Raw genomic sequence first — 288,358 nt, 5'->3', positions numbered from 1 at the left:
ATGAACAATCATTTTTTTCTTTTCTGGAATTATTTGGGGGGGAATAAAGGTGAGGAGGAAATGAGGTGGTATTTTGTTATCTTAAATTTACATCAGATAAGGGATTGTGCACAGTTTTTTGTGACTACTGGCCTTCTGAGCTACAGGAGAAGGATGGCCAATCTGAAGAACAAAATCATAGAAACCTTAAATTCTTGTGATTCCAGTTTCCCTGCTTTCTTCTTTGAAAAGTGGCAATTCTAGAGTTCAGTGCATTTAGAGATTTAGTTCACGTTAAATCCGCACAATTATCTTATAAAAATTGCGCGTAAGTGGTTTGGTAAGCACATTAGCTGATCCTCACATACTCAAGAGGAGGCATGTCAACCAGATGTGCTGATATATATAACTTCAAATTTTCCAAGTACAGTCACTTACCTGCATTTTTAGCAGCCATGTTTGCAATTTTATTATTTATTAGTGATCTGAAATTCCCTTCTTTATGTCTCCTAGTAATGACAGTTTAAACACCAATATTTCAACCATTATAGAGTCATTCATAGGATGCCTATCTCTACTGATGACTGAACTTTTTAAAAACTTTTATCTACTTCTTCTCTGATATATTTGTGAAAGTCCCATTATCATTATCTCCCTCTGCCAACAAACTCCATTTGCTTTTTGGCTATTATCTTTTCCTTGTCAGTCATAACTAATGGGGCAGAATCTTGTTTAATTTTTTTTTCATCTGTTCTATTCCTGTCACGTTTTTATTTCCCCCTACATATAGATCTTAAAATAAGTCAAAGGAACCAGTTCATTAAAAAATTATTTGAATGCTTCTCACAGCACACAGGCTTTCATTTGGGTGTCAGTTTAAATTCCTCATTTCATTCTTATTCTCCCAACTGGATCTTTCTCCCAGCACAGAATACAAGGAAACTCTTTAAAATAATCATTCTTACAATCTGATATCCAATGTTATGATCTGTAAAACCAATTTGAATGATAGTCAGCCTTCATTTGGCCGTGGTAACTGGGGAAATGTTGGCCTGTTATAATTAATTGAAGGCCCTTGAAAGGAGCCAGAATTCATGGAAGGCACAGCTGTTCACCAAACCTGCTCCAAATTATATGCATTTGAGAGGAGATATCCCAAACTTTCCCATCTATTTTCAGCAGGCATGATAATACACATTAAATTAATTGAAGGCAAAGGGTTAGCAAAAATAGCCAAAAGAGCAATACAGAAAACTGACACCAATTCTTAAAAGTGATTACTTCTTGAAAGGCATGCATGCTGATTGGGGGAGAAAAAAGTTGAAGGGGCACTCCAGTTCTGTGTATCCCCTTGTGTACCACCTTAATATTTTAGGGCAAAGCATGTACTTTCAATAGATTAAAATAATATAAAGAAAAAGAAGGAATCATATGAAAAGTAAGCACCTGCTTGAGGGCGCCTGGGCGGCTCAGTCAGTTAAGTATCCGACTCTTGAGTTCAGCTCAGGTCATGAGCTCACAGTAGTGAGATCAGCCACGCTCAGCGTGGAGCCTGCTTAAGATTCTGTCTCCCTCTCCCTCTGCCCCTCCCCTGCTTGCACGTGCGCGCGCACACACACACACACACACTCTCTCTCTCTCTCAAAAAAAAAAAATTTAAAAATCACCTATTTAAGTGAACTGCTATAAAAACGCATTAATTAATTGCCTATATAATTAGCTATTTCCAGCAAACACAATATATTCTGAAGTTATGGTTAAAGTACAAATTTGTTTCTGTGAATTAAATACAGCTATAATATATTTAAAATATATTAAATTTACATTTGTAATATGTAAAGTATACTTAAAATAATATATTAAAATGTATGGGTTTGTGAGGTGTTTTTTTTTTAAATTTATTTATTTTTGAGAGAGTGCGAGCAGAGGCGGGCAGGCAATCTGAAACAGACTCTGCACCATCAGCTCAAAGCGGGACTCAAGGCTCAGACCCACCAACCGTGAGATCATGACCTGAGCCAAAGTCGAATGCTCAACGGACTGAGCCACCCAGCGCCCCTAAAATGTATGTCTTTAAGTCAAATATATATTTTATATACATGGCATGTTATGTTTTAGGACCTTTTACGGTTGTAGTCTGAATAGGCAGTCGTCAGATTGCCAGATGCCCGTTCTAGACGTTCGATTCCCACCTGCTCCATCTGAGAAAGGATGGATAGGTTTATCCAGCTCACGTACACCAGAAGCTCTGGACTTAGAAGTCCCAGGCTGAGCTGATCACTGGGATCATGCAGGAAATTGAAAAGACCGAGATGGCCGTGAAAATGTACAGACAGAACGGTGATCTTCTGGTCGCCTTTCAGAACGCTGGCAGGCAGACTCGTAACCTGCCCCCATGTTAGCAAAACATTGGAGAAATTTAGATGACCCAGCGAAAAGAGTTGGAGAACAACCCCCCCACCCCGGCCCCGCCCCGCTGCGAGGGCCACCACTGACAAAGCCCCACCACACCTGCGAAGCTGCCATTGACCTTGAGTGCCTTGTTCTCAAATATGACAGTTCAGCCAGAGATCACCAGGGTTCACCAAGAACAAATGCGAAAACCCAAGTCAATAAACAAATAAGAAAAAAAAAAATTTTTTTTCTGCCAAAAAGTAAAGAACCCTTAAATAATTATAATAAATTTTCAGGACATTAGAAAAATTCATAAACATAGAGCAAAAACAGAAGATGCTTTTTAAAAAGGACATGGAGAGAACTTTTTTAATGTTACAAATTAAAAACATGACGGGAAAAAAAAAGGAATGATCTAAAAAACTTAACCTTCTGTGCTCAGAAATCAAGCAGATGATGTATTTCACCAAAATGAAGAAATAAACTAAAAATGAGAAATACCTGTCAGATCATTCATCTTTGTCCTGATTTACATGTATCTATCTATCTATCCATCTATCTATATATCCCTCTATCTTCTATCATCTTATTTTACATACTATCTTGTGGGAATGATGTTATACTTTCTATTCTGTTTTTTTTTTATTTTTTTTAACGTTTATTTATTTTTGAGACAGAGAGAGACAGAGCATGAACGGGGGAGGGGCAGAGAGAGAGGGAGACACAGAATCGGAAACAGGCTCCAGGCTCTGAGCGGTCAGCACAGAGCCCGACGCGGGGCTCGAACTCACGGACCGCGAGATCATGACCTGAGCCGAAGTTGGACGCTCAACCGACTCAGCCACCCAGGCGCCCCTCTATACTGTTTTAAAACTCATTCTCTCACAAAATAACACACCAACATCCTCTCGTGGCACTAAGTACAGATTTACAGGTTCTCATCATTATGTGAAACCCTGTCCAGTAAGGCCTATAAGCATCATTGCATTTTATGAATCCCAATTTCATCTATGCACATGAAAAAATGATATCAATATACATCATGGCGATGTTTTTAATTGGGCCTCCTGATGGATGTGAACGTGTGGGGACACAGGAATCATGGCGATCCCTCTGCTCTGTGATTTCTATGGCCACGCATTGGAAACTACAACCTTGCAGGGAAAAACAAGCCCCTTAGCAATGGGTAGGGATAAAAGTGCGTATGATGAAAGCAGCGTATGTCATGTCACTTACTCATTTATCAAATATTCATTGTGAACCTACTATGTGTCCCCCAGCACAGTGCACCGAAGGTGGTAGGATCCACAGGACAGTCAGTCCCGATGGAAGGGGCGGGAAAAGGAAGAAAAGAGCTAAAATAATAACCACACTATAACTGTGTCAAACTTTTGTGATTTTGACATTTTACTAAGGGCCAGCTCTGCTTGAGACTGGCCACGTGGCCACCCAAATGACGTGACATTTCCTAGACTTTCTCCCTTCCTCAGAGGAGACAGGCATACTTTTGGACCAAACCCAGTGGAACATGTGCTACTTGTTATCTTTTTTTTTAATTTTTTTACTGTTTATTTATTTATTTTTGAGAGAGAGTGTATGTGTGTGTGTGTGTGAGAGAGAGAGAGAGAAAAAGAGAGAGAAAGAGTGGGGGAGTGGCAGAGAAAGGGAGAGAGAGAATCCCAAGCGGCTCTGCACTGTCAGCACAGAACCCGACACAGAGACCAATCTCATGAACCATGAGATCATGACCTGAGTCTAAATCAAGAGTCAGACGCTGAACCGACTGAGCCACCAGGCGCCCCCATGCTACTGCTTATCTTCATGAGACCCTACACCTGCATGGACTCAAGTCAGGATGTCTACAGTTCTTCTGGGAATATTTTACGGGCCGTTGGTAAAACCACCAATATCCTAGAAGGAATTTTTTTTTAATATCATAGAAGGAATTTTTTAAATATTTCCCCAGCTGTCGCAATTCCCTTCTTCGGAAAAATTTTACAAAGCAAATTTAGCTGGGGGAAGACAATCAGGGGACAGGGGCAATCAGAGAACCTCTCCTACTGTTAGTTGAGTTTTTGGAAAATGTTGAGTCAGACCTGGCCACAGTCCCAAGACAACATGTTTTGCGTATTTCTCAGCAACATAAAATAACAAGAACAAAACCTAAGTCAGAAATATGTGGAGCAAAGAGGGAGGCACTCCTCCTTCACTCAAAAAAAAAAAAAAAAAAAAAAAAAAGAAAGAAAAAAATTAAGTTCTGGCAATTCTGTAAATCCATCCTGAAAATGACATCCTTGTTTTGATGAGTGACAAATAACATCTTATGACTTAGAGCAGAAATTTATGTATATGTTCCCAGGATTAAATCACTCAGGATAGAGCATTTGAGAATTAAAAAAATTGCATCTCAGCCCCGTGCTCCTTATTAATTACGTTGCTAAGTTTGGCATCAGTGTGCCTTAATGTTCTTCAGTGATGAAGGGGAAATTACACTGAGGTGCATCAGGAAAAGTGTTGGCCTACTCTGATGGATATCAAATAGAAATTAGAACAATGTCGTCCAAGCAGTAATCAAAAAAAAAAAAAAAAAAAAAAATCCTGCCTTTCCAATTGAGTTTCCCGAGAAAAAGACACTCTGATGATGAGAGCAGTTATTTAAAGACTGACTGACTGGAGGGGTTGGGAGCAGATACCATTTGATCTTTTGAACTGAGACGATTCGAGTAAAAATATCTGGCCAACGGGATCTTAGCCTGGTGCCTGCGTTTCTGTTTTGGTCAATCGATCAGTCAGTCAACATACCCTATGCCAAGCGTTCCATTTAATCCTTACAAACGAACCTATAAGCCAGGTTTAGTATCCCCACTTGCAAAATGAGGAGAATAAAACCAGAGAAGTTAAATAAGTTATTGAATGGGACAAATTTAAGAAAGAGCCCTTAAATACTACCAACTTTTCCTTCCCTGACCCTTGACAATATCTGAGGCAGATTCCATAGCTTTCCAGTCATTTTTAGGCATTAAAAGAGTTTCGATTTCAGGTGTTAAGAAGTCCAACCCGGTCCAAATCAAAAGGTCAATACTCAGGCTCCTGGGTGGCTCAGACGGTTAAGCGTCCGACTTGGGCTCAGGTCATGATCTCACGGTTCGTGAGTTCGAGCCCCACATCAGGGTCTCTGGTGTCAGAGCAGAGCCTGCTTCAGATCCTTCGTCCTCCTCTCTCTCTGCTCCCTACCCCCCCCCACCCTGCTTCTTGTGCGCGTGCGCTCTCTCTCTCTCTCTCTCTCAAAAATAAGTAAACTTAAAAAAATAAAAATAAAAAGGTCAATATCTCAACTTTCAATCTCTCAAAATGTCCCTCCCCCACCCCCCCACCCCCGCCCCACAGAGATCACAGCAATGGTCATTTTACTTTTCATGCATTTTAAGTGAAAATTCTAAAACAGTGAAAGAAACCTGGCCATTGTAGGGAGTTGGGAAAGACTGAACTGTTTGGCAAACTTTTGGAGCAAATGCAGGCATGAAGCGGAGAGGTATTGGAGACATTTAAGAACTTCTCGTCTCCTGTACCACTAATCCTAACCCACGATTCTACAGACATGAGTGAAGAGGGAAGACAGCATGCTCTCTTTTCCTCTCTTTAATCCAGCTCCTCACTTATTCATGGTCACCTCACCTCCTCCAAGGTCAAGAGAACTAACTAGAATACGTGGTAAGGGACTAAGAGCTTCTTTTTTTTTTTTTTTTTTTTTTAAATTGGTGCTTTTTACAGTTGTCATTTATGTCTAATGGTCTTTGCAAAGCAGTCATCAAATTCTGGCCCTTCTATGGGGTTCACCGTCAGTTTTTCCAGGTCCTTCTCGGAGGCCTCTCATTGGACCAATCCTCAGGGTGGGGAGTGAAATTTCAAGCTGACCTCCTTTACTCCAGCTCTGTTCCAGCCTCTGTCGGTACACCTCATGCGATCTCTTTCTGTCAGGGCTGCTTCACCCCAGCAGACCGTCCTCCAGGATGGTATCCTTCCAACAGGGTTCACTCCTGGCTATCCTGCTCTGAGTCAACGTGGCCTCCGGGAAACTCTGGATGCTTGTCTAGCAAACAAAAGAAATACAAGTCCCTCCCTGTCTTAGCCTAGGTTCCGCAAAAGTAGGGCCGGACCCAGAGGCTGGCATATGGGTAGTTCATGGACGGTCATGATGCCAGGAAGCCAGAGAACTGGAGAACAAGAGAGCAACAGAGGGAGGAAATGCCTATACAGCTGCGGTTCATCAAGTTGGCCCCCGCGAAGGACAAAGATGTGCCTCCTGTGAGGACAGACCACGGACCTTTATGAAATGCACCTTGGAGCTGGGGGTGGGGGAAACTGAGGAAAATAGGAAGCATCTATCAATTGTCTCTCATCCCCATTGGCCAAGTGTGACCCCACCGGTATCAACTCTCCAGTATTCCAAGATAAGCACAATGAATTCACGGCCATTATATCAGAGAAGCCCCAGGGCAGGAAGAGAAGGCTGTGCAGGGCGGGCCTGAGGCCAGGCCTTATCTCCCACTACCTGCAGAAAACAGAGGAGACTGGAGCTGGGGGTAAGTGGCCAAGACTATCCCAAAGGGATGCGGGAAAGGTGCTCAGCACGCGTCCTCTAGTGCTCTCTCTCCTTTCCTGGGCGTTAAAGGACAAAATCACCACTCTTAACGCAAACCTCAAATGAACATTTGTCAAAAATGGTCCTTAACTCATTAATTAATGAGGGAACACTGAAGACATTAGAACCAGTTCATAGGAGTATCAAAAGTGCAGTTACATATGCAGCTCCCCAGAAATCTGGAATGAAAGGAATTTGCAGAATGGTTCTAAAACTGGTGTCTTTGGAGAAAAGACCAGGGAGCCAATTGAATACCCGTCAGACAAAATTCACTTGCATCTCTTATGGACAGAAATCATTTGTATTACTACTAGTCAGTTTCCTGTAATTGACAGAAACTATAGAATTAAATGAGAACACAAATATATAATATAAACTAAATTATAAAGAGAAATTATCTCTTTATAACTTAAAGAGAATGAAAACTTCAGATCCCAGAGAATCATATAACCTGGGAGAGTATTCCAGACGATGCCTGGCTTCCATTTCAAAAGACTCAGTTATCTTTTCTGCCCATTTCAAGTCTTCCACAACTTTTCCTAACCGGTCCGTTATGGGATACTCTGGTCTTTATTTTCTCATATGCCCATCAGACACTCTACCAGAAATTCACTTGTGATCCAACCCAAACTAATAGGTAAATCTCTACATCAGGGTCCACACGCTACAACCCACAGGCCAAATATGACCAGTAGATGTTTAAAAGATGAAATTGTATTGGAATACAGCCACATTTACCTATTGTCTAGGACTCCCGTCCCTCTATAATGGCAGAGTGGAATTGTTGCAACTGGGACCGTGTGGCCCATAACGCCTAAAATATTTACTATTTGGTTCTGTGTAGGAAAAAACGTGTCCATCACTGTTCTAGGTCATCAAGCAAATAGCAGGATTGTGAATGTCAATTTTCCTTTCCGTCAGTTGGCCCCTGTCTTTAACAATGATTTTCCAGGGTTTGAGGCCAAGAAGGAAACCAGCATTTTCTAATCCCTCGTGGGGGAGAAAAACCCAGCATTTTCTAATCCCGCGTGGACTCTTTAGAGAATTCTCCTGTTCTCTACCACATCAGCTCATTTTTCTCTTGCATAGACTGGATCTGGGCAATGGGGACAGAGTTCAAAGACTAGTTTTACTACTTCCTAAAATATCTACAAAGAAATGTCTAGACCTTCCTTACAAAGCATGGGCACCCCTCATCTTCAATCCGTGAGCCTTAATTAAAATTCCAAGATCACAGGAACGGTGATGCAGAACAAGTTCTGTCCTGTAAGTATCCAAAGACAAAACTGCTTATAAACCATTAGGGCTGAGATTCAAATCCAGGTCTGACCCGGCCCCAACGTTTCTCTGCTCCTGGGATAGGCATGACTCACAAGCTTAGAGTCCACGCCATCTACTTCCAGAGCCATTTTGCTGTTATTTTAAAAGACACTGGATGTGGCAAGAGCATTGGGGTGAGAAAAAAAATGTTTCAGGCAGAATGTTTGATATCTCCTCGCTGCTTCCCCCGCCGTTCAGATGGGGAAGGAAACACGGGTCGGCTTCCACACCAGCCTGGCGGTGCAAACGGACATCTGTCTCAGGACGGGATTTCTTACTCTTGATGGCAGCCAGGAGTGCTTTCTGATCCAAAAGAAAAACTGTGCCCGAGCTAAGAAATATGAGATTAAAATTCAAGCATATTGAAACTCAACTTTGAATTAAGTTTCTTTCTTTAAAAAGACAAAACACACACACACACACACAAAACCCTGCCTCACAACAACAGAAAAAAATCTTCAACTTGCTAAAGCACCAGGTGGGATGTTCCTAAGTGGGTGTTGGAGGGAAAGCATTCCGAAGCCAATGAGTGGAAGGTGAGAGGCGAACCACGCCATCGAGATGCCGCAACCTTACAACCAGCCACTTTTTTCTTTCTTTTCATCCACGCAGAAAACCACACCACGCTTCCTTGTTTCTCTAGTTCTACCAAGACAATAGGAGGCTCAGCTTTTCAGCTGGTTGTCTGATGCCACAGATGAGGACTGTCAACCTGTGTGTTAAGACTGTTTCTTGGGCTGATGTCTGGAGACCGTAAATGGTTTTCCTAATTTTCCGTGAAGGTCATTCATCCAAGTGTTTTCACTTAGGGAGGTGAGATGTCACATTGCCAGCAATTACAAGGACACTTTGGCCCACTCTTTCTTGACGCATCATGAAATCGAATAGTCAATGGGTAGCATGCATCATTTGGGGTTCGTGGTGTGCTGGAAAAACGCAAGGCTTCTGGCTTCAGATTTGGGTTCAAATCCCGGCCCCGTCATTTACGAGCTGGGTGATCTGGTGCAGATTGTCTCACATCTTTGAACTTGCACTTTCTCGTCTGTGAGTTAGGGATGATAATCACTCCCTAATTGTGTTGCAAGATGCCAGTAAGAAAGGTTGGGAAGATCTTCGCACAGAGACTGACACATGCTGGGTGTTTTGATGTGGTCCCTCCTTCCTACTTCACTGTGCTTTACTCAGCAGTTACCATGCCTCAAAGAAATTTTGTGAGTTTTGATATTGCTCCTACCCAAACATGCCCTCCACTGTGTTATTAATTTCTCCTGCCTATTTTCTATCCCATCCCTATCACAGATGCATTTGTGTTTCTCATCAGTTTAACTGGAAACTTCTTGACCAAGCAAAATAAAAGGAAACTCAAAGTAGCTGCCTGTAATAAAACCCGTCACTATGGTTGGGTGTGATTTAATAATTGGCCTAAAGGTCTTTGGTATTAAAATACCAGAGAGTACCTCAGGAGACACAGTTGAAGATGATTAGTCCTGACTGGCGTTAGAGAACAGCAGAACGGGGATAGAAGAAGAGGATGGGAAGCTTTGTAAAAGTTAAGCACCTCTTTGTGTTTAACAGACCACCAGCTGCTTTGGTGGAAAACAATTTCAGAACAAAGCCGTTTGGTGTCTTGAGTTCAAAAGGAAGAAGAGTCCTAAACAGCATGCCAATAAAAGATAAAAAAACAGGGGTGCCCGGGTCGCTCAGTCAGTTAAGCGTCTGACTCTTGATTTCAGCTCAGGTCATGATCTTACAGTTCGTGGGTTCAAGCCCCATATCAGGCTCTGTGCTGACAGCATGGAGTCTGCTTGAGATTCGCTCTCTCCCCTCTCTCTGTCCCTCCTGCACATGCTCTCTTTCTCCCTCTCAAAATAAGTAAATAAACTCAAAAAAGAAAAAGAAAAAACACCAAAAAGTCTAGAAGCAAATAGTCTAGGAAAAGATGTTGGCTGTTTGTTTTGATTTTGATGGACCTTTTTTTTTTTTTTTAAAGATGAACTGTTTTGCATTTTTTTTTAATTTCATGTTGATTTTTAAGCTCCTCAATGGATCGAAAGTAAAAACTACGTGACAATTTAAAATTTGCTTTTCCACGTCTTTCCAAACCAAATAATTTTGCAAATTACATTAGGGTTAGAATTCTGGAAGCCAAGAATGTCTTTATACATAACCCAAAATAAGGCACAGTCTCTCTGCCCAATATAAATATCACCAAAGATGTCTGCTTTCAACTGCATGAATGGTTTTATGCTATTTTTCCTAGTTATTCCTCTGGAAAGTCCCTGTGAACATTACCAGATAACTCCAGTCCAAGAAAGAAGTCAATCAAGATAATCTAAAGTCCAGAAACCTGGCCCGCAGGGATCTGGTACAATCCACAACATGCGAGAGCCAAGTAGACCAGAGTAAAAGATGACACTTCCTAGTCATTTCCCTCCTGGCATCTGCCTCAAACAGGTTTTCTGCCATTAATAACTGTCATCACAGGGGACTTCCCAACTGCATCCTACCCAGTGCAATATGTGTCAAAAAGGGAAAATTATTTTCTCATCAATCATGCTACCTTAATACCAAGGATAAACAGATACTCTTTCCAAGTTAAGAGGTAGGAAAAAGTCTGCTGGCTCAAGCTGTTAACCAGTTTCTCAGTTTTTCCTAAACATTCGTCGTCTTCAGAACACATATTTTATGTTAATGTAAATTTATACAATAATATTTGAATTTCTGCGATGATCATTGCCAGTTGAAAATAAAATTCACAAGCATAAAACCACTAAAAATGTTAAGCTATAACTGTTTCCCCGGCTCTCAGAAGAATGCCTGGCACACAGAAGGCACTCAATAAATGCTTGTGGAGTTAATGACAATCCACAAGAAATAGTAATTAAGCCCAGAGAGAGGACAAGATCACCCTTGGAGCGTGGGGAGGGAGAAAGGGAAAATATGGGAAGAAAAAGGAATAAACAGGAAGGAAAAGAGGGCCTAGGGAGTAACCATGGAAACCAGCAATAAGTAAGGGATGGACAGAGCAAAAAGTGGCAATAAAAAGACTGAGCCTGAGAAACCAGAGAGATAGAGAAAAGCCTCAAAACATAAGATTGTGGAGGCATAAACATTAACTTCATTTAGGACGGGGCACAACATTGCCCTTGTCCACCAGTCTTTTTCTTTCTGTACAGTCTTTTTTTTTCTTTTTGTTTTTAATGTTTATTTATTTTGATAGAGAGAGAGAATGGGGGAGGGGCAGAGAGAGACAGAGAATCCCAAGCAAGCTCAGCACTGTCCGCATAGAGCCTGACTCAGGGCTCCAATTCACGAACCGTGAGATCATGACCTGAGCGGAAATCAAGAGTCAGACACTTAACCAACTGAGCCGCCCAGGGGCCCCTGTGCAGTCTTCTTAATAAACAAACAGATCTATTTTCAACTTCAACTTTTATTTCTGACCCTGTGTATAAACAAATTTAACATATCCATAATGTGACTCCAATAGAAAAGAAAGAAAAAGAAAGAAAGAAAGAGTAAAATAGAACTAATGTAGAAACATTTTCTCTCATATTAAGAGAGATAAATGATAGATGGATAGATGATTAGATAGATGATAGATAGATAGACAGATAATAGAGATCATGAGAGAGAAGAGATACATAAATGGTTCATCCTTGGAGTATTGATGTTATTTTTTATGGAAAGTAGCCCAAGTAAAGTAAAAGCGTCCCAGCAAACAATGCTGTCTACCTTTTTGCAACCAGTCCTGGAAATCACAGCAACCCTTTTAAATACTCTATTGTTTCAGGCACTCACAAGTTCACCCAAATTCCAGGGAAGAATTAGACTCAACCTCTCGATAGTGGAACAGAAGGTCATACTGTTAAGGAGCATGGGGAACAAAGGACATCGCTGCGGCCATCTCTGGAAAATACCATCTGCCACAATGACTGTCTGAAGCTTCAGGCGGGGGCAAAGGCTGGAGTCATCGTTACCTCTACAGGCTTTACCCCTCCTGCCTTTCACTGGGAGCGCCCCTTACACCCAGACCATGAATTCCTCAATTGCCGCAGACTTTCTTGCTCAGCTGGAGTGGCTGCGTTCAGTACCATCAATTCAATTCCTCAATCACTCAGTTTCCTGACCACGGGGGAAACAAGCACAACAAAAACACTTACTCTTCTTTTTAAAAAAAAAAAAAAACATTTATTTATTATTGAGAGACAGAGAGAGACAGAGCATGAGAAGGGGAGGGGCAGAGAGAGGAGGAGACACAGAATTGGAAGCAGGCTCCAGGCTCTGAGCTGTCAGCACAGAGCCCGGCGCGGGGGTGGAACTCACAGACTGAGTGATCATGACCTGAGCCCAAGTCAGACGGTTAAGCTTAACCGACTGAGCCACCCAGGTGCCCCAAACACTTCCTCCCCTATGTTCAGGCCTTGTGGAAGAGAAAAACTACCATGGACCGAAACTCCTTCTTGTAATGACGGGAGCTTACGCTCTTCCCCGCTCCCAATCCCGACAGAATTAGGCCCCCCTTCCCTTGCACCCCCATTCTGCAGCTCCTATCCTGGTCCTTACCAAACCGTACCGCAAAGCACGCTTTGATTGGTCTCCCGGTGAACTTCCCAACGAGCCCTTGAAAACAGGGATGATGTCTCATTCATCTTTGTGTGTCCAGGCCTCACCCTAACTAACCACTTCCGTCTTAGAAGTCATAACGCTGTAACGTAAAAAGTCGGGACTTAGCGGCAGAAAACCTGGATTCCTATCCTACTTCTCCAATACACCAGGATAACACTGGCCAATTCACCCAACCTCTCTGAGCTTCAGTTTTCTCATCATGGACATGGGGATATGGCTGCCTCACTGCCTATATCACACGAGGGTTATTTTGAGAATCAACTAGATGATACGCTATAAAATTACAAGGCATTATTTTCCAATATTAGTTTCTAAATGAATATAGATCTTTACCCTTTATTGTCAAAGCTTACAAAATGTCAGTACTTTGCACTACATAGTCTCTGACACGCTGTTGACTTTAAGTGTTTAGGGTCATAAGTCCAAGCTACGCAAAAACCCTTAGAAATGAATTTTAACGAACTGATCAAGAGGGTAATACAGATATATAAAGTGGTTTCTCCACAGAGTATTTCCATTTAAAGCAGGAAAAAGAAAAATAGATAAAGTATTTCTATCTATAAATAGATAAAGGATTTCTAAGGAGCACAGACAAAATGGAAAAGATACAGTGAACCACTATGAACACACTGAAGAAATATGCAGCTTCTTCCCAAGAATTTGCTTGGCATTTTACATTTAGAGATAGTCTTTGTTTTTTTAATTTTTTAAAACGTTTATTTACTTTAGAGAGAGAGAGAGAGAGACAGAGCACTAGCAGGGGAAGGGAGAGAGGGAGGGAGACACAGAATCCGAAACAGGCTTCCAGGCTCTGAGCTGTCAGCACAGAGCTCGACGCAGGGCTCGAACTCACAGACCAAGAGATCATGACCTGAGCCGAAGCCGGACGCTCAACCAACTGAGCCACCCAGACACGCCCAGAAATAGTCTTCTTAAGGGGCACCTGGGTGGCTCAGTCGGTTGAGCGTCCGGCTTCGGCTCAGGTCCTGATCTCACGATTCATGAGTTAGACACCGAGTCGGGCTCCGTGCTGACAGTTCAGAGCCTGGAGCCTGCTTCGGATTCTGTGTCTCCCTCTCTCTCTCCCCTCCCCCACTGGTGCTCTGTCTCTCTGTCTCTCAAAACTAGACATTAAAAAAAAAATTTGTTTTTAAAGAAAAGAAATAGTCTTCTTAAAAGTACTCACCAAGAAAACACATCATCGGCCGTCACTTGTGTACTACAGTTTTTCAGAGAAATAAAATAATTTGTCTGCAAGTCAATGAACATTTGCTACTCCAAAAGCAATAAAATTAAATCATGCTGATAGCTACTCCCTCTTCTTCCAGTCCTCACATCGTACTGTTTTAACAAAACAAATACTTAAATATCAGAAAAATTCTGACTATTCCACACTAACACCGAACCGGTACGCTATCTCTCTGGGGGAAGGCGCAAGGCAAAAATGTAAGCAAATATATGAAAAGTCAAACACAACTTTTGTAATCATTATCTCTAATGCAGAGAGATAGTGGCCATAAAATTAATGAAATACAGCTGAGAAAAAGAGAGTTTAACTAAGAATTAGTGCAATTGGTTTTCGAGGAGGGAGGTTTCCAGCCAGTCTTAATTCCGTCAAAGGGTATGATCCCGCTAACACTGACGTGGAGAAAACCTGAGGAACTGGATTTCTGTCTCTAAGATTGATAAAGACTAGGAGTCCCCAGTCCTCACAGGGACCTAAGGAATGTGGAATATCAGCAGGTGATTCGGGTGGTTAAGCAGGCCTGGAAACCATGACCTGAGTTACAACTCGTTGCCAGCTTCTTCCTGCCACCCCTTGGCTCTGTCTTCCTAAGTCTGTAGCCCCCATTTGGCTCTGTGCCTCTTTCTTCCCTCTCACTTGTCATTCTTACCAGTGATCCTGGCACCATAATACCCTGAAATTGTCAGAGTTCACAGTTACCGTTTTTGACTCTTTGGGACCACAAGGGCCAAAAGTGATGAAATTCATCACGGTGCCAAAGCAGGACTTTGAATCATCTGTTTGCAAAGCTTTTGCGAGGGCAGGAGTCACTTCAGCAAGGGAGTATGGCCACTTACAAAGTCAATGTCAACTGTTAAGCAATGCAGGTGAAGAGACCATGAGGGAGACCACTATAAATATGACTGTCCTTAGCCAGAAAGAGAAAAGTTTATAGAAAAGCCCAGGGGGTAGGTTGATTGCATTTCTAGCCATCCCTACGTCCTTGCCCTTTGCCAGGTAACTGCGAGGCTTTCTGCTGTGGGCAGGGCGATCTGCCCTGGCCCTCCCCTTTGGGCTCAGCCACAGGACTTATCTGGGCCAGTAGAATGAATATAGGGTTGCCAGATTTGGCAAATAAGAAATACAGGATGTCCAAGTTGAAAATAAGAGTGCCAGGAGCACCTGGGTGGCTCAGTCGGTCAAGCATCCGATGGGCTCAGGTCATGATCTCACGGTTCATCAGTTCGAGTCCCACATCAGGCTGTATGCTGACAATGCAGAGCCTGCTTGGGATTTCATGTGTCTTCCTCTCTCTTTCTGCCTCTGTCTCTGTCTCTCTCCCTCTCTCTGTCTCAAAAATAAATAAACTTGAAAAGAAAAGAAAAAAAAAGAAAAGAAAAGAAAAGAAAAGAAAAGAAAAGAAAAGAAAAGTGTGCCAGTTCCAAGAACTCGGCCTCAAGAGTTCCTGCAGATTTCCACCCACTTTTGCACCTGTATCTGCCCGAGCTAGCCTGCTATAGGAGAAGATTTATGTGAAACAGAGCCAGATCTCCTCCTGTCAATCCCAGCCGAGGTGGGCCTAGATTGGCCAGCATTCACTCAACCTCCATTCAAGAGTGAGCCCAGCCAGATCAGCAGAACCATCTGGCCAATCCCCAGGGGAACTCTCTGACATATACATAAACAGCAGACATTGCCTCATAGAGGCCCCTGAGCTTGTGGTTGTTTGTAATGTAGCATCATGATGTTAACAGAGAGCACGGTAGCCCACAAAGTGAAGTATGCCACAGTGGGATTGGTGACCTGGCTGACTGGGGGTTGTGATTCGTTACCGGGGTGACCAGTGAGTTCCCTGTAAGTGCCAAGGAATGTGCACCTCTCCCTTCCCACCTCACCCTGTACATTGAAACACTGGGGCCAAAAAAGATAAAAATTAATTTCTCTTCCTCCCCTCAATGAGCTGAAACCCCCTACCCGCTCATTACCCAACCTGTTAGAAGTGCTGGCCTTGTCTAGGGCAATATAAATATAAATAAAAAGGACTGGTCCCAACAGGCTTATTCTTCTGTGGCTCTGAGGCTGCCAGGCCCAAATCGTGTACCTCATGTTCCTGGGCAGGGGCAGAAAAGAGGCTCATATCTAGTTGATGAGAGCTACTTGGGATAATACGCACGACAGCATGTTAGCATTGAATTCTTCCAGCCTCTGCTTCTACAGAGTGATATAACGAATGTAATATGTCAAAGTGGAAGCAAGGTAAGACCTTCAGCTTCACATACAACCATTTGGAAAGGCCTCGAAAACTTGTCCCATGAATCTTGAAGCTTTCAGTCAGATCAAAAGTATAAAAGGAGACCAAGGAAATTAGCAAGGTTTTTCCTTCTCTTTCCGTTTTTCTTTTCCTTTTCGCAAGAAGTGCTACCGTCTTGTGAACGCCCATCCTCTTTATCTGGGAGAATGGCAGGGGTACCATCTTCCACCCTGAAGGGTGTAGAGCGAGAGGCTGCTAGAGAGTTTCAGGGACCCCTCAGAAAATTTGGAAACGGCAACGGCTATACACCAAGGACCGGTTTCCAACTCATGACTAGGAATGCCAGGATGAAGTGCTACCTAAGGCCTGCCTTCTGCAGGGGCAATGTGTCCAAAGAGCAAGGAGCTGCCTCACTCTTCTGGTGCTAATGCTGCGAGAGGGCTCTGTGATGGGGTCAGCCCGCATCCTCAGGGCTGGCGGGGCAGAGGATCCGGCGAGGTGATGTGAGCCATGCCGGAGAGAGACCCAGCCCATCTGGCTGCCTACGGTAAGAACATCCCAGCAGAAGGAGTTCACTGGACAGCCAGCAGCTAAGGGGAGATTCCACATGGCCCACTGGAACAGAGGTGAATCCACACGGGGAACGGAAGCTATGGGAGAAGAGCTCAGCGGAGTACTTCAAAGAGCCCAAAGACGTAGCCACGGAGGAAAGGTCTGTGTTAATCATCAGCAACCTAATTAGGGACGGTAGCTTCAGGCCCAGGGATAACTAAGCTCCCCTCCCTCCCTCTCCTCTCTTTGGTGTTCACAAAAGTATACATAGAGGAAGAGGTGAGCAAGGAGGGCAAGGTGAGCAAGGGAGGTGAGCAGGGAGGGGGTGAGGAGGAAGGGAGATGAAGAGGGAGGAGATAAGACCAGAGGAGAGCAGGGAGGGGAGCAGAGAGAGGGTCAGGAGGTAGGGGAGGAGGCAGGGAGTAAGTGGGGAGGAGGGGTGAGGAGGGAAAAGAATGAGGAAAGAGGAAGGAGGAGGGAGGGGTGAATGGGGGGTGAGGAGGGACAGGAGTGAGCAGGGAGGGGAGTAAGCAGGGGAGTGAGGAAGGAGGGGAGTGAGTAGGGGTGAGGAGGGAGGGGAGTGACAAAGGGATAAACAAGGAGGGGAGGAAGGAGGGAGAGAGTGAGGAAGGAGGAGAACAAGAAGGGAGGGAGGTGAGCAGGGGGGGTGAGCAGGGAGGGGGTGAGTAAGGAGGGAATGGGAAGGGAGGGAGGTGAGCAGGGAGTGAGTAGGGAGGGGATGAAGGAGGGGGGGAGGGAAGAGAGGGAGGAAGGAGGTCTGGGAGGTGATCAGAGAGGTGAGTGAGCAGGAGGTTGAACAGGGAGGAGGTAAGGAGGGGAATGGGAAGGGAGGGGAGTGAGCAGGGGGTGAGTAGGGAGAGGAGGAAGGATGGGGGAGGGAGGGCTGGGAGGTGAGCAGAGAGATGAGTGAACGGAGGTTGAACAGGGAAGGGGTGAGGAGGGAGGGGAGTGAGGAACGAGGGGTGTGAGAGGTAGGAAAATGAGCAGGGATGAGTAGAAAAGGGAGGGAGGAAGAAAGGGAAGGAGGAGGGAGGGAGGGAGTGAAGAAGGAGGAGAGGAAAGAGGGAGAGAGGTAAGCAGGGAGGGGAGTGAGTAGGGGCTTGAGCAAGGAGGGGGTGAGGAGGGAGGAGAGGAGGGAGGGAGTGAACAGGGAGGGGTGGGGACAAGAGGACCACGCCTGAAGCAGGTCAGAACTGAAGGAAGTCAGACAATTGGATGCCTTCACGTTCAAAGTTTTGATTAACATCTGCGCCATGACATTCTAATTACTGAATGGAGATTGTGTTTGCAACCTAAAGTGACCTTGGAGTATCTTTTATATAAGATTGGAGGCAAAAGCAGTAAGATGTGTCAGAGTTCACATCCCCGGGCAGGAGACAATTAATCCCACTGAATCAAGCTTAAAGGTTTGTTGGGGGAAAGACTGTCATGCTGTGTTTTGTTTATGTCACAAGCAGTCTTGTTACACTCACCAGTTACCTATGGTTGAAGCTGTGTTTTCTACTCTTGATGATTTACACATGCTCTTTCCAGTGTCTTGCTCGCACTCAGGAGTAAGTGAAATTCCTTTGTTTCCAGTCATTGGATCCGGGCTGCGATCAGAAAGAGCCTGTAGAAGATGAGAATTGTTGGGATCTAAACTGCACCCAGTGAACTGTAAGGACTAGGGGACATCTCACACCTCCGCCCGCGTCTTTACTGACCACGTGGACTGAATGAGTCGTATCCGCTGTAGTCACCTACTTCCAAAGACCTCTCTTCTTCTGTGTCGTCCACAACCCACGTGGCCCAGCTGGGTCCCCAGCAGCTGAGGAAAAACCCTTACGCCCAAGCCCTTATTTTTCATCTCCATGTGTTTTTATAAGATTTACGTACTACAAGAATTCCATTGAATAGGCAAAAGCCAGGCTTTCTTGAGAAAGTAGAGATGAAAATTGGTATCCGGATCTAGAGACTGCCATTTAACTAGGGGCCTTTCCAGATATGGAACATTCCATAGATCTTAAAACAAATGGCCAGAAATAATGAGAATACTAAGATAGAAAGAGAAGAATCACTTATTTTTGAACTACTGAGTCTTACCCTTAATGTATACCAAATGATCATAGGTTAGTATTCTAAAACAGCAATGAGGGATGCCTGGGTGGCTCAGTCAATTGAGTGTCAGACTTCAGCTCAAGTCATGATCTCATGTCCATGAGTTCAAGCCCCACGTTGAGCTCTGTGCTGACAGCTCAGAGCCTGAAGCCTGCTTCAGATTCTGTGCCTCTCTCTCTCTCTCTCTCACTCCCCACCCTCGCTTGTGTTCTCTCTCAAAAATAAATAAATAAACTTAAAACAATTAAAGAAAACTTTTCCCCTGGAAATTGCCACCTTCAAGTCAATAACCACAAACCAAAAACAATTTCTAGCAAAGAGGACACAAAGAAAGCTACACCTCCCTTTGCCTCAGTTTCTTCGATTGTACAGCGGGGATAAAAGTGGTGCCCACCTCTGGAGGTGTTGTGAGGAATTAATGAGTTAAGACCAGCAGAATGCTAAAAAATACCGTGTGGCACACAATAGGCACTCGGTAAACGTGCACACAGGACGGCTGGATAAGAGGCCAGCCAGCCATCTCTCTGCGGCAGCCTCTGATTCAGAATTGACACCCAGAACGCTGCAGAATGGCCCACCTGGGCGGCATGGGGGACGCTGCGTGGGACCCAAGTCCCACCTCTCTGCTGCTAACCAAGCACACACCAAGAGAAACGGGAGGGCTTTCTAAAGAAGGAATTCCTCTGCAGTAGCGCGTCAGCTCCCCTTTGCACCCACAGCCACCTCTCAGAACCGTTGTAGTCGCGGTCACAGATGTGGTCATGTGGCTTTGTAAATGACCACAGGTCGCACCGGTCTTCTCCTTGGCTTAACAGGCACCTTAGGTGCGCCCACGCTCCCTTGCCTGGGATCACAGCGGAGGAGTTTGGAGAAGCTGTATGTGGATCCACTTGTGCACCTGCTGTGCTCACTCCTGAACAGAATGAGATCAGGGGGATTTAACTTTACCCTTTCTGCTTCAAGGGAACACATGTCCAGAAGGCTGTTCTGTAAAAGAAAACCCATGGGGCAGCGGGGTGGCTCAGTTAAGCGTCCCACTTCAGCTCAGGTCATGATCTCACCGCTCGTGAGTTCGAGCCCCACATCGGGCTCTGTGCTGACAGCTCGGAGCCTGGAGCCTGCTTTGGATTCTGTGTGTGTGTCTCTCTCTGCCCCTCTGTATCTCTCTCTCTCTCTCTTTCTCAAAAATAAATAAATAAACAAACAAACATTAAAAAAAAAAAAAAAAGGAAAGAAACCCAATATTCCGAATGCCTTCCTGGGCATTTGATACTTTTCCCTTTCTCTTCCCTGGTTTCCTAGAAACTTCTGTTCCAGATCTGGAGATGAAAATGTGTCGTAAGGAAGAGAGAAGAGGGCTCACCTGCGGGGCCTCCACCAGGCACCCAGCGCTGCTGAATTGTTTTCTATCAAGTAATTCAATTAAACAAAACAACACATTATCAGAAATTCTCCAGATCTTCATGTCAGCTTCAGTTTCTACTTTCTTTTTTTTTTTTTAAGTTTATTGATTTATTTTGAGAGAGAGACAGAGCAAGCAGGGGAGGGGCAAAGATAGAGGGGGAGAGAGAGAGAGAGAGAGAGAGAGAGAATCCCAAGCAGGCTCCACGCTGTCACCACAAAGCCGGAATCGGTGCCCAGTCTCACGAACCGTGAGATCATGACCTGAGCTGAAATCAAGAGTCAGACGCTTACCCGGCTGAGTCACCGAGGCTCCCCTATTTCTACTTTCTTAAAGGAGTCTGGTTCTTAGCTCTTAAGCAGAATACACGCGATAGATCTTTAAATACATATATATGGAGACTAGGTCTGAGGGGAAATCTCTGGGGAAGGAGTTTCTGTTGGCCCCTGGTGACTGAGCAGGAGCACGTGGATGTCCATGTTACAGATGAGGAAACTGAGTCTCAGTGAGGTTAAATGACAACTAAAGGTCACACAGACACTAAGGCCTCGGGCCGGGAGGATTAGAACGGCTATGACTTCAAGTTCAGAGCTCTCTCCTTTCCACTCCACTGTTCTCCACTCTCAACCAGCCTCTATGGTGTGGACAGGAAGTAAACAAAAGGCAGAACAGAAAGTGGCTACCAGAGCTCGTGTCCAGGGGTCCGCCAGGCAGAAGAATGCAGGCCGGAAGCACCTGGCCTGTGGGTAGGTGGTCACTCCTGAAGCAGAGAGAGGGACTGTTTGAATTTTTCTCAGGTCTGCTTTGTGCAGTGTAAAGATAGACGGAGACAGGAGGTGAGCCAGCAACTCAATGGCAAGACAAAACAGCAAAGTGACACTTCAGCGGTGAATCTGAATGGGGGTTCTCCGCGTCTTTCCTCCAGGCGGGGTGCACTGTAATTCAGCCAGCACCACGGGGAAGCCCGAAACCGGGCGAGCCAAAACCCCGAGGCGGACGTCCGCTGGAGTCTTGGAGAAGTCTCCAGAAGGTCCGGCCAGGATAAAGCCGAACGTGTAAACCCCCGAGTGAGGCAGCCTCGGATGAGGCCTGGAAAGGGGAGGGCCGCCTGCTGCCCAGAGGCAGAGTGAGGTGAACGGGCCTTATGGCAGATATTCTAGGCAGAAAAGAGCTTATAGGTGTAAGAGTTGTGGGTATAGTCCTACCTCGTCTGTATCTACATATGGTTTTCCCTCTGCTAATTGAATTTCTTTCTGTAAACTTGCATTTAGAGTGCTGATACGTTTTCCCATCCCTGCTTATCTGTAGAAGATACTCCCTGGGAACGGGAGAGAGAAGATAATAAACCAGAGAGCGGTTCTGAACGGTTCACTTCTCCTGGCCTAATCCGGTGGAGCTGGTACTCAACGCTCTTTGCAAACTTTGATTTTCTTGCTTGGTGTGCGGCCTTGGACAGCTGCCAGGGCCTTCCCTCCCCCACGAAGAGGCAGCTGGAGCTGCAAATGGAAGCTGTGTCTCCAAAGCTGATGAGGGACATAATTGCTCACAACAAGTGGACTTCTCCAGGATTCATGAGTGTGAAAAGATGCAGCCTTCACATCCAGAAAAGTGTGCTTCCTGGAGAAAAGTGAGATAATAGATCATTAAAGCAGGTTTTTGTTTCTTTTGTTGTTGTTATCGTTAAGTTTATGTATTTATTTTGAAAGATAAAGAGGGAGGAGGAGGAGGAGGGAGAGGAGGGAACGAGTGGGGGAGGGGCAGAGGGGGAGAGAGAGAATCTTAAGCAGACTCCATGCTCAGAGCCAGACTCAGGGCTCAATCTCACAGCCCTGGGATCATGACCTGAGCAGAAATCAAGAGTTAGATGCTCAGCTGACTAAGCCACCCAGGCGCCCTTAAAGCAGTTTTATATATATATATATATATATATATATATATATATATATATATATTTTTTTTTTTTTTTTTTTTTTTTTTTTTTTCTTTTCTAAAAACTCATAATGAGAGACAGCCCAGATGAAAATCTTGGTTTCCCCTTCCAGGCACTTTTTCTATTTATTTCCCTGTGTTATTAGAAGTTCAAGCTGTTGTGTATGAAGGCTGGAGGTCTTGCCTTAAAGGATCATAATTAAGTGAGTTCCGCCCTTCTGTGGTATCATAGCTACAGTGTGAGAAGGGAGATTGCCTAGAGTTGAGACTTTTTAAATGACATTAAAAATATACACGGTATAAACTATCAAGTACAGACAGTATAAACTCTGAAAGGTAGTGGAGGGCAGGGAAAGTGCCCAAACTGTGATGAAACATAACGGGAAGAAATGTGAAGTCTTGTCTTGTATAGACTGGACCACCATCTTAATTCCTTCACTGTTAGGTAGTATTTCCTTACAGTCCCTTTCTGGTTTTCTTTCTTGTTGTTACTGCCAGAGCAGTAACATTGGAAAAACAATATCACATGGATGAATTTTCAACTATTGTATTTGGACCCAACATGGCTATTTGGGCTGGGTATCTCATTTTGTGTAACGGATTATGTGAACATTCGAGGTAATTTGGACACAATATGATAAATGTGTAAGGAGGGGAGCCTGGGTGGCTCAGTCAGTTAAGCACCTGACTTAGGCTCAGGTCATGATCTCACGGCTCGTGAGTTCAAGCCCCGCGTGGGGCTCTGTGCTGACAGCTCAGAGCCTGGAGCCTGCTTCGGATTCTGGGTCTCCCTCTCTCTCTGCCCCTCCCCAGGTTACACTCTGTCTCTCTCTCAAAAATAAATGAAGATTAAAAAAAAAAATGTGTCAGGCAATGTCACTATTTAAAAGTATTTAGATACTCAGCAAATTATTAGGTGGACCCACCTCTTACTCTGTTTATTTTATAAAGGAATCGATCTTTTTGTACAGGCATTATCACTTCAAATATATCTGAATTTTCACATACCGAGATTTCCTACAGCAAGGCAGGACTGTGTTTTATCATCTCGTTACTTCTCATTGGCCTGATATTGTTTAAGAGTCTTGTACAATTTGTATTGCTAGTATATATAAGATGTTAAGTATATGGGGCCTGACCCTGTAAGTGAGAAGAGAATAAATTGGAAGCCACTGGGGTACAATTTGGTATATTAACTCACCCCTGATCTAAATTTTAGCATAATAGAATGAAGTCACAGCTGGGTGGAGAGAATAGTCCCCCGCCAGTCAGGGTAGTGGCTCGTGAGACAGGGACCGCTTACCCCCCAGGGGGTAATAATATGGGCACAGGGTAAAAGTTTCTGCAGCTTACACGTGGCCACACTCAGGCACACCAGCCCGACTGCACCCCTTAGGATAGAGATCTACTTATAGATAACAAAGATCCAAAATAATGCACATTTTAAGAAAGAAATTTATTTCTGACACGTAAATGGGTGATTCAAGCCTGCCTGGTAGCTCTGGGGGCGCCCGGGTGGCTCAGTCGGTTAAGCATCCAACTTCGGCTTAGCTCACGATCTCACAGCTCATGGGTTCGAGCCCCGCGTCGGGCTCTGGGCCGACAGCTCAGAGCCTGGAGCCTGCTTCGGATTCCGTGTCTCCCTCTCTCTCTCTCCTCTTCCCCTGCTCACAATGGCGCCATTACCCCAGCCTTGCACGGCCCATTAAGATTTTTACAGGAGACAGAAATAAATTTTCTAGCTTTCCAGCCTCTGTCACTGGAGTCTCTGTTAAATGCTGATGCCACTACAACCCACCTAATACCCGCATCTTACGGGAGCTTTCATGGGGGCTGGGGCAAGGTCAGTATTTTAATTACTAAGGTTCAGCGATTGGCCCCGAAGCCTCACCACTGGCCCTTAGCATGTGCACATTCAAGAGCTATTTATCTAGCCTCCCATCTTCCCAACGGGGCTCCAGGCCCTTTAATCGATGTGAAATGAATGTGCTCCGCTCTTTCCCTCAAGGAAATTGAGGAAGGAATGAAGGGAGCAAACGTTACTGAATGCTACGAGCATGCCAGGCATGGCTGTCGTTGTTTTCCCGTGTGGTAGATCACCTCACTTGCCCCCAACAAAATTTCTGTGGAGTTTCACATCGTAGATGTGGGTGCTGAAGCTGAGGGTTGTGGAATGTTGCCCAGAGCTGCCCTTACAACAAGCAACGGGATGGAGATCTAGGTTTTGGCTCCTGACTCATGAGTCAAGCAGTCACCAGGCTGCTTCGGGGACATGCATATGTGGAGCAAGAATGCAAGGCTCTGTGTGACAAGGGCCAAGCACTTCAGATGCTTGACCTGGCGTGTCCCTAACTCTTCTTGGGAGGCCGCCCGCCATTACAGTTTTCTCAAGGTTTCTATGGGACCATGAATAAGCAAGGAAGAGTAAGCCTCTTAAACATGATGGCGTTTACACCTGCATCATGGGCACGAGAGTGTCACCTTGCGGGTCTTATAACAATGACTACAATCCTCATTTTCTTTTCTTATTGGAAAAAATATATATATATTCTGTGGACACCTTCCCTTCTGACCTTCACCTTGCCTGCTTATCTACTCTGGACTCCAGCCTTGTTCACTCTGGGCATTTCCCTCTCCACTTTCCACAAACATAAAGTAGCATTTGAAATCTGTATCCTCCTTCATTCAATGGGCTTATTATGCCTAACTGACCCTAAAGCATATAAAGTAGCCTGTCCAGAAATTTACAGAATTCTTATATCATCTCTTAAATCATATCACACCTTCTGCTAAAAAATACCCAGCTCTTAAATCATTTGCAGAGGTAAGCCAAGGTTCAAAATCCCAGACAACCATAAAGTCTGAATGGAAAGAAAAATTTAAAATCAGTTGAAGCATTTATATGTGCTCAAATTATAATTTTAACTCTGAATGATCACCTACACATGAGCAGGCCTGGCTTGCCTACCCATTTTGAGAGTAGTAAAAAAAAAAAAGATGGCAAGCCTCTCTTATATACCAGGAGAACTCGTTCCAGAGAAGTATCTGAATTCAGCCCAGCAGAGGTCTTTGCCAGCAGTAGCTTTGCAGAAAGGGGCTGTGGTCCCTTACATTATTTATAGTGAAGGAACACTACTTGATGAAACTAAAAACCCCCAGATCCTACTGGCTTCGCGAAATAAAGGCTTATTTATTTCTCATATCATCATCCTCTTGGGTTCTCAGCGGCCAGCCTTCACTGAGGTGATTTGAGGACCCAGGCTCCTACCATGTGCTTGCCTCCTCAGAACGGTTCCTCTGCTTTGGGCCCAAAGCCAAGGGAAGTCACAAAGTATGAGATACTGTGCTGCTCTTTTACGGCCAGGTCTGGACATCACATCTTGTCCACCGGGATCCAGAATCCAGAATCCAGATTCCCTGACCCAAACCTAACTGCAGGGGAGGCTGGGGAACTCTGCCCCACCCCTGGGGGCAAGACTTTGGCAGCTGGCCTCACCACCCATGTCTCATGGGTGATATGTATTTTCTCACTCCTCTGATTGCCCGGATGCAGGTGTGTCTGACATCTATGAGGCACTGGAATTCTGACACAAAGGAAGGGGCAGATCTTGGCCATGAATTTGTAACTACTAGTGGCTACCTTTTCAAATAAGCATGGATTTCTGTTGGTATCCCTACCCACCATCCTCTACCCACCTTTACTGCCACCACAGCCTGACTTTCCCCAGTTCTGGGAAGTGGACCACTGACTATCTTTCCCTTCGGCCTCCACAACGAGCAGAGAAGGCCCACAGGTAAGAAGTTTTACTCCAAGTATATTGCTTTCGTTTGGAATAAAAGCAGCCTATCTCCAGAAGGGATTCTCTCTTAAGACCATCGAGAAAGACCCCTTTCCGGGGGCACTTGAGTGGTTTAGTCAGTTAAGGGTCCAACTTCAGCTCAGGTCATAATCTCACAGTTTATGAGTTCGAGCCCCACATCAGGTTCTGTGCCGACAGCCCAGCACCTGCTTCGGATCCTCTGTCCCTTTCTCCTTCTGCCGCTCCCCCCTCTCTAAAATACGTAAACGTTTGTGGCACCAGGGTGGCTCAGTCGGTTAAGCATCCAACTCTTGATTTCGGCTCAGGTCATGATCTCACAGTTCGTGAGTTCGAGCCCGACGTTGGCATCTGTGCTGACAGTGTGGAGCCTGCTTGGGATTCTCTGTCTCCCTCTCTCCCTCTCTGCTCCTCCCCCACTTGTGCCCTCTCTCTCAAATAAATAAAAATTTTCGATAAGTAAATAAACAAACATTAAAAAAAAAAACAAAACGAAGGCAAGAAGGGTTCCCAATTTGGCACTTTGTATCCTCATCAGAGGTAGACTGGCAACCAGGCCTAACTGCGTGTTCTTCTGCGGCTCTGGATGGGAGAAACAGCGATGAACTCAAGATTTGGCCGTTGTCATACGGAAGTCATTAGGGTCATTGGGTCTGCTCACAAACATTCAGGTGCTCTTTCCAGAGACCCGGTACGATTGCACTTTCCTAACCACTTCGGTGGGTGTTAGCAGGGCCGCAGGGTTTCGCTTGGTCAATAAAGATGTGTTACTTCGACACGCCACTTCCAGGTAGGAATTGGAGGAGCCAGGGCGTGACTTACTGTGTTCCTTTTCCCCTCCCCCCATCCCCTTAGTAGGCGATGATCGGGCGATAATTCCTCCCAAAGACATTACTCATAAGGCCCTTCCCATAGCAGCTCTGTCAGCCTGGGTCCCTCGGTCACCACAATAATCAGGAGTATCTGATGACTCTTGTTGGACACATAGCTGTGAAAGAAAAATAAACCTTGCTTCACTAAGCCAGTGTGAATTAGAGATGGCTTGTTACCCAGAATAACCTAATGGGACCTAACAGATACAGCGCTCGTGATTTCTTTCTAGGACATACCCTTTTTCCGGTTACTTTTATGGTGTTATGAAAAATTTCATGCTTGCAAATTACATATATACCACCTCTGTCTGATTTTTCACATGCACTCGTGTAAACATCATCCAGTTTCAGAAATAAAACATGACCAGTTCCTTCCAGCTCCCCCATGTGACTCTCCATTGATTACTCCCTTCTTCCACACACCCCCCCCGCCCCCGAAAGACGAGTTATCTTTTTCTTTCTGTTAATAATTCACTTGTGTTTCTTGATCATTTTATCTCTCGTGCATATTGCTTCGCTTTGCATATTAGGTAGCTTCATTCGACTGCAATCTTATTGTCAGAACTTTTCTGGAACTTGCTCTTTTGCCTAATGTTATGTGTTTAAGATGCATCCGTGCAGATGCGTGGAGCTCTATTTTACTCACTTTTGCTGCAGTTGTGTGAATATAACAATATGAATTCGCCCCTTCTCCCGGTAGATGGCTTTGAATGTCCCGTTGGGAATTTTTGCCGTTAGAAACTACGCTAATAAAAATATTCTTGTGTACGTCCCAGTGCACATGTGCGAGAATATCTGTAGGATGTACACCAGGAAGGAGAATGCTCTATTTTACTCCGTAAGATCACATTGTTTTCCAAAGTAGCTGTTGCAATTCATACCGCCACCAGCTTGTGTGAGAGCTCCGTGTATGACATTCCCACCAACACTTGTTACTGATGGCCTTTTTCTTTGTTTCACCACTGTGGTGGCTGTAAATGGTAACTTATCATGGTTTTAAATTTCTTTAAGGCATACTTTCATCACAGGTGAATTCAAGAAACCAAGATGAGAAACTGTTCAAAACAGCTTGTCATAGATATGTTTATATGTTTATATACATATATATATAGAGAGAGAGAGAGAGAGAGATCTATTTTTTAAGTTTATTTATTTATTTGGGGTAAGGGAAAGTGCAGAGAGGGGCAGAGACAGAATCCCAAACAGGCTTCATGGTGTCAGCACAGAGCCCAACATGGGGCTCAATCCCACGAACCGAGAGATCACGACCTGAGCCAAAATCAAGACGGAGCTTAACTGACTGAGCCACCCAGGCGCCCCGCCATAGGTATGTAGAAAAATTGGATAAACTTCATACATTAGGTCCCTTATAATAGAAGAGGTCAAATGGCTGGAAAAGGCCCCATCGTTCATTTTGGGACATTAGAAAATACCAAAGGGTTTATGCTACTGTTTGCGTTGTGGGTTAAACAGCTATTTCTTAAATGGTTCCTTTTAGAGGGCTAACAGTATTATCTAAAGCCATGGGAGAAACAAATACATTTCAGGGAAATTATAAACATCTCTTTTATCTTACCAGATAAAGAGATTTAGTATAAATCCTAATGTACCCACTTGGCTGTACACAATTTATAGCAGATGAAGAGTTTGAAACACTTTTATGTAAACAATCATAAATTTTTTTTTGAAGGTTGCTAAAAGGCTGTGTGACACTCTTTGTAAGTGGGGAGCATCTCAGAATAAGAGCCGGTTCTGGATAATATCAGAATTCATTTCCCGCTAGCAAAGCATCTCCATTAAGCACTTTCTTCATCTCTGAAACCTTTACTTTTATGTAATGTTTACATCATTGACACCTCCTCTTACTGAATCCCTAATATAAACAAGAGATGTAATAAGCCCTAATGTACTTTAACAAGATTTTAAGAGATGTGGCTATGAGATGACGATAACCAAATGGGGTGCAAAGTAAAGCGAAATTTTTATAACACCTCAAGCCCATCTGACATTGACAACTCTGAAAGTTAAGTCCAGGAGAGAAACATTGTCCCTGTGTTTACTCATCAGTTAGAATTTGACAAACTCCAAATGTTATCTGGCCAGCCAAGTTCTGTAGCACAGCCTTTAAGCAGAAAATTAGAAACTCAGTCCTATTTGGAAGACAGACGTGAAAATAAATTTACTTTGCTCCGTATCTATGTACTCAGGGCAACTGTGAGTTTCATGAACCACAACAGTAATGCATGAAGAGCAAACCTTTGTAATTCACCATCTTAATCCCATAATGTAAGAAGGCAATCCATCCAAGACTAAAATTTTGCCTGGTCTGTTTTAGCTGAAAAGTGTTCTTTGAAAGTGAGCTTAGTAACTGACCAGCCTAGGTAGAAGGGGTAGGGGTGGTGGGTGGGGGGGCGGTGTCTGGTCAGCAATCATCTCTATGATTCTATTCTCTCTTACAAGATTGGAGGTATTCCGTGGCAGAGGTCCGTAAGGTCCAGGCAGCAACAGCGATCATTCCAGACTGAGGAAGGCCAGTGTACTGGCTTACATGAGTGACACTCAAACCGTGGTCTGTGGACGGGTGCAACCCCATGCAGCCTCCAATAAGAAAAGTAGAGAAGTTGAGAGTAAGCATCTAAAACTCGTATAGCGATGATCGCCCCTGCAACAGCATAGCAGGGAGAGCTGAATTTGTCTTGCCGAACAAGATGTTTTACAAAAGAATGGGCTAGTGACAAATTTCTAAAAGTAGGAAAACAAAACACTTGCCCTTCATCACGGGGAGTTTGAGAAGCACGGGTCTCAGGGTATTGTTAAAACTCAGACTCTCGATCGACAATCCCAGAGATTCTGATTCAGGGATTCGAGGTGAGATCCGCGAACCTGCATTTCTAACAAGGACCGAGGTGGTGCCGATACTGCTGGTCAGGACCACATTTTATGTGACGATGGTCTAGATCAGTCTTAATACCAGCTGCTCCCCACTCTTCGTCACTGCTGACTCACAAACCTGGACATTTTAATTTTGTGGTCCCAGAAGGTAAGACCTTTCAGATGTTTCTATTTGGCACCTTCTGTGTGTTCAGGAGAGTGTGGGAGTTACCATTTGTCACACTTCCAGTGTTCTGCTCTTCAAGACTTTTCCATGTCATCCCCTTCTACCCTCTCAGAACTGGCATTACGGTGACATTCTCCTGAATTTTTAGAGCTTCCTCTTTCGCTGTTTGAAAGCTTTGCCAATGTGTTAACAGCATACACATGCTGGGTCTCATAACCAGAGCAGGCAATGCCTTCTGGAAATAGGGATTATAACTGGCATCAGTACTGACCTGAATTTTAAGGCAGACTCATAAAAGAAAGGAAAGGCTTGCTCTCCGGGACTGAAAACCCACAGTGCCTACCACCCAAGCTCCTCAAGTAATCTTTGAGGACTCGCCTGAGTCTCTTTGCTGCTGCTTCTAGAACATCAGCCAATCTAAGTTCTCTTCCGAATGAACAGAGCCTAGCACTTAGGAAATTAACTGTCTCTGAAGGCAGTTAGTCACCTTTTCTCCTGTGAATTTATAGGAAGAACAACTGGGAGCCCTTCCTGGGCCCTTCAAGACTTCCATCAGCACCCCTGCCATAGAAATGCAGGGGCTTTCTGCAGTGCAATTCTACAGCTCAATTATCACAGGGTGTGGCAGGCTTTTAGAGAGATTAAACTACCCTTTCTACCAGAAGAAAATGATGAATTCTCAAATGAGACCCCTGTAATAATAATCCATTTGCTCAGCTACATTTACTCCTATTGGCCAATTATCTAGCTCGATCCCCATTGTTTGAACAGATGCCTTGGAATTCTGGGAAAGATGCACAATTCGGAGAGCCGCTTGTGCGTGCGAAAGGGGGCTGCGTCCTTAGAAGAGAACGTTCTCCAGAGTCTGAGAGATTGAAAGCAAATCTGTAAAGAGAAGCCATTTCAAGGAAGTTCTGAAAGAGCACGCTTTAAATTCTGAGTATATCCCAATTATGACAGTTTCTTTACTTTGACGTAGCTGCTACTAAATATCCACTGACGCCCCTCTGTGCTTCCACCTCATCTGTAAAACGGGGATAATGGTAGTACCTACACCATGGGGTTGTGGCAAGGACTAAGCGAATTCATATATATCAAGGCTTGAAAATAGTCCTTGGTGCCAAGTAAAGGCTGCATAAACTTTCCCGGGATCTCACCGTTATCAAGGGTCTTAATAACTTGGTGCACTTGGACCTCAGCCCACCCCACCCCATACCCACTCTTGGTAACTTGTGTCTCCTAGTCTAAATACTGATATTATCCAGGCTGGTATACACTGCTAAGACCATAGACCAACTCCTTCCAACAGAAATATAATATGAGTCCTACATGTAATGTTCATATTTTTTAAAAGCTAAAAGGGGTGGAATTCATTTTAACATTTAAAAATATAATAGGAGCGCCTGGGTGGCTCAGTCAGTTGAGCGTCCGACCTCGGCTCAGGTCAGGATTTTACGACCCGTGAGTTCGAGCCCCACATCGGGCTCTGTGCTGACAGTTCGGAGCGTGGAGCCTGCTTTGGATTCTGTGTCTTCCTCTCTCTCTCTACCCCTCCCCCGCTCACATTCTGTCTCTCTCTCTCTCTCTCAAAATTAAAAAAAACTAAAAAAAAATTTTAACAATTTAAAAATATAGCCCAATGTACCCAAAATAATATTATTTCAACATTCCATCAATATAAAAAATGATTAGTGAGATAGTTGATGTTTTTTGTTTGGTTTTTTTTGTACAGTAAGTCTTCAAAATGTGTCTACCTTTACACTTAAAGCATATTCCAGTTTGAACGCTACATTTCCGTTGGGTGTATTTGCTCAGCAGGTAGAGCTCATCAAATGTTCAGTTGAAGAAGTAGTTTCACTGACCCGAGTTGTTACAAACATACTTGACGCTTTTCCAGTATCTGAAGGGAGTTTTCCAATCACTAAATTCAGTATCAGTTTTTTAAGTTTAAACTGAATAAAATTATACATTCAGTTCCTCAGTCACACTAGCCGTATTTCAAATGCTCACAAGCTACCTGTGGTGAGTAGGTATCATCTTAGGTAACATGCGTGTAGACTTTGAAACCAAACAGGTCTCCCACTTCATGATACGGTCCTGGACAAGTCATAGGACTTTTCTTCTTTCTTATTTACAACTTCCAAATCTACTAATTTGCAATAGAAGAAAATATAATCAATAAGTATATTAATACATTTATTCTCTTTAGTATTAGAGAGGTTAATATATCCAAAACGCATAGCACAGTGACAAACAGACTGTAATAGGGACTATCAGTGAATAGGGACTATTTTTTTCCTTAACATTTTATTAAGAAAAAACTGAAATGTCAGAAATGCTAAAATTGTACAGGGAATCCCCACATACCCACCCCCTCGATTCTATTAATTGTTAACATTTGGTTATGTTGCTTTATCACATGTTTACGATACCTCCATTTTGACCTCAAACTTTCTAATTGAGTAAGTTCTTTCCAGCTTATCTCTCAACTCGGGCAAAGACCTTACAGGCAAAAGCACACCCTGATGGGAACCAAAATTACTCCCTCCAGCAATAGGGACTGCCCTGAGCCAGCAAGCTCCTGTGTTATTAACCCCAAGACAGTGATCGACCTGACCTTTACTACCTGCACACTCACCAACCTTCTTCGCACAATCTCCTTAAGTAAACCTAGAAGTACCTTCAGTGCTTTGGAAACAGTCTTTGAAACATTAGTCTGCTGTCTTCCCCGTGTTGGCCTCACTGAAATAAAGTCCTTTCCTGTTTCGCCAGCACTGTCTGTCTGCCTTTGGATTTTGTCAGCGGCGATTGGCCAAGCCTGGTCTGTTTGGGACCCCAGGACCGGGTGCTCTTGCCCCCCTGTGCCCCAGCTACATCTAGCTATGTATTCGTCAGCCAGCCTTACTTCTCATGTATCTCAAAGTAAATGCAGACATCAGTATCTTCCATCCTACAGTTCCAGCTTGTGTGTCATTAACTATTTTCTCTTTCCTCTTGTGTGTAATTAACTATTTTCTCTTTCCTCTCTCCCTCCCCACCCTTCCTGCCTCCCTTTTTCTGTGACTCCCTGTCTTCCTGCCTTATTTATTTTTAGGTGAAAATACACATAGTGAAATGCACCATTGAATGAATGCTGACAGTGCCTATACCTGTGTAAACCAAATCACTATCAAGATACAGAACATGTACATTATCCCAGAAAGTTCCCTCACACCCCTTCCTCGTTAATTCTAGCCCTTCCTGTCCTGCTCCCTTCCCCAGGCAATCATTGTTCTGCTTATCCCCTACAGATTAGTTTTGCCTAATCTAGAATTTCAATCATACAAGATGTAGTCTTGTGTAAGGCTTCTTTCATGTAGCATAATGTTTTTGAGATTCATCCAAGTTGTTATATATTTACTCCTTTTTATTATTGAGTACTAATTGTGGCTATTTTATTTTTTTATTTTTTTAATGTTTTACTTATTTTTGAGACAGAGAGAGACAGAGCATAAGCAGGGGAGGAGCAGGGAGAGAGGGAGACACAGAATCCAAGGCAGGCTCCAGGCTCTGAGCTGCCAGCACAGAGCCCAACGCGGGGCTCGAACCCATAAACCATGAGATCATGACCTGAGCCCAAATCGGACGCTCAACAGACCAAGCCACCCAGGTGCCCCTAATTGTGGCTATTTTTAATCAATAGAGCTCTTGACCTGACCCACTCCTCCAAGCAAATCATTCCATTCCTTTACAACTTAAAAAAAAAAGTCTGCATCCTGTCAATCCAACATGGACCTCTCTAAGGCTTTTAGTTTTTGATACTCAACCCCTTAGACTTCATGAAAGAAAGTCTTCTTCATATGACATCCTTTAAAATGTATGTATAGTGGGGAGGTCTGAGCCTTCTATGGAGAAGGCAAAACCTTCCTAATTCCTTCAATTCTATGTACAATGATGTTTTAGTTTCTTTCAATGTCCTGGCCATTCTCTTGTGTTCACTCTCTTGGCATAATTCGTGATTCATATGTATTTGTTTTCTTGTTTATTGAATCTCTTCCCTAAGGAGCTGTAAGTTCCACTGGACAACATCTTGTCTATTTTATGCACCTGGATACACCCAGCACCTGGTACAACACCTGGTATTTAGAAGGCCCTTGACAAATATTTTTTGAATGAGTGACTATATAAAGAAGGAATTCTCCCATAAGCATGTTTAATTTTTTCTATATGTTAAGTATATATGGGGACAGTAGACAGGTGTTATGGGGGGGTGAACACTGGAGCTTGATGAAAACACAAATTTCCAAGAGCCATCCCTCAGGGAATGTGCCAGACAAGGGCACTGATCCCATTCCTGGCTGAAAGTATTGATGGGATTTTGGAGTGATGGGGGGGTTCGGAGACAACTGGCCAAGAAAGAAGTCTTGAAGACATCTTTGGTACAAAAAGGTGATTTTATTAAAGCATGGGGACAAGACCCGTGGGTAGAAAGAGCTGCACTGGGGTTGTGAAGAGTGACTGCTTGTATACTGTGGAGTTGGGGGAGGTGAGGTCAAGAGGAAGTTTCTTAAAAGGATTTCCATATGCTAAAGAGGGTTTACAGATTACTGGAGGCCTAGCTATTGTCAAGCTAAGGTTGTTTTTCCCTCTAGCAAAGCATTATCATGAAGATAGTAGGGAATTCCTGGAGATTGGACTAGTGATAAGATTGCCCTTTTCTTGTAATGTTACTAAGATATTTGTAAACTGATGGAGATTCTACAGTTTAACCCTTTGTTTTCTGTCCTTTCCTTTGTTCTTGGGCAGCCAGGAGTGCCTGAGGAATGTCACACATATCCCATCTGGGTTGGGGCGGGGTGGGGGTGGTGATGGGTTGGGGGGTGGGTGCTAGCTTGTGCTTGGCCCTCAGCTTATGGCCCCTCATCAGTATGCCCTTGAGTCCCTGTCTCCATCTCTTCTCCAGTGAGCTGAATGGATAGCCTGAAACTCCCCTTAAAATCTAAACTCAGTCATAATTAGCTGGGCCCTTACTTTTATTTTCCAAGCCTCCGTAGGTCCCCAGCATTAAGCATATGCTGTACTCTTTTCCTCATGCCCCAAGTCCAACTGTGTGAGATAACTTTTTAAAATATTAATTTGTTTTTGCCATTCTTGTATTTTTCTTTCCCCTCTTCCAAGCAGATAGCCAGGATGCTGTGTTCAGCTCCTTGCTTTAGAGGAGTTTGTGATTCATAAAAGCAGACATTGCCTTTAGACATCGTGATCCTCTGGCTTGTTTTTCCAGAAGCATAGGATTCCTGAAGGAGTCATCTGGGGGTGGGGAGAGAGGGGGGAATCTTGGACTGTTGCTAAAGGAAGCAGAGATGTTTCCCCCAGACTGGGAAGGGGTTGGGGTTGGTAGACCCCTCAAAGAGTATGACCCACACCCAGCTCTCCCAGCACCCTGGAGGGGGCAGCACCCCAGAAGGGAAAGGCTGTGGTGCCCTGGAGAGCCTAGACTCCAACCACCAGGCTCCCATGAGCAATGCTGACACTGGGTTCCTGCTTTGCAACGAAGAAGCTGCAGAACTGTCTGCCTAGCTTGGATCACCTAGCTTGGGTTACCAGACGTCAGTGGTCAATGTGATGTCTGAGTGAGAGGGCCCTCTGATGCTGTGTAAGCTTTCCGATTTGATAAATGGCCCTAGAGAAAGAGAAGGTGGGAGAACATTCCATCTTTACACCCTTCTCCATAATAACAAAGATTGGATTTCTTGCCAGTGAGGAGAGATGAAGATTCAGGCATGCATTTGATTTGCTCTCAAAAAAATAAAGACTGCACTTTTTAAGCACTTGAGATTGTGCATAAGATTTCTACAAAGAGGAGAGAAGAGAGGAATAAGAGGGAGAAATTAGGATGTATCAAAGGGAGGAGAACAGAAAAGTAGGGAGAAAACGAGGGGACAGAAGGCAAAATATGGCAAGAGTTCAAATGGAAGCCCATATGCCATAGATCTCAATAATTATAAGATATAAAGCAAGTTAACGAACTATTAAAGAATACATATTCTATCCTCTTCCTTGACAAGTGAGTATTCACAATGATAGAATGAAAATTCTTTTTGAAGCTATGGTTTTTACATGACTGAAAGTCAACAAACTCTCAAAGACTGGATTTAATTATATTGTACATGTCTGAGTGTTTCCTTGATGGGCTAGTGATGTTTGATAAGTAATAAAATAACTCTCATTAATTCACAAATATATTCCATACAAATTTGCTTTTCTTGCCTTTGTTTCGCTAAAACACTAATTATGTTGTAATCCACACTTTCATGTATTTGTATTCTATTGACAGTAATGGTAAAATAGATACATTTCTTGAAATATTATAGTTCTAAGGTAATTTCTTTATTATTAATTTCTGTTTGGAGAACATTCACTCTGCTAAAGCAGTAATAACTGGAGTTGTTAACAAAATTCCTTAATCTATCATGTGCAACCATGATATTTGGATTGTGTCCAATAGATTATTGTTACTACAAAAATTAGAAATTTTTTTTAGCATTTATTTATTTTTGAGACAGAGAGAGACAGAGCATGAACAGGGGAGGGGCAGAGAGAGAGGGAGACACAGAATCCGAAGCAGGCTCCAGGCTCTCAGCTGTCAGCACAGAGTCCGACGCGGGGCTCGAACTCACAAACCGTGAAATCATGACCTGAGCCAAAGTCGGATGCTTAACTGAGTCACCCAGGCACCCCAGAAAAAAAATTTTTTTAATACTTATTTATTTCTGGGAGAGAGTAAGTCGGGGAGGGGCAGAGACAGAGGGGGACAGAGGATCCAAAGCAGGATCTGAGCTATCAAGCTGGCAGCAGCGAGCCCGACGTGGGGCTCGAACCCACGAACCATGAGATCATGACCTGAGCTGAAGTCGGTCGCTCAACAGACTCAGCCACCCAGGAGCCCCAAAACACTATATCATATTTTAATTTCAATATATTAATCGTCATATCATGGTTTTCATCATCTTTTAAAGCAATATCTAGAACCATGTAATAATGTAAAGAAAAATGCTTCTCACATTTTATCTACCTCTACATCTATACAGATGTAGTAGTAATTTGGATTATTTAACTTTCAGAAAATGTTCCACAGACTCTATGTGCTAGTGCTCTGAACACTGTGCTAATTTGTAAATACCTCTGGAACCACAAAGAGGAATAAGAGAGTGGATGCTCGGCACTAATGGGAAATGATATTTGATCGCATGAGACGCTATCACACTCATGCTATCAGAGAACAATAATTTGACAAGTGAATTAATTTGTCTTTTCTCTTACCTAAGTGCTTCTGCCATTCAAATCTTGTCACCAGGTGCAATGCAATGTTTGTTTCCAATGTATCAGCAGTACAGCCCAGAGGTCTTTATGGCATTTTGATGGAGTCCTCTTTATCATTTTAAGGGCATAGGGCAAAGATGGGAGGTATTTCCTGGGGCCTGAATGGTGTTAATATTGAGGGTGGATGTTCAGGCTTACGCTGACCCAGCACTGGACACGGGATCCCAAATGACAGACGTGCCCCTGTGTTCTTTAATTCACTTATGTCTCTTTGAGACAAGTAGGGCTTTCTAAAGGGCGAGGCCCGAGAAGGACCACTTTGTTCTGGTGTAAGCTCAGTACTAATAAGGAGAAGGGAGAATGAAGAGAAGGAAGGAGACACGAGAAAGAAAGGAAAACAGGTGAGAAAATAGATGAGGAGGCCACCTCTCCCATCTCCAAGAAATTAAAGCCTCCCTCTGACTCAGTCGAAAATATTCCTATGTGCTAAGAGCATCCAGTGAAAACTCTTCAGCTCACCTCCATTCAAGAGCCTCTCTAAGTAAATGCACATAAATATGTAAATACATATTCTCTGTAATTTTTACAAAGTACATATAATACATGATGTATTTTCTTCTTGTTTTTCTACAGCAAGTGGGGTTATTTTCTTCTTCCCAATTTTTCTTCTGCTTTCCCCTTCCGTCTAAGACTCTCTCCACTGATGGAGTTTGGGAGATGCGGGTGTAGGGTGGTGGAGACAAAAAACATTGTACATGGCATTGCTGGTTTCCAGAATCAGGATTTCAGGGAACAGTAGGAATTTGACCATTTGCTGAGGGGGAAGGGTAAAATAGGCCTTTAAAAATAAATACCAACCCTCTGTAATGTCCATCAATTCCCGAGAAAGACATTTCTTTTTTTGTAAGTTTGTTTAATGCTTATTTATTTTTGAGAGAGAGAGAGAGAGAGAGGGAGAGCACAAGTCGGGGAGGGGCAGAGAGAAAGGGAAACAGAGGATCTGAAGTGGGCTCTGTGCTGACAGCAACGAGCCCCACATAGGGCTGGCACTCACCAAGTGCGAGATCATGACCCGAGCCGACGTTGGAAGCTTAACCGACTAAGCCACCCAGGCGCCCCAAGAAAGACATTTCTAACATAGATACACACAGGCATGAAGAACGTACACTTAGACGAAAGACTACATCTTTAAACTGGTTAGTTTTTTGTTTTTGTTTTTGTTTTTGTTTTTGTTTTTGTTTTAACTCATTTATTGCATCTGTGTATTCATCTGTGTGTGTGTTCAAAATCTGGTGAAAGCTTCTTCAGGAACATGAGCTGGTCCTCGGACCGACTTTCAGGATCCAGTGCCTACATGTGTGCAAACGAGCCGAGTGAGAGAAGCCCTCGCAAGATCTCCGCTGAAAGACCCCACAGAGGGTCTGATACTGCAGGACGCATCGTTCGTGCCCAGGTTGGTGAGATTATTGCCAAACTGATCAAAGTCTGGAAATCACCCAATATTATTCCTGGCATTGGCTTCTAAACATCCCCATGATGGTGGTTCCTGGAACGTCAAGCCATCAAGATGCGTTTGGCTTATTGAGGCTTTAAGCATAAGAAAAACAGCAGTGTACCCATCTCAGTGGAACCAGAGACTAGGAAAGACACACACACACACACACACACACACAGCGGTCACTGTGAGAAATATGGCCAGGGAAATAGCACAAACTCTCGCCCTCTAAGGGCCTGAACGAGAGCTGGACGATGGCAGTCCCGGAAGAATAAACAAACACTTTTCGCCCACCCTGAAAATTGATAGGCTCGGACAGCGTTGACAAATGGCTTCCCTCCCCTCTGTAAAGCGGGTCTGGTGCCCAACTCTACAGCAGGTGGCTCTCGACAGAACTGCCGGCAGGTGGCTGGCCGAAGACTCCACCGCTTCTCTGTACAGGTGCAGAGACGAAAGCCATACCCCCGGCTACGTGGCAAAGGCTCACTGGTCCCCTGGGATGATTAGACTCTCGGGGCAACCCACAGGTGTGCTGACCGTGGGCTGGTGAGCTCCAGTTGGGTAGACTGGTCACACCAGCTCCTGGCTACAAACTTTGGGCCGATCACCTCACTTCCCCGAAGCTCCATTTCCCCACCTTTCCGTTGGGCTGATACCGCCTATATGACTATGTTACTGTGGGCATTAAGTAAAAGGTCGTAAATGCAGTAACTTCTTCAGCAGGCACCGTGAGTATCCCACAATTCTCCCCAAATTTCTATCGGCCCATCATCCCATAAAACGGCTACCACCGTCCAAAAATAAGGAGGAGGAAGAGAATGCCTGTCATCTGGGAGGATGTGTTGTTGCCAAAAACTAACGGGGACGGCTCCAAAGCCCTGTGACATTCCAGAGCTCCCGGGCCTCCTCCCTACACCCTCTCGCCAACCCCACAACCCTAGCCCAAGGATGAGGATTATTGCGATGGGCACATCCCCGCTCTTCAAGGAGCACGTTCAGAGGGTGGCTATTTGCTTGGCCCCTTCCTTCCTGCCGTCGCTACTTGCCAGCTCACGACGGCTGAGGTGTCCCGTCGAATACCCAGTGACCGCCTTCACACTCACGCGAAAAATCACACGGAAGCCCCCGCCTCTGCGGCATGAACCAGATTCCTTCTATTTATAAGCAGCAGCCCCACGGGCAGGCTTCATTCTGTAACTTGCGGTTCTCAGCAAGCTGCACCAGAATAGAGATGTGTTCATACTTTCCAGTCACCCAGATTGCCACTTCAAAAAGAGAGTGATAGACAAATATGGTGCAACCCGTTTATAACATTTTCCCATGTTTAACTTCCAAATCTGAGAGTCTTGAGCGCAGTTGCCAAAAGCGATTTTTTTTCTAAATGCAATATATATATATTTTTTCTTGGGCTCTAAAATGGTAACTGAGCTTTCCCCCTCCCCACCCCCCCACCCCCAGCCCCCTACTGTTTCTTCTTAGAGGCCAAGAGTTTTTCAATCTCGGTCTGCAATACCTTGCCTGGGCTATCACCCAAATGGCTTTCACACTTAAAGCGAGAAAGAATTAAGTGCTTCTGCGGTTGAAAAATGGTTCTGTCTGCCTTGGAGTCACAGAGCTCTCTTTACTGAACTATCGCTTTGAGGCTCCAAAGCCGAGTGTGCCAGTGAGCCCACGACGGTGCCAAGAAAGTACCCAGAGAATAAAGACAATCCCATTGTTTGTCCGTCCGGAGCACATCCGGGTAGGTTCACCTCATTTTCACCCCCCGATGTGTAGAGAAAGGCATTGTTCACAGCTGTTCTTTGGTTTTCCTACAGGGAGTCTAGTGCAAAACTCAAAAGCTCCCGTCTTCACATCATTTCCACACGGTAAGGACAAGCTGGCTGCTGACCACATTTTCCTAGCGAGTTAGTTACAAGGAGATCTCACCTGTGCTTCTAACACGATGATGAACTTATTATTTTTTTTAATTTGATAGAGAGACGGAGAGAGAGAGCATGTGAACACGCACTAGTGGTGGAGAGGAGCAGAGGGAAAGAGAGAGAGATAGAGAGAGAGAGAGAGAAGAATCTTAATCAGACTCGATGCTCAGCGTGGAACCTGATGCGGGGCTCTATCCCACGACCCTGGGAATGCGGCATGAACTGAAATCAAGAGTCAGACACTCACCTGACTGAACCATCCAGGCACCCCAACGCTGAACATATTTTAATGGCAGGAAAAAGCAGTCATACTGATCTCCATCAATGATTATTCCCTTTGGAAGGCTAAACCAGTCTCTTCATATCTCGAAAGTATATATTATCTGGTCATCCGCGTATATCTTTCATGAAACAAGCTTGCCAAGGGGAATAATTATTTGAATCAATTGGCCTTAAAATCTTTAACTATTTCACTAAGTGTTACTTATTGTTATGCCCCTGTAATGGTAACCTTATAAATCCTAAGTTTTGTTTAAGGTCAACCTTAGGGCTGCAGAAGGTGCCTTACTTGTAAGAAACTCCAAATTTCACTTCTTTGTTGCCGTGTTTTCTTTTTTAAAAATTAACTGTAAGTGTTCTGGTAATCATTTACTTTAAGTGTTTCCCCTTACATAACTACTAAGCAAGCTTAATGATGTTTTCCAAAAGCAACTTAAAAAATTCAACAGGGATTAGTGAGGCCATTAAACAGTAAAAGAAGAAGAAGAAGAAGAAGAAGAAGAACAAGAACAAGAAGAACAATAATAAGAAGAACAAGAAGAAGAAGGAAAGAAAAAAAAAGTAGAGATCAGATCTATATTTGAAACTGAGAAAGGGACAGCCCTGAAAATCATAGAGTAGTCAGCTTAGTGTTCACACCTGGAAAAATACTAGAACAAATCATCAAAAAATAAATTTGCAAACACCTATCCGATCACAGAATACTAGGTAATAATCAACATTGCTTTGTAAAGAACAGTCTTGTCAGAACCATCTAATTTCCTTCTAAAACAGAGTGACAGGCCTGTTGGATCAGAGGAATGAAATAGGTGTAAGAGACCTTGAATTTCACAAAGCTCTTGATTCTGTCTTCCATGATACGCTCATCGACAGATGACTTCAAACCAGAAGAAATTTGCTGCACAGGTTTACTAAAAAAGCACAGCTCTTAGTGTTTCTGCACCAAATGGGGGGCGGGGGGTGGGTGGTTGGTCAGGGGATGTTGGGCACAGGATTAAGTGGCTCCTGGACACTTTAATATGCTCACCCGTCCCAAACACAGCCCTAGCAACTCACAATGGAAGAAGGACGTGTCTCATGGCTGCTGCTTGGTGCATTATCATGACTCTCAAAGGAATGGATGGTCAGAGACCAGTGTATTAGAGAAGACCACCTCCCTCTCCCTACGAAGAGCCAGTTCCCTAAGAACAATATTAGGTAAGGGATTGACGTTGTTTGAGAAAGATTTCGTTACAAATGACTCTGAAGGTTTTTATAAATATGCAAAAATAATGGTATACATTTCATTTTGGAGATCAAACTACATAAACTCAAACCTTAGAAAATGCAAAAGGAGTGGTCTATGAAATGCAGGGCAAGTGAAAAACATGTCATATTCTTAAAATATCTCTGGGGTAAAATTTTGAGAAAGATGAGGAGCCAGAACCCAGCAGTCAGGGTTTGAGAAGTGACTTGGCTATTTACTAATTATACAATGTTGGGTAAATTATTTACTGTTTCTTGGACTTCCATGTCCTTCTATGTAAAACGGACCTCCTAAATCTTCCAGAGTTGAAGTCATAAAGGAAATTTCATCATATCTTATATATACAAGATATGAATATATAAATATATATTCATATATACAATGTGTTTAGATATTTAGGTATATAGGTACTTTCTCCAGAGTTAGGCATACCGGAGGCATGTAATAAATATTAGTTCTTCACTTCCATTCACATGCTGGATAATTCACCTCGAGAAACTAACTTATAGTAGTAGATTCAGTGAGATACATATCAACTTCTTATCTTCTGCCACCAATCTGAAGTGACCAATGGCCATTTGATGTTTACCCCATGATTCTCATACTTCACCCCCAGTTTCCATATTTTAGATAACATACTCCACCTAGTGTTTGGCTTATCATATGGAAAAACCCCCAAATTTTCAGAGGATATCTATGGAGTTGCCTGCCCAATCACTATACCCTTCCCCTTTCTCCAAAGCCACATGACCAGGACAGAAATGTATTATATCCTTGGCATCTTGACCACACCAACTCATCTGAATTGGGTATATGCATCAATATAGGCTAATCCTTACCACTGCAATTGACGATTCCATTGGTGAGTTTCTGAATGGGCCTTCAGAGTCTTTCTGCAGAATTGGATTTGAACTAGAACTCAGAGACTTTCAGATTAGTCAGCCTCTTCTTTGTTGATGATGTCTACTGGGCCAGTTGAGGTGTTTCCCACCGCAAGAAAAATCCAGTCTGTCCTAAAAATAAGAGAACACTCTGAGAACAGCAAAGAAGACTGACAGGACAAGACCCATCAACATTTAAACCCTGATTCTGGTTGTTGCAGTTGTATTCCTGCCTTCCATAACTCAGTTCTTCTAACTTTTGGATTCCCTTAGCCAATAAGCTCTCTGTTTCTACTTATGCCTTTTTAGGTTGGGTTTGTTTCACTTTGTAACCAGATTTCAAAAATCACTATAACTAAAATCCTTTTAAAAAAAATTTTATTATACCGTCAGATATTTATGTAGAGTAAAATCAAAGAAATTGTAGTTTTGAGTCAAGGTGTATATATACTATCAAGATTATTTAAGCACATTTCCAAAAAGTCTTTCAGAAAAACTTCATTAATTTCAACTCCCCAACATCTGAGAATATGTTATCTATATGTTCCTACCATTGGATTGAAAAAAATATATATAGTTTCCCAGTTTGAAAGGTGAAAAATGGCATCTTTGTTTCATTTTTATTTGTTCAGTTGTAAGTGCTAATGATAGCTGTTTACTTCTCATATTTCCAGAACGTTCATTTGTGTCATTTGCCCAATTTTCTATTAGTATGCTCTCTAACTGATTTGTAAAACCCATTTATATAGACAGAGAAATATTAAAGCTTCGTCATCAATGTTGCAAACATGTCATGCTATTTTGTTATTTGCCTGGATACCTGTGCTTTTCTCCATTAAGGGTGAGTTGAAGGTTAAATAAAGACCTACAATACCCATTCCTTTTTTGAGAAATAGTACTATAATTGCTCTTTCAGGGGATTCTCCAAAGCAACGATACCCACCAAGTTTTACATATATTAATTAATTGATTGATTTACTTATTTTTAATTTTTTTTTAAGTAGGCTTCACGCCCAGCATGGAGCCCGATGTGAGGCTTGAACTCACAACTCTGAGATCAAGATCTGAGGTGAGATCAAGAGTCAGAGACTTAACCGACTGAGCCATCCAGGTGCCCCTACATATCTTTAAATCATTTGAAAATGATCAGAATATAATCAACACCTTAAAGTTTTCATTAGCCACTTAAAATCTCTTTTCACTTCCACTCTCCCAGGGAAAAATAATGCAGTTGCCTGTTAAGAGCTGACCATTTTTCCATAAAGGAAAAGCTCCCATACCGTTAGCAGGTTCTATCCAATCTTGACATCTTTCCTTCCTGACAATTGTTCTTCTTTCTTTCTAGCAGGTCAATTTCTTTGGTCCTCTTTCTTTCTGCATTGTAACTAAAGAAGGTCTTGTTTGTATAGCTTAGTCCTTTGATGTTAAAAAATCTATTTAACCAATAAAAATTCTAAGAAGTTACAGCTATAGGACTATTACCGTTACAGAGAAAAAATAAATAAATTTGGCTAGAAATGAACAAGTGACCCTGAAAGTCATTATTGGTTTCATAACCGTTTGAAGGGAGATTAGAAATAAAATGCTATGTGAAGAAAACTGAATAGTAGAGCTGAATTAATGTCAGAGGAAAAACATTGACAAGATCCAAGTTCCCCAACTCACACCTGTCAGAATGGCTGAAATCAAAAACACAAGAAACAGGAAGTGTTGGTGAGGATGCGGAGAAAAAGGAACCTTTCGTGCACTGTCGGTGGGAATGCAAACTGGTGCAGCCACTTTAGAAACCAGTGTGGGGGTTCTTCAAAAATATTAAAAACAGAGTTATCCTATAATCCAGTAATTCCACTACTGGGTATTTGCCCAAAGGGTACAGAAAACACTAATTCAAAAGGATATAAGCACTATTTTTATCGCAGCATTATTTACAATAGACAAATGATGGAAGCAACCCAAGTGTCCATCAACAGATGAATGGATAAAGATGTGATATAACATATCCAATGGAATATTACTCAGCCATAAAAAAGAATGAAATCTTGCCATTGGCTATAACATGGATGGAACTAGAGAACATAATGCTAAGTCAAATAAGTCAGTCCGAGAAAGACAAATGCCTTATGATTTCACTCATATGTAGACTTTAAGAAACAAAATGGAAAGACAAAGGGACAAATCCCCAAACAGACTCTTAACTATAGAGAACAAACAGATGGTTGCCAGAGGGGAGGGAAGTGGGGGGATGAGTGAAATAAGTGAAAGGGATTAAGAGTATACTTACCTCGGGGCGCCTGGATGGTTCAGTGGGTTAAGTGCCTGACTCTTGGTTGTGGCTCAGGTCATGATCTCATGGTCCGTAAGTTCAAGCCTGCATGGGGCTCTGTGCTGACAGCATGGAACCTGCTTGGGATTCTCTCTCTCCCTCTCTCTCTGCCCCTCCCCCTCTCGTGCTTGCTCTCAAAATAAATTAATAACCTTAAAAAAAAAGTACACTTACCTTGACAAGCACACCTGAAACTAACATAACACTGTAGGTTCACTATGCTGGAATTAAAATTTGTTTAAAAATCCAGGTTACAGAGAGCTTTGTGCTTAGTATCTCTTGCTGTACGACAGGTTACCTCAAAACTCTGTGGTTTAAAACAGCAAAAAGTTATTATCTCACCATATCTGTGGTCATAAATCTAGGAGCAGCTCAGCCAGGTGATTTTGCTGCGGGATCTGCCATGAATCCCAGCAATGTGTGACCTGGGGCTGTAGTCACCTGGGCTTACCCAGGACTGGAGCGCCTGCCTCCAAGCTCGGTCACATGGCAGTTGGCCAAAGGCCTGAACTGCTCATCGCATGGGCCTCTCGATGGGGCACTCACAACATGGCAGTGGGCGGAGGGAGAGATCCACGAGGGAGGGAGAGAGCAAAACAAAAGCCACCGTGTCCTATAACCTAAAATGCCATCCCGTCTGCACATCCTGTTGGTGACGCGCATCAATTCCAGTACCATGGGGGAGGGAGCCCACACACGGGTGTGAATACCAGGAGGTGGGGACCACTGGCCACCATCTCCAAGGCTGGCAACACCAGCCTGGGTCAAACTTATTTTACCTCTGTTTCCTCTTAGATCTGCCCGTGTTAATTCCGAAGATTCTGTCCAAGCTTGTCTTCCCTCTCATACTACACACTCTCCTTATACCCTCTTCCCCATCCCCAGGGATTCTACGACCACGTGAGTACCGAGGACTATCTCCTCAGCCTAGATATTGTTCTCTTGGTTCAGACATGGATTTTCACTCTCCTGCAGACCTCTTCATTGTGTGTGTTTGATATGAAATGCCACTCCCCACTCCTCTCTTCAAACCTGCCCCTTTTCCTGTCTCAGGCGATGACGCCCTCATCCACCCAGTTGCCCAGGTTGCGGACCTGGGCCTAAAGTTTCACTCCTCTCCCTGCCCCCCTCCATACTGTTGGGGCTACTGCTATGGTTGGCCCTCCTCCTTCCAGGTCACTGGTAAAAGAATATACCAACCCTGGCTGCTTGGGTTTTAGAGATGGGCTCTACGCTGGCCCATTCAGATTTTCTTTCCTGAGACTTTGAATTCTTTTTTTTTTTTTTAAATATAACTTATTGTCAAGTTGGCTAACATACAGCGTATACAGTGTGCTCTTGGTTTTGGGGGTAGATTCCCGTGATTCATCGCTTACATAAGACATCCAGTGCTCATCTCAACAAGTGCCCTCCTCAATGCCCATCACCCATTTTCCCCTCTCCCTTCCCCTCCCCTCCCCATGAACCCTCAGTTTGTTCTCTGTATTTAAGAATCTCATGATTTGCCTCCCTCTCTCTCTGTTTGTAACTATTTTGTGCCCCTTCCCTTCCCCTATGGTCTTCTGTTAAGTTTCTCAAGATCCACATATGAGTGGAAACATATGATATCTGTCTTTCTCTGACTGACTTATTTCACTTAGCATAATACCTTCCAGTTCCATCCACGTTGCTGCAAAAGGCAGGATTTCATTCTTTCTCACTGACAAGTAGTATTCCATTGTATATATAAACCACAACTTCTTTATCCATTGTCAGTTGATGGACATTTAGGCTCTTTCCATAGTTTGGCTATGGTTGAAAGCGCTGCTATAAACATTGGGGTACATGGGCCCCTATGCATCAGCACTCCTGTATTCCTTTGGATAAATACCTAGTATTGCTGGGTAGTGCTAGTAGTGCTATTGCTGGGTTGTAGGGTAATTCTATTTTTAATTTTTTGAGGAACCTCCACACTGTTTTCCAGAGCGGCTGCACCAGTTTGCATCCCCACCAACAGCGCAAGAGGGCTCCCGTTTCTCCACATCCTCGCCAGCATCTGTTGTTTCCTGAGTTGTTAATTTTAGCCACTCTGACTGGTGTGAGGTGGTATCTCAGGGTGGTTTTGATTTCTATTTCCCTGATGAGGAGTGATGTTGAGCATCTTTTCATGTATCTGTTGGCCATCTGGATCTGAGACTTTGAATTCTGAGTGAATATACTTGGTAAGTCAGAGATGATTGGAACCAACCCATTTTATGGCAGCACTCCAAAAGAAAAAAAAAGGCTCCTTGGGCTTTTGAAGATTCTGAAGAGTCAAAGCGTTCTGTTTCTTGGATCCCCAGACTGCTTGTTTAGCTCGCTCTTCTTCTGGTGACCTATACTGAGAGCCTTCCCAGAAATCCCATTTTTGCTTTAGTTGGTCAAAGACACTTTCTGTCGCTTGCCCAGTAGAACAGAAAAACAAACATAAAGACCTCATTCAGCATGCATGAAGTCACCCAGTCCTGGCCAGCTCCATCAATGACATCTTCAATGTCTCTAGAGCCCATTCACATCTCCATTGTCACTCTCTCTGTTCAGGTCACCATTGTCTCTCCCTTGAATCGCCCCACTTTCCGAAGCAGTCCCTGACTACAGTCCACTGTCTTTCTTGTCTATTCTCTTAGTTTCATAGATCCCCATTGCCTTTAGTGGAAAGTTGTAAGTGCTTACGTTGCTCACAAGGGGCTTCATGGTCTAACTGCCCTTGGATTTGAAGCACAGCAGCCATGCCAAAGGGCTTCTGAGTTCTTTGACGTCTCCATGATATCACCTCTGGGGATTTCCACTTATTTCTTCTGCATTGAGTGTTCACTCATATATGTGAATTCCTTATCTGACCAATCCCTACGTGTTCTTCAGGTTTGGGCTTATATGTCACTTCTTCTGGAAGCCTGTGCTTATCCTAACTTCCAGAATCTTACCCTGACCCTGTAAGTCTGGGCTATGCTCCCTTCCATGTGATCCTAGAGTGTTCTGAGTGTCCCCAGCATACTATCCATCCAACTACGTGGTAATCACAGAATGACTTGATTCTATTTCATTCCTAAGCTCTGTGAGGTCAGGGACCATCTCTTTTCTGTCCATTTCTGTATCTCCTGGGTCTAGCTCAGTTCCTCAAAACGTGGTGCAGCTATGTAATAAACATTTGTTGAATAAATGCGCAATAGGATTTTAACAACTCAGTTTCAGCAAACTTTATGTTTTAAAGTAAGATGTAATTTGAGCCACAAACATAATGCTAAAAGAGAGAAGCATCTCTTGTAAAGATACGTAGCAAAGAGGGTGACCTCTGAGTGAAGGACACAAGTTTTTCCATCAATATCCCTTTAATATTGGGAGCTACACACATCTGATGGGGGGGAGGCGGGGTGCATTTGCTTGGACATCAAGGTATGATCCTAGTGGAATAAAACCCAAGGTTTCATTTTTTTTTAATTTGTTAAAAAAAATGTTTGTTTTTTGAGGGAGAGAGAGAGTGTGTGTGCTAGCGGGGAAGGGTCACAGAGAGAGGAAGACAGAGAATCCAAAGCAGGCTCTGTGCCACCAGCGCAAAGCCCCAGGTGGGGCTTGAATTGCAAGATCATAACCTGAGCCGAAGTTGGACGCTCAACCGAGCCACCCGGGCGCCCCAACCCAAGTTTTCTTTTAAAAAACTCTCCTCCATCTGCATTGTAAAAAGTTGTACAAATATATTTTTTTCAACACCGTTGCCAAACGGCTCGATTAGTGCCACATTTTGCGTGGTCACTTCTATACGTATAAGTTAATCAAATCATAGCCCTGAGAGCAAACATCCACCGAAAAGGCTGTCTTATCACAGCATGAGGGAAGGTGGGTGATGTGAGGGGAGAGCTAACATTTACTGCCTCCTGCTGTGCCTGTCACTGGCATGGGATGCGATACATTATCTCCAAAGAGAGAAGCGAGCAAGGCATCTGTGTTCAGTTCCGGACGTAGCGATACCTCCCTGGACTGTTGGAGATTTCAGGGAGGGTTTTTCAGAGACCAGAGATGAACAGGATTATAGTTTTGCCACATCCCTAAAAGACGATCCTGAAAATACTTAAAACACTCATAGCTGCCCCGTTCTCCTCCAGGGAACCAATTATGCCCTTATCCAAACAGCTGTGCGTCTCTGCACTGGCCCCCTGGCAGCTCTTGTTTTTCACCGGAAAGCAATTCGGAGAGTACCTTAACCGGTCCAAGTTCTCTGATGAAATCTTAATTAAAACTCTGCAAAATCATCTCCCCGAATTCCCCAAGAATTCCTTTCTTGGTGGTCGAGAGCATTGACCTTTTTAATATGGGTGTGTGATATCCAGCACTCAAGAGTACATAGTCAAACTGTCCCCAGACTAGAGCAATAGATCAAAATGCCTTTTTGGGTCCAGAAGAGCGGCTCCTAGGATTTCAAGCAACGTGTGTCCTTTGCCCCGCAGTTCAATCTGTCCTGTGAGCACGACGCCTGTTATCTCAGTACAATTTTAACATGAATGTAAACAATTCTGCTTTAACTACCATGGTTGGGCCTTTATGAGCCCATGAATCAAAACACACACCGGTAATCAAAGAAAATCTTCCCATGTGGTCCATCTTTCAAACAAGACTATTGTGCATACCACAAAGTGCTTTCCAAAAATAAAAGAGGGGAACCTGGGTGGCTCAGTCGGTTAAGCCTCCGACTTCAGCTTAGGTCATGATGTCACAGTTCGTGAGTTCAAGCCCCATGTCGGGCTCTGTGCTGACAGTTCAGAGCCCGGAATCTGCTTCAGATTCTGTCTCTTTCTACCCCTCCCCTGCTCATTCTGTCTCTCTCTCAAAAATAAACATTTAAAAAATTTTTTAAAAATAAAAAAGGGGCGCCTGGGTGGCTCAGTCGGTTAAGTGTCCGACTTCGGCTCAGGTCATGATCTCACAGTCCGGGAGTTTGAGCCCCACATCGGGGCTCCCTCTCTCTGCCCCTCCCCTGTTCATGCTCTGTCTCTCTCTGTCTCAAAAATAAATAAACGTTAAAAAAAATTAAAAAAAAAAAGAAAAGAAACAAGGCAAAAAAAAAAAAAAAGGAAAAACCCACAATATTATATCGAGTAATACATAAGAATAACATCAAAAGTAAAAAAAGAAAAGTTTAACGTTTGGAAGAGAAAAAAACCCAAACATGGTTTAGGACATTTCCAATCAGAAAATTTGAAAGGTGCTTTTGACATCACATGCTTTTTGCTGATGCTTTTGTTACCATTAAAGTGGACCGCTTTTAACAATGCCTCTTGTCTAAAGATCAGACTTTTAGTCACATAGAAAATAGCATCAAAGCAAGAAGCAAACTTCTCAGAGCTAAGAGCACTAGAGCAAAGCCCAGGCCTCTCTCCACCCTTTTGTTTTGTTTTGTTTTGTTTTGTTTTGTTTTGTTTTTAAGAAAAAGTATGGGATTTTTCTTGGGCTTAATGAAAGTAGTTTTCAGTAACTGATCTGAAGAAAGGATGCAGAGAGCGTGTAGAAGTAGCCTAACCCAGGGAACATTCTGGGCAACCTTGTTCCGGTCCCTGACGTGCTAACAGTGGGGAGACGTGAAGGACACTGGCTCTGGTGTCATTCAAGCCACTCAACCTCTGTGGATCTGATTTCTCATCTGTGAAATGGGGATAATAGGCCCACAAATCCCTTATTTACAATTCCAAGATGGAACATTCAAAGAATATCAGAATTTTTTTGTGATGCATTTGGAGCAAAACTGCCGTGAACGGAGTTGTGGGTGTTCATAGTCCTCACTTAACTCCGCTTGGTAGGAACATTCACGTTACCCTTAGAAATACGAGCGGGCTTCACCATGGAGCGCTGCTCATATGATGTCCTATATGGTGCATGTAACATCTGACCTTTTCAAAATCCCAAATCAATCTCTATTCTCAAATATATGTGGACCCAAGGATTTCCAGGAAGTTTTGAGAACTCACGCCTTTGCTTCGTGGGGTTGTTCTGCAGATAAACATGGGGTTCTGTGAATAAAGCCGTTAGCTTCGTGGTTGGCCATGTGGTAAGAGATTCACGTCACTTGCTCTAGTTTTCAGTAAAGAAAATAACAAAAGCATAGGTGCCACATACAGCACAGCAAGGTAAGTCTTCTTTTGACTTTCTGCCATCAGGAAAGTTTCTAGCATCTTTTGGGGCATCTGGGTGGCTCAGTCGGTTAAGTGTCGGACTCTCTCATGGTTCGTGGGATGGAGCCCCACGTCGGGCTCTCTGCGGACAGCACAAAGCCTGCTTGGGATTATCTGTGCCCCCCTCTCTTTACTCCTCCCCGTTTACAACATGTGCACTTTCTCTCTCTCTCTCTCAAAATAAATAAACATTAAAAAAAAGTAAAGTTTATAGCATCTTTTGAAGGCAATTAAAAGCAAAAGAGAAGTTCAATAGTTTTGGACATTTGCCTGTCTAAAAGGCTTTTCTTTTGAGTTTTGGTTCTTGAGTAAACTTCAGTTACTTGGAAAATTAAATAGCACGGACTTTTTCATTTTCTAAAATGCCAGGTAAATCACGATGCATTAAATCACTCACAGCCCAAAATGGAGAAATGTTAAAGTTTTTGAAAAGATAAAGCTTGGGAGGGTGATGTCAGCGAGGTGGCCGAATAAGTCCCTCGCTTGTGTCCCATCCTCAACAACAATGGCTAGGCATCTATCCACAGACGGAAGTGCCTTTGTGGGGGGTTTGAGGTCTAGGTAGGAGCCTGGGAAACCCCAGAGCCGCCCAAGATCGAGGAGAACCGTCTTGAGAAGGCAGGTCGGCACCCAGAGGACTGCCGGGCCCATGGGGAGTCCTGGCAGCAGAATCAGCGGCAGCTACACCCCCATTTGGCTTTGGTTCGGTCCCAGCGTCACCCAGCGACCGGGGAGGAGTTACGCCCACCTGTGCATCGGGTGATAGGCACGTAGACCTCGGGAAGTGGCCTGCGAACCAGCTCCAGCCACTTGGCTGGAGCCCAGGAACCCTTGGAGATAAGCCCACCCAACTTAGTAGAATCTGAAAGGGCCCTGTAACTGGGCTGCATGAATAGTCCGGCTGCACCCCTGAAGGGCCTCATACAAAACTACCATAGTATGCAGCAATCCTACTCCTGGGTGTATGTCCAAAGGAGATGAGTCACTACATTTTTTTAATGTTTAGTTTTGAGAGACAGAGAGACAGAGTATGAGAAGGGGAGGGGCACAGAGAGAGGGAGGGAGACACAGAATCCGAAGCAGGCTCCAGGCTCTGAGCTGTCAGCACAGAATCTGATGCTGGGCTCAAACTCACGAACCATGAGATCATGACCTGAGCCGAAGTCAGATGCTTAACCGACTGAGCCCCCCAGGTGCCCCGAGATGAATCACTGTCTTGAAGAGACATCTGCAACTCCATTTTTATTGCAGCATTATTTATAATACCCAAGAAAAAGAAACAACCTAAATGTCTGTCCATCCACACATGAATGGATAAAAGATGTGGTTTATATACACAATGGAGTATTATTTGGCCTTTACCAAGAAGGAAATTCTGCCATTTGCAACAACATGGATGGGCCTCAAGGGCATTATTCTAAGTGAAACCAGTCAGATGGAAAAAGACATATGCTGAACGATCTCACCTATATGTGGAATTTCCAAAGGCCAACCTCATGGAAAAGAGTATAGAATAATGGTTGCCAGGGGCTGAGGGCAGGGTGTTGGTGGAAATGGGGAGATACTGGTCAAAGGGTACAAAAAACTAAAAGGTGAAGAAGGTCTGGGGAACCTTCTATTCAGCATGGTGACTATAGGTGACAACACTGTTACGTAGTTGAAAATGTGTCACGAGAGTAGATCTTATGTGTTTTCATCACACACACACACGCACGCACCCCATTGTAACTAGATGAGGGTGATGTGTTAACTAACCTTATTGTGGTGGTCACCCCCTAATACATGCATGTATCAACTCATCAAGTTGTAGATCTTCAACGTACACAATGTTATAGGTCAATTATATTGCAACATAAGTCGGGGGGAGGGTAAGATGAACCTATATAAGCTCCAACACCAACCTGCCTTATCTTATTCGACCCTGCAGCTCTGGGGTCAGGTTACAAGCTCCTATGAGTCTTACAAGCCAAAGGGCAATCAGTGTGGGAAGGACTCCGTAATAACACTGTTCTCTGTTAACTCCCAGGAAAACAAATCTCCGGCGCGAAAAGCACAGATTCAAGCAAACACAAAATGCTGGGGGCTGGAGATGCCGTCTGCCAAAAGTCCGGAGGAGTTGAACTCAAGTCCGTTTGGACTCCAGCTCAAAGCTGCCCACACGGGGGGATGTCTGCAGAGCCACATGGGCCCAGACCAATCACCTCTCAAGGGGAAAAGCAAGTCCACCCCTGAGGGATCATCGCCAAATCCTTCACTTTTGGTCAGCCTGCGTCACCACTAAAGCTCCCATTGGGGGCACTTTCTGCCTTGTTTTTGAAGACCACAGCTCGGGAACGAGTGTCCGTGAACCAGGGCCTTTGTCCTCAGAGTAACCTTCACAGCCGATTTGTGCCCAGGAGGCTGTTCGTGTTCCACTAAAACACTGAGGCCTGCGGATGTCGTGCGCAGTGGCATTGACTGATTCTCAGCGTGGAAACTTGTGACTTTGAATTTCCTGACTCAGCCGTAAAGCCTGAAATCACATTTTGTTAACAGCGACTGTCTACTTGGAGGAAAAACAAAAGGGGCTATTAATATCTAGAGGAGATTTAAGAACAAAGTTGAACGGATGGTTTCTTCAATTACTCCAGAGACCATCTCGTCTTCGTTCACCTGGCAAAGACCAACTGGCTCCGGGGGAAGGTGCTTCCTTCTCAGCAGCACTACGCTTTTCTGCATTAGATGCATGGTGCTAAAAACTTGACTTCATAGACGTTGAAGTGAATAGTATTTGTTTAAGCTAAACTCTTGAGGCCAAGAGGCATCCAACTGAAGTTCTTCCAAAAACAGGAAGTTGTCCTAAGGAAAACTCCTTTGCTGGATGCCTGGCGGTCCAGGGGTCTCACTCCAATCCCCGATGATGGTTCCTGCCGGTGTCTTTTCCTGTCCCTGTGCTGATGGCCTTGCGAGGAGGAAGGGCACACGCTTGGCCTGTTTTCTGTGCTGGAGCCCTCGTGAGAGGGTCAGCAGCCTTCTCTTTGACTAAGATCCCACCATGACTCATTCTCTTGCTACTTCTCAGCCTCTTGGGAACACAAAATCTCTAGTTCAACTCATGCTTCCGGCCACATGACACAAGGGAGAGCCAGCGTGTTACCTCTGGTGGTTTCTTTTAGAAGCAGCTGTGGAGGTATCTGGTAGGTTGGGAAAAAGCCAGTGAGGTCTACCTAGGTCTGTGGAGAAATGCTGGGCCACTGAAAACCATTTGGGCATTAGTTTGAACTCCACCTCAATAGAGTCCAAAAATTTACTGCCTAAATTCTCAAAATTCAAATAGAACTCACTGGTACCTTCTGGCGTGTGTGTTAGTGTTGCTGGGCTCAAGTCAGTTTACACCTTCCTCCAAGGTAACATAAAGCTTGTTAGTTATGAATGTTCTCATCAAGCCATGATGTCACCTTAATGGTGACGCCCAGGCTCAACAAGGTCATGAGGGTTGCCCTTGGGAAAGTTACTCAGCCACAAGTGGGCTTTTGCCTTGCATGTACCACTCTCCACAGTAGGCACACACGTCCTAGGGACTCCAAAGATGATTTATGATTAAGGTTTTTTTTTTTTAATGTTTTTTTCGAGAGACAGAGAGGGAGGGAGAGACACAGAGCATGAGTGAGGGAGGGGCAGGAAGAGAGAGGGAGACAGAATCTGAAGCAGGCTCCAGGCTCTAGCTGTCAGCACAGAGCCCGACATGGGGCTTGAACTTCCGAACCGTGAGATCATGACCTAAGCCCAAGTCAGATGCTTAACTGCTTAACAGACTGAGCCACCCAGGCACCCCTGTGATGGAAGTTTTCAAGAGAGTCTGCGATGCCTAAATCCCAAGCCAGCTAGCTTGCGGGAAACTTGAAGGGCAGAGAGCAGCAGGTGGGTGGAGGACTCCAAATCTGCCACGCTGGGCAAATGGCACAGACTTCCAACTCCGCATCTGGTGCCTTGGGGTGGAGGTCGGCTAGCCCTCCTTGGGAGATAGGCGATTTGGACAAATTGTCTTCTTCTGCTTCTCTGGGTACTTTTGTGTAAATCCCGTACTCTGGCACCCAGCCTGTCGAGGCTGTTGTGAGATCAGAAGGGACAATTTTTGTCAAAACGCTTGTACTCTTGGTTCTCCTCTGGACTAAAGGCAGCCCTAGGAATTCTCCTTCCCTGCAGGCCAAACACGTAAGACCCAGCAGAGGATCTCCTTCCCGGGGGACCAGAGACATCCCCCTACTAATTCCTATCTGGGACCCAAAAGATGGTCACTTGCTGCCAAAAACCCAAACGAAAAGGAAACTGAAGTTTTTGATAGCAGCTTATAACGAGAGTTGGTTCGCACCATTAGGATAGCACTGTTGTTAAAACGTAACACGTTAGCGAGAGGCTTTCTGATGTGCTCGGGTTACCAAACCTAAGCCATTTCCATGGTCAGTCCTGAATCAAAGCTGACACCGAAAGGCAAATAAATACAATTAGCTCAGAAGAGGTATGGTGGGGCCCTGCTGCTTCTACTGCCGATGCCCCGGCGAGAAGCGACCCAGAGCTTGTGGGATGCCGCTCCACGGATTGCTCAGGAGCTGGAGGGCTACAGAAATGAGCCTCCAAAAGTATCGAGGCTTTTGTTTTGTTTTGGTACCGTTTTTATAACTGTAATTTCTCACTTAACGCTGGGCAAGGAACTCTACACATTTCCTTACAGCTGTCAAAAAGACCCAAAGACAAATACTCTAAGTCGCATCTTTTGTTTCTGGGTTATACAGCCCCAGCAGAAGATCATCCAGATTGAGGATGCAAATGGCCCATGATAATGGAGGGGGCCACCGATGGTCTAGCTGCTTACGTGGGCACAGCCTCTCTGCCCAGAATGCCAATGCCACCGTCTGACCGTGGGGCATCAATTTCCCCTGCTCGTGGCTGTGACGTCCCGGGATTGCGTGGCTACGTGAGACGGTTTAAAGCTGAGTTTCTTGAGATCTCATGGCGTACAGGGCTGCAAGTTAGTGTCGGCACACACCCTCCAGAACAAGGCTGGACCTTTAGCAGCTTGTTGGACACGAAACTGCCTTGCTAATAAGAAGGGGCCCAAGAGTGAGGTGTTTCTTTGTAAAAACTTGAAAGATCTTGGACTTTGTCACGGCACGCTTTATCTGCCCATCTCGGGACAAAGTCTTGATGGCTTCTTCAGTCTTTCTATTTCTTGCTATTTCTACGTGAGTCAGTCTTCCAGTCCCACACCACTGTTCTTTCCCTGGAACCAAGTTTTCTCTGGTTCCGGGTGTTTCCTATCTCAGTAGTTCTTCAGACTGCCAGATTATACTCGGAGCAAAAACCAACGTAAACCAAGGTATAATTACAACATCAAGATTTTCGTGTAGATCAATCCAGGCCTGAGATTTCTATCGAAGCCATAAAAATCTAATCTGATAAAACCTGGGCAAAGAGAGGAAGCTGATGTTCATTAAGTTTCAAAGGCTGAGTCTATATGTATGCATCCACCTCAACTTTTAATCCAGTAGAGAACAAGCCAGTATTTTGGATCTCCCTAAAGAGACAAGTGACGGGCAGCACACTTCACCACCCGACACCAAAGGGGAAATTCTACCTCCTTGAGGCAGTACTTTCTCCTTCTAGAGGCATAAACATGGTATTGTCATAGTCCTTGGACTCGAGGGATTTTTTAAAAACTCCGGACCTCTATACTTTTAAAGAAATCTTAGTAAGGCTGCACAGAAATGGGAGCTAAGAATCCTTTAAAATGTTATCATCTGATGCGGTAGCACTCACAGTACCCGCACTCCGAAGCAATGCTTCCAACCGCGTGGGGGAACACTGCTGAAATCTGGCACCTGAAGAGTCCGTCTGGGTCACAGCTGATCACTGAGCCCCCTCCAGTCCACGGTGGGGCCTCCAACCCCAGCCTTCCTTCTACCCAGCGGATCCCTAAAATGCCAGGTTTTTGAGCCTCAGGAATTTAGAATTCTCTAAGCCCCTCCTCATGTCCAATGTTCACATGCCCCACTAGCGGCAGCCCGTAGGGCCTCATGCTTTCAACGACTCCCGTGTGTTACACTAGAAATGTTTCCCAAACCCAAGTGGCTAGACATGGTATGTGGGGGCTAAATCGAACAGTCCAATATGGTAGCCGTTAGCCACGTGCAGCTACTGGATCCTTCAAATGCAGTTAGTGTGACTAACAAACTTACTACCCCCCCCCCCAATTGACTTCAATGGAGTAAAATTTAGCCACAAACGGCTAGTGGAACCACACCGAACAGCGCAGCTCTAAAGCATTCGAGTAACACTGACAACGTTTCGAGAGACCGTATTTGTACAAACCAAGGAGACACTCAATAATTGTTTGGTAGCAACACGTCCTCGCTAACGTCCATCTGCTCTCCCCTCCCGTTCTTGTCAAGTGAAAATAAAAACAGAACTAAGACGGCGGTAACAATAAAGCCCACGCGACCCCAGTCTCCCTTGAATCAAACTAGTAATTTTTAGCATATAGGAGTGGCAAAGTCACAGACAAAAAACAAACCAAAGTCAGCAAAACAAAGAATTAGAAATAAGCGTCCTAGAAGTTATTTTATGTTTAATGCTTAAAAGTCTGAATGCACAAACAATCTACCGTTATAGAAGTACTGGTGGTCAATACGATGCATTAGAACTATGTACAATGCACAGTTTAGTATCAAAATCTTTCTACACTGTAGAGTTTTACGAAACTGTTAATGACATCAAACACTAAGCACTTAAGACACCATTTTTTTTTTCTGCTACCACATTAGGAACGTCAATGGACAGTCCATTTCAACTTGCAGCATCCATCCATTTCTAGTATGAAATTAAGTAATTTTCTACTTGTACAATAAAGTTTATCTACACAGTTCTCTTGATTTTGATCCATAGCAGCAAAGGCACTGTACATCAGCAGATCCACAGACTTAAAAGATTTTTAAAGCATTCAAACAAAAAATAATAATAAAAAAAAAAAAAGGAGTCACATATCATAGTTGAACAGCAACAACAACAACATAAAAGATAACACAATGTTTCTGGCACAATGGCACAGCCCGCGTCCATTTCGGGGACATCCAACTAAGACAGGGAAAGAACCGGAGGTAAAGAAAGCAAGTCCTCCTCCCAGGTGAGAGTCCATTCTTTCTGGTTTTCAGAGGGAGGTCCTTGCAAATCTCCTCTGCTGTCCTCGTTTTGTAAAAGACTTGCCTTGCACAGCAGGAGGAATCCTCCCCTGAGTCTGTGCAGTTCCCGAAGAACATGCCAAAAAATAGCCCATAATTTCTCGTTAATGACAAAATCGCCCAAAGGTATACATCTCCCTTTGCAAAGAAACGTGGCAAAAATATCCGGAAGGGATTAAGTTCTCTCTTTAGGCCAGATTTAATTTGTTCATCTGTCTATAATACAATAAAAAAAGGAATTAAAAACTTATTACAAAGACACTTGTCAACGAGTCAAAAAAGAAAAAGGAGAAGTCCAATTACTTTTATCAAATAGAATCTAAAGCTATAGATATATTTGTTAAAGTTGTCCAAATAGACTCAAATGAATACGACGTGGCCTGTCAGGTTCTAATCGTTCAAATTTCCAAACATTTAAAGTAGAAAACAAAAACAAAAACAAAAATCTAACAACACAGCAACATATTGCTTCCATATGTAATTATACATTTCACGTCTCTATACAGTCCTTAGTCTACATTTAGTGACATTTTTAATCAATTATTTTAAACCTTCCTTTCCCCTCCTTTGCCAAAAAAAGGAGGGGAGGGGTATCAAATACAACGCATCTTCATTATCAATGCAGGAGCAGACAGCTTTATTCAGTCAAAGTTAGAAAGCCTTCTTTAAACAAAATAAATATATTACAGATATAATACATAATTCAAGATTCCGTCACGGTTAAGTATGGTTCTTCCATGTTCTTCCGAGTAGAGAGCTGAAGATTTGGTATCACAGGTTCTTAACGGGTATTCACAATTCAACAGCGAGGAGGAAGTGGGGGTAAGAGGTGGGATCAAACCCCACAGCTGCAGCCAGCGTGTGGAATCCTTGGTTTTAGATGCAGGGGAAGAGGAGGACAGAACAAAGTGCTACAGGGAAAAGGGGTCCAGTTCGCATGAAGATTTGTCCTTAATAAATAACTTCATAAACCGTGGCCTTCTTGTCCCCAGAGCCAGTGACAATGTATTTGTCATCCACAGAGATGTCACAGCTAAGCACCGATGAGGATTCTTTGGACTAGGAAGGAAACAGACACAACGGTTAGGTACTGAAGGACAAACCCACGAGGCAGGACTAGAAAACACACGGCAGGAGAGTGTGACACGTCCCGCTGTCCTGACGGGAGCGCCAAGGCAGGAAAGACGGGCCGGGCACCTCCTTAAATGGCGGGGCCAGGGGCACTTCTCGGGACGCCACCCCGTGCTAGGCTACGGGCTCCTGCACTGGGGCCATGGGGCAGCAGGCAGGCCGGGTGTACGCGCGGCGGAGCCGAAGAAGCCACGCCCGGTTCCCGATCCTGTGCTCCACACGGTCAAGGGTGGAAAACCCTCAACCTCAGTCAGTCGGCTTGGACTCAGGTCGAGCTGTGGAACACCGGACAAGTCACTCGACCCGTCTGAGCCTCCTTCCCTGACAAGCAGGTAAAGACATCTTGCCTGCCCGCCACCTCAGAGGGTTGCCTCAGAGTTCAAGTGGAAAATGGCATCAAAAGCACCACATCTTTTGACATCGGGAACGTAAAAATATTTGTAATAAAAGTCTCATTGTCTCCTGTGTGAAAAAAGAATGCCAACTGTACATACTTAAGAGTTCTGGATACTGTCTTCAACTACACTACCTTCAAGGAGTTCAATGTCAACCTTGAACTGAACTGTGCTAAACAAAACCCCACAAGATTTTATTTTTTTTAAGTTTATTTGAGAGAGAGAGAGCGAGCGAGCATGTGGGGGAGGTGAGAAGGGGCAGATAAAGAAGGGATGGAGAGGGAGAATCCCAAGCAGGCTCTGTGCTGTCAGTGTGGAGCCCAACAAGGGGCTCAATCTCACGAACTGTGAGATCATGACCTGAGCTGAAATCAAGAGTCAGATGCCGAACCGACTGAGCCACCCAGGCGCCCCTAAACTTCACAGGATTTTAACTGGAACTCTGAACACACACACACACACACACACACACACACACACACACACACACAAAATCTGACATGCAGATGCTAAACCCATTATCAGTGTTTCTCAAACTTTTTGGACTGTAATCTGTAATAAATCCGTTTTACTTCACAACCCATTATACACATAAGATATTCACACACTTGTAAAAGATCCAGGCACCTGGGCGGCTCAGTCGGTTAAGTGTCCGACTTCGGCTCAGGTCATGATCTTGCGGTTCATGAGTTCAAGCCCCGCGTCGGGTCTGTGCTGACAGCTCAGAGCCTGGCGCCTGTTTCAGATTCTGTGTCTCCCTCTCTCTCTCTGACCCTCCCCCGTTCATGCTGTCTCTCTCTGTCTCAAAAATAAATAAACGTTAAAAAAAAAAAAAAAAAGATCCACTCTAAGATTTTATAGATACACACATACACATATACACACACATACATATACACGTACATGTACATATATTTAAGTCCTGGTTGGGACCACCAGAAAGGGTTTAACCCATAATACAAAAAAAACATTGTATTAAATTATAAACTTCATGGCAGCAAGAACTAGCTGTTTTTGTCCTGTTGATTATCTTGCACAGTATTTTCACTCAATATATATATTTTTGGATTCAACTGCATTGATCTACTCTATGATGACTTAATACTACTCGTTCGAGAAAACTGCAAATCTGTTTCTATTCCTAAAAAAAAAAAAAAAAAAAAAAAAAAAAAAATTCGAAGTACAGGTTAAAAAAAGGTGGTCTTCTTTAACTTGTCTATGAGATTCACACGTAACAGCCAGAGAGCAGCGAGACTGTGTGTGAGCACACGGGGTACCATGTCTATCATTTGGTCCTCCTATAAATAATTTCACACTCTACACCAAGGACCACTGATTCAATAAGAATACACATTTATGAAATTAGTAAGATTTACTAAACTTTTCCGGAACACTCTTCTTTGGGGAAAAAAGCCCAAAGAAATAACAATACTAATAGAAGTATTCAAGCAATACGCTCAAACTTTTTAAATGTAAGCATTTTAAAGATATAACCCCCACATGAAAATCACAGAAGACGTAAAACCTCTACTCTTCGTGTATAAACGGGACTGAGGTGTGAAGAGTTAGCGAATCAGGAACGGTGTCTCAGCTCTGGGCTCACAGAGAACTGGAGACTATCCCCGCCATCCACGGCTTCTGGCTAGGACACTAGCCTCCCTCACGCAGAGTATTCTGGTCTGTACGACAGGTGAATCACAACACCTGCCTCTTAGAACACTGAGGGGCCTTATTAACCTGACGGAACGCACAGAGCGAGCTTGGGTGAACCACTGCCATGCAGCGAGCACACAGAAGTGGTAGCTAAACAAGTTAATGTTACCTGGAATATACTGGCTCCATAAGGTGTTCTCCAGGCATTCAGAAGGTTGTCCTTTCCAGTGCTTACAAACCATTTGCCTACAGAAAGAGGGGTTTTGTTCGTGTGATGTCATCAGATACCGGAGATGTGCTTTATATAGAGCACCCAACCATTCACAGAAAACCCATCTCATTTGCAACAAAAGTTTCTTTTCACGGGAAAAATAAAGCTCACTCTCCTAGATTTAGTGAGTTATTTATACTTACAAGAAGGGTAAAGTGGATTAGTACACAGCGTTAGAGACATAGCAAGTATGTATAAGAAAGTAATGTAATTTTGAAGAGGGACACGTTAATAAACTAAAGGGGTGGAGTAAAATGCATCAGCAGGAGGGCAGAAGGAGGGATTCTGGCCGACAGGAGGGGACTACTCACCACAATGGGCAAACTTGAGCGACAGCACACAGCTCTCATGGAGATGTAGCTGGTATTTGTCTGGCTTGGTGACATGTAGCACTTCCACGTTACTGTTCTCCATCCCCACTGCGAGCCACTCTCCAGTTGGGCAGTAGCCGAGAGAAAAGATCTAGAATTAAAACAGGTGATAGTGACGGTGACTAGGGAAGAGCACCTCCTTTAACCGGGAGGTACTGTTTCTTCTGGGGATAGATACTACTCCAATTATGGAAGACGTCAAGATAATTTGAATTGTATGGGAAGAAATCACAGCCAAATCCTAAGGTAATGCAATACAACTCCACAACAGAATTTATTAGCCATTTATGTAAAATCCAATATATTAATCCTTTAATAAAATATACACCATGGTATTTTGACAGAAAACAATGAAATTTTCAGTTATCTAACCTAGAGTCAAAAATGACTTCATCACCTGGTAAATGACTTAAACCTTAAGCACGTCCTATATTTCACAAGACCATGGCGTCTAAAAGGTCACGGGCACAAGACCAGACCTGTGAGGTGAAGTCATGCTGCTGTAGCTGCCGCCCTTCGCGCAGGTCCCAGGACCTGACCGTGTTGTCCAGGCCGCCCGTCCAGAGCTTGGTGCCATCATTAGAAATGTCAATACAGCTGGCCCCATCTGTGTGGCCCTGGAATTGCCTGAAAATGTCAAAATGGAGTGAAAACCCCTGAAAAGTTAGTTTTTAGGTGAACTCAACTCAGAGTTTGAAAAGTTAGTTTTTAGGTGAACTCAACTCAGGAGTTTGTCAGTGTAGCCACTGTGGAAAACAGTATGGAGCTTCCTCGAAAAATCAGAAGTAGAAACAGCATATGATTCAGTACTTCTACTACTACTGGTATTTACCCAAGGAAACACCAATTCAAAAAGATGTATGCACCCCTATGTTGATTGCAGCATTATTTGTAATAGCCAAGATACGGAAGCAGCTCAAGTGTCCACTGATAAATGGATATGACGTGGTATAGATACACAGTGGAGTATTACTCAGCCATAAAAAAGTCCTTACCATTTGCAACAGCATGGATAGAGCTAGAGTATAATGCTAAGGGAAATAAGTCAAAGAAAGATAAACACCATATGATTTCACTCATATGTAGAATTTGAGAAACAAATGAATGAACAAAGAAAAAAAAAAAAGGATGAACAAATACCAGACTCCTAGAAAACAAACTGGTGGTTGCCAGAGGGGAGGTGGGAGAGGGGACAGATAAGCAAAGATGAGTAAGACTACACTTACATGATAAGCACTTAGTAACTGGTGAATCATTATTTTGCATATTGAAACTAATATAACACTGAATGTTAATTATACTTCAATGAAAAAATTTAGAATTCCTCAGGGATCAGTATCATTGCCAGTCTTATAGATTTCATTTGGATTTACTGTATTTTCTAATTATTCAAAGTAATAATAAAGCATATACATAGACTGAAGTTTAGTTAAGATGTTGTATTTCCTGCACTTTTTATTTCTGAATACTTAGGAAGTACTCTTCATACCAAAAAACGATTAATATAACCAATGGGAAAAAAAATCTCCAACAGAAGTAAACAAAAGAAAACACAGAGCTACATGTACATGCACTAACCAAAAATACTTTAAGACCTATTATATCACTGTGATATGAAGGAAAGAATTAAAAAAAATTTTTTTAACATTTATTTATTTTTGAGAGAGAAAGAGACAGAGCATGAGCAGGGGTAGGGGCAGAGAGATAGATAGGGAGACACAGAACCCGAAGCAGGCTCCAGGCTCTGAGCTGTCAGCATGGAGCCCAACGGGGGGCTCGAACTCACAAACCGTGAGATCGTGACCTGAGCTGAAGGTGGACGCTTAACCGACTGAGCCACCCAGGCACCCCTGAAGGAAAGAATTTAAGAAGTCAGGAACATCTTCCCTTCTACAAAAGCTATGAGGAGGGCAAGGGAGCAGCAGAGCGAATTTTGCCAGGGCACAACAATGCAACTGTACGAGGCTACGTAAGAAAAAACGGCCATGCTCTCAGATAAGGCACATGGAAAGAAACGCAGTGTGGTTCAGCTGCCCCAGGAGCTGGTGGAATGTACAAAAGACACTGGGGGAAGGAGAGATTAGAAGCAATTTCTTGTAAGAGCCTTACTCAAGATGAAACAAATGACGACTACTTTGTTTTTGGAATCATACTTAGAGCTCAGTCCTGCAAAATATCTGACGGATGGACAGTGGAGGCCTCTTCTCCTGACACACTCCCTCGAACTCACAGCTAGGCTTGGTTACAATCCTCTCACACCCTTCGGCGGATCACACCTCTTGCTTCCTGCTCTTGTGGGTGCTGACATCTGGAGACTCATTTCAGGGCTTTACCTATCAACGCCAACCCTGTACAATTTCACTTCTTAAAACAGACATCTCAGTGCATCTATCCATCCTCAAACGTGGGACTACAGATAATCTAGACCATTTCAGAGCAAGTAGCACAAAGCCTGGGCCCATGGTAGGTGTTCGATGGTTATCTGCTGAACGAATGAATGTGTGGGCTACACGTGGCACAAAGGACAGTGCCATGTGCTGTGAATCTTCTCAGTGAGTGTCTATCCACAATAATGGCTGGTTAGCGAGCACAGATGGCAAATTACAGATGTCTAACGAGCTCGTGAGGTCATGGGAACATTATGTACATTAATTATGTAAAAATGACCTCATTTTTTAAAAACCCAACTTGGTGATGCTCAGGATGACATCCAAAAAAAGCAAAGAAAGAAAACAAGCCCTCATTTTTTAAGATCAGAAGTATAGAAAATAAGATTCTACATTACTAATTTGTTTCCAGCATCTTAAAAGAGGCCTGTTCCTAACACTTTTTAGTACGATAATTGTTATTTCATCTTTTTAGACGCACACAGCTCTTTGGCCCAGAGTGGTAAAATCGGCTCCCCTCGTGCCCTGGTGAGGGATCTTGCCGACTCACCTCACCAGCGTCTGGTTGTGCAGGTCCCAGACCGCGATGTTGCCGTCACTGCAGCACGAGAAGCAGACCTTGGAGTCGGGGCTGATGGCCAGGGCGTAGCACGCAGGGGCCGAGGACGTCAGCTCCGCCTTGATGCGCGGGGTCGGAGCCGCCAGGTCCCAGATGGACAGAGTGCTGGCTTCCCCTCCCACGATGAGGGTGCGACCGTCAGGGAGCAATCGGCAGGAACGGATGTAGTTATCCCTGTTCTGTAGAGACAAAAACCATCAAGAGATCACTCATGAGGAAAGGAAAACAGCATTAACATGAGAGCAGAAATCCATAAAAGTATTGTGTTCCCTCCTGGTTTTAATGAGCCATTTTTACTTATGACAATGATAAAGTGGATTAATGCTAGAAAATTACATGAAATTAGGGAAGTACTTAAACTTGATCTACAAATTTAGTGCTGAGATATTTAATCTTAATTAGCATGAAAATGCAAAGATCTAGACCCAACTCCCACCACCACCAAATCACCCAGCTGCCTCAGTCATTTGCACACAAAGACACGTGCACACAACGCGGGGCCCTCACAATCCTGGAGCAGCCACATCTGGGAACCTGGGTCCCCTGGTACACTCGACCTGGCCAGTGAAAGGTCCTCCTGCCACCGCCAGAGGGTCAGGGGTCAGAGATGTGGAGTCTCCTCCCTTCCGGCCTGCGTTAGCTGGCTGACGGGCGGCCGGGGCTGATCAAGCATCATCAACCGGGGGCAAGACCCCATCAAGGACTGTTAAGGGACAGGAAAAAAAAGGCCCCTTCCAGCTAGTTAGGCTCTGGGAATGCTGTGTGCGTCAGGCATGTGAGGCGGACCCAACACTGCTGCGGCGAGAGCGCTACCGCCGGTCTAAGGAAGAACGTCCAAGTGAGGTTTCAAACACAACACAGGGACAGGTGCCCAGGAGACAGCTAAGGGGGTACTCTAGTCTCGTCTCACAATGTGACAGACTGAGAGAGCCAGGAGCATGCTCACAGAAACCCTCCTGGGCTTCGACTTTTCCTCACCTCCCTTACCAGACAGGAAAGCAGGTGGCGGGTCGGTGCCCGTGCACTGGGCCGGGTGAATGGAAGCTGCCCTGGGGCACGTGCCACCAAGACCTGCTGACTCTGCCCCAGGGAACTGAAAGATGCCTCCTCAGCAGCACTCTGAACCTCCACGCGAAAGGCCACCAAGCGGTGAGGACAACTACCCACTTGAGATCAACTCCGTGTGCTGCTTGTACACCCAAGTCTCTCACTGTCCCATCCTATTTCTGCATCAAGTTCGCTCACCAGACAGTCGAGCTGAGACACGGGGCTCTTGTTGCCGGGGTGGCTGATGTCCCAGACCTTGACGCAGCCCTTCCCGCCCGTGTACACGTGTCTCGTGGGGTTGCTGATGGTCACCGCGCACACCACCTCCCCGTGGTTCAGGGTGTTGATCTGGCGCGCGTGGCGGGGGATGCCGGGTCCGATGAGGGCATCGGGGGGGAAAGGGACGGGCTGCATCTGACCGTCCGCGGTGACGTGGAAGGAGTATGCTCTATGGTAGTGGGGAGGAGAAAAAAATAGGAAGAGGGGAATGCAAAAAATGTTACTTAACTGATCGGCGTAACGAGATGAAAAATAAAACATTTGTGGTGCTACTTGTGATTTGCAAAGAAATCAAATTTACCTACTATAGTAGAAAGAACATCATTTTCAGAGTCACAGAGCTAGCTCTATGATCAAATTCTCAGGCCGACCCTTCACTAGCTGCTGTGTGACCTAAGTAGTTACTTAGCCTTTCTGAACCTCAGTTTTAAACTTCAAAAGGGGGAGCATGCTACCCACACTTCCTGGAGAATTAAACAGGACAGCCAACGTCTAGCATAACACCTACTCCTTCAGGGTGCTCAGCAAACCTGCACTGCTTTCTGCTATGGGTCATTCAGAAGCCTGTGAGAAGATTCTGCCTGTCTCTCAATTCGATCAAGTGGTTTACTAATGGGGATCAATAAGCCCAAGTTATCAAGCTTTAAGGAGTTAAGAGCATCTAGGCCTACGTTGTGAAATGACCGATGTGCCCTACACACAAACCACAGACTTGACCATCACTAATTCAAGTAATTCCCAAGGGAGCTGGAACCTGAAAAGGCACCCTGTGTGACCACCACAGAGGCCGACCTTGTGAGCACCTATCGGCAGCTCCCTTTCTAGTTCATTTCCAGGAAAAGCTCTATATGGGAAAGCATTTGGTTCCAAAATGCAACTTAAGTTAGAACATCTCCCTCAACACACCCCTGTTTTTAGGGTGCAGAGGTTAGGAAGGGTGCCTCAGTGAGGCTACTGTGAAGCAGGGGCTGGGGGGAGAGGGCTGGACCCATCCTCTACCACAGGCGATAGCTCATTTTGGAAATTATGTCATTCTACTTTGGCGTGAGGCTTTGGAATGCGCTCTGTTTATAGAAAGAAGTTAACAAAAGATGTACCCAGGGAAAGCGTCTGTGGGTACACAAAGGATTGGAACTTGGATCGATCAGGGAAGTTTTAGAATCAAGCCAGTTTATGGTTCCTCAATGCAAAAATCTACAGGCTAGTCACCTAAATTCATCAAAATGCAGCCCATTACTAAGGGGCCCTGAGTGTCCTCAGAAAGGATGATGCGAACATGTGGCCATGGAAGATGTGGTGCCAGGTAGTGGAGGGCTTTTTCTTTCTCTGTAAACAACAAAGAAAGGCACAGGACTGGGTTGTAGAAGAAAAGTAGTAGGTCAGATTGCTGAGGGGGAAGGAAGCAGGAAACTAGGAAGACAAGAGACAGAAGACATTGCCTTGTCAAATCAAAAGGACTTGGGAGATACATAGGATGTGCAACCCGAGAGAGCAGTACTGAGGAGGGCTCTAAAGCTTGGAACCCAGATGACTTAGGTAGCCCACGATACATCAGTCAAGTGTCAGGGAATCATGACTGAAAGGTATGCACGCAGGGAGGAAAATGGTTTGGTTTTGTCTAACGTGAGGGCAGTCCGGAACCCTAACAACTCAGAAGGAAGTCAAGTAATGTGATTCAGGGGAGAGGTTAGGTTAGAAGGACAACGCGTTAAGTTTTTTTTTTAGTGTTTATTTTTGAGAGAGAGAGACAGAGCGCAAGCAGGGCAGGAGCAGAGACGGAGGGAGACACAATCTGAAGCAGGCTCCAGGCTCTGAACTGTCAGCCCAGAGCTCTAAGTAGGGCTTGAACCCACGAACTGTGAGCCCATGACCTGAGATGAAGTCAGACGCTTAGCCAACTGAGCCACCCGGGCGCCCCTGTGCGTGCTTATCGACTAAAAGTGACAGTTGAAGCTAAGGGAACAGAAACAATAATCTTGCGGCAGATTACGCAGTCAACAGACTACATGCGGGATCTAAGGGAATGCTTCCGTCTACAGAACCTTGACCAGCAAGAGCAGTCAGAGACGTGGATAACTGAGAGAAATGATCAAGGTCGGGGAGGAGAGGATGGTCAATCAAAGAGATTCAACCATTCAACATGGACTTTTTAAGTTTCTTTATTTTGAGAGAGACAAAATTCCAAGCAGGCTCTGTACCGTCAGCACGGAGCCTGACATGGGGCTCAAACTCAGGAACCACGAGATCATGACCTAAGCTGAGACCAAGAGTTGGATGCTTAACCAACCGAGACACCCAGGGGCCCCTCAACGCGTACTTCTTGTGTACCCCAGCACACCAAGCACCATGCTGGCCGGACTGGGGTTACAACAGAAAGAAAAAAGCCATATCCCCGGTTCTCCTGAGGTTACAGGCTGTGGAGAGTGGGTGGCAGGTAGGCAGAGGGGCAGGTTCGTTAATGAGATATTCACATAAAGAAGTATTAAAATGTTAGATGGTCAATGCTATGAACAGTGGAAGTGCATGGTACCGTGACAATCTGACAGAGTGAGGAAATGGTGTAAAGAAGACGGTGTGAGGAGGTGTGTGACAAACGTGAAGGCCAGAGTGAGACCGAATGCTTATTATCTACTCGGAAACTATTAATTAAGTGTCTAGTATGAACCAGGTGCTATCAGGTGCTGGGGAATCAGAGGTGAATAAAGTAGACCAAGTCCCTATCCTCCAGGCCCGCATCTAGAATGGAAAGCAGACATCATATATAAGGAGATAAATCAGTAACCTCAGAGTCCATCAGATGCCGACACACACACACACACACACACACACACACACACACACACACACACGAGCTGCACAGGTCTGGGGCAGCGTGCGAGCACAGACATGAAGGAAGGACACAGGCCCTGCACACACTGAGGGGGGGACGTGCCAGGAAGAGGAACAAGACACAGTCCCTGAAGCAGAACCAAGTGGGAATGCTCGCATGTACTCAGTGGAGAGGGGCAGGCTGGAGACGGGAGGGCAGCGTTAAAAAGGGCCTGGCAGGCTGTGAAGAGGAGTGTGGGTGTTATTCTGGGCAGAAGGGGAAGTCACAGGAGACTCAGGGGCAGGAGTGACAGGATTCAGTTAATGTTTTCAAGTGCCGTTCTGGCTGCTGGGTGAGGAGCGGATTGCAGGGGGCACAATAGAAAAAGGGAAACCAGACAGGAGTTCTGTGCAGTGATCTAAGGGACAAGCCAGTGGCTAGGGTTTGGGAGACAGTGAGACAGCTGGGAACAGATCTGCAACGCAAAAGATCCCTCTGGCCAGGTGGAGGTAGAGAAGGGTGTGCTGGATGGGACACTGGGACTCCGGAGATGACACAGGGAGGGGCAGGGACGACATCTTCCTTGTGACCCTATAAGTAGGTAACTGAACTCAAAGGGAGAAGCTAGACGGGACATGGTCCAAGCCACGAGACGAGGTTACTGGGGGTTGACCTTGTGAACACCAGAGTCGCCTGGGATGATGGCAGGTTCCGAGTGGAGGAAGACCCTAAGCCAAGGGTCCAGTCTTTAATAAACTGGGAAAATCCTCCAACAAGGTGGAAGGGGGGGAGGGTACAATCCAATGGCACAAGCCTGAAAGGGTTAGAGTTTTCCCAAAAAGGTAAAGGAGTTTGCAAGGGGTGCGGGGTGATGACAGCCTTTATTACCCCACCACTGGCCCTGAGGATTTTGGGATATGAAACAAATGAAGGGGCATCCCCTCAGAGAGGCTCCCCTTGGGAGAGAGCTAGGTGTCAATCAGGCAAGGAGGGAAAGGCAGCAATACTTGGAGAGAAAGGCTGAGATTCTGAGGGATGACGAAGGAGGAAAAGGCTAATTGATTTAGCAATTAAAGAGGTCATGAAGACTAAATCTTAAAAGAAGGCAGGGGAAGGTTATTCCAAGTTTAGATGGTGTTATACATTCTTAATGATAATTTACTTGAAAAGCCATCCCTTCTCTCCTCTCTAGTATCACTAAATGGTTTTTAAAGAGCTTTGAGAATTAAAATAGTTAAGAAACTAGGCACACAACTTCTTTTGAGGTTTTTGATAGGACATTCTTCAACTCAACCGCGACCACTCTGTGAGCACCTACTATGTTCCTGGAGATCCTTTAATAAGAATTTCAAGAACCTACTTGTGTTAAGGATATAATGTGGTCCTCTGTTTGCTGTTAGCACACGTAAGATACTCAAGACTGGAAATGATAAAACTCTAGTACACACTTATCAGATTTCAGCAAACTCTTTGATGTGTAGCTAGCAAAGTGTACTGAAATATGTACTGAAAGCCAATCTTTCTAAAACTCAGAGAAACCCAGGCTTGAAGCACTATTCTTTCTCTGTCTCATTAATTTCATCAGTAAGGACCTTTTAGCCACATGCTTGGATACAGACATCATGCTAAGAATACAAAATCAGGGAAGGCACTGGTCTTGCCCACTAGGGGCTTCTAATCTAGGAAGTATGATGAGAAAAGCATAGAAGTGACCACAATACCAGGCGGAAGATAAGAAATACGAGGTTTTGTGGTGGTTCAAAAAGAAAAGACAAAGCTGACATTTCAACAGTGACACGGTAGTAGAGATGGGTTTTGTGGAATGGAAGGATCTCACCAAAGAGGGAGGAAGACAGAAAAACAATTCCAGGGGGTGGAAATAGCAGAGAGCAAGGGCTCTAAAAGGATAAGGTACAATGATGGAAATTCCTGGACTGGTTTTAATCCAAGGATTCATTTATTTAATAATGATTACATAGCGGAGTGGTTGAGGGAGCTGGCCCGAGTACAGTCTGATCAAATGTGTACATACATGTATATATATTGATATGTATCTATATGTATAGAAACTCAATGTATCGACACCTAACGCTATAAAGGGGAGGGCCTAGAATGCCAGCCTGACAACTCGACAAACAGAATTCACTAAATTCTTTTTTTTTTTTGAAGTTCATTTTTTATTTTGAGAGAGGAAAAGAGAAAATCCCAAGCAGGCTCCATGCTCTGCACTGGGCCCAACACAGGGCTTGCTCTCAACCACCGTGAGATCATGACCTGAGCCAAAATCAAGAGTTGGACACTTACCCGATGGAGTCACCCAGGCGCCCCTCACCACAGGGTTTTTGGAGTGAGAACAGGTAGGACATCACTGGGGCAACTGACAGAATAAATTTGATAGCAAGGAACACATGGGTAGGAGAAGTAAGAGACAATTATTCCAATAATCTAGATCCAAGGCAGTGGGGGACCTGAACTAGGCTAGGCTAGGCTAAGGAAGCCACACTAAAAGTAACAGCGGATATAAAATTCTGTAGGACATAATGAATGAGATGTGAGGAAGGAGCCAATAACTGAGTTTCTGAGCTTAGGAACAAGAACCAGAATGCCAGTAGTCCTGATGGGCAATTCGGGAGGAAGACCCAGTGTGGGGAAGCATCGTGATAGGATGAACCTGAAGTGTGAGTAACACACTCAAGATGTCCGAGATGTCCGGCCATTAAGTAGCAACGTAGGGCCGGAGGGAGAGGGTACAGGGCACCAGAGAATACGGTGACCCGCACTCTTCCAAAACACACACACATGCATCTGCACATGTGTGCGCAGCAGGCAAAAGCACTAAGAACTAAGAATGGCTAAGGAAGACTGTAAGGAGAACAGAAGCAGCTTGGACTTTCTGACAGAACTATATACTTCGAATAATCAAGGCATCTGCAAATGGCTCTTTTTAAAACTTGTGCGCTGAAGATGCTATTTAATCCGAATCTCTACCTTTCTAGGAAAAAGCAGCATATTTAAAGAAGGTCCCTGGCCTTCCCACCCCCACCTCCCTGACCCTCTCTAAAAGGCCCAGTTCTGTAACGGCCCACTTATCTTTCTCATACTTTGCAACACTTCAAGTTTCCAAGGTCTCACAAGACAGGACTAGGCCTTGAATTCACAACAAAAGGTCTGGCCACTGAACTTTATGAAGTATGACAGAAAATCAGGTTCTAAGTAGCATATGAACCCACTAGTACGTTAGCTGACCAACAAATACTTGTTGGTGGCTTACTGTGTGTCAAGCATTGTTCCTATCTTGAAAAAGCCTGCTTTTATAAAAACAAACAAATACAACAACAGGGAAAGATTTCTGAGTTGTGAGCAGCCTAAAACCCATAAACCTGAGGTCTTCTGTCACGGCTACATTACATGCCATACCTCATGATATAATTAGTACTATGGTTTTGACTGAATAGTTGTATATATTTACAGATGTCTCCTTCAAGTAGCAGGTGAGGGAAAAAGTCCGTTTTGGGCTTATGTTGAAATTAAACTATGTTGTCGTTCTAATTACATATTGAGTGGAACTCCTGCGAATTCGCCAGAATAGACAAGAGGACCCAACGTGAATTATTCGAGAAAAGCTACTTTATTCATTAGTTTGGAACATGCATTTAATTATAACTTTTGATAGCATCTAGCAACTCATTCTGTAAAAATAATTAGGATAGAAATACACGACTGTTTTAAGTCTGTCTGGAGAAAGGCCATTTACTTTGTGTGTGTGGTAGGGGAAAAGCCTTTAGGTGATTTATTATGTTTTGTGCTCTAGCACAAAAATATGAGCTGCTTCTGTTGAAAAATAAGCACAAAACAAAGTTTCACAATTCTGTACCTTAAGATCTGAAGAGCCACCTAATTGTTACAATCATTTCTTCGGTAAAAAATCTGTAATAAAAATATATTATCTCTATATGCATAAATGAACGTGAATTACATGTCTTGACGCCCTCTTGTATAAAGAGGCACCAACTGACAGGGATGTGGAGTCTAATTTACTCAATCTAATCATCTTGGGCCACTTCTGCCCGCTACAATATGTTCTATTGCAGAAGCCGCTGCGAAACTGATAATACCCTGGGGCAAAGCTAACCAGGAAATGATGCTGCAACGGACTGAACAGCGGCCCTATACCAAACACGGTGCTAAACATACAACATCTTATCTTATTCCATCCTTACGCCCTGCCTGTCAGGGAGGTGCCACCCCTGGTTTACAGATGAGCTCACAAAGTTAACCAACTATCCCCAAGGTTGCCCACTGGCAGAGTAAGAATTCAAATTTTCATCTGTCACACTCTACAACTCGCTCTGCTGACCACACCTTGCTCTCTCTGGGACTCCTAATGTCATTTGCCAATTGCATTAGATGTGGCTCTATCACCCCCAGGAACAAAACTTCACAACCATCCTCAAACCCATCAATCTGCCCCAAAGGATCCCAACAATTGTACAATGCTAAGAATCAAAATGAGGGGAAGGAAAGGAGCCCAGCTTAAGGCTCCGAAGTGCCTCCTCAATCAGATTAGCTCTAACTCGACAGTGGTTCCAACGGCCCAAACCTAAACCAAGACGGTCATCTTCTTTCTATACTCCTGACACACCTCTGTCTCCCCGCCATGGCCCCTGGGCAGCAGCTGAGCCAAGAAGAACCAGCTCTTCTGTTCCCATGGTGATACTCCAGCTCCGGTGCAACAGCTAGTTAACTAAGTGGTGACTGTGTGGTACTTGAACCTGGGATCACACCTTTTCCCTACAAAAACCTCTCCCATCTCCATGGGTTCATATGGAACTCATAGGTACTGGAGTTATTTGATTAATCCTATGACCTTGTTATTTAGTCACTGCTTGAAATACACCAAATTTTCACCTTCAAATACATCAGAGTTCTTAGTCAACAAGACTTGTAAGTCAGTCAACAACTATTTGCAGAACACAGGCAGGCACACAGAATTTTATGGTAATGGGTATTTATACCTTCGATTCTCAGGGAACTCAAAGTCTAATTTGCTTTGCCTCCCTTATTAATCAGTCAAATATTTACGGAGCAACTTGGCTATGGAGCCAGCATTGTGTCTGATGCAACAGGGAAGTTTAGCACAGATCTGGACAGAAGTAAATTACGCATGGGAAACAACAAGGTGAAAACTAAGTGCCTGAGTGTACAGGAGTGAATAAAGAAGCAACGGGAGATCAGAGAAGAAAGAGACCGGCTGGCCCACTTGTGCTCTCTCTCCCCCGCACCCCCATTCATTCACTCATTTAAAAACTATATACTGTGAGCACCAACTAGGAACCAGGTACCATTTCAGGCACTGGAGCTACTTCCGTAACTGAAGAGTAAAACGTTCTGCTCTGCTCTCACGGAACTTCCATTCAAGCAGGGAGAGGCAGATGATGCCTACAGACAAGCATAAAAAAGGCAAGCAATTGAAAAGAACAGTGATGGGGAGAGTAAGGGAGCGATGGATGCTATTTTAGATAGGGCTGTCAGGGCAGAACGCTCTAATAAGTGACATTTCAGCAGACACTTGAAGTTGAGACCATAAGCCACAGAAAAAGCACTGCAGGCCTTCCAGTAAGAGCAAATGCCCCGAGGCAGGCAAGCCACGAGGAAAGCCTCTGGGAGAAGGGACTTAGCTGCTACGGAGGGTCACGTGTGGACAGGAGAGGGCTGTGAGAAAGCAGCAGCCTGGGGAAGCAGCGTGTGCACGGCGTGGAGCGTCAGAGAGGCGGCCAGCGGAAAGAGCCGTGAGAGTAAATACACACATGTGACTGATAAGGCGGGGAGGGTCCGCGGGGATGCTTCCCAAAGAGAGGACGGAGGAAGCAGGCTGCGATTTTAAGGAAGGAGCCAGTGTTATTTCACAGTAAAGTCTTTGTACCGGGAAGACGAAGCCAGAGAGCGGAGAGAACCGTGCACAGGTAGTAAGAAAAAGCTACGCTGGACTGAAATGAAGGACGTGGAATGAGATAAGGTGAGAGAGTGGAACATACAAGAGGCCGGAAAAACCGATGTGTGCGTTTTGCCTTTGTAACTCAAGGGGCCTGTGAATACGGATGCTACAAATACCTCGCTCACGGGACAAGAAGCCAAATGAGCGAGCTACCTTTTCCACAAACACAACTGAGCATAAGACCACACTTCTTTCTTTTCACAGCCTTTGAAGTTTGGCACATCTTTTCCCAACACGCTCAAATTGTGAGCATCCAGGTTTGCACATAAGATGCTTTTTTTCAAGGCAACAAAAGAATTCAGTAACAGACGTGGAGAAGACCTGACTGCTGGAGATGCTTCGGTAATTTGCATTTCCATATTAGAAGCTCCAGATTTTAAATTGAAAATACAAAACCCCACCTCATTACTGCTTTCCTTGGGTGAAGAGAAAATGGAAAATTCTTCGCAAAAGCGTGAGCCTCAAGAACTCCCCCACGCTGCCTAGCAGTGCTCAGTCTGAAGGGCAGGCAGGGGCCCGGGGCCCAGTGGGCACGAGGCACAGGGGTACTCACGGTTTTCCTCCCGGAATGCCGGTCAGGTTTGGAGGTATTGCTGGCACGCGCATGTGATGGTGTGGGTCAAACCCAACCTGCAATTTTCCCAGGCAAGACAACAAAAACAAGCACAGTTACATTAACTCATCTCAGCCTACCCGCTACCTCCCTAAATCCTGGGAGAACACAGCCTTTAAAATAGGATTTTAAAAATATATATGCAGCAACATCTACTGGGGAGAAGAGAGGATGTTTATGATTTTAGTGGTAATGTATCGGGGGGGCGGGGGGGGTGAACCATACATGAAAAAAAATTATTTGTGTAAGCTTTGAAGCTTATGATGGAAACAAAGGGTTCACCGCATTCATTATTATTTGCTCTGCTCTTGGGGGTTTAAAATTAAAAGAAAACATAAAATAACAAAGACAGTTCCTCACCTTAGGAAAGAAAATGGATCTCACGACAGAACTGCATGTAGTTTAATTTACAAGTATGACAGGTCCCCTTACAAATACCTCCACTTATATAGACCACGTTCACAAATCTGTCTGGCAATCCTATGGGCTGAGGAAGAGCCTGATTCTGTAAGGGCCACACGCGTACCACTGGGGATCTCCCGTAGGCGGCGGCGGCGGCGGCAGCAGCGGCCGCCGCGCTCATCTGCGGAGAAATGTTGTGCAGCCCAGCGTAGGCGGCGCCTGGGCTGGTCAGCTCCCCATTCATCCCAGCGTGGGGCACGATCCCAAACGGGGTTGGGTATGGACAAGGGACTGCCATCGGGGTCCTTAGGCTTGAGGCTACAGACCGAAACGGAGGGAGGGAAGAGAAAAACCAAGAACACAGATAACAGTAAGTTAGTAAAATGTTAATACACACGTTAAAGGAGCCAGGATTCAAATGAGCTTATTGTAATATTCTCAAAAGCCAAAAGGCATCAAGGTTCAGATTAAATAATTCTAACAACCTTACAATGCTGGTCATTACTGCTCTGAAGGTACTGCACTCTTTAAATTGCTTTAACTTCTTTAAAAACAAGAAGCATAAATATACAGAAAACCTTTCTTCTTACTAACCCAGGGGGTCGACTCCTGGTGGTTTTCCAGGCACAGGCCTCAATCCGGGAGTGGAGTTACTGCCTGGTGTGGGTGCATCGGTTCGTGGAGTAGGGGTATTGGATTTTGAAACAGGAGTGGTAGATTTTTCATTCTAACAAGAGATGGAATAGAATATAGTGGCAATTAGAGCACAATTTTAACCATGATGTTAAACATTTAAAAAGGCAAATCAGAAGGAAGAAAAAAATGGAAAAGGTTCTTCAGCTTGGGCCTTCACTTTCATAATTAAAAGGAGCAAGCCAACAAACAAAAAGAGTTCACCGAGTTCACAAAACCAACATTCAGGAGGACGTAAACTGAAGCCGAATTTAGGGCAGAGTAGATGATTTCTAGGAAACTGGTCTGAGCCAGACAGACGCTGACAAATCGTGATGTCCTGACTGTGACCGACCACTTGCTGGTTGCTCTGATTTAAAGCTGGTTGAGCTGGGTTCCTGGTGGACTGCTCACGTCACAAGGTTTCCTGGCTAACGGGTCCCGTTAAAACAGACCCAAGCCTGAACTGTCACAGAGATCAGCACAGAGGAGTTGCCAATACAAGAAGGCCAGAAGGCCAAGAGGAAACAACAGAAAAAACGAACTTAATATAGCCCTGTGCCAGACACATCCCCTAGGTTGCGGACACACTGAGGAATTTTCTTTCCTTCAGCTGTAAACTCAGAGGTTAGATGAAAACTGAATTTGTCTTTTTTTTTTAATGTTATGTTACAAGGAAATAACTGGTGAGGAAAAAGGAAGACATACCACACAAAAAATGCAATTAACTACACAGCCCCAGAAGAAGGGGGTACGGAGAGATTATCCTGACTTGCAAGCAGTTTCATTTTTGCATCCATGATTTGTGGTGTGAGTCAAGGTAGACTTTTGTAAATGACAGATTACTTCTTAGATAGGAAGGGAAAATTATTGCAGTCGTATATAGCTTGGTAATTCAAACAAAGCTAGCAACAAAATCACATCTAAGCCAAAAACGAAATTTACCGTAAACCATAGGTGACAAAACCATCCCTGTAACCCCAGAGTGTATTTCTTCATCTTCCCTAAGACACGTTTCACTCAATTTCCCCATATCCCTCCCCTATCCTTGCAAAAAGAGTCATAAAACACACATCTATCACTGGTAAGTCAGTAAACCCATTCTGCTCCAAAAGTACTTTTGTCGATTAAATTTGAATACCCGGTAGAAAAAAAAAAATCTATGTATGTTTATATATATATGTATATATGTGTGTGTATATATATATATATATATATATATATATATATATATATATGTTTAGAAATAAAGAGTCCTATAGAAAAATATGAAAAATAGAAAATTTTCAAAATAATCAAAGCCAACCATCTCGAAAGAGGCAACGCCGAGAAAGATGACGAAGACCAGCTTACAAGGCTAAGCTCTTTGGATTTGGAGGAAGGAGTGCTGCTGGAGGATGCGATAGACGCTGGACTGATGGGGGCATCTTTCTTGAGCAGGCGCGTCTTGTCCAGACCATTCTCCCTCGGGGAATGTGCTGGGCTCCCTCGAGGGGAAGATGGATCCTACAAAGGAACATCAAGGGCATTAATGCAGGACGGCACATTTACAAGGCTGGAGTACTTGGGTGTGGACGTCTCTAGCGGAGAGCATGGGGAAGTGCACAATGTTCTGTAATAGATAATAAAAGACTCACCAAGTTGCTCAAGAAAATACCTGGAACTGAGCTCAAAGAAAATACAAGATTTATAGTACAGTCACCCCTTGAACAACATGGGGGCAGATCTGTGCGGGTCCACTTATATGCAGATTTTTTTTTTTTTGATAAATAACAGTACAGTACTATAAACGCATTTTCTCTTCCTTATGATTTTCTTAGCATTTTTTTCCTCCGGCTTCTTTATGGTAGGAATACAGTATGTAACACATATAACACACAAAATATGTGTTAATCGACTGTTTATGTTATCAGTAAGGCTGCAGGTCAAAAGCAGGCTAAGTTTTGGGGGAACCAAAGTTCTACATGGCAGCATCATGTGTAGACTAGCTGAATCACTACGTGGTACACCTGAAACTAATAGAACACTGTGGGCTAGCTATATATTTAAATTAAAAAAAAAAAAAAAAAGGCAAGTTATATGTGGACTTTTAATATGAGGGAGGCTGGCGCCCCTAAACACCCCCTCCACCACCTGCATTGTCCCCGGGTCAGCTGTACTTATTGAAAACAAGAATCAGTACCCTACACATCTGCAAGCTGCCTGTCTGCGAGACCTGCAGGCTGACCACAGAGGTCTGGTGTGCATTCATGGTGATAGCAAAAGGCACTGATACTTCATGGAAAAGAATAGCAATACAAAAAGGATTAAGACAGAAAACTAGTAATGCATAAATTTTTCACATAAACAAAAAGCAGGTCCCTTTAGAAACTAGGCACAGACTCTGCACACGAGTCACTGGGACAGCAGGTGAGAGCAGGAGGTTGAACGTACCTCATTGGAAACGTCGACCACCAAGTTGTCGTCGCTCTTCTCAGCGTCGCTGTCCTGCATTGACAATGGACAAGCATTACCTCCTTCCCCAGTGCCCAGGCACAAAGGACAGATTTACCCTAGATGAGTCCAGACTAATTCCTCACATCTTACAAAACTGAACGGCGCCAAACGGGGCTAAACACTTAACGACGTACTATGTTCTTTAATCCTCATGGTGATGTTATAAGGGAGGTAATATGATGATTCCGCTTCACAGGTAAAAAAACAAAAAAACAAAATAACACACAACAAACTAAAGCATATGGCTTGCTTGTTACTCCAGAGCAGAAGTTAGCACGGCCGGCTAAATCCAGCCTATAGTTGTGTGTGATTTGTTCTCTCAGTGTTTTTGTGGGTAAGTAGCTACTCTTTTAAAATTGGGATTTCATTCTTACTCATTGCCAAATAGTATTCCATTGTGTATATATATATACATCTTCTTTCTCCATTCATCAGTTGATGGACATTTGGGCTCTTTCCATAATTTGGCTATTGTTGAAAGTGCTGCTATAAACATTGGGGTACATATGCCCCTATGAATCAGCACTCCCGTATCCTCTGGATAAATTCCTAGTAGTGCTATTGCTGGGTCACAGGGTAGTTTTACTTTTAAGTTTTTAAGGAACCTCCACACTGTGGATGGAACTGGAGTATTATGCTGAGTGAAATAAGTCCGTCAGAGAAAGATATCAAATGTTTTCACTCATGTGGAACTTGAGAAACTTATCAGAAGACCATGGGGGAAGGGAAGGGGAAAAAACAGTTACAAACAGAGAGGAAGGCAAACAATAGGAGACTCTTAAATACAGAGAACAAACTGAGGGTTGATTGCGGGGGAGGGGGAAAATGGGTGATGGGAATGGAGGAGGGCACTTGTTGGGATGAGCACTGGGGGTTGTACCTAAGCGATGAATCACGGGAATCTACCTCCAAAACCAAGAGCACACTGTATACGCTGTATGTTAGCCAACTTGACAATAAATTATATTTAAATAAATAAATAAATAATAAAATTGGGAGATGTCACATGAGAATTCAAGCTTGCAGCCTTGTTTTGAGGCCTACAGTCTTGCAGGGCAGCTCCACAGTGGGCAGAGAGGGGACTGCCTGCATCTGCCCCAGTGCCATCCAGCTTGTTCCCTTCACTATGTGCCCTGGAGGGCCAGTCACCAAAGAAAAATGAGCTTCACCCATGCTGGACACACATTTGGGAGCCTCTGCAAGTTATAGTCAACAAAACCTGCTTTATTCCTTAGCACAAGTTCATTTTAGGCATTTTACCAGGTTTTCTATGATTTTATATTTTTCCTTAACATTTCCAGTTGACCAGAGAAAATCCAGCCACCTTGAAATACAGAGGGAAGTAAATACATCTATAGAAATGATATTATGGAACACCTAAGATGTCTTCTATTAGCTTCCAGATAAAGCACTGTGTTCACTCACGACACGTGTGCACGGACTTGCACGCACAGAGGACTTCAGCTAGCCCACTGAGATCCAGCTATAAATGCAATCACTAGCTTCTTCTCCTAGTAGATGTTTTTTTTTTCTCTTGTGTTCTAATTGTGGTTGATAACAGTCAAAGGGTAAAATAGCTGCTGATAAAAAGCGGAATAAACTGGCCTCCCCCAAAGCAAAGGTGAATGAACCTACATAACGAGCTGCGATTTCCTTTTCTTCAGTTTTCTGCTTTTTGCTATCAGAGGAGTAGTCAGTGGAGTTTCTGTGCTTCTCGGCACCTCGGAAACTGGCTGATGGGGATACTGAAGAACTCTGGAGTTAGAAAAGAAAGCAGCATTGAGAAATGACCATCCCTTTAACAGTGAGTTCTTCAGTCACTTAAGACTTAATGTTCCTCTTCTTCATTAGTATACACTTGCAAAACTGTTAGGAGGAGACAGGAGAGAAGGCAGGAGGTGAAAGGAAGAAGGCAACAGAGGTGTAGAGAGAAAACCAAGGAGAAATGGAAAAGGGAATGAGGGATAAAAGGAACGAACCGTGTAGAGACGTGGCAGAGGGAGCCAAGGAATAAAAAAGGAGGCAGGGACAGCAAATCCAGAAGACAGAAGGGGTCTGGTCCAAAGGAGATGTTGATTACACTGGCAAAGCATCTTTAGAAAAGTGAGAAAGGAAGCGGATAGGGAAAAAAAAAAGAAAAGAAAAAAGGAATGGGGCACCTGGGTGACTCAGTTGGTTAAGCATCTGACTCTTGATTTCAGCTCAGGTCATGATCTCACAGTTCCTGACTTTGAGCCCCACATCGGGCTCTGTGCTGACAGTTAGGAGCTTGCTTGAGATTCTCTGTCTCCCTCTCTGCCCCTCCCCTACTTGCACTCTCTTTCTCAAAATAAATAAACAAACACTAAAAAAAGAAGAAGAAGAAAAGGAAAGAAGAAAAAGGCAAGCCACCTCCCCACCCCCACCAAGTTTGCTGGCTGATGGGAAGCCAGTATCTTAAGCCATTACAGAAACACTAAATACATTAGAGTTCAACCTGGAGAAAAATTAGTAAATCTTCAAAGAAAAGGGAAGAGAGGTACTCTTTGGGAATTTGAGCACCCAAAAATGGTGATCATGTGACACTAAGGTCCTATTTACAGAATTTTGCTTCGTCCCTTGTCTTGTGGGTGTGGAAGATTCAGAGTGGCAAGTAATAAGAACAGAAACAAAACATCTGCAAAAATGTTCACTTTGTTCCTTTCTGACTCCTACAGTTTTCATAAGCCTGCTCTCTTTTTTTTTTTTAATCTCTGGAAACCCTGGAACCCCCATTAGGACCAGGTAACAGAGAAAGACAGTCCCTCCCTCTTGGGAACACGGTCGGGAGCGACCCGTATGGGTTCAGGTGATGTCCGTCATTTCTGCCCTTCCAAAGAGGTCCCAGGTGGAGGAGACCCACACGTCAAAAATAAGCACTGAAAGTACAGAGAATGAATGTGTCTGCCATTGAGGCCAGGTGGCTACTGGGAGGCATATTTAGAGAGTATGACAGCCTAAAACCAGATATGAAGAAATGAAGAAAGTGTCAATGGAACCGGGAAGCAACCTTACAAACTGGCTAGTGACTCAGCTCCAGACAGACCAAACAGGAGCTAGCTAGACGTGAAGGTGAGGTGTGAGAGAGGGAGCAGGGCTGACCTGTGGAGGGTAGGTCGTAAAGGCCAGAGAAGCCAAGTCCTTCATCAGGGCACCAGCACAGGGCTCTGTGCGCTAGACTAACCCAGGCTGGACGGTGGAAAGAACATTTGGAGTTAAGAAAACAAGTTTTAGGAACAGCAAACAATCTCCACCAGAATATCTCCGCCTTGCCATCTGAATCAATTCAGGAAACTGTTCCATAAAGCTCTTCCTCATTGATAACTTTTACTCTTCTCATATAAAACTAACCTTTGTACTTTTTTTTTCTCCTTTATCTTAGTCTGATGGTATTATAAAGATACACAACACTGGAGCGCCTGTCAGCATGGAGCCTGCTTGGGATTCTCTCTCTCTCTCCCTCTCTCTTTGCCCGTCCCCCAGCTCACGCACTCTCTCAAAATACATAAACTTAAAAAGAAAAAAAAGATACACATTTATAAGGGCTTTTAAATTAACTATGGGGGAGGGAGTGTGATATCCAGAACTTGTGGCCCTGTATTCCATTTCACTTCCTCCGAACCTTAACGCCACATTTTCTTCTGTGGCTAAGCTTTCAAAGTGTGTTGTTAGAGGAAAACCAATTAACTTCCTTCCCCGCCCCCCCCCCCCCCGCCCCAGTATCAGCTGTGCTGATGGCAACTCCACCACCAGCTTCAAAGGCAGGAAGGAGAGGGGATAGGGGTTTGGTGGCAAAGGAAGAGGAGAAGGACAGTGAGTGGGTTCCCAACGACAGGGCTGGGTATCTCTAAACCCTTCCTTCCTTTGGCATTCTCTCTCAGCGTTTTCAATGAATGCAATAAATTGTAGGCATCAAACCCTGTAACTATCCCTATTCATTCACCCTTAAGCTTAATGGCAGAAAAGATGGCACGTGCTACTCAGTAAGGCGGAAGGCTGAAACAAAACATTAGAAGCCAAATAATTTTTAAAACTGGACTGCTTCATTTTCACGTATTTCCACTCAATTCCAACCCTCGTTCTTAAGCTGTAAAGACTCGGTTCAATGCTTCTGCTTTATTTTCACACCATGACTAGGTTTTTATGACCATTACTCCACTAAAATCATGCCTGCAAACATCATCTGTGAGCCTCTACCTACCATATTTAATGTCAGAACCCCATATCTAGTTCCCCTGTCTCCAGTCTATCCTCCACATTTCTGGGGTTCGTATTTCCCCAAAGAGAGATTCAACCACTTCTCAGTCTTCCTTAAAAACAACAAATGGTTTCCCACTATCCTTAGGGGAAAACAAAAATCCCATATCTGAGCCTGGCTGTTTCCAAAGCCCTTCAGTCCATGCCCTAAACCAGAGCCCTGGCCTTAGAGCTCAGCGCCACGAGCTTGGTGTTGCCCAGTGCTCTGTGCATTTTCATTGTATCTGTACTTTTTTCCCGGTTTATGAGAATGCCCATTTTCCCTCGCTATCTTTCTGTTGAAATCCTCATTCTTAAGAACCAGCTCTAATGTCACCTTTTAAAGCTTGCTCAGACACTGGCAGGCAGAATTAATCACTCAATTCCTCTTTGTTCCCTTAACACTTTGTTCACCCAGTGAGTAGAGCCCTCGCAATCAATATGTGGCTATTTGTTTACAAGGTTACTTCCCACCACGGTCTGTGGGTTACTTGGGGGTGGGGGCCCCCGGCACAGTGAGCAGCAGAGAGCTGCCCAGAAATGTTTTTGAACATCAATGAGCAAATATCACTTTTGTGCTCCTCAATCTTAACCTAAAATTCAAGTGACACATTCCCTTTCAGAAGACCACTAGGCTGGATGGTTCCACAAGAAACCATTCATTGCAGTGAGAGCTGAGCAGTGACGCCCCTTGGAATTAGCAGCAGGGAAGTTCTGTGTCTCCTTCATCTCTACTCCTCTACCTACTCCCACATGCCTTCATCTGACTCATGTGATATCGTACAAAAAAAAAAGAAAGAAAAAAAACTCTACATGTGCATGATTATCAACAATCTGAGTCTTTTGATTCTGAGACCCTTTACTGATAAAGTCATTTCCACTTTGTCCGAAAGGAAAAATTGATTTTTAAACAATTATGAAATGCTTTCTTAAAAATCAATACTTAAATGGTAATGTTTATTTATCTTTATGCTTTATACTTACTTATTGACATACATGTATAGACAGCTTTACTTTAACTGGCTGGTTTCTGGCTCTGTGGGCAGTATTTTATTTGTGAATTTTACTGCAGAACAGAGTTATATGTTGGAGTCTCCTGGTAGAAGGATAAAGTAGTTAATTATCACTAGCATTTAAAGGTTAAGCTACACAATGGGCACCGGAGCAATCCACGATGTTCCAATAACATAACTGCTCTGGAATCAAATTGGACTTGGCACAGACTGCCATCACGAATCTTACACCACCGTTCTGCCACTGGAAGGCCTCTTGGATCTTTGCTGAGCATGTGAACAGGAGGAATTAAATAAATACTTGTAAAGACAAAGTCATGCTTTCACTACCAAGTACTTCTGTATCTCTATCACTACTTTACAAGCTTACCTACATTAGATTTCCCCTAGCTTGCTACACAGGAAACTTACTGGAGCTGCATCATGACTCTGTATAAATCTACAAACTCAGAAACATTTTCTCATTACCGTTGGATCATGTGAATGTATCAGCAAATTCATTAAGGAGGGTCATAACAATCAGAAAAAGTGGCCTTTTTACCTCTCAGGCAAAATACCTTAAATGTGAATGCTTACTAAAAAGCTCTGTATTTTTAATTTTTTTTTAAATCTTTACTTATTTTTGAGAGAGAGACAGAGCACAAGCGGGGGAGGAACAGAGAGAAAGACACAGAATCTGAAGCAGGCTCCAGGCTCCAAGCTGTCAGCACAGAGCCTGACGTGGGGCTCGAACTCATCAACTGTGAGATCATGACCTGAGCTGAAGTCGGATGCTTAACCGAATGAGCCACCCGGGAGTCCCAAAAGCTCTGTATTTTTAAAAACAAAACACTTGTGTTGGGATATTAAAAAGAACAAAGTAGATGTTTAAGGAAAGAAAAGGAAGGAGGCAAACAAAAAACCAGAGGAAAAAATAATAAAAATCTGTTAAGTCTTATGATATGGAGATCCCAATTGCTTTGGAAGCAAAAGGTAAGCTTTACAAGAGTTACTCCTAACATTATAAATCATATTTTATCTTCAAATGACAAAAATGATAGATCCTGGTTTGAAAACCAACCAAGACTTTACTAAGGTTATTACTGACCAAGTCAGATGGAAAACAGACACGTCCCTCAATTGAAATGGATGGCCCCGTCCCTTCACCTTTACTCCTCTGCCACTTCAAAGACGACCATGTATGACAAAGAGTTCTATAAAGCACACCACCGCCCCCCCAAAACCCCAAGAAATAGTGTTGTTACAATTAGCTAATTTTAATAACAGGTAGCACAGATTTTACTAGCAGGCAATAGCATCTGTCTGGAGTCAGACTGCCTGTCTGGATTTGAGTCTAGAGTTTTCCACTTAATAGCTGTGTAGCCCTGGGGATGCTGCCCAGTTTGTCTCTCTGTGGTCTGGGACAAGAACACCCCGCCCATTTCCTCACTGGGCTGCGCTGAGGACTAGGAGAAAGAACCTACGTAAAGAAGTACAAGGCAAGGTCCCAGACAGAGAACTGAGCCCCTCAGCAGCAGCAACTCGGCACTATGACGGAGAACCGCATGCTATTTACTACAGAGCTAGTGTGGACCTTCTATTTGGAGCCTCACATAAGGATTATTCTTGGCATCTGTGTAGCACTAGCCCTCAGCACAGATATACAGATGGTCTGTAATGATAGGGTTTCAATAGACTGCTACGAACCAAAACACATCTCCTTTCAACAAAGTAAAGGTTTTGGTTCGATACTGCAGGCAGGACTAGAAATACCACCTCCACGTCGGACTTTCTAATTTGATTTCAAACGCACATCAAGCTAAGGCTGCTTGCCATTCACGAAGTGCAGTGGGTGTATGTCCCTGCCCGCTTACAAGATTCCAACCAGAAGGAATGGTTGAAGAACCATGATCAAAAACTCTCAAACACATTTGATATGGTCTGTTCATTAGCTACAGCCTTCGAACACCCCATCTACTTGGTACCAAAGAGTAAAACCATCAGATAAAGGGGATAATGATGGGACAAGAGGGTACCATGAAAATCCGGCTGGGGTTTTGCCCCTACCTTACAACTGCTGTCCAGGCCTCCTCTACTCTCAAAACCAGCCCAGTTTAGACCATTAATTATACTGTTAGTCTGACTGTAGTTCATTCAGTATGGGAATTAGTTTAGATCAGGAACAATTCAGAGGAAGTCTGTTAATGGCACTGGGGGAGGGAAGGATGGAGAAGTCAGGCTCAAGAGGCTGGCTGACCCTTCACTGGTGCCATAACTAAAGTCCTCAAGCATCATTTCCTCTGCCAAAAACAAAAACAAAAACAAAAAACAAACCCTAGATGACTAAAACAGACATGAATATTGTTGACTTTCTTGAGTTCAGAAAGGCCAAGGTACTGCTGGAGATCAGCAGGGACTCTGCCCACCCCGCATCCTAAGCAGAAGGGCCTTCAGGAGGAGCCCTTCAATCATGAGTCACCCTGCCATCGATATGTTCACTAGTCCTCAAAGCATTTCAGAGTTATGAAATACTTTAAGTTCTGAAGTGAAAGTAGTATCCTGAATCACCCATATTTACCAAACACAGTACCATACCCCAGTGCATTCCTGACTGAGGTTTTATTGTACAGTATTACACAAAATGCTTATTATTTACATTCATACAGCTCTTTAAAACGGATACAACATTGTAATATTGATTATCCCACCCATTAGAAAAACAACCAGAAGAGATGGAGAAAATAATCCTCAATTTGGAAAAATTAAAACATAAAAAATATTTGGCTAAAATATACACGTCTTACATACTGACTCATAACACATGCAAATTTATGTAAATTAGCTTAAAATTTATAGCATGCTGCTGGTGAAAGACCTGAATACGGTGGGGCTCTAAGCCAGTCACTGGTGTCAGTTTACTGCTCATTACAGTAAGACTTTTTTAAAATAACCTGCTTGATTAAGGAAGTCATTAAAAACACAATCTGTATATAACCCTCACAGAACTTGCTTTTTTCAAATTAGCATAAATCAAAATTCACCTTCAAAAATGACTGGGACTTTCTGAAGACCTGCCCTTGTTAAAGTATAATCTCCATATAAAGTAATGAGTCTGTTCTTAATAAATGTTTCACCTTCCACAACATGACAAGAGCAACACATTCCTTAAAATGTTCTATTGTTGTCTTTGCCTTTCTGCTTCTCTCCTGGTAAGAGATACCTGGGTCAAGATAAATGTCTCTGGCAGATAATCAAAATTCGATCAAACAAGGCGCTGAAAGAGGAAAGATTAACAAGAGAGGCAGTGTCCACAGTGGGTACGGAATGGGTCCTAGAGTCAGCGCAGGTGGGCCAAACTAGGCTGTACCGCCCGCTGTGTGACCTTGGACAAGTTAATGAACGTCTCTAAGCTTCAGTTTCCCAGTGGGCCAACCAAGGCTGAGTGGAGTCCTTGCTGGGAAGGCTGCTGCCAAGATGAAAGGAGAGTGCATGTTGTGAACGCAGTAGCTAGCCTGTGAAGGGCCTCTACTCCTATGCTAATGTGGAACCACCACACAAGGTCAGTGTGCTCATGGACTCTTTCGGCAAGTATCTGCTGAATACCCACTAAGCACGGACAAACAAAGATGGATGAAACCTACGCCTTGCCCTCCAGTAAGTTAAAAATACTTAGAATACAAAAGTCCCACATATCTTTTCCTTCATGCAGTAAAATACACAGCACTTCCATATTCAGTCACTCATGTTTTGTTTCCATGGCCTCAGCATTATGTATTACTTGGTCAGGATAAAACGTTATAATAATTTATAAGGTATCAATAGAATTGATTTTAAATTAGGACATTATCTTAATGTCCTCCTGGGTTTTCTTGAATGTTATTTCCTCTTCCTGGAATAAAGCTGTTGGCTCCACCCCAGAAATTTCATTAAACACAGTTACTTTAGCTGGCGAGCTGAGCTGCTGCTGCTGTGTGATGCTCTGACACCAAAGACACAGGCCTGGTCCTTGTGTGGCCACCTCAGCTTCCCTCTCCGGACAGCCACTGTCTGCCCGTGGGCCAAACTGTGGGTTACATGAGGAAGCAACTGGGAGAATGAGAGGGGACAGGAGAAGTGAGCCCACAGATACTGCTCAGAAGTCCCATCTCTGATCCGGGCTGATCGCCCCAGAGCCGCCGCATGCCCTTCAATCCAATGGGCCTCCTCAAAGTTCACAAGACCTAACATTCTTACGCGCGTCTGTCCTCCGTCAAGAGTTCCCTTCCCTCGTAAACAGACAAGATTTATAATCTTGTACGCGCTCTGTAAACTACAGTCACAAGCACCTGCCACCTTCCTCTGGGAATTTTTTTTTTTTTTTTGGACAGCACCCATAAAATACATCCTAGATCATTCATTCACTGCTGCCTTATAATCAATGTTACCAAGTCGCGCTGACAACTACGACACGATACGTGAGTCTGACTGCCCTAAAAACAAAAAGGGGGGACTGGCAAAAATTTCCTTCCTACATTTTCTGGGAAGGTGACTGACTTTGGACCTACACTTGCACTGTGTTCTGTTCCTGAATCCAAATATCAAGCGACTTCTACCAGCTGCTTTGAAAGAAGCTGAAGTAGAGCAGCTGCTCCGAGAAAAGAAGTGACTCAGCTCGAAGACTTGGCAAAAGCTATGTCTTAATGGACCAGAATCCTCATTTTAGTAACTATTAAAATTTATTGGAAAAGAAAGCCTTTTCATGTTGCTATTTTTTCCAGTAAACTGTTTTAATCTATTTCAAAGACTAAACCTTTTTTTCTTCCCAAGAGTGTTAACTCCACAGAGCCTCCTATATATCCTTATGTATTACGGATGCAAATATTCTCTATTCTCTACAACATCGGAGGGTAGTTCAGCAGGAACACGGAAGGAAACAACAGTGTATCAATTCAAAGGCAGGCTGCCTAACAGTTTTGAGGGGGCTAATCAGAAACTCCAGGTCTTTGTCTGCCACCTCAATATGGCAAAACAGTTTTCAGTGATGACTCAATTTGGCCGTAAGGTCCTTCACTAAAACACTCAAGTGTGTGCTCTAGAACAGACCCAACAAACATAAACATCATGTGAGTCACATACGTATTTAGACCTTTTCTAGTAGCCAGATTTTTAAGAACTGGAAAACAGTAAAATTAGTTTTAGTCATACACCTAGTTAAACCGCTGTATCCCCAAATACCATTCAACGTACAATCCATATCAAAACCAGCACTGAGACATTTTATGTGATTTTTTTAGTACGAGGTCTTCAAAATCTGGCACGCGTTTCACACCTGCAGCCAGTCTCGATTTGGACTGGCCACGTTTCCAGGGCTTTAACAGCCACGTGTGGCTTGTGGCTACCATACGGGATGACAGAGGTCTCAAAGATCCTAAAGCCACAATGGGAATCATGCCTATTAATGTAAGAATCTGGCACTTTACAGAAGTACAACAGGCCTGACCCGGCCACTGCCTCCCTTCTCCAATCTGAGCTCAGAGTCTCTTTGTCAGAGAGCTGGACATCCCATACCCTTTCATCCCACAGCATGGGCTTCTGCCAAGAACTCTTCCCCAGTCCAAGTGGCTAGCGTTTTTCACCTTTTATGTCTCAGCTTAAATGCCACTTTCTCTGAAAGGTCTTGTTGGTGATATTACCCAAGGAGATCTCTCCTGGAAATCTCTATCATAGCCCCTTATTTACTTCCATCCTAGCATTTATACTACAGCCATTATTTTCTTATTATTTTCTTGTCCCTTGTACTTGACTCGAGTTCCACGAAGGCAGGGACCATCCCCCTGGTTTGGTGCCTCAATGAATAGCTGCTGAACAAATCAGTGAGTACAAAACTTGATCTGTTCCTGTATCAACACGCATGCCTACGTTTGCTTGTTCCCATATTATTTTCGTGTTACCCGGAGAGAAGAAGTTGTGTGTTACCAAAGGGCAAAAGCTACTGTGCCTTATTACTTTGTGTTCTCAGCACTCAGTATAATGACTGTCACAGCCAGAAGAGCAGCTGCCTGGGGCCGGGGGGCGGGGGGACGCCAGTGCAGGTGTGGTGTGTGTAGGCACACCAAAGGAAGGAGGCAGCCTTCAAAAGTCAAAAGTGGTAATTCTGAAAGTGATACAGTGACAAGACAATTTTCAGGATTATGCTGTAAAACTACTAACAGGAAGCAGTACAAAAATTAAAACTGGGACAGAGGGCGGAATGATGCCAGGTGGAAAGAGGGTCAAAGGTGGTAGCTTTACCCTGGTTGTTCCCCACCAGCAAGGGCGCAGGATCTGACCTCTGGGTGAACACACAGGAAGTATTTGTTGTTGCATAAACGTGACACTATCAAGGCCACCAATTTTTCTTATTCTGAAAGAGATAAATCTTCTACACAAGGGAGACATTTTTCAACTGGCTCTCCTTCGTCTTTCATCATGTACTCATCACCTGCCTGTGACCAGGGAGAAACAAATCTTATTCAAGTCTGACCACTGAAAAGGCAGGATTTAAATGAATCCTGCCTGACAGACCGACCACAAGAAGAATGCAGGCATCAGCAGTTTTTCTGTGGCTGCTCATTTAGAGAATAGTGATCCCTGGGGATCTCCTAGAAATGTTTATCTCCCAAGGAGGTATGTGGTAAAAGGAAGGGGGAAAAAAACCACCTTCAGTCCTCATGTTTTTTTAATGGACAGTAAGTCACCACACACAGGTGATGAAAGAAACAGCCCCGTATAGGGCAGACAGACATAATACTTGTTTTTTTAAAAAGAGCTTTACAGTGGCTGATTGTTCAGTCACAGATGACTAGAGTTTTATGTAAATTTTTAGCATGTAAAGCAACATACAGCATGAGTATCAATCAGCTTAACAAAGTGATTTCAGTATACTGACGAATGAAAACAAAAGAGACACAGACACTCGGAGATACAATTTCCAATCTTTCCCAAGAAATGATTTCAAGCAGTGGCTTTCATTTGACAAGCAGATCTAAAGATGCAGGGCTGACAAAATACATAAAACACTGGAGAAACAGGTTGATTCACCAAGTGTGTGCCAAGCAAGATGAGTCTGGTCTAACCAGGAAACCACACTCCTTCCACTAACCAGCGCTGAGATGCTGGTCGAATCCCACCCCCTCCCACCACTCGATCATAGGTCAGAGAGCGAAACTGTAAAGGGCCTTACAGAACACGTCTCAGAGGTGTCCACTTGCCACCGCAAACAACTGTGGGTGCTGGTCCCCGGCTCCTGTTCTCTGACCTTGACTTTTCCTTCCCTCCCACTCCTCACCTGGTCCCTGCCCTGCCATCAACACCTCTGTCAACGCTTAGTCTTGCTGGTGGCAGCGTGGGCTAAAGAGGTTGTTGACCCTTATTCTAACATGTCCTTTTAGGTTAATTACTTTTGTATACTCGGTGTACCCAGTGACATTTAATCACTACGGCACTACTCGAGTAAACAGAAGTGAATGGAGCCAACTGCAATTTGGCATCGAGCTAAATGGTGCGGTAATAGCAGCATGCTGAAAACGGACGGCGAGAAAACGCTCTCACTCACCACGGTGAGAAATGAGGTGGACACCATTTGATCAATCGCTATTTTATTAAAAAGCAAGCACACTAGCCCAGTGGTAGGCTTTTGCTATTTAATACTAAATACGGCTTAAAGGAATCCTGCACATACGGACGGTCCAGTAAGTGCCTGCTGACTGCCTGGATGACGACAAAAGTAACTCAGAGTGTGGGTGTGACTTTCACGGTATGGATGTGTCCCCTGTCTCCCTCTCCACAGGCACCCACGCATACACTCAAGCACATGTGTCCCGTGGCAGGATAGCCCTCTGCTAACACAGTCAACCGTCTACCCTCTTGCAAGCGTTTGGGTTTGTAAATACCCGGGGCACAGAAGTTAGATGCAGAATGTCCTAGAACTCTGTATATACATCAAAGCATCCAGTACTAGATTAATCAAATGTCATGCCATAGACCGTGAGCCACTGAAAGTCTGTGAAAACACATGGCCAAGGACTTCTACTGGGAACGGAGAGTGGGTCAGAGAGGCCATCCGCAGCCCTGAACGGAACCAGCCAGAGCAGAGGGACGGAGGGTGATTTTGTCGAAGTGCTTTCAATACCGGCTGGCAGATGAAAACATGAGGCTTTACTCCTCTATCTAAGGAACAACAAAGACTTCGCAAGCACAGTCTCATGTAGCGATGCCAGTAAAATCCCACAACGTTAACCGAATGCTCCTACTGTACCGGCAGTGTGGTGAGACACTGGGGACACGAAGTGAAGACGGCACCAGTGCTTCGGTGCTGTCGAGTCTAGAGGGAAGGGGATGGAATGGAATAATCACAAGCTGGACAGAGAGTGCTCTGGTTTCAAATCTCAGCTCCAGCAACTTATTAGCTGTGTGATTCTGGCAAACTAACCCCGAGGCCTCAATTTTCATCCCTGTAAAATAAAGATACCTGTCCTACCAGATTGTCATGAAGATGAAATGAGATAGCCACATGAAATGGCAAGCATACTGACCTTTCTTTCATGCGTATTTCTGGCATCTGCCCGAGAAGCCACAGGCCAAGGCTTCGCCAGCAGCCCAAGCAGGCAACGGGAGGCCTGGAGCGTGGCCGCACTGTCTCCTACTGGCCTGCCTTTGACAGAGGCAAATGGGCAGTTCTTCAGGTTCTGGGCAAAGGCCACCCCACTACTTGCCCAGATTCAAACGTTTCAGCCAGCAGATTCTCTAGTTTGGGCATCTACCTGCCCTATTGGCTTGGTGCCCTCTTCGGAAGTTCTGCTCTTTTCTCTCATTCGTAGGATTCACGTCGAGCACACCTTCTGACATGACGTTGAGCCGGGATAGTAGAATAAAGTCTACGCTTGCAACCCCAACCTCACCGAAGTTTGACAAATGACCCTAAGGTGAGTAAGGCGTCGGGACTGATGGGGTGGGGTGGGCCAGGCACTCTGCTGGGCTGTAAGGCACTGACTGAGCACACAGTACCCCTCAGAGCACCCCTGTTGTAGTAGGGGGCATCAAAATAAACTTATTGATACAGTAATAAAAAATTAGTAAGTGCCAACGGCAACATGTTACAAAGGAGATAAACAGGATGCTAACCTTCAGCGTCCTGACAGGGTGGCCAGGGACTGGTTCTCAGAGAGATGACATTCAGCTGACAGTGGGAGCAGAAGCTGGAGCCAACCATGTGGACGGCCAGGAGAACGCTGTGGACAGAGAGGCAGGAGGCCTGGGTGCCGACCCTGGAGGGACAGCATGAGGGGCTGGTGCTGGACAGTGGGAGGGCTGGGCTGTGCGGGGCTCAGCAGGCCATGGGGAAGTCTGTTTAATTCTGAGTGCCACTGAGGAGAATGGGGGGATGACACATGTTCTCAAAATCGGTCAGATCTCTGGAAAGTTCTATGTTAGAGGGGGACCAGAGTTAAGACTTTTCAGAGCACTTAAAATTGGAAAAGACCACCTTGCTTACTTACCTCCACCCCCTGGTAATTAAAAATAAAAACAATACTAGGTGCACAACATAAACCTTGCAATTACACTAAAATTAAAACAACAGCATTTTGCTTCAGATCATCAAAACTGAGCTTTCATCACTTCTGTGTCCCTGCTTTTACCAACCCAGTTAGCAGGGAGGCAGTGATCCAGGGCAGATGCAGGTGACTCAGACTGGAGGGGGCATTGGAGAAGGGGCGAAGAGGATGGATTTGAGAGATGGGGAGGTATGATCCGGCGACTCACTTCATGCGATCGTGTATGTGTCGCACACAGAAGTATGTGTATGTTGCAGGGTGTGTGTAGGTATATATATGTATTTATAGAATCAGAATGGAAATCCAGCTTGTCCACATACTTCACTCATCTTCACTGTGATATAGGTTTGTACTGGAGAAACAAAGAGCTCCTGTCCTTTCCCAGGTATCCCACAAAAATGCGCTTAACCTTAAGGTGCTCATGGGACGACGGGGAAACGTGAATGGCGTCCTCCAGGTTGATCACGGAAGGGGGGTGGGGTGGGAACACATAATTGATCTAATCAACCAGAATTACATTTCCACAAAGCGTTACACTAGATATTTGAGACAGACGCTGCAGAATACATGCTGATCGCTACTCAAAGAAACTTAGAAAGAAGGAAGGAAGACCTGTATCTGTGATGAACAGAAAACCGGATTATAAGAGCATGTGAGACATTTTGGGGGATGAGATCTACCCACTGAGACTCCTATGGGAGATTAGGCCAGGCGCTGCCTGGAAGGAGGAGACAGTGCTGCCAGGGTACACACCTGGGCTGAGGGGATTTCAGGCATGGGGGGAAGGCGAGGCTAAGTCCAGGAGGAAGAGGAGGAGAGTAAGACACAGAGCAGCGAGGACAGAAAGGTGCCCTTTCTCTGGGATAGTGTCACAGGATGAGACAAGCAGGTGGGGGGCAATTCAAGGACTAGGCAGTGGTTCTCAGCCCTGGCCTCATGACCGACTTGCCCAAAGATCTTCAAAAAAAAAAAAAAAAAAAAAAAAGCCTCACCTGTGCCCTGCCCTGGAGCAAAAGAGTCAGAATGGGGAGTGGGCCTGGCCAATTTTACAAGCCCCCGGGTGGGTGGCTCTATCTTTGAGAACCTCTGACCTCAGGCGTATTCAGATAATCAGCAGTGCTGCGACTGCTGTCAACTAGTACTCCTAATCAACTAGAACCACCTACCTATTAATACCAAGTCACCTCCAGCCCTTTCAGAGGGCACAATTAGCCCAGCAGCAGCAACAGCATCCCAGACTTTATCTCCCTGTGGCTGTTCTTGCTGGGATGACCCACATTTAACCGGTAAGAAATAACATATTTCAAAATCATAGTTTGGAGCTGGGAGAGAGAAAACAATCACAACTGTGTCACAAGATGAGGCGACATGCTCTTTACCCATTTCTGAACGCCTGAATGTGGTGTTCCCATGCATGACTCTACAATGCTGACAAAGTGATGTATTTTGAGTGCCATAATTAAAACGATAATCTCAATAAAGTGGGCATTATGAGATAATTGGCCATCCTCAGGTATTAAGTAAACTGTGGTAAAAGCCAAGGATACTCATCGCCAAGGTCAATTACAATAATTGCTAATCTGAATCACATTATGCTATTGTAAACCCCGCTTGATTTAAAACACACACACACACACACACACACACACACACACACACACACACACACACCAAAAACTGATTTAACACACACCACAGGGAAATGACCTGAGAAGGAGTTCTTGTTGTTCTTGTTGCCTGACTACTGGTCACTGAAGAATTCGTATAATCAACTTTGTAGGGTCCCCACTTACATCCTATCCCTTTAAACCACACCTGTTTCCTCAGCTCTGCAGTCTGAGCTCATTAAGGAAATGTGCCTCTCAGACGTTAGGTGGCTCAGAACGGTAACATATAGGAAGACAGAGTGGCTCTAAATTGATAATAAAATTAGTCCAACAGAAAAACAAATACCCATTACTCCTTGAGAGTAATTTTCCCTGCCTCGGCACGTTACAGGAAGTCTTCACTGACTTCTGCAGAAACCGAGTCTCTCAGATATGATGGGTTTTAGCTTGTGGGAAGTTATTTCACCCTCCACATGCCACTGTCAGCTTGCCTAGTAGACCAACACTCAGGCTCAAGTAACCAATGGTCAACCAGAAGTCAGGAAAAGCCCGGAAGACAAGAGGGAAAACAGAATGTGTGACCTTCCTTCGGCTAATTGGAATGTGTTTGGCAATCGAAGAGTATAAAACTTCTTTTTTAAGCTGTGATTAAACATCAAGACTTTGATGTTTTATACGGCATTCTTCCCCAGTAATTAACTGCACTAATGAAGTTAATTAGTGGGGAAGAATGCCGTATAAAACATCAAAGTCTTGATGTTTAGTGTCACCATCAGTTCAACTAAACAGTAATAAAGAAATAATTTCTTAAAGCGCATTTATGCATGCTCAGCACTTCGGTTTACAAGCTCCGATTGTAGGATAGGAACATTTTTCAAAATATCCAAAGATGCTATCCCCGATGCAATCCAACTGCACTGACAGCAACAACATACCATTTAATGTAGTGTAATTAAGTGGCCAAGAACGCCACATAAAGCAAAAGAATTGAGACATTTAATCATAGTTATGAGGACAGTTATAAATCTACCATTACTGTGAGATGAAGGAATGGGGAAACCCAAGGCGAACAGCCACACGAAGAACTATGCAACCTGAAGGCTGATGCTAATTAAGCAGTGGATAGTGGGTTTACACAAGGGATCAAGACCCCATGGAGAGTGGGTCTAGACAAGGGATCAAGCTATCAAACAAGACGTGCAGACAGCAGGTCCTTTCAAGCACTCCTGGATGGCACCTCATGTCTTCTGCCCTTTGGTGGAACACAGTGAGCGGGGATAGCAACACCGGGATGTGAAGTCCACCGTGGGCCTCCTCCACGTGAGGCTCACGGCCGCAACAGGCTCTACCGAACAAGGCTGGTAAGTGCTCCTCTTTAGGGGACATCATCTAGTCCCCTACTATCTTAAGTATGGCCCACTGTCCAGCACCGTGGAGATCCCCTTTGAGAGTCTGTCCCAAATACACTCCTGACGGCCCTGCCCTGTATCTAACTAAATCTGCAGTTAACTCACATGTCTGTTTACCCTCATTAAAATATTTGACAAGCACCTGTCTACTTCAACCTCCCCCTCACCTCCTTATACAGGAAGAAACTTAAATCCCTAAGATGAAGGAGCTCAAATCAACAGGGCAGATACTGAAAGACGACCCTCTGATTTTAACAGGAGGCCCAGGAAATGGTGCCTGTGTGCGTCAAAAGAAACCAACCTGTATACAGAGCAACAAGGCATCATCAATAAAAGAGGACAGAAGGAGTCAAGAGAATGACAAAGGGGATTGCTTCATTAGGTAGGACAGGTCTGGGTTCAAATCTATTCTACCTGGGCCAAGCAGTCTATGAAACAAGTATGAAGTGAAAATTTACAAATTCTAGAAATATAAAAGATGAAAAGGACATTAAAATGTGTATTGGGAAAGAAAAGCTCTAGAGAAGGAAAAGTTGTGGAGTCTCCACTTTACTTTTTTGAAGGGCGATGGAGACATAAGAGGAAACGTGGCATCCACGGGGCCACCACACAGGACTGCGGAGAAAGCGGATGGACCACCCCGGGCACCATGAATTGTGCTCCTGCACAACCGTACATCGCCACACAAACTCACGAGGTGATGACAAGGACGCGCAGATTGTCGCATCACCTAAGGCTGCATTCTAAAGGTCAATCAGGATTCTAGACAATGACAAAAAAAAAAAAAAAAAGAACAAGAAGGCAGGCTACATAAAAGTCACTGAGGCAATTTCATCATTAATCATAGAATGAATGTCTCTCTCCCCAGTGAAATGTGAGCTCCGTGAGGGTGGATACTGGTCTTTTTCAATACTATATCCCCAGAGCCTAAGTACGGTGCCTGTCCTTGGCTAGCCACTGAAGAGCAAAATTTTAACAACATTTAACAAAGAACAGTCCTGAGGCTTATTATGTGGAGATGCTCACTGTATTAAGCATCATATAGCAGTTGCTACAGTGAGTGATGGGACAAAACTGACAGATAAACTTAACTCTTGGAGGCTACATTAGTTTCCTAAGGCTGCTGTACGAATTCCCACAAACTGGATGGCTTAAAACAACAGAAATGGGGGCGCCTGGGTGGCTCAGTCGGCTGAGCGTCGGACTTCGGCTCAGGTCATGACCTCGCGGTTCATGGGTTTGAGCCCCGCATCGGGCTCTGTGCTGACAGCTCAGAGCCTGGAGCCTCTTTCGGATTCTGCATCTCCCTCTCTCTCTGCCCCTCCCTCACTCATGCTCTGTCTCTCTCTGTCTCTAAAATAAACATTAAAAAAAAAAAAACCCACCACCAACAACTGAAATGTCTTCTCTCATGGAGGGGGAGGCTAGAAGTCATGGTCAAGGTGTCAGCAGGGCCATGCTCCCAATGAAGTCTCTAAGGAAGAATCCTTTGCCACTCCAGCTTCTGGTGGTTGCTGGCAATCCTTAGTACTGCTCTATCTGTGGCTGCATAACTCCAATCTCTGCTCGTCTTCATACGGCCTTCTTCTCTCTCAGTTTTTGTACTTCCCTGCCCCCACCCTGTGGAACAGTGGCAATGTCACTGAAATGTCTCAGGAACTATCCTGTCTAGATGACTTTCTCACCACATGCACGTGGTCTCAGTGTCAAGGCAGAGGCACTGGCTTTTTAAAGGTTTCCCACCTCCTCCTAATTTCTTTCAGAGTCTTGCCTCATCTCCAGCATTTTAAAGTACTAAGGAATTCAACCTGTAGCATTTCTCCAAAGGAACAATATTTATATTGCAAAATGATGAACTTGGCCCTCCAAAACATCCTCTTACTCAAGAACTTGAATGAATGAGGGCAGCAGCAGACAAGATGCAACAGACCCATAAAAACACTCCTCGTGTGATGCAGACACAGGGCTACTGGGTTGAGGGTGAACTAAGAACGTATGAGCCTTTTCCTTTAAAAAAAGTTTTTAAAAGATTAATGATATGTCTAAATAACTGACTGATATAGAAACTTCCTAACAACGTAGAAGCCAATAGCTCAAATCAATAAAGTCTCAATCTCTGAGATCCTCTGGACTTGAAAATACTTTTTGGTAAGTAATAAGCAAACTCATTTTTAATTCAAGCCAAAGAAGCAAAAAGCCAGAAATCATGCTCCCTTACATCCTAATATGCTGCCAAGTAGTTAAGTGTGATAACTGACATTCAGACATATGACCTTCTGTTCAATTCAAATAAGTTATCTTTAGATGTTTTGTGACGACTATTCTTGTGATTTAAGCACCTCATAATAAAATCCATCTTTCATTTTGCTTTTGTTTAGGAAAGGCTTGAATAATACCCTTACAACAGTGTTCTGGCAAACACTTTTAAATTATGTAATTCACCAGGTTCAACTCTGCCGGTACAATCACTTTCAAAGAAGATGGTTATAATACATTATCATTACAGCTATACAATCCAAGTTGAATTTTCCTTGGCTGAATTCCTAACATTTTAATGCTGAAATTGATCTGTTTTAAAAACATCATGTGAAGGGTTTTTAAATACCATACATGCCCAAGCTCTTTATTTTAAATGCTTTAGAAATAAGCTTGCATAAACAGAAGAAAAAAAAAATCTGTTCTCTAATCTAGCATTAAGCATATTTTAAAGAACAACAGGCATGTTTCCAAACAAACTACTGTAGTATACAAATTACCCAGCAGGGATGAGGATAACAATGCTTCTTATGTGGGTTTAGAACCTAGAGAAAGCTGACATTTCATCAAAGTTGTCTTGGAAACAATATTCTTTGTATTATTTAAAACACATGAGGTGCGCATTTGGGCGTGGGCTATTTCTTGCAAAGCAGATTGTGAGGCTGCCAAGTTTCTAGTACAGTGATGAGGAAGAGGAGTGTGTAAGCACTGAAATTATGTAAGAGGTTCACAAGAACACAGGACCGCCAGGACTCTCGCGTGCTATGCTCTCTGGTTCCCACTCAGGAAGATTTTCCTTCACCGCTAAGACCACTGTGCAGACGTGACTGCAGTACTGGCCACAGCTTTCGTACCTCCTCGTATCCACATTTGGTAGTGCCTTGTCATATTGATGCTAGATTCGGTCGTGTGAATTGCTTTGGTCAAGAGCACAGTATCAAACTTGATGCAAAGAACCCTACTCCTGCCAGAAAAAGAAGAAAAAAAAAAAAAAAAAAAAAGAACAAGGCTTGGCTAGCCTCCTGGATGGCTACAGGCGACATATGGGGAGCACCAGGTTATCTCAGCTGAAGACATTCTGGACCACCCAGCTGACTTCAGACACAAGAGCAAATTTGGACAAGCTCAGCAGACCAGCCAAGCCCGGCCAGGGTGGAAGAACTTGCCCCACAGCTAACACAAAGACTAAATTAAAGAGAAATGACAAATAGTTTTCACTTTAGACCACTACGTTTTGGAAAAGATTATTACACAGCATTGCTAACTGATATAACCATTTAATTAAGAATTAGCACCATAAGAATATATGCCCCTTTCACTCTTTAAGCTATATTAAAAATAGATGAAAATAATGGAAATTAAAAAGCAAGCTCATTCCTTTCTGGTTCCCAGCCTTATCACTTCTAACACCTTAAGAAATGAATCAACATATGTATCAATGGTAAACTCTCATAAATTCATTATTGCTTCACCAACACCAACCAACATTTGAAAATCACTCTATAATTTTCAAATCATTTCCACGTATATCATCGTATCTGCCCTCTCCAAAAGTTTGTTAGGACAGTATTATCACCACCATGTTAGTGATGACCAAACAGAACTCTAGTGAGATTAAGGGACTGCTTGAGGGCACACAGCTAGACACAAGTACAGCTGGGGCCGGAATACAGGGCTTCTGACTCTAGACTGGAACTGATTTTCACTCATACCCTGACACGAAGTCAGGAGAATAGGACAAGGTCAATGAGATTACTCACACTTGATCAATTCATGGAGTAAAAAGGCAAGACACAAAAAACTAGATATTGAGGTAACTGAAATAATTTAGGAAAAAAAAAACAGAACAGCTCACGGTATAAATCCTAAATTACACTGATATTCCAAGATTACGTAAGTTAGATATGTATTCAAATGCCATTTCTTTTCACAGCAATAAATATTTTCCCAGGTCATTATTTTTGAAATAGTTCTCAGTATTCAGATTGCGCGCACAATTTTGTGAATCAAAGGAATTTCAAAGATAAAGGGACCACGGTAATGATACCTCCATAAAGCTAGTCAGGACAGGCACTGTGGAAGCTCTATAATTGGTTCTCTCCACATCTGAATATTAAAACAACTCTCAACTTCAAGTTTATGCTCAGCTTACTTCTACATCTCATCTTCATTTAAATTTCCTCCTGAGGAGATTTTCAAAAGGAAATAAAATAACCTTTTAGAGTTATCATTTCACAGACACAAAAAGTACCCCGTAAGCCCTAGGAAGAAGGACCGTGGAGTCCATGGACTCCTGAAACCAAAAAAGAAGAGGGAGAGAGAAGCAAAGGATTCATCTGAAAGACAGGGAACAGTGAGCTGGGACTTAAATTAATGGTCTATATCAAAGGTTGGCCAGCTTTTTCTGTAAAGGGCTTGCTCCCATCATTTTAGGCTTTGCGGACCACATAAGGTCTCTGGTGCATATTATTTGTTTACAACCCTTTAAAAATGTAAAAAAACAGTCTGAGTTCATAGGCCACAAAAAAGGAAAGGAAAAAGAAAAATAAGAAATGAATTTGGCTACAGTTTGCCTGTGTCCTCGTCTATATAACTGCAAGAGAATGTGGTGTATTCCTACATTTTTATATGACCTGAAGCATATGACCACAACAATCCTATCAAGTTTCCAGCATTCTCTCCCCAGGGAGAGAGATGGGGTCTGCATGGTATGACCAGCTGCTCCACCTGGGGCCGTCCCGCCGCTCTGAGATGCTGGGCATTTAGATTTTTGTTATTTTAAATAGAAGAAGAAGGTCACAGGTGGTCATGTTAATAACTTCAGTTACCAGTCAACTCAGTCGCATGGCTGCACTTACTATGCCTGGGGACCCTGGACGGAAGCCCCTGGCGGACCAGTCTGGAGGAGAAGGAGACCAGTTGCCTCCCTTCACTGGTTTATTCGAGACACTAACAAAGAAAGGACTGCTGTGACAGAGGCACCCTGACAGCAATCCCGGAACGCTCAAAGCCGAAAAGGACAAGGTCTTCCCCCTCAGAGCATTCTGTCCCTGGAAAAGCTCGAGATAAGATAAGCACACAAGTTCTAAGGCTGCACTTGAGAGCCTGCAAGTCAGGAAACCCTTCGAGCCAGATGTGCTTTCAAAGTCAGTATTCGGGCAATCTGAGAAAGGCAGTATCATACACTTACTGTACATGCTCTGGGATAACAGCCCAAGGCCAAACATTACTATTCCTATCGCCAACTCAGTTTTGTTACCAAATGAGACGCAAAGAAACACTTTGTTTTCAGAGCTCTTTGGATTTCGGGGTAGTGGGTATGGAACCGTCGTGGATAAGGGTAAGATGAGGCCTAATCCCAGAAGAGTCTGTAAACTTACTTTTTCTTTCTCTTTCTTTGAAAATAAAGTTTTAACTTAAGAAAACCACACAATATGGTGACTCCAGAGCCAAACTCGAAGCAGCCGTCAACTTCTGCTATACCAGCACAGCCTTCTTTATGGCACCAGATCTTAGCAAAGACAACACGTTACCTGAGATGCACGTGAGGGGAGTTCAAGCTCATCAAGATTTTACTCTTAGTAATGTTTTCTTGCATACTCAAAATCTATTTAAAAAAAATCAGACCGAAAAAATACGTAAAATATTCCCTAGGAGGTAGTTAAGGAAAGAATAAAATTTTCTTAATATATTATCCATCAAATCACTAAGTACCCGTGGCTATGTGGCTAGAAAAGGTAATACACTTCTAGAATGGGGCCACTGTAATGTGGACATTCGATGTTCAATTTCCAAGAGAACATGCTCCAAAACCCAATAATATGAAAGCTAGAGATCTTCTGACCTTCTCAGTATGTATGTCCTGTCATTCTACGAGGAAAGAGCCTATGCCCAAATGACCTTTGCTTCCGCTACAGTGCCCTGTATGAAGCCAGCCCTTTGTCAAAACCTAACAAATCTATCCAAGCGATTTTCATTTGTACATCTAAACATGAAAAACAAACTATATTGTTCATTAAACCGGCAGACGGTAAGTTCTTTTCACCACAGTGGACGGAGTATATCCAAGACTCATTTGAATACATCAATACATTATTTTCCCCAGAATGAATCTGGTTTTTTAAATGCAGACAACAGATTTAGAGGACTCCTGGTCCAACTACTTTGGTTTTAATACTGAAATAAAAGCAGGGAGAAGGACTTGTCTGAGGGCCTATAACTAGTAAGAGAAGCTCGGGCAGAACGAGGTCTGCATGTGGTTTCTGATTCAGGTAATGAAAATCTGCTGATAAACAAGGATGTTTACCCAAGACAATGTGTACAGATTAAAGCCTACACATTAGTTCTGGTCGTACTGCATTAGGCTCACAGAGGCAAGATTGTGAGGAAACAAAGCTTCTAATTATCAAAGAGGCAGGTCCACACACAACTGGATGAAGCTCGTCACCCCTGAACTGAAGCATCCTGATCCTGGGCAAAGGCTGTGCCCAATTTCTTTCCTGCCTTATTTCATGTATTTCAGAATATGGCTAACATGATTTCCTGCTAATTTCTCTAACAAATACGAGGACTTTATACAATGTAAAACAGCTCTCTGAACTTGTGCAGCAAGTGCATCCCACTCACTACTTGCTTTGCCAACAAGCTTCTGATTTGATCTTCACCTTTATATACAAACTGGCATTCAAAAGAAAAGAAAGCAATTTTACCAAGAGCACCTGATAAGGTTAATCTCTCATTAATCTTCCTCCTTAAGTTTCTGAGTTTGGCAAACGTAAGGATCCTCCTCCTACACTGCCCACTTCCGATTGTATAGGCAAAAGAGTGCCCACCACTGGACCACATCGATACAGAGGTGAAATTAAGGACAAAATTAAATTCAAAACCCAGAGGGAGTTTAATTGTGAGCATGCCACATCTTAAAAGTTTGGGAGGGTAGAGGCTGGGTGTAAGTTTGTTTCCAGAAAACAAAGTAAAAAATTAAATCTGGCACTGGTCATATATAAATTCAAAATATAGAAGTGTCTTACAAAAAGCTTAATGAAGAAATCAGGTTATCAGGACCTGTGATTATCAACCTAAAAAATTTTTTTTTTAATTCCTGCCATGTCATCTTGTCTCTGCTATTACCATCGTCTAGTCCTTATAGGTAATTAAAATTAACATCTTGAAGGAAAAGAAAGGACACCCTAAAACGAGATAAAGCAGGAGAAGCACGTGGCCCACTAGTAAACTAAACTGGGGCTTCTGCACCATGGAGTACTGCCAGCAAACTGAATAAACAAATCTGAATAAACAAAATACTTCCACATATACGATAAACAAACTTCACAATACTTCATTACACTTATCATATAATACGCCATAAACGCTAGGTCTTGAAGAACCCAAGCAGTCATGCAATGTGATGGCAAAACTGAGGCTGAGAGAGAATAGAGGACACCCCCAAGGTCAGATAACAGGAGCACAATCCCTGAATCTCAGCCCAGTGCTCTTTCTACTGTACCACCAGTTGGCTTTTTTTTTCTTTCTACGTATTTTATTTTAAAAAATAATAAAGTATACTCAAGGAGTTAGACTTCTGAACCAAAATAGTTTCAGCAGTGACAAAAGCAATAATTTATTTACTTTATCTGCTGTATCCTTTGCTGGAAAAGACCTTGGGGAGCAAAAACAGTGAAGAATCCCATTAATTAGAGTCTCTAAAACAAACATCAGTGGCAATTAACAGGCCATCAAATATGGCAGTAGAATAAAACAGTATAAAATAGTGTTCCTTCACTGCCACTCTACCAGGGAAAACTAGCTTTAAGCATCTTGCAAGATGACTGGGACCCAATCACATCAAAGTGGCCGGTGTAGGACGCTCAGGCACCATCTATCTCGCCTCACTGCAGTTCCCTAATGTAAAGCCAAGATTTGTGTTCAAAAGAAAAGCAGAATGACTAATCAGGGTGGCATAGACAGTGCTTCATAAACAAAAGAGGGATCCTGAAAATGATTCAAGCCCCAGTCATAAATAGCTGTTAATGATGGGGCGCCTGGGTGGCTCGGACAGTAAAGCGTCCGACTTCGGCTCAGGTCATCATCTTGCAGTTTGTGGGTTCGAGCCCTACGTCGGGCTCTGTGCTGACAGCTCAGAGCCTGGAGCCTGCTTAGGCTTCTGTGTGTCCCTCTCTCTGCCCCTCCCACGCTCATGCTCTGTCTCTCAATAATAAATAAACGTTAAAAAAAAAAAAAAACAACTGCCCATAAATAGCTGTTAATGAGTCCCCCACTGTGGACTGACAGGATAGCCTTGTATCATGCTTTATTTTCATTTTAAATAAATAAATATAGAATAAAGGAGATTCCATTTCTGTTAATTCTTTTCAGGTGGATCCACAAATCGACACAAAATTGCTCTTGTCAGGCCGTGGGCCCCCTCCACCCCCCCCCCCGGGGGTTTGGTATTTAAAAGCAGAAATCACCAGTACATGCAGCCCCCAACTTAATTCTCCGCATTATCCTCAACAAACTGATACAGCACTGCAATAAAGCATTCATTCCCCCGTGGTTCCTAAGCAAGTGTCCCATGCGTTCTGTCCTGAAAGTACCAAGTCATCCTTTCCTGGAGGGGGGAGGGGCAGCAGCAGAGAGAAGGAAAGGACTGGAAAGGAAAACGCAGAACAGTCCAAAGAGGCCAAAGGGGCCTCTGAGTTACGAAATACAAGTGGTCCTTCCTCAATTTGTGTCATAAATCTCCAAGTCAGCTGATGAAAATAACAGCCAAAACAGTAAAAGCTTGAGCATTTGTGCATCAATTAAGGAGGAGAAGTAAGCATAAATAGATTTAAAAATTACAAATTATTGGGGTGCCTGAGTGGCTCAGTCACTTAAGCAATCCGACTTCGACTCAGGTCATGATGTCATGGTTCATGAGTTCAAGCCCTTCGCTGGGCTCTGTGCTGACAGCTCGAAGCCTGGAGCCTGCTTTGGATTCTGTGTCTCCCTCTCTCTCTGCCCCTCCCCTGCTCGTGCTCTGTCTCCCTTTCAAAAATAAACAAACATTAAAAAAAAATTACAAATTATTACAGACATTTAAGTTAGGAAGTACTGTATCATCACTAAATGCAGTTAGTGGTTATGTTAAAAAAAAAAAAAAAAAAGCAAAACAACCCTTGCTTCTCCATGAAAGAAAAATGACAACAAACTATAAAACCCAAATTAGGGAATTCTGACTGCAAGAGTATTCCTGTTAACCCCCAACAAGAGGATGAGGTGACAAGTTAAACTCTTTCTCCGATTTTCATCTGCATAAATTTTAATTAGTCAGATAACAGATTCTGAGCTGTAAGAGGAGGAGGATACATCTGTTGAATATGAGAAATTGAACAGAAAAACACACACAGGATTGTGTGATAACATTCCAAAATGTTGAGAAACAAAAATGGCCTCAAATCACCATTATTAAAAGTACATAACTTCCCCTGGTGAAGTGCTTACACTCCTAAGGACATATGACAGCTAAGCCACACAGGCGAACACATCACAGCAGCATCATTACACATGCACAAAATCACATCTATTTAGTGTGGATTTCCGTGCATGTGACAGACAAGAAAGGGAATAAGCTCAGGTAGGAGCCCGGCTGTCTTCCTAAGGGGCGGGCACCGTGCCGGGTCTCCTCGAACGCGTCTCTAATCTTCATACTAAAATCCTACACCAAGAAAGGTACACTCAGATGAGACTGAAACTAACCCTAGTGCAGAGACGAATAGGATGGGCCCTGGACACTAACCTGATTCTAATCAGCTCATCGGACAGATTACATTCCAGGTGACCATGGGCAAGTCTCTTAGCCTCGTCGTGTCCCACTTTCCTCAGCCTGTTAGGACTAAAGCAAAGGATGGGCGCAAGGTAAGGACTCGGCCAGCACGGAATAAACACACCATCAGTGCTCATTATTTTTATTATTATTGTCCAAGCTCACAAAGCTGACAGGTGGCAGAGTTGCCTCTAGAACCAATGACAGTGGCTACAAAGCCTAGGTTGCTTCGCTCTATACTAAGCAGCTTTCTGGCAATTTTCATAAACATGGAGAAGAGCAAAAGGCCACCTCCCTCAACAGGAAAGGAAGCCTGAGGCATGTGTCCTATGAGGGGACTAGAGAAGGTGAGGACAATTAAGAGGAAGATTCCAGGGGTGATGGGCCCAGGGACAGCCAGAGGCAAGAGCCAGAGCCAGAGCAACCACAACTGCCCAGTCTCCAAGGCCATCTCACTGAGGAAGGCATACCTGGCCAGGATTGGAAGCAACGGCCACCAGGGCTCAGGGGCAAAACCCACTCATGTGTGACGATGACCATTCGCCATAACTACATTTTGAGTCTATGTCTTGTTTCACATTTACTACTTTGGAGCAAGATGCAGCCTGTGGTTTTGGTGGCTGACAATGAGTAAAACATGAATTATACTGCAACTTTAATTTTTGTACGGGGAAGTTATTCATGAAAACTTTTCTAGATATAAAAATTAAAAAAACTAAAATATGCAAAGTAGGAAATCAGACAGAAACATTTCACTTGAGGTGGAATCCTCCCACGAAAGCAAATACTTTGATATGGACCTATGCATAAAGTTATCTGAAAGGGAAACCACACTTTAAAAAATCATGTAGTATATTCTAAAGGCAAACAAACATTTCTGAAATCACTCACTGCCAATTTACATACACGGGATTCCAGGAGGTAAATCATGAAGGAAAAACCTCTAAGACTTACCCACATTATTTTGCCTTAATGGAACTGGGTTACATTTAATATTGTTTTAAGTAAGTGGACTATTGGTTGGGGTCTAGAAATTGTTTGGTTGTAAGGATATTTTTGTTGTAATGGTATTTGTTATCATCAGATCTGATTAGCACATCTCCCAAAACAAATGTTGTGACAACCACCACCAAAAAAAAAAAAAAAAAAAAAAAAAAAAAAATCAGGATCTCAGGCCAACAAAACCAGCACTTTAAAAATTCCCTTCCTTGTTGGATGCAAAGACTGTACAATTCTGATATTTATTCTGAATATTTCAGTGATGTATCCTGCACGTATCTGAAAGCCAAAGGCACATAATTTATAGCAGGGTTTCTGAAACCGTGCCCTTTTCACTGGTTGCTGGCATTTAAAGCATGTTTTCACACATCTTGCAATGTTCTAAGACTATCCAAATTGATTGGAATTACATTTTTAATTGAGTTCCTGGGCTGAGAGTGTTCTACACCCACCTGCCCTCACTCGCACTTGTTTCTATAACAGAAGTCGAATGTGGCTGTAGAAAGTTTCCACTTAATCGAGTCCTTCTTCGCCGAGTATATTCCATTTTCTTATCTTTTAAATAAAATAAATCTCTACAGAGAAACACGGTTGCTGTTCAGTTTTGATAACCAGAAAAGTATGAATTCTTCTTAATCAAATTTCAAACCTGAGCTAATAAGCACTCAAAAGTGGCATTTCGGGGAGGAAAAGGTAAAAAGACCCAAGAATTCTCGAGCATAGCTGATTCTTGAGCCTTCGTGGAGACATGACTTCCCTAAAAACAAAGGTTTGGTAATTAGGAAGAATGGACTGCCTCAACTTTGGCTGATGGCTCCCAAATCCTCTGTCTCACAGGCAACAGATTATCCAAGAAAATGGCTCTAAACATCCAGATGGGGTAATTCTCTAGAAAGAGTCATCTGAAAGACCTTCTAAAGCTTTGTGAGACCAGCCGTGACCCCTGTGGGGAGCTACAGTCCTGTCTGCTCAGGGGCCCCTCACCTCCATCCCCAGTGGGAGACCTGCCTAGGCCAAAACTCTCCCCACCAGGACAAGCACCACCCTGGCCCTTTTGTCATTCCTATTAAGAAAATTCAGAATTCGCTTGAATCCTGGTAGGACTCTCTGAGTAATGTGAATTCACAGTCCGGGCGCCCTCTCCCCACAACGGGAGGGGTCCCTCATTTTTGCAGGCTCTGGAGGACACGGGACACGCATGGCATCACGGAAAGGGCACGTACCAAAAAATAAACAGGGAAGGTAAAATACTGTTTCAACTGCCTGAAAAGCACAGGCTATACGAAAGCTTCTAGACTAACGTTCCAGAGAAACTGAGGTGAATCTACTCTCTCTACTGAAGACACGGCAACCAGGTGGCATACTGAGACTCTCTCTTCTCAACATCTGCCATTATGAGAGCACTTCTCAGATACGGGTGGTGGCAGTCCTGGGTGGGCCTCCCTCGCTGGACCCAGGCCCGCCGCCCGTCATCCCCCAGCACTCCGAATGCCGCTAACATCCTTTTTCCCCCTCAGATGCACCCCTGCCAAAGCCCATACCAAGACTGACTCTTGTTGCCTCGTGAGATTTCTCTGTTAACTCAGCCTGCAGACAAGGAGCTGCAAATAAATCAGTATTATAGTGCAGGGATGTGTGTTCCTTCCCCGAACAGTCAACCTTATTGACAGGGATTAGGTGTATGAGTAGTAAAATAATGAAAAGCAGCAAGAGTCTCTCCTGCTCCACAAGCATCCACTGGGTATACTCCCTCTCCCCACACAATTAGAGGAACGCCGGAATTGTTACGGTTTACAACACTGGAGGGAGAGGTCCATTTTACAGATAATCTGACATGAAAGTAAAAAGAGGCTCTCTATAAAACGCAAGGTAAACCTCGGGACCACCATCCTCAGGCCAGCCCTTCAGTGCTTGGAAGGCTGGTCAGGAATACCAGCAGAGTCACGTTGCGCTGGGACAGTAAGGGAATGCCTCTTAAAATGAGGATTCAGGCTGACAGGAACCCACGAGGTTCTCCCCACTTGGTCTCCAATTTCATCTACTATGAGTGGCAAGAGGTTTTTGCTGTGAAATACATAAAAGTCACGCTCTCAGCTGAGGTTGAACTATACCGAAACACGAAATCCCCTTTGGAATTAAATGTGTGCTCAGATCAGCTAAAGTTAATTCTCAACCATCTGCACGTACAAGATCCATTTTGTAGATTTTTTTGCAGCAAAATTTTAATCCCAGAATAATTTCCCCCACAGCCTAACACATTTCTAGTTTGCTGCTTTCTGCTGTCAGTCTAGTGTTTGCTTGCGAAATGCAAGTTGATTTAAATATTAAATCCCAAAAGAATAAATGAAACGGAGTCATTTTCAAATTTTCCGTATTGTGCGTTAAAAAAATACTAACAGTAAGATTCACTGGGTGCCTACCAAGTGTTAAGCACCCATGAACCTTTACCACTACATTCACTTTTGTGTCCCAGGAATTGGAAGACAGAGAAAGAGGTTGCAGAGAGGTCACAAGGTTGGTAAGTGGCAGAGGGCAGTGTTTGAAGCCAGGGTATCTGACCCCAGAGCTTAAGTTTCTAACCGGTATCCCTAACACTGCTTTTCACCTGTGGGATGGTTAGAGGTCACAGTGTGTCACACGCACAGATGTGGACAGGTCCCAACATACACCAGCTTCCCAACATGAAGAGATGTGGTTCAAACAGTGTACAAAGAGTCACCCTTTATGAGGATGTTATTTCAGCTTTAAGAGCACAGCAGACATGAACGAGGGGTGGGAAAGGAAGAGGAGGAGGGAAGACTGAGGCAGAGCTGACTGTAAAAAATGTCTCTTCCCAAATACGCTTACCCCTGCGGCCCCTCGGCCACTGCCTGAGGGATGCAGTGTACCAACCTACTTGTTTCAGCCTAAATCAATTTCTCTTGAACTCCTTTCACTTCACTTGTGAGTCTTTTATGGTGTTTCTGCCCAGGTCTCTTATAATTTTGGAGTCCTGTTGAGTCAAGTCTGTGGAGTCTAGGTCTCTCTCTTTTCTTCTTCCAGCTTGTGAACAATGGTAAACTTCTTGCCTTCTTGTCTTTTCAAGTTTTCTAACCTGCATGAAGTCCCTGCCTCCTCCCTGGAGGACTAACCTCTGTCAGAAACCTCAACTGCTCAGGTTGGAGCATTTCCCCATTTCAGGGGAGGCATTTATCCCCACTTGATACCAATCCTTTCAGGCGTTTCTTCCTTGCGAATTTCACATCTAGGTCCCTGCCCTTGATCATCTCTATTGAAATAACCAAATATCCAGGAGGTGAAACCTGGAGAGCATCTTGCAGTTCTTTTTCGTCAACTGCAGAGCACCATCACGTAATGCACTCCATTTTCCTTTACTCACAAAGTCCCCTCCGCTTCTCAGGTGACCAGACACGCTGCAAAGACAGAAGCAACCTGACATTCTCCCTTTTAACGTAAACTCAGTACTTGCTTAGTCTTTCCCACCAGAATTCCTTATGATTTGATCATGAGGTACTGGAACAATTACACAAAGGTGCAATCCATTCTTTCTGTCACTAGTAGGGGAGGGAAATCAGGAGAACAGAACACAGAAGAGGAAGCACCATTCTCCTTGCCCCAACAGCGGGTCAAGCGGTAACAACAAAAGGAGGTCTTAACTCAAGGTGCCCAGAGCACTTCGGACCAAAATGAAGGACCAGACACACAAAGGCATGGCTTAGTTTTTCTGACCGTTCACACACACTTTTAGCGAACTTTTCAATTATCCTACTGCTGAAATGCACTGCCCCCGAGGGCATCTGAACTTCCTAAATACAGTTTCTGTCTCTCCCTGCTCAGGTTTTATAGACACTTTTCTGGCCTATGTATTCCAAACCCTCTGCTTGCCAGGGAAGGCAAGTTCGGCAGCGTCATCCGTCAACCACATTGCGGTCAAGTTTGCTGGTTGGTGCTTTTAGACAGCTCCCACGGACCTATTTAGAGAGACCTTTCTCCCAAGCACACCCACCTCGACTGACCATCTGGCCACTGAAAACAGTCCACAGCTTTTGAATCAATACTCAAAGGGAACCTTCCCTTCCAGATATTTTTAGGGGAGAAAATGCATACAATCCTCAGCCAAGAAGACTTTGTATTTTGGTTTGTGATAGGGAAAATACATGCACAAATAAGCCTGAGGAAGACTAAATGCAAAATGAAATCATCGAGCAGAAGGACAGCGGCTTCTCCAACACTCAATCATTTCCAGTCACACTATGTTGTCCAGTAACCTGCATTGATAATTCCTCATGAATAAAATGCCAACATTATCATCTGCAGCTATGTTGTTGACATGCTTTTGCTATTTCACTAAAAATACCATTAATTTTCTGGCTTCACAACAGCTGAGCTACTCCCCATTTGAATATACAAAAGAGTATTTTGTTTAAACCAAATTAAAAGCGTTCCAGTAAATGACTTCCATTTTGCTGGCTATACTATTTTAGCGTATACTGTTCTTCTTAATCCTCCCCACCTCAACGTCATGTCTGTCATCTCCCCAATCCAATATACTTCCACTATTAAAAGTGTCGTTTTTTTTTTTTTTTTCAAGTTGGGAAACGGGGAGTCCAGAAACTATTTGGGTTACGGCATTCCTGACCAGCAAAACAGCTGAAGGGCGGTGGTCTAGTGTGGTTTTTTTTAAGGTTTTCTAAAACATGGGGGCCTCCTTAAATCTCTCACCTCTGTGAGCCAAGGTACATAAACAGCAAACTATTTTCCTGTTTGGGATGTGAAAAGAAAACTACACACACACACATACACACACATGCGCGCGCACACACACACACCTTCCATTTCGCATCTAGATAAGTTCCGACAGCCCCGACAGCCCCCATTTAAGTCGGAATGAAAACCTCTACTCCTGCCAAGCCCTCCTGGCATCTCACCACTTTATTTGTTCCCATTTGTATCTAATGCTTTTGTCAACAGTTCAACAAAAGTCAAAGCAAACAACCCACTGCAAACACTGGGGGTAACAGCAACAAGCATGAATCCTTCACAATTATCCAGCCCAGCTGCTCCAAAGCTCTTCCGGGCCGCTTTCATTTACAACAATGTCAACAAAAGGCTGAAACCCAATAACCAGATGGGTCAATATGGCCACTGTGTACCCTCTGGAGGAGGAGACTGAGCTCCTCCTTTGCTGCTTCGGCAAACATGTAGAATAATTCAGTTAGATGGACAAGTGCTTGTCTAATCATTTGTTATGTGAATTATTCAATGACTTTCCACGTAAACTACTAAACAGGGCTCTTCAAATATTTCCGCGGCGCCTCCAGCTGTCCGATGCAGAGGCACATAAAGGAACAAAAGCGGATGAAAACAGAAATCATGACCCGAGTGAGTTCCCAGTGATAATCTCTAGTCTAAGAAAGCCAAGTCTTTACAACTAATCCTTTTGGGTCTAACCTTGCCTGGCATTGTCACTGGAGGCCTAAGCTTCACTAGGACCCAGCCTGGGGGTAGAGCTGAGCAGAAAGCCACTTAACTCAGCCATTCAGGGCAACCCATGACCGACCATCTATCTCTGACCTTGTTCAACTTGAGAAGTTTCCCCCTGCCTTTCAGAACCACTGCCGAAAGGTACAACATGCATTTATGGTTTCTAATGGAGTATTTTAAAAGCATAATTAGAAGTGTATTAACAAGCTGCAAAGCATAGTTTAAAAGTACCTGTTCCTAAAGACTGCATTTTAGAACATCAATGCCCTGGACTAATTTTGATAAAAATGTTGACGTTTATTTAACAAAGAATGACTCTGAGATGTAACTGTTCCAAATCCCCACTTTTCCTTTCTTTTGTCTTAAATGTATGGCTTATAAAATCACACAAAAACCAAACAGCCCGGCAAGAGGGAACCCTGACTTGGGGTCTCGGCCCTAATCCAGCTGAACACCTCCCTCAGGACCAAAGGGACAACCCCCCCCCCACCCCACTCTCTGACCTCCTCCCCCCTCCCCCGGCATGGGCCCTGAGCTGGGCACTTAGGACCCCAAAATTCCTGACCCTCATACAGGGTTTACCAAAGTCTTCTTCTTGGAGCCCCTCAAGGGTAGACTAAATTGTTGGTCTGAGCATACCTGGACCTGAGGGCAGCCACTGAGGTGCAACGTTTTGAAGTGACAGCTGGGGTGTCTACTAGAAAAGCACACGTGAGGGGCCCATGTGGTTCCAGCATTGAACTCCAGGGGGCCTGAGAACTTTAAATTCAATGCTGGCCTTTCACATAATCATGAAGGTATATTTATTAACTGGATTTATAACTGTTAAATATTTAGACACGTATTAGACATTTGCACCCTTTCCCAGTCCCGACAAATGTTCGGGGCAGGCCCAACAGGAAGTTGGCATGTAGTCTGGGGAACCCCATCTTTTGAAGAGATCACTTCTACCACCAAACACTTCACTGCAATGCACCGAAAAACCATGCGAGAATTTTTTTCCCTTAAAAACCTTTGGATTTTTACAGATCCAGACACAATCCACAAGTGGAAGGAAAGTACTGATATTATTTCTATAAACGCTTTAAAAACACAAAAAGCTGAAGACTTAAAAATTCAAGGATTATGTTGTTTGCTGGGCTAGTCCATACAGTAAGGAGGCCTTTTCCCTTCTAGATTATTTGTATTTGCTTTCCTTTTCCAGCCTTCAAATACCCAGGTTATAAAATTACTGCTTTTAACACACTTGGTTAAACACAGGTGAAGGGAACAAGAGATTCAAACTCGTGTCTTCTGCTCCCAACAGCCAGTGGACTCACTGCCATTTATTACTCTACTGTGGGATTCTCACTTCTTACCAGAAGTGCCTAAGAATTTTTAGTTCTCGATATAAACAATTATGCTTTCAAAAAATAAATACTAGTCTGGAATATGAAAAACAACTTGAGAATTCTACTTCCTTCTAAAGATCTTTAATAACCCCCATAACTCGCGTCAGGCTCTGGGCTGATGGCTCGGAGCCTGGAGCCTGTTTCCGATTCTGTGTCTCCCTCTCTCTCTGTCCCTCCCCTGTTCATGCTCTGTCTCTCTCTGTCCCAAAAATAAATAAAAACGTTGAAAAAAAAAAATAACCCCTATAACTGTTGTATTTCTGAGGCTGGCTTCCACGTATCAACTAGAAAGTTGGTAACTTTAAAAGATTCCTGAAAGAAGACCATTTCACCTGACCTGAAATGGAGCTATTTACTGGGAGCAGCAACAGAAAACTTTTTTTTTTTTTTAATCAGAGAAACCACCTGAAAAGCAAGTTGAGGGGGCTCAAACACCACGAGTCTAACAATATAATGTTTTAGCCCTACAGTCCAATTGCTTTGCTGATTCCTACAAAACTATCGAAATACCAGTAAAAAGGCACCATCATCAAGGCTGGGAGTCTACAGAATATTGCCACTGGCAATGCTGTCAGTGTCTGCGGGAAGGTTCCAGGTTTGCATGTGTTTGCACATCAGCCCTGGCAGCTTCCTGGGAAGAATGCCTTCAAAAGCTGTCCTCCAATCATTGTAAACTAGTTTTATATACACATTTTAAAAGAATTCAGGACCAACCGGAAGCTCAGAGAAACGAAGGGGAACTGTCCAGTAATATATTTTATTCTACTCAGAAGGCAGCATATCTCAGTCCCATACTTCAATAGGAAAACAACTGGAGGGGAAGGGATTGTATCTAATCTCCACCACACACCCCCAAAGGCGCAACGCAGGTCTATTTGCCCTCCAGCTGCCAAATCAATACCTACCAACAAACTTTCAATATTTTATTTTGACCACATTGCTCAATTTTCAAGCTCATCTATCAACACCAACACCAACACAGGTTTCAAAGTCAGGAACCATTAAGATAATAATTTGGGGTAAGCTGTCAAAAGAAAATCAGGAAAACTGTCCAGCTACAGAAGTTCAGCTGTGCGCTTTTAATATCCAAAGGCAAACATACCCCATGACAGTTCTTTCTACTTAGATGACCCTCAATATGAATGACAATCAAGCAAATCATATGGACTAGCAGGTACCATGGACTTTTATCTTTTTTTTTTTTTAAGTTTATTTATTTATTTTTGACAGAGACAGTGGGAGCATGAGCTAGGGAGGGGCAGAGAGAGAGAGGGAGACACAGAATCCAAAGCAGGCTCCAGGCTCCGAGCTGTCGGCACAGAGCCCGACACGGGGCTCGAACCCACGAACCGCGATATCATGACCTGGGCCAAAGTCGGACGCTTAATCGACTGAGCCACCCAGGCGCCCCACCATGGACTTTTATCTTAACACACTTATTAAAGCAATTCCTCACCCTACATACTAAGCACAGACTACATCCAACCTGGGACACCTTTCATATGTAGTATTCTTTTATTCCTCCCCAGGAAGGAAACAGGTGGAGCCACAAAGAAGAATGGAGGGAGACCAAAATGAGGGAGAAGAAGGAAAAAAGGAAGAGAAGAAGGGAATTGAAAACGACAAGGGTGAGCCAAACAGTTCACAAGTGAGCATCTGGCACTGACAGGAGAACTGAGCACAGAGTCTGCGGAACGTGCTACAATCTGGAAGGAGGGCGCCAGTTTGAAAATGGGAAGAACTGAAGACAATCCTGTTAGGATTGGGGGTGTAACTTATCTAACCAAAGGATTATTGCTGGACGCCCCACTCTCTAATTCTCTATTAGTCATAGTTTGCTCGATTTTCCCAAGGGCAAAAATGTCACCAGCTCAGTTTAAAATTTCCTAAATAGGGGCAGACTAGGTTACTACCAGATTTTATTATGAAAACAGATTCCAGCCTAAGCACCCAATTCGGGAGCCTCCCTCTGACTAGCCCAATATGGTTTGGTTATAATCCCCGGGCAGAGGCTCGGCCTGAGGCTAGGGCAAGGGTGTGGGGTAACTCAGAGGCCGGTCAAGTCCTGATCACTGTGGTATAAACACAAGCGATGATTTCAATTTTCTCCAAAGATTATTTTTTCAGGGCAGCCCAATAAACCCAATAATGCCCAGATTTACTAGAAAATTTTTTATTCATTTCCCCATGCACCAGAAAGTAAGCTAATAACATCCCACCGAGAGTGCTGTCAGGCCAAATCCCTCTGCTGCTGAATGCACTGGCAGGATCAATCTCCCTTCGCTGGCCATCCCACCATCCACTTTAGGGCAAGACCCTGGGGAACGCTCCAGATTACCCCTCCACACACAGTGTCACAGGCACAAGCCAGAGTGGCCCAATCAGTGCCAAGAAAAGAACAAACTAAAAAAGATTAATTCACAGATGTTCATGCATTTCACATACACTGTGCCCCATGGTCCGTTGCTAGGGCAACGGGAGACCACCAGTGCGAGCTTTATTGGCTTTATGAAGTGCGTCTCGGGGACTATAGTCCGAGAAATGCTGCATAATAATAGTGTGGCTTTTCTGAAGCCTTGTTTTGTGCTTATCCACATTTAACCTTCTGAGCATTATGAAGAGGCATCGTTATGCACGGCCTTCAAACCCTCCCACCACCACCACCAAACTGCCCCAACTTTCTATCTAGAAGCATTAAAATGTATCTCCTGGGGGTCCATTTTGGGAAGATCCACGTTAAACTGCTCAACCAGTTGCACTAGGGAAAAAAAGACCTACAACCATTTAAAAATCCCTCTATTAGTAGCGCCGCCGACCACACCAACGATTTCTGAGTAGCACAGAAGCTACTACAAAAACCAAAACGTGTACATGCCCCTGACTTCCTACGCTCGGGAAAGACCCTTGCTGCTGAATATCACAGTTGGTTTTAACCAGCAGGACCAGGAAGCCTTGTAAGGCCAAAGTCTTTTCCCAGGGGAGAGAACTTTCTGCAATGATGGGACCGTTCCACACCTGCACTGGGAAGGCAGTCACGGCAGCCACATCCGCTACTGAGCACATGAAAGTGTGGCTAGCTGCTGCCACGAAGCTAGTTTTTAAAATTTTATTTCATTTCAACAAATTTAAATTTGTAATGCTTCACGTGGCCAGTGGCTACCGTTTTCAGGCAGTTTTAGAGGCTTACCGAAACAACTAGGTAGGTTTTAAAAAGTTCACGAAGTGCTGTCTCTTCACGCTTTTAGTTTCTGCTTAATTAACACAAATATGACTCCAAGTAAACGTACACAGCACAGCATTCAGGGCTGGCCATGGCTCACTGTGCTGGCTCCAAACAGCCGCTGGCGGCGGCCTATCAGCCCGGTTCTTTGTCCAACGGGCCCGGGATGGAGACTGACGTCCCCTCCCCCCACACCCCACCCCAGGGCGGGAGGTTAAAATCACAAATGTCACAACTCTCAGAGCAGTAGCACAGATCAAGTGTTAATCTAAAGGGAAGGGGTGGGTGAGGGGGAGAATACAGGCTGGCCGGGCGAGGGAGGATCTGGAATGAAGAGGAGAAAAATAAAGCCAGTGAATAGATCAATAGAAGCAACAGCTTACATTCAGATTCACAGGAGAAAGAACACACCGAGACAATCATTTCCTGGGAAAAGCTCAAGCCTAATGAGAATTTACTCTGCTCCTTTATGTGACAACCAGCCCTTTTGTGGCACGGGCTTCCTGACTGACAGGAACCCAGGGCCCCTTAATAGGATTTCCATATTATTTCCAACACCTGCCCAGAAGTTATTTGTTTACATTGAAGGAGGCAAGATTCTCAAATCAGACATCTGCTTCTAGTTCAGGCATATCTTAGGAAACCATCTAGAAAGCAGCTTTGTTACCATGGTGACATTTTTATTTTCCGCCTTTAGTTGGCTCAAAACATTAGCATTTCCAATTTTATTTTGTTGTTCAAAAGGCCAAATGTCGCTCAAGAAAACAGAAGTTTAAAGAAAGATAAATGAAGAGACTACTCAAAAATTTCTAGAATTAAAATGACCATAGGAAAGAGTAAATCAAAACGAGGCGTCATTACATTGCCTACTAGCTTCTCTCATTGGGTGGCATCGCTAAACCTGTTTACCTTCCCCCTCCCCTCTCCTCTTCCCCTTAAAAATCTGAATACTCAGCAACTTGGAAAGCACCAATTTTGAAAGACAAATTCAAGAATCCTTAGGGTGTGATACAATTAAATAATGAGTCCATTTCCATGAAAAAGAATTCCCCTCGCTCGACCCTATCACCGTCTTAAGAAAGCTCACTTACAACAATAATGCTTAAGACATTTTAACTTCCACCTCACTGCAATTCAGTACAGGGGCGAGGGGTGTGAAGGAAAGGAAAGTGTAAGCTTTTCTTGAACATTCAGAGGTTGAGGAGGGGATGGAATATTAAACAGCGAGGGAAGAAAGGTAGATGACGCAGGGGTGGGTTTCGCGCAAGGGCATGCTGTTGTTTGCAGCCTGCGGCTGAAGCTGCACGACTACGGGAGGCACTGGACCCGGGGGTGGGGGGACCGTGTGTTTATCCACCACCTTCAGCCATCGCAAAGAAACAGGAATCTAACTAACTTATGGGACTAGTGCTGGAAGCCGGACATGCTTTCTAAAGCATACAGAAACAACTGGATTGGTTCCGAGTAATGCATCTGATAAAGCTAAAGTAACGGTACTTTTGTTCACTTTTTAGATTCAAAGGAAAACAACGAAGCAGTTCAACGCTAACATTTAAACTTCCGATCTGGCAGATCTAAGCAGCATTTACTGAGTCTCAAAATATGATTTTCTTACTGTCATTTAATGACAAGCTTATTTAAAGGAATCTAAAATTCTTGCAGAAAGCGCTTCTCAGCCCTCAGCACCCTTCCTTTCTACTCCTCTGTCACGACACCAGAATGGTGTTCAATCCTGCCCCAACGTGGCTGGCACGGCCATAATTAGATAAGACTCCTCTCTACACCTGACATTACAACCCTTAGTAGTGATGGCCCTCAGGAGTAGGGAGTCTTGAACTCCAGACACACATGAATTACTTTAAACCACCACAGAGTAAAATACGGGAGTTGGATACAAGTAAATACAATGATTTCCAGCAAAAATGATTCAACAAAGCCTGAGAGGCAACAATGCACAGCCACCCTGAGTGGTTTTGTAATTTTGCCAGAGTAGGTTATGGGTGTTACTGTAAAACACAAAAAAGATGGTGAACAATTCTTTGGAATACTTTTTTTGCAAGAACTATCTACATTTGAAGAAACAAACACTTTTGAAATTCAAGGACCAGTAAAATTAATCTCAGGCCCTTCCACAAAACTGAAATGTTAGATATTAACTTTTCAAGAGATGAAATGCATTCTAAGTAAGCAAATTAGACACGTTAAACATCAGGATGAAAATGTCTAATAACGAAGAGGGATGGTTCACGGAGATAAAGAAACCAACCACCCTTGCCAAAAATCAGCTGGGGAAGAAGCCCCACCCCCACCCCCACCCCCCCACCCCCTGGTAATTATTCCTTCTGCCTGGGTGATGGGGGGGGGGGAGGAGGGCACAGCAAAGGAGCAGCACCTCTCCCCCAGTCACATCATTAATCCATTTGTGCCTGCCACCTGAGGACCAGCTATGCCCTAAAGATATTTATTCATCCGTTCGACAAACAAACAATTACAACATATTTTCTGGAATTAGGGCACCTGTTACATTTCACACAGCTTACACGCCTGGAGGCAGGTATCAATTAATACTGAACAAATTACTGCATCATAAACCCACAGAACAAAAGTTCCCAGTTGTCCCTCGATAAGGTAACTGTACATAGTAAGATGCACATTAGAAACAAATACTTCTACAAAGAACAGAAAAGCAACAATGATACTCAAACATTTCATTACAAATTACCATCTTATTTTGGAAAACTGAAGAGTTAAACATTAAATGCTTGAGAAGCCTACTTTAAAACACTAAACTATCCCCTAGGCACCCCACTCCCAAAATGAAATAAAACTGCCACTTGTATTTATTTGGCTAATGGTGTGGCCAACTTTATTAATGAAACATACCCTATGGTATAAGATTTTTATTGTAAAGTTCACTTGTAGGGCAGAATTAAATTACCTAAGAAAACATCTACATTCCAAATGCTTGAAAAAAATACCTGGCAGAATAGCTTTGCGATCCAGGGACCTGCCACTGTGACACAGCTTAACCTAGAGGGAGAGAGGATTCCAAGCAGGGTCAGGATTTTCCTAACTCTATTACAATTCCCTTCTTAACTAATCCTTGATGTGTCATCCTATACGGTTCCACAAAGAAGATTAAGATTTTTGCCCTCAAGGAGCTAAAAATTTAGTGGGAGAGAACTTTATTCTGTTGGAGCACAGGGCATCTAGGACATCACGCACAAGGAAACAGATGTACTTAACATATTTTAAAAATCCTACTTAAAAACCTATTTTTGAAAGCCCATCTTGAGTCATATTTACGTTGGGAAAGTGGAGTTGGATTTCAAATACATCACAGTGTGTGTGTGAAGGTTAAAGGACACAAAGAGAATTCCATTTATCAACGATCAGCATCATTTGTAATACACCTTTGTGTATTAATAAACCTCATTAGATTGGTCATCGCCAACACGTACACGCAAACCAAGGGGTCATTCTTCTACCCATTCTCCCATCGTAAGAAAAAGACATTTCCCGGTACGATTCAGCACAAAGTATTCTTGCCACCACCAGGAAGCACAAAGAGACATTTAGAATATGGACCATTCTACAGGAAGCCCAGGCCAGGTTCGTCAACCAGTCAGTGGCAGAGGGAAAATTTTAAACGTGAAGGAAACACCTAGATTAAAAGAAACCTGAGGGTATTACAACAAAATGAAATTGATCCTATTTGGACCCCATTTCAAGCAAATAAATTATTGGAAATCATCAAAGAAGTTTGCTTGTAGGCTGGATATTAGAAGCTATCAAATAATTATTTTTACCAAGTGATTAAAGGCATTACGGTTACCAAAAACATGTCCATTATTTAAAGACATGTGTTCACTTTACACGCTGAAGTACATAAAGGCGAAGGCATGCTATCTGGGATTTGCTTTAACATACTTCAGCAAAGGAGGAATAGACTAAACTGTGGCTGTAAATTGACAGCTCTTATACCTCCATGTTAAGTATATGGAGGATCTTTGCACTATTATCTCTATTTCTAAGTTTTTCCAATTTTTACTAGCAAAAAAGAAGGCAGAGTCACCCCAAAAGCTTCTTTTTTGAGGATGGCACTGCCTATGTGACCTTGGACAAGGCCTTAGCACCTCCTCACGTCTGAAAGACGAGCATATGCCAGCCTCCCACCTTCGCCGCTGAAATCTAAACTGAGCTGCACGTGCAGCAGTGGGACTGAGTAAGAATCCACCGTATTTTTCCCTAGGTTAGAGCGGATAAGCTGCAGTGTCCGAGTTACAGCCCTTATTTAGATACATCCTTTTCTCAGAGTACTGATGCCTGAGAGGAAAAGAGGAGACAATGCAAGCTCCAGTAGAGTTTGGTTTAGGGCTGGTGTTTTGTTTATACCGTCTCGCTAGTGTTTTATAGATTTCATCTACTCCTCTTTTTAACCTAGTCTCCTATCACTTTATGCCTTTGTCTTTCTATAACATGTCCTTCTAAAGTCTACAGTAATGAAAGATGGGAATCAATCCCATCAAGCTTTCTCCCACACGGTAAAATGCCAAACATTCCCATCTTAAACAGGTGCATAGGGGCGGGGAGGGGGGGGCAGCGTTAAAAACAAAACTGACTGGGCCATTGGGTTATCCCCTCTCGCACTGGTCCCCCTTTCTTCTTTCTCAAGCGGCTTCTTCCCCACTTTCCCCCACACGAGACATGCCAAAGGGCTAAACGTATAAAAGGCACACTTTTTTCAGACTGACACTCCTTTGAGACAGGAAAAAAACCCATCATCAAATCATACAGGTCACACAAGATCCTGGAACAGAACCTTAACCATTAAGTCTTGGTGTACCAAGTAAAGTGGCAAACAGAAGTAATCATTCTGTTAATTCAAGCTAAAAGCCCACTTTCACCTGTAACACCCAACTAATGAGGTAAAAGTGCTTTCTTGGCCTGAATCATACACTTCAATTTCTATATAAAAACAGTCTGAGTCTAATTCTCCACTGACAAACCTTTACTGCCAACAGGAAAGAACTGGAAGCAAGAAGAAAAGCAACGTATGATGTTTTAATCATCTACATAGAATAAACACCAAAATATAGCAGAGGCAGAATACACAAGCATTGCCTTAGACACCACTAATGAGCAGATCATTCTGAAAACCGTGAAACAAACAAACAAAAAGAATTCACGTAGGAAATGGAGGGAAAACACAGTATATGCACTCACAGAAAAGCATTTTGGTTGAAAAATAACTACATGTAAGTTTAGAAAAATAAAGTGCACCACCCATACTTATGCTAGCAAGACTTACAAAAATTGTAAGTGCCATATTGGCGGACTGTGTGGAAACATAAACACGGCATTTTAAGATGGTATGCTGTTTCTGGAGATTAATCTGGCAGTGTACAAGTCACTAAAGATGATCATACTCTCAAGATGAGCATGGCATTTTGGGGAAAACAATCCAATGAAAATAGTAAGATAAAACCACCACCACTTTGGAGGAAACAAATGTACTTGTGCTATATTTTACCAAAAAACATGGCAAATCCTTCACAGGTCTGACTCGAGGAGGTTACTGCATTTGGGATACATAATATATATTAAAAGGACTAATGAAATCACAAAGTTTGCACAATACCAATTTGAGAGGGGCCATGGAGTTTACCAATAGTTGGTGAGAGTGAATTTCGCTATTTTTCTATTTCTATTTAAGCTGGTCTTGATTTGGGTATCTGTCATTTGCGAGTCGGTAGCAGAGTTGTATAGACATTTGGGGGTAATAAGACTAACTGCTCAACCTCAAATTCCTACCAAGTTTTGGGTAACTTGGCCTTCATACCTCTGATTCATCATCCTCACCATCAGCCGCTCAGATAAAAATGGGAGAGTGATGTGAGGAGCCTAATGATTTCTCTTCATGAACTGGTGCCACCAGCAACTAACTGGGCAGCTCCTGGCAGGATATGGGAATGCCACTTTGGAGCCAACCAACTTTTACCCCTTTACCCTCAGGAGGCACGGGCAGTGCGAGGTTCCACCACACTAGAGAATGTTCCCTTGGTTTCGCTTATGATGCTTCAAGGCATGAGGGAAATGGTACCGTATGTGCCAGAAGATGGTGAGAAAGCCCCCGGTCAGGAGAGAGAAGTGGGAGCCCCACTGCGGGAGCTTCTTGGAGAGCTAAATTTGGGCCTTCCAACCTACCCCTAAGGATAAGAGTGGATCACGGTCTGTGTTTCTGGGACCCAGGCTTGGGCATATGGAGTTACAGAGAGCCAAATGAAAAGCAGGTGCCCTGGACCCTCGCGTCAACAGCCCTACAATACACCCCATTCTGGTTTCTTGTCACCAAATAGACCGATTCTTGGGCTTCTACAGTGCTTTCTCGTTTAGGTCCATATTTACCTTCTCCACCCTTGTTGAAAAACTTCAGATACAGATCTGTAAATAAAAGGCTTAGGAATGAACTTGGCTACTGGAGCTATAGAAAACAAGATCAATAAAGCCAATAGCATAGGTTTAGTGGCCACAGAACCTCCAAGAAGAGAAAGGAAAAGGAAGAAAAAGGCCCAACACTTTCACAAGTGAATTTTTCTCATTTTACTCGACATCTAAAAAGGTAAGGCACCTTAATTATCTGAATCTTTACAGTAAGTTTAAATTACATTTTATGAGCTATTCTGAAATCTGCCCTGTTTAATAATCTGTAACGTCAAGAAAACATTTTAAAGTGTCTCTCACAATTAAACCCATCCACAACCTTGTATAAATCAAAATTTTGCTACCATATCAAAATGTTACACTGGGGCTGTATAACATTGCCCACATCCTCATTACATGCAACACTAATTACTACCAGCAGATTCAGAATTTTCTGCACATTAGAGGCTTTTAGAGGAGCTATAAAAAATTTCAGGCACCATTAATTTAAATTTGTATTGAAATTTCCTTTTGACAGATGGCCAAAAATTACTTATTATTTAGAGCACCAGAGCTGCCTGTTTGCACATTAGAAGAGGAAAGGGAAAAATTAAAAGCAAGAAGGAAATTTATGTCACGTTCATTACCTGTTAAATGTTAAGGAGCATTATCCTGCATGAATAAATTATTTCATACAAGCCTGACTCCAGCTGCAGGCAACTGGCACGCTCCGGCTGATAAAAAACCATCTCGAGTCACACAGCAGACAATCATAAAAAGCCCCTCTTAACCAGGAGCCACTTAAGGGAGGATGAGGACGATCAATGGAACAAGCAACTAACTTTCCCTGAGCATCACAGAACACATTGCCGAAAATCAGCAAACTTGTTTCACCTCGCAAAGCCACAGCACAACCCCAAAGCTGACACAACTTCCAATTTGAGAACGGTAACCGACAAGAAACATCTATTTATAGCTACCATTCCATAATAAATCAAGGAAAATCATCCACTTCTATTTGCTTTTTGTTTTCCCCCTGGCTGCTGGCTATATAGACACTCACTCCCAGACTCATCCTGAATGATTATAGATGATTTCAAAATACACCCTACTCTGGCACAAGGGAATATAAAATGTAATTGACGCAAAAGTGTGCACTGGAGTATAAATATTTTCATAGTCTTCTGAGAGTGGGGCAGGACAGGAGCTTTTGTTTAGTTCACTGGCCTGCCTGAAGGTATGTATTTATCATAAGAAGGCAGGGAGTGTTTACATGCCTGGCCTCAGAATAACTAGACAGGCTTTCCAAGGGCTGCTATCAGCTAATGCTGGTGGATGCATTTACTCACTACTTCTAAGTACACGTGTGTGGAACACTTACCACACTCAGATTAAAACTGCTCTTTTAAAAAATCTACATACTGATATGCATATTCTACAACAAAATACACAACTATAAAAGCGTAAGTAAATAATTCAGTGTGTGCAGTTTCAATTGTAAATGTTGACATTTCTATGGGTGTACAGATGCCCTTTCAAATTACAAAGACTCTTGAAGGGTAAAATAGATACACTTAATTTTTATTTTCCATTATGTAAGGGTTTTGGAAAAAAGGACAAGGAGTCAAGAGGCGTTCAAAGGGAGAGCACATGTGGTTTCAGGGGAAGATTTTAGTCTTCATAAACATAACTTCATTAAAAACTACAAGAGACAGAACTGCTTATAATCCACAACAATCAACTGCTGCAAAATATAAGGAAAAGAACTGACAGCATCTGTGCATTGGCCGATGCTTGAGAACTATGCTTTCCTTCTAATCTGTACAAAATACAATACATATTACATATATAATTATGCGTAACACACGGGCATATTTACACCGTGGCTGGCTCAAAAGTGATCGAACAATTTTCATATTTTCCTCATGTCCTGCCGTGGTGGCCTGTTTTTGTTTGCTTACTATATAAATTCAGGCATCCTGAGTACATCCCATTCTGGGGTTACACAACCACATCCAAATTATTAGGCCCCCAATACTTTTCCTCTTTCCCTACAACTTGTCTATAAAGAGATATAGAGGCAGATAAGAGAGATGCAAAACTTAAGGAGAATACCTTATTATACCAGGAAACAAGATGTTATTCAATGGGGTCATACCTTTTAGATCCAAACAAAATTTTTTAAGTTTATTTATTTACTTTGAGAGAGAAAGAGAAAGAGGAAGAGAGAGAGAATCCCAAGCAGGCTCCACGCTCAGAGCAGAGTCCAAATGGGGCTCGATCCCACAACCCTGGGATCGTGACAGGAGCCAAAATTAAGAACTGGACGCTTAACCGACTGAGCTACTTCAGGCGCCCCGAAGAAAAACGCTTTAAAACAAATGTTTTGTTAAGGAGTTTTGTAGGATGGAATTGTTTTCTAAAACGAGACTAAGGTACATTTCTTATCAATCAATTTATTTACTCTTCATTATTATTTATCTTACAGCCAAAGCCTAAGTGAAAAGAAGTAGTTATTCTTTGTCACACAGCAAGACGTGCTAAAATGAGCACTGCAAGCCAGATCTTCTGTAGGACAATCTTGGTCTATAAATCAGATTGTGACAGAAAAGTAAGACTGAGATTTTCAAAAACCTCCCACACACAACTGAAAACAGTCAAAAAATGCAGCTGACCACTATTTGGTCACTATTTGGCCCACCACATCATTCTGTACATTTCGAAGACTCCATTTCTAGATTTATTCAACTCATTTAGAGACCTAGTAAGCCATTCCTTAATCTGTGGGTTTGAGTCCTACCTTGATGGAGTCTCTGTCTACAGGCAAAACGGCAGCAACACAGGTGGTGGGAAGAAGGGAAAAGAAAAGTACCAGTTAGTTTACATAAGATCATCCATTTATCAAACTTGATCTCTGCTAAATAATAAATGGCACAGATGGCAATTTTGCATTCAAGTTCATTATTAATGCCATTCGACCAGATCCACACGCAAAGTGCCAATCTACCTTTGACACAATTTCAGAGGCCAAAGCTGGATACTCAGATTATTTATACTCCTTATTGACTTGTCCACTTACAAAGATGTTTATAGTCACGCTTCAGCTCTGCATCACAGCATTTAGGTAACTGGCTGACAATATTACAGCGTTTCCAACATCAGAGATGGGAAATTTATGTTTAGGTGATAAAAATCATTTACCCAAGATTGTAATTCATGGTAATGACACTGAAAGAGGAGTAGATATGAAGTTTTAATTACAACCACACCCTTCTAACGAATGAACCACCCTTGTGCTAACTAAATTCCCACAAAGGAATGCTGGGAGAAATCTCGTTTGCTTTTCTGCCACTGACTAATAAAAATTATCGGTAAGCACCATACAAACAGACGGTCACATCAAAATATCTCATATACTTTCATGGAGGGAAGAAACCAATCTAGAAGGAGCACAACTGTCCTTTAAATCAATTATTTGCATAAACAACTGTGCTGTTCTTTTAGGAAGAGATGAGTTCATTTCATGCTTCCAGACAGCCTGTGTGAGAGAGGTAGTTAAATCAACAGATTTAATTTGGGCTGCACTTTCTCAAGTACTAAGACTACTAAAATTGTTTTCTCACCTGCAAGATTTTTATCGCACCAGATAGGCTGATCTGATTTATAAATAATAATTGGCTCTGTTAAATTATCAAGGAGTTTCTACCAGTAAGTCTTTTCCCAAAACAGAGGAGGTCAAAATGAGCTATTAATGCCACTCACTATTTCAAACATGGAGCACTGTGGGACTTCATTACTGATCTAGACTTGGGGAACACAGGAGGTAGCATGGGGTCAAAGGCAGTAACCAGGAAACAGGAGCCCTTGCCTTTGGGGACTGCATTAACTCTTGCTAACCGCTAGGGTATCATTTGGAAAAAGACTGCTTCCAATCATTAATTTCCCTTCCAGCAGAAATCCTTTGTCGAGTCAGTCACCGGTAAAGTTAAATCCAGAGCCAGAATGCACAACGGTATCCAGAACCCACCCTCAGTGGCAGGCAGGTAACAGCAGATTGACATCTTGAGGGAATCACTCACCTCTTTGGTGATCATTGTCATGGTGCTTCTTCTCATCTTTAATTGGAAGGTGGGACTGGCCTCCCAGGGCACTGGAGAGGGCCAGGAGGCCAGCGCTGCTCCCAATGGGAGGAATGGCAGGGGGCTGAAGGCCGGAAGGGTGTGGGGTCAGAGGCACCGGCAGACCATGTCCATGTGACAAATGCTGGGCCTGGAGTTGTTGCTGCTGTGAGAAATGAGACACAGATATTGAACTTGTTCCCCACCTCCACGTCCCCCCACCCCCCGCCAAAAGAAAAGAGGTGCAAACAGATCATGGAAAACCCAGCACCCGTGAAGGAAAGGTTCCTCTTTTGTATACCTATTTTTTAGAAGGGGAGGGAGGGAGATGTATAATGGAGAAATGCCCTTAGATTTGGGGGTTTTGCACTTCACCGTGAAGAACTTAATTCTCACTGAAATTAGCTAAGTAACTTTTAATAGCCCAAAGTCAGATTTCTTCAAAATGTTCATATTTTGTTCTCCAAAACATAAGGCCTTGCTATCATACATTTCTAATCAAAACACATACGTGACTAACTGTTAGAGCAGTTATGGTGAACCAAAAAAAAGCTGAAAATTGAGAAAATTAGCGTTAAACAGTTCTCCCAGAACCGCTGCACAGCATGCAGCAAGAGTTAATTTGAAAGAGAAAACCTGAATTAACAACCCAGAAAAGGAAACTGGTTGCAGCCACCGTTTTAAGCCCTTTAAGTGTCCTCAGCGGTACTTGAGCAAATTACTAAAGAAAATCTAATGTAGCAAGGCCTGGGTCCTCCTGTAGGCTTGCTCAATAATGCTGAAATAATTGGGCACTCTGTGCACGTTTAGTGATGCTCGAATGGAAAGCTAGAGGCCTGCCCTTGTACTCTTCTCTAGCGGCCGCCTCTGTGTTGTGACAGGTTTATCTGAGGGGGACTGTGATGCATGCACCAGTAACTGTGCTGACAAGAGTTTAAAGTCATTTTTACCAGCACACTGGCAACACATGGAGAAAGCCCTCGAGAGGCTGGAATGGGAGTGCTTGACCTCAGCAGAGGCCACATCAAGCTCAGCTACAGGAACTGCTCTGGGCAGGCCTTGCTGCCTCCCAGGAGTGGGGAGGAGGAGGGGGAGGTGACAGGAGGGCGTGAAGTTAAACATGTCCCTCAACAGGAACCCCCTTCCACTGGAGACCCTGCTTAACAGTGCTGGAGGAGAACAAGTGCTGAGAAATTCTCAGACTAACTTCTGTAGTGATTACATTTTAATTAATGCCTCTAAATAAATCACTTGTCAGGTCTATCCTATGACAGCCAAAGAGGCTTCTATAATCTTTCCAAGTAGGACTGCACAAAATAGCTTTTAAAAAAATACGTGGGGCGGTGTATGCTGCTGCCCTTCGCTGGCAAAAAGGATCCTGAAATGCTTTGTTTAAAGTGTGTATGTGGGGCGCCTGGGTGGCTCAGTCAGGAAGGCATCCGACTTCGGCTCAGGTCATGATCTCGCAGTTCACGAGTTCGAGCCCCGCGTCGGGCTCTGGTGCTGCCAGCTCAGAGCCTGGAGCCTGCTTCGGATTCTGTGTCTCCCTCTCTCTGCCCCTCCTCTGCTTGTGCTCTGCCTTTGTCTCTCTCTCAAATAAATAGATACTAAAAAATTAAAATTATATTTATATATAAAAAAATATTTCAATGAAAAAGTATTTTTTTCTCCTCCCCAAGTGACTTTTATTTCCTTCCTCTTCCCTTCTACGTGTCTTCCTGTGTCTGACCATAAAAGTCAAAGTATGGCACTAATTAGCTCTTTTCTCCAATTGACCCACAACTATTTTCTGGCTACATGCAGTTAAGATACAATCAATAAAGTAATGACACTTTCAAAGCAAGTTTACGTGTATAAAACAGAAAAACCGGAGCAGCATTCCAGACTTTCCACCAACTCACACCCACCCTGTGGTCTTGCAAAGCACGAACTGTCTGGACAGTTCAAAGTAATGTATTTTTTCATGTGAGTAGCCAAAATCATGTTCATGACTCTTTATGTACTGTCACTTAGTTGTGACCAAAAAGTATGAGCACACGATCGTATGTTCTAGATGTGCAGGAAATAATGTCTACGATGAAAACAAGGCCTTTAGGTAAATATATGGCAAATTTATTTCAAAACCTCATTCCACTGAAATAACCACACAATGCTCCAATTCCCTTTCTCCTCTAAATCGCCTAATACTTCGTGGGTATGGGTCAGGCGTGTAGCCACTTTCTGCCTCAGATCAGAGTTCAATTGGCAAGCATTTATTAAGAGCCTGCAAATGTGGCTCTCTTCTCACCTTCCCTCGACTCTGAACTCTGGGAGTCTACATCTGACTCAAACCCTAGCTCATTGCAGGCACCCAGACTCAGAATATCTGGGCAACTTCAAAATATAGATGTCTATTTCATTAGACAAAAAAAAAAAAAAAAGCAAAAGCAAAGAAAAAAGCCCTCAGTCAAAAACAAACCTTCAAAGGTGCAGGTGTTTCACTGTTATTTTTTTCTTGCAGGACAAAATAGAAACACTATCACCCTCATGTTTCCAGTCAACCAGGAACTTTTCAAAGGCAGAAAACACAGCCCTAGAGGCTGGTGCACAATATGCACTCACTATTCTACCTCAAAGCAGCTCTGATACCACCTGATCCTCCCTCCTCCATGTCCATCCGTGAGGAAGGAGGGGCCCTTTTCCCTTCCAAGGCTGAGACCCTTCCCCACCTCCCCAGGCCATCAGGTTGTGGTCGGCCCCTCTTCCCTTCCATTGCTGTCGATTCTCCAGCTCCCTCCCCTACTCCTGCTCTGGTGGTTCTCTCACCGATCTGGTCCTTCTGCTAGCAAGCCGGGTACCAGCATCCCTAGCATTTGGTTTAGGATGAACTGCCCGGTGAACGCTGAAAGAACCCGAGGTAGCGCTTTTTCAGGAGGGAAAAAAACACTATATTTTAATCACTTTTTGTGGCCTCCATTGCCCCTAACACAGTGCCCTGCACATAACTGGCACTTGATAAATGTTTGTTAAATTTAATTAAAATAACCTTCTTTTGCCCTCTTCAGCTGCTGGCCTGTATAGATATATCCTTGATTTTGCACAGCCAAACTTCTCTAAAAACTAGTGTAAATTTGCTCTCTCCACTTCTCAGCAACCCCCTCCTGTACACACATACACACACACCCTCTTCCTCCTTAACCCCTATAATTTGGATTCCAGGCCCACCCTTCTCATACAACTGACCACCTAGATAGCAATTATTTCAGGATTTTACAATTTTCTTTCTCTCTGACACACATGCAGCCACAGACCGCACACCCTCCTTGCTGAAACCTTCCTTTACCTGCTTCAGGAATACTGTAATGACCCCACGGCCTCTCTTCACCTCTCAATGCTCAGCCGTTAGATTTCCTTTTCAGCTTTTTCTTTTCCTGCTCACTAAAGAGAACAGTCCGCAACTGTCTGCTCCTCTCCCATACTCTGGTAGCCCAGGTCTAACTTCTTGCCAGACAACTCTACCTGACAGTCCAATATTCCCGGAAAATAAAAACGTTCAACACAAACGCCCTAGGTAACTTCCACTGGCTCAAGTTCATCAACCACCATCGATTTGTTTTTCTTCTGTGCGCCTATATCCATTATCACCAAATCCTATCAATTCTCAAATAATTCCTTAAATTTCTACCACCACCATGCCCGGCAGACCCTTATCATACTTTGATGACAGCAAGCCTCCATTAGCTCACTCGAATTCATCCTGCATCACCACTGGCATTTTCTTCCCCTCAATTCCTGTCATCTCCCATCTCTTAAAACCACCTCACCCTGATTTCACCAAGTTGTAGTCAGTCACCCATCCCAGCTCACCTCCTGTTTCACTTGTTCTTCAAGGGCCTCTCAAACGTTCCGTGTCTACTATCTCACAAGACTCCCTGCATCATTCACTGCGTGGGCTGCCTCGTAAAGGTACTGTCATTCACCTTTTTATGGCTAAGAAGACCTTGGGCTTGCCAGCGAGACTGAGAAGTTCTGCAGAGAAGAGACCAGCCTCAAGCCTCTGTACCCCTGGCACCTAAACTCACCCCTGTTGAGTCATAGGACCATACATTTAAAGCTTTGGATAATTAGATTTCCACTACATACGAAAAGAGTTCCTACGTACCTTTGACCTGGCTTCCGTTAAAGTTGATAACTTACATAACCACAGAAATGATCAAAACTAAAAACTTAACGCAGTAGCACTACGTTACTATTAAGTAATCCCCATGGTACTACTGTTACTATCACGGACTTGGTTCAGATTGCTCTGGTTTTCCCACTAAATGCCATTGTTGTGTCCTAGGATGTCTCATTGCACTGAGAAGTTGTGACTTTTCACATGTCAGCATACCAAAATTACAAAGCCCTTTCAAAGATCCTGAGAATGGCAACATTCAAATTACAGTCACGTTGTTGACTAGAATATGCCTGGAGAGTAGGAGAGAAAAAAAAGAATGAGAAGGGGCTACCAGGAACCCATTTCACAAGTCATCCACTAGCCACACAAAATATCAAACAAAAAAGCACACTCAGTAGGGTACCCTGTAGAAAGGTGTGATTTTAAGCAAGTGTTTAAAATACAAAATTTTAAGACAAAAAGGAGATTAAATAAGTCACCCAAAGATATACGACAAAAATGTAAGACATATGCAGAAATAATACGGTACGTTTGAAAATGTTTGCATCGATGAACAGACCACTTTCTGTATTAAGCGGTCACGTTTAGGTTTCTTTCTGAGTTCACACTTAGAAACTACCCTACAAGGAAGTGGAGTGGCAGTGCACACTGACACGAGTCAATAAAACAAACATACAAGACACCGTCTTCTTTAAATAAAAGCACTGAGTCACCAACCAACCAACCGAACCACACCCTTTCCTCGATTAAAAATAAAATGGCTTCAATCTGTCAAATTTCGAATAACATTCAAGAATTCAATACAAAAAAGAATCTCTTGTCAAGTCTTCTCATCAACAGAGGAAAACTCAAAGCAGATTCCCAGGAAGAGGCCTCAGGTTTCACTGGATATTATTCCAGATCTGAGAGTTGCATAACCTAATGGCCCGCCCTACAACCTGAGCAAAGCTTGCTGATGGGGAATCCATGGCGTCCTCTGTCCTCTGATCTCTGCCCCATCCATGTTAATTACAGAGCAATTAACCTGCAAAGGTTTACTACTTTATCCTACAGTCATGCTAAGAAACGTAAAACTTCCTTATTAAAGACAGAATGAAAAGAAACGTATGTAGAGTACATAGTTCAACAATGACCTGTCGCTAAAATAATTTAAGATAAATCACCATTCTAATTACAAACAAAAGTTGAAAAATAACAACTTGTAAGATAAAAAACAGTCAAAAATCAAAGAGAAGGGCATAGACTATAGTACCAATTAAACATTAAAAGAAAATATACTCTGTGTAACCATTAACTGAGAAAAACGTAGGGAGAAAGATACATATCTTGGAAAAATTCCTCTCATAGAGCTCTCTAGACTGTTACTATCTTTAAGTTGCTTATTTAAAAGGGGGGGGGGGTGGGGGTGGCGGAGAGGAAAAAAACAAACAAACCCAAAACACTCTTATCTCAACCACAATACAAAATAAAAATCCTCCCCCCTTCCCTTGATGGGCCATTGAAGAGAATAAACGTTAAAATGGAGTGAACTTTAAACTTAGACAAGTAAGCATTCCATTAAGATAATTAATTTAATTTTGAAAAATAGCCAGTAATTACTTCTGAAAATATACAGCAATGAGGTGGTAGACACAGCCTCAATTCCGTTAATAGCTTTTTACTGGAGTTTCTGTAACAAAGAATTATTTCCCTGCAGTTTCAAGTTTGGAACGAAGGGTAGAAAGGGACTTGCGAGGGAATCAAGTTCACAGGAAATGTCTTTTGAAATGTTGTCCTACTGCAAAAAAGGAGTTATTTTAATCAAATGACACCAGCTGCGGGAGCACCAGGGCCTGACAGGCCAGTGAGCAGGGAAGTCAGAGCCTCCGTGCAACACAGATCCCTGGCAATCCTGGACAGCTCCAACTGGACACCAGACAGTCTTCTTATCCACCACCCCGGCGGCAATGAGCGTACTTAGTGCCGTATCTTCATTTCTTTAAAAAAAGAAAAAAAAAAAAGTGCATGGCGAGCCCACTACAGAGCGTTAAGAAAGCTACCTAAATTAATGGGGAGTGACAACTGGGACAATGAGCCAACTAGGAGGTTTTGTTCGGCTGGCGAAAACTTGAGGCACGTAAAGCATTATAAAGAATAATAATTGTAATCGATTATAACACATCTTAAAAAACAAGTTTCCAGGAGTGGGGTCCTCGGCACCCAAAGAAAATAGGTGGGGCTGGGGGTCATTCTGGGGCCCAGGACTAGGGAACGGCTTCCAAATTCACAACATCCTTCCTCCGGCTGGCCAAGGTGTGCGCAACGCAGGTGTGACGTGAGCCAACCAGGAGCCACTGTGCTGACAGAGAAGCAACGGGGGACCCAGTGACCTTGAGAGAAGCCTGGGAAGGGGAGGTAGCAGACTGAAATGGAGCGAGTCTAGGGAGGGGCCCAAGACTGGGCTCGTGTCTACATTCTGTGAACTGTGAAGACGCCCTTCTGTGAGGACACTGGCTTGGGGGCTGGGCTGAGTCTGGGAAAAAGACATCCGGAATGGCACTCAGGGATGTACCGCAACGAGGAGGCATCAGAGCCACCCAGCTGGGATCACTGCCATCTATGGAGGCAAGGGCCAGCCACTTAACATTTCTGAGCCTTAGTTTCTTCACGTAAAAAGTGGGAACAGTTTTAAAATCTATCCCCTGAGGGTGCTGGGAGAATTCTATGAGGTCATGCACATAAAACCTTTAGCACAGTGCTTGGCAAGTAATAAACACTCAATAAATGGTGACTGCTATCACTGGAAAAAGGTATCCAGAAGTCCACACACACACACGCACACACACACACACACACACACACACACACGGTGGGGTGGGGGGATTCTTTTTTACAGAATATTAACTTACAAGGAGAAAGAATTTAAAATTTACCATTTTGCCACTCCAAATGTGTTAACAGCATCAACAGAGGCTAAAGCCAATGGGTAAAAAATTGTTGGGGGGCCCAGTGATTCAAGTGTCAAGCATCAGCCCACAGATTACTGAGCTTCCCCAATAAAGTGATACAACTGTAAATATACAAGAGCACCTAGGTAGTATTTTTACTAAAAATACTTAACCTGAATCTAAACATGAGGAAACAATCAGACAAATCCAGATTATGAGACATGCCATTAAGACTGGTCTAGAATCTTCCAAAATGTCAAAGTCACAAAGTAAATGGTTCAGGGACTGCTGTACCTTAGAGAAGATGGTAACAAAGACAGCTGTGAGTACTGAGTCATAGACTGGGGGGAAAATGCTAGGAAGAAAATGTGCTACCACAGACGTTTTGTGGATGACTGAGAATTAGGAATACAAACAATACACTAGATATATACAGACGTGTGAACTGTATCGCCCTTTTATAGGAAAATATCCTTGTTCATACAAGATGCACGCTGACGTATCACAAGGCAAACCGTCCTTGTGACGTTCGGCACACACAAAAAGGCAAAATGTTAACTACCGAGTCTACGCGATGAGTATACGGTGTTGACTTAACTATTCTTTCCACTTCCCTGTAGTTGTTGGGGTGGGGACAGTAAGATGTGCCCTTCTGGCCAAAAGATGGGGAGTTCTTGCTTCCAACAAGTATCTTTAGCAAAAGCTTGTAAGTGAATACGTGGAAAGAAGCAAGAATAAAAAGAACAAAAGAAAACTTTTCAACCGGAGTTTATCTGTAACTGACTCCAACGACTTAAAACATGAATGAGACTTACCGCAGTGGAAAGAACCTGCATTGAGAGCAACCCAAGGAAGATTATCACTGTGAGGAGGATGTTTCTCACGGTCCCTGGGCTGGTCTTTAAGGGGAAGACACGTAACAAGCAAAGCAGGTAATCTTGTGACTCCTGTGCCAAGGACTCTATTGGATTACCTTGTAGTTTCACTCACAGACTGATAACGGCAAGAAAAGCAGGGGAAAAATCCCCCAAATCCGATTTATTATGTTAAATTTCCCATCTGAGATCCTGTCAGAATTTTTTCTGAATTGGTCCAAAGTTTACCAGGAAAGGTAATTCTAAGCAAATTAATAAGAGAAATATAATTTCCTGGAGACTTCTTTAAGCTTTTGAAAGAGTTTTTTTTTAGAGATTTTTTAACGTATTATCTCAATGAAACCAATGATTCTATTTTGTGTTTTAGTCATTAAAGTCACCAAGCTAGGGTGTCTTGCTCAGAAGTTTTCTTTAGTTATTTCAGAGTCCTTTTAAAAAGTCAAGCTGTGTTTAAAAAGCGATACGGGGGCGCCTGGGTGGCGCAGTCGGTTAAGCGTCCGACTTCAGCCAGGTCACGATCTCGCGGTCCGGGAGTTCGAGCCCCGCGTCGGGCTCTGGGCTGATGGCTCAGAGCCTGGAGCCTGTTTCCGATTCTGTGTCTCCCTCTCTCTCTGCCCCTCCCCCGTTCACGCTCTGTCTCTCTCTGTCCCAAAAATAAATAAACGTTGAAAAAAAAATTTAAAAAAAAAAAAAATAAAAAGCGATACGCATTAGGTTCTTCAAATAATCATGCAATTGACCTTCAAAAGTAGAATGAATCGCAGATGATACCGAGATGTGCTGCTCTCCAAGATCTTGACCAAAGCTCCTATGTGTGCTATTTACATGTGTACACACGTGTATGTGCAGGGAATATACACATAAACAAAAGAAAATTTTAACAAACAATAGCAAATAGTATGTGTAGCTCACTGTAATATTTTCTGTTCTCTTCTACTTCTTAATAGAAAATGTTGACTATGGTTCACTGAATTGATTTCACTGCACACTCAGTCTGACTCACAATTCGAAAAACACTGAACCAGGTTCTGTGATATGTGTGATATTGTGATTATAATAAGAATTATATATTTGGTCTCTGTCCACTATTTCTGGCACAGAGAATCCTTGAGAGATTTCCTAAGCAAGGAGGCTGCAGACAAGGTGTTTTGTGTTACTTAATGAGGTGACTTTGGGAAACCACCTAAAGATGGATAGGGGTGGCTGCTAGGAGAACCAACCATGTGATCAGAAGATTAGAACTTTCAGCCTCACTCTCTGACCCCAGGGGAGAGAAGGGGGCTACAGATGGAGTCGCATCACCAGGGGCCAATGGTCTAATCAATCATGACCAAGCCTCTGTAAAAAGTCAAAAGGATAGGGGTAGAGAAACTTCCCAGTTGATGAACACATGGAGAGTTGGAGAGAATGTGCACTAGGAGAGGGCATGGAACCTCCACACGCTTTCCTCATACTTCGTCTTATGAATCTCTTCTTTCTTTCTGTCCCTGAGTTATATCCTTTTATAATGCACGGGTAATCTGTTTAGGTAAAATGTTTCTCTGAGTTCTGTGAGCTGCTGCAACAAATTAACAGAACCCAAGAAGGGAACTATCAGAAACACAGGTAACAACCTGGAGAGGGCAGTGGTGGAGGGAAGATGTCTTACAGGGCTGCGGCGGGAAGCTATGTCCAGGTAGACAGTGTCAGAAATGAGTTGAACTGCTGGAGAATCGCTTGGTGGAGTGGGAATCCTCCCACCCCACTGGAATGGGGTATAGAATTTTATAGGCCAACACCCACACATGTGAGGCCCAAGGTAAGTGTCAGTAGACTTTAGTGACCAAGGAAGAAAATGAAGTCTGGTGGGGAAGCCCAGTGAGCAAGGGAGAAGTAGGATAGAATGTAAATATGGGAATCAGATCATGGACAGAAAGGACTTCAGACTTTCACGTAAAAATAAGGAGAACTTGAGGCTGTGATGAGTTTTTTTTTTTGGTTTGGTTTTGTCTTTCAAATTGAACTTTTAGTTTTCCTTAATGAGCATAAGCTGGCTTGTAATCATTTGGTGGCTACATGTGCTGGCCAGTACCTTCTCTCAGTTTCTGGGCTTGGCTTTCCATTTTAAGATACCTTTTAATACACAGATGTTTTTAATTTTAACTGGGTAACATTATCAATCTTTTTTTCTTATGGTTTGAGCTTTCTGTGACCCATTAAGAAATACTTCTCTACCCCAAGATAAAGATTCTTCTTGTTTTTTTCCCAAAAGTCATCAAGTTCTGTCTCTAATAAGCTTTTTGGATCGACACTGCAAATGATAAGTGGATCCAAGTTCACTTCTTGCACAAGAATAACCAACTATCCCCCCTCAGTAATACTCACTAGTGGCCATCTTTCCCCTCGTGGATCCGCGTGGCCCTCTGACGTATATGAATGGATCGATTTCTGAGTACTTTATTCCACTAGTCTAAAACAAAGACTAATCAGTATTGCGAGCCAGAGTATTAAATAATTTGAAAATGTTAGAAGCGCAGAATGCTTCTGTGAGACTGTGAGAGTGGCCACAGTGAAAGAAGAGAGACCAGCTGGGAGGTAATACAGGGATTCAGATCAAAAAGCAACAAGCGTTGCGGCAGTGTCAGCTGCCAGGAGTAGAAGGAGTGAAGATAAGGTGAGGCAGCACTGCAAAGACACGGTTTTGGAAGGAGAAGGGTGCGAGGAGAACCGACGGAATCCAGAATCCCTTGTTAACACCAGGCCCCCAGTAACTGGGTGGACGATTGGCCTGTTCACTCAGATGGGGCGGAAGTGACGAGGGGGGGCCTACAGATACAATTTTACGATGTACTTTTTTCTTTTTTAATTACTTCATTTTCATAAAGCAATTTTAGGTTCACAGAAATTATAACTTCTTTAGATTAGAACAGTTCTGTGCATGAGGAAGACAAGCAGAATATAAAAAAAATTAAAAGTCATGCAAAATCCTACCAGCCAAATTATGGCTAATGTAATCATGAGTCCATCTAGTATTTCTGTGAATGCATATATAAGCATTTTAAAACACAAAGAACACCATGCTATCTGGAAGTTTAAAGTTCTTCTTTTCCTATTTAGTGTGAATCAAACAACTTTTTCCCATATCCCTACCGTTTTGACTGCATCACTCGTAATGGCCGCATAGTATATGTCACTGCATAGCTATAGGAGAGTTCACTTCAGTGATCCTCATTTGTTTGGTTAAAATTTAGGTTGTTTTCGATTTTGATGTATATACGGAGTCACCATGGTGTTACAATGTATCAGTTAAGACAGTTCCTCTGCAAGTCATGGAATACCCAAATCAAAGTGGTCTGAATAACAGAGGTTTTTATTTCTCACTTAACAAGTCCAGGGTTAGCTGGATCACCTGGCAATATCAAGGTTTTGAGTCAACATGTCTCTGGTTCTCACGGCCTCTCTCATATCCCATTTCCACACCAAGATGACTGCCAAAGCTCCAAGTGTTATCTCATCCTCACACAACCATGTTCAAATGCAGAAAGAGGGCAGTTTTCTCTTTCTGGGTCCTTCTGTTAAGGAGAAAAAGGTATCTCCTTATATCTCATTATATCTCACGGCTGGACTTGGACAGGGTCACTGGCCCACAGCTGGACAGAGCACCAAGATGGCGTAGCCTCCACAGCAGGAGGCAGGCTGAGCCTTCAAGAAACAACCAACAAAACCTGCCTTGACATCTATCTTTACTCACAGGCCGGTCTGTGCCTATTTGCTGAAAGAGACCCCAAACCACGCAGGTAGACAGCAGCTGAAACTTCTCCTTGCCAACAGTTCTTTCTCCCAGATATTCGTTTGTACAGAGATGCGTCTACAACCAAGAAACACCCGGGGTGAAAATACACGACTGCCACTTTGCTTCGGAGCCACAGCGGCACTGCCCCTGCTGGTCAGAGAAGATAATTCAGGTGCCTGTATGAACTGTCACCTTTTCATAAACCCGCCAAGGGAAAAAGATGTATAAAAATCACAAGGGACATAGAACAGCTGTGGAGCTGCCTTAAAAAGGGTTCAAGAATGTACCATTTTGAGTTTTCCTTAAAAGGTTTGTAAGGGTCAGTGCTAACGCTTGCTTATTAGAGCAACACGATTATTTCAGTGTGGAGTATTACGATACCTCATGAAGCCGTTACTGTTCACAAGCAGAATGGACAAGATTTTCTCCAGATGGAGAAATGGAAGCAGAAAAAAAGTACACGGTTTATCCTAAGACAATAAAAAAATTTCAAAAATAGGACTCCCCCAAATATACTGGCAATCCCTATAGATTCTTACGTCCCTCTGCCTGGCCCTCCTCTGCCAGTACCCCTTCCTTCTTCACTCACCCACGGCTGCCTATAGTTCACTTAGCCTCACACATCTGCTTTCGCTGGGTAACTGCTACCCCGATGCTCGGTTCATTACCCAAGATTAACATGATTTATCCATCTTTGGATATACCCCTCCCATGAAATCATGAGCACCGAAGAGGCAGGGACCGATTTTTAATTGTCACTGTGTCCCCAGAACTTGAAAGGTGCTTTTATGAACAGGAAACAAATACAGTATTCTGAAGGAATATTTACTTGCCTGTATTTTTTTTAATAGGACTATATGAAGGGAGCTGCTAGCTCCAGTTAATGCCTCTTAATATAAACAATATTCCAGGCAGTCATTATCATTAACTGTCTGTTAAAGCTAAAATGTTAACGTGGCTAACTTATTTTCCATATCTGTGATGATATCAACAAAATGTAGCTTTGTTTTCTGTTGTTTTGTTTTTGTCTTTAAATTTGAGTGAGAGGAAAAAAAAAAAACCATGAGCAGGGGAGGGGGAGAAAAGAAGGCGGGGTGGGGGGCGAAGAGAGAGAGAGAGAAAGAGAGAATCCCAACTAGGCGCCGTGCTCAGTGTGGAGCCCGTCACAGGGCTCAATCCCATGAACTGTGAGATCGTGACCTGAACCAAATCAAGAGGCGGACACTCAAGTGACTGAGACACCCAGGTGCCCCTTTTTGGTTGTTTTTTTAAACCATCAACAGTTCAAAAGAATTCCCCCACCCCCTGGGCACTATGAGAAACAAATCCAGTAGAAGCTAGCTCCTGCTCTCCAGGCTTCTGAACAATTGTCTAGCCATGTCTCCTTTTATGTCTCCTGCTACAGACAACTGCTTTGTAGCTGCATGCATTCTGCCAGGTATTTTCCTATTTCACATCAGGATTCTGCATGGCTCCACTCCCATTAAAACATAGGCTCACACATTTTTTGTGTCATGGGACCTTCTGGGAAAGTAAGTCCAAAACCTCTCCTCTAGAAAATGTACACATATCCCATCCACCCACCCAGAACTGTGTCAAAATTTCAGGGAGCTAATGGACAGCCCATATCCAAGAAGATCCAAGGACCTGGTTTAAAATACCCGATTTGGTAGTGGTGTTTATAACAACTTTGATTCTTACGTGTGAGAGTACGTTACAGAGAGGGAGAAACACCGGATGAGTCAGGAGTAGCCAAATAATCTGTGCAACTAATACACTTCAGACAACTTAGACTAACCAATTAGCATGTGCATCAGGCACACCCCATTTCCATTTCCCTCGCTGAGCTCCGGGCACTGAACACTGGACAACCCTATAGTGGATCCTGGGATAAAGAGACCATTGATCCTAGTGTAAAAGAAAGAAGAACACAGAGTTGAGGGAACAAATAAGGGACAAGGTCAGATGTGTGAGCTCTGAAGTTGGTCTAAGTTTGGAGCCCAGTCCCACCACTTCCTCTCCTGTGCGGCCTGTAGAAAACGACTTATCCCTTCAGAGCCTTGGTTTCACTTTTGGTAAAGCTGAGAGAGGGTAATACTATCTTCCGCATGGGGTTGATGTGAAGATTAAACAAAATAATCCATGTGAATCCTTAACGCAGTGTTAACCCAAGACAAATAAGAAACGCTTGCTATGTTTTACTTATCTGTCTGGGGAAAAGAATATAAGCCTAGGGATGTAAATCTAGAGAAATAACTATGACTCAAAAGGCCCTCTAGTTTTAAAATAAAAAAATCCAGTTACCAAAAAATAAGCTTAGAAACCATACGTTAGAAAACCAGATAGTGTTTTAGTGGCTATCTGCTCCAGCCATGCAGCCTACAGGTGAGAAAACTGTTAAATGAAATTCCTAAGAGCAAATTACGAGTGACACTCAGGATTGTGTATTTTCTACCAGTCGGAGAGATAGGGGTCAAAACACAAAAACTGCTCAAAATGGAGTATTTGTTCACTTAACAAATATTTATTAACCAGATATTTATTAAACATAATAAACTGCTGCATGTTTAGTGAACAAATAGTTACTGAGTACTTACTGTGCAAATATTTATTGAACACGATGAGCTACATTTGTTCTAGGCAACACGGCAGGAAAAGTGAACAAGATCTCACTTGCTAGTGAAGGGAGAGTGATGCATTCATGAACAAATAAACAGTAAATGCCGTGACAAAAATAGAACCGGCTAACGGGCCAGAAAACGAACTGGGTAAGAGCTACTACAGCCTGCTGGCCAGGGAAGGCCTTTTTCAGGAGATGTCTGAGCTAGGACTCTAAGGCGCACGAGGACGACCATGTCAGGACGTGGAGGGCAGGCCTTCTAGGCGGTAAAAGAGCTGATGCACAAACAGTCACGAAGCAGCTGGGGTGACCCAGGGACAGACAAGGCCAACGTGGAAATGCAGGTGGAAGACAGTCAAATGAAGAGAATGAGCGCTATGTGAAGTCATAGAGGTGGGCGAAGAGTCAGCTCACACAGAGCTTTGTAGGCCACGGGAAGACACTTAGACTTCGTTCTAAGACAACCAGCAGCCCTCCCAGACACGTTTTAAGCAGGGGGCAGCACAGGATCCAAGCTGTATTTCCGAAGATCACTCCGGCTGCCGCAGGAAGGATGAAGTATAGACAGACAGATATGCAAACGAGAAGCCCTACTAGCAGGAAGCTGCAGGAGTCTAGGAGAGGGATACTTGGGACCAGGGGAGGGCAGCGAGCGCGGTCATCCTTGACAGGACAGTCTGGAGGCAGAATAGACACCATTTTTGACAGGAGAGGTTTTTTACTGAGCTTCGATTCTTTCCATTCTTCCCTCGGCCAGTCTCTAGGACACAGATAATAAAGACCTGAGTTCTGAGGGGTACTGGAAAGAGGGCAAACAAGAACAGCAAAGAACAGGCACAAAATGGAATGGCGAATATCAATAATGAAAGCTACAGACATCAAGATAGTATGTCATTGGTGAAAGAACAGTTTAACAGAACAAAATAGAGTCTAGAAGTGGACCCACGTACATATAGTCAGTAGATCTTCTATAATGGTTCAATGGCAATTCGAAGGAGAAAGTTATTTTAACAAATGTACTAAAACAACTGAATCAAATGTCCATCAGAAAGAAAGAAACAAACTCAACCTATATCTCATACCATAAACAAAATTAACTCAAACTGGATCATAGGCCTAAACATGTAACTTCTAGAAGATAACCTAGAACATTTTTGTGGTCTTGGGTGAGACAAAGATTACTGAGAGACAACACCAAAAGTTAAGAGTCATGAAAAAAAAATCATAAACCAGACTTCACCAGTGTTAAAAATTTCTACTCTGCAAAAGATACTGTTAAAAAAGATGAAAGGATGATTGCAGATTGGGAGAAAATATTTGCAAAATATATAAAGGACGTATATCCAGAGAATTTTTGTAAACACTCTCACAGCTTATTACTAGTAAAAACCCAGACTCAAGGAAAAAGTGTGGCAAGGTATGAGCAGAAACTCCTCAAGGAAGATACAGAGATGGCAAGTGAGCACCCAGGCCCTCAAACAGCAGTGGCGGTTATGGAGATGCATGAAAACATGAGGGCCACCATCACTTTTCAGAAATGGCTAACGGGCTCCAAAGCCTACAGTTCCTGGTGCTGCTCAAGAGGCAGAGCAAAAGTTCTCTCACATAATGTACTCGTGGGACTGCAAGACTGCACGGTCACTCTGGAAAGCCCTAGTGCAGTTACTTTGAAAATACACGAACCGTGTAACTCCACAATCCCGCTGCTAGGGATCACCCAGAAGACAGGAAAGCTTCTATTTACTTACAAAAACTTTAAAAAGTCAGTATGTTATTACTAATTGGGACCTTGTTCACAGTCACCAAAAACCACAGCTAACTGAACTGTCCTTCAAGGAGTAAATGGCTAAGCAAACTAGTCCACCGGTACACTAGAGTATCGCTGGGCCACGCGAAGGGAACTATGGACACGGCAAGCACACGGACCAACCTCCAACGCGTTATGCTACATGAAGACGAAAATGGAGAAGACCACATGGTGTACCTACATAATTCCATTGATAGGACATTCTCAAAAGGTTCGCTTTGGGGGGAAAAAATATTATGGGCACGTGCCAAGGGCTGGGGTACGGAAAAGAACTGGCTATTCATACAGAACAAGGGAATCTGGGCAGCAGGGCAGTAGGGAAATATTCTCTATTTCAATAGTGGTGGTAGTTCCATGACTGTATTCGGTTGTCCGAACCCACAGAAATATATGTAAATTAGTGAAAAGATTTATCAATAATGAATGTGGATTGCTAGATTCCTAATTCCAAACATAAAAAATATAAACTTACAGATGTACGCAGCCTCATTTTTATTATGTTTTCTCCTATGTTTCTCTTTATTCTGTTGTCCTTGGAAACTCAAGTGTCATTAAAATTAAAATGTGTACATTAAAAGTTGATTCTGTGTAGTAAAATGTAAAACCAGAAAGCTTACAACTACCAAAACCTTCTTAATAAGGGTGATTGATTCAAATGTAATTTGAGGACCATTTCAAAATACACTTCAGAAAACGTTTAACACTATCATTCAAAGAGAACATAAAATGTGCTCCTTTGATACGATGTGGTGAAGGTACTCAGCTATTCGCTGAATGAATGGGGGAGCAGATGTAATCATTAAATTATTCTCACCATTCAATAAAAGGTTCTAACCTTTAGAAGAACGCTTAAGTTCACAAATGCATTCTCAGGTAGAAGGTTCCGAAACGGAGTTCCTAGGGAGCTCTGAGGAGGACACAGAGCAATAGTCCTTTGAAGTCTAAGTCCTTAAGCCCTTGAGGTGCCTGTTTGGGGGGAGCCTGCCTCCTCTCCCCCCAGCTCTGAAGGCACAAGCTCTGGCTACACAGGAGTTGACGACGCTGCTTGTAGGGTCGCTACCGGAAAGACGGAAAGAGGTCAGTAAGAGAATCAGAAAAAGGGATGCAAAACAGCAAAACAAAACAAACCGCCGGCCAATAAACAGGGAAACCCAAATGCAAGCTTGTAAGCCGCCTCCAGTGAAACCTGCTCTTCTGTGTAACACTTCCACCCACACCCTGGACCTCTGCACAGGCTCAGCCTGCTGCGCTCGGGTGTGCTGGGTGTGAATGAAACGCGGCCTCCCGGATCTGGGAAGCTCCACTTTCTCCTCAGTAGTGGAAGCACCAAGCCCACAGGCCTTAAGCTAAGTCACATGCACCCACTCAGACACATTCTGCAAATCTTGTCACACTTTTGCTGAGCTCTGCCTTGAGCGGTGGAAACACATATATTAACAGGAAGGATGGAGAGAGGGGCTCCTTCCTCAACAGAAAGAAAAAGAGTGGTAGCCCTTCTGGTTGCCAACAAGGAGAAAAAGGGGAAAAAAGGAAAAGAAAGAAAGAAAGAAAGAAAGAAAGAAAGAAAGAAAGAAAGAAAGAAAGGAAGGAAGGAAGGAAGGAAGGAAGGAAGGAAGGAAGGAAGGGAGAAAAAAAAGAAAGGAAGAAAAAGGCTGAAAGAAAAACCAACTAGCTTCCAGAAATGTCTCCCAGTAACAGAAATGTACAAAGTATACACCATAAATACAAATTAGAAATCTTGTTCTTTATCCAGGTTTCTCAGGGAGTTCTGAAGTGGAGACAGAGCTAAAAAAATTACTTAAATATATGAGAGTCTTTGCTATGAGAGAAGGGAAATTACTGCCTCTTAGATCCTCATCAAATTGTAGCACAAAGATTAGATTATGACTGCATCGCTCAATAAGGTAGCCCCCTGATCCACAGTAAATGAATCATTTAAAACAAAACAAAACAAAACAAAACAAAACAAAACAAAACAAAACAAAACAAAAGGCGAGGGGCAGGCATACCACCATAAGATACAGAATGTGTAGACTTATAAAACTGCTTCGGCTGATATGCAATCATGGGTTTATCACACTTGTGAGAGCAGGTGAGCAAAGCCCTACAAGTGCAGAAAACCAACCTCTTCCCCCCCAGGCCCCAGCAAGTTGTGTCCATCGTGCAGTCAGCGTATTTTATAAAGTCTTTAAACTCCAGGCACACTCTTTGGTAAAGACTGTAACAAAGGGGGACAAACAACCTCTGATGAAACACAAATCTATTTTATAGCTTGTTTTTAACTTTACTCCCTATTATGTACGTTTAGAAAGTATCAGCAGCAATCAGCTGGGAGAAGAAAGAGAAAGGGAAGCTCACCTATAAACTTATGGGAAAGTATTTATTTAAAAAACAACGTAAAAGCCGAGGTGTTAAGGAAAATGTTTTACGCACAGAACTCACGTCAGAAAACAAAGCAGGACTCCGGCACCTGAGAACATGTGCCTACCTATACCAGAAAGCCCCTGGAAGAGTGTGGGCCTATGAAGTGAGTATCCTTGTTCATCCAGGAAGGTGGACAGACAGGGCTCTGGCTGCAAGTAATTTTGAGAAATGATCCCAGAACAGGAGAGGGACCTAGGGCAAGTGAATCAGGGAAGAAAAGAAACTCGTAACTAAAGCTGTATTCTTGAGTAGCTGTATTCTACCATGGGTGGCTAGCTGAAACCCCGTCCTGGCACCTCAAAACTGCCCACCAACGGGGCAGGAGGGGGGTCATTTCACGGGCTGTTTGCCTGTGGGCCCGGGACTACCCCACGGGGGTAGGTATCAATACCTCACCCTCTCACACTGCACAGGCATAAGTGAAGAGTGGATTCCCCACAAAGAGCACTGGGAAATGCAAGAGGTCTGCAGTGTCTGAGGGGAGGCGCTGTCAAACCCTGGGAAGCCTGTGGTTGCAATGGCAATGGCAATGGCAATGAAAACGCCAGAAAGGAAGGCTGACCAGGGGAACGTGGTAACCCTGGAGGGACACCACTGCTTCGGCACTGCGGGGCTGGCTATCTGTGTCCAAAAGAGGACAACGGCACAATTCCTGCACAATTGGCAGTGCCTCTAGAAAGCCCTTTACTGGGCAAAAACAGAGGGAGGATGAAAGCATGGCTCCTGATACTTAATACAGTTTTGCGTTTGTTAAGAAAGTGAAGCCTCTTCAATTTTACTTCAAATTTGTGTTACTGGAGGCTGTGATATAATGGGCAGGAACAAACGCACACACGTTTTTATAAATACCTGCATATTTATATCATTCAGTTTTTTGCCTCATGCCCAGTTAGCTTAAAAAGACAACAAGAGGGGGCACCTGGGTGGTTCCGTCGGTTAAGCATCCGACTTCGGCTCAGGTCATGATCTGGCCATTCTGGAGTTCGAGCCCCGCATCGGGCTCTATGCTAACAGCTCAGAGCCTGGAGCCTGCTTCCGATTTTGTGTCTCTCTCCCTCCCTTCCTCCCTCTCGCTCTCTCTGCCCCTCCCCCGCTCATTTCTATCTCCCTCGCTCAAAAACAAATAAACATTAAAAAAAAAAAGCACAAGAAAAATTACAACAGCACGTCTAAATGCCTCTGAAACTTAAAATGGCAGTTTTGAAATCTACAATGGAAAAAGAGGGATATACATTTTAAAACTGTCATACTGTAAGACCCTCTGCCAAAATGCCAATCTGGAATATGTGTATGTGTGTGTGCACGTATACATGTGTGTGTGTGTGTGTGTGTGTGTGTGTGTGTGTATGTGTATAATTTAAGGGCCAATCATATGACAAGGACAATAAAACAAAATGCTAAGAGGAAGAAAAAACCCTTGAAGGTATTGTCTTCCTTTTTTTAAACTAACTCAAACACACAGGATGGTAAAGGCAAAGTCATTTAAATCATTTCCTTAGTAATACAAGTAATATTTAAATAGATTTAATAGTGCTGCTCCAAACCAATGAATTATGGGTTTAAAACCTATTAAAATGTAATGTTTTTTTCCTGAGCTGAGAGGAGAGAGATTTAAATCCACTGAATTTTAATATTTCAGCTTGAGCTGCAGGAGGTAGAGAAAGTCCAAATGAACTATTCCATCAGCACCATTCAAGCATGAACATTTTAATCAGTTTTACTTCCTTGGAGTTCTCTAACACAGTTTACGCTGTCATTCTGAAAGCACTTAACACAGAGAGTGTGAAAAACCACCAAGGCTTGTTATTGCCTTCACAATTGATGGCAAATAATTTTGCAGACTTCCTATCATTAAAATGTCACTGCTAAAAATTGAGGTTCAGCATTTCTTGTGCTAAACTGCATTTTCCTACAAACACCATGGCATACCTGTTCTTAAGGAATTTTTTTAAGAGGGTGGGTTGGTTTTTTTTTTTTTTTTAAATGCATATTTCTACCTTTTTTTCCCCTCAAAAAGTTAGGTTAAAAAGAGGGTGGAGGGAAATCCAAAGGAACCCCACTTTCTATTTTTACAAGCCAAATTTTTCTTCTCCAATGTTCATACTAACAAAACTTTTTTTTCCCCTAATGGTAGCTTCTTTAGTGAAATTCTTCTGAGGTTCCAAGCCAGTCTCCTTTATGAAGCATAACCACATTCACACAGCATGTGCTGATTATATAGTGTAATGGATTTAAAAAGCATTTTAAGACAGTCAGATGACTCAATTTAATAATACAGGAAATGAAAACATCATTTCTAATTAGATCATATTACTGATTTAAAACTACAATTTGTGTGCTGTTCCAACAGTGTGATCTCGCAGAGATTCTAATTTAAAAACACAGTGGCTAGTAGGACACATGACAAGATCAAACTAGATACATAACATTCCCTCAGCCCATTTAGGGGAACTCCGGGAAAGCTTCAGGGAAATGTGAGCATGACCAACTCAAAACAAAACACAAAATACTGACTGTAAAATACAACACAGGAATTTTCCTTATAAAAAACACAGGTTTTTTCCTTATAAATAAAAGATAAATGATATTTAACTTATTTCAATCTATCAACAGTTTTAAACTGAACATGACCTGTGAAAGAAATCATTATAACTGTGTTTCATTCCATTAAACACAACTAGCTTATTGTCAAGAGAACAAGCCGCCTCTCCAGGTTTCGGGCTCACTTCAGCATTTTGCATTTAAACTGCATGGATCACTGGTTTGGCTCATTTACCAATGAAGGTAGAATAATATTGCAGAGTTAAAAAGGTGCTTCATCAGATTTCATTAAATCTGGGAACATTTGCGCTTGTCTGGATGGTGTGCATACATATAAAACAGATACATACGTAGTGATAAACAAATGAAGGTCTGTCTGCAGGGGCTTTAGATGGGTCTTTGCCTCTTGAGAGGAAAATTTTCATTCCCTCAGGGGAGAAAACCATTGCCGACTACATTCCCAAAACCAAGTACAAAAATCTTAAGATTGACCCCCCTCATCACTTTGGGTAGCAAGTCAAAACAGCACCACCTAACAACACAAGCCATGAGAAGGGCAGGTGCACTGCGAATTCCACAATGTTACAAAACTGAAAACTACTGGACTGAAGGCACCGGGCAGGGCTGAAATAGACAAAGACCACACACCTCAGAGAACAGTAGCAGCAGGAATGTATCAAGTCAGTTTGTAATGGGGCTCTTCCTTCTCACTTGGGTTGTGGCTCCCTAAAACTGCTGGGTTTGTTTTTCTATTTCTGCAATCTATTTTTCAGAACAGTCAGATTGTGTGACTGTGACTCCACTTCCTGCTCAAACACAAATAATCTGGAATCCTCCCCGCCCCCCAGATTCACAAACCGCTCGTGCTGCTTTGACAGCTTGCCCCTCTGAGTTAGCTCTTCAAGTAAGTTTTTAGGTCACAAAATTAAATTTGCTGTATTTTAATAATTGGACCCATATATATACAATATGTCTGTCAGTAACTTGACTATGGTCTAATAAATCATCCTTTCCCTGAGAAAAGGCAATCTGCCATCCCATTCAAAACGAAGTATGTAAAATGAAATAGATATGAAACAGTATTAAAACTATACTTGATTTTGCACTGAAGGGAAAGGAACTTCTTCTGACTTTTAGATCTTCCCTCACATTTTTAAGCAACATTCAACATAAAACAATGGGTTTGTGATTTAGATTAATCTCTCCACTGTACAGACGGCAACTAATAAGACCGGAAAAAGAAACAAAACAGCCAGAAACAGCTGCTGCCAACCAGTCCTAAGTAAGGTAAGATGGCTACCTGCCTTGTAGCAGTTCACAGGGACAATGAACACTAAGCCAGAAGTGACCCAGCACGGCCCCCGCCCGGAGTCCTCCCGGCAAGCATTCTCTCCTTCTACAGCAGACAGTGGTGGAGTGTGTGAGAAAGGCAAGCTCTCTATCCCTGGTGACCTTAGGAGGTCTGGTGAGCAAAACACATCCCAATGGGAAGCCCACGCAGGCTTCAAGCAAACACAACTGGAATATACATATGTACCTAACTTTAACGCTTTTTCAACTTTCTAAAAAATGTGACATACTGCTATTTCCTGGAGATTTAGGAAATAAAAATTGTAGAATGTATTCATCTCTTCCCCATCCCCAGAGCTAGAAAATGTGCTCCAAACAAATCTACATGGCTTGTTCTGATTCAGCCTTCTTTCCAAGAGGGCACTTCCGAGGAACTAAAGGTTATTACCCCTTCCCATTTACTGTCTTCCAATTTACTACCCGTATTTTCTTGTGGTCAGAGGGACACAAGGTAAGAGCTCAAAACAGGCCATTAAAAAACAAGCTCCAATCGGACTAGTGTTCCACCACCATCGCCAGTGAGCCCAGAGTTCTGATCTCCTTGTTAAAAGACAGAGGCATAATTGAAGCAATATCTTCACTCCAGATTGATTATCAGGCGACCCTTATCCGCATCTTCACTCAGCAATTTGAATTTTAATGAAAGTAAATGGAATAATTAGCATTTCAAAGTGTGTTTGATACACTGAGGGGAAAAAAAAGAAAAAGAGAAAAGACTTTTGTGTATAACCTATACACAAAAGAAGTATTTGGGAGGGGGCAGAGAGAGGAAAGTATAGTTGTATTGTCTTCATTAGAATAATCTAAGGAAAGGCTTGTACCAGCTGCATAAATAGAGATGGATACTGTGTACTTTTCAGCTAAGAGTTTCACCTTTATTATCCCTTATGCTGTAGCACCTTGTTTATTATTTGTTACCTTAATCCGAGAGAACAAAAATCTAAGTGGAGTCGGAGTGACTGTCCAAACTCATGAATTCCAGTAGGATTTCTATGCAACATTAATGCTACATTCGCCAGGAAGGGTTTTCTAACGGGGCCACGGATTCTGCCTAAAGGTGCACCTTTCACCTACTATTCCTACCACAAATGGCCACAAGCCCTTAAGAACCACTCATCACAGGGGAGGAAGAGGAGCAGGGAGATTAAAAAAAACAAAACAAAACAAAACAAAAAAAACCGTACAATTTATTTCACCTAAAATGGTATTAGTCTATATTTGTGGAAAGATCAAAGAAATCAATCAGGTCATTTTAACATCAGGGCAATCTCCATCTTTTTTTCAGGCCTAGCCCAGCAACAGGAACTGATTGCAAAGGTAAGAAATATTATGAAAAAAGAACTACCCAGGCTCCTTGGGGAGAATTTCTGCGAACATGTCCACTGGAACTGGAGAGAATGTGATCCAAAGTTTCTGAGGCAGCCATCCAATTTCACGAGACAGAAGGCAAAGTGCTTAATTCCACTTTGTGGTCCTCTATTGCCTTTTGCCCTTTTGATGGCACAAAATTTAAAAAGAGAGAGCAAGCGAGCTGATGACACACACTAAGATCAGAGCTAAAATGGAAAGGCCACGTACCCCAATGATGGCGTTCAGTTCGGCCATGGTCACCTGCTTGGCCCGTTCCACAGCCTGCACCACTTGTTGCTGGTGCTATAAATGAAGATCAGAAACAGAATACAATTATTTGCTTTCTAGTCAGTCAAGAACAGCTTTTCCTAACGCGTCCTCTAACTTCAATTACATGCAAAACAGGCTTTAGGGGTCTCCATACTTCACATAGAAGCCCCGTGGGGGCGGCTGACTGGACGTCTAGGGCAAGTTGGGTCTCTACTGCGGAGAAGGAACCGCAGGAACGGGGCATCTGATTGCGCCCCTACTACGGATAGAAGCAGCTTCGACTTCCCTGACGTCAGAAGTGCACTGTGACCCAACGTCTCCCACTGGCGCTGACAAACAAAACACACCCCGTCCCACCTGCTTTCTTTGTGCCCCCTTTTCTCTGCCCTCTACATAAAAAGTCTGAAAATATTTCCTAGCAGTACTTATTTTTAAAATTTCTCCTGGTATTTGTTACAGTAAGGACTAGAAGGCCACTTAGAATTAAACGTTTATCTTCTGGAAATGTGAAAAGTGTTCACGTTTTAATTTCTGTCGTGAAGGGCTGCATATTTATAAAAGAGATTAAAAATGTACAGCTTTGACTAGCAGTCAAGTTTAAGGACTTCAGGGGTTGCTTTCACCTGCGATAGAAAAACTAAAACCTGTAAGTGTGTTATTTTTCTTTTGGAAAACAGGATGGAAAGTAGAGGAAAATCACTCCGTCTAGCCATGGTTCAATTCTAAAGAGAAGGAGCAGGACCAGGGTATTGGTAAGTTTTGTAATATTAAGAAAAATTAAGTAGAACAGGAGTCCCTGCACGAGGCGCTCGCTTGCATCTGGACATTCACGAGTGCTTGCACAAGTACCCCCAAATATAAATACTATTCTCCACCAAATGCACTGCAACACTCTAGTATCTACACACTCGAACAGGTCTCCTCTGGACTATTTTCAACTAGGTTTAGTGAATGAAGAGCCAAAAAGACTGTGCTACGAAACAGGCACTCCTCTGCATGGCTAGGGAGAATCTGGTCCTGTGGGACCCCAGGTGAGAAATGTAGCTGAAATGCACAGGAAGCTTAGCTAACCTATTGTCATAATACATACAAAGAGGTAAGCCATCCATTATATATGAAACTTCCCTTGGGCTACCTGGTACTACATTCCAAAACTCTCAAAGATGCAGATACTGAGATTAACTAGGGTGACCAATATTTCCACCTCCCAGCTGTGTAGGGTTAAGGGGAGGGTGTGGGAAAGGAAACTGCCTTAGTTATCCACATGTAGTGTTTTCACCCTTGATTTCCTAACGGAGATGTATACTTTATGCCTATAATCTAATGGAAAGAAAATTGTCAAAAGATCACTGCATTTTAAGATTTTACTAAACTCTGAACATTAAACTATGTACCTTTGATTTTTTTTTTAATTGTAAGAGTTTCAAAACAAGGGCTTAAGTTACAATCCCAAAGTCTTTCTAGATATCTCCATCCACTCTTACTGTTGAATAAAATATCTGCCAAAGTGAAATAATTGATTTCCTTCTTTCTTTGAAGACAGTGAAAGTCCTAAAGATTTATAAAGACACAGGAAGGAACAGAGAGGCATACTCAATAAAATGACCAGTAACAGCAGTTTTTCCTTGAAGCTAGACTAAGCAGTGTGTTAACCAGTCAGCACAGAGCTCATGTCTAGATTTAAAGCAATCCAGTTGTCAATGTCGGGAAAAAAGCAGTACTTGGAAAACAGAGAAAAAGACAACATGTAAGACGACTCTGGGATTTTTCTCATACTCAAAGTGAGCATACAGACAGAAACTATTATGGGATTTTCCACCTTTTACTTTCCAACATTCAATAATGGCTGCTCCGAACGTCCAAGAAACTGAAAACCAAAGGACCACGCGAACACACATCCAACCAACCACATATCATTCATTCCACTCATGCAACCATCCACTCAACAAAAGCCTTTTAAAGCGCTTACTCTGTGCAATTTCTGTATATTACTGAACTACTTCCACATTAGTGAAATGTCATCTGCTTTTTGTTAAGCATTCAAAGAACAGTTCTGGAAGATATGCAGAAAATACATCTATTTAGGGGCCTTTCTACCATGAAGACTGTTCAACTCTTGCTTCATAAACTGGATTCCAACTGCCAAGATGGGCAAAGATGCCTTAGGCAGTAGGGATATCTTTCTGGCTCAGCATTAAAATATCAAGTGCATTTACTGAGAAAACCAGAAACACAGCAGTGAACCGTAACAGACATCTGATGCTCCTATAGAAACTCTTGCTAAAAAGCTAAAATGACAATGGAAGTCATGATTCAGCTCCTTCGTTTTCTCTCCTGACAATGGCCATGGGCTAATACCACATCTGAACTTTACCTGTCGTTCAGGATCTTACTTCCCTATTTCTGCTTACAACTGTGAATCATCTGCTGTTTAAGGACCTTTTGAACAGAAGCTCCCTAAGGCAAGGAGTGCCTCCTCCCCATGGCTCTGAAAGCACCAGAAACACCTCCACTTCGACATAGCTCACTCAGCCACATGGTAATAACACCAGGTAAGGTGAGAAAATTAAAACTCAGGAAAGAAGGGGCAAGCGATCACAAAAGAAAAAAAAGGAACACTGGAGGAAGAAGCCCCAGATACCCTCATAAACTGACCCAGAGGTGGCATTTTGTTTTCTGTTTCCAAATTTCAACAAATAAGCTGACTCAGAAAACAGAGCGAGTGTTCGCATCTTAGAATCCTGATGGCTTTCCCGTTCTGTGTGTCATCTCCTCCCCTTCTCTTCCCCTTCCCCGTCTGTCCCTCTTCCTCCCACTCCACCCGCCATCTCCTTTCCTCTCCCACTGCCTGCTTCCCCTCTGCCACCTCACCACAAGTGACGACAGTGCCTCCAGCCCCAGGCCGGCCTGCAGAAGGCATCAGCGCTCTGGCCTCTTACTGCTCAAACTGCTCACTCATAGGGGGGCTCCCATCGCAACTTTCTACAGGCACCACCAAATAAAATGCTAAGGCAAATACATCGATAAAGTCTAAGGCAAGGGGGGGAGGGGGCTCTAACTGGGATTTGCAAGAGAAAAAAAATGCCCAATTATTTATTCTTTACAATACTGTGATTTTTAATTTTAGAAAAGAAATCCTTAAAAAAACAAAACCTAGAATGTGATATGGCTGTGTGACTCTAAATTTACTAAAAATCATTGAATTGTACACTTAGGACAAATGATGTGTAAGTTACATATCAATTAAATACCGTAATTTAAGGAACACCAGCATGGATGGGGGGAGGGGAAGGCCACGAAAATGAAATTCGATACATTAATCACCTGCCTACTTAACTTTCATCATAATTTTTTTTTTTTTTGCATTTGTCCAGCACAGTACTGAGGATAACTTTTTTAACAAGAAAGAGACTGAAACAATAGAAGTCCTAAGTCCAACAAGGCCTGCTGAGAAACAGACCTTAACAAACCACGGAGATGTGTACGATAGAGATATTTAATGTATGTTTTTGGGAAGAGACTACAATGACAATGCCCACCAGGCCAATACTTTAGGGTATGGCGATAGATGTAGTCCTTCTAATAACAAGAAAAAAACCCTCTACATTACAACTGAGAATTTTGTTTTAATACTCACTCATCCTCCCTTACCTCCCTTACTAATAAAGGTAGTGGGGAGTTAAAGGCAGAGGTGTAAAATGAAGTAGGATTCTTCCAATGAACCACTGACATTCCTGACACGTGGAGATGCAAAAGTGAGCAACTGAGATAATGGCCCCACTACTGTTCGGAGAACTCCCGGACATGGAGCATCTTATACAACACAGGAGAGCAGGGTAGAAGGAATGCCTAGCACACTTCCTGGAGCACTGGGAAAGGCTTTGCTTTCTTATTCACTCATTCAATTCTTTATTAAGAACCTACTGTGCACCAGGCAACTGTGGCAGGCACTAAGACGAGAGTCATGAACAAGACACTTGGTGAATGAGTAACATGGAGCTTGGTAATTACAACCGGAGAGTAATTTCCATGATGAAAATTACAGGATGCTATGCAATCACTTAGTGGGGAAATATCTCGTGGGATCTTAGGGCTGAGGGAAGAGTCCCTATGGAACCGAGACGTGAAGGATGTGCAGGAGTTCTGTGGGGGAAGCAAGGAGAACAGAACCCCAGACAGAGAGAAGAGCATGGGCGAAGTCCCTGAAGGAGAAAGGAGTTTCTCTGTCAAGGAAGAGAATGAACGTGTGGCTGCAAGAGAAGAGTGGGTGGGGGAAAAGTTGGGAGAGACAAACGTTAAGGTAGGATTTTGAAAGCCTTCTTGGGCCTGGCAAGACACACGTGCAAAACTTTCAGGTGGAAGAGGCATCCACAGAAAGAGCCGAGGCCAGCACCCAGAGTCACGTGAGGACAGCACGGGCATACCCTACCGAACCCCCAGGGAAATCTGTGAGGTGGGAGGAGCCCAAAACGCTGCCAGGCTTTGCCTGACATGCAAAAAACTTGGACTTTATTCTGGTTAAAAATCTTAAAGCAGCTGAGTGCTATCAGTTCTGCTCTTTAGGAAGATGGACCCGGGATAGTAAAGAACAGTAATGAAGCTGGATGACAGGGAGGTGAACCAGACAGGAGGGAGAACAGGTAGAAGGCTAAAGCAATTCTCCAGGGTGAAAGAGAAACCCGAACTTGGACCAAATGCCCCTCCCGCTCATGAGACTCATTAGCCACATGTACAGAGAAAGCCACTCAATCAGAACTCGAAAAGGCCTTCAGAAATCATGGACCCAGAAGGCTGTAGTGCCCCAGGCACTGTAACAACAAACCGACCCCCTTTCCCAAATGCCTACAGATTTCCAAATGCTGCCCCGGCGGAGGGCATCCGGGTGGTAGCGTCACAGGTATCAACCACAACCCAAAAGCACTTCCTCTGTCACACCCAACAAGCAGTCTCTGCTTCATCATATCCTCTGGAAGGGACCTCACTACCTCATGCACAAGCTTCTCCCACTTGGGGATAATGGGCTCTAACACTCATTAGAAATCTCTCCCTCCAGAACTTCTTCCCAGGGGACCCAATGTTGCCTCTACATTCTCCTCCCCTGGAGTGCACTTCAAAGTCATGAAAACGACATAATGGATGTTCGCACTTTCTCTACTCCAGGTTAAACATCTCCAGGTGCTGGCTCTAGGCCACTTATCCTCTGACCATGCCTCTGGTCACGTCCTAGGTGACAAGAAAGAATAGTCCAGGTATGGCTAAAGGGGTCAAATCTGAGTGAAAGGGTCACTCCGTATCCAGTAAGTCAGGCTAAAATCCTACTGGGCCTTTTCAGCAACTCAACCAAGTTTACTAGCACAAATAAGCTTTAACTTCAAATCAGCCTTTCCTCAATGGTAGCCCAAGAAATGTTAGTCCCACAAGAAATCAGGCATTACTTGAAACACCTGTTTAATTTGGCTAATACCTGGTGAATGGCAGATCTTCCCTGAGCTGCAAATCTCAAAGAGAGTGAATATACATGCAGGGTTTTCCAAACAATTTTGGCTGTGGAACCTGGGATTAAAGCTTGGGAAATGCTGCCCAAGACTTTTTCCTACTGACCATTTAGCCTAACCTTCTCCGTTCTCAGCCACATGAGGACAGAGCATTCTTCACGGACCTGTCCAATAAGTCCGACAGTCCGTACTTTCCACCGGAACTTTCTGCAATGTTGGAAACATTCTAAATCTGTGCTAATAACATGGTAGCCACTAGCCACATACAGATGGATACTGAGCACATGAAATAGGGCTAATGTGACTGGGAAACTTAATTTGTAACCTTATTTAACTTTGATTAATTTTAATTTAAATCTAAATAGCTACATATGGCTTTGGCTACTATATTAGACATTACAAGCTCTATTTAAAGTATTATAAAGCTTAGCTCCAGTAACAACCCAATCACTACCTACCTGAAAGTCAAAGAAATGAGGTTTCTCAAATGCACCTTAATTTTTTTAGACACACACAGATATAGAGCTTGGCACTGTTGCCTTTGAAAGGAGGCCGACGTGGAAACCTGCAGAAAAGTTCTCCCTCCTGGGAATCATTTACTTGCTGAGGGCAAGCAGGCCATAATGCCACCATAAGGATGTCACCAGACATCCAACTGTCACCAAAATGCATGGTCACACAGAACGAGCCAACTGGTCAAACCGTGGAACACGGGACAGCATTATAATCCCTGATGCCTCATTCAGTATTGTGAGGAAGGAAAAACAAAACAAAACAGATTTTAAACAAAAGGCTGTCCAATGTGAGTAATCAGAAAGCGAGACAAAATCCAAAGTCCCAATCTAGGCAGATTAGTCATTTTTGAACATTCCTTATATATACAGCACTGTCGTAACACGTTACCAGCACTGACAAAACGGCCCTGACTGGAAAGCAGACATGTCCTGTGAAGGCTGCTGGCATTTAATGAACGATCTCTGAAGATGGTCTTACGGGTGTCACATACTTATCAGGGGATCTCTGGTGATTTCAGCCAAGCTCACCTACATCAAACCATGTTATCACAAGCCACTGATTCCTTACAAAGTTAACAAGCAATAAGATGAGTTAACCTGGTGCCATTATGAGGCGAGAACACTGCCACCAGTGCATGTAACCACTGTATTTTGTTCATTTCCTCCCTGAGGCGCAATATGAAAGTGACTGATCACATTTTTCAACTTCCATTTTACAATTATTCTATACATGCAAAATGTGGTTCAGAGTAATTCAGTCCCCTATTAACCCAGGTACCAACAAGACAGCATTTGAAAAACACTCCTATCTCATATTATAGAAGGGGTATGTTTTCCATTAAATCAAAAGGACCAAATTTATGGCATGTCCAAAATAGAAATTGATGCATCATGGCTATTCTTGCCTTTTGGAATTGGAATTTAAATCAACATGTATTATCACTATTATGTAATTGTATACTATTTTCTACTATTTAAGTGCAATGAGCAACCAAATAAATCTACAGAATTCTAGAGGAAAACACTATTTGGTTCTACTCATTAGATAAGCTAACAGGGTAATAAAAACCAAGTTATGAGTTAAAATTAAATTTGCACCAGAAAGCATTCAACTTGGAATGGTCTCTTTTCCCTAGGTAAAGAGAAGAATAAAAATAAAAGGTTGAAAAATTTCACTCTTAATTTCCCTTTTATACCCTAAAATTTCCAATGACCAGAGAACTCTTGTCAAATGTGGTCAAAAGAATGATTTAAATTCTTTATTTCATTTACTAAATCAAAATTTTCACACACAAGGGAAGAAACAGCCAGTTGCTGGTAAGCCCAGGCCCCAAAGCCGGGCCCCGCCATGACTTCGCCTCAGCTTGGAGAGGACGAGTCCACAGGGGTCCTCCACCAGCCTTCTAAGCAGTTCTGCTCCCACTTAAGTAACTCAAGAAACAAGAAACGGGGGTTGAGAGAACGGGCACTGAAGGGGAGTCCGAATTTACTAGCATCTTTCAATGTCGCTGAGGCCCCGTAAGATCTACAGGTCTACAAGACAGCTCCTGAAATCACTGATGAAGACAGAGTCCACCCATAAGCTACTCATAAGAACAAAACTAACTTCAGCTAAGCAACCAGGTATTTTGACCATAGCTTCTGACTGACAAGTTTGTTTTTCTAGATAGCTTCGCAGGTGAAATACAGACCCCGTCCAAGACCACTGCGTCTCTGGAGGTGAGTCTACAGGTTAAACTCCGTTTGGATCTTTGCTTGCTGGCTGAGAAGATTCGGGTGTTGCTAAACTGGAAAATTAATTTTGGGAGCTAGAAGGGAATTACCCTCGGGGCTACCTAATATGCCTCACTGAGATTTTTAGCTAGTTGACAGCCCTGGGTTCAGTTTTAATTTACATTTCTTTTCCTCTCTAAGAAGGACATTGGAGAGGAAGATAACTAATTCATTCTTCCAAAAGGCAATGACTAAACGGTGGGGGGGGGGGGGGGGGAGGCTTGGTTCCAGGTCTTCTCAAAAAGGAAACTCAGAGCTTTGCTGCTCCGCTGCACCGATCCCTACTGCCGCCCAACAGCAGGAGGGGTTATGGTGTGCTAAGCTGAACGTGGGTAATCCCAAGTAATCCTCGCGGTGACGGCATGCCGCCCAGGCTATTATTAACCTCATGTACAGATAAGGAAACTGAGGCTTAGAGAGGCGAACCCCTGGCTAAAGGTCACCCAGCTTTACTTGGTTAGAGTAAGCCTTGCAATTTGTAACAGGGAGGCCAGGACTCAACCCAGATCCAACTGTCATCATTCTGGCATCTCCTGCTTATGGAACTGCCAATGGGGAGTTGATTATTTATAGCTCCTCCCCTGCAAATGAGACCCAAAGCGGGAGAAAGAAGAACTTCCTACTTACTACACTGAGGTCTGCCTTTTAAAGAAAAAACTTGTAGGCTGGAGAAGAGAGATCAGTCCTACCCATTCCTAAGAGCCAAAAGAAAGTGGGAGAAAAAAACAGCTTCAGACAAGTGAGGACTCACTCATAAGCTTTCCTTAAATTCTGGTATTAAGGCTCTTAGAAAATTTTTAGAACTTTTATGTGATAGTGACTCACTTTAATGACAAAAGTTGGCAATATCTTTGTCTAATGTCTGGGACTTCGGAAGTAGTCGTATATGATTGCAACAAGCACACCGTTAAAATATACATTGGCTGTAACTCTAAAAAATGTTTTTGTGAAATCTAACAGGAAAATGTTTTTTTCTGTGATTGTTTCCTGCGATATGTAGACACGTTTCAAGTGCTTCTGAACTACAATTATGCAACTCATTTCTAAAAAAAAGGTCTTGCAGGGGTGCCTGGGTGGCTCAGTCAGTTGAGCATCCGACTTCGGCTCAGGTCATGATCTCAAGGTCTGTGAGTTCGAGCCCTGTGTCGGGCTCTGTGCTGACAGCTCAGAGCCTGGAGCCTGCTTCGGATCCTGTGTCTCCCTCTCTCTCTGCCCCTCCCCGGCTCACGCTCTGGCTCTCTGTCAAAAATAAATAAACATTAAAGAAAAATTATAAAAAATAAAAAAATTTTAAAAATAAAAAAAAGTCTTGCAGTTAAAACTAAATGTATTTAATAACTGCCATTCAGTATTATACGTGTGTTTTTAAATTTTAGAAGATGGGGTACACTAGCCACAAGCAATAAATATTAAGCAGGTACACTAATGAGCATGTGGGGGCTAAATTAAAAACAGACTTCTCAAAGTATGTGAATTTACCTCTTGTTCCTGTCAAACTCCAAAAAAATCCTTTCAGCTACCGTCCTGTAGCTTATGTACTAGTCTTCAGGGAATGTTTTTCTTTTTTTCTAAATACAATCATTTAATTTTTAAATAAAAACGTTTTAAAATAAATTCTAATGCCACAGCTGCCGTTTTGGCAGTGGGACTGTCACACAGAGAGCCGGTGTTAAAAGATCAGATTAAGAGCCTTCAGTCCTGGCACCGAGTGACGCTCGCAGCCATGCAAGAGTGATTTTCCATGCCTCTGAAGAGACAGGAAATAGAATTCATCTTCCTCTAATAACCTGCCTCTTCCCCTCCCTCCAGATTACGGTCCATCTGGCCTCGGGACAGAAGCGAGGAGTCTGATGCTCGCAGAATGCCCAGAAGATGAGACAAGGTGGGCAATGTTCAGACACAAAACATCAGAGAGGCCTGGGTTAGACAGGAACAAACGTGTCTGTGGCCCACACATGAAAAGATAGACACACACCGTAAGGAACTGAAAAGAGAGGAGCCAATTAAGTCCAAAGTAAGCAAAAGAAAAGATATACACAGAATTAGGATTCAGAAAATTATGACACACGTCATTCATTACACACAAGTAAGTCAAGGATTTCAACCAAGAAATGTGAAAAGTTTCGGGGAAATAAACAGTAAGTGGTGAGATCATGATGCTGTCTCCCCAGCTAAAGCAGAGAAAAGGAGTTGTGAGTAGCTCCCCATGGCTTTCCTCTGCAGGGTCCCACTTCCTTGGCCAAGTGATTCCAGCCCAGTCTTGCTCAGAACCACTACAATTACACACTCCCTTCCTGCTGGGCCCGCTCACACAAACAACGTAACTCATATGGGAAAGCAACCTATTTGCAAATGAGCTCCACCAACACCCCCACGACCTCCTTCCACGGCCGCGTATAAGCCCACAGATCCTGCAGAAAGGCCTCGGGAATAAGCTCTACCAGTGATTCTATATGGGGGTGCATGCCTGCAAAGGCCTCAAGTCTAATAGTACCTCAGGGATAGTTCAAACTCTCCCCTCTACCTTGGGGTGGAAGACCGCAGCGTGGCTACAGCTCTGTGGGTTACACATCCTTCTCCTCCCCCACCACGAGGCAGAGTGGCCTCACTGGTCTGACTCTGCTTCCTAAAGAAATGCAAACAGGCCTCTTGACTCTGCCTCCCACTCCACCCAATCCAGTCACAAAAGCAAATCCTGAGAAGAAATAGGTAAACGGGGATATAGCGGGCAGTGGTTTTGTGGTCACAGCGAAAGGGGGAGAAAGACAACTCATCCTTTGTTGTTTGTGGTCCAGCAGAGCATTTGAAATCAGGATATTAACTCAGGTCCACGGTATGTGAACGTGAGCACCTCCGTGGGATATGTATCCGATGAAAGGTACCCATGGTTACCGAGGTCTAACCTAGTTCAAACCAAGTAAGAAGTCGCAGAGGAATCCACGTATGTATGATACACGCCCATGCGCAAATGCCCGCTGCACGCTAACATCAGCACGTGCCCACTGGTGGGCAGGCAGAGGGACCGCTCTCCTGGACAGCAACGCCACAACACATCCGGAGAAGTGAAGGGTGGGACAGTGCTCCTAGCCCACGGCACAAAGCTCAGTGGCTGCGAGACATGCAGACAGTCCATGAGGTAGCTCCTTGCCTTCTGATGGCTGAGCTGACCCGAGCAGATGAAGGATTCAGTAATCCCGAAGCGAAAGTGATCTCTTTCTAGCACTTTCACCTCAATTTTGCTAACTACCAAAAGCCAGCGAGCAAACCAGAGGAGGGGAAAAAAGCCACAAGGAAGCCACCGCGCACTAGAAATGCACCTTCTTGTTCCCACACAAGCGTGTCTGCGGACAGCGTGCACTTCCACGGTGGTGAGCAAGAGGAAGCGTGTGAGCCGTCCAACAGGCCATGGCCATGCATGAAGGCTGCAGTGCCCAGAGCACGGAGCCCACGGAGCCCATCCCGTGCGTCTTTTTCCAAGTGCACACACGTTGCTAAGACTTCATCGGGTAAGAAGTAACTTTTGTAAAGCAGCCGGCCAAAAGTTACATTAGTTTGTCTGCTACGGAAAGCACTTTCTACGGACAGGTCTTCCGCCGGCTCTTAATGCCCGGTGACAAAAATGTAGGACAAGCCCTTCTGGGCGATTTTTCAATCTACCCTATTAGATGCCATTATGAAAACCAGTCATAATTCTGAGCAACACTATATCGTCCAATGACAGCAACACATTTTAACAATTGGATTTTGCTTCACACATTAGAAAATGTTCCATTATATGAACACAATTATATTCTGCTGAATGTTAATAAGACGTAGAAGTTGGAATGTGAACACTGTATCTTAGAAATGTGCCATACAAACACCAAGAGACTGACAAGGCCAAAGAGACAGTTCCACAATCTCTTTTCTGCAAAACCACTAAAATGGCACCTTCTAGCCCAGCGCCTCAAACCAACTGCCTTACCTCTTGGGACAGGAAGGGAATGACTTGTGCACAGATAGCATTCAGCCTCTTGACAATCTCTGCCTGTATAAAAATAAAAATAAAAAATAAAATAAAAAGGAAAGGAAAGCAATAAACAGAACAGTCAGCTGGTTACACATTCCCGAAATATTAACAGGATGATATTAAAACACACTTTATATTCTGCCTGGCGTATTTCCTAAGGAAGAGGAAAACTCTCATCAGCGAGCCCATTAAAAGGAGGCAGTGACAACAGTGCCACATTAATAGCACGATTTATTAACCAGCATTCATCTTAAAAAGTCAACCTTCAAGCACCAGGACAACATAAAAAGGAATTTGATTTTCATGACTGGGAATCAGTTTTCAAAAGTCTTCAATAAGACCCTTGTTCATTCTGATGTGTTTATTCATAAAACCTTGAGTTTTTAGAGTTTTGATAGTAAAGATACATTCTTCCCTCCATCCCAATTTCTCTCAGTTAGTAACTCATTGGATTTCTACAGCTGTGGTCTTTGCTTCAAGTCCCCAACCTCCCAAAAGAATAGCACCCAACCAAGTCAGGTAAGTTGATTAATTCAGATCCTTAGTTATAAATTGTTGGGAAATAGTGTATTTTCGCCAATCATGAAAATTTCCAAATGTGTCTCGCCGCCTGGGCTTTCACTGTACAGAAGTGTAGAACACAGTAAAATTTTCCTAGACTTAGCAGAAAGCAATTTGTATGTATATGAAAACTAACCTTGCGAACGTTAATTATTCCTATACTATAGAGCTGTGAAGTTCCAGCAATATCTGGTAATATAGTCTAATCTCTAATAATTTAAGTATAGAAATTTTCTATCAATAGGATACTACAGTAATTAAAAAAAAAAAAGACACCCCCCCCCCCGCCAACTTTTCTTTAAAAATTTACCCAGAGCTTCACTCATGTTCATCTTAATTTGTATTATCAGATGGCTCCTTATACACTTCGGTATGGGACATGTAAGCACAGGGTTTTTGTATACACATATATGCAAAATAGCTTATATTTTAATAACGGGGTGGGGTGAAGGACAGGAGAGAAGTGTTGAGAGGCAGAAAATGTAAAGCAATTACTATTCCTGAGACATTCTTAAAATACATTCCATCCAGGGTCAGTTTCTCATTTTGTAAGAGGACAAAAATGCTCTTTTTCTTGCGAAGTCATTACCAGAATGACAGCGACACTCTACTTGTGCAATCTAGGTTTCCTTCTTTCATCAGCAACCCTTTTGACTTTGCAGCTATGCAATCTTTTAAATGCCAGCACCTTAAAAACTCTGCCAGCCAAGAGAAAACACAAATTCACCATGAAGGAAGTTTCAAACCTAAGCTTTCCACCCCAGCCTGCATTCCTAACAGGATGGACAAAAACCCAGCACCAATATGCAGCAGTGAATAAGGACCCAACTGCGCTGACCTGATTTAATTTACTGCACTGGCCCCATGGAGCATTTAGCTACCCTTTAAGAATGCTTAAACCACCATGAAAAGCTGCAATGGGAATCACCAAACCACTCTCCACCTGGACGGACATACCACAGTGGTTATGGGGTGAAATTCCTGTGTGAGCTGAGAAAATAGAGTAGCATTCACCAGACCGAAAGCATTGCATCTCAAAGGCATTTGGTTGTTAAGCTTTTTGTAGGGAGAGGTGGAGGGGGAGAGAATAAAAGATAATGAGACACTTTGGGGCAGACCAAACTGATGATTCTAATGCTTAGAACCATCTGCCAAGCATATTTTCCTCATTATGTTGTTTACATAAATAAAATAGTCCCTTGCTAGGAGGGTTTAAAAATGTGTGGGCACATAAGAAAACTGAGTTCTTTAGTTTGCCTACATAATCTAGGCAATAAAAACTACTCTAAGGAAACTTACCCATCAGGCAAAATAAAGACCAAAAGGTATTTATTTGGCCTCTTCAATTTTGGACCCAGGCTATTTTAAGTCTGAGCAACTTTGGGAGGAAAAACAGCACATTGAGTATTCTTAAGAATAAATTTAAAAAGTTCATTTATTCCCGTATATTTAACATACATAACAGAAAAAGGGGAGGATCTTCCAAACTTTTTCTCTCTAGGTCTCCTTTTGTTCAAAAGACTTCTTAATTTCTTTAAGTTGTCATGCCAATGGATTTTTCATGGTCAGGCTAATTGGCAGCGGGGGGGGGGGGGGGGATGTGTGTGTGATTTCATAAAATTAAGCAGGTCATTCCTCACTTTGAAAGCTAAAGTTGCCTCGGAAACACTGCTGCTTCCATGGTCAACTAATTTTGTCTCTTTTGTCCCACAGGACCCAGCTTTAGGGAGGCATCATTTATTTACAGGCCTTTCCACTGGGCTTCAGTGATCAGCCAATAATACTGTGGACACACACTTCTAATGGCCTGTGTTTTGAAACTGAGTCTAATCTAATGGCGAGGGGCCCAAACTCCTTTTCCAGCACAGCCATTAAAGGATGTAGGTTATTGCTGTTGTCACCATTGATATTTGTCATTGTAATGTAATTAGGGCCCTAAAATGATGCATTACAGCCCTTGGCACAGCTTCTATTAAAATCTTTTCTTCTGCTCACTGAACTGCGACCTGCTTTCTGATGAATAACAGACAGACAGCTTTAGGGTAAGGAGCAGATTCATCAAAGAAGTATTTTTCAGCTTTGGGGAAAGAGAGGGAAAAAAAAAAAAAAAGGCAACCTAGGAGGAAAAGCACTAGGGGAGGAAAAGCCACAATACACATTTGAATTTCATCTGACCACTTGAAATTCTGATTGCGTCTGATGAATCTTGCTTAGACAATATATCCCCAGTCTTCGAATCACATGGTTAATCAGGGCTCTAATCTGCTATCCATCAGCCTACGCCAGGGCTGCAGCTTCCAATCAGATTGATAGGTGATGTGGCTCATGCTTCCCTGAGCAAGTACATTCACAGATAACCCATTTCAACAGGCAAGATTCTGAAATACTGCTGTCAGGGCTGCTGGCTCTGTTCTCGTGGTATTCGAGGCCTTACGGACACTGCCAGACTATTGTCTGTAGATGCCCACGATATTCCAAAATGGCATTAATGGCCCCAGTGAAAGGACGATTGTGCCAAAACAAGACAAAATCATTTGTTTTCACAGCCATAATTTGTGAAATCCATTAATAATCTTTGATACTTCTATATTATGTCTTCCTCTAGCCATCAAGACGGTCATTTAAAAATAAGTTTTACATGTATTTTCCTTCTCTCAATTCACTACCATTCTATGAACTGCCCCTGTAATTTCCCACCTTTATGCCACCCTCCAGTAAAAAGAACCAACAAATGACCACCCCCCCACACACATGCACACAAAACCAACAAATTGGCCAAAATATTTTAGAAAAGGGTATTCTATGAAAATACCTTGGCTGAGCACTCAGCACTTGGCACATGAATGCTGACAGTCTAACTAACTATAACTAGTTAGTAATGGAACAGAAAAACAGGCAAAAAGCTTTCATCCCTTTTTCCTTCACACTCCAACTCAGTAACTATCGGAAGATGTATTAACTACCTTGCAACATGGGAAAGCAACATCAGGCATTGAAAAGAATGCCACATTTCAGTCATTAGATTAAAAAAGTAACAAATCCTGGAGAACACGATATCAAATACATATTTTCTTTATCACTTACAACAAATGACATTAGTCATTTAAGTAAGACAAAAAAACTGGCTAAGCCTACCCTTGAATTGAATTACATCCCCTCAAATAGTTGTAACATAATAAAAATCTAATTTTTATTTAGATTACTTCCGCCTAGATGATTTCCTTAAAAAATTAAACAAATTTTATTTTTATGACATAATAAACTTGAAAGAAAGTACAGATAACTTTATTTTAGTAATCAAAGAGATGTATCAGAAGCAATTATTGGCTTAAAAAAACATTTCTTGGAGTTTTAGTCTCTCATCAAAATAGGAGCCATACTACTTACTACCCAGTACCATTGAAATAAAACAGAATAACAAAACATTACTAAGAAACCATTTTAGCAGCCCAATCAGAAAACAACAACAAAACACAACCAATTATAGTTTCAGAAAAACATTCTTGAAGAATAACATTTCACAATTAATTTGCTTTCTACACAGGTTTCTTCGCCAAAAACATTTTCAAGAGAGACTCCGTTTTTTTTAAGTTTTTATCAGGAACATACATTCACCAATTATATAAAACACTTCTAAAAAGTGATGAAAACATTCTTCTTATTCCATCTGAAATCCTTTCTGGAGTATGTACAAATAATCTTGCAAGCCTCTCCTTCACCCAGAACCAAAGATTGTAATGTTTTATTTCAATCAGAAAATCAATTATCTTCATTTGTTCATTGATCTGTTCCAAATGTTCTAAGAAATGGCCTAACTTCGGGAACTGATCCTGCTTGCCCCTAGATTAAAAAGTCAGAGGACTAATGAGAAAGTCTTTCCGAATGACTAAAAATCCAGACTAAACATAAGGAAAAATACTCAAGTGGGACTATTTCTCTAAACTGACAATCCAGGTTTGATCTTGTCATCAAAACTGAACTTTACGTACGAAAGAAAGAACATATAATGGACAAAACTAATTTTATGGATTAAAAAAAGAAAAGCCAGATTGGAATAAGGCATAGAGATCTAGATTAAAGGTACTGTCCACATTGCTGGCAAGCTGGTAAACTAGACGGCTAAGTTTTATTTTAGTTCATGTACTTATTTTGCACAAAATATTGTATATTGCTTAATACAGCAATAAATGAAGTGATACTGTTGTAAGAATCAAGTTAATAAAACATCTATCGGTTTCCATAAAGGGCTGATTCAAACTAAGACTTTTTTTTTTTTTTTTTTTTTTTGGTGCAAGTATTAAGACTTTTAAAAGCTGTCATCATCCCGCTTCCTCTAACAAGAAAGAGGTACTATCTTGGAGTACTCAATTAGTCTTCCCTTGAACGATATGAAAGTGCCAATATTCAACTAATTTTTAGCCACCACCCAACCTCCGCCTCCCCAGGGAGTTGAACTAAAGCAATGATTCTACTGACAACAATACCGCAAAGCGGTGTCAATCTGCTTTGTGCTTTGAACTCATATTTATGCTAATTTACTGAGCGCTAAGTATGCTATAAAGTACCCAGTATGTTGTTCAGTTAATTGCATACAATGAAGTACCTCATTTGTTTGTCCTAACAAGATATATGGGTGCTACCATTTGTGGCGCCAGTACAAGTATACTCAGGACAATGCCTTTCCTGAAGAGTATGGCGGTATGCCTGTGTTTCATGAAAACTACTCCAATCTGTCCCTAAAGGCAAGGCTGTATTTTATTGAAGCTTTTTTGCAATGATTAGAAAAAAGTGCCCTTTCCTCTCATCTCTTCAGCTTTCTAGGTCTTTAAGGGAAATCCAGATAGTTGCCTATTATCCTTACTACACCTTCTGGGCTCTCGTTATTGTGTTTAAATACTACTCCGAGCGTTGAGAGTGATGTATTATCAAGGTTAAGAACAATGATCGTTGTGCCAGACATCCAATTACTCCTACAAGGTCAAATCATTTCGGCTCTCAAGTCTGAAAAACACTGTAACCAATGTTATCGTGATTATGTTCCATTCCACCAGAGGGGAGCGGCAGGGAAAATGGGGGAAAAAGATGGGAGGGAAAAGTGGGATGTCAGGAGTGGGAAGAGAAAACGACCTCTCTGGTGGGCTTAACTTTAGCCTTCATGGAACACGGCGGTGCTGGTCAGAGAACCTGATTACTCTGAGTCCTATGACACTCATGTCAGTGTGTCATAGCAAAGACCTGCCTGCTACTTTCTGATTTCTTTTTTCTCTTTCCCTGTTTCCAAATCAATCTCTCACACGCGCTCTCTTTTCACCTTACTGTTTCCTACTGACATAAACATACAAATACCTTCGTAAGTCGATTTACAAGTAAGCGTTTTCATACTTAGTGATAATATAAGGGGACAAATATTCCTTGTGCCCGTGGTAGGTGAGTATCATTTACCTTGAGTTTTCCCAACACTATCTATGTGATTAACTGGTATGTGGGAAACTTTGGATACTGGAATAAAACCAGCAAGACAAATAAAAACATTAATGGTTCTTCAAGTTCTCGTCAAGGATACGTACCTCCACGAAAGCAATAAACCGCCTTTCATACACTGAGAGCCATGGTCTGCTTCTCAGTCTATCCTCTTACGTTAGACTAAAGGCTTCCTGGTCTATTTTCTTTACCTCCATTTTGCATAAAATCTGTCTATATCTACGTTCTTCGGCATTTCTTTTTCTCTCATCCTTTCAATTCTAGCACGGCCTCTACTGGCTTCCCCTCACCCCTCCCAATCATATAAAATCTCAAGTCTCTGAAGCCATCACTGTCAAGATACCCTTCTAGCCCCTTAGACTCTTTTCTTGCCTTGATAAATAGCCAGTTCCTATCAGAACCAGGATGCACTCCTCTGCTGTTTGCACTCATACTGCTCGGCCAAACACCCCCAACTACCAGCCGGGTCCAGGCAGAGCAGGCAAGTGAATCCATGGGCCTCTACCTGGCTAGAGCAGAAAAGAATAGCATCCCCAAGATGGGGGTGAATAACCCATGCAAGGATGAGGGAGAGACCCCGTGCCTGAAAGTCCCAGGACTCGCTGCCGACTCACCTTTTCTGTCTCAGCCCAAAGATACCTCAGGCATCTTCACTCCCCATCCTCTGATTCCTTCTCCCAGTCATTCTCTGGCCCACTACAGCCCTTTCTTCACTGCATTTATAATCATCTGAAATCATCTCACATGTTTTTGTTTACATGCAGGAGAGCAGTGCTCCTCAAACTTTAATGTGCATACTAATCACCCAGGAATCTTGTTAAAATCCAGGCTGGAGTGAGGCCTGACCATCTACACTTCTAACAAACTGCAAAGAGACACAGGCGCTGCGGGTCTACAGGCCGCACCCTGAGCAGCAAGGCTCTCTGGGTGCGGTCTGCAGGCGGACCGCAGGCTCAGGGAAGGCAGAGATCTCGGTCTGCAGCCACCTTGAGGAGCGAGCAGAAGGCACTCACAAGGATCTGCTGAGTGGACAGAAGCAACCGCAGTTGAGTCAGGTGGCGGGATCTCCTCAAATCTCTGGCAAGCACACTAAAGTTGAGAACAGTCAGGAGCATTTCACCCAGAAAGGAGTATCTATCTGGAGGTCCTGCTTATACTCTGATTTGGTTTGTTTACCTTCCCAACACACATCTTTTCTGGCATTCAGGATGCCACGCTGCTCAAAAAGAATAATAAGTAATCTCGGTGGGTGACAAGAGGAAATGCAAATCCACTCTGGACAATTCCTGGCTGATAAGTAAGTGACTAAAACTTCCATTCCAAAACCTTAGCAGGATATGTGTTTTAAAAGGTATTTGAGAAATACGATAAAGGCGATGCCACTCAAAGCTCCCTCCTGAGATTACTCACACCAGACTGATCACCTCACCCAGCTGAACTAGGCTATTTGTTAGACAGCACAGTGGGGGAGCACCTCGTATGCGGAGTTAGGTTAGATCTCCACAATGGTATCTTCAGAGTAAAACAGTATGATAACTCTTACGGTCCAAGGAAGGGCCCAGCCCGAGCCAGGCACTGGCAGCCATGCTCTCCAAGGAAGTAAAAGAACAGTTCCTGGTAATCAGCGCATAGCGGGTCACACGCACCGTCCCACACGTGCAGTGCTGTCCACACATGCCGACCCCACCCAGAAGGAGGACAGTCAGAGCCAAGCTTGGGGAGCCACGGTCACGGCCCCAGCACGAGGGCTCATACAGAGAAAGCACCATTGGAATGCCTTCCAAACAAGGGCCAGAAATCCCGGGGATCCATGCATAGTTTCAAATATGCAAATCCCCTCCCCACCTTCCCTGACAAGCCTGTTTGAATACTCTCACTGGAGGGGGGATGTTGTTCCCCTAGAACCTACTAACTCCTGAGGCATTTTGTGTGTTCTTTGTCCTTCCTGCAATGTATCCCACACAGAAGTCCACCATCACTCAATGACTCCTCACCCAAACTCTCGTAATGACTCACATAGGTGTGAACCCCACAGGCTGGGAGAAGCCACAGTGGTAGGCTGGTTAAGAAATTAAAAAAAAAAAAAGGAGTCCCACAGACTGTTGTCTCTCTATATTCAGAAAAATAGCATTATCTCTACAGTCAGGCTCATATCTTTAAAAAAAAATTTTTTTTAATGTTTATTTTTGACAGAGAGAGAGAGAGAGAGAGTGGGAGAGGGGCAGAGAGAGAAGGAGACACAGAATCCGAAGCAGGCTCCAGGCTCTGAGCTATCAGCACAGAGTCCGACACGGGGCTCGAACTCACGAACTGTGAGAATGTGACCTGAGCCAAAGCCGGAAACTCAACCGACTGAGCCACCCGGGCGCCCGTCTTTCTTTTCCTTTCTAATACTTTACTAGACAGGTTGAGAAAATTAAAGTACAGGAAACTCCTACCATCCCCTTTTGCTCCAGTATCCCTAGTTACTTTTTAAATGTATTTCAAGCTGCTTTTAATTAAATTGTGCAGGCAGTTTAAACATTTAAACGTGTACCTTAGAAAAAGCCAAACCCACAAATGTATGGCTGCCTTTCTGTCCATTCAACAAATATTTGTTAGGCACCTACTATTTGTCAGAGCTATTTTAGGTGCTGAAAAGAGACACGGGGGTGAACAAGACAAGTAAGTTCCTGCTGTCATAGAGTTCACAGTGCAGGAGGGGGAGACAGAAGCAAACATAAAAGTATATGGAGAGGAATCTGAGAAACAAAAAGTGCTGAAGAAGGTAAAATGGGGGGGGGTCCTAAAAGAGAAGCCTGGGATGGGACGTGGATCTGCTCTGGATGAGATGATTAAAGGACAAATAAAGAACAGACTTGAGAGCGGGGAGATATGGCTGGAAGCAGCATCGCCCAAAGCAGGTTCCACAAGGAGTTTGGCAGATGTTACTAGCAAGTGTTGTATACATAAAGCACTCCCTGACCAGATGACCTCACGGAGCTCAAACAAAGTGAAACAGGTTCCTTTGCTGTTGGGACATCTCAGACCTTTCATTTGATAGTGTTTAGTCACAAAACTTTGGAAAGGAGGACAGAAAACACACGGCATTGATCAGACCTGTTGGCGGAACCCTTTCCTCTCAAAGCTCTTAGAACGGATCACATTTTGTGGGAAACACTGAGCTGGTCAAGGATTTCCAGGCCTGACTTGACACTAGCATTACAAGTGGATCCTTCACAAACACCAACGCCCAGGCCTCACCCTAGACCAATGAACTCATGCTCTTGGAGGGTAGAACCCATGCTTCAGTATATTATTTTACAGCTCCCCAGGTGATTCTAATGTACAGGCAGAATTGAAAACCATTAAGCTAGAGCACAGGATGCGTGAAATAAAAAACAGAGTGGAAAATAAGGACAGAAAGGGCTCATGAGGTCAGACCGTGGAAGGTCCTGAATGCCACACTAAAGAGCCTGAACTTTATTTGCACGGCAGCAAGGACCTATCAAGGGCATTTCTAGGAAAGCTGTGATAAACACCAGACAGGAGGTCAAGACATGCCAGTGCATTTCTGCCCTCCACCCCTTTCTTGCCACTGATTATACTTGAGTGGCTGTGGAAGGATAGAAGAGATTTATAACCACAAAACATACCACAAAAGGAAAGATGGAGGATGAAAGATAACTTCAGAATAGGAACAATATGAATTCCCACAGCACCACAAACTTAGGAAATTCAACAAGACATTTTCAGATACCAGCTCATCCATTAACTCCTACTCTAAGCTAGCAGCTGTGGTAGAAACAGCAGAGAATGCTGAACTGATCTGGACTCCAGTGTTTATAACCTAGGAAAAGCAAAGACCAAATGGAAACAAACGTGGTAACAGACAGCATGGGGCATCTAGGTGGTACACAAGAGAGCCCTAGATACGCAAGGGTGAGGACGGAAGAAATCCCTTCTGGCTGAAGTCTTTGAGGAAAGAGCCGCATGTGAACCAGGTTAATTCCACAGTTCTCAATACCGCTCTGCTATCCTACCAGGCACTGTGTCAGACACAGTCTGAGAAAAAGAGGAGTGAAACAAGACAGGATTTACAGAGCCCATAATCTAGCAAATGAAACAGACACTGAAAAAATACAAAATGCAGGGCATTTAAAAATGCTTAACAGAGGTCTCTGTTTCCCTGAGTAACTGAGGGTGAAATGAGTCTTACAGACAAAGGAGAGAGAGGCAGGGAAAAGGGCGACACCATTCCAAAAAGGATCAGCCTGTGGCACCCATGTGGGGCATTCATATTCAACAAACGGGACAAGGGAAAGAAAGGGGGCAGCAGCAGCACAAGATGAGGCTGAAGAAGCAGATCCAGAACCCAGGTTAGCCTGTCATGAAAGTCACCTATGGAGGCTAGATGTGCCAATCACGATCATCATCGTCGTCCAGTTTCCCCTGCACCAGATAGTTCACGTCAGTGCAGAACAATTCTAAGAGAACTACTCTGTCCTCATTTTACAGATAAAGCCAAAGAAGAACAACTCGGTAAGTAATCTACCATGATCAGATAGCTGGAGAGAAGTAAACAGATGCAAGAATAACTGAGGGCAGATTCCAAGAGACTGACTGGGTGTGGCTAATGAGCAAGAAGGAAAGGCAATCATCACCTGCCTCCAGGTTTCTGGCTTGGCAAACTGGGTGGATGGTTCTGGCATTTCCTGAGATAGAGATCACTGGACCACGAGCAGGCTTGCGGGGGAAGATGTCGTTTGCAGACATGTTGAGTTTAAGTACTTGTGAGACACTGAAGGGAAATGAGGACTCGGTTACATACAACGGTCTCAGAGGAGAGATCCAGGCTGTAGAAAAAAATTGGGATTCGTCTACTAAGCAAAATGGACAAGGTCACCAAGGTAAAGGGTAAAATGAGCAAAAAAGAGGGTAAGAGCCATGATGGGAATACCGACTAGGTTTCCAGGAGTGGAGAAGGGCCCCTAAAGAATAACCAAATACGGGGGCACGTGGGTGGCTCAAGTCGTTGAGCATCCGACTCTTGATTTCGGGTCTGGTCATGATCCCAGTGTCATGGGATCGAGCCCCAGGTCGGTCTCTGCACTAAGTGTGGAGCCTGCTTAAGATATTATGTCTCCCCCCCACCCTCTCTGCCCCTCCCCAGCTCATGTGCATGTGCTCTCTCTCAAAAAAAGAAAGAAAGAAAGAAAGAGAATAAGAAAAAGAGAAAGAAAAAGAAAAAGAAAAAGAAAAAGAAAAAGAAAAAGAAAAAGAAAAAAAGACCTAATATGAATGGATAGACATCCAAGTCTCCCTGAGTCCCAAAAGCCCCCATAAGGCTTGGTGACGGTGGAAGGAAAGGAGACACACTGCAGAGGGAAAATCAGCAGCGTGTTGTGACTTCCCTAGACCTGGACAATGAGAAGTACGGAATCCATGACTCCAACATGTAAAGCCTGGGTATGGAGCTACCACTCATTAGGGTAGGGAAGTCTCAAGGCTAGTTTCAAGGTTTGTTGTGGGGGACAGTTATGAAAGGCAAGGGGAAAAAGCTGAACTCAAATGACAAAACATTCTGGAAAGCACACCGATACTGTGAATGATACAACTGTGGAGTCCCAAATCCTAAGATGACTCTATTTACTAGTCCAGCTGAACCATGACTTTAAGCAAACCCCTAAGTGATCTGGGACTCCACGTCTACACCCATGAAATGGGAAGAATACCCGCTGCCCATATCTGGTGGGCAGAAATATTTATGAGGATACACTTATGAATAAAATCCCTTAAGGTAAGTAGTTCTGTTCTAAAACAGAACTGAGATTAGATAGTGCTACAAATTGAGTAACTGTATTGTTAGGTATCGATTCAAGCTTAGGCTCTTCCCGTCCCTCAATTAAGAAGCCATCCCTCACTAATTTATACTACACCAGGGAAGGGCTTCGGATCTAAAGGGGCAGGGTGGGGGGCAGACTCAATGGCACAGTAATAAGAGAACAGTGCCTCCCAATTGATCGGGAAGAGGAAAGAGGTCACAAGCCCAGCCCCAGAAAATGTGCTGCTTCTCCACTTTCTTGCACTATGACCCAGAAAAGACATTCTCAGTATTTATGTTTCGCTACTGGCAAAGGATCTCTCTTCCTCTTTTCTTGGTAAACAGATACTTGCCCTGGATGCAGTAAATTTTATATATAGTAGTAAAGAGTAAAGAATAGCAGGCTGCAGGGAAAGGAGGAGAGGTGGAGGGGAAGTCAGGCTTAATTTCAAAGCTTCTTGTAATTTAAGACTACAGAAAACAGGTGAGATTTATAGAAATATGTTATTTCCATTAGATAGATGATGAAAATGAAAAACAAAAATTCTAAGTTATTAAATTAAGAATTCAGAAGTACTCAGAAGAATTTAAATGAGTTTTGCATTAACCAAAGCACAAACTGCAGTGACTGAACGGCTCCCCACTTGAGAATCTGTGTCAACTGCCTTGACTTAACTTACTATTTTTGCACATGTCCCTAACCAGCTTGAACTTGACTTTACCTTTCACCTAACTTGCTTTTAAATTTACTTTTTTTATTTTTCAGGTTACACCTTCCTTTATCTTATGAACTCCAATTTTCTAGTCCTAATAAAACCGCCCTGATAAACCCACTGATTAAATATTGTAAAGCAGCGCTAATGAAAAGTAGTCAATCCTCACATTGTTATCCATTATCAAGAAGACAATGGTCTTGTGCCAGAATTAAATCAACTCAGAGTTGAGTTCAGCTCAACTAGGTGGAATTTTTGTTGTCGTCCTTTGGTTTTTTTGAACAGTGAAGACATTCCCAATGAAGAAAGCAGTGTGCTGATTTACAGTCTGGTACAAACTCCTTATTGTTAACACCCATCTGTGGCAAATTGTTCGCAGACCTGCACCAGTCCACAGACCACATGCACTAGCACTGTTCTAAAGCAACACTCCCACGTTGCAAACGGTAATTTCTTATTGCCTGGGACTTTAGAAAAAGCGGTAAGTATATTCCTTCAAGGCAACAAAATTCTCCGACAGATCCCTGAAAAATGGAGCATTCTTTGATCCCTGCCTGTGTTACGTGGAGAAGCTACATGCCCACAGTTACACTCACTGGCTTAAGGGCAGGTGATGGCCTAGAAATCAGTTCTGCAGACACCCTAGACCTCAGTGGGGTCTTCCCACTGCATCATGCTGCCTGCTAGTCGGATGCTATCCTACAGCCAACTGTAAAGGACTACAATTATAAACAGTACTTTTTTCTTTCTAAATGACAGGGCGAAAGAAGACCATGGCAAACACTCAAGGATGTTTGTGCTTCTTCCACAACAAAATACACTTCAAAATTGGGAGTTTTGCTTGTTAAACTTAACTTTGATAAATTTTCTGGGGACGCCTGGGTGGCTCAGTCGGTTAAGCATCCGACTTCGGCTCAGGTCATGATCTCCAGGTTTGTGGGTTCGGGCCCTGTGTCCGGCTCTGTGCTGACAGCTCAGAGCCTGGAGTCAGTCTATGTCTGCCCCTCTCTCTCCCTCCCCTGCTTGCGCTCGGTCTCGGGGCCTCTCTCTCTCAAAATAAACGTTAAAATAATAAATAAATAAATAAATAAATAAATAAATAAATAAATAAAATTTCTGCAGAGAATGTGCTCACATGACAAATGAAGTTAAAACAAAATGTACTACTTCATGACTTTTTTTTGCCCATTTACCTAAAATACTGCTCAGGAATTAGAGGTCAATATGAGCAGGGCAGACACTGGAGGATGAGAAGAAAGAGGACAGAATTTGAAAGTGTAAGTACCTGTCACAGTGGGGTCTCAGAGAGCAGAGGAGGGAGAAATGGAAGTGTCTCCCTTCTCTGTAACAAGGTACCAACCCCACCAGTGACCAGCTGGAGTCCAGGCAGGCTACCTAAAACAAGGTACTATTAAAACGACTTCAATTTGCTGACCTGTTACAGAGACGCGGGTCTGGAACATAAGCAAGGCCAGGTTATGCAGATATCACACTAGCTATCAATCCTCACATCCTAAATTGGGGGTGTCATTCAAGCAGCACATGGACTCCCCCATGTACGATATAAAATACATCAGGGAGACAGTAACAACGAAACACAAGAAATTTTAAACATTCCTTGGCTCCTTGCTACTCAAAACATGGTCAGTGGACCAGCAGCATCAGCATCACCTGTGCATCAGAAATGGTGAGTATCAGGCATCACTCCAGACCTGTGGAAACAGAATCTGATTTTAACATGATCCTCAATGTCTTGTGCACACACCGAAGCTTGAGAAGCACCACTTTAGTTCACTGGTCCTCAACCCTGCTGCACATCGGAATCACCCTGGAGCTTTTAGAAAAATGCTGACGCCCAAGTCCAGGTCGTGGGGCCTGGGAACCAGCATTTTATACAACACATTGGTCCAGTTCTATCCCCTCGTTTTATAGGTATGGATGAGAACTGAGACTCAGAAAAGTTAGGTAATTTACCAAGATCACAGAAAGTTACCAGCTGAATTTAGAGGAAATCCTAAAAAAGTATTTAGGATCATGCTGCCCATAAAAATGATGAAGAAACCATTAAGTTAACAATAAACCAAAATTAATTTTAAAGAACTAAGGTTTCATTTTACTACACATATACTTTTTTGTACTTTTATTTTTTCATTTTGTTAATGTTTATTTTTGAGAGAGAGAGGGGCACGAGTGGAGGAGGCACAGAAAGAGAGGGGGACAGAGGATCTGAAGCGGGCTCTGCAATGACAGCTGCGAGCCTGACGAGGGGCTTAAACTCACAAACCGCAAGATCATGACCTGAGCCGAAGTTGGACACTCAACCGACTGACCCACCCAAGCACCCCAACTGTTTTGCACTTTATTTTTTTTTTTTAATTTTTTTTTTTCAACGTTTATTTATTTTTGGGACAGAGAGAGACAGAGCATGAACGGGGGAGGGGCAGAGAGAGAGGGAGACACAGAATCGGAAACAGGCTCCAGGCTCTGAGCCATCAGCCCAGAGCCTGACGCGGGGCTCGAACTCAAGGACCGCGAGATCGTGACCTGGCTGAAGTCGGACGCTTAACCGACTGCGCCACCCAGGCGCCCCTGTTTTGCACTTTAAAAAGAAAGTGAACATATACCTGTCTATTTTATGTATCTTTGAACCCTGCCCAGTATTTTTCGATGGTGGGTAGGCAGACATAATTTTCCATCAGCCACAGAACAACCAGTAGAGACAGTGAAGCCTCAGCCTTGGTTGGGCTTCTGCCTAGGTCAGCAGTTAGCTTCAGAGTGGAAGGATCATGTGTGATTCTTTTTCTAAAATGTCTGTAATATGAATATACTACTTTTTTAGCAAAAAAAAGGAAAAAAAAAAGCAAAAGCACTTTGAAACTGCCTTTTAAAGGTCTTTATTTTACTTACATTGAAAAGTTCAAAAAAAAGGACAGTCGCTATGTGCTGATTATAAAAGTTTCCAAAAGCACAGCACTGGCTCGGGGCACATGGGAGACAAGAAACTTTTGCCACAACTGCTGACCCCTCTGGTGGTTGATGATTATGTCATGACATTTCACCCATAAATTCGCACAAGATGCGTAGAGGTGTGGTGGGAGGTGGGGGTGGAGCGGAGGAAAAAAGCTGTGGTCAGACTTGAAAAAAAAATTACCCCAGAAAAGCAACGTATGTTTCTGACAGTTGAAAACAGACTGCATGACAGACAGCAAAACCACATTTCCGCATGTTTTTTTTTTTTGGAATGGATCTGTGGTTTTATGCCACCAAGCAATATTTTGGTTTACCAAAATGTACACTATGGCCTTTTTAATTTCATGTTTACTTAACTTTCCTTACTATCATTGCTGTTCTCACTCAACTACAGCAGTTTAAAACAAGAGTCTGGGGCGGGGGTTTAAACTACAGAATATGCCACATTACAAAAAAAGAAGAAAATTAACCACACACATTAATTTGCACTGACTAAAAGCATCCATTGTAATTTCAGTATTTAGCTCATACATAATAAACAATGGAGATAATTACTTGTTTTGAAATACAGTAGTTTCTCAAGACAATTACAGACTCAGCCTCACGTTTCCACGAAATTTCTCAAGACAAAAAGGATATGGAATCACTGACCTATCCAGTTGCTGGCCAAATGATATAAAAATTGAAAGGAAACAGGAAAAAAAAAAAAGAATGACTGGAGCAAAGTCTCCACAGCTGATGCATAATTTAGAAGATTCTGTACCTATTTTTAATGTTTAAAAAAAAAAAAACTTTAAAAAGGAAAAAGTAAAAAATCAGGTAATTTGCAAACTCCCACTATTACGTCTATAAAGGTAATGGCAGTAATCAAGCAAAATGACGAAGAACAACACTCGCTCTCATACACTGACACAAAGGTCAAACATGTTCCCTAAAATGGTGAGTTCCTAAACCCACTGTCCACAAAGAGCTGCCTGGCAAAGCCCATCGTGGCCTGGGTATAGAATAATAAGGCACAAATACAAGTCTTATGAAAAAGAATCCTTGAGGTTCTTGGCAGGAATACAGATTTGGCAGGAGATGAAGGGAAGATGCGGCTATGAAGACATGGAAGGCCAGAGAAGCAACAAACTCACTTTTCTTTCCTCCTCTTCCTTCTAGCACTCCCTCCTCCCTAGGCACCTCACTGCCAGCATAATCAAGAGCAATTCCCCTCCCCCTCCGGAAGGTTTCCTTTTCTATCAGTGGTACCATGATTCTGCCAGGCTGCAGTGGTCAATGTCTTAGGAACGAATGCATTTACACACCCGTCGTCCAATGAACTGCTAGGTCACTTGGGTTCCTCCTTGCCAGTCCCACATCCCTCCTCAACCCTGTCCCTCTCCAGTCCTGTGCCTCTCCACTCAAATCATTTCAGCTAAAATTCATTGAACATCTGCTGTCAGGGCCCATGCTAGCTGCTACACCCTCGCCCTCCTGGCTGATTAAAACTTCTTTTTGCCTTCGTTCAACAGCTCACATAATATACTAGCATTCAAGGCCTTCTGTAGATGAATCCCAAATCTGCCTTCTCAACCATTCTCTCCCCCTATCCCAACCAAGCTAGAAATGCTAACCAGAACCTGAACAGACACGGCCCTTTCCCATCTATGTATGTGGCTTCCACTTGGAATCATCCCCTTTCCCTTCTTCTTAGGTGCTCCCCCCGCTGCCCCCGAGGGCCAACTGAAATGTCCCTGAATCTGTCTCAAGAACAGCGCTCTTAATCACTCCTGACTGCCCCTCTTCCGTCTCTGTCAGAGTGCCATGTCAGAGAACTTGTTTTGTTCACACTGGTCCAAATGCCATAAAAAGATTAGCATCTCCACAGAGGCAAGCCTATCCTCTCTTCTAACTCCCTAGACCTCAAAGTGTGCCCCGCAAGTAGTGGGAGGTCTATTAGCATTTGCTCAAAGAACAATTAAAAGCCATCAGGGCTTTTGCCTTAATTCTGAGGTCTCTTGACCAAGCAGCTCTCTCAATGTAGGAGGAATAAAACAACCTCAAGAGGGTTAAGTTCTTGCTCAGGTTTAAAGTCTTTAGATTATCATCTTAGCTTCTGTAGGTCTGGTTCTAGATATTTCTATTTGAGAAGCTACAGATTTCCATTTCAGATAGTTAAAGCTTGGGGTGCGCCTCAAACAAATAAATGTGGCAAAAGTATGCCTTCAAACTGGAAAATCAAATACAGGCATACCTCATTTTACCATTTTACCATGCTTCAGTTTCCTGAGTTTCGCAGATACTGTATTTTTTTGCGAGCTGAAAATCTGCGCCAGCCCATCAAGAAAGTCTATCGGAGCCATCTTCCCAACAACACTGGCTTGTTTTATGCCCGTGTCACATTTTGTTAATTCTCCCAATATTTCAAACTTTTTCATTATTCTTCTATTTCTTAGGGCGATCTGTGATCAGTAATTACAACTAACTGGAAACACAGATGATGGCTAGCATTTTTTACCAAAGGTATTTTTCAATGTAAGTATGTGCATGGTTTTTTCAGACATAATGCTACTGCACACTTAATAGACTACAGTATAATAGGAGCCTAATTTTTATATGCACTGGGAAACCAAAAAATTCATTTGACTTGATTTCAGTATTTGCTTTACAGTGATGGTCTGGAACTAAACCTGACAATACCTCCAAGATACGCCTGAATCAAAGAAAAAAGTGGGAAGTATAAATCTAAGTGGGGAAGCTGGCATGAATACCATCTAACAACCCAAAAGCAACAAAGATCTTACCAGAATGTTTTCTATATGCATCCAAAATTGATGCAAAATATTCTGAATTCTTGCTTCGATTATAAGAAAATCCTATCAGTTCTGCTTAGATCTGGTTACAATAGGTCCCAACTACGAGCCATCTATGAGCATTTGGAAATACACAGCCATACTAAAAAGCCAGGTCTTTGTACATAAATGTATTATGCCTGACCCAGCCTCTCCTAAATCTGCCACCTTGTAAATGGAAGGAAAGGCTCACAAGGACACAGAGCTGCCAAACTGTCACCTCCACATTCCCGGAACCTACATAAAGGTAAAAGCTTAAGAAGGACATTCTGGAATTTTGCAGGGCACAATTTCTCCATTAAGAAGCCCAAACAAGGATTCTGTGTTCTCCAAGTTAGCCAAAAAATATTCAAGCAAGTAAAACTGTGGAACTGCCACCATGTTTTTTATTGGCCACTTTAGGTTAACTATATTTTTTTGAGGTTAACCGATGTAGATGTACTTAGTGGTAATAAGCCACACTCCAAAACAATTCTACGTCCCAAGAAATCAAAAGCCTTTAAAACAGTCACCCACATTCACAGCACAGCTCAACGGAATATGGAGCAGGGGGAGAAGTAAGCCCAAAGTAAAACTTTGTCCCACTGACCAGTGCCGATGCATTCAAAAATAAAACAAATCCAGTTCGGGACTCATAGGCTACTGAGAAAACTCAGGGTTCCGTTTTGTTTATTACAATGTGAGCAGGACTAGACAAAGACAAGATAATGCCCTTTGACCTCAGCAGGAGACGAAGTCAAAGGGTAGAAGGAAGGGCTATTTTCCAGCAAGATCTGCCCTGATCCCTGAACTGGCACAGATCAAGCCAAGGTATCGTGCTCAGTTCTCAAGTGGTTCCAGTCCATCATCTACATCTTGGTACCAACCAGACGACCGTCCAAGAGAATGGCTGAAGTGACCGACAACGTTCAGCATGGACAAACACGGGCTCACAAAGGACAAAACTATTCCCTGCGAAAGGACTAACACTAATTCTGGGGCCCTCAATGGGTAGTCAGGACAAATGGGCCTCACCTAAAGCCAATAAACTTCGACTAGCCCAACAGTCCCAATGAAAAAGCCTCCTTCTAAGAGAAAAGAAAAGAGAGTGGTTTACAGAAGACCATGTAATATCCCCATTCAGAACCTGAAATAAGAGCCTACGACCACCCCTACTGTGCTTGTCATCACAAGAAAATCTGAAAAGATAAGCACGGCTTGACACGTTCTCTCAAACTGACTGAAGTAACTAGGGGAGCCAGGTAAGGCTGACTCTTGGCCTCTAGCCATCCCACGCCAACAGCGCCCCTAAGTTGTGACAACCAGAAACACCTGCAGACACGGCCAAAAACGTCCTTGGGAAAAAGGAACTGCCCCAGTTTGAGACCACTGCTCCAGAGAGTAGTTCTCAAACTCTTTCATTTGTGTCTGGGTTTCCTCACTGGATCGGTGGGTGCTTATGGACTCTTCTCCAACAGAAAAACTTCTGCAAAGAAGTTCAAGGACCATGTGGATCCTTTAAAACCCAGTCAAGGACTCTCCATCCCATTCTCACCCCAGGCTGGCTCTCAATGCATTAGTTCTCTGGACACTCCCATGTGGTTGTAAAAGGTACCGTCCCTGTCCTAGAGACTTCATAGTTAGAAGTACAAAAAAAATCAATAGGCCTGTGGTCATCAGTCCATGAACCAGCAATGAAAATCTGCAATAAAGATGAACCGACTGATTCACTAGCCCAGTGCATGTGTTCACAAAAAAAAAAAAAAAAAAAATTGTCGGAGCACCCAGGTGACTCAGTCAGTTAAACGTCTGACTCCTGATTTTGGCTCAGGTCACCATCACACAGTTCATGAGGTCGAGCCAGGTGTCGGGCTCCACGCTGACAGTGTGGAGCCTACTGGGAATCTCTCTCTCCCTCTCTCTCTCTGCCCCTCCTGCAGAGAGTATGCCCTGCTCATACTCTCTCTCAAAATAAATAAACTTAAAAAAAAAGCACTGGTATTACATACTTTTATATTATGTGTAATAGTAATATTACATGAATCAGTGAATTCTGACCAATCCACTAATTAAATGTGGGACTTAATCATTTGACTTTTGCATCTCATTTTATTCATCCACAGGATAGGGAAAACGCTTTAGCAAACATTACTGACTTAAATAATGGATGAGAAAGTACCTTGTAAAATATATAAAGTACTATATAAATTTAAATATTCATTCCGGGGGCGCCTGGGTGGCGCAGTCGGTTAAGCGTCCGACTTCAGCCAGGTCACGATCTCGCGGTCCGTGAGTTCGAGCCCCGCGTCAGGCTCTGGGCTGATGGCTCAGAGCCTGGAGCCTGTTTCCGATTCTGTGTCTCCCTCTCTCTCTGCCCCTCCCCCGTTCATGCTCTGTCTCTCTCTGTCCCAAAAATAAATAAACGTTGAAAAAAAAAAAATTAAAAAAAAAAAATATTCATTCCGACTCCTAGTCTCATCAGGTTAATTTTGGGCTAAAACAAACAAACAAATTCAGAGAATAGATGTTTAAAGAGACTTGCTAAGACTAAAAAGAAGTGATAGTAAATCTCAATTTCTAGTCATACGGTCACAGAAAATAACAAACCAAAACCAAAGGGTCATTTTAGACCAGAGGAGCTAAAAGGGATCTCAATGTTGTTTTCTACTAATTGAAACTGAGAAAAGTGTGGTCCTGAGAAGTTAAGGTACTCAGCAGTATCACACAGATGGTCACTGGTAAGGTGAGAACTAGAACCTGAACCCCCTGAGTGGGTCAAGTATTGGGGCGGGGGGAGAAAGAGAGCAAGAGAGGAGAGAATGCTGGTAATAAGAGTATTCCAAACCCAGCGTTTGGAATATGGCAGAAATATCTATTATACCAATGATCTGAAAACGGAGCCAAACCCAGGACCTATTTCACTGGTTGGTTGATCTCAAGAAGTTACTTGATTTCTGTATCTCAGACTCTTCATATATAAAATGGAAATAATAATATACTATAATCTCATAAGATTATTGTGAGATTAAGTGAAATATTATTCACGCAATAAGCTCTCTAAAATCACTGTTACAATCGTGACTCTTTCAGTAACACTATACCATCTCCACTGATAAAAAACTAACATATCTTTAAAGTTCCTTGTCCCTGGAAAAGAACTAGACACTGGCATTTTTACGGACTTGGAGGGTAGTTAGCTAAGCACACCACAGTATGGTTCAGACCCGTATCTCCCCACACTCATTCAAACCACATGTGCACAGACTTATTAATAGTAAAAAGGATTCTCCAGATTAACACTGACTAGTGATATAGTGATGTTCAAACTGAATTTTAGATTCAGCTGGGACGCATTCATGTTTTCATCTTTAAAAAGGCAGATTCCACATGCTGAAATACATATATTCTACTTTATCCTAACTCGCTCCCGAAGGGCACGCCGAGCTAGGCCGCTTTTACTTCCCTTTCCGTCTGTCATTTTTTCCACGAACTTAACAAGTAGGCACCACAGGCCTAACTAGGCTTGGAAACTCCACTTTTTGTTATCCTGCAACCTAACTATTAGGCCTTAAAAATAGGAGATCACACATATTCTCGGCTAACTCAATCTGAATGTGAGCATTCCCTTGTCACCAGATATTTCTTGAGCACCTTCTGTGTGACAGGCACAGTTCTCAGTACCAGGGACACCACGGAGAATAAACACACTGTTCCCATGAAGCTTACATGCTAGTGGGACAGGGGACCCTGGCGAGAAACAAGGCTGTATCAAGTACAGTGTGTGTGCATAGCATATTTGAAGAATGCAGGAAAAGCCAGTTTTATTAAGCACTTTGCTAAAAGTGGATCTGGGCTTCATACTTTAATCTGCGATGGTAAGCCTCCCTTTGGGCAAGGCCCAAGCACTGGAAGGGTAGAGAAGAAAAGAGAAAGGCTCTGTACTCACACACAAACGCCCAGATCAGATCTCTAGCTCGAGAGGACCCCTAACACCCCCTGGAGCCAACAGCATTCCCGAGCTCTTCCCGCTGCATACAGCCAAGAACGTCACAGGAACAGCACACTATCTGTTGTCTGGAAACGGCACGGTCAGTGAAGGGAGCCCTGGAAGGGAAGTCAAGAAACCTACTTCCTTTTCTGCCAGTTACTCTCGCTATGCGACCTCAGGCATGTTCACCGACCTCCGTGAACCCTAGGCTCCCCGCCCGCGTGCTGATCCTCCTGTACTGTGACACTGGGCTAGTCTCTTAAGCCCTTAAGCCTTAGTGTCATCTGTTCAAGGAGGCCAGCGGAATGACACTGCTTGGCAAACTGTCGAGTACTCCACTGACAGAAGCTATTTAAATAAATACACGGATCCAAAGCTTGCTACTTGCTTTACAGGAACATCAGGAAGATTAAGGAGAACATATAAAATGCCTTAAGCTCTCTGTAAAGAGAGAGTGTTATGGGGTACTAGTGCTCATAATTTCTACAATTACTATTCTTTCCAGTTATATTTCCTTGTATTTTCAAATTCCTTAACCAAAATCATCCACAAACCCAGAGACGCAGAATACAGAGCGAAAATAAGAGCAGTGTCCTAATTAGAATACTGCTAAGTGGAATAAGCTTGCTAAGAAATCAGGAAGCAGATACCCATCTTCCCCTCCGCAACCTCTCCCTGCCAGGGCCGCTGCCCAGGCCGGGTCCCCGCAGGGGTCCCAGGTACACCGCGGCCACCCAGACCACAGCCAGAGCCGGCGTCCCGAGCTGGGAGTGCAGCCACGCTTTCTTTCCGAGAAATGGGAGACGCTCCCTTCGCAACACAAATCCTGAAGTACCTGTGAACAAAGTCCTCAAAAATAATGACCAAGGGACACAACTCACCAGAACACTGAGTCCCTAAGGGGCATTCAGGAGCATCGTCTTTCGCTTCTCTGACAGTCCAGTTAAAAAACCCACACCTTGCCCTTCATCCACCTGCTGGATGGAGCACAGGCAACACAATGAAGCCCTCCGGAGAAAGTTTTGGCCGGGTGGTAGAGAACCAGCAAGGGCCTGGCACAAACACTGGGTCAATTCCAATGAAAATAGAGTATATAAATTTGTGTTGATGAATGCTGGCTAAGTCCCTCTTTACAGATATAAAGCAACTACCACCGACAGCTGTTACTGAGGCAAAGTCAAAAACCCGCAAAGCCCTTCTCACTTAAAGTAGAGCAATATTAATTTCATGAATTTGGTCTGCAGTACACTTGGAACGAGTCAAGTCCTAAGCCTCACAAACTGTCCTTATCAGTGTAAACACTCTGATTTACAGAGTTGCTCCCCCCCCCCCCCCACCCCACACGCTGTCTCCTGCTCTTCTCCAGTAGCCCAGTTCACAAAAGTGATAACCCAACCACAAGACTACTGGATGTGCCTCCCTTGCTGGTGTGCTGGGGCTTTTTAAGGGGAGGTGTGAAAGGGGATCGAGCCAAAGTACCTTCTAAAAATCACATCCCCTTCACTGGCTCCATGGCCGTCAAATACCTTCCTGCCATCCTGACGTAATAAGCCAGACTACCCAGTCACGTCAAAGGTAGTGAAAATGTCCTCGTTAAAAAACAGACCAAAAATAAATAAATAAAGCCCACAAATAACTTTTCTAAGTCCACGTTTTAAACATCTAATTCCCAACGTACTTTACCTACTCCATAACACAAAAAGAAAAAAAAAAAAGTAAAAATTCTAGGAGAGAAAAGGTGGAACCGAGGTGTGAGCACAATGGCCGCCGCCAGCAGGGTCTGACTTCACTAAGGCTGCAACATCACCTCAAGGCATGAGATAGTTCAACCCAGCTCAAAGGTATTATTACTTAGGTCACAAAGAACTCTGCCCAGAAAAACAAAAAATAAAATCAATATCCAGGAGGGATTAAGGGGCAGTGAGAAGGAAATATCCCTTTGTTTGAATGCTCTAAAGAAAATCTCTCACCAGTAAAAGCAAAATATTTACCTTCATTTAAAAGTTTTGAGTTGTATGTGATTTCCTGCATCTAAGAGCCTCTTTCTGAACTACAAAGAGGCCACAAAACATCACATTTTCCCCTCCCCATTTTCCCCTTCAAAAACCCACAAGATGGTGATTAAAAAACAGCCCCTTGTCTTCAGGCATAGTTTTAGAAGCCACAAGGAAAAGATAAAAGTTAAATGGAAGAACAAGTCTGTAAACAAATGAGAAATAGGTTGCCCACGGAGGAAGCAAACTCAGTCTTGATAAGCAGGCAGCTCTCCTTGCTCCATCCATGGGAGATTCCAAGCGAAAGAGACCCTCACCCCCTCACCCACTGACAGAGTCTGAAGGACGCTCCAGGGGCTCTGGGCATGAGCCCAGAAGTTCAGTGACTTAAGGACAAACCCCAGGCTACACCAGTCTCCCAGGCGCTCTCCATTCCCAGAAGGACCCGGGGGCCTGACCTATCAGGGCCTGCCAACCCAGGGCAGACCTATCTCCCAAGAAACATCCTCCCAGGTAAATTCATCTTTAGTTCTGAATCCACTACCTAATAACTACATCACCTTGTGCAGATCTCATCCTGTTTAATCACCCTTTGATTGGACATAATCCCTTTCTTAGGATCATTGTGAGAATAAAGAATTCTGGCAGTGTGCCCAGATAAGTGCCTATGCCGGATACATAAAAAACGTTCACTTCCATTGAGAGGAAATCCCAATTCCACTCAACGCTCACTACTTCAGGTGAACAATCTTCAGATACTCTAGAAGACCTCAAAAAAGAGAAAATTCAGAACTCAACACATGAGAAGATGAGAAAAGAAAAAGGGGGAACCCACACCATTCAGAAAACACCCCTCATTATGCACCTACCCTGACAGGTTAAATTTCCTCCTCATACATCTGCTTCTCTTCAAAGCCCTGTGAGAAGTAAAGTGACAGCTTACTGGGTCCTGCCCAAGGCACTGCCGCTTGTATCAACTGTCCTAATGCTAGATCCTCTCCGAGTTTTGGAAAAAAATACATAATTTAAAATCTACAGACATCTAGATTTACTAAGTAGGGCTGAAGTTGGGTCCTTATCCCAAAATGTCCAGATCAGACAGGCAAGGGGTAAGAAAACACCACCATCTGCTTAATATTAATTGCAAAGTATTACCGAAGTATCACTGAAGGCTCGGTAACCCTGCACTAGAAGAGGTGGCTTTAAGCCTCGATGAAAAACACACACAAAATCACAAGAAGCCCCTCCCCCACCCGAGCAAGCACATGCTCTTCTAATTGTATCTGGAGGTTTTCTGCACCATCATCGAAATCTCACTTGTAATCTCTTTTGAGATTTTCCAGCGCCGTAGTGTCCACCCACTATTCACCAACCTCTAGACTATTACCCTAATGTTGATACAGCAAAAGAAAGCTCTGCCAGTAAAATTTTCATCGGCTTATTCCTTTCAGCTAGAACATCCCACCTTTCGTAATAGTTCACTTTCATTAGTATACAAGAGTTCGATCATTCATTTCTGGAAAAAATAACTAGTCACTGTGCGGGAAGACAAGACACATTTTTGCCTACATTCTCAAACACCTATTCGTGCACCTAATCCTCCTAATCCAAGCGCTTATTGTCCAAGACAAAAGCTGTGTAAGAAACTAGGAATATTTTTAAAAAATACTTTTCTTATGGCAAAGCTGCTCTAAGCAGAACTTTAAACAAATGGACCTCCATCGCAAGCACTGTTCCCAAATAAATTTACTGCACCCTCGCATCAAGACCACTCAAGGCTGGAATGTGATGCCAGTCATATATTACTTCAACCTCAATAAATCTCTTTTTATTCCTCAAATCCTGGGCTACTTTCTCAAATAGTTCGCGAAAAAGCACCAACCTAATTAACAACAGCTTCCTCTGCAACAGTGGCCTTGATTTCACTTATTTACACATTAACTGCAGCCTCCTTTTGGCCAATCCAGTCTATTCTCTGTACCATGCCGAGCCTTTTATCTGCCCTGGACAGCATTTTCTCCAGCAGATGAAGTAGATGCCGATTGATTTGCTGTCGAGCATGGTAAATTAATAGCAACAAATTGCTGAGGGCCCGTCTCGCTGCTCCACCATGCTTCGGCAGTTTTGCTTTATTTGCTCCATGATGGGCAGCAGTCGGCCTCTTCAAGTCAATTTCTTCTTAACAACCTGCAATACTTTTCAATGGTGAAAATAGAGCTGTTCCTTGTAAGTCAGAAATCAATATCCTATTGCCCTTAGAAAATGCTAAACAAGCAGTATTGGCAATCCACTTGGTACTAGAGGGTATCAGATATAATGCAAATCCATACTGCTTCCCTCCTTGTAGTTATTACAGTTTGCTAAAAGGTTCCTAATGTCATTTATCATCATTTACCATCGACCAGAGAGGCTATGATTATGATATCCTATCAGTTGGCAAGGCCCTTTCATTTCTATTCAATTAATATTTTAGCAGCACTCAAATGGTTGTGGCCCAAGTCTCATAATAAAATTTACATGGCTTGGAGTGAAACAGGAATTCTCCTGCTCTGATTAAAAAATAATAATTATATTTATATATAAAAATACACACACACATATACACACATGCACAGAAACACACAAACGTGTATATTGAGAGCACAGTATTTACTTTTTTAGGTTCTAAGTGTTGTAGATTTCCAAACTTTTCTAATTCTAAAATTCAAATACTAAGCTAAGTTTTTTTAGAAGCAAAAAGACCTTCAGATTACAGAAGACTGACTATGAGAAAGTCACAAGATGTCCTCAAAACGTGGTATATTCATCTCCGTTCGCAGCTCCTCTCGGTGGAATTCACATACCTACTGTTCCTAATCAACATCCAATATTCACTTTTTAAAGAGGTAACTGCTGCTGTCAGATTACATCAGGGAGGTCTTCTTTAATTACGGCATTACAGGTGAAGGATGAGAATGAGCAGCATTTAGCAATGTTATCAACTGCATGCATCACCCTGCTGTGCCCACGGTCACTGACCCATTTAGAAGCCACACTGCATTTATAAAGAGGAACAATCAATGGGGTGCCTGGGTGGCTCAGTCAGTTGACTGTCCGACTCTAGGTTTCGGCTCAGGTCATGATCTCACCATGGTTTCGTGGGTTCAAGCTCCACATGGAGCTCTGTGCTGGCAGCTCAGAGCCTGCTTGGCATTCTCTCTCTCCCCCTCTCACTGGCCCTCCCCCATTCGTGCTGTCTCTTTCTCAAAATAAATAAAACTTAAAAAAAAAAAAAATCATCAAAAATAGTAACAAGTAAACCGTGAGCCAACTGTCCCATCCACCCCAAAAAATAAACACAAAACCCAAAAACCTCACTGGGAAATCCTTAGGGAACACAGGCCAATGTTCTTTCATTTAAAAAAATTCCATTATGCAGACATCACAGTAAAACATGTGCCATTTCTAACTATGTCCCATTTGTCATCTTCGTGTTCATGCTGGAACTTGAGACAGTGGTGAAGCATTAATTCACATTATGGCCTACAATGCTCCATTCTAACTTTTCTGGGTTTGTTTCCAGTTTCCTTGGCTCAGCTCTATCGATCCTACTAAAGAGTCGCAGAAATTAGATTCATATTTTATGCTCTAATTCCATGTCATGTCACCCAGTTCTCCTTTAAAAAAAAAAAAAAATCAACTAATTCTACCAGACTAATGCTATTTACTCAGTTACCAAAATTTAAATTAATTATGTTCTCAAACATAATTGTTAAAAATTGGCAACATTATGCAGGCTTAATTAAGATTAAATCCAATTTACTAAATGTACTTTAATTGGTACTAATTACATTAGCTTTCATTTCAGAATGACAAATTCCCCATAGATTTCACTCTATAGTCTTCTATCAGAATCAACACAGGGTGACTGACGACGAACATCATACAGAAAGGGGAGGGGCCATAATACCAGACCCCCACCCTGTCTGTCACCGCTCTATGCTTTTATCCTTTTATCAATTTGCTAAGTCACAGAGTCATGACTCCATCACAGCCATCATTTTCTGTTCCAATGAAAAATTTCTCTAAAAATAAATACTCTGTGGCTGGCAGCAGCCAAGAAGAACAGGAGCGTTAACCAAAAAATACACAAAGGTTTCAAATATCAGGGCCACCAATTACTAGGGTACTTCCAAGGACTCCGGGGACTCCTACTCTTGAACCCTTCAGAGACACAAATCTAATAAGTGAATAAGCCTAACCCGATCTTGAGAACTAGGCCCAATTATGCCGCAGGGCAACTTCCCTGCATTATTGCTGCTTTCCATTACGAGGGTATCCAGCGAGTGCATCTGGAAGAGAGGCCAAGAGGAACCAAGGCTGTCTGCCTAGGAAAACAAATAAAGACAGATATGCCTCTGTGCTTAAGGGGGGAAAGAAAGAAAATATAATAAGTAGGTGGTTTGCAGGGCTGTCTGTATTTCATAATGTGATAAACTGCCCTCAGGATTCTTGATATGATTGAATTTTAAAAGCAAGGGGAAAAAAAAAAAAGGGAAAATGTACTCCATTCTCAATTTTAAATGGACGGCATGTGAGGCCACCTGGACAAGAGGATGACAGAATTACGGAGGTACAAAATGTGTAAAATTAAGGGATCTTACACACAATCCCCCCCTCGCCACAGAAATGCATACAATCAAATACAAGCTCTGGGTCTCTCAGAACTGTAAATGTTATGTATAAAGAGATCTGGAAACTAAGTGTTATGGTAAATAAGACACAGGAGGAGAAATAAAGGAACATTAATCATCTGGTTCAATCTTTAAAAAGACACTAATTAATCCTGGGATGGTGGGGTGAGGACAAAAAAAAAAAAAAAAAAAGACATGTACAAGATCCAGACCTAAAATGACACGTAATGAGCATAATTAACAAACAATCTCTCTCATATAATTTACTCCTGTAAGGTACAGCTAAGAGGAGTCCATCCATAAGCTTGATGGATTTTTTGGAGGGGATATTTTAATACGCAGCAAACTATATTGTGTTAATACTGACATACGTAAACAGCATATGATAAAAACAAAAGTACCTGAAATCAAGTCTTCAGCTTAAGTAACAACTCCCTTTTTCCAACTTTCTGTTTTCAAATACTGTCTATCTGATGGCTTTTTTAAAACACGCATCTTTTAAATATCTACTACCTGTAAGTATGTGATTATATCCAGAAAGGAATCCGTAAGTACTAAAAGCCTAATAATATGTGACCATTTTATAGGTTATAAACTTAGAAAATAAGGACATCTACCACGAGCATCAACAAGCAATGAAGAGCATTAAGTTTTCCCTCATCTTTTCCCAGCAGGTAAACACATACACACCTATTCTAAAGTAGCTGATGAAACAGACCTGAAGCACTTTCACCAGGAGATCAGTAAAAATAAATTATTGCTGCCAAACAATATTTTTTACATATATGCTATTTTTCTATCTAGAAAATTTAAACCAAACCATTTAATTCAGTTGCCTGCATTTAAAAAAAAAAAAAAAAAAGCTGTTTGAGTCATACCTCTCAACACTTTCTGACTAATCATTATGGTTTTTGTTTTGTTTTGTTTTGTTTTTTGGCTGAACTAATTACTAGATTTGAAGACTCAGTGGTGTTGAACCTGATCACAACCTCCTATCTGGCTCAATTTACTGCACAAATTTTGGAAGTACAGTTACAATTCCTAGTAAGACCCAACTAAGTAGCCTCGGGGGACTGGTACAAGGATTTTATTTTACATCAATTTCTTTTGTAGCGCTACAGATTTCATTTTGATCCTCCCAGCTCACCCTCTATCCATTCTTTCACACCAAGCCAAGGAAGGTTCCACACAATTTACAGTTTTCTTTTTAATATTCGCTAAGAAAAGCCCTCTCCTAGGACAAGTTTGCAATGCCTGAAATACACACATCAACTCTTTCAAAAGAAAAACAAAACCTATTTTAAAATTTAGCATCCTGCCTTTGAAAGTGTACAAAGTTTAACATGAATTCAGACACTTTAAGTCATGTTTTTAAATGATTAAAATTAGGGGAATATGCAAAAAGGATGGGGAACCACACCTGAAAAGATAGCATTGTTTCCCGTACAGTCTTTTAAAATACAGACAGCCACAAAAACGTGCAGAATAAAATTGCGAAACATACAATTTTCTTTCTAAAGTATACAGTATTACTGTCATTTCAAATGGTATAAAGAAGTAACTTACCTGCTTGTGCATTTCTATATTCAACCCATAGGACATCTCATAATACTGTCAAAGAAGGGAAAGCAATTAATTTCGTGCTTTTCATTGGTCTCCCTAGTTTGTTCCCAATGCTCCAACTGTGTTTAAAACAAACGTAAAAGCCTCACCTAAACCAAAATAACCATAATACTTATGCTGCTAAAGAGGAACACTTAGCTGAAAAACTAGAAGCCACCCTAAGACACAGACTCTAGGAAAATAACTCACAAAAATCAAGTTCACACATAGCATTCTTAACATCGCCAGTTCTCTTTATACATCACAAACAGATGCATCAAAAAGGTCTGATGAAAATTTGGTACCATATGGACTCTAATTCCTAGGCACAGCGGGCAAGTTAATGGCAAGAGTCTCCTACAAACGCTGACGCTTTGAAAGAACTGTTCAGAAACGTGATGCTACTTCAGAGTTCTCTCATTTTTAGTGTACTGCTCATGTTCATACATTCAAAGGAAAAGGGCTTGATAGGAAATGAATGAGTTACTCTGAAGCCTTTATGAACAAGCATAAAAACATGCTTGGTAAGACTTCTGAGAAAGCAGATCTGATTTTTTTTTTTTTTTCTTTTTTGGACGTGTAACGTAACTGTCATTACAGAAATTCTGGCAGAACAAATCAGTTATACAGGGGCCGACAACACTCCTCAAACCAATGGAACACCACAGAAATTGAAAACACACAAAACACATGCAAAGACACACAAACTAGTAACCTAAAAAGCGGGAAAAATTTGAAAAGGTGTCTGGTGTCTGGGTATCTGTCATTCTCTAAGAGAAATGAAACATTAAAAATATAACTGTGTACGGACAAACTGGTTAAGATTGTTTGGAACAAGAACAATAAAACAACAAAGAAAACCACTAACAGAGAAACATTTTGCCTGTGACTCTACACAAAACATAAAGGAGGTTTGGGTTTGTTTGTTTGTTTTTTGGGGTTTTTTTTTTTTTTTCCAATCTATAAAAACAAAGCCCAGAGGATTATACCCCACACAGCTGAACTTTTTGAAAATGAAATCAAAGCCGGTTGTCAGAGGCAAGTTCTAACATCCTGGAATTACAGGTTGCTAATGGTCACATTCCCACAACCTCAACTACGCTGGCACTGTGACTGGGATCTATCCTACAGCCTCCAGCAATCTGAACATACCCTTCCTTGCTTTTGGTATCCTAAACTAATAGGCACTTTGAATCTGTGACACAGTTTTCTTACCATGACATAATGCCGCTGCATCTCGGTCTTCTCACTGGCCAGTTTCTCACATTCCAGCTTCAGGCTGTTCAAGACATAATGAAATCTAAATACAATGCAGACCTTGACTTACGTTCTTCAAAAGTAAACACGCATTCCCTCCTCTAAATCATCACCTACAAAGCGCCAAATCAAGTATCTTAAATACCGCCCTCATTACCGAAGGAGAGAAAGGGGTGACTGGAAGGAGCCTGGACTTGCCCTTTCAAGAAGGACCAAAAGCGGGGGTTTTGTTTAAGAAAAAAATCCTCTGGCCCATTTAATTCCAGAACCGCATTGAGAAACGAACGTTCACTAAATTCATTTAATGAAAAAAGAAGAAGAAAATAAACATCAAGAATGTCTACACACCCAAACACAAATTTAAGTCCCCCCAAAATGTCATAAGGGGTTTTTTTTCTTTCATGTTCCGCGAAGAGATTAACGAAAATATGAATCAAGCATGTCTTATGAATGATGTCTTATTTGTTCCCTCCAAAACAGAGACAAGTTTAATACCACCACCCAGGGGCAAAGTGTGGATCGGGTTCAGTGGCTTGCTTAGGTTCTTGCATTTAAGAAAGAATTCCACGTCATTAGAAAGCCAGTGAAAGAAAAATATTTCAAAGGCACTCCAAGTCCAACGGTCGTCTCTAAGAAGAAAACATTTTTTCAGCATAAAAGTAATGAAATCGCTCACTTGCGACTTCCCAGGGCTCTCAGCTCTCGGTATTTCAGTGGAATGGCAGAAAAAAGTGAGACGGAATCAAGCCCGGAGTAATAAAGAACCAAGGAAGTCAAAAGGCCCCAGAATCTTCCCAACCTTCCATTCTCCTGGCCCCAATAAATCAATATCGAAAGTTTGGCCTCAGCATTTTCCAAGTCTCCCCAGTTTCGATTGTTCTGCCTCCTTTTTATTTATTTATTTACAGAAGGGAAGAATGCTTAATTTCTTTACACCTGCCTAAGGAAAAGAGGCCTTGCCTTGCCCTTTCTGCCCACAAGTAAAAATGATAATACCATCCCCGCGGCGGCCAAAAAAACAAGGGGGGGGGTGGGTGTTTGTGTGTGTATGTGGGGCGGAAGGGGGGGGGGGAGACAAGAGCTAAGCAAACAGGAGGATCAGCTAAAGTCAATATCGTTACCTGTGGTATTGAGCCTGTAAAAACTGAAACTCTTCCTTAATCCGATCACAGGACTCGGAAATTGTAAATTTAAAGGGTTGAGCAGGCTGATGCGGTGCCTAAAGAACAATAAAATATTTAATTAGCCCACATCACAGGCGAGGCAGAGATGGAGAAAACACACCACGCGGCGCTAGCGGGGGGTGGGGGGGGTCACCGCGTAGGCAGGCAAAGAGCGATTAAAACTCTCATCTAGCTCCCCCACCCCACCCCCGCCTCGCCGCACAGCCCGCCAGGGGCCGGTTTCGGGGTGGCCCCGGGCCCCCGGGTCCGCCGGCCCGCCCCGGACCCTGCGGGTTCGAAACCCCGCTCCTCTCCCTCGCCCACCGCAGACGCCCCCACCAGGCGTCCGGCGCGCCGCGCCCACTCCCTCCCCACCCGGAATCGAAACTGGCCCGTCGGGGGGACTCGAGCCATGGCGTCTGGCCGCGGTCAGGTCGGGGGAGGGGGGACGCAGCCGCCACCCTCCGCGGCCAGCTGGCGGGCTCGCTCGCGCGTCCCCGGGGCCCGCGGCGCGAGGGGCCGGCGCCCCGCACTCTCGAGCCGCAAGCGGGACCAGCCGCGCCGCCGCCGAGGGCGCCCTCCCCGCCCCGCCGCGGAGTCGCGCCTCCTCCATCGCTCGCCACCCCCCCCCTCCCCCAGAGGAGTCGCGGGGACGGCGAACCGCTCGGCGCGGCTTCCAGGGGCTTCAAAGACAACAATAAGAAAATGGCTACAACTCAATTGCCTCTCCGCACCCCCTAGGAGAGTGCCACCGCGCCGGGGGGTAGGGGGGATGACGGCGGGCGGCTCCCCGAGCGGGCCGCGGGGCGCGGGCCGCCCTCCCCGCCCCTCCGGCCCCAGACACAACTCGGCGCGCAGGGGGCGACGCGGGGAATCCCCCCGCGCTCGGCGAGCTCGCGCCCCGCCGCCCGCACTCACCGGGTGTCTGGTCTGCGGGTACATCTTGCTCAGATCGCGAATCATCCAAACCGATTTAGTTGGCTGCGCTGGGCAGAGGCGCGCGGCTCATTGGCTTTAATGGCCCCGAGAAGGAGGAGGAGGAGGAGGCGGCGGCGGAGGCGGCCGGCCAGGTCCGAGGGGCGGCTCGGGCGGTCCCGGCCCCCGCCGGGTCTCGCGTGACGCGGGCGGCAGGAACGCGCTGCGGCGGTGGCGGCGGCTGGGTGCGGGCGGCCGGGCCGCTCGGCATTCCTCGCGGGCGTCACTGGCCCGCCGCGGGCATTGTCCGGCGCGCGTCTCCCGCGGCAACGCTCCGACGTTCGCTCCGCCGAGGCGCGCCCGCCGAGCCCGGCGCCGCGGCCGCGCCGCTCCCCCGGGCCGGGAAAGTGCGAGCTCCGCGCACCAGCGCCCGCCGGCAGCGCCGCCCGCCCGCTCGCTCGTCCCACTCCAAACTTTTTTTTATTTGTCTTTTAATTGGTTGTTATTCCTCCGAATGAATGATCTCTCTCTTCTTTCCTAAAAGCAAACACAAACTCCTTTGGTTCGGAAGAGGTCTCGGCGGTGCTTTTTGGTTTCTCTGGAGATTTTTTCACTTCACAGCAACGATCTTTTAAAAGGCACCTTTTAGCTTCTTTTACCACATCTCATTTCCTTATTTTTCTTCCTTCCTGTTTTCTTGTCTTTTTTTTTAACCCCAAATTGAAGGGGATTATAAAAATAAAAGAGAGTGAAACGCTTGCGGCTTTTTTTTTTTTAATTCTCTCTCCTTTCAAACTCTGCGAACACCACCTCAAAATAATATACAAGTGTGTGAGAGAGGGGGAAGAAAGCAGCCAACAGCCCAAACACCCGCTCAGAACAGCTCTAACAACACGCTCTGTGTAGGTGACTTCTTTGACCAAATTTAGCAGCAGCTAATCATTAACATTCTGATACATATTCACAACCGTCCGTGGAGGGACCGCAAAGCATCCCGGGAGATGTAGTCCACCCCCAGCGACCTCGGTTGAGGATTCGGCCAGATTGACTACAATCACCGGCCCGCCACGCGACTGCTCTGGGGCGCTCTTCAAGCGCCCCGCCCACCCTCGGCGCGGTAGGCGTCTCCAGCAACCAATCAGAGGTGGCTGAACATTAATCGCCGTTCTGTGTTACTGCCCATCATTTCACTGCTGACAAATGGCGAGCCAGAGGGGAGGAGCAGGCCGGGCTGGAGCCCACGTGGGGGCCGGGCGTCGTCTGCGGTTCGGGCCAATGAACGGAACGGGATGGGGTTAGCGGAGGCGGAGCGGAGACGGCCCGCCCAAGGCGGAGCTTCGCCTTGGCTGACGTTCCTTAGCGCGAGCGTTCGAACCGGGGAAACATTTGTTCAGCTGTCAATCAAAGTAACGTGGGCCTGGGAGTAGCGGCGGCGGCGGCGGCGGCTGCTGCTGCTGCTGCTGCTGCTGTTGCTGCTGCCCTGGCTGCATCTTCAGAACTGGGTGTTGGTGGCGGTGGTGGCGGCAAAATAAAGAGGGTGGAGGGGGCGGTAAGGCTAGAGGCTGGTCAGAAGATCTCCTTCCGAGTCTAGTCCTTCCTTCCGCCCCCCTCCAACCTAAACAACACTCGGCCCCTTGCTCCTCGGCCTTGCCAGGAATGCGGACTAATTAGGGTCCAATGTCTCCTTAAAGAGACAAGCTCGGCCTTGTGTAACGCGCCGAAACCCCTGTTGAGACAAGAGAGGGAGGATCACACCGATCCCACTTCGTTCGGTTCACATCAATTTTACGCGCCGCTGGAGCCGGCATAATTTTCCGTGTGAACGCGATCTCGGGCCCCTGTTCTTGTTTAGAGCAGGAGACGGAGCTGCGAGACGCTTACTGGGGCAGGGGGCCGGGGTACGGGTGGGGAGGGCGCCCCTCCGAGGCCCGAGGGGCTGTGATTGTCGTTTAACCCCGAAGTGGGGCCGATTTTCTCAAGCAACTATGCGAGAAAGCTCCCCAAGTCGCTCTCCTCGAGAGCCGCGGGGGCGCAACCGTGGAGCCTCGGGGTGGGGCTGGAGGCCCGGGGGCAAGGGTCGCCAGATTCCCAAAAGAACTTTGTCGAGAGGGCCACTCTCACTCCGCAGACTGCAGTCGGTCAGCACTATGGCAGTGTCAAGGGGGTACCAGACGCAGGTACTGGGCAGAAAACGCCCCTGCGCCCCTGAGATGCTCCTTCCCCCCTGATCAGTAGGAAGGAGATTGCCCCCTCTTTTTCCTGCTCTTGGGAGAAGCAAGTCAAGCTTGACGCGGTTGAAACCCGCTAGGAGGCCAAGCGGACCACGAGAGAGGGTGGGTCGGCCACCCCCGGAACACGGTCCGGGAAAGTGGGGGTGGTGCAGGGGCAGAGGCCAGGGAAGGGGCATTTTTAGGGAAGGAGCTAATGAGGAGGGGACCGACTCTGTGACAAGAAGAAGGGGCCCGAGGCAGACAGCGCCTTCTTAGTCCTCATCCAGCCGGGGTTTGCTCCCTGGTTTAAGGGTTGTCGGTGAAGCTGGTAGCCTTTCCTAGTAACCCTCTAGCCTTTTGGGGGTGTGCAGGAATTCAGAAAAAGTCAGATTGAGAGTTGACTAATTTAAGGGTCTGTTTTGGACGTTCATTTCTGAGTGTCTTTTGCCTACTCTATCTTGAGACGTTGGCAGAGATGGTTCAGCATTAGTGGAAAACCAGTCTTCTTAATGATATCCCACGCCTCAGTGGACAATCAATGACTTACTGTCCAAGTTAGCACATTCCATGGGCTTCTTCCTGTGCGGGCAGTGTGGAAGGCTGGTGCAAAGGAAGGCTTTGAACGTCTTCACAATGTAAAGTCCATCCCCAAACACTTTCAGCAATTCAATTCAGCGAATACTTTCTCCATCCCCCAAAATAAGAGGATGGGCAGTTTTCTGAACCTCCTCTGTCCGATGTGTCCAGTTCAAAATGAGATGTGCTGTAAGAACACACACGAATTCCGAAGAGTTAATTAAAAAAAAAGTAAAGTGAAATAGCTTAATAATTTATGATTACATGTTGAAATTCTAATATTTTAATATGATTGCTTAAACAAAACATGTTGCTATAGTTAATTTTTGTCTGTTTCTTTTTTGCTTTTTTAACCCAGATACTAGGAGAATTTCAATTACTTGATGGAGCCCACATATTTTCACTGGACAGCACTGTTTTTGAAACATTCCTAAGAACCCAGAGTTAGAAGAATTAAGTGATACAGTTTCTACACTAGGACAGTGAATTTTCTAAGAACACCAGCAACAATCACGTTTTATTCTATGGTTGGTTATTTTCTCCCAGTGGAGCTTTTCAATAGTTGGTTAAATGACCCACAGCACCTCTGTAGGAAGTTCCGTGCTATCTGTTCTTGCCAGAATGTTAGCAAGTTCCATAAGAACAAGAATTTGGTTAAGCTCACAGCCACGCTCCAGATGCTGTCCGGCACATAGTTGGTGCTCAGTAAATATCTGCTAATGGCATTAATGAGCAAACACCAAGTTGTATCAGCACGGAAAGCTTCTGTATCTTTTGGGCCATATTTATTGAGATTCTGTGCAGTTTTTTCCTAGTACGGGGAACGTGAATCCTAATAACGGAAACTGAAGAGCTCGGACAAAGGGAAACTGCTCTGTTAGGAAATCTCAAATAGCTTATGGCAGGGACCTCTCTCCCAAACTCTCTCAATAGTTCGTGTAAACAGAAAGGTGATAAGACATCAGGATGTTTCTTTACTTTTTATTAAGTGCAGTTTTAGAATACTGCCCTTGGATATGTTTCACGTTTTGCTCATTTGGCAGATCTACATGACAGCGATGTCTCAGAAAGATGCCAAATGAAACAACTGGTGACCCGGCAGAACACAGAAAGCAGGACACAAAAACAGCTGCTTTTTGTCTCTTCTGCTCTCTGCTTGTGCTTCTCTCTCTCTCTCTGTCTCTCTCTTTTAAAGTGTATTTATTTAGTTATTTATTTATTATTTATTTATTGGAATCTGTACACCCCGTGTGGGGCTCAAACTCACGACCCTGAGATCAAGAGTCACATGCTCCTCCAACTTAGGCAACCAGGCACCCCTGTGCTTCCCTTGATTGCACTTTTTTCACAAACTGTTAAGCAAGCTGTGAAGTGGCCTGGCAGGGGTGGGGGTGCGGGGGGTGGGGCTCGCCTTACACACAGTGGTGAGCTCTGGAATGTCTCTGTGGGCGGGGCTCAGCACAGCATGCCTGTTGGAGGTTAGGTCTGGAGGTTCCAATCTTAAAGTGATACATGCAAAGCAAGCACATTATTTTCTCTTATGTTATATGTTATAAATTGTGATTCCTCCTTCAAGCATTTATTGAAATAATTTTCTTTTTTACCTATTATGTGCCAGGATAAGGGAACTGAGCAATAAATGTGGGTGTTTTTTTTTAATTTATTGCCTCACAGCTTCAAATTCATCCTCATTGCCTGCTGTGTGAAAATAGATCTGGGCCCTTTCAACACTTTTCTTTGCCAGCTGGTACCAAAACTTTGTCAATAGAGGGTGCTGGGGAGACATTACAAGGGGAAAGGGTTTTGCTTCCTGGTTCTGGTGTGCAGGCCAGGCAGATTGCCACAGCACAGGTGACAATCCATTGCACTCAGCAGCCAGGAGCTTCTTCCAGGACTCTCCTCACGTAGTTTCGGACCAGAGTGCCTCTGGGGAGACATTCCCTGAAACAGCTTTCTTTGGCACCCCAGAGGATGGATTTCTAGTAAGTTCTGGAGTGTGGATTTCTGGCAAGTTCCAGAAAGCAGACTTCTATCAGGGTCCACCCGCTCCAGCCGTGCCATTTTGAGCAAGGTCTGGATTTCATCCATAGGGTGTGTGTGGGTCCTGGGGAGGCTCCTGCTTGAGTCCTCTGTCTCAGCCCTAGAGGTACTGGCTGTTCCTTATATCTGCTATTTGTATATTCTTGAGGGTTCTCTTTACCTCTTACTCACCACACCCTCCTTACTCCCATGCCCTGTCATAATTAGTAAGTCTTTATATTGAACTTCTCTTGTTCAAATTACTGTGTAATTGGACTCAGGCTGATGCAGTAAACAACATATGCAGAGTCTCTCCCCTTCGGGGACTTCCATTCTGATTGAGAGAGGCAAACAGTTGAACGAGTAGCAGCATGCTACGAAAGCCCCAGTGTGTGCTATGAAGAGAAGTAAAGCAAGGTGGGCAGAGAGGGGTGACTGCAGTAGTGGAACCAGCTGGGATGGCAGGATGCTCCCCAGAGGAGACAGTTAAGCTGAGGCCCTGAGTGCCACGAAGGAGCCAGCCATGGCAGGGATCACCGAGCAGCCTTCTTAGGGGGACTACAAAGTCCCCATCTGCAGAAATGTTGGTGAATTCATTAGGATTTCAAAAAGACTGGTATGTGTCAGGGTAAAAATAGTGTAAGATCAGGTCACAGCCACATCGATGGGTCCGGATCACATGGAACTTTTGACATCTGGCAAAGGCATTTGTTTTGTATTCTGAGCGTAATGGAAAGCCATTGTAGGAGGAGGAAGGATGGTAGGAGGGAGGGACAGGATGATTACAAACATGAATGTGGTCTGTAAGTGCCCTCATTCACTCTTGGCCTACGATTGAGAAAACATCCTTTTCCATATGGAAGAATACCTACTACTTTTATTTGGGGCAGCTAATACCGACTATGGAGATACACATCCCCTTGGCATTGGCGCTGCCTCCCCCCACTGTCGAGTGATGGGTAAATTTTAATTTGAATAGAGGACATTTATGCAATTCAGAAATGTCAAGCAGAACAGCAATAATCATAGAGAATTAAAGACATGGAGATTCATTTCTAGATCAGCAACTGATTTGCCTCATAACTGACTTGTCACCACCCTCCCAGCTATGATAAGATGGGCCTGACAGTATAGTGTACTCCTTATGTGAAAAGATTTAGTCTATCAATGTCGAAGAGAATGCCAAATTTCTGAACTTGCCTGGTGAGGTGGAGCCTTTTCTTTGCCAGCTGCCTTCAGGTTTACTGGTAGAGACTGCCAAACTACCTTTTTGTTGTGATGTCTTTTCTCAACTTGGTTAAACGGCAAGTGGGCACCCATTGCTTTTGGAGGGAAGGGTAGCACTTGGCTCAGGAGTAGGGTGGACAAATGCATATAGGGACTAAGGAGGTTTCCTGGGAGAAAAGAATTCTTCTTATTGAACTGCTACATTGTTTGAACCCCTTCAGATGGTCCCTGATTACGTTTATTGGCAAGAAGGAACACTGAAGCCTTTCTCTCCCCCCCCCCCACCCAGGGGTTGGGGCACAGACACAGTGGGGTATGGGGGGTTGTCTAGAACTCACCATGCAGTCTACAGGAGAATGGACCAGTGACCTAGGTTTGGCATCAGTAGCTACAGAGGCAGGGGTTTATGGGTCTTTCTCATTCTGAAAGAAGCCTGGGTTAAAGACAGGAATCATCCCCTTTGGCTTACTCATACTAGCACTAATGGAGTGCTTTGGGATAAATGGCTGTATGAGGATGATAGAAATCAGTACAGGACCTCCTTATGGCAGCAATAGTCCTGAGTTCTGGGAGAGAGCCTGGACTTATGGCTAGTCTGAACAATGAACAATTGACAATTTGTCTGAATATTTAAGAGGAACTGTGAATTTATTTATATTCCAAGCTGATAAAGCAAACTATATTTAAGAAATACACTATTAAAAATGACCCTCTTGGGGCACCTGGGTGGCTCAGTCCATTAAGCATCCAACTCAGGATTTTGGCTCAGGTCATGATCTCGCAGTTCGTGAGACAGAGTCCTGAGTCAAGCTCTGCGCTGACAGTGCAGAGACTGCTTTGGAGTCTCTCTCTCCTTCTCTCTGCCCCTCCCCTACTTGCACACGTGTGCGTGTGCACTGTCTCTCTCTCTCTCTCAAAATAAATGAACATTAAAAACAATTTTTTTAAAATTTTTTTTTCAACGTTTTTATTTATTTTTGGGACAGAGCGAGACAGAGCATGAACGGGGGAGGGGCAGAGAGAGAGGGAGACACAGAATCGGAAACGGGCTCCAGGCTCCGAGCCATCAGCCCAGAGCCTGACGCGGGGCTCGAACTCACGGACCGCGAGATGGTGACCTGGCTGAAGTCGGACGCTTAACCGACTGCGCCACCCAGGCGCCCCAAAAACAATTTTTTTATGACCCTCTTGCTCAAGAAAAGTTCCCATTATATTTACTTTCCTGGAATCTAGAAGAGATATTTAATAGATACATCTGTTCCATACCCCTGCCTTTAAGCAAATGGGGTATTATTATCCCCACTTTAAAGATTAATCAGCTGAGGCTCAGAAAGAAGTTACTTGCCTGAGGTTATACAGTTTACAGGTACAGTGGCAGAGATCAAAACTTCTGTCTCCTGCCTCCTTATTTCAGACCTGTCTAAAACCTGTTTTCCACAAGCGGGTATGTGATTTAAGCACTACCCATCTCACCTGCATGGTTTACTCCTTTTCAAGCAGAGGTTTTCTTGCTAAACTGGACGTGGAGGGTGAATCAGGGAGATGACTGTGTTGCAGCTGCCAGTGGACAAAACTTGAACCTGAGGCTTCCCATGGATGCTTGAGGAGAACCTTGCTCCCTCCTTTCCTCCAGCCCTCACCCTCAGAGTCTCTGCAGGCTGGAGAAGCACAATTCGAGGGAGATCAAGGGTGCTGAGGCACAAGTCGTTCTCCACTTCCACAACAGCAGGGTTCACGGCCACTCAGCTGCTCCCGCAGCCTCCCGTAGGCCCCCCACTCGTGCTATCACAACAGCCTGTAATGCAGGTATTCCAGGAACAAAAACCGGGTTTACTTTCTGAAGCGGGTGATACGGGAATGGGGTAGGTGTAGGAAAGTATAACTAGATACCATACTGCTTTGTATTAGAAAATGATTCATGAAAATCCAGTGTTCTTTTCACAACCAGGGCTCAGTTTACAATTTATCGTGATCTGGTCCACTTTGGTTCGTCCTTTCCACCTTTCTGATTCCATCTGTACGGCGCCTCCTCCATAATGCGGGGAAACATTTCCCCACTAAATGCAAACGTTTGCAGCCCCCAGAGAGTTTTATATCATAATTTGGGAGTTGCGTGGATCATTACAGAATGGATTTGGGTTCAGGATCCCCTGCTAAGCATGATCACTTTTTCTTTCCCCTTCTTTAATACTTTCAAAGAAATGAACTTCTGGAGGGAACGTTTATCGGGGGAAGTGGAAGCCGACACGTTTTGTTGAGAATCGATTAGTTGTCTTCTAAAGTGACCAAAACTGTAAGGCTCTAGAATCTTAATGCCAGTATGTTGGCTCCCACTGCTATAATTTAATTCAGGACTTGTCCTCAATATTATGGAGCCTGGAACAATTCTGGTAAGTCACATGACTTCCTTTAACAGAAATCCTTGTAAAATAGTGTGAAGGAGCCATCATTCATAGTGTAGTATCTAGTCTAGTGCACAACCACTTTTAGGAAAGACTAATTCTTGGAAATTTTCATTCATGGAGACACCTTATACATAACCACCACTGCTTGGCTTTATACAGAACGAGATTTAAATGGTTTTATGATGGATTTTTATTAAATATGTCCACAAGAGAGACTATTGGATACCTTATTTCTGTATGGAGCACAAGTGTTTACATAGTGTTGTCACACATTATTATATCTGGTAATATGTAAAGACACTGAGAGATGGGAAGAATGGGTATTAAAACCCCCATTTTACAGACTAGGAAACTGATGTTCAGAGAAACCAATTGCCTCTTGAAGATTATACAACTAGTAAGCACACGGGACTCAAACTCGAGCTTTCAATTTCATTCTTCCCACTCCACTCCACAAGAGCCGCCTTTCAATATCATAGGTTAATTATAAGGCTTTGTGCTTTCCAAAGTGCTCCCACGTGCCTCTTCCTTCCTTACAAAATGCTGGTAGGCCAGGAGGGCAGGTATTGTGACCACCTTACACATGTGAATACCGTAACTCAGAGAAAAGTGGCGGGCTTGACTCATCTGTGTATAAATATAGGTACACGCCAACTCTACAATGTAAATTTTTATGGATAGCCGTATATAATAACAGTTAATATCCTGAAATATATACAGCTAGAAAATATACAGGGGTGCCTGGGTGGCTCAGTAGGTTAAGTGTCGGACTCTTGATTTTGGCTCAGGTCATGATCTCATGGTTTGTGAGTTCGAGCCCTGCGTCAGACTCTGTGCTAACACCGTGGGATTCCCTGCCTGGGATTCTCTCTCTCTCTCTCTCCCTCCCACCTCAAAATAAATAAATAAACTTAAAAAAAAAAAGAAAATATATAGAAAGGTGTTATCTGTATAACCCATGAATCAGCTAGCCCATGTCCCCATCTTGCAGACTGCTGGATTTCTTGCTCTTATAGCTTTCAACAGGAATGATTCACCACCAACCCATGTACAGTAAAAAATTCAGCATCCTTCTCAGTAGCTCCAGGGATGCTGGAGGGTCTCTGTTTCTCTTCACCATCACTGCTGAAAGCTTGATCTCTATGTGATGCCTCCTGCTCATCTGTCCCTTTTCCACACGAGGCTATCCTTCCGGACATCCTTCAGTCTTCTGAAGTACCCTTGACACAAGCAGTCTGTGATGAACACTTTTACTGAAGGTTTGGGTGACAGAGGGAGTTAACAACCCAGTAGGGCAAACAAAGGAAAATAGAGTATTAACCATCCCTGGCCCTTGGTTATCTCTACCCCCTTGACCAGCTCAATTGCGGACACCATCCAACTATTGTTCAGTCTAGCAATTCTCCTTCCCTCCTCCTGCCTCATTTCGCAGGACAGGCAGTGATAGCATGGTTGGCATACTTTCCCTAGTATAGTTACCACTGTGTAGCATTTTCACACTGGAAGGTTGATTTCTGAACCCAATTGTTGCAACATCTATGTAGGAAAGAGAGATGCGCAGGAATAACTCACTCATTCTTCTCTTGATTTGTAACCCAAACCGAGGCACCTTTTTAAAAATAATTCAGTGAGAATTTAAAGCAAAATTAAGGCTTGTGAAAGGGAAGCCATGCTGGAAATAATCTTATAATCTCCAGGAATGACATTCATCAAGGATTTAAACAGCAGCATAAACTATTTCTCCTTTACAGGCTTACGGAATTTGGTACTTAACGCTTTCTTGAAAGGAAACAGTTTGTTTTTAATTCCTTGGAGGATTTTATATTCTGTGAAAATTTTAAGATGTGTAATTAATCATGCGGAAAATGATTTATTATGATGGTAATTGTCATGTATAAGTATAGTTTAATAAGACATTGAAAATGTAAACTAAAGAATTGTCAAATATTTATTACAAATTGTGTTCGGGAGCATTTTTACAACATTTAAATTGCTATGCAGCCCTGTTCCCTAACAACTTGCTCCAAAAACAGTAAACACGTGAAAAAATTAGTCAGCTTCAGAAATCAACTCTAAGCTATAAAAACACTGGGTGGTAATAACTGTACTGGCAAAAGTTATGCTAACTGTACAGTTCCCATCAATTCTCAAGCAAACTGTTTACGATAGCCTAACACAAACAACCAGATTTAGCATTTACCTTTTGAAAATTTGCTTTCCGTTGAATGAAGTATGTTAGTCACATACATTTTTGAATTATTTATGCAATGCTTAGGAAACTTTATAATCAAAGTTGCATCAAAGTAGGTTTAATTAAATTTTTATTATCCGTAAAGCTACTGCATGCACAACTAGAACTTGACTAATTATTAAAGCCAAACATATACAAAATCATAGCTTAGCGAGGAAGCATAGCCAAATAAAATACTCACTAGTCAATTCAACTGAAAATTTAAATAGTGATCAAAAGGGATGTGTATTTCGTTTTTGACATCTCAAGTATCAAGACTTCCGGTGCTGGAAAGCTACTGATTTCTCTTATGAACCTTGTCGCATGGCCTTCTGTTATATCTCAAGAAGGACCTGTATTTATTTATTCCACAGCTGAGTTACATGTAATCGACCCCCACTGGTAGCTAATGTTTACTTCTCAAACCACATTCTTTGAGAAGTCCCACGAAGTGTGCCCAACACTGTCATATAAATGATCTAATACAATACCTTAAATTCCATCTCCTGTTTATTTTAAAGGTGAGGCCATAGACTCTTGAACAAGTTCTCTAACTTGCATAAGTTCATCCAACCTGCAAATTGCACAGAAAGATTCAAACTCAAGACCGTTTCTCTAGACAGTTTTTCAGGTTTGTGGGTTGTTTTCTGCTGCTTCCGAACTACCCTTTTCTAGGTCAGAAAGGAGTAAGACATTTAGATACATACTTGTGAAATAAAATATCTTTTGTTTTCTTCATTTTGTTTTCAGGGAATAAGTTGTGGCTAACAATGCGTTTTATGTGTCTTTCTATATTGTGTGATCTTCTTTGGAAGAATTTTGATGTGAACCAATGAGTCAACAAATGTTTGCTAAGTTTTTATTTCCTCAATTGAGCAAGATTAAATCCTAATTCATTCAAATTGTTTCGATGTTCCAATGAATAATCAAATGACCCATTCTCTAAGCCCATCAGTTTTATTTTTAATTCTTGGCAGAGGAATAATCACTAAAATTAGTGTTTAAAATATAGAACTAGGAACCACACTTAAGTAATTACCAAAGCCTATCGTCAACATGGTACCCTGAGAATTTCGGCATATTTTAAGTTTCAGGCGTGATAGCATGCAAAAAATCCAGTCATAAAGGAAGTTATCATGAATAGTAGAGACTAACACAAAAAGACACACATATACATGTGAGTCTCAACAGTTGATCTCATAAATAATTTCCTGCCTGCTGATGACTGCACCCAAATCTTTCTTTAATTATAGAGGAAAACTGATAATAGTTAATAATATAGTTTCATTTGCTATCTTTCTTATATTTAGACTAATGATCAGTGTTCTAATATACTTGTTTTGATTAGATAAAAAATAAGCAAAGCAAGAACAAGGCATTGTATTGTTTAAGAAGATCCTTGACATATTTTAGGTTAACTGTTTCAAAAAGATCCTTTTTTCTCAGCAAGGTTCATTGGAGTCTACTGAAAAGAAAGGAAGAAAGAAAGAAAGAGAAAGAAAGAAAAAAGAATATCATATTCATAACTGTTTTTTGCTAACAAACTTAAATTTATGAGAGCTATAGATGTCAGAAAAATCAAAATTTCATATCAAAGTCGAGGACAGAAATTCAAGTGTTTGTTTTCTGAAGGGCCGCTGAATACATTGTCCAGATTGTACCACGGAAGGCTGAAAGCAAAACACGGGTGGGTCTATCAAACAATCCCTGACTCTGTTTATAACAACTGAAGCTGTGCCTTTCATATCAGAGTCCCATCAGAAAGGGGAGGGGGAGGAAGAGATAAGCTCCTGAGTGAAATAGTAGCCTTTAACAACAACCAGTTACTTCCTGCAATCAAAACCATGCTAGCATGTGGCTTGTTCAAATAAAAATTACTGGACTGGGGCCAAACAAGGAAAAAGTAATTGATAATGTGTTTTTTTTCAGAAACCATCCATCCATCAAATGTGTCAGTCCTTCATAATACTTTATTTCCCTTCTGAACAAAGATCTTTAAAATTCATTGTGTGCACTTAAAAACAAAGTGTCCTTGTGCTGGTTTATAAAGATTCTCTTTTAGTTTGGGTTTGTTTTGTTATTTGATTACATTCCCTCCCATCCTGCATTTTTTTTTTTTTTTTTCCAGATAGTTGCTGGAAATTTCTGCCATTCTTAAACAAAGCATCTTTGTGCTGTATCAGCTTGCATTTTCCTTGGATTGTATTTGGATGATGCCTTTTCACTGACTTCAGCACTAGAGTATTGTGGCCATAGCTTTAGCAAGTAGATTGTAACAAACAGATTCGTGGGCCCTTTTTGTGTGTCACATCCTATTAACCTGCTGGTAGGAAATGTTACAGAAAGTGAGGCACAGGAGCGATTACAGAAAGAATAAAAACCTGATGAGGAAATACTGGATTATACTTGCAGCAGGAGAAAGCCATTAACAGTTAGTTAGTATTAAAACATTTTTCCCCTCACCTCAAGCAATCCCTCCAACATATGGGAAGATCTTCTAACTGAAACATTTCATTCATTTTCAGAATCCTAAAGATCAATTTGCAAAATTAACAATAGCTTAGCTCACCATCAGTCTCCCAAAGAAATTTCTACAATGTGAATTTCAGTGACATTCACTCACTTCTGTTCTTGATGACTTCCATATTAAAGTCAAGTGTAGGGGGATTTAGTGCCACACACACATACACACACACATACACACACACACAATTTTGCCCTAATGGTAAAGATCGCACTTCAAAATGCATATTTAAAGAAATATGACAGTTCCCCTTAAATTATATTTTAAATGATGGTTCCGTGATTAAAACACTGCAACTGAAAATATGAGAAATAATTAATGAGGCTTTTGTGAAGAAAAATACGACAGAAAAAGTCTGTGGGGTTCTGTAAGTTTTTACTTCATTCAACTACCTATTTAAAGTCAATGCAATCATAGTATGCTCTCTTTTGTATTCTTGGAATACTCTCGACCACTGACCTGCAATTACTTTAGGTTTCTATTTAGATTTTGTCACCAGTGTCTTGGGACAGGCTAGCCAGGAGAGAGGACCTTCGAGATAGTTGTTCCTTGTGCAGCCAGCTAAGGCCTGGCTCCTGTTAGCTCACCAAGCATCTCAATAAAGTTTCCTTTTAAAGAATGCCAGGAACAAAAAGCTTCAGTAGTTGCACAAAAGCGCTCCATTACACGGAGTCTTGCCCCTGGAATTATTCTTTGGGCCTTCTCCAAAATAATAATAATAATAATAATAATAATAATAACAAAAATAATAAAAGTAATATTTATACAATATAATAATAACTATTTCCATGAGTAAAGTCTACTCCGCCTATGAGATACAAATACTAGAATAGCAAAAAGAAGCAAATATTCACTCCTCATCCAAATATTGCAACACAGAGACGCACAAAAGTATATAGGGCCTCAGGGTTATTTTTGGTGGGAGAGATATTATCAGTTTGGAAATGGTAAAGAGGTCAACTACTAAGTCAACTTCCACTGTGGGTCTCCTGAAAATGAGGTCTAATTTAGCTCTTTGTGGGAAATTGCCAAAAAAGTCAATGATACAAATTCTGCCTTCAGAAGTACTCATAAAAAGGAGCTTTGGGGACAAGTGCCAATATTTTCATTCTTTGTTTTTCTGCTAGGATTTACTGCATATCAATGTCGCCCATCGCTCCATGCTAGGCCTTGTGGGGAGATAAAAATGAGAGAGCATCATTTTTTGGTAATATTTTTACGTGCTTTGATTTTTTTTTTCCCCTCGTTTGTTTTATTTCCCTTAAGGGAACTCCTCCCATGTTGCCACAGGCGTTCAAAAAGCTCACTTCCTAGAAGTTTAGGATTGTTACAGACATCGTTCACAATGAAAAAAAAAAAAAGTTAATATTCAATGGCTGATATCCAAAAGAGGATTTTGTCACAAGTCAATGTAGACTTGAAAGCCAGGCTTTGTTGAAACAGACAGGACTTTCCAAATTCATTGTACCATTGTATCGAGAGCTAGGCTTGGCCGAATAGATGAGTCTCTTCCATGGGACGGGAAGCCAGGCAGTGATGCTTACTGCCCCGAGGTAGCAGGACAATGCAGTGACAACACAATTCCCCAAGCTTATTCCTGTTGGCCTGAGGGTTGTGGAGAGAAGGAAGTGAGAGAGGAAGGTTGGTAGTGGTCAGGCCCATGACTCCATCTTTGTTCTTGGGCTAATGTTCTGTCGACAGGAACATATGTTACACACATAAATCATTCACTCATTATGCACATATTTTCACCCTTTTATATCTCTGAAATCAGGACCTATCAGGATGTGTCATATCTTCCAAAGAATTATTTTCTTTTCTTTTCTTTTCTTTTTTTTTGTGGTATATAGAACATTGGTATATCATAAAATCAATGGCATTGTGTATTCAAAGAAATGTTCTAAGTTGAAGGAAAAGGTGAAGAGAGGTGCTTCTCCCCTCCTTTCCACTTGTGGCTCTGTGAGGACAGAGCAAGGATGGCCGTAGTAAAGTAAACTCACAGATACCCCAAAGTGAGGCAGAGGGCAGACCTCTTGAACCACTGTCTGCTTCTCAGTGGCATGAGTGAGACCCAAAGGAACCAAAGAGAGGGAGTCTGAAAAGTTAAGGGAGAGTCTGACAGGAACTCTCTAGAAGGAGGATAGCCACTGTGTCAGGAGCAGCAGTTGAGTTCTGCCTGGTGGACTGGCTGGGCCAGTATTTCTTGGGGAGTCCTCAGCACTAGCAGAGCAAATGTGGGAAGAAGTCACCAGGGAGATGGCCAGTCCAGATCAAGAAAGAGAAGACTGACAGTCAGTTGCCGTAGCTCCCTACTCCAGGATGGCTTCACGGTAGAACCTCCTGGAAGGAGAGCCACTAACCCTCCGTGGTCATCAGTTCCCCGGAGAACTCCTTTGAGTCCCTCCGCAGCAAACCTCATGAGGATCCAAGATAGACTCTTTTGATCTGAGGACCTTGTCACCCCACTACCTCCACTAGCCACAGAAACCCCGGGACCTCTCCACAGGTACTCAGAGGCCATCTTGGGGAAACAGGGAGAGGAAGCAGAAATCTGAAAGGTGTGGAGCATTTCTTCCAAAACAGGCTGAACCGTGAGGTAGAGAAAATGTCACAATTAAGGAAGAGGATGAAATGTTCTGGGTTGTTAAAATAAAATTGTTTTTTTTTTTCTTTTTTTCCTTGCTGATCAGTTAGGCATTTATAAAAGGAGATGAGTTAACAGGAAAATAAAAGAAACTGTACTTTCCATTAACATCTGACTTGTACTGTGAGTAAATATGTGACTCCAGGCCCCAGAGTAATGACATCACTGCCCTCAAGAAGTCTAGAGTCTAAAGAGGGATAATATGGGACCCTACGTAACACGAAGGAGCCAGTCGCATAAGAGTCTATGAGAGATACATCATGTTTCAATTATGCATAAATTAGCAAGTTGTGATTCTATGACCTGTATTGTAATATTAAGGGTGTTTTAATTGAACCAAAGGATACTTTCACTATTAAAATTGTTTATACATATTAATATTATTGATCCTGATTAAGAAAGCAGCAGATCCGGGGAGCGTGGGTGGCTGTCAGGTGAGCATCCGACTTAGGCTCAGGTCATGATCTCTTACAGTTCCTGGGTTTGAGCCCCACATCAGGCTTTGTGCTAACAGTGTGGAGCCTGCTTTGGATGCTGTCTCCCTCTCTCTCTGCCTCTCCCCAGCTCGTGTCCTCCCTCCCTCCCTCCCTCTCTCTCTCTCTCAAAAATAACTAAACATTAAAAAATTTTTTTAAAAAAGAAAGCAGCAGATCCTTTGACTAACAATAGTCAAATATACGTGAAAACAGAAGTATCAGCATTGGAGCAGATTATTGTCCACCTGTTGCTGGGCCTTTTCCAGAAACGATACAAATTAGTTCAAGGAAAAAAAAAACCCAGCAGATGTCAGAGACACACGGACAAGTGGTTTTGAGACCTGGACAGCAGCACAGAACGACTTTGTGGGAGGAGGTAAGCGGGCCTGGGAGGGAGACAGAAATGGCACAGACGTTCCTCTGGGACACATCAGCTCAGTGACCTACCCCAGACATCTGAAGTCCCCACCCATGTCCCCGCTCACAGCTGTGCTTCAAGGAGAGGCAGGCAGGAGCCCATGGCCTGCCACTCTGGGCCCCCCCCCCCCCCCCAGTCTCAGCGGGGTCTCACCAGCTACCAGGAAATGCTTCCTTGGGCAGTGAATATAGCCTGCTTTGTTCTTCCCTCAGCCCAGGACTCCAGATTTCTATAGCTCTCCCACCACCCCAAAATGTGAGGGTGCTGGGTGAACAGGGTAGCTGCCCAGTGGACGGATCATCCTGTCACAATGAGAAGGGGCACTCTGAACATCCTTTTTAATGCAAATGAATCCCCTCTTTAGAAAGCTGGGCCTATTGACTAAAAACCATTATCACGGTGAGAACAAATGAGAGGAAGCAGTTAAACATGTTCTCCCCCCCCCCTTTGTGTTTATAGCTGCCCAGAAATGAACATCAATATTTAAATGTCTGAATTATCTCAGGCTTGTAAAAAACCAATTAGCTACTCCACGGGCCCAGTGTTTGGGGCCTCCGCAGGGCGTAGTATGGGGCTGTTTAGTTCTTGCGGTCAGAGGCAGGGAGTTCCAGGACAGGTCAGAGTGGCAGGGGTCATTGCTGGGTTAGTGGGGTCCCCAGGGACCATCTGTCCTAAAGGGGCAGGTCAGGGTGGGGTCAGGAGTCTGCAGCAGCCCTTGTAAGGCTGTCAGGAAGGATCCAGCAGGAGTGTTGGCAACACACAGCATTTGACCAGAATGGCTGCATCCCGGAAAACACGTCACAGACGGGTGCCTTCATTCTGGCATTTTAGGGCCATCCAGGCGGAAACCTTTAGGCTTAGAAGACCTCAATTCACTATAGTAATCCTGGTTCCTCTGAAGAAAGGAGTCCAGCTCTCCAGCCAGAGCTTCCATGTTTGGGTCTGAAAGTAGCACCCCATCTTCAGACTTCACACATCCTCTGCAGGCACATCTTGCTTGGCCTGGGGCAGAGGGAATGGACCATGGGGCCCAAGGCTCATGTGTATTAGATCTCTTTCCGGCAGACATCATTGGTTGTCTACTTGATATCCATTAACCCACTTTTTCCTTACTCACAGAACCCCTATCTGTTTGTGGCAACAGAAGATCCACACCTATGTGGGATACATGATTTCCCAACCTCCATGGCCACTGGGGGTGGTGGTGAAAGAGAAGGCAGTAGGAGATATTGGGACAATGGCTTCTGAGAAAGATTACCCCCCTCCCCGAAGAGGACAGACACTGTGGGCATGGCTCTTCCAGCTTTGAACTCTGACATGCTGTCTGGAGCTGCACTGGGATCTCCATGTGGCTGATTAGAGCACAGAGGTCAGAGGTCAGTTGGATTCCATGCCTGGATTTCCTCCACAATTATCTATTGAGCACCTGCTACGTTTCAGGCTCGATGCACAAGACACAGACACATACGTGTCTGTGGTCCTCACTCATTACTTCCATCAGGTATTGTATCACCCACAGCTTCTGTTTGCAATAGATTTATTGCAATAAATACTTTAGAATATAAGATGAAATGGGGGAGGGGATTCATAGAAGATAGTAGGTAATGAGAGTTTCACTGGAAGACTGGAAAATGTGACTTGGAAAATGGACGGAAGACAAGGAGGAAGGCTGGGCGTCAGAAGGCACAGCCACGGTCGTCCCCAGGAATGACCAAGTCATAATCAAGCCATGACCACCTTCACAGTCTCCACTGAGTTTGTAACCACATCTTCCAGGGTTGCTGACTTCTGCCTGTATTCTAGAATTCTAGAGCCAGTTTCTCAGGAGCAGGCATCAGGTTCTGCTGAGCTTTCTCACATGCCTGCACACCAGCAATTGCAGAAATGAGTGGAAGCAGGATCCAATGCCCCCACTCTTGTCCTGTTGTGTGTGGGCAATTAGTACCTTAATCACCCTCCTGCAGAGGCCACACTCACAGTGCCTGAGGGCAACTCCCAAAGGAGACTGGGACACTCTGGGAAGAAGGACCAAAGCTAGGGAGCCAAAATAAAAAGGTGTATGATGGTAAGAATAATTTACATAGAGTATTACAGTTTCCAAAGTGGAAAACAGTAAAAATAGCTTTCATACACTATTTTAAGGTTTTCAAAGTACATCTGATCTTCACAAGACTGAGATGCAGGCAGAGCAAGTATTATATCTGAGCTTCAAAAAGATAAGATTGTTTTTATAGAATATAGGTGTTCAGTGATTACCTGACTTTTTATTTTAAAAGAAAGAGATGTGTAACCTTAAGTATGTGACAGTTTCAACTGGGGATGACTTTAGCATATTTAGAGTGCAAACAAAATCTTCTGTCGACAGTGTTGATTTATATATACAAATGAACTAGTTTTCTGAAAAATGAAGGTCTTCTATTTGGAAGTTAAGGCGATTATTTTTCATATTGGACTCTTCTCAAAGTTTCTCTCAAATGCTTATCAAATTCTCAATTCTTATCTTATAAAGACAAAGCCACATAGCAGACCTAATCTTACATTTAATTGGTGTAGACCAAGGATGGCAAAACATGACATACGTCTTGTTATTCTTCTATCTCTTGACCTTCACAGACATAACTAATTAATCATGGCATTCTTTCTCATAGAGTCAAGGCATGGTCTCAGAATTCCTTTCAACTTGGCCCTAAAAGCAGCCCCTACCAATCAACACACCAACCAATCCCCTACAGGAGCGGGGTTCAAAATGGAGTTGTAGTCATCAGAGATTTCTTTTGTTTGCCCAGAATATTGATGTTCCGGGAAGAGCACACTTTTTCCTCTAGAAAAGTCTTCCAAGCGTGTGGTTCAAATCCTGGGCTTTTATGCGGGTTTGAAGGTTTGGTTAAACTGCAGCCTGTGGTCTCTTGGAATTCAAAACCCATCTCCATCAAGACTAAAGTTTTAGAGGATGTGATAGAGGATATCATGATAGTGGAGTGTGGGGCTTCCTCTTATTGCACTCGGCATGGTGCTGCAAGAGAAAGACATGCTCTGCCCCTATTAAAGATTGAGTAGCAGGAGAACAAAATGGTTTTGCTAAGCGAATCCATTTCTGTCCTCAGCAGAGGGCCTATAACTGCGAAGGCCTGGTATTCAAGCACCGGTGAATTGCAAAAGTCTTTTTCTCAGCCCAAGCTAAAGTGGGAGATTGAGGAACACCCAGGGAAACAAGGAAGTCTGATCTCCCAGGCCCTCTCCCCAGCATTAGCTAAAGTTAGGGGAGAAAATAGTTTTTGCCTCCCTTCTCTACTCACCCCTCCTGACCACAAGACAGAGGCCGAGATCTATGACTTTAAACTGAAATCTAGGCAGATGGAGGGTAGGAGGAAAAAGTGATGGTGATGTTTAGTTCAACTATCAGGCTGGACCACAGTTCTGGCGCTGGTGACTGGGCCATTGTGATGTTGCCAGACAAATTTCAAATCTGGACACAGAAGCCAGTGATCGCTTAAGCACCAAGAAATCCTTACACCTCTAGGTGGGTGCCAATCGTAGGGATGCTGGATGCTTGAGGTGTCGAAACGTCCCCAAACCTCTCTCCCTTCTCTTGGGGATCCTGCTGACGAAAATGGAGGGGGGAAATCACCCAGCTGGCAGAACCCAAGTTACCAGATTGGCCAATTAAAGAACCCAACATACTGCCAGGGAAATGGTTCAACACATAGATGCCAGTGAGACCTACTAAAGCCATCATTTATCTTATTATGCCTGACCAGCAGGATTTTTTTTTTTTTTTTTTTTTTTTTTTTTTTGTGGATGGAAAATGCTAGAAACACTCTCCTGCCAAGGCCACACACATACAAAGACTGAGAGCAATTCCCAAAGGAAATTGGAGTGCTCTGGGCCAGGATCAATAGCAATACTCAATGCTGGATCGCATTTGCCCCTGCATGTGGCTTCTATATCTGCTATTTCTAAGTGGAAACTTTTGATTAGCAGTATCTTAATTTTCTGCCACCATTAAATATTAATATCAGAAAAGTCACATTTAAACTTAATAAATAAGATCAGATATCATCTGATACTGCACATTCAGCTATTTGCATTGAGATGCGCTGAATGCATCTGTGTTTGTATGTGGCGTTACTGCCTTTGTAAACCGGTGGCCATATTGGTTTATCTATCTCCACAAAAAATCTGTTAACGTGAAACCACAAAATTCAGTGGCTTAAAACAACAACGATTTTATTTAGTTTATGAGTTTGTAGGTTGGTTGGGCAGTTCTTCAGTCTTGGCTAGGCTTGACTGATCTTGGCTGAACATACTCCTGTGTCTGCAACTTAGCTCGTGGGTTGGCCAGGGGATGCCTGGTCTAAAATGTCCTCACCTACAATGATCTGGCTCTGCCTCTAAAGTCCATCATCTTCCATCAGACTAGCCGGGGCTTGCTTTAGTGTTGGTGGAAGGTTGTAATATAAAGAACATAAGCACATGGAACCTTTTCAAGCCTACGGTCAACTAACCTACTGTTATTCTGTCCTATTTTATTGGCCAGAGCAAGTCATGGACCAGCTCGGGTTCAAAGGTGGGGAAATAGACTCCACCTATTGATGAAAGCTGCTGCAAAGTTACATTGCAAAGAGTGTGGATAGAGGGCAAAGGGAGAATTGGAGCTATTTTTGCAATCAATCAACCACAGAGGCTGTGCAGGAAATTATTTAAATAGGAAGAAGAAGGTATATGAGAGAGCTAGGTGCCTAAGAGATGGACAGTGGTAGTGATTTGTATCTAAGATCTGTCCAGCATTCTTGTATTCTTACACCTCCTGTCTCCTAAGAAATAATTGTTTTGTGGCCCCTCTGTGGCTCAGTTGGTTAAGCATCCAACTTCAGCTCAGGTCATGATCACACAGTTTGGTTCTTGGGTTCAAGCTCCACATCAGGCTCTCTGCTGTCAGTGCAGAGCCCACATTGGATCCTCTGTCTCCCTCTCTCTCTGCCCCTCCCCCATTTGCACACACATGCACACACACACTTGTTCTCCCTGTCTCACACATTAAAAGAAAAAAGAAGGGGTGCCTGGGTGGCTCAGTCAGTTAAGCCTCCAACCTCGGCTCAGGTCATTATCTCGTGCGGTTCATGAGTTCAAGGTCCACATCAGGCTCTGTGATGATAGCTCCGAGCCTGGAGCCTCCTTCAGATTCTGTGTCTCCCTCTCTCTCTGCCCCTCCTCCACTCACTCTGTTTCTCTCTCTCTCTCTCAAGAATAAATAAACATTAAAAAAAAAAAAAAGAAATGCTTGTTTTAACCATAGGACTTACTTAAGAGAATGCTGACATCTTCCTATTGACTCTACTTCCTTGACCATAGTGATTAGGTAGAGGTGGGTCCTGTTCCAACTTAGGTTAATCAGAGTACTCCATATCTTGCCTTAGTGCTTGGTCTAGTTGTGGACAAGGACTAATTCAGGCTACTCGAAATGTTTCCACAGGTGGGAGGGCTGAACATCTATGAATGTAGGAACCTGTGACATCAGCCATGGCAACATGAACAAAGGAAGCTTATGGCAATGCAATTGACATTTGGGGAGAAGCAGAAAGGAAAGGAGGAGAATGGGGGCATTCCAGTTCCTGGTACAGTTATCCCTGAACCCTATCACATTCATCTTTCCTATGAGTTGGTTTTGGAAGAGAACTCTTTCTATTTTTTTTTTTAATAACTCAAGTTAGAAGTTGGTCCATTACAACCAAAGTAGTCTACTATAGTTGAAATTTGGGAAATAGCTGTACCCCAAAACTTGCCTTTACCCCCTCACAACTAAGACCTAGGCAGATAGAGTTGCCATTTTCTTTGCTCACAATTCATTCTTTGGGTTAGGAAAGTGTATAAACTGGAATGAGCCATACACTTTGACACCTCCATATATGGCCTGGAAGGGCTTACCTTGCAAACCTGTTCTCACATTTCAACACTCAGAGCAATGCTACCCACATTTTAAAGCTTCTTTCCCTCTTATTTTTCTGCCACTCCAAATTCACGGACATTTCCCATTTGTGCTCCCCAAATACTTTAGATATATTACTAGAATAGCACCCATATATCATATTCTATGCTTATAGTTCTATAGGCATCTCCCTAGTTAAATGATGATTCCTTGCTTTAGGCTAAATGTTATTTAAAACTTCTATTTACCTTTGTAATTTTGCATTGCTTTTAATAAAAATGCAAGTATTCTAAAGGTTAGTCTATTAAAACTTTAAGCCATTAATATCTTAGCTTGAATTCATTGATAAACATTATTTAAGAACATACTCATTCAACCATCAGTTCGAAATCTTGGCTGCACATTAGAATCACCTAGGGAGCTTTTTAAACATATTGATGCTTAAGCCTCACCCCAGACCAATTAAATCAGAATTTCTGGGATAGGGGCCCAGGCATCAATATTTTTAATAGATTTCCAAGTGGTTTTAATGTGCAGCCAGGATTAAGAACTACTGTCCTATATGTGGTTTCTATCTGTTACAAAGAGCTAAAGCCAAAGGAAAGATTCCATCTAGTTGGAAGGAAGCCTTCATGAAAGTGATGGCTTTTGAATTAAATCTTAATGGATGGGTAGAATTTCAGTAGGGAAACATAGGGGAAAAAAATGGAACGTGGGAACATGGGGGCACCAGCTATGTATAAGAAATTGTACGTGGTACATTCAGCTTATCAGTTGTACAGGAGCGTAATGAGAGACAGCGTTTACTGAGTATTTACTCTTGTGCTAAACATTTTATACCCCTTTCTCAATTAATCCTCACAATTACTTTCTGAGGGAAACAATCATTTTGTGGATGAGAAGACTGAGGCATAGACAATTTACACACTTGCTTAAGACCACACCACTAGCGGGCGGTAGATGTGGGACTTAAGCCCAGGCCCACGCTTACAATCCCACTCTGGAGCCGGAATCTATTGGCTGCACATGTTGACAGCCACCATATTTCCCTGCCTCTCCTTTTCTCCAGCTGAAGGTAGAAGGTACTGAAGTGCTAATGCGCCAGGCTCAGGCCCATCGGACTTCTTGAGTGAATATCGACAAGGTTAGTGCATTTGGTAGTGACCTGTGTTCCCCTGGCAGGTGAGGCTTAACATGGCTGCTCTCCAGAGTAAGCTCCGGGGGCCCAACCAAATGACTAGCTGTCTGCCTGCAACCAGGCAGGACCAATGGACTGGGAGAAACTAGCTTAGCCTTTGACCTGTAGTGTCACTGTTACTCCTTTTGATGACCCAGATTTCCCAGAATGATGTCTCTGAAGTATTTGTTTTATGTCTCTAATTGTCTCTAATTTATTTTACTCACGATTCTAGAAATGACCATAAGGCACTGCTCCCAGCCACCACGCTGTCCTCTCCCAAGCGGGCCATGGCCCTCTGACCGCTTCTCACTAAGTCCTGTTTGTTCTTCCTCCCAACTGGCCTCATGCTGCTAAACCACATGCCTGAGCCAGCCAAGGTTAGGCAGAGAGCAGATTGTGCCTGTTAGGCTAAGTACTGAAGAGTCATTGTTAAATGTTCTTGAATAGGAGAGTGCTAGATCAAAAGGGAGATCAATAGCAGGATTTTTCTAGAACCAGAAGATGAGAATCATTGTAGATAAGAGATATATTGTTTAGAACTCTCTCATTGCATGTGACAGAAAATCCGATTTAAACACATTTAAGCAAAAAGAAGGATAAATTAACTAATATTATTGAAAGTTCAGTACTTATATTTTTAGGCATGGTTTGATCTAGGGGCTCAAACAGCATTATCAAGGATCAGTTTCTTGCCTTTTTCTGCATTACATTCATGGGCTTCATTCTTGAATTCCATAAAGATGCCCTATAGTTCTAGGATTATATCATTGTTAGTGCTAGTCATCTGAGCAGGAAAGGCTTTTCTGGTGTACCTTCCCCAAACTTTTAATTAACTATTATTGGATCAACTTGCATTTATGCCTGGCTCTAAACCAGTCAGTGTGCCAGAGGGACGGAATTTTGATGCTAGGACAGGCCTGGTTCAAGAATCCACGTCTGAACCAATCAGTCTGGCTAGGAGAATTGAGTGCCGGGTCACGTAATCTGTCTCAAACCACTTGATCTGAGTTTGGGGATGGAGTAGCTTCCCAAAGGAAATATGAAGTATTGTAACATGGAGAAAAAGAACACAGATACCAGAGAGGCAAAAATAACAAATGACCATGACAGGAAACGACTTCAGAAGTCCAGGTCTGGCCCAGATAGGCTTTTCTAGTATGTAGCAAAGGCATGAGGTATTACAGGACCATGTTTGGCAGCCTACAATTCACATATCTATGCTAGTACATACTGGCACACAGCCACAAGGCGAATCAGATCACTTTGGAGACAATGTCTTCCTTCTCATCTTTTCTGCTGAAACTACGGGGCAGTCCAAGCTTTAGGAAATTTACAGCAACTTCTTAGCCTTCCATGCTAATGGATATCAGGGATAATTGAATCCTACTGTTAACTTCCATATGTCACCTTCCATAAATATTGTAATGTCACCACCAACCTTTGTGTCAAAGCTGTTAACAAGTCCTTAAATTAACTTATTCAAGGGGTCCATTTTTACATATTTTTCAGGACTATCATCCAATAAATAGAAAAATGAGCCAAGCAGTGCAGAGATGGAGAGCTATCAAGCCTCAATAATCTATAATTGCCTGTTTATTCCTTGATCTTCCAAAGTAGAGCGAGAGTTGTTTATTGACAATGTTTTAATGTTTTGAGCATTGAAGCCTGTGAAGTAATATGGATAACCCTTGGTTGTCTATATTTGGTTGTCCATATGTGGTTTGGTGGATCAGAATGTTTTACAAAAGCAGCTTAATATGTTAGTGATGCTGTTCACACTGATAGATGCAATGTGGCCGTATGCACACTCCAGTTTCATGACATTTCTCAGAATTCCACTAAACAAACCTGACACGGGATAAGTTTAAGGCCAATGGCAAAAACATTCTCTTACAGCTTTGTATGTAGGACCTTAATACAGATTCAACAAAACAATCAAACTCAGCTCCCAAGTGTCCAAAGCAATCATTCAGGAAAGCGAAGGACAGACATTCCAGTGGAGATGGAAAGGTGCAGAACAGAACATTCATGAATGGCGGGAGCCAGCAAGTAGATCGAGGTCTGTGTAGAACCTTCCTCAATTGACATTTCCCCTCAGCTCACTCTGCCTCTGATGTCTTTTCTTTTGTTCTTCCTTCATCTTTACCATCTTGCGTTTTATTTGCTGAGCTTTCAAGCAAAAGATTTTATTTATTTATTTTGAAAGAGAAAGAGAGCACGAGTAGGGGAGGGGAAGAGAGAGAGTGAGAGAGGAAGAGAGAATCCCAAGCAGGCTCTGCACTGTCAGCACAGAGCCCGACGTGGGGGCTCGAACTCACAAACCGTGAGATCACGACCTGAGCCAAAGTCAAGAGCTGGATGCTTAACCAACTGAGCCATCCAAGCACCCCTTTCAAGCAAAAGTTTTAAAGAATCTCAATCATCTCTTCCAATATTAAAAAAAGGGTATAATGCAGTGTTTCTGGACAGGAGACGATAAAGTGTTTAAAATTTGGGGCTCTGTAGTCTGGGTGTCTCCAAAACCCTAGTCATTTATTTCTGGTGATGTGACTAGAAGAGGTTAATGATCTTCCTTGAACCTTAATTCTTCTCCCATACAGTGTTAAAACAGAGACAATAAAAGCACAGTTACTTGGGCACCTAGTAAACATTCAGTAAGCGATAGCGATCGTCATCGCCATCACTATCCTCACTATCCCCACTAACTTACACTTCTAGCAAAAAAAGGAGGGGGCATTGTTCTGGGGGAAATTTGGAAATCCAGAGAGCCTCAATGAGGGGATAATAGTGATTTGTTAATTTTATATAACATATATTCTCTCTATTGTATAAAAGCTGATTAGGAGAGATTTTTAAACAAAGGTCTGACTGCGAGTCTTCTTGTTTTAAGCTCCACGAGCTCCCGCTATTAACGCAAAGGCGAGCACAGGATGTCTTGGAACATTTTATTTTAGTCAAGCAAACACAGCATGAGCACCGTCGCACATAAGGAGAAATAAACATGTTTATGCAATGCTCTAGGTTTTCAGAAATGCCTTTGGCCATATTTTTCTTCATTAGCATTAGCCTGAAGCACTTAGCAGGTACCCGCACCTGCCCCCTTGCGTACACGCACAGATCGCACTTCTGCACCGCTACGGGCCCCTCCTTCTGCTTCTCTTCCACCTACCCCTCCCACCTACCCTAGATCCACGTCCCGCACTTCTCTGGTCCCACTCCGGCCCGGGAAGCTGACCTGCACCAACTAGCTCCCTTGTCCCATGGCTGCGATTGGGGTGGACGATCAGGGGGCAGGCGCCGGAGGTGAGAGGGGCAGGAGGAATGTGAGGTCCAGGTGTCTCTGTCTCGGGCTTTCCCACCAGGATGCTGTGCCTTTGGTGCTTTAGTTGTCTGTCTCCGTCAGTAGTTGTTTCCCTTGGGCTGCCCAACCTGGGTCCCTGTGACTACTCAGTCCTTTGTTCCTTCAGGCCCGATGATGACAACAGCACCCTCTCTGCTCTCCCTCCTCCCCACCAGGACTGCCATAACTCTGCCCTCACCTCTGTAAATAGTCTAGTAAACTCTCCTCAAAGGTTCGCTTTGGGCTTGTCATCTCTTTTCTGCTGAGACTCTCCCCTGTTCCCTACGCGTTGCTTAGACTTATACACTCCACTGACTGGAGAGTTCTGATCGAGCAACATTTCTCCCACACCAACAGGTTAAAAAAAATTACCAAAACGAATATTTTTCTAATTCTCGTGGACATAATTACTACCATTTCCGCAGACCCATCAGCACGAGCTATCTTAAAATACTTATCTGCAATCTCATAATGTCTAGCAATAGTGGAAATACAATATTAACGGAAGTCAAAATAAGGAAATAATGCATTCATGATTCTATCACCCCACCTGCTAAACTTTTTTTTTCTTATTGTCTACTTATAGAAAAGATATACTTTCTTTTATTCTTATTTCACATAAAGCTATATCATGAATTTCTCTCAGATTATTAAAATGTTAAATGTCTTTTAAAATTATTTTTCCATTGAGAACATGTGGTGTGCCTTCTTTGACATTTCTCCTCTCACTAGCGTGAAGGTTGCGAATTATTTTTATTTAGGGATTGCTATGAGATTTTATCATAGAACCAAATATGTTACTTTGGAAACAGGTTCAAAGAATTCATTATTGGACTCAGATCTCATAATTGGAAACAAATTCACACATATCAAATTCCTTAATTAGCACATGCCAAACTTTCTCTCGTTTTTGTTGTTGGAAGTAACTTCAGTGATATTAACTTTTCATGCTCTCATAAACTGATCTCCTTACGACCTTTCTACCTGATCTCACATGCCTTTATACTTTGTCAAAAAATTATGCTGTAGAACCACTAGAATAAAGTGGGGAAAATTATTTCCTGAGAATAAGCCAAAGAAGTTCAAATTTTGAGCTAAGAGGAAACAAAGGAAGGAAAAGCATTTTTTTTTCTGGAGGGAAAAAAGTGTAGCCATCTTTAATCTAGAGTAGATAGGTAACAATCTGGTCAGATTAATACCTTGCACTGGGTTGAATCATGGACTATTTGTCAGTGTTCTTACTGAAGATCCCGACTCTTGTGTTTAAACTTATAAATTGGCAATAGGCTATATGATACAGAGTTCCCAAACTGATACCCATTTCTTTTTCTGGTTAGTAAACATGTCCCTAAATTCATCGGGTGATACTGAGAAATTCTGAAATCACCCTTAAATTGTCCAATATGAAGTTTGGGTCATTTTTTTTCTAAAGATGTAATAAAAACTCATTTACAGTAACAAATCCTTACCTACCAATTGGCTGCATGCCTTAACACAATCATCATAAGCGTGATCAGCCTTTTTTAGATCCTGTATTGTCTAGACCCCTGCTACTCAAACAATGGTCTGCTATCGCCTGGCAACTCATTAGAAATGCAGGGTATCAGGCCCTACATCAACGTAATCAAAACCTGCAGTTTAGCAAGATTCCCAAGTGTACGTTGAGTTTAAGAAGCGCTGAGTGTACTCACATTAGTCTAATAAATGAATGAGTATGTTTCTTACTTATTTTCAGACAGGTGAATCGTAGATGCATACTGGGATGTTAGAAATGATCTAGCCCTGCGTTTCCCCCTGTGTATTTCATGGAACACTCATTTCACAGAATGTCAATAGAGGTTATGTGGAAAAAATTTAGGAAATACTGCTAGTTAAATAATGCAAATAATTTTCTTTACCACAGGATTTCTCGGCATCTTTAATAAACTTATGTGCAGTGTGACTCTCCAGGGAAGGAGAGGGAATCAGATTTATACAGTGAGTTGTATTGCAGATATATTTGAATAAGGAACATTATTTTCACCAGATACAGCACTAGCGTGTACCCTGATACATTTTGAAAATATTTATCTAATTCAATCCCCCATTTAACAGACTCATATTCTTTATTTTCATCATCTTATTTGGCAAAGATAAGGTAAGCGACTCTAATTTCTTATTGATTTTTCAATGGGAATGTGACTGCTGCTATATTAGTTCAGGCTCTAAGAAAAAGACCTAAGACGTAATGGTTCGCTCAGTTAAGAGTCCAGAGTTTCTGTGGCGTGAGAGAGTGGGTGGGTATTAAGAACTGTAAATATCTGGTCTTACCCCATGCATAAGCTTATGAGGTAGCTAGCCTACCACAGTTTCATGGAAGCTGGCAGAAGACACAACTTGTGGGTTGGTGACCGGATTACTCATGCCACAGAAAGTGGCGTGAGCTTTATGTGTGTGTCATCTCTCCACGTCCTTCAAGTCTCACAGGAGGACAGAAAGTGTCCAGTGTGAACACTGCGTATAAAGCAAGTTTGAGTCAAAGCTAAGGATCCTTGAGCTTAGGGAACCTGGCTGTTTTATAATGAGCCACAAGCAAAACTGCCCTTTCCCCCCACAGGAAGATATGACCTTCACCATACCGGATGACAAAGCAAAACCTGCCCTTTGCTTCTCAGGGAGATGCTATCTCTGTCTTCCAAGGCTATGTTCACCGTATCGACGTCCTTGAAAAGATAGTCTGAAACACAGAGAGCCAGTGCCTCTGCTCGCAGGACATGCAGAAACATGAGCAACCCAAGGAGAATTGCCATCCAACACTCCTAGGGGGAGGACGGCCGTAGGCGTTGTACTGCACAAAGGTATTCAGAAATCCAGACGGATGGTGACTCGGGTATGTTCGCTATGTGGCCTCTAAGGTTACTCTAGGGAATGGGGATGCCACCATCCCAGACAGCTGGAAGGAGAGGGGTTCGGAGGCGTGCACATGGGAGGTTTTAGGAGGTAAGGTTGATAGTGGTGCACACCCCTTCCGAACGTTCCACCCCTAGGACTTGGACACATGGCCGCGCCTGACTGCGTTAGAGGAAGAGATACATAGCCTAACTCTGAGCTATGTAGCCCTATTCCAGGAAGAAGGGGAGAGCATGTTTTGGAGGATACCAAGAAGTCTCTTCTATGTATTCAATTTTGACAGTGATTTAGCTACAAGCTTCTCTGTTTTTATCTCAAGTTAAGATGAGCAAGTATACACATACATGCCTGGGGCTGGGACTTTGTATTTCCAGCATCACTGACTCTTAAAATTGGAAGGGCCTTTAGAATCATTAGTTCTAGCCATGCCTCTCCCTTCACTTTAGGAGTGAAGAAACTGAAATTCAAAAGCCAAATGGCTTAGCTATGTGACTTACTAAATATAGCTACCTAGCTGAGTTGAGATTTTCAGATCTCTGTTCTATAGCCCTTTAATGTGTATCAAACTGGCAAGCTCATAGCACCTTTTTGGGTTTTTTAAATTATCTTTCCCCAATTACCTGTTTTTTATATTTAGAATTTTGTTTATTGGGATCTCTAAAATCACTGAGTATATGGGGCACCTGGGTAGCTCTGTTGGTTGAGCGTCAGACTCTTGATTTCGGCTCAGGTCACATGGTTTTCATGAGTTTGAGCCCCAACTCAGACTCTGCCCTGACAATGCAGAGCCTGCTTGGGATTCTCTCTCTCTCTCTCTCTCTCTCTCTCTCTCTCTCTCTCTCTCTCAATGAATAAATAAACTTAAAATAAAATAAAGTCAATGAATGTCTACCTGAACTGTTCATTCATTTATTCATTCTATAGCCACGTACTGAGCCCTATTCTGGGCAGACATTGTTCTAGATACTGGGAATCCTGTTGTGATGGGCCAGGTAGGGTCTCATTCTCACAGAGCTATTGGAGTGATATTCCACGGTTTAGAATATGAGAAACATTACAGCTAGTTTATGATACAAGCTGTTATGTACGGATTCCAAACAATGTACACTTCTTATTGCCAGCACAAATCAGAAAGCACAGACTTTATAGCTTTTAAGTTTCTTTACAATTAGTTTATAGCAAGATTTCCTTTTGTATTTTATGTAACAACTAATCTTTTAAAATAAGCCTTATGCATTACTCCTATAACAAGTTATTATTACTTTGTTGTTGCCTTTGGGTTAACAGGTTTTATTATGTTAAAGACAGAGGTTTATTTCAAGCCTCAAAACAGATTGGAACATTTTTAACAGAAATTTCTTTCACATGTTTTGATTTATCAAAGCATTTTATATTTACTTAAAAAAATTTCTTTCTGCTCCCTCGAGAAGTCCATAATGTACTCAGTGCAAATTGAACATCAGAAATATAATGTAGTCAAATGACAGAGTAAAATTCAAGAGAAACTGCTGAAGCTTTGCTCTTTAAAAGAAAAATCTATGTTTCTATGTTACATCGTGTGTATGTATTATGGAAATATCTGAAAGATATACAGCGCCCCATGCACACAACTATTGTTTATGAACAAGTGTATGTAATGCAGCTTATTGAGAAAGGGTTCAATTTAAAGTAATAGTGCATGAAATAAGTATAATGTGGCATGTTGCAAAGAGGTCTAGATTGTGAGCCTCAAGAATCAGGATCTGATAGTGATGGTGCTTAAAAAATCTAAATGATATAAATATTTGTATAGCATTTTATGGTTGCGAGAGGTTGGTTTTTTTTCCCCCCATTTAACAATAGCTAACAGTAACTGAGCCCTTACCACGTGCCAGATGCGGTGATGTCATTTAATTCATGTAACACCTCTATGAGGTAAGTGTTTACTTTCTCTTCAACACCCTACTTTCCAACCTCACCCTCCTGGGGGATTATAAGGTCAGACTGACCCAAACAACTGATTGGCTGGAAGCCCCCATCCCAGACTGGGGCTCTAGGGTGAGCCTCTGCTCCTTCCCTCACATGGCTCCCTCCTTCTGGGACTCGGATCCAGTACGTGGTACTGATTAGTTGGCGAGGTGAGTAGGCAACCTAGATACACAGCCACGTTATTTTTCAATTTTTGGATCTTACCCGGGTCAATGGGACAGGTCGACAGTTCCTCCAAAGTTCTCCTCTCTCTCTCTCTCTCCCTAAAAATAAATAAACTTTAAAAAATTGTATAAAGATTGAAGTATTTCCTTCCCGTGGTATCTTTACTATTTTTTCTTTTTTCTCTCGTCCTCATAATATTTTTAAATGCCAGCCTGATTTTCTTCACTTATATCCATTTATTTCTCAATTACCATTGGACCACCTTTTATATTATAAATCTTTTCCCTTTTCCCCATAATATTACGCTGATTCTAAGATGCATACTGTTTTTTTTTTTTCACATTTTAACATTTTGAAATCAGCATGCATCTCACGGTGTAAGATTGCCATCTTACAATTAATTATAGCACTTTTAAAATTCCTTTGTGGAACATAAAATAATGGCTCATTTTAAACAATCTAAAGTCTCTTATATTTGATAAAGTAAAGCTAATACAATCGTAACAAATGGAGATTCTACAGTCTATGGAGGCCAGTCAACTTGCCCAAGAGCTCGCACTGTGACAGTTGAAACTGAGCAGGACTTGTCCCTGAGCGAGCTGACCTTGAGCCCTTACTTTGTGCTCTGTACTATGGGGGGTGTGAGGTTCAGAGAGGCGAGTGACTTGCCCAAGGGCACCATGCTGCCATGGGATAGAATCATGATTTAATCCAGAGCTCTTTCTTTCCATTGTAACACACTAGTTGGTCCTCTGACATTGAAGGTCACTTAAGGTCACTAATCTTCTGTTATAACATCTTAAATTCAGGAGTTTGGCCTAGAAAAGTCTCTAAGGTCCCTGCTACTTCTGATATTCTGATTTGAAATAGAGCCAATTCTATTTCTTAAATGTTTAAAAAATATCATCTGGTGCAGGTAATGTGAGTATGTGGCACAAAATATAAAAAGGAGCAAAAGGAAGTATAAGGAAAAGTTGTTTTTCCCTTTCATGGACCAGCCACTCAGTTGTACTCCCTAGAGGCAAAAACCGTTATGACTCTCCTGTGCGTATTTCAGAGACATTCTATGCATACCAAGCAAGTATATGTACCATTTGCACATTATCAACCATGACTTCACGCTGATATCTCCAATCCCAACCTCATAAAACATGGCACATTCTAGTTTTCTCCTTTTCAAAATCTTAATTCCCATTTCTAACACTATCCTCAATATATTTCCCTATTTGATCAATTGCCTTGTAAATGAACAATCCCATCATCCCTCTACTTTAGGGATGTCCTTGTTATTTTCCTTAGCTCTGATACCATGTGTTAACCTGCCCCTTCCCCATGTGGATGCCCTTTTCATCTACATTAGGTTCTGACATCCCACACTGGTAGTGTTGGCAAATAAAATATAGGACATTCAGTTAAATCTGAATTTCAGATAAACAAAAAATTTTTGTGTAAGTATATCCCATGTAATGTTTGGGATATACTTATACTAAAAGAAAAACATTCAGTTCTTCACTGAAATTCAAACCTAAGTAGGTTTCTCATAATTTTACTTGCTAAATTTGGTAACCTCACATGCTGGGTCACCAAGCATGACCATCCCCCAGTGTAGAACCCTCCTCACCTCACTGGAGTTTTGACAGCCTTTGCTGATTGTCTCCTCCCCCACTATCTGATAGCTTTTGGGCTGAACTGTTGGGGAAGAAAGGGAGGAGAATGGAAGGGAAGGAAAAGGGGGAAGAGGGAAGCTGGTAGAGAAAAAGAGGCAAGAGAGAAAAAAGGAAGAGTATATTAAACTTTGAAAATTTACATTTATGAAAATAAATTTTTCATTTGCCTAAACCATTCAAAGTCTAATGATTTAAAAACAAAACCCACATGGGGGCATCTGGGTGGCTCAGTTGGTTAACCGACCGACTTCGGCTCAGGTCATGATCTCACAGTTTGTGAGTTCGAGCCCTGCATCGGGCTCTATGCTGACAGCTCAGAGCCTGGAGCCTACTTCATATTCTGTGTCTCCCCCTCTCTCTACCCCTCCCCTGCTCATGCTCTGTGTCTCTCTGTCCCTCAATAATAAATAAATGTTAAAAAAAAAAACCCACATCAACAAAAATGCTACCTACAGTCAAGAAATACTAAGCTGTGTTAATCCTACATCAGCTAATACTAAGTTAATGAGGTCAACAAGCACTATACCAATGAGGTAAATTTGGAAGTTCAAGAGGATTATCAAGCCCTGCTTTGTACAAAATTAGGTGGGTAAAATTTATTGTTGGTGCTTACTACCTCTCTATTCAGGAAAAAAAAGTCTTATGCAGAAAAAAAATCTCAGAGCAATTAGCCTTTTCTTTTTTTTTAAGTTTATTTATCTATTTTGAGCGAGTGACTGAGAGCACACTACTGGGAGAGGACAGGGAGGGGGAGAGAGAGAATCCCAAGCAGATTCTGCACCGTCAGCATGGAGCCCTATGCAGGGCTTGAACTCATGAACTGTGAGATCATGACCAAAGCCTGAGAGGCTCAACCAACTGAGCCACCCAGCCCCATAGCCTGGAGCTGGGCACCCTAAGGTGCCCCATAGCCTTCTTTTGATTATTGCAGTAATGGAACACTTGCCTTGTAACTAATATAGAAAGAAAGAATTTGTAAAATTCCTCGAGCAAAACTTGTTACTGTACAGGTTGAATATTATGTTTAAAACCAGTAGGAATATGGGACACCTGGTGGCTCAGTCAGTTAAGCATCCGACTTTGGCTCAGGTCATGATCTCCTGGTTCATGTGCTAGAGCTCTGTGCTGACAGTTCAGAGCCTGGAACCTGCCTCAGATTCTCTCTCTCTCTTTCCCTCTCTCTCTGTCTCTCTTTGCCCCTCCCCCTGTCTCTCTTGCTCTCAAAAATAAATAAAACATTAAAAAATAAAACAGTGGCAATAAAGGAGCACTGAGGGGCTGACTCAGTCAGTGGAAGCATGTGACTCTGTTTGTTTGTTTATTTATTTATTTATTTATTTACTTATTTATTTATGTTTTGAGAGAGAGTGTGAATGAACTAGGGAGGAGCAGAGAGAGAGGGAGAGGGAGAGAGAGAATCCAAGCAGGCTCCACACTGTCAGCATAGAGCCTGCTGTAGGGCATGACCTGAACTGAAACCAAAAGTCAGATGCTCGATCGACTGAGCCACCCAGGCAACCTGAGCGTATGACTTTTGATCTCGGAGTTGTGGGTTCAAACCCCATGCTGGGTGTAGAGATTACTTTAAAAAAATATTTTTTAAAATTCTTTTAAATGTTTATTTTTGAGAGAGAGACAGAGTAGGAGCAGGGGAAGGAGCAGAGAGAGAGGGAGGCACAGAATCCGAAGCAGGCTCTAGGCTCTGAGCAGTCAGCACAGAGCCCGACTTGGGGCTCAAACCCATGAACTCTGAGGTCATGACCTGAGCTGAAGTTGGATGCTTAACTGACTGAGCCACTGAGACACCCCAAAAAATAAAATCTTAAAAAAAAGCCCAACAACAACGAAGGTAAATTCAAAGGGAATGCTTACTTGGGCTGTTTGTTTTTTCTTGTTTTCTAGCTCAAAGTGGACAGCCAGCAAGTGAAGATGCTCACACAAATGATCTGAAGTCAGAAACAGGATTTGACAGGACATCCATAGCATGTGGAAATGTTGAAAAAGGAAAAAAAGCAAAGACCTGCAGAGAGCACGGGGGGCAATTGCATATAAAACCCCTTGGTTGTGGTTGTGCTAAGAGTTAATAATGCAAGCTCGGGGGAAGCCGGAACTTACTGGAAAAAGCATCAAAGGCAAAACGTATGTGGGCAGATTGCAGACTTCCAGGCATTATGTTGTGTGTGGAACAGTTGGATGTTCACTTTGTACCCCTCTCAAAGAAAATGTTCCGGGGGCAACTGCACAGGCAATGGCTTCATATCACCGCCTGGGCCCTAGCTGGGAACCACAGCTTAAGGAGTTGAACGGTTTTTCTAGAAAAGGAAGTGCTCAGACATACACTATGTTCCTTTACATACTTAAGGATGTATGTAACTCTCACACTAAAGAGCTGTGGGCAGTTAGGACCCTGATGGGAAGGAAATAGCTTGGGAACTTGACCTGTTTTGCTTAAAGTCAGCTGTGGGGGAAAGGGAGCTGAGGTGAGAAAAACAGAGGCTTTTGAGCCCAACACAATCTGGCCCCAAAGCTTTGTTTTCTACTTACTCGTTGACCTAGGCCAGGGGACAGGTTACAAAGTCCTCCAAAAGTGATTTCCTCTTCTGTTGAATCAGTACCACCTTCCAGGTTATTGAGAGGATCAAAGGGTACAAAATAGGACGACAAGCGATTCTCTAAGTATGGTCCCTGGCCCAACAGCCATCAGCCTCGCCTGGGCTTTTGGTTAGAATTGCAAATTATTGGCCCCACCCCAGACCTGTAGAATCAGAATTGCTGATTCTATGGTTTAATGAGCCCTCTAGGTGATTATAATGATTGGAGAATCACTGAATAGGAAATACTCCCGGCCCAGTGTTCCTGTGCAAAAGTGGTAACTACGTTTTTGTTATTAGAAGATATTCGTGTTGCCTTGGGTCTTCTCTCTTATAAGGAAAGGAAGGCTGAGAGCAGAACCTGGGGAGAGGCTGTGCTGCCCCAGTCAGACTCACCCCTGGAGTACCCTGACACCCCCTGATGCTTTGTAAGTCTCCAGGACTCCCGCCGCATGCCCTCACTCTGGGTCCATACGCCAAGCAACCACCTCTGTGAAACCTCAAAGGAGAGGAGAAAGAAGCTTGCAGGGAGACTTGTTCTCAGCACCCAGCTGGATTTGTGACATTGCCGCCATCTATCCTCATCACTGCAGCTAGGTCATCTCCCTAAGGAGATGTAAGCTTCTATAAGATTTTGCCCTTAAGATAAAGCCAAGTTCTTGAGTCTATCGTGTAAAGCCCTTCCCAGTCCGGCCCGAGAGGACCTCCTCAGCCTCATGCATTTCTACTTCCTGTACACTCTCCTCTCTCTAGACTCCCCCACCCTCCACCCCGTTCTCCTCAACATGTTCAGGCACAGGTGCATATATGCTGGACTCGGCCAAGTGGAAAAGCCAGTGGTAAGAAGAGGCTTCCTGAAGGATACTACCCTTGAGCTGAGCATGAGAAACAGAGAAAATATTCTAGGCTTGAAGAATAGACAAGTGCAGCAGCGTGGGGAACCATAACGTGACATTATGGGGATTATTTCTAAAGTGTAATTTATGAGGGGAGGTGTGGAGACGGGTGAGGCTGGAAAAGCAGGCTCAGGGCAGTTCTTTAATCACACGCTAACTCAGACACCCAACAAAACTCAACATGCGCACTCATACGCAAATTTCAACGCGTTGCAGACAGGATACTAGTTGGATTTATATTACTTTTATTTAGGCCTTGGGTAGAAGGATGTGTTGTTATCTCATTCAACAGCGAAAGAAACTGAGACTCAGAGAAGGTAAATCACCAACCCACTGAATGGTCACACTATAAAATACTGAGGATACGCTCCCAAGTCATCACGAGGCTCCCAACCACTGCCCTGTTCTACATCCAGGGCTTTGCCTGGCCCTTTAAAAACCAGAGACTGACCTCCAATTTGGACAAACCTCTAGCTCCAACTCCAAACCTTATCATGGAGGTCCTCAATTTAGAGGAATTACTTTTTTGACCCTAAGAGATTTATTTCCTGGTAAATTGGGGTCTTAATTGTTTGTCATTATTTACTCCTTAACAAGACTGTCTAGGAATATTCTGGGATTTGCACTACGATTTATTTTGGGGAATCTCCTCGATAAATTCTTGATGGAGAGCCTCCTCCGTCTGCACAGCTGGTATCAATATCCATAAAAGGCCATTTATGCAATTTGTCAGTTCTGTTAAGTGTCAATTTCCTAGAGTGCGAGTCTTTAGTGGCCTCCACTTATGTTTGAAAAATTTTTATGAATGTATTTACTTCTAAATTCCTTTCTGAAAACATGTGGGAAAAACAACCTTGAAAATAATATTTCATTCTTGTGGAGATGGGCCACTGTTCCCCATCTTTCAGGAGATGGTTGACGCCCACGGAGGCTCAGTGAAACCTTGAAATGGAGGAAAAAAACAGAGGACTCCGTGTGTCAAACTGCCAACCAGACTTAGCCGAAATCACCACAACAAAGATAATATTAGTAGATATAATATTTGTTTTAAACATTTTCTTTTATTTTTGAGACAGAGACAGTGTGAGTGGGGGGAGGGGCAGAGAGAGAGGGAGATTCGGAATCCCAAGCAGGCTCCAGGCTCTGAGCTGTCAGCTCAGTTATATCACGTGTCACATGGTTTCAATTTACCTCATTACTGGTGATGTTGACTTTGATCCCTTGAGTAAGGTGATGAATGCCAGATTTCTCCGCTGTCAAGTTATTTTCCCCTTTGTAATTAGTAAACGTTAATAAGGACAGAGCTAGGATTTGCAATATGAATTTACATCTCTATTTATTGTGTAGTTTGGGATAGCCTTAAGAGAGCACAGTTGTTTTTTATTCTAACATAACCTCTGTCTACCCAGATATGGAGGCCCTGTTCTCCTTTCCTCTTTCTATGTGGTATCTCAAAGTTAGTTCCCTCCCCCACCCTTCTTTCATTTTTCTTGTTCTCATGTGATTTTTCCTTTTATTATTATTTTTTAAAATCCAAGTCCTTGAAAATACAGCAAAGGCATACAATGAAACAATGGGCGGGATGTGAGAAGCTGTGATATACTCTCAACACATAAGAGAACCCTCACACTTCTCAGAATATATGATTTCCTAAAATTGCATACGGCCATCCCTCTCCCTCATGCTCCTAGTGTATCGGTTGGGTGTCACCCACGTAACAATCATTCCTGATGCCCTTCTTTCTTGCTAAAAGAACCCTGTTTTGTTCAGGTACAGCATAAAGATCCCTGGATCTCTGGGAGGATAGAATCCTACCTCAGCCCCTAGAGTCGATTGGTTTATTTGGGCCAAGTAACTGTATTCCTCCTGGCCTGTGATTAGTTTAGGAATGCGCATGTGATTCAGTTCTGGCCAATGGGGTGTAAGGGGAGGACTGCCGGAGAGGATTTTCCTTCCTGAATAATAAATGATACAAAGCTGCTTGAGAGACAAGCTTTAGATAGTATCTAAGGGTGCAATGGCATCTTACAATGGCAAGGCGACAGCGCGAGGATAAAAGCCAGCTTTCAAGAATGGAAGCATGAAAAAACAAGATCCAGGTCCCTGATTCATTGTTGAACTGCTGACTCAATGCCAGCAACTGTCTACCTTGGGGGTTCTTGTTATAAGAGAAGAATAAACTGCCTATTTGTTTGAGTCTCTGTAAATCAGGTTTCTGTTATCTGCAAGCTGTAGCCTTTCTAACTGAAACCCTGATTAAAGAACTCTGTTCTATAGTCCCAATCTCCGCTTAAAAAAACCAAAAAACAAAAAACAAAACTGCTACTATTATGTCCTTCAGTGTAAGATAGGAACTGGAGAATTTAGGGGAATAGATAAAGGAATCTCTTTAAAAAACAGTAAAGTCAATGCAAGTACAGAGTTAGTGTCTATCTGTTACTTTTGTGTTTAAAAGAGGTTAAATAATGTATTCATATTTTTTGTACTCACATAAAGATGCACGTAAAGGACACACGTGCACACAACCACGTAACTAAGAGCCAAGGCAGGGAAAGGTGGGGTAGTTTGGGAATGATGTGGGAATCAGAATAAAAACTAAACAAGAAATAGAAGAATAACTTAAGTTATGGGAAATTTGAAAATTGTGTTTCAGAAAAATACTTAAAAATATTTATTTATTTTGAGAGAGACAGAGAGAGAGACAGTGCGCGAGTGGGGGAGAGGTAGAGAGAGAGAGAGAGAGAGAGAGAGAGAGAGAGAGAAAGAGAAAGAGAATCCCAGGCGGGCTTCGTGCTGGCAGCACAGAGCCTGACTCCTGGGGCTTGATTCCACAAACTGTGAGATCGTGACCTGAGCCAAAATCAAGAGTCTAACGCTTCACAGACTGACCCAGCCAGGCACCCCCAATCTAAAACTATACAAGTCTATAATGTATCCTTCAATTATATCATCCCACACACGGTTAAAGTATTAAACTTAATAATTTAAATTTTTCTAGTTAAATTATTCCAGCTGGAAATTCTCACCTGGACAACTGTTGGGAGCACATTTGGAAGGCAGCCTGAGGATGGGTCAGATTAAACAATTCTGACTTGTTCCCATCGCCAAACATTAAACTTATTCACACTAGTTAATACTGGAACCTCCCTTCCCTTCCTCTGTCTGCCATTCCTGATCCCTGCAGCCTACCCTCCTTCTCTTTTCCATAGCACTTGTGTCTTCTAGCATCCCCAATAATTAACTTATTAATTGTGCACTGTGTTAATGATCTCTCTCCCCACACTCTCAACTGTGCTCACTGTCTATATCAACTGCTTGGCAAACAGTAAGTACTCAACAGGTATTGGCTGAAGAAGTGAACACATGAAGTCATGGCCGTGTACCAGATCCCTCTCAATGTCCAGACAAGCTTTTATGTCTTTGGGAAGAGCAGTGTGAAAGATAGCAGCAAATCATCAGGTTTTCCCATCGGGATGGCTGGACAGATTGTCAGCAAAACACACAGAATCTCGATTTGTTTGTTCCTACTTCATCTTCTGCAACCGAAAGTTACGAAGTACAAGTAGGGATTTTAAGAACCCGATAATAGAAAGCAGATGTAATAGAGTGGTGTCTTCCATAGTAGTGTTAACTCAAATGTCCTCAGGTGACCAGAGTGCGTGGCTCTGAGGCTGAATCACTTTAAGACTACTCCTAAGTTACAGAACTCAAGAGCGCCTGACCTGCAAAGACAGAAACTCAGTCCTTCTGTGTTCTTGGGTCCCAGTTCAGGCTTCTAAGAAAGATGAACTCGTGGGAAATGCTCACCATCCCCTGCCTGCTCCTTGCTCAGCCTGTCCCTCTTGGTGGCAGAGGGATGGGCTTTGAGGCCACCTGGCTGCTGATGTCAGCTGGATCCTGTTTTTTCATGCTTCTGTTCTTGAAAGCTGGCTGCTATCCTCATGCTGTTGCCTTGCCGTTGTGAGATGTCATTGCGCCTTTAGGTATTATCCAACGTGTGTCTCTCAAGCAGCTTTGTGTTATTTATTATTCAGGAAGGAAAACCCTCCCCACCATCATCATCACCATCATCATCATCACTCTGGATCTAGCTGGACTTCTGTAACCCTAGATATCCACCCAAACTCAATTACTTGATCTTGCCAACCCAGCAAGAGCATTATTTAGTTTCTTTTGGGGGAGAAGTTTTTAACTTTATTAATATCTTTCTTATTTAAAGCTTATTTATTTATTTTGAGAGAGACAGAGAGCAGAAGTGGGAGAAGGGCAGAGAGAGAGAGAGAGAGAGAGACAGGGCGAGAGAGAGAGTCCCAAGGTGGCTTCACTCTCAGCACAGAGCCTGACCTGGGGCTTAATCTCATGACCGGAAAATCACAACCTGAAATGACATCAAGAGTTGGACACTAAGCCAACTAAGCCACGTAGGTGCCCAGTAGTTTTTAACTTTAAACAAAATTACTAATTAATCAGGAATTTGAAAACTTAGAAGAATGTGACACAGAAAAAGTATTGCTTGTGATAGTTTATAACTCAAATAGGTATTGGAATTTACCAAGATTCCCAGTTAAAAAAAGTCATATGTAAAAGTCTTAAACTTTAATCATGAAAATATCTAGAGTTAGAGAAAATCATAGAAAAAACATGAAACTGGCTGTATCACAAAACTCCAAAGCTGACAAGAAACACCTCTGATATTATTCCTCTCTTCTGCCTACCATCTAAGGGCTCCTTCTTTAAGTCCAAACTCTAGAGGAGGAAACATAATTTTTAGGTACAATGTCTCAAATTAAAATACTAGGTATTGTCTAGGGATTTAAAAATTTCTGTTTTCCTAGAGGGGACAGATATGATATGTGGTCATATTGAGAACATTTATAAAACTTTAGATGGATATTTGGAAGGTAGCCTCACCGAGAAATATTGGAAAGGGCAGAAGACTGCCAAAATGATTCTCTGAGAATCTAGAAATCAATAAATTGAAATACAGAAAAGTGAACATAAATTTGGAACCCAAATTTTGACATACATCTCCTGGGAGACAGAACTGGGTAAAATACACAACTGTTTTCCTTGTTATGTTTTGATAGTTTAATACAACCCTGAATTATTTTTTGTAGGCTTTATGGACCATTGCTTCTTACATTTATGTGTATGTGTTTTGTTTTGCTTTTTAAAGTCATGGTTTCATGTCCTTTTATTGAGAAGTGAGGAGAACTGAGTTTTTCTTTAACTTTTCACTTAAAAATGATTTTAAAATTATAGGAAAGGTGTAAAACAGTACAAAGATCTCTGATATACCCTTCAATCAGGTTCCCAGATATTTACATTTTAGTACATTTATTTTATCACTCTTTATCATGCACACACACACACACACACACTATACATATATGTACACATTACAGTATATTTTTCTGAAGCATTTGAGATTAAGTTTCAGATATGTTACCCCATGACCCTTTAATACTTCAATGTAGGGTGCCTGGGTGGCTCAGTTGGTTAGACACCTGACTTCGGCTCAGGTCATGATCTCACTGGGTTCAGGCCCCACATCTGGCTCTGTGCTGACAGGTCAGAGCCTGGAGCCTGCTTTGGATTCTGTGTGTGTGTCTCTCTCTGTCCCTCCACCCCCCACCCACCCCCGCCGCAAAATGAATAAACATTAAAAAAATACTTCAACATATATTTTCTAAAAATGAGGACACTCTCCTACATCATCCCAGTCCAACTTTTAAAATCAGGAAATTGAAATTGATAAAATATTACCATCTAATCCGCAGGCCCATTCAAATTTTGCCAATTCTCTTAACAAGTTTCTTTATAAAGTACAAGGCCTAATCTAAGATCACATGTTGTATTTAGTTATATTTCTTCTGTCTTCTTTGATCTGTAACAGTTCTTTAGTCTTGCCTTATTTTTCATGACCTTGAAAAGCTTGAAGAGCACAGGCCAAGTTTTGTAGAATGTCCCACAATCACGGTTTATCTGATGTTTGCCTGTGATTTACAGCCTTTGGGCAGAAGCATCATAGAAGTGAAGGGCGTTCTCAGTGCATCATTTCTGGAGGCAAATGATTTCCATGTCCCATTCTTGGTGCTATTAACTCTTCATTTGCCTTAGATGATATTTCCCAGATATTTCCATGGAAACACTTAATATGTGTTTTGTACCTATTAATTGATAAGTAATTAACTAATTTGTGGAGAAAAGTTTGAGACTATGTAAGTATCTTGCTCCTTATCAAATCTTTACCCACCAGGTTTAGCACCCTTTGATAAATCTTGTTAAATCAATTATTTCTATAATGGCCAGCAAATGGTGATATTGTAAGTTTGTTCTTTTAAAATATGTAAGTCATCCTACTGCATGATAGAGTTTTCTTTTAACCATAAAAGCTAGATCAACCAAACTATCATGGTTGATACCTACCTACCTACCATCTATCTATATCAGGTTTGACTCAGATTCTCATTTTACTCAATGTTTTACAACCTATTATCATTATTATTATTATTATATGTCTTGATGATCAAATTGTCCCTGTCTTAGCCAATGGAAGTCCCTCCAAGCTGGCTTCTGTGTCCTTTTGGCATAATTTTTTGGACATTATTTTACTTTTATGGCACAACATAGTCCATACTCATCTTGTTTCCCTGTCCCAACCCTACAGACAGCCATTTCCCCAGGACCCTTGGTTTCTTTTAAAGTAGAGGAAGCTACTTAGGAGTCAAGATCTGAGTACCTTGGATGCTTGTTGTTACCAGGGTGCCATTGCATCTAGGCCCTTTTAGCAGACAGAACTAAGGGTTACGTGCATGTATAAACACACCCACACATGGCTGTATACAGTTATATCTATTTCTATTTATGTATATTTAAAAATCATGACTCCATACCAACACTTCCGATTTCAGTTTAGGACGACAATGTTACCTCCAGCATCCCCCCCTTTCCATATTTGTAATTCCTTTCTTCAACAGTGGGAAATATGCTTCCCATTAGCCTCTGTTCATTTACTTATATATTTGTTCAGTACTCCTAGATAGCCAATATTCTGATCTCATAGGCTTTTCCCTCGGCCCTTACCATGACATCCAACTCGGGCCCACTGAATGCACCAAGTGATTGCTCAGCTCCAACAAAGGGGAATGGGGAGGAGGTTGGAAATGTTATACCTTCTGCATTACTCATTAACAACTTTATGTAGAAAGAGGGTGAAGAAAGAAAAACCTAAATGCCAATAAAAAATGTTCAGATACATCAAATATTAAACCAAATATTTTGCCTGATTCATGCTAAGCATGATATTTTCTTTGTTATATAGGTTTTGGAGCTAGTCTACACTTAAATAATCTTCATTAGCAGTATAAACGGCAATTGAAACACATTTAAATTCATTCGAATAATTTTATAATCCAATTTTGTTCATGTATGATTGACAGATGGACTTATTCGGGGCAAAAACTATGATTTCAGTGTTGGAAGTGATTATGAGCACTGGGCAAAGTAGGGCATCTCACTGCCTTCCAGAAATATGTAAGTGCTGTCAAAGCTGTCTGCTTCTTCCTTCTCCTCTGAAGGAAACGTACTTACACCATAAAGTTGAAACTTGAAATTCTACTCTTGTCTTTTTTTTTTTTTCCTCCTTACGAAGATGTCTCTCTTGGGGTGCCTGGGTGGCTTAGTTGGTTAAGTGTCCGACTTGGGCTCAAGTCATGTTCTCGCAGTTTGTGAATTTGAGCCCCATGTCGGGCTCCGTGCTGACAGCTCAGAGTCTGGAGCCTGCTTCAGATTCTATGTCTCCCTCTCTCTCTGCCCCTGCCCCACTTGCTCTCTCTCTCTCTCTCTCTCTCTCTCTCTCTCTCTCTCTCCTTCTCCCTCTCAGCAATAAATAAACATTAAAAAATTTTTTTAAACAAAACAGAACAAATAAACAACAAAAACCCCCACAAAGGTGCCTCTCTTTCTAAGCATGCGGTGTGCTTAAGAATAGGAGGCATCTCCTTAGGACGTTCCAAAATATGCTCTGTGGATCTCTCTCTTTTGTAACTGGGGTTGAGGTTCTCACTTATTCAGTGTTTGCTAAGGATGGTGGAAGATTTAAGGAGAAAAAGCATTTTCACATCTTTCCCTTCCCCTTTCTTCATTTTAGAGTGACACTAACAGGGAAACAAAGACGGTATCTAGAAAATTCGATGAATAAAGGATTGTATCACACAAAGCAAATCTGTGAAGTAAATATTTTCTGGAGACCTTCCCCTTCCAAATCACAGTCATAGTATGCCAAAAAGCTAGAGAACATTAAAATGCTGTGATGACTGAGGGCCTCCGAGTAAATGATCACTTTATGGAAGATTTTATACAATCCTGTTGACAAAACCGGTATGCATATGTTCATAGTCCTTAACAGCAGAATAATTACACAGAAGTAGTTTCATCTTACAGTGTCATGATGTCTTTTTAACTATTATTAACGATTTCAAGGAAATACAATAATGATCCCGCATCCTCACATTCACTGAATATTATTTTTTCTAGTCAAATCTGTTCAAATAAATTGAGTCCTCACAACAGGAATGACAATTATTATGAGTCTGTTATTGTAATGCTTGATTTTTTCGTGTTATTTTTACCCCTAATATTCTGAGAACCTCTTGGTTCTCTGAAGTGGAAAATCTAGCTCTGGAGAATGTATCAATGCACCCAAGGAAATTTGGGTACTAATTATAAAGATAATGGTATGGCTTGGTCTTTATCTGTTGTAACATCTACACATCGTTATTTTGTTTCAATATTGGGGTACATAGGGGAATGCATATTGTAGAATTTAGCTAATAGAGAATCTCTCAGGAATAGATTAATTAGTATCCAAGAAAGACTTGGAGATCTTTAAAGAAACAGGGGTCCAGATTACAGGTTGATCACTTGATGGCATATATACTTGAAAGGGTCAGTTGAGAAATGTTCCGTTAGTCAAGAAACAAAACACGTTGGATACAGACACTCTTACCGATCACTGGAGGGGATTAGATAGAACAGTGTCAATAACTTCTATTTCGCTTTCTTTACTTGCAATAACAGTCCAATACATGAGTATTTATATCATTGTTGTGTAACATACATTTCATATACGTTACCTTGTATAAGTCTGCAAGAGCATGTTTACAACAGGAAAAGCCAGAACCTTAGAAAGCTTAAATTCAAACAGAAGGATCTCCAAAGTAATATGATAATTTCTGCTTACAAATCTGGGATAGATATGTTTCTTAGGGGATAACACATTGAACAAGGCTATAAGAATAGCAAAAAAAAAAAAAAAAGAATATCAATTTAAAATATTTCTGTTACTTTTTTTTCTTTCTTTCTTTCTTTCTTTCTTTCTTTCTTTCTTTCTTTCTTCCTTTCTTTCTTTCGTGGTGTGCTTTCTTTTGTTGACTTCTAATTGAGTTTCAGATACGTGTTGAAGTATATAAGACTTTTACAAAGGGAAATAGATAATTTTTCTTAGCAATGACAGAAGACGGAAATTAGTTTGGGAGGGGTTTAATCTGTTGTTTTTTGTTTCTAATAAGGGTTGAAGAAATGTTTCCTCCGTAACTGATCTCTTATGGTTGGCAGTTTCATAACTTTTTGTTTTGCCAATAAAAGTGAAAATCAGATGAAAGTATGATGGAGACACGGTGCCATAGTGCCCAGGGCGCAGGTGGAGGCACAGAGTGATTGAATATTTTATGGATCGGGCTTGATCATCTTGGACAGTGGCTGAGCGGTCTTGGTACAGTTAATTGGGTGGGAGAGACTTGGAGGCCACATTTCAAGGAAAAGATTCCAGAAGTTTAAAATGAGCAGTTTGTTCTGTTTTTATTTTACTTAAGGATGCCTGGTTTCCTATTCCTTGTGCTATAAACGAGAGGCTACAAAAATTTCCCAATTAAATAGAAAATGCTCAGGCGGAGTTTATGAGTTTCTTTCTTTTTTCCCCTTTATACTAACCTGACTGTCTCCCTTACCAGACTATAAACTTCTTCAGTTTCCTGTCTTACCTACTGCTGTATCCCTCATGTCTAGCATTGTGCCTAACCCATGTCGGTAGTCAATAATGATTTGCTGACTCAATTGGTGAACAAATTAGCGATAGTTTTGTTTTTCCTCGCTTTTCTTTTGGTCCTTAGTTCTTACACTCAGATGATCAGTGGACGTAGGGGAATTGTAGTAAATACATTTTCATTCGTCCAGACAAATAATGTTTCTGGAGCACCTCTTAGGTGCCAGTCAAGTTTATAGGCTGAAAGGACGAGCAAAACATAGTCCCTATCCCCAGCCATGTCCCTATACAATGCGAGACACCAAGAGAAGAAACTTTAGCTGAATCCTAAATAGAGAATGTAGTTGCTATCAGGAGAGAAGCAAGCCACAGCCTCCGAGATGAATGGAAGCCTGACATGTTGAAGAAACTGCAAGGAGGTCAGTGTGGAGGAGTTGTTCAAACTGCATGAGGGTTGTAGGGGCGGGGGAAGCATCTAGGGAGGAGAGAGGCCACAGAGGTATGTAGACCCCGGGACCACATAGATCTTGGTTTCTGTATTAAGGAGTTTGGGCTTTATCCTAAAAGCAAACCACTACATGGATTCATCACAACCATCAACAAGAGAAAGTTGTAGGTTCACAGACGTGTCCTCAAAGCGCAGAGCCAATGCCTCTGTTCTATCTCCTGGTGTGCAGATCCATAGCTGAGGAAGACTCAGAAAACTCTTAGCTATATTTGTTCCCAGGTATCTAAGCCTTAGTATTCTATAAGAGATATGGAACTGAATGCAAATTATTTTATTTATTTTACTTTATTTTATTTTATTTTAAAGTTTATTTATTTTGAGAGAGAGAGAGAGAGAGAGAGAGAGAGTGAGCAAGCCGGGGAGGGGCAGAAAGAGAGGGAGAGAGAATCCCAAGCAGGCTCCAGGCTGTCAGCAAAGAGCGTATTGCAGGGCTCGAACTCACAAACCACGAGCTCGTGACCCCAGCAGAGAGCCCCACGCGGGACTGGAACCCACGAACCATGAGATCATGACCTGAGCCGAAGTCAGACGCTTAACTGACTGAGCCACCCAAGTGCCCCCTTAAAAAAATTTTTTAATGTTTGCTTATTTTGAGAGAGAGACAGAGACAGAGACAGAGCCTGAGTGGGGGAGGGGCAGAGAGAGCATGAGACACAGAATCCAAAGCAGGTTCTAGGCTCTGAACCATCTGCACAAAGCCCCATGTGGGGCTTGAACCCACAAACTGTGAGATCAAGACCTAAGCCAAAACCAAGAGTCCAACGCTTAACCAACTGAGCCACCAGGAGCCCCTAAAAGAGGTTATTCTTACTGACCCCACATCTGTAGAATGTCACTGGATGCTACTGATTCACAAATAGATACTGATTATTTTGCCAACATATATTTCTTATTAACATAGAGGCAAAAATTCTAAACACAACTTCTGTAAATTAAATCCAGAAATATATAAAACGAATAAGAGAAAGCAAGTTAGAGTTTTCCAGTAATACAAGTTCAGTTTAACATTTGAAAAATCAATGAAATTCACTTACTTAATTTATAGAATAAAGGAGAAAAAGAACATGATCTTCTCAATAGATGTGTTACCATTTGATAAAAATTCAGGGTTGATTCATAAGAAAAGCTCAATAAACTTGGAATAGAAAACTTCCTTGACCTGATTATAGATATCTTCAAAAACATGCAACCAATAAGCACTTAAGGTTGAAATATTAAAAGCTTTAACCCTGGGTTTGGGAAAAGCATAAAGATGTCAATGATCATTTCTTTTATTCACCATTGCACCAGAGGTCCTAATCAGCCAAAAAAAAAAAAAAAAAAAAAAAAGGTAGAAGGATTGAAAAGAGGAGTAAACCATCTTATTTGAAGATGACCTGATTGTGTACCATAGAAAATCTAAAAACATACTCAATAAGAAATTATTGTATATCTATATGTTAGCAAAAAACTATTAGTTATTAAAATTTTTAAAAATACATGTACAATAGCATGAAAAATAACAAATACCGAGGGATATATTTAACAAAGATGTATAAAATCTCTGTACAGATCACTAAAACAATTTTTTGAGACAAAAATTTAAATACCTAAATAAATGAAGGGACATACCATTTTTAAATATTATAAGACTGATTATTGTTAAAATGTGAATTCTTCCTAAAATTATCTAGAGATTCAATGAAATCCCAAACAAAATCCCAGATTTTTTTTTGTGGAAATTGACAACCTGATTCTAAAATTTATATGAAATGCAAATGGCCAAAATTAGCAAAGATAATTTTGAAGAAGAAGGAGAAAGAGGTCCTATCTAGGTATTTACAAAGACTACATTAACAAAAACAGTATTGACACAAAGATGGACAAAGAAATCACTGGAAAGAACAGAGTCCACACACAAATTTACATAATAGGATTTACAACAAATGTGCCACTTCAATGTAATGTAGAACGAAGGTTTTTTTCTTTCTTTCAAAAAATAGTACTAAATCAATTTGATATCCCCATTAAAAGAATAAATGAATCTTGACCCTTAACTCATATCATACACAAAAATCAGTTCCATAAGCATCACAGAAACTAAAGGAACAAGTGAAAATCATATAGCTTCTTAGAAGACACAGAAGATTTATTTTTATACCTTGAGTTAGGCAGTTTTCTTAAATAGAATGTAAAGAACACTAGCCCTAAAAGGAAAGATTGATTAATTGGACCGTATTGCAATTCAGAATCATAATTCATGAAATGACATCATCCAGACAGTGAAAAAGACTAGGGAGACGGTGGACAAAGATAATTGCTATTAATGTATTTCCAACAAAAAATTCTCTCCCTCCTCTATCTTTCTCTCTGTATATGCATATACACATACACACATATACATTATTATTGTACATGTACATATATATGTTTATATCTGCATATATGTTTATGTACAAACTATGTACATCAGTAGAAAAAAATAGGTAACACAATAGAAATGGGCAATAACTTGAAAAAGCATTGTATCAAAAAGAATATCTACACTATCAAAAAATATATGAAAAGACGTTCAACATTGTTAGGTCTTTGGGAAATGCAAAGAGAACCACACTGGGGCAACACTACACTACACCTTCACAAAGATGACTAAAATAAATGCAAACCAAAACACTCCAGAATATATCAAGTGTTTTATGTGTGTAGAGTGATTGAAACTGATTTGGGAAATTGTATGGCGGTACTTCCTAAAAATTAAAAATGTGCTTATCCTATAACCTGATAATTTCCCTTCTAGTTATACACCCAACAGAAATGTTACATGCGTGCACCAAAACATGCACAAGATTGCTCATAACAGCCCCAAATTGAGATCCAAATGTCCATTAAAAACGAATGGATAAATAAACGGTGATAAACTAATACAATGGAATACTATACAGCAACAAGAATGAATGAATCACAGCCAGCAACAATGTGGATGAATCGCACAGACAAAAGACTGAGTGAAAGAACACAGACACAGATGAGTCTACACTGTGTCAACACATCTGTAAGAAGTGAAACATAGGCAAATGGACCTTTGGTAATAGATCTCAGAGTTTCTTTGCTGTGAGGTGGGAATGAGGTAAGTAACCAGTAGAAGAAAGTATGAGGGAGGCTTCTGATTTGCCGGTAATGATTTTTATCTGGGTTGTGGGGTGGCTATGTTTCTTTTGTAAAACTCATTACAGTGCCTACGTTAGAGACTACACTTTCTGGTATGCATGCTACACTGTAACGGAGGAAGAAAACAAAACAAATCTGTTGTTGTCTAACTAGAATGGAGGCATACATTTGGGATTCCCTCCTATCCTACTTACTTGCTACTTTATTCTGTCTCAGAAGTACTTTTGCTAAATATGTAGGTAGTGAATAGTGTAATTCGTAGCTACTTTTCTTATGACAGGGGAGCTGGTACCGAAGAGAACACTGGGAGGCCAGGATCTGTCAAAGACTGGTAGCAAACCATGCGATGCTTGGCTCAGTTTGAATGGTGTTTGTCAGGCAATTTATTGATTCTCTTGAGTATCTAATTCTGTTGTGGCTTCATGTTTAGCTGAACAACTTTGACTCAGAACAGCATATAATAAATGTATTTGTAAACAAGCCAAAAGAGGGGCAACGGTGCAAGCAAGACTTGTAGGAGGGTTTTCCTATTCGAGGTTGATAGTGGCTTGAGATGGTTTCAAAGGACAAGCTTACAGGTGGGGAAACAGAGGGTAAAGTTCAACCCACACCAGCATGGGCAGAAGCCCTCAGACAGATAAACATCCCTGCAGACAGGGAGACAGACTGCAGCGGTGTGGCTCCTACCCAGAAGAGACAATGTTGAAAGGTATGTGATGACTTCAGGGAAGCTGACGTGAATGGATCATCCATTCATTCATTCAACAAATATTTATCGAGTGTCTGCTCTGGGACAAGGACTATTTCAGGCACTGTTAATGACTGAACAATTGCCACTGAGGGACCACATCCTCAAAAGGGCCATGCCATGACGAACATGGAGGGTACTGATTCACTTAGCATTCCTATTTCCAGGAATGTGTTTCCTGTGCAAATGAGAATATGCCTACATTTACTTAAAATATACTTAAATATACTTACAATTTACTTAAAAATTTTTTAAAGATTTTATTTTTTTTAAATAATCTCTACACCCATCATGGCGCTTGAACTCCCAGCCCTGAGATCAAGAGTCGCATGCTTTTCTGACTGAGCCAGCCAGGTGCCCCTATATTTACTTTTTTTAAAAGTGTTATCTTTATTTGTAAACTTCATCTATTGCTGACGTGTACAGAACACATGGTGAGGGAGTCTTGACTGAGTCATCTGCATTCTTATCCTGTCTCTCTATAGGCAACATTACACATTAGAAAGACTTTTGGACCACAAACTGTGGCCATGAGTTATAGTAAAATGCATCAGCTTATATGTGACCTGTACCAATGCCAACCGAATGCAGGACTCGCCTATATAGCACAGAATGGATTATTCAACAATTCTGTGTTAAATGGCCATTTTTGGAATCAAGTCTGTACATTTGAGATTTTGAGATTTTTGCATTTTAGGTGGCAGACTTAATTTGAGCCTATCCTGAAATTATAAGTGTGATTTTGACATGTTGCCTTTAGCAGAGGATGTACACTTATGTATGCAAAATGTATTTTAGAATAACAGAATGACTCCTCTAAACACATGCATATACCTACACATACATCATACTAAATCGTTACCGTATAAATATATTGTGGCAATCCTGTCCACACTGCATATTCTGAAATATAATCATGTCTGAGGTTGCAGAGATTTTAGAAGTAAAACATAGGCTATAGGTGGTTTTTCCTCATTACAATATTTTCAAAAATGTGTGTGTTTAATGGATGTGTTGAAGCAACTCCCAACCACAAGAATCAAAAAACTAGAAATATAAAGTGATGAACGTGGGCTGGGCTTGCAATCAGAAACAGCTAGGCTGTTCACTAGCCAGCCATGCAGTCTTGGCCGAGTGACGGAACCGTGCTCAGTTAGGCTCCAAAGGAAGCCTCCATTTCCTTCTAGGTGAAATGGGGGCTTTGACAGCACTCACCTCACAGGGTTATTGGGAAATTTAAATAATGTAGACAGAATTTCTGTCTCATAATCTGCATTTAAAAAACTATTAACTTTTAGGAGAAACTTCTATGCCACCCCGATTTATTTTAATACTGTCTGCTGATTTTAAGTGTTTCTTTTCTTTAAGGTCCAGTTATGATAAAATACTTCTAAAATGCTGTAGGACATTTTCACATTTCCCCTAGGAGATGAAAGTCCTTGTTGTCACATCGCCACTCCTAGCCTGTGTCTTCTGGGGTGTCTCTATGAGGTTTAAATGAAAAGAGAAGAGGGGCACCTGGGTGGCTCAGTCAGTTAAGCATCAGACTGGCTCAGGTCACGATTTCCTGGTTCGTGAGTTCAAGCCCTGTGTCGGGCTCTGTGCTGACAGCTCAGAGCCTGGAGCCTGCTTCGGATTCTGTGTCTCCCTCTCTCTCTGTCCCTCCCCTGCTTGTGCTCCGTCTTTCTCTCTCTCTCTGGCAAAAATAAACAAATAAACTTTAAATGAAAAGGGAAGATATTTTGTGCCACGATATAGTATATTTAATCACCAGGTGAACTGATGAAATCGTTTGAAGGGGGCGGAGGCATTGTGAACTATAGTTAATCAAAATACACATCCTACCGATGTCTTTGGTAGTCAAGCCTGGAACTTCTTAGGAGCCAATTTTTATATTTTGAAAAATTTAACCACTGATTTCTGATTTAGGGTTCGTAGTTGACCCTGTAGATAAAATTTAATCGGCTCCTTTTTCTGGGCTCCCAGTAATCTATCCCTTCCTGTGTTCTTCAACCACTTTGCACGTATCATCTGAACTATTGTATTTAAGACGAATATTTGGGTCCTAAATGAATGGGGGAGTAGAGATCTATTTTTTTTAAGTTTATTTCTTTATTTTGAGAGTGGAGGTGGGGGGGGGGGAACAGGGGCAGGGAGACAGAGAGAGAATCCCAAGCAGACTCTGGGCTATCAGTGCAGAGCCCAATGTAGGACTCAAACTCAGGAACTGTGGGGACGCTGAGCCACAATCAAGAGTCAGATCCTTAACCCACTGAGCCACCCACCCCTAGAAGTCTATTTTTAAAATGAATTCTCCAAATTTATGCAAATACTTTTCTCTGTATACTTTCTGTTCAATCTTTTCAATCTAATTCCACTGTTTTCCTTGGTTGTTGATTGAAATCTGGAAATGTTATAGAATCTCTCACGGAATCAAAAAACAAAGGTGGGGGGTGGGCAATTCAATATCTCTATGCCGACAGAAAATACTATCGTTAGGTGTGTTTTAGTCCATTCAGGCTGCTATGACAAAAATACCATAGACTGTGTGGTTTCAGTGACAAACATTTATCTCCCACAGTTCTGGAGGCTGGGAAGTCTAAGATCAAAGTGAGGCAGATCTGAGGTCTCCTGAGGACCACTTCCTGGCTTGTAGGTGGCTACCTTCTTGCCCCTATGTCCTCATAAGGGACAGGAAGAGGGGGGAAGGGAGGGTGGAGGTAAGGGAGGAGGGGGAAGGGAAGAGATAGGGGAAAGTCTCTTCCTATAAGGGCACTGATGTTATTTTGAGGGCTCCACCCTTCTGGCCTAATCATCTCCCAAGGCCCTGTCTCCAAATACATCGCGTTAGGCATGTACTTAAGCTCCAACATATGAATTTTGGCAGGACGCTAACATGTGGTGTGTAACAGGAATGTTATTACCCTAATCGCTTTCCTCAGGTTCCCACTTCCCTATGGCAAAATAACCAAAATTTCAAGCCACCCCTGCCGCTAATACACAAAGCACAACAAAAAGTGATAACACGATTCTTAGCAACACTTGCTTGCTCTCTGCTGTTCAGCTTGTTGGCAAGTGGAGAAAGCAAGAGACACAGATAAGTAAATTATGTTTGAAATCAAACTGCCTTCCATCTAGCAAAGGCTTGTCAGAGACGGTGTACTCTTTCTCTTGTTCTCATTCACCCAGAGTTTTCTCTGCAGTCTGAAGATTACCATTTGGAATGCTCTTTGAGTGATGTAAAAGCAACCCCGGGGATCCAAAGCTGCTTTGATGTGTGTGAGGGAAATGCTGGCATGCTGGAGTTCTAGAGGGTTGCCACAGAACGTGGACAACTCCAGCCCCAGCTCCAGATAACCTTAGCAAAAACTCAGAGAGGAATTAAACACAAAGCAAATGCCTTTGGTAAAACCAAAAGCATTAGTATCTTTCTTCAAGGCTCGTCTGGAGGATTTTTCAACCCTTCTTCCTTAAGAAATATGTAGGCATTAAATTCAGTTCTTATTTCAAACAAAACATTTATATGTCAATTGCAAGAACTATGGAGAGGGGTGCAGTTGACTTTAATATCTTATTGAACAGTGTGACAAGAATCTTTAAATGTACAAACTAACCACGGGATGACCTTTCAAAACTGAAATGTATAGGTGTGGATGACATTTTCTCATTCAGTTACTTATTTTGAAATCTAAATTAAAGCGCACACAGCACCAAATTAAATATCTCCTCCCGAGAGTGAATATCCCAATTATTTATAACTAAGCAACTTAAACATCCAGTAATCAACAAACATTAACATGTAAATACTTTGTTTTAATAAGCCATAAACATTAATAAGCACATGGCTGAAATTACTTCTGCTGAAATGATTCATCTGCAACCCAAAATATCAAATAAGGGCTGGAGAGAAATAAAACTGTTAAATTTGATTCTGAAAACATTCATGTGAGTTTGCATAAATCCTCTTTATTTTCTAGTGGATTTTTTTTTCAAGATTTTTTTTTCCCTCCCCCTGCTAGGAGACTTATGAAACGGAAATGTCAAGTGAGGGTTGCTTTATATCATGTTCTGTCAATCAAAGGCAGGGAGGCTTTATGCATCTGTTGCTGGTATATTGGCACTTTTTGAAGAGTGTTTCGGTGGGAGCGAGAATAAATAAAGATCCTTCAGGCACTTTCTCATTTATGGATGAGGAATCAAAGCAGTCTGAAACTTCATTTTCAGCCTGATACCCTGAAGATTGTTGGCTGATAATTCTGGATGGAACAGCTTATCTTGGCGGATTAGGGAGAACATGGCCTTCCTATTACTTCTGGCTTCAGCCTATTCAGCTGGGTAGACTTTGTCACACAGTATCTGGGCCTTTACATATGTCACTAATCTTATCTATATCTTTTCAGCTCCTTCTGTTGGAGCTGTGGTTTCCCGTGCCTAAACCTCCCATTTCTTCATTACACCGTCTGTATAGGCATTAGCTTTCACTAACGGCCTTCCTACACCAATGCATTCAGTAATGGCCAAGTTTTGCAGATGTGCTGTTTTCGCGAGCAGTTTGGCACAGGATTTTAGCCCGAATCTACACACTCTCAACTGCAGGTATATTAAAAAGCTCCCCCTAGTCTCCAAACTCATTTCTCCCCTTTACCCAATCCGCTTAACTCAACGAAGCAATCTCCACAGTGTTATTTTCTCTGCCATCATTAAAGATAACGTGGACATTTCCCTCGAGGCCCTGCCTGCCTGTGTCAGGTGTGCGGTTGACCTTCTCCTGTGACGCCAACAGGTGAACTCCTAGTGTGTGCAAGACATCCGGAGGCCACAGGGCTTCATATGCGACTCTGGCCTCAAGATGCCCTCAATCCACCAGGGAAAGGTGAATTCACAGAAATAACTATGAGGCAAGGTCAAAATCGTGCATACCCGAGCAAGGTACATAAAGTGCTTGGATAGTTCACAAGGGGACAAGTGAGACAAAGAACGAACAAGGCTGAGTGAAAGAGGTGGCATGTCGAGCAAGGTCTGAACTGTCGTGACGGGAGTCAGGGTTCTTCGACCGACTGTTTTCCTGGTGTCTTTTAGAATGAGGGCTCTAAGTCAAAAGTGGTAATGGAATTCGCGTCTGAGGCCAGAAGAGATCTGTGTCAAAGACTGCTCCCTGCCCATCAAATCCCCATTCTTCACTTCACTCTCAAATTAACCTAACGTGTAGTTGGGCACACTTCTTCCTTGAATACAGACCCTATTTGTCAGTCTCCCTTGCATCCGTGTGTGACCATATACTTGAGATCTGGTCAATGAGATGCCAAGTGGAGGAAACTGTCTTTAAAGGCAGAGGGTAAGCCTTTTTATTCCCTTCTGCCCTTCTGGTTCTTGGAATGTGGATATGAGGGCTGGATCTCCAGCAGCCATTTGGAATGTGAGGGCAAAGACCAAACCCTAAGGATAGTAGAGTGAAAAACTGGAAGAAGCCTAGGTCTCTGACTGTGGAGACACCACACCAGCCTTGCCTTGCTGATCCAGCCTGCTTCTGTGCAAGAGAGAAGTGAACTCGTGTCCTGTTTTAGGGATGATGTTTGTTTGTTTGTGGTAATCCTAACAGCCAAGCTAATCACAACCAATATAGTCTGTACTCACTGCTAAAATCCTTGTCTCACAAGCACGTATCATGTAATGAGACCAGATAAAGTTTCTAGTTTCCCAGCATAGCATTAAGATGACACGATGCATCAGCCACAAAATATTTATTGGGTTCCTGCAGTATTCAGGGCGCTTTTCTAGGCAACAAAAACAAAATGATGGGGTTTGATCCCAGCCTTATGAAACTTAGATTCTACTTAGCGGGGGTTAAAATATCCTTGCTAAGGGAGAATTACTCAAACACAGTTATTAAATACAAGTACTTAAAGGAGGACTACAACCAGTCCGCAGCATCATAGGACTTGAGAGAAGACAGAAAACAATGAAAGCAGGGGTAGATAGGGCTACTGGATGAAACGGAATTTCAGATTTAAAAAATATTTTTTTAGTATAAACATATCCCAAATATCACATGGAACACACACATACACACACACATATATACACATATATTTTTTAAATGTTATTTATTTTTGAGACACACGCACACACACACACACACACACACACACACATAGAGTGTGAGTGAAGGAGGGGCAGAGACAGAGGAAGACACAGAATCTGAAGCAGGCTCCAGGCTCTGAGCTGTCAGGACAGAGCCTGAAATGGGGCTTGAACTCAACGAACTGCAAGACCGTGACCTGAGCTGAAGTCGGACGCTTAACCGACCGAGCCACTCAGGCACCCCAGGACACGCTTATATTTTAAGAAAATTATTTCTTGCTTATTTGAAATTCACATCCCAAATTGAAACTAAAATTCTAAATTTCAACTGTCCAAACTATTTCTGGGGCTATGCCTACGCCACAAAATTATTTTTCTGAAATTCAGATGTAACCAGGCATCCCGTGTTTTTACTTGCCTCATCTGACACCCCCTAGCTACAAAGCTTCTGTGATGTCTTCCCAGAAGAGGTGGGAAGTAAGCTGAATGATGAATATAGTCAATGGAGAGGTAGGGATGGGGCCATGCTTTTAATGAGACTCATGAGCTACCTACTGTACTAACGGGCCACCTTTGGGGGCCATGCTTTTTATAGAGCCCAGGCCAGGGGTGTCTGGGTGGCTCAGTCGGTTGAGCATCCAAATTTGGCTGAGGTTATGATCTCATGGCTTGTGGGTTCAAGCCCCATGTCAGGCCCTGTGCTGACAGCTTAGAGCCCGGAGCCTGCTTTGGATTCTATGTCTCTCTCCCTCTCTGCTCCTCCCCTGCTCATGCTTGGTCTCTCTCTCAAAAATAAATAAACGTTAAAAAAAATTTTTTTTAAAGAGCCCAGGACAGAGCATCAGAAAAACATGACCTCATTTTCCTTCAGTGTCAGTTTCACTGGGGGTGGGGTGGGGGGGAGAAAACAAACAAAACTGAAACAAACATGTCAAATAACATTATGCTCAACATCGAGTGGAATGCAAAATAAATCTGCATGAATTTTGATGTAGAGCAGGGCTTCTCAACCTTGGTGCTGTTGACATTTTGGGCTGGATAATTCTTTGTTGTTGGGGAACCGACCTGTGCTTTGTAGGGGGTTTAGCAGCGTCCCTGACCTTCACCCCCTGGAAGTATATGCTCTTCCCAGTTGCAACAACCAAAAATGTTTCCAGATGTTGCCAAATGTCCTCTGGGGGAGGGGGCCAAAGTGATTCTTGGTCGAAAACCACTGGCATATGGCATGACACTTCCAAAACATTTTTGTGGTTGTGATGGATTATTTGGAGCTTTGTCCCCCTCCTGTCCGTCACATGCTTTCGTCCTCCTTATCACGGAGGTTCTTTAATGGACAGTTTCATGATGGTGAGACAGGTAAGCACCTGATGATCAATTTAAGCCAGGATGTTACTTTTCCTTCTAATTCATTAGCTTTTTCCCCCCCAATTTTCCTGATTGTAAGCTCCCCAAGGCCACGAATCACCTCTCCAAGCACCTAATGCCTCCTACACCACAGGTTAGTCCATCAGCATGAACTGAATCATGGAATAAAAGTTTTTATCTTCCGCTTTGAGAATCCCGGGAAACAATGAATGAGGGTGGAGAGGGGAGAGAGGAGCCTTTAAAATGACCTCAAGTGATATGCTAGATGAGGTGACACAGTCAGTATCAGCAACATGCAGAATTAATCTCAGCAGTAGGACTTGAACTTTGGGACCACCTCCCAAGTAGGTTCCCCAGACACGTAAACTCTTAATTTGGCATCACCGACAGCTGTCTGCGCTTCCTATTTCCGCAAGAAGATTTTTCTAGCCTCTCCCCACCCAGTCAGTAGCAATGTTCCCACTACGCTGTGGGCCACGGAGGCCACACCAGCCCTCAATTACCACTTCCGGCCCTCAATTACCTATCTGTAATCTGCCACCCACTCAGCTCTCCTGGCAACACTCGGTGCCTAAAATGAAAGTAAGCTTCTAGGCCGGCACAGCATACTGGTAAGAAAACAGCCATGTTTTCAGCCCCAGGGCTGTGCAACCAACTCCTCCCTCAACACGGGAGAATCCACGAGAAGGATGATGTTTCCAAGAAGTGTGAAAATCTGGGGGCCTGGGTGGCCCAGTTGGTTACGCGTCCCACTTCACCCCAGGTCATGATCTTGTGGTTTGTGGGTTCGAGCCCCATGTTGGTTCTGTGCTGACAGCTCGGAGCCTGGAGCCTGCTTTGGATTCTGTGTCTCCCTCTCTCTCTGCCCCTCCCCCACTCATGCGCTGTCTCTCCATCTCTCAAAAATAAATAAATGTTAAAAATAAGTAAATTAAAAAAAAGTGGGAAAATCCATGAGGAATGGTGAAAAAAGGTAAGACCATGTGTGTATTTGTGTGTGTGCATGTATGTAGGACTGTTCTCCCACACCTTGAAAGAATAGTGCAGGCACCAGAGATTTTTCCCTTAAACCTAGTTTATCTAAGAGCTGTTCCCATGAAGATTATGGACACAGAGAACAAAGTTTGCAGGTAGGAGATGTGTCTGAAAACGGTTCCTCTTGCTCAGGTGTTCCTCTTACTCTTTCCTCTTCTTTTATTTTACTTAAGTTTTATTGGAGAGAGAGAGAGAGAGAGAGAGAGAGAGAGAGAGAGAGAGTAGGTGAGGGGGAAGAGAGGGGCAGAGGGAGTGAGAGAAAGGATCTTAAGAAGGCTCCATTGTCAGCGCAGAGCCTGACTCAGGGCTCAATCCCACCAGCCGGGGATCCTGACCTGAGCTGAAATCAAGAGTTAGATGCTCAACTGACTGAGCCACCCAGGCGCCCGACTCTTTCCTCTTCTGCTTTACTGTCAGGTCTGTTCTTTTTGTGTCGATTCCTTCCACCCACGCTCACGCACAACCCACCTTCTGGCCATCATTTCTCTCTTTCTTAGCACAGACTGCGAGGGTGTTCTTCCTGGCCTGGGCCACGGGCACTCCCGTGTGCCTGAACGCCTGGTGACCTCAGCCCTCCAGCAACTGTGACACTGAGGGCAGGTCCTCCGTAGGTCTGGGGAGGGCCAAGCAGTAGCTTCTAAGCACCTGGCTCCCTTTCCCTCCCAGGCGCATTGTAGACATTGTTCACGCTTTTTCTAAACAGGGCTCCCCTAGCAACGAGTACAATTCGGTTGGAGTTGGTACTCCAGATAAAAGTCCTTTGTCATCCTTTCCTGAGGTAGCAGGAAGTGGGTGGGATAGGAAGGGTGGAAGAAGTAACCAGGAATGAGAGAGGTGGGTGGAACAAGGGGCCCGGAGGCTAAGAGAGCGAAGCATGCAGAAAACTCTAGCTGTGGAGGAGGCCGACCTCAGCACTGTGTCTGGAAGTGAGCATGTGTGACTCTTGGGCATGAACTGTGCTGTGTGACTACATAGGTCCCGATATACGGTGCACATAAAACTACAGGACGTTAACAAAGGTAACATAGGTTGACATTGTTATAGGTACTGGTTAATTAATAAAGGAAAGACAAATTATGAAATCTTGGCTTTGCCACATAAGTTTAATAATAATTGTAGCCACACACGTGACCTGCTTACTATCTTTGTTTTACTCCCCGTGCAGCGTGGCAAATAATAAGCATATCATTGATGGTGTAATCCGTTAACTTTGTGGTGCGTTCTACCTGATGACAACATTGAGCTCACACGATACAAAAATTAGATAAAAAGGCATTTATAGTTCTCAGTAGTTTGCTTGGTGACAAAGCTTTGCTTACCTGATTCGCTAGGGTGTTGCCATCTGTTCAGAGAATGTGGCCACCAGTTTACAAGTTAGAAGAGAGCCTAACAGATTATAGTGTCTCTCTCATGAAACAAAGGAACGAGATGACAACGTAATTTTCTGCAGTTGGAATCTAGCCTCCAACTGTTGCTGGTGAAGTCCCACCCTGCCTATGAGTCCACCTTCACGTTTCGACAGAAATGTCTTTTAAGTTTATTCGGATTTTCCCTGGCCCTTTCTCAGGGGGACGCTGATAGCTTTTCTGGCTAACTCACTGTGATGCAAGAAGACTGGATCTAGTCTTTTCCATCCCACTGAGGATGCAGCAGGACCAGGACCCGTGGGAGCAGAGCAGACATAGGTGCCAGGATGGCTTTGGAGCTTAGGTAAAGAGTTAAGGTTGGTAAAGGTTGCATGAGCTTCAGTTGAAGAACATTCCTCTTTCTTATTTCCATTTCTTCCCCCTCTCTAATTCAGACTCTGGTTCGTTTACTGCGAGACTTCCTTAACTCTGTCTGTAAGCTCTGACATTTCAATTTGACAAGTATTCTCAAAGCAGGTGGCAAGCACTGAGAGCACCCTAATGAATAGGGTATGGTCCTGGCCCTCAGCAAACTGATGGTGGATTTGGAAAATAGTACTTAGGTATAGTTTTCGCTGTACATGATAAGTGGTAAGATAGAGGATCATGTAGGAATACAGACATTTCATCCTATCTCAATTTCCCATAAGACACTGCTTCTTTCATTGGGATGGATCTTGTCAATGGCATATCCAAGAGTCATCACTGTACTTCCTCCTTGCTAATGAAATCTTAATTTTGTTTGGACCAAGGTGACAAATGATCGCTATGGACTGAATGTTCGTGTCCCACCTAAATTCATACGTCAGTGTTTAAATTCCCAATGTGATGGGTGGAGTCTTTGGAGGTAATTAGATTAGGTCATGAGGGTGGAGCCCTCATAAATTGAATTACTGACCTTATAAGAAGAGACACAGGAGAGGTGATTGCTGTCTGCTCTCCATTATGGGAGGACACAGCAAAATGAACACTGTCTGTAAACCAGGAAGAGTGTTCTCACCAGTCACTGGATTGGCTGTTGCCTTGATTCTGGACTCCCAGCCTCCCGAACTGTGAGAAATAAATTCCCTTTGTTTAAGCCCCCTCAGTCTATGGTATTTTGTTATAGCAGCCTGATGGCAAATGATGATTGGCGTAGGCCAATGATGACAATTGCATTTTCCTCTGCAATGCAAAGATGTGGCCATATGGCCCAATTTTATCCCAGGGGTAGTCTGCTAAAGGGCTTTGTCAAAGCATTTGCTTTCACACAAAAGCGAATGGGACAGGGAGTGTTCCTGGTGAACAATGTTCTCCTTTCATGCTGGGGATGCTCCGGTGAGGACATGATGGAGCCATAGAAGCAATCTTAGGACTGTGAGATATCAAGAGTAAATGTGGAAATTCAACATGCTATGAATGAAGAAACAAAAGAATGGAAAGATTCTGGGTCCCTGATGACACTCTTAAACCTCTGAGCAGACTTGGAATCTTCCCATTCAGATTTCTTGTTAATTGTACCATAAAATTGCCTGCTTTCCAACCCAATGTTACCTTTTTTTTGGTTTCTTTGCAGCCCAAAGCACTCCAAACATAGTCTTGTAATCCTCTTGCTAATAAACCTTAGTGACATTGTGTTGCCCAGCAGACACTGAGTGAGTCAGCCACTTCATTATTTTTCATGGCTTCCTAGTGAGGATCTGCAAACCATGCCCTGGGGGCCCACTGCCTCATTTTGGATGGCCTGTGAGTTAACAATGGTTTTTACATTTGTAAACGATTGAAATGAAAAATCAAAACAAGAATAATATTTTGTGATATGTGAAAATGATATCAAATTCAAATGTCATCATCCGTAAGTAAAGTTTTGTGGGAATTCAGCCATGCTCATTTATTTACATGTTGTCCATGGCTGCTTTCATTCAGAGGTATTTGAGAGAAAACAGATGGGCTGCAAAGTCTAAAATATTTGCTCTCTGGCCTTTTATGGAAGAAATCTGCAGACCCGTGCTCTACTAAACGAATCCCCACTCAAGTCAGCATGGTCAGACTGTATTTTAGGGATGTCACTCTCTCTCCACTCCATGCCGTTGGCCATTTGGATTCCTCCGCTGAAATTGCCCTTTCTCTATTCTCTCTGAAAACTTCATATTCATTTATTGCTATATTGAGTTGATAAAAACACTCTTACAGATACTAGTTTATTTGATTCTTACAAACAATTCTTTGAGATGATAAAGCAGGGATTATTACGATCTTATGGAAAGGAAACAGATGTCGGGGGGGAAGTCCAATGTCAAGGATTTGGGAGCCAGATTGACATAAGTTGGATGTTAAAAACTCCACCCAGTAGCTGTGTGACTTCAAGTAAGTCACTTAATTTTTCTGAGCCTCAGATTTTCATCTATCAAATGTGGATAAGATACTTAACTCACTCAATATTAAACTATTACGTGACTGGCACAGGTTCCCAGAAGTGGAAAGAGCTAAGACTGGAAGTTGGAATCTGGTTGATAATCTTAAACCATGTACAAATTCACAGTTGGCTCTGAGGAAGATAAATGCCTCCTCGAAGATGACGAGGAATACACCTTAGAATTTCCATTTCTTAGACTGGAACTGATAAAACGGTTAAGAAGCTACTCGCTTGCCCGGAAAAATAGCACCTTACGAAACAGAGAGAAAGGGAGAGAGGAAAGAGAATACGGTGTTCTCTTTCAACCAAAGTATACGTGCCTCACATAAATCAATCAGTGGTCCTTAGTGGTTTTCCAAAATGGTGTGCATACAAAACCCTCCAAGGCTTCCAACATTCCTTCTTCTGTGGTTGTTCTAGTTAAAAAAATACAGCAACATAAAAGAGCTCACTCTTCCACTGAACTCCTTGGCCCTGAGACCTCTTTCTTCTTGCCTAAACTACTTCTCTGTCTGCCGCTGGGTGTCTTCTAGCTCCTACAGCATATTTTGAAATTGCATATTTCAATCACCAATACGAGCTAACTGCAGCTGAGTAATGAGTGTCTGGAAGGTTTGCACAAGGTTATTAAAAGTTTCTTAATCCGCCACCAACTTCTCTTTTAATATTGTTTGTGGATTTCCTAAAGCACAGGAATAAATTCCCTTGACCCTCTTACTCATTAACTTGGAGAGTATGGCAGAAAATCAAAGGTACAAGGCTGTTAGGGTATTTGGTCCCTTTTAATAACCTCATGACTGTAGCATTGAGAAGATAAGGCTATCATGGCTGTTGATCAAAAAGGCAAGAAAAGGCAATGAGAGCAACAGACACATCATTATGCAAATAGCGGTTTGAAAACCATTGGCTCTCAATTCATTTTCCTAATAGTATCCTTTAATTAGGGGGCATTTTAAGAAAAAAAAAATAAGATAGAGAAACGGCAGCTTTGGAATGTCTTTGTACTAGGAAACTTTGGGCCGACAACTTATTAGGGGTAACAAGGGGTGGATTCATCTTAAAGGGGCATGTGCGTAACAAGCGCAGAGCTTTTACTTAGATTGTTGCTACTAGGGGAGGAAAATTAGGAAGAGGTGAATTTTAAGGCAGAAGAATAGGGTTCATTTCTACTACTTGTAAGCTGTGAGTACCTGAACAGGTCATTTCATCTCCTTGGGATGCCATTTCCTCATTTGTAAATGAAAAACAACACCAAAGTTAAAAATAGTCGCCACCTTTCCTTGAATACCAATCATACGCTTTAATTCAATCATTTCAATAAGACTAAGCGACTGTCCCCATCGTAGACCCATTGTACACACATTGTACAGCGACTACTGGGACAGCTCCACTGTGGTGTCCAAGTTTATATGGCCAGTAACTGTTGGGGTCCAGACAACAACTCTTGGGTCTGTCCAACAGAGCTGTGGGGAAGAGTCTAGTGAGAAAACCAACAAACAAAAAAGAACAACAACACAAAGGGTGCCTTCTCAAACCCAAATTGCCAGCCCATAGCTCCTTTCTCAGAAGCACCCTCCAGAGAATTTTGCCTAGAACCTTCAAAGAGAAGGCGGTTAAACAGTACATTCTAAACACATTCACATTTTGGGGAGTGCAAGAAGGGAGGCCTGTGTGTTCTTTTAAATGTGTAAGTAATAAAGAATAAATAGAACATGTCCTTTTGGTTTGTTTAGTTTTCAAATCATTCCAGCGCAATTTGCAGTAAAAACTGCTTTCATTTTTATGTGATCAAAGCTGGTGCATGATCCAATCAGGTCAACAACTCTACAAGCCAGAACAATGCAAACATGCCTAAGCTCCCTGTTTACTAAAGATGTCCGCAGCAGATAATAATGTGCCTGTCCCAGGATATTTAAATAAAAATAAATACAAACTGAGGGAACCCGCTGGAAGAGGACTCTGAGGCAGTCACGCATCTGAAAGACGTAATTGTCATTTACTGCCCTCCTTGTGGTCAATTAAGATGGAGAGAAGTAGTTGGAATTCCTTCTTCCCTTTCTCCTTCCTTCTTCTGGAATTTCTCTTCCTTCCAGCACCCCCCGCGCCCCCCCCCCCCCCCCACCTCGCAAGGGCAGTTTACTGCTGAGGAACCTAATTTTCTTTGGGTCACGGAGGCCTTTTGTGGCCCTGGGAGAAAACTCCTGCATAGTAACAAAATGCTCCGGCTTCTCACGTGTCCATTTGGGCGTCAGCAGGGCAAGAGGACTCAGCCAAAAGGTTAAGCAGGCCACCAAGAGCTCAGCTGTGAGCGTTTCATTTCTTATTCACACCAAATCCAGCGGTCGCTGCCCTGGAACAAGGATAATGGCGGCAGTGTGTGTGCTAGCCAAGTGCAAACAATGCTGCCCTGTCAAGAATAAAAGTAAAAATGGACTTTTGGGAGACTGTATTATTTGGAATTTTTAATCCAACTCTTGCAAGCCATCGCATTTTTGTCTTCTCACGCGTCCCTTTCAAAAACATTTTAATTCATAGACAGCCTGCCATCGCAGAAGGTTTAGACCTAAAAAGGCATGAATTGATGGGGGAGTGTGGGGCAAGCTGAGGGCAAGATACAGGCTGGCACCTCCCCCCTCCTCCCCCCACCCCAGGTGGAATCTGTGTGATGTTCCTTGGACACTCCTGGCTACCCAAGGACAAAGGAAAGGGGTTTAAGTGCTTGCCATGGTAACATGGGAAACTAAGGTAAATGAGAAATTGAAGCCCTTACTGACAAGTCCTTGAGACCGAGAGTGACCTCCCTCTAGGAGCTGAGCTGCCTGTATGCAGCTTGGCTAGGGGCAAAAGAGAACCTTAGCTTAACATGATCCCTACCTCGAGGATCCTTTAAGTCTACTTCCTTTATCTCAACCACCCGAGATATATGCTGGCAATCATGCTCCAAGCTTATGCCCCCCCCCCCGATATGCATCTGAGGTGTCTCATGATTGAGGTTTTATTAAATGGTAATAAGTAGCGTTTCCCTAGCAAACTCTGAGGCTAGCCCCTTAATGTCCTGGAAACCTTGCTTCCAAACTTCCTTAGAGACTTACTCTATCCCTGACCCCCTCTCAACCTGAGGTTATATAATCAGTTACCTGTCATGACCCCATGCAGCTCTTCCTGCCCATTGGGTCCTGTCCCCATGCTTTAATAAAATCACCTTTTTGCACCAAAGATGTCTTCAGGAATTCTTTCTCGGCCGTTGGCTCCAGACCCCAAAAACCCCCATTACCCCAAAACTTCATTGTGAATGATTGCTTAGAGACAATGGATGTAAAAGGCCAGAATAATGCCTAGCACATAGCAGGCCCTCAATCAAATATCATTACATTATTTTTAATGTTTTTATCATTTTATGTTGTTTTATCATTTACATTTTTGAAGGAGAGAGAGACAGAGTGTGGACGGGGGAGGGGCAGAGAGAGAGGAAGACACAGAATCCAAAGCAGACTCCAGGCTCTGAGCGGTCAGCACAGAGCCTGACATGGGCCTCAAACACACAAACCGTGAGATCATGACCTGAGCCGAAGTTGGATGCTTAATCGACTGAGCCACTCAGGCGCCCCAATGATATCATTATGCTTAAATCACCCTCTTCTATTTGCAGTGGAGGAAACAGACTGAGAGAGGTAAATAATTGACTAATGTTAGAGACTGGTAATGGCAAAAGCCATCCTGGTCTGTGTCTTTCATGCAGGCATCATATCTTCTGCTTTATTTTTACCTGTCAATATTTTATGGTAAAATTGTTCTCGGTAGATGCCAGAAAAGGATCACTTTATTAATGAATTTCCTGGGAAAAATGAATAAGAAGCCTACCACTGATTCCCATTTGTGATCAGTATAAAACCGTGCTATAAAGGTACTCACCAGTGAGTACTCTTGAGAAATAGGAGAGAACAATTGTTAGGGTCCCAGGGTCTGGAGTCTGATCTGCTTGTCAATACTGCCACTTACTGCTAGCTTTGCAACTTCTTCTAAATTGTTGAACCTCTCTCTGTCCCTGATTCATTCCTCCTCTGTAAAGTAGAAAAATCAAGATTCTATTACAGGATTGGTGAGTGCATTAAATGAGATAATACGAAAAACACTTAGCATAGTACCTGAAATGTGGCAAAGTACTAATCAATGTAGGTGCTAATAACAGGAGTTTTGTTGTTATTTTAGTTATTATTGTAGAATAGCATTTGGTGGGTTTTTTTCAGGGTTTGGTCAGATAAATGCCAAGAAACAGTGTGTTTCACCTATAACCTGGTTCATGGCATCATTTTACCCATGGCTGTCAGAGTGTTCTAGTGACTAGTAGGAAGTATGTTCAAATGTGACCAAAGCAGTTGAATGAATGAAATTAAGGGAAATCAAGAGTATGTAATTTGCCATTATTATAAAATATACTTTTATATATGTATATATATAACATTTGTATAAATATGAATATATGTGAAATTTATATATATAAATATGTGATATTTATTCGAATGGTTATAATGTAAAAATGCGAAGACAATGGGCAGAATGTATGCCTCCAGATTTAGGAGGAGTTATCATATTTAGGGACATTGAGATGGTGAGTCCACAACTGGTGTCACTGTTACTTAAGACTCTTTATATTGTAAAGTTGTTTTTTTTTTGTTTGTTTGTTTTGTTTTTTTTTTTCAACGTTTTTATTTATTTTTGGGACAGAGAGAGACAGAGCATGAACGGGGGAGGGGCAGAGAGAGAGGGAGACACAGAATCGGAAACAGGCTTCAGGCTCTGAGCCATCAGCCCAGAGCCCGACGCGGGGCTCGAACTCACGGACCGCGAGATCGTGACCTGGCTGAAGTCGGACGCTTAACCGACTGCACCACCCAGGCACCCCTAAAGTTGTTTTTTAAAGGTAGTAAGGTGGAACTTACTGGTTCATGTAAGTGAGGAATCCAAGATTTAGGCACAATTTCATCTCCGTGATCAAATGATAGCATTAGGTTCTAGATTCTTTCTAGTTCACAGTTGGTTGTATTCTGTATGTTGGTTTCTACTTCATGCATCCTGTTAACGGTAGCTTAGGCTAACGAACTCATAGCCCCAAGTCCAGCAGGAATAAAATGTATCTATTTACTGTTCCTTCTAGCAAAATCCTGGCATTGGTTTGGCTCTGACTGGGACATGTGCCTATTGCTGATCTGTTCACTGGTCAGTACTGAGGCCTAAGAGCATCAAGGTACTCACGGACCATATTCATGCCTGTCCCTGGAGTCAGGTATGGCATTGGACCACATGGACCAGGAGTGGAAGAAAGATTGTCCCCCAAGGACAAAGTAGGTTCTGTCTTGAAAGGATGTATTTTGGATAAACAGAAATAACACTTGTCCATTCTAGCATCCAAGTTGGGGACAGACATATTAGTGGGCATATCCCAAATGGGTACCATGTTTTCTCTCCATTCATAGTCATTCTTCCATCTATCAATAAATGAACTCTTCAATTTCCCTGCCTCTGTAGGACTTAATCTTCCCAACTGTCACACCTTTGACATCTACTGCTTCAACCATCATCGTTTCTACTGTTTTTTTGTTTTTGTTTTTTTGTTTTTTTAAGCAGAGCTGGTATAAGGAGGGAGAAGCCATAGCTAGTCAGTAAACCCAGCTGGCCATTAAGCATCTATATCTCATGCTGTCTTCACTATATACAATGTTGGAGCTTGAGGGAGCCCCCCAAACGGTAATCTTTCCTACCCAAGTTTAGAATGGACTGAGAGAGAGATTCAGGACTCAAGCAGAGGGATATTAAAATCTCCCCCCCCCACCCCCCCACCCCTCCCCGCCCAAACTGACTTTAGGGAATGTAGATATATGGGTTTGCTATTACTCCCCAGACTTCAGGTACTACACTGCTGGTGGCAGATCCTGCCCCACTAATTATATCCCATGAAATAGTGCAAACAGATGGAAATGTGTGTTCTTTGTAAGCACAAAGGGAAGGGGGGAAAAAAGGGCATGGGATTGGTTTAAGAATCCTCAACAACTTCTACTTCACATGACTCTTTCTCATCCTAGATCAGGGTTTCTCATATTGACACCACTGACATTTTGGGTCAGATAATTCTTTGTTGTAAGGGGCTGTCCTGTGCACCATAAGACGTTTAGGAGCATCCCTGGTCTCTACCCACTAGATGCCATTGCATCCCTCCTACCCCACCGGTGACAAATGTCTCTAGACACTGCCAAGGCCAAATCACCTCTGGTGGAGAATCACCACTCTAGAGTAAAAGAGAAAGGCCAAGGAATGTTATTCTATTAGGACTTCTAGGTGGAAAAAAAACCCCAAAATGTCAGGGGTGGGAGTGCATACAGTAATTTCATGAAATGAGCAAAGCAAAGCAAAGCAAACAGATATTCCTTGTTTCTTTGTGCAAAAATTATCCTTACCAAAAACCAACCCTTGGTACTGACCTGGAAGTGAAGAAATATAAGAAAGTGTTAAGCAAATATTTATTGAGCACACTTGCTGTATGTCTAGTGCTCTTCACGGGTCTCAGGTTTGTAGTGGTTTAAAAAAAAGAAGAGAGAGAGAAGGAGGAAGGAAAGGGGAGGAAGGGAGGAAAGGAGGAAGGAGAGGAGAGGAGAGGAGAGGAGAGGAAAGAAAAAAGAAAAAGAAAAGGAATAATGGGCTCTTGTGCACAACTAGGAGTTTTAGGAAAACAATTAAGTGCAATATTGATTTGGCAGTGACATAAGTAAATGAGGTAAACAAGACCATCATAAATTCTATATGGAAACCAGCAAATTAGATTCATGAAAATGATCAGAAAAAACGTGCCAGCCACTGTTAAAATTACTGACTGAGCAAGATCTAAACTTCAAGGTTTGAAATAGTGATTTGATATGAAGATATATCCAAGAAATGTGTGACTCTCAAAAGAATGCCTGTATTAATATTTCTGAATTCACAAATTGGGAGATTCCAAAGGTCTCAGTCTGTATCCCTCATGAATGTCAAGTGTCTACTCTAATTACATATAATTACCACTGCACCTTCATTAATTTATTATTTAGGTCTGCAACACTGCTGGTATTTCTTCTTCACCTTTACTCATGTTGCTTTTTAATCAGGTTTCAAAGCATTTCACAAGATCACGTCACATTAAAACCCAATAAAACTAGTATCAGGGACAAGTCTAGGATAAAACCGTTATATTTTCTCTTTAATTTACAAACTCCTAGCACACAGTTTTCCAGATCTTCTCACTGTTTGGGATGCGTACTGTAGAGTAGGTAAAAATAATAATTACACCTCATTTTTCAATGAGGTATTAACTTTTCAAAGTGCTTTTGTATCTATTTGAGCCTCGAGACACCCGGGGAAGGGTATTATCAACTTTATTTTGTATATGAAAACACTGAAGCTCAGAGAGGTCTAAGCTTTGCTGAAGAGGTCACACAGCCGGCAAATGGCTCGTAATGCCCAAGGCCTGCTGCTTGTATCCATCATCCTTCCAGCGAGCAATTGTAAAAGAACCTCAACCACTTTTGGTCTACCATATTTAAGCTCTGTGGCAAACCTGGATCATCCGTGCTTTAGAGCTTTGCCTAAGGGCTGTATGGTGAAGACAGTGGTAAGGGGGTAATGGGTGAAATGGGGGGTATCTCAAGAGAGCTGGTTGGAAGGAAACATTTTACGGGTATGCATTCATGCATTTAATGATTCACTCAATAAATATTTACTGAGCATGCCTCCTGCATCAGCAACTTTCTAGGTATCTCAAAAACACAACACAATCTTCAGTCTCTTTATAAACAGCAGAAAATAATCTCTGCCTGTAATCTAAGGGTATGATAGTCAGAAGTAGGTGACTCACTTTGCAGCTCATGAAATCAGTAAGTCTCACAGGGCAAATACTTCAGGGGACTAACAGTATGTGCACGCAGCATAGTGTAGAACTATACTGCTGATTGTATATTGTTGGTTGTCTCAGCCACACTCAAATCCTAGAGCAGTAGTGACTGTCCAAAGTGTCACAACCGACTCTATGGAACGGTGTCATGTTTGCCAAAACAATATTTAACATACCAGTGAAGCAATTGGAAAGCAAATATGGCAATACGTATCAAAGACCTTAAAACTCTACGAACTTTTCCATTTGTTTTATTTTGTTTTAACTTCTGGGAACTTAACCTCAAAAAAAAGAAAACACCCAATTCTAAATATTGCAAAATCTATTTGCATACGATGCTAAATTCTTAATTATTTATTATAATGAAAGATCTTACAACCTACCTATCTGACAATAATGGGATGGTTAAACCACTGTTTTCCAAAGTGTGCTCTAGGGAACACCAATGTTGTGCAATGCTCCATGGTGAAAACCGTTTGATGTTTAATTAAGTTGGAGAGATGAGCACACTAAGCTCCCCTCCTAGAGCCTCACAGAACGTAATAGTATACAGGAGATGTTATAAGGTAACATCTTTAACCTTTTCCAACGAGGTGTATTCCAATCTGTTTATTTCTAGATCCCAGTTTTTTTAAATACATATAATAATGTGGACTTAATGCCAGGTTAAATAAATTATAATCCATTCTCAAATAATATGCAGCTATTTAATTTTATTTTTTAAAGCACTATATGAGAATGATGAAAATATAATTTTATGGAGAAAAGACAGGACAGAAAATTTGTATATATATAAAATTTGTATAAATATAAATATATATAAAGAAGTATATATATATATAAATATGTAATATTTATATGAATGGTTATAATGTAAAAATCAAAGAAGAATTAAAGAACAGAAAGGCAAAAGGCCACACACCAACATTTTTAAGGTGGTCATGAGGTTATGTCTTAGGTACTTTTTGGTTCTCATTTTGCCTCCTGTCCAAATTTTTCATAATGTGGTTATATCAGTTTTATGATAAAAAATTTCTTTTAGACTCTAAAATAAAGGAAAATATGCAGCGGCAATAAATACCTTAGTCAAGCTCAAAAACACACTTTGATGAAGTTAATACCTTCCAGTATGTATGGATAATCAGCAAGTCAGTAGACTACAGTTTAAATACCCATAGAGGTATGATACATAATTTTGCGAATCCCTGAATTATCGGCTGATTTCAACACATGAAATTTAGTATGACAGGTACATAAAGCATTGTCTATGTGTTCTAAGTTGAGCTGAAGAGTAGCGCTTTATTCACTCCTGCCTAGGAGCTATATCCCAAGTGTTCATTCTATTACCTCTTCTCTCGCCCTCACCCCCTTCTTGATCCATTTCTCTTCCACTTCTTACAGAATCAACAAGCATGTGTAACCAAATGCCCACAGCACGGAGTTTCCATTAGGATCCACTTGAGTGTACTTATCCAGTTTCTTGGAAATGTGCAGTCTTTGTTTTAACTTTGCACATGCTAGGTACTTATAATAGAAAGAGACAGGAACCAAGATGTTTGCTTTTTCTAGTGAGAGAAAATAAAACAAGAAGACAATCCAAAGGAAGCCATAGTGAGATCACCAGTAGATAAACATTTCACAAGAGAAATGATAACCACTATTATGAGAAGCAAATGTAGCCTTTTTTTTTTTCTTGGCCATAGAACTTTAAAACAGTCTCTGAAAACATCCCGTTATCCCTCAGCTAGCAGACACACATCTTCCAATATTTGACAAATACCATCTTGAATCTTTTTTAGTGCAGGTGGTTCTAACTATGTCATGCTGTTACTCTCTTCCCAGTTAAAGTCGCATGTCTTTTTCAAATTCCTTCTGCACAGCAGAAGAGAACCTTAGCAGATGGATTAGGGTAAAGGAAATGGTACATAATGAATCACATTTGAAACCTCAGCATGCAGATCAATATATAAATATATATATAGTCCTCCTCCTCTCTGCTTTCAGCGAATTTGAGTGTTTCACAGACTCAAGAGGACAGAATCCTGCTTTGTGCTAAGAAGGCTCACAGCAGCTGCATCTCTCTCCTTTAGACCGACTTCTTTATCCCCCACCCCACCCTGCCATTGTGCCAGAGATGCAGAAGTATTGCCCTAGACAGCCTTCTGAGCACTTGCAGATACCTATGCCAGAATTATCATTGGCTGGAACTCCAGGGAAACATTTCCAACGATGCATTTGCTGGACACCGAATGTATTGCCCTCAAATTCATACGCTGAAACCTAATCCCCCGTGTGATGGTGTTGGGAAGCGGGGCCTTTGGGAGGTCAGGGGGTTTAATGGTGGAACCCTCATGAATGGGATTAGTGCTTTTATAAAAAAGACTCCAGAAACCCCTCACCCCTTCTGCCACGTGAGGACATGGCAAAACGATGGCCAGCTATGAACAAGGAGCCGGTTCCTACCAGCACCTGCTCTTGGACTTCCAGCCCCTAGGGCCATGAGAAATAAATCTCTGTTGTTTGTAAGTCACCTTGGCATTTTGTCACAGCACGTATGTCACATATAGTATTTTGTTCTAGAAGCCTGAGTAGACTAAGACAGTCTTATTTTCCCATTTTCACAAAAGGGTGAGTTAAAGTGACTTGGCCTAAGTTGCAGAACATATACCAGCAGTCTAAAACCAAACTCCAGAATAGTCATTGCTCATTTGACAAAAATGAGTTGCTTTAAAGTACGTTGTTAGTTTTTTTTCACCCTAAAGTTTTACTGTATGTGATTAATGCTTGTTTTTTCTTTCGGTTTAACCTTAAGGTAAGTTAGCTAGAAGCTTTCCTTAATAACATGGCATGGAATAGCATGGAAAGCCAACCTTCAGGCATCTCACCAGCTATGTTCCCAGCATCTTGTTACCTGATTGGAATTTTGACAGATAGGACTTGAACACTAGGTGAGAGCATCATTACCAAGTCTATGTGAAGTCTAATCATGCATTTTAGTGGTAATAGGAGTAACTTTTAGGTGGGAGCAGCTGCTTAATGGGTCAATTTGTAGAATCCCACAGCTTTTGAAGTCAGCCAGTGGACTAGTGTTTGGGAGCGACTGCTATTTGCAAAATACTTTATTCTTAGTCCAACTGAGGAGGAAAATGTATTCATGTCTAGGAAAAAACAAGGGCTATAGTGCATTTTTACTAAGAGAATGAAAGGAATCCCAACAATGGACAATAATTTTGTGATAAGCTCTCTTCAGTTTTTGATTTTTAGGTGTTCCAGTTAAGTGAATCCTGTTACCTTCCCTCCTTGGTATCTTTGCATGGAAGTTTTGTAACTACTGGGACACCTGGGTGGCTCAGCTGGTTAAGTGTCTGATTCTTAATTTTGGCTCAGGTCATGATCTCATGGTCTGTGAGTTTGAGCCCCATGTCAGGCTCCTCAAAGAGCCTGCTTGGGATTTTCTCTCTTCCTCTCTCTCTGCCCTTCCCCCATTCACACACGCTCTCTCTCTCTCTCTCAAAATAAATAGATTAACTTAAAAAACTGTTTTGTAATCACCTAAGGAATTTTGCTATTACTTTTTTCTTTCTTTCTTTCTTTTTCTTTCTTTCTTTCTTTCTTTCTTTCTTTCTTTCTTTCTTTCTTTCTTTCTTTCTCCTTCCTTCCTTCTTTCCTTCCTTTTTCCTTCCTTCCTTTTTCTCCTTTCTTTCTTCCTTCCTTCCTTCCTTCCTTCCTCCCTTCTCCTTCCTTCCTTCCTTCCTTCCTTCCTTCATTTGGGAACAAAGCTTCTTGGAAAGTTCAAGTGTGATTTATATATAATTATGACACACCAAAAAATTTCCATTATGAGCTACCAAGGGCTTCTTTGAATCAGGAGTGAGGCAGAAACTTGTCAGTTGCATCCCATCAGAAGTTTCCCAACAGGCAATGATGTTGACGATGGTACACATGAGGAAAGTATTCACTGTGACTAATAGTTTTGAAGAAACAATTTTTATGCCATAGTGGATAAAGTTGTGAGAAAGGCTTGACTCCCAGGGTCAATGGTAAAGCCGAAGGTAATTCTTGCTGCATATGGTACCAATAACCAACGAAAAGACTGAAATGTGTCAGGAGGTCAGGTTTTGGGGTCACTATTTAAAGAGCTTTGGGGTGGGGGTGAGGATAAAATAGCCCATTAGAGAAGCTCCACCAATAGGACACGTGCACATTTCAGCCTTGCTCCCACACAACATTTGAATACAAGGCACAAAGACGGACTTAATACTTCTTTTGTGAGTGTGCTAGCAAATAATGCTGAGAAAATCCGAAACAGAAGTGGGTGGGCCCCATAAGATTTTATCAGACTTGCAGTCTCTGTTTCTCAGCCAGCGCTCCATTCAATTCCTTCACCCTACATCAGCAAGAGAGTACTTGGTTGATAATATACCCTGGGTTTCCCACTGGGAGGGTGTTTTCTCCATAGAAAGCAAATCGTAATGGCATAGAGAGGATAGGCGCAGGTAGTCCCGTGCCTGATTCTTTCAGAGCCCATTAAACCCAGCCTCTCCTTGTATGTCTGTGTAACTGACTCAGTTTCTCATTTCTATCACCTTCATCTTGCTTCCTTGTTGAAACCAGATGGGACCATCTTGGCCGATGCCAGTAAACAAAATGCGTGGTAGAGATGGTGAGTCCCGAAGAAAGGCTGAAGACCAGTGAGAGTTTTGACAATTGGTAAACTCTAGTAATTAGGATATATATTTTTCTAATGAGCAGGAAAAAAAAAATGGTTTCTAGGAGTCCTGTTCAGTGTTTTCTGGGGTTAGGAGATGGTGTGGAAGAGAGGTAATGAGGATATGAAAGTCCAGTGACAGGATTGCTGTAACAGTCTGGTCATTCCTGGGGGTAGATTTGTTTAAATTGGACCTCCAACCCTGGATAGTGATATATTGGTAAATGGGTAACAACTGGCTCTCTGATTTAAAAAAAAAAAAAAAAAAGGTTTAAACCTTAATGTGCTTAAGTTGTAACTAACTCAAGGAGCATAGCAAATACACCAACCAAACACTAGTTAATGCTCCTACTAGGTTTTTTTTTTTTTTTTTTAATGTTTATTGATTTTTGAGAGAAAGAGAGACAGACCACAAGCGGGGGAGGGGCAGAGAGAGAGGGAGACACAGAATCCGAGGCAGGCTCCAGGCTCCGAGCTGTCAGCACAGAGCCTGATGAGGGGTTCGAACCCACAAACTGTATGAGCATGACCTGAGCTGAAGTCAGATGCTGAACTGACTGAGCCACCCAAGTGCCCTGCCTCTAGTAGTTTTTATGAGTCTATCAGGACAGTGGTAGGTTCAAGTTCCACTCGAGGGAGAGGTATAGAACACAAGACTGAGAATGGATTTTGAGGTCAGAAAACAGCTGCAGTGGAATCCTCTGGACAGGTTACCTAGTGCAATTTTCTCTGACTTCCTAACGTTTTCTGAGAGCCAAAATAAAATAGTACCTCCTCCCTATGCGAGGAAGAGGCAAAACAGCAGGTCAAGTCCTGGTTTATAGCATTTGTGATTTTCGTGGTGCAAATACTCTCATTATGGCTGATTTCAGGTTACTGACATGATATCGTAGGGGGAATGTGAAGTTGGGGAAAGATGTGCAGCCATGTGTTCTTATATCCTGTCTCCATCATATAAAATACACTGGACATAGATAACCTCAAGGGCATAGAGAACAGTACCATCTGGCAAAATACATCGGAAGTGATGAGTTTTGAGTATTTATTACCTTTTAAAATATATAAGTGATTTCATTAAAAGTTTATACGCTTTGATTTTTAATAACGGCTGTGCTTAGCCAACAGTTTTTAAGATTCTTGAACAACTGACAACTGACCTCCATGAGGCTGGAATGGACCCCCGCCTTGCACCTTTTCTGGCTAGACGTGAATCGGCTTTTTTGTGGAGGAACAGGGTGTCAAGGGGAGCATCGCTGGACTTGAATTGTTAAATACAGAGACTAGACTTGTTAGACCCAGCTCACAGGTGTTAATACTTACGCAATTAGCTTTTTCAGTTTCAAAACAACAATCCCAGTAATTCTCTCAGGCCGTCCCCACATCTGGGATCTGCCAAACCCTACCCAGATGCCAAGAGCCAATAGTTTATGATGGGCTTAGGGATGAGGAAGAAGAAAGGTTACTTGTTAATTATGATTGTGAAGACCACACACACCATGAAAAGAAACATTATGTCCTAACCAGAGGATTTCCAGGTAGCCCAACTTGGAATTGAGCCAACTCACTCTGCATTTCCTCTGCTCCGTGTAGCTCCAACCAGGGGCTTCCTATTTGCTTTTTTCCTAATCGAAAGCCCATCAATGAAATGTCTTAACAAAAACCCTAGCAACTGTGACGTTCTTGGGACCCAGCAGTTGACAAAGGCATTACAATACTGTGTCGTGCAGGCTGTTAAAGAAATCCAGCCCTGGTGATAATGTGTATATTCATTCTGTGTAAATGATTAAGTTCAAAAAACCATACAATGAATCATGGTAGCAAGGCCAGACTTGCTTTGATTAACTACACTGGTATAATGAAACCCAACAGAGCAATCACTGAAACATTTAGCTCCAAATGTAAATCTTCTCGAACTCTGAAAAAAAAAAAAAAAAGAAAGAAAAAAAAAACATGTTAGGCAAAGAGAGGTGGTGTAGAATACAGCCATGTTTCGAATAATGAAAGTGGAGGCAGTTGCAAAGAAAAGGGGATGTTTAAAAGTTGTTATGCTGTGTTTGGCAAGAATGAGTCATTTTAAAAGTGTCAATCACGATAATCCAACATATTTTTAATCTAAAGGTCAATAGAAGCAGTTTCCAAGGTGGTACAATAGTTATGCCAAATATGAAAGCAAGCAGTTCTGAGATGATTTCAAGTGTTAATACTGTACCATCATGTGTCTTGGAGAATTAATCTCAGCTCTAAATTGAAGAGCATGGATTGATCAAGGCAGAAGAATTTTTATTAAAAATCTACTTAAACAGCCAGTGACACAGTCATTCCAACCAAAGTGCTCTGCAGAGTTCTTATAAGTCAGATGTGGCTCAGTGAAGGCGTGTGGTGTCGTCTACGGAGTAGTAGTTATTTTTTCTCCTGGGGGTAGAGATTATCTGCTGGTCCCAGTGTCTACAGAATGAAAACTCTTTCCTTCCAATGGCCTACATGTCATTTTCTCAAAGGCAAGAGAAAGGTATGCCTATGAGACGTGAAGCCAGTGTTCTCTGATGCAGTGGCCAGAAGCATTCAATCCCTGCCTATTTGCCGTTTTGTTCTTGAACAGCTTACAAATGTACCTTAAATGTGCTTGGGTCATGTTGGATGCTTAAGCATTAGAAATATTCCATGAGAGAAAAGTTAAGTTAGGTTCTGTCTTTAAGGTTTATGGGAACACGTGGTCTTCCTTCCAGGGAAAGCAATTGCTACCTCGGCAGGATTGGGCTTTCGTCTTGTGAGTTTCTTATGTACAGGTTAAACATACGAGAAGTTTTGTAAGGCTATAGACATTGTGTCAGAGAAAACAATCTATAAGAGGTCTGAGCTATATAAAAACCAGTTGGCATATTCAGTTTCATGATAAAGCTCTTTCCAAAGTTCTTAGACTGCCCAATTCAGTCTATATTATCACAGGGGAACTTGGAACCAACCATTGTCGTAGATTATAGTAATAATTCTACATGCGCACGCTGGGACTACAGGAAAGCTCTCCAGGAATTCACGGTAGACTAGCACTAGGATAGTCTCTTGAATCTATTCTCACAAATCTAAGCAAATATTTGTGGTTTTTACTAGTTTATTTATTTGTTTTTAAGGTTTATTTATTTTGAGAGAGAGTGAGAGAGAGCAAATGAGGGAGGGTCAGAGAGGAAGAGAGAGAATTGACCTGGGGCTCAAACTCACTAATCATGAGATCATGACCTGAGCCAAAATCAAGAGTTGGATGCTTAACTGACTGAGCCACCCAGGCGCCCCCAAACATTTGTTTCTGTGACCACATGAATTAAAACCACCTTCGTATTTAAAAATAAACAGCATAGGCATATTTACATATATTTCACTCTTTCTTTTAACCTCTCAAGAGCAAATTTTATGTAATGTGTCAGTTCAACAGGTAGTTGCTGATGGAGCTTTACTTGTGTTTTCAGAATGCTTTTGGTGGTTTGGTCAAATAAAAGAAAAGAAATCGAAGATGAAGGAACCACTCTATCATAATCTGTCTCTTTCCTAGGACCTTCTATGGGAGAAAATGATCACATTGAGAGTATTATAAATGCATTTGGACCTTCTGGTACTTCTTGTTACTCATCTTTCCCTTCACTTCTTTCCTCCCTAGAGTCTTAAGACATACCATTTATCTTCAAAGTGTGGCCTCAAGGCCATGATTCCAAGTAGCTGAATGTGTCCATGGTAGAATTCATCTACTACGTTGTACCGTGGACGTGTAGACACACAGTTTATTCTATTGTGTCTTATTTAAAATTTTTTTTCAACTCAAAAGTAACACATGCTAATATTAGAAATATTGGAACAATCAGAAACAAGAAAGAAAATTAAAATGATATATAACCTTCCCTCACAGAGAACACCACTGTTAAAATCTGGGTGTGTAATTTTCTGGTGTCTTAAATATGCACACATATATGTACACATTACAAAACAAATGTGGGATCATATTGTACAGTGTATCCATAAAGTCTAGAACATAGGTGAAAAAAGATATCTATGCCAATATCAATACCAACATTATTAGATTTGCTGACATTAGTAAAGATATGTTAATATTAGTCCATACTATTTTATTGCTCTTAAAGATTGGAGATGTCATTGGTGGCATGACATGTGTTTACTTATGTTTCTGTATTTTTACAGACACCCTGTATATGAATGGTATATACTTCTTGACGTTTTTTTTTCCTACATCAACTCGAGTTTCAGTCTTGGCATGACTATAAAAGGTCCTCAAATTGACAATGGCCGTAAATGAAGAAATATTCATACTAGCCATCCCAGAAAGGGAACACTTCACAAATATCCTAGATTGTTTTTTTTAACTAGCCAATTCACAAACTTTCTGTAGATTTATTTATCCATTTTGGGCTCACTGACCACAGTATAGAAATATACTGGCAAAAATCCAAGGACTTAGAGAGATTTAAAAGCAGCATCTTTCCTTAAATCCTTCATCTTTTCCAAACACCACTTATTGTAGAAAATTAGATGGGAGGGGTAAAGAGGTAGGGACAAAAGTGTTAGCCCTGACCTTGGCAGTCTCATAGTCAGACACGCTCACAGAGGAGAGCAAAAGGAAAGAGGCTGTGTAACCAATCCCCACACAGAGGTTCATGTTGTATTGACTTTCACAAAACACGGCTGCCCTGTCATGCCAATGAAGTTATTAAAATTAAAATTAATCCCAGGCTCTTCTAAAACAGCTGCAAGACAAGGCCAGCCCGCCTCACCTTCTGAGTAAAGCCTTCATGCTCAGAGTAAAACTTCACGAACTCTGTTCATCAGAGCGCTTACAGACTGAAAGCATATGTGTTTCCAAGCTGTATCTGTCCCAGTGTTTCTCTCTTCTAGATACTTCTCTCTCAAAAAAGCGTTATGATTCTCCGAGAGGCTACAGTCGCAATTACAATCTTTGTGCAGTGTTTCCATTTGGCCTGTGAGCATTGCAAACTGGATATTGGGAAAAATCTTCAGCATGAAATGGATTCAAATGTTTGGTGCTATCCTAATTGTGTGAAGTTTCAATTTTATATAGCATTCCTATCATTGCTGAAGAGAAAGATATGTTTCTATATAAGATGAGCCCATTCCCATCTATTGTTCAGGAGCCCCAAGTCTAAAACAATGAAAGTAGAAGGATCTTGGCTATAAGCTGACTGTCTGAAATGTGGACAAGATACAAACTTGACCCCGGTCCCTCTGGAGTGCTGAAAGAGGGATTTTTAAAAGAGCTTTCTATTTAATTTGCATGGTTTTGAAATAGATATGTTTTTTTAAAAATGTTTATTTCTTTTTGAGAGAGACAGACAGAATGCAAGTGGGGGACAGGCAGAGAAGGAGGGGAAAGGAGGATCCAAAGCAGGCTCTGCACTGACAGCAGAGAGCCTGGTGTGGGGCTCGAACTCACAAACTGTGAGATTATGACCTGAGCCGAAGTCGGACGCTTGACCAACTGAGCCAGCAGGCGTCCCCTAGAGATAATGTTTTGAATTATCTCTCAACTTACATTCTGTGGTGGGCAAGTCCCTCACTACAGCTCAGGAACAAATATACCTTCAGAAAGTAGGGAGGACAGATGTCACTCTGAAAGCTGGAGATCTGAGAGCCGAGAGAGGAATGTGGGCAGTGCACAGACAGGATCCCACCATGTCTGGCCTTCAGAGCTTTATTGGATGGGCTAACGAGTCTGGTTTGCCCTTGGAGAGGAAGGAGATGCTGGGTCAAAAGTGGGAGGCTTCTTTGCTAGAACAAAAGAATCCTGTATCAGAGGCCAGGGAAGGACAGAGTCAGGGAGAAGAGAGGCATTCTGGAAGACTGGCCAGCTATCATATCTCAAAGAGTCGGAGTCAAAATCTGCAATATTTTGGGCCAGATTTTAAACAGTTCTTCTTTCTTCCCCTTCCTCCCCCATGAAAATCATAGCAGCTTCGGGGAGCAAAGGATCTTTCTTTTCTCTGCACATCTGTGTTTAGTATGAATACTCTCACAATTTCAGGACACTTATTTACAAGTGAAGTATGGGGGAGCTTTTCGACTTCCTCCAAAAAGTTTGTCTGCCTTCGTTCTCATTATTCCCAGTACTTAAGATGTCATCCCCTTCCTCCTTCACCTACTGTCTAGCTATTTTTCCTGTTATTAATTGAGCCCCACCTGTTAAATTAGTTCTGTTTGGGGCCTTTTTTTCTGGCCCACACTCCCCTCACTCTTTTGAGCATGCAAAATCTCCTTATTTGGATTCTCTTAATGCTTTAAGTTCTGATTAGCATTCAATTTATCCATAGCATTGGAGGTAGTCATTTGAAGACCTTTCTCCCAGACAGTAGAGTGATCCCCTGACAGGAGGAACCAGGATGTGAATGGCACTTGCCCATCAGCAGAGGGCAGAGGGTCAAGCCTAAAGGACTTTCCCAGTGGACGAGGCAATGAACAAGCCATGAATGTCTGGATGACAGAGAAGTTAAGCATGCTTTCTTCTGGCATATTATATTTGCTAGTGCAAATGACACTCTTCCTCCATCAGAGTTTAGTAGCTACAAAAATGTAGCTTGAGCAATAGCTTTCAAATCAAAGAGGATAAGGACAATCTGACACTTAATCTGTGCCGTTCTTCTGACTCTGAACACCTGTCCTATGTTCAAAGGGATAAAGAGGGGGTTACAGAGCACAGTGCGTAAAAATCTCTGATATGAGATTTACCTACTGGGTCCCCTTATCAATTTTTTTAAAAAAGTATTCTTAGACTTCCTATTGACCAGACCAATGAGAAAAGAAGGAGGGGGAAAAGAGTAAGCAGCAATTGAGCATAAGTCAGGAGGGTTATAGCTCTTATTTACGCCTCGGAGCAATCCTGACAAGTAAGAATTTTTAAACTTCCTTCAAAAACTGTGTCTTCCTTTGTTCTTCTTCTTGTCCCCATGCCACAGAGAACTAAACGGGATCGGAAAGGTTAAGCAACTGGACGTCACACAGAGCATAAAAAGAGGAACGCAGATCTCCTCACACCCAGTCCAATTTTCTTTCCACTGGACAGAGTTTCCTGAGACTAGCAGCATCATGGTGACTGAGACTTGGTTACGCAACCTTTAAATATAAAGTCCTCCTGTCCTCCAACGTTGTGTTGGTGGATACGCGGAGAAACTCCTTCTTTGGGCTGCAGAACCACTGAAGTACCTCAAACAAAAATGAGTTGGTAGAGAGCACTCTGCTTTGCAGAACACATCTCTACAACTTCCTTCTTGCTTTGGTGACAGTTTTCATCTCCAACAATTTCACATGTTGGATCTGCTTACCTGAGTCTGTTGCATAAGCGATCAAAAAAAAAAAAAAGTCTCTCTGTTATCCCAAAGACCATAAATTTGGGCTAGTCAAAGCCCTCACTGCAAGGCAGATGGTCTCCGAGGAGATGAGGGTTAGTTTCAGTTCCCCGGAAAAGGAAGGTTTGCACAAAGTTGTATTTTAGGGGGAGGGCTGTCATGGGTGAGAACCCTCTATCCATCAGGGGAACGCGTGGGCGCTCCCACCTCACTGGTTGATCTAAACAGAAACTGCGTTGTGAAGTTGACAGCCTAAACTGAAACACAAGGACAACCAGATTCCCTTTTTAGATTGTTTCAATTTTTGGACAAAAATACACATTTCGCAAGCAGGCTACACTCCTCCCAAGGGGGCATTCACTATTATGAGTCTAACAGAGACATCTACTGGCTGAGTCCTGTGCTTCCAGAACCAGCGTCTGTGGGACCCAGTGAGTGACCAACCCTTCATCTCTGCCAGCTTGTAAATAAACGAAAATGATAATAATGATCATTTCATTTGTTCATACAGAATTACTAAGGGGCACACTTGGCGTGTATGCAAAGGTTAAAAAATTAACAGAGACCTGGGTGGCCAGGGTTGGTAAAGACTCAGCCAACTGGATGTCGACTTTAAAATTTTCTAGGGGTGCCTGGGTGGCTCAGTCAGTTAAGCGAACGACTCTTGATTTCATCTCAGGTCATGATCTCATGGTTTGTAAGTTTAAGCCCCACACTGGGCTCCGTGGTGGCAGTGTGGAGCCTGCCTGGGATTCTCTCTCTCTCTTTCTGCCCCTCCTCACTTGTGTGCGTTCTCTCTCTCTCTCTCTCTCTCTCTCTCTCTCTCAAAATAAATAAATAAAGAACTTTAAAAATTTATAAATTTCTTTACCACATCTGACCAAGGAATGGTAATGATGCTTCAGTTCCCCTATTAGACAAATAGAATCAGAAGTTCAAATATGAGAGTAGAGCATCATGGACAATTGCTTTTCTGCCTCAGAGGTCTAGCAGAGCACAGGAAAAGAAGGTGTGTGTGTAAAACATGAACTCCAACAACAGAAATCCCGTAATAAATCCTGAAGTGCCTCAGCAGTGATATATTTTCATATTAAGCACCGATTTATGGGCAAATTGAAGATGCTGATGGGTCTGTACTGGGAGAGAAACAGAAACAGTTCCCACTGGCAGAACCCCCACTCCTCCCCCCCCCCATAATGTTGATTTCTGGAGGCTGTGCTATGTGTCTGCTCCTTCATGGCCTCTGGCGAGATCAGGCTGATACCCGCAATGCTAGGACTGTGCCCCTATTAATCAGCGTGAAGAAGCCTCCTGATCTTTCCTGAGAGGCAAGGATCCTGAATGGGAGGACTAAATATAGGCAAACAAATCCAATAACTAAACCCTCACAGCCAAGACATAGCAAATATAAATCCCACTTGTGTTATTATAATGCCTACCAACCTAATTGAGAACACATTCATTTTAAGCTAAATAAATTACCGCTACAATTATATAACCTTGAGGTCACCTCCTTTAGGATATGGCCAGCACTTGTATTAACTATTCCACACTTTACTGTAAGTGGCCTCAGCCAATCAATGCCAGATAAATGCTGTTAAAATATGCATTTAATTAACTTAGTCCTTCATTTATTTGCTATTTTAGCCTAGGGATGAAGAAGAACGTGAAGTTAAATTGTGTGTGTGTTCTCAAACAAGACTTCAGAGTGAAGAGTTTTTCCTTCCCAGTCAAAGCACTGTCTTCCTTGTTACTCTGGTCAAGAAAGCATTCCTCAGACGTTAACGGAATACAGTACGTCCATGTAAAGAGTGGGACTTTGCCTGTGTCGCTGATAACCCCACACTCAAAGAAGTAACTCCTTGCATTTTCCTTTGAGAGATGGGTTTACCAGATGTCTCGCTTACTGACGCTCTGATCCCTCTTGGACTGTGAGCATTTATGATAGTATGTTTCTGATCACAGGGATGCAAGGACAATTATATCCCTAACTTAGGGATTCATGTATTGCTTTATTATTTTTCAGTATACAGAGATGTTTTTGGCTGTGTTTTGGAATATTATGCCCTCTCCCTTGGCCCCGGGTTACGCAGAAAACTCTTAGCAGAATGTACCTAGTAGATAATGTGCTTTTTACCAATCTCTTCTTTTGGTTTTGCTTTTGCTGTTGTAGGCACATTATTATTCACTGAATGTTCGTCTGCTTCCTCCACATAGCCCAGATGTGCTAGTCAAAACCATGTGGCATGGGGCTGTGAACAGCAGTGATGTGTGTTACCTCAGGCTGAGGCACTTAAGAGCTGATGAACAACCTTCTACCTCTCCCTTTCTGTTCCATGATGATCCTGGGGGTTGTGAAATGGCAGAGATTTAAAATGAAAGCCTGACAGTTTGCTGAGTCACTGTAGGGAAGGGAGCTGCTTTGAGAGGTATTCTGACTTCCATTGCATTCTGCATGATGAGCAAGAAAGAAACCTTTGTCTTATTAAACCACTGAGATTTCAAGGTTTGTTTATCACAGCATAATCTAGCCTATGCTGACAAATATAATTGGCTTCTATGGTCATAAACAAATCCATAATCTGTAGTACTAAGTAACCGCCTAAACTGTAGTAATTTGGATCTAATTTGCATGAATATTAATTCTTTGAAACAAGAAAGGAAAATAATGATATTCCACAGACTTTATACCTTCAGAATAAGCCACTTGTTCATTAATTTTTAATGAGAAACATTCATTATTATGAATTCCTTGACAAGACTTTGATTTTTTTTGGTAAATGATGACCATAATTAAGCTCCTCATAATGAACACAGCAATTTTTAAACAGTACAATTTATATAATGTTTCTCCTCTGGGAGGCTCAGTTTTCCTAATAAAAAGCAACAGTGGATATATGGCTAAGTCTTCATAATGCATGAGGGTTTGTAGCCTTTTTTATATCCCTCTCCACTCTCATTCATTCATTCCATCAATACATATCCTTTCTGCACTTTTCTGCAGAACTTCAAGACTGAATTTCAAAATAGGAAACTTTAATAATAAAATGCTGGGTTACTGGCAACATAAGTTTTCCCCCTAAAGGGCTTTCTTGCTGTTATTGGCCTAACGACTTCATTTATCTATATAGTTTGAAATCTTTTTGATTCTGTCATCTGCTTATATGACACACACAAACATATTCGTGTGTACCCTAAAGTAAAGCATTAATTAAAATACTAAAACTATTTTTCAGGAGCATTTGATAGCAGGGGAAGAAAATAGGGATAAAAATTAAAATCCGTTTGCTCCATTAGGAAAGCTCTCATGGGTTACATATGATCCTAGATCACAGCAGAAAAAGTTTGCTAGATGATGCTTGTCTGTACAAAATAACCTTAGTTCCCTACTATGATATTCTGGAAACTATTAACACCACTGCTCTGCTCACCTCATCTTTGTAAAGACAAATAGGAAGAGACAAGTTTAAAGGCTAAGAGGCCCAAATTGGGCAGATCCACTGACATGAACTCAATGTCCCCCTTTTGTCCTACTCCACAGGTCAGATGTCAACTAGCGTTCCATATCCCAATGCATTTTTGTAAAGTCATTGTTTTCACTCACTGTTTCCTCTAGGTAAAGCTTGGTCCCCTTCAAGACCTTTTACTTGCTGAATCCTTTATTGCTCTGCACCTTAACATTATAATCCTTCTTCCACCCACCTTACCTTGCATCCTCATGCATATTCCATTTTTTTTCCCCAGAGCACTTTTTACTTTCCAAAATACTATATGCTTACTATATTTGCTATCTCTTGTAACTACCACACTGGAAGTCCTGAAAGAGCAATGATCTTTTTATACCTCTGATTTATCAGTGTAAAGACTGGCACATTAGAAGGTATTCAGTAAATATTTTCTTTTTATTTTTTTAAATTTTTTTTCAACGTTTATTTATTTTTGGGACAGAGAGAGACAGAGCATGAACGCGGGAGGGGCAGAGATTGAGGGAGACACAGAATCGGAAACAGGCTCCAGGCTCTGAACCATCAGCCCAGAGCCTGACGCGGGGCTCCAACTCACGGCCGCGAGATCGTGACCTGGCTGAAGTCGGACGCTTAACCGACTGCGCCACCCACGCGCCCCAGTAAATATTTTCAAGTAAATGAATGAGTTAATGAATAAATGAAAGGTCCCCTGGTCAAAAAAAAAAAAAAAAAATTCTAAGACTCATTTTCTTGATACCTCTTTTTCCTTCCAAATTCCATTTTGCCTCCAGCTATCTTGTCCCCAGAATTTCATTCATTCTTCAACTGACCTTGTCAGCTTATCAAACATGGCTGACCTGCTCCATAATTCGCAGTCTCTTAAACCCTGATAGGTGTCTTCCTTTGCTGGCCTGATGTCTTTCTGGACAGATCTAGGTAATTTTCTACGTGTATTTCCGTGAGCAGCTCTGACCAGAAATGGTGAGGTCTTATTGGATGGATTTTGGTAAACACGGTAAATTTCAAGAGAAATTATTTAACATGTAATTTTACAGTCACTTTGAAAAGATTTTGTTTTGTAAAAATAACACATGCACAGTGTGATTTAGAAAAGAAGAAAATAAAATCACCCATAGTTCTATGAGATAAATGCACAGTTAATAATTTAAATTGCATTATCTATCACTTTTCTTATAACTGAACTGACTGCTTAAGTTAAAACCAGCCAATTAATTCACAAAAACAGACTTCACGTGATCACATTCTATAAAGTCCTCCAAAGCTTGCAAATGGATACAATAAGAAAA

At 42.8% G+C, this 288,358-nt stretch overlaps 1 protein-coding gene across 14 annotated transcripts; it reads right to left on the bottom strand.

Moving 5' to 3' along the window:
- Window positions 1-58,400: 58,400 nt before the first annotated feature.
- On the bottom strand, window positions 58,401-200,451 carry TLE4 (TLE family member 4, transcriptional corepressor). Of its 14 annotated transcripts, none has more exons than XM_023243373.2 (20): window positions 199,523-200,451; window positions 198,563-198,660; window positions 197,400-197,463; window positions 196,149-196,193; window positions 165,542-165,604; window positions 153,753-153,827; window positions 129,664-129,868; window positions 128,385-128,401; window positions 81,806-81,925; window positions 80,108-80,161; window positions 79,028-79,180; window positions 77,597-77,729; window positions 77,127-77,320; window positions 76,541-76,617; window positions 67,103-67,352; window positions 65,789-66,036; window positions 63,331-63,478; window positions 62,792-62,942; window positions 62,379-62,455; window positions 58,401-60,089 (listed from the first exon to the last, which is right to left on the bottom strand). In XM_023243373.2, exons 1-20 carry the CDS (start codon window positions 199,565-199,567, stop codon window positions 59,982-59,984), a joined length of 2,325 nt encoding a protein of 774 aa, XP_023099141.1. In that variant the 5' UTR covers window positions 199,568-200,451; the 3' UTR covers window positions 58,401-59,981. The 14 variants fall into 14 exon arrangements, with proteins under 14 accessions (XP_023099141.1, XP_023099142.1, XP_023099144.1 ...); XM_023243374.2 differs by having other exon boundaries at window positions 129,664-129,865; XM_023243376.2 differs by lacking the exon at window positions 199,523-200,451 and adding an exon at window positions 198,980-199,131.
- Window positions 200,452-288,358: the final 87,907 nt, after the last annotated feature.

Source organism: Felis catus, chromosome D4 (assembly GCF_018350175.1).
Source record: "Felis catus isolate Fca126 chromosome D4, F.catus_Fca126_mat1.0, whole genome shotgun sequence".
Classification (NCBI taxonomy): domain Eukaryota; kingdom Metazoa; phylum Chordata; class Mammalia; order Carnivora; family Felidae; genus Felis; species Felis catus.
This window is presented reverse-complemented; position numbering and strand designations above follow the sequence as displayed.

What these genes read in the sequence shown, in the direction of transcription:
- TLE4 (XM_023243373.2), bottom strand. Translation starts at nt 199,567, where the DNA reads ATGATTCGCGATCTGAGCAAGATGTACCCGCAGACCAGACACCCG. An exon ending in TTCCCTTCCTGTCCCAAGAG is followed by an intron (nt 153,828 to 165,541) that starts GTAAGGCAGTTG and finishes CTTCATTTATAG; the next exon opens with CACCAGCAACAAGTGGTGCA. An exon ending in ACCAGGAGTCGACCCCCTGG is followed by an intron (nt 77,321 to 77,596) that starts GTTAGTAAGAAG and finishes TTCGGTCTGTAG; the next exon opens with CCTCAAGCCTAAGGACCCCG.